At 38.0% G+C, this 288,358-nt stretch overlaps 1 protein-coding gene, 1 long non-coding RNA gene and 1 pseudogene across 5 annotated transcripts; 1 reads left to right on the top strand and 2 right to left on the bottom strand.

Moving 5' to 3' along the window:
• Positions 1–3,693: 3,693 nt before the first annotated feature.
• LOC102532967 (protein FAM222B-like) lies at positions 3,694–5,239 on the bottom strand (annotated as a pseudogene).
• A 6,804-nt stretch (positions 5,240–12,043) lies between these two features.
• BCKDHB (branched chain keto acid dehydrogenase E1 subunit beta) lies at positions 12,044–207,934 on the top strand. 4 transcript variants are annotated; one of them, XM_015247972.3, is made up of 11 exons: positions 12,050–12,337; positions 20,209–20,286; positions 21,760–21,828; positions 50,277–50,410; positions 50,631–50,786; positions 53,167–53,275; positions 76,113–76,210; positions 78,913–79,023; positions 151,210–151,296; positions 205,765–205,913; positions 207,654–207,934. In XM_015247972.3, exons 1-10 carry the CDS (start codon positions 12,142–12,144, stop codon positions 205,903–205,905), a joined length of 1,179 nt encoding a protein of 392 aa, XP_015103458.1. In that variant the 5' UTR covers positions 12,050–12,141; the 3' UTR covers positions 205,906–205,913; positions 207,654–207,934. The 4 variants fall into 4 exon arrangements, with proteins under 4 accessions (XP_072821637.1, XP_072821638.1, XP_015103458.1 ...); XM_072965538.1 differs by lacking the exon at positions 12,050–12,337 and adding an exon at positions 14,835–14,965; XM_072965536.1 differs by lacking the exons at positions 205,765–205,913; positions 207,654–207,934 and adding an exon at positions 169,591–169,729 and having other exon boundaries at positions 12,044–12,337.
• Positions 207,935–221,211: 13,277 nt separating this feature from the next.
• Positions 221,212–225,973, bottom strand: LOC140697832 (uncharacterized). Its single transcript, XR_012075192.1, has 2 exons — positions 225,804–225,973; positions 221,212–221,656 (listed from the first exon to the last, which is right to left on the bottom strand). It is a non-coding gene; the product is annotated as an uncharacterized lncRNA (long non-coding RNA).
• Positions 225,974–288,358: the final 62,385 nt, after the last annotated feature.

Raw genomic sequence — 288,358 nt, forward strand, 5'->3', positions numbered from 1 at the left:
ACATGGAATGAAGTAGGTATTCAAATTTTCATGTCAAAATATCATTTGTTGGAAAACTCATTTTTTCCCTCACTGATTGGCAATACCCCCTGTATCATATCCCACCTCTTCTATTTCTGATCTTTCCTTTCTGAACTTTCCTTTCTGTTGAGTGATCTGTGTGGCTGTATCTTTGTTGGTTCCACCCTGTTGTAGGTAACGTTTGGACTTCACGTGACAATTATCATGGACAGCAGGGGAAAAGGTCAGGCCTTGGGGTCAAGCTACCCTGGGTTTGAATCCACCTGGGCCTCAGTTTATTTATCCAAGAGTGATAAGAATTGCTTCTAAATAACAGAGTTCCTCTAAAGGTCAGGGAATATACTTGCAAGGCACTTGCCACTCTTTGGTACGCAGCAGACCTTCCAGAAGCACTCCCATTACCACTGGTTTTGGAGTGATGGTGGGAAGAGGTGAGATCTGTGAGAGACAGAAGTAGAAACCCAAGGACAGGACTGGGAAGGACACTTACAGTGAGAAGGGTGAAAGGAGGAAGGGGAACCTCTGAAGGAAAGAACAGAGTGGTAGGGCAAACAGAAGTGGCAGGGTAGAGAAGGAAAAATGGTTGGTCAATAGTACCAAATGTTCCACATCAGTCTGGAAAGATGAGTGCTGGGAAGAGGCTAGAGATAAGAATGTCACTTCTTACTTTCTTTAAGATGACAGTTTCAGGGGTGGTTATGTCTGGGCAGGGGCCAGCTAGATATGAGGAGGAGTGTCACCATGGCTAACCCCCATTGTTTGTTCCTGTTGACTTGCTTCTTTTAACTGACCCTATGTGACGTCTTGATCTACTGTGACTGCTTGTGAGAAGCCAACGCCAGCTTAAGGTCAGCACTCATCAGTCTGAGTCTTCTTGCCTTGTTTAACTAGAGTAGCTTAGAATTCTTCAGTTCAGGTAAACTGCTTTATACATATATTTTAAAAATATATATAATTGCAACTCTAACTATTTAATATTTTCCATGGAAAGTGCTTTTTATGCATTTTTATTGCTTTAAATGATTTTAAAACATTAATACTACTGATCTAGCTCAACCACTTCTAAAAGAGCTGGATTTTCTGCCACCTCGCCATTTTTGCCAGAATGAGTTTCTTTGTTTACTTATCTTTAGTGGGTACTTTGTTTTTAACTCTAAGGAGAAAGAGACTTCTCTCTAGAACAGTTGTACCAGCCAACCATCTAAAGTGGGGCTGACACTTTTTTCTTCAAACTCAAAGTTAATCTCTGGTTAAGAAAGTGGGGAGACACAGAGCCCCCCTTTCCTGGCCTCTTCCATGCCACCAGACTTTGCAGATTGTTTGAAAAACACCATACTCAATAATGTCTTTTTTTTTTTTAGTTTTTCCTTTTTACTGGTTTATGATAATCTTAAAAACCCCATCACACCCATAAACCACCACAGGTGAGAAGATGAGGGAGGTGGAGAATGAATGTTACGATATGTAGACAGTGGGGGAAATCCAGGTGTTTTCTAGGGCAGTGCGGGATGGAAGCAGGGAGTGTGGATAGGAGGCCTGGCTTGGACCCTTAGTTGGTTGGGAGTTGGTTGGCAGAGGGAGAGAGGGGCTCAGGGTGAACTAGGGAACATCTCACAGCAAAGGCGAGGGCGTTTGGGGGTGGGGGCAAGGAGCCACAGTACATTTTCCAAGCAGACTAAGAGTGGGAGTGAGTGCTTCAGAGACTTGCACCCCTACACAGGAAGAGACAGGTTTGAGGTTTGATTTTAACCCCCTAAGTTGGTGTCTGGTCCAATTTCCTAAAATGGCAGCTCACTTTTTGGGGAGAGGCATTGGAAAAAATTACAGAAAAAATATCTGGTTTAGAGACAAAGCCAAGGGAGAAGGGGAGACAGTGGAGTTCTTTCAGTTTAATTCAGAGAAGCCAGAACAGGGAAGGGGCCCGGGGTGAGATGGTGGCCAACACACTGGGAGAAGGCATCACACCAGAAGCCGCAGGTGCTCCTGGGGGCTCAGGGACAGGGAGGTACCAGTGTTCACAGATGGCAGGAAAACAGTTGGGAACAATAAATTGGGACTTCATGTTGTTGTCATTTGGCATAACACAATAAGGCTTTTTTTTTTCCTTTTCTTCTCTTTTTTTCTCTTTTTAAATATAAGGCATCTTGCCAACACGTAATTTAAAAACTAGTCTTCAGTCACATTGCTTCAGATCACTAGAGAATTTCTGGACAGTACAGTAAACAAATCCCTGAATCTTAAGAACATCAGCTCACATTCCTCAGAGACAAGAGGAAAGGGTAAGGCACATGTGGTTAGAACAAAAAAGAGTCCAACTTTGCATCTTGAACAGAAGGGTGCAAAACATTACAACAAAACATAATCTAAGTTTAACATTACAGAAAAGTTTTAAATTTCTAGCCAACTAACTGTCCCCGGGGAATGAGACAGATTGAGCACACAGTGGATGAGGGTCAAGAACAGGAGAGGAGCTGGAGGGGCTGTTTCCCATAGAGGCCCATCTCCAGCTGTTAGAACCATGCTCATTGGGTAAGGGGAAAATTCAAAGAGCTTAAGACTTTGTGCTTTCTTTCTTGCTTTCTTGCTTTCTTGCTTTCTTTTTTCATTAAACTGAGGGGCTGTGAAAGGTGACTAGAAGGTGACTGCCTCTGCGGAGCGCCACTCACACACAACACTACTCAAACCCACACTACATTCATACAGAAACAGGACGTTTTCAACACTGTAGAACAATATTCTTAGCCAGTATACGGAGAACCAAGTGCATTTAAGATTTTTTTTCCACTGTTTTAAATTCCAAACTCCAGTGTGATCATCCCTTATCTACGACCTAATTCCTCAAGTAAGATTTTTTGGTTGTTTGGTTTTGCTTTTTTGGAGGGGGGTAGGGGGAGGAGGGCAGCAGGTAAGACAACAGTGGGGAAGATCTCCGGCATGCTGGATGGTCACAGCATTTCTCTAGGGCTGGGAGGGGAGTCAGGAACCAAGACATCAATGCCAAGACAGGCTTTTTTCCCTCTCCTGTCTCAAGGCTATGGCCAGGACAATTGTGCTTCAAGGGTGGCGAGGACAGGTGCAGTGGCTCTGGGATCCATGCAGATGTAAAATAAAGCCTTGAGGAAAGTAGAGGGGCTGGGAGGAGTTGCAGACTAGGAAGGACAGTTTTGACTTGAGGTCTTTGGGTAAATAAGAAATTAGCTTCCAGAGCACTTGGGAAGTCTGGCTTCTTAGTCCCCAAAAGAAAGGGAGACAGACAGACAGACAGACAGGGAGAGGCCTAGTGGGCACTTACAGCTACCTCACCTAGGGCCCTTCCCGTAGCCCACACCTCAGTCCTAAGGGGAACAGCCAGGAAACAAGAGAGGCTGGTGGAAAACGGCCGGGGTCGGGGGACTCGACTGATATGCAGGCATCAGAGACAAAAGTCTGGGGTTGGGATTAGGTTCCAACATAAACCTGCAAGTTGCTGGAGCTGGTAGAGAGGAGGATGAGGGCACAGAGGGTCCCCCTCTGTCCTCAATTAGATCCCACCAAATTCCCTTCCTTCAACATCTAAGAATGATCACATTGAAGCAGTGAAACTTTGAAACAATCTAATTACGCAAAAGTGAGACTAAACCTAGAAGGGTGATGTATGACGTGGAGCTCGGGGAGGGCACCGGGGCTACCTCTCTATACCCCGTGCTGAATGTGAAGACTCCGACTATCTGTGGGGTCAGGGGCTCGGCTGCTGGGGGCTCGGTGGGCCTTGCTCAGCATGGCCAGGCTCTGCTCTCGGAAGCAGGCCTGCTGAGCATCCCCACTTAGGTAATCCTCCGTTCGCATCAAGCTGTTCTGGCTCGCCACTGGGCCGCCCCAGGCCCCTGCCCAGTAGTGGGCCCCAGCAGCCGCCGCACAGTCGAGGGGTGCGCCCGCAGGCTGCCCACCGTGGAACGGCATGGCGAGGTCGTGAGACCCCGAGCTGTTGCTCTTGGGAGTGGCCAGAACGTTGTTCCACAGGGGTTGGAAGCAGTGACCACTAGGGTAGGCCAGTGGGGCTGCCAGGCCGTTGACAGTGGGGATGGGGTTGGCTTCTCCAGGGTGGCTTCAGATGGAAGGATGTGCCAGGCAGAGTTCCTGCGGGTAGTCAGGGGCCTTGCCCACAAAGTCAGGCCATGCCAACTCCCGTCCTGCTGCGTGCTTGCCTGTTAGGCCAGGGGCCGGCGTCCCACTGGCCTCACCGCACATCTGTTGTAGGTGGACCAGCTGTTGCTGGTTCTAGACACCTGGCTTGAGGTTTTTAGGGTAGCCAGTAGGGGCTCGAGAGATGCCCATGGGCAGGTTGACAGGGCCTGCAGTGGGCAACGCGGCTGTGTGGGTGTGCTCCATGGGACTGACCACGCATAAGGCACTGGTGTGGGGACGCTGTGGGTCGACACCTGAGTGTTTGCATTGATAAGCAGACTGTGACTACTGGGGCTGGGGTCGGCCAGCTGGCCCTCACACACGGAGGCAGTGCTGGTCCCTGCCCTCGTCTGGCAAACCTGGTTGATCTGGTGCACGATGCAGCTCAGGTCCAGGGGCTGGCTCTGCTGCAGGGTGGCCACCATTGAAAGGGCGATGGTTGAAGTAGATCTGGTCACATTCAAGGGGGCATCTGAGTCTGGCATCTTCCAGTCTCCATACAGCAAGGGGGTGGGGGGATGCTGGAGACCCTGTGAGACAGGGCCTGAGGGTGGACCAAGCCCTGGGTTTGGGCATGGGCTGAGGGTGGCCCAGGCCCTGAGGCTGCTGGAAGCTCTGAGGGTGGGACGGCGCCTGGGGTGGCGGGATACCCTGAGGGTGCCACAGCCTCTGGGGAGGGGCGTAGGCCAGGGTCTGGGCCTGCTGCAGAGCCTGCTGGTGGGCCGGAGCCTGGGCCTGGGGTTGAGGGAAAATGCTGGGTGCCACAGTAGCACAGGATGCTGGGGGGTTCATGATGGCCTCAGGGAGAGACCGGGCTCGAGTGCCGTCAAACTCCTCGAGCATGCTTTTGGCTGGCACCTTGACAATGGAGAACAGGCCTGCCTTGGTGGCAGCCTGAGTGGGGAGGGGCTGTAGCGCTGGGCTAATGTGTGGAGGCCACTCACAGTACAATAAGCCTATTTCCGCTGGGGAACCGTCACAATTTCTGAAGTCCAGTGTTCATCCGTGAATGAGAAAGAAGCTGAAAGGACAGGTCACCTGGCCCTGGTAGACAGGCGAGCCTGGCCGATTGGCACCAGCACAGCATGAGGCAGTCACTCACGTCTGGTGACTGGGCCCTGCCCTCATGGCTGCTCCGTTGCTGCCCTCTGCCCAATAGTATTTTGTTTTCTCTAATATTTTATGGTTCTTTTGAACAAAAGGAAGCCCTCCTTTGAATTTATTTAAGGGAATTGTGAAAAGACGCCAGTGGACTGGGCCGGTGTAATGTGACCTCATTACACCTGGATCAGGCCATTATTGCTTCTCATCAGGGCTCTTGCTGTAACTCATGACCCAACTCTGAAGGCCACACTCCCTCGCGTGGCATTTACAGTCTTCTGACTTGAACCTACGGACCGTTCCCACTTTATTTCTTATGCAGGACTGTCATGTATCCTTTGCCCCATCTGTCCTTACACTCTGCTTTGTCTCTGCTCAGGCTACTGCTTTCCTAACTGGAATGTTCTTTCCCTACATTCAAGGCCCTGCTCTGCTGACACTCCCTTCATAGAGCTGTCCTTGATTCTCTTGGCCACAAGAAATCTCCGATATTTAATTTTCAAACTTTAAAAAAAAATTTTTTTTTAACCACAGTCACCCAACCAGCCTGTTAAAAATGCAGCGTGGATTTCCATACTCTAACCCAGGAGGTACTATTGTCTCTGTAGGTTGGGAGTAGAGCCTAGGACTCCATATATTGAATTGCATTCTAGCTGATAATGATGCAGTCGTCAGGGACCACACTGAGAAACACTGCCATAGCCTTTCAATTTGTTATTTCTCGCTAGTTTGTGTTACATACTGTAGCTGGGTTGCAGAATGGGCTCTGGAATGGCTTTTCTTTATGTGTCCTAGCTTACACATATTTCCAATGAATGGACATTTCTGCACAAAGGTTTTTAAAATTGGAGAGGAGGTTGATGTTGGTTGGTGAACCACATCCGAAGAAGGACTTAGCAGTAACTGTCCCATATCCCTGTCCTCCCATTCCATGGCCCCAGGACAGGACCTTATTAAGGTCTGGGAATGCTTCTTCCACGGGATGACAGACACTGGTGACCATTCTGGAACCACACAGTTAGGTTACAGCATCATCTGAACAAGAAGAAACGGTATTCAGTAAGTATTTGTTGAAAGAATGAGTAAATAAATGTTACTTTCTTTGGTCTGGGGAGCCAAGCATATGTGTACTCTAAAATCGATTTCAAGATGGGTTTGGAGGGAGTGACTTTGATTAAATGACTTATCCCCAGATGTACTGTGTTCTTTCAGTTATAAATGGAAAATTGTGATGCCTGTCCACTATATAGTATTGTTTTTGTAAACCACGAAGTTATTTTAAGACTCTTGCATAAGAGTATTATATAACTATTTTGCATTATTAATAACTTTCAATGAAAAATTCTTCACAGTATGCCTGTTACATTTAATACTGTACTTCTATATGCAAGCTTATAAAGCATAACAAACTTGGAGGTTGCTTCTTTTATTTTGCTTGAAAAAGAGTTACTTTAGTTACTTCTTTGTTCACACTTCTTTAGAGAAGTGAAGGACCTATGGAAGAGCAAGTAAGATAAATTTGAAAAGCATTTCTGTCAAGCCTTGGTTTGAATCCCATTTCTTTTTCTTTTTAATACCAAACATTTAAAATTATTATTTTCTTTAAATGTGTACAAGTTCAATTAAGGATGCCCCCCCAACACACAGAGACCCACACAAAGTATCATCTTGAGAACACCCACTGGCCACACATACTTGTGCCTTTAACGAAATAATCATTGTCCAGGTTAACTGTCTGCTTGCGGGACAAGAAACGCAGTCTCATGACCACCCCAGAGTTGTTTCGGCGGGGTGGTGTTAATTTCTGTTGGTGAAGATATGAAAGACTTAGAAGTAAATACGAAAGACAGGTAAATTATAATGTGAAGTATATAACTCCCAGGGTTACTGTACAGGTGAGGCATTTTGACTAGTCCATACTTAATTTTTAGGTAAACTACACTTTGAATCCCATTTTTGCCCCAGTTTCAGTTTTCTCCTCTGTAGAGTTAACACCTACCTTCAAGCAGAGTTGAGGATAAAATAAAATAACGCCTGTAATGTTTGGGCTTGGCTTGTTATTACTGGGCAGAGGCAAAGGCAGGTACTCAGAAACGTTGAAGTGAAATTGTTGCCGGAAGATGAACTAATAAAGGCATTTTGAAATTTGTATGTGTTTTTTTAAGAATCATTTATTTTTGTATACATATATTCGTTTTCATATTCTGCTTAATTAAAAGTAATTACAAGTGAAACTTGTATGTTGACTTAGGAAATCTCAATCTCAACCTTTCATGAACAAATGTAGTGTGCAAATCATTGTAAAATTGTATTCTGAAGAGCATTCATTATAAGGTGACAATTTTTATTATCTCATGCCACCTGGTGTCTCGACCAAGGTACTACAAGCCATAAGTGTGAATTGTTAATAAAAATAATCATAGCTAATATTTATTAGATATTTGGGGGGCCAGTGTATCAAACTTTTTATATGTGTTAATTAGGTAATTAATTAATTCAACAAGCAATTGAAACATTTTTATTTTTTAAGTGAAGTATAGTTGATTTACAGTGTGTTAGTTTCAGGTGTACAGCAAAGTGATTCAGAAATATATATATATATATAGAATATTCTTCTATATATATATATTCTATATATATATTCCATTGTGCTATACAGTAGGTCCTTGTGTATCTATTTTATATATAATAGCATGTATCTGTTAATCCCAAACTCCTAATTTAAACCTCTCCAACTTTCCCCCCGTAACCATAATTTTACTTTTTATAGCTGTGCTATAAAAACAGATGATTCTGTTTTGTAAATAAATTAATTTGTATCATTTTTTAGATTCAACATATAAGTGATATCATATATTTGTCTTTCTTTGTCTGACTTAATTTAGTTTGAACATCTCTAGGTCCATCCATGTTTGAGGGAAATGGCATTATTTCACCCTTTTTATGGCTGGGTAATATTCCATTGTGTGAGAGAGAGAGAGAGTGTGTGTGTGTGTGTGTGTGTGTGTGTGTATCACATCTTCTCTATCAGTTCACCTGTCGATTGACACTTAGGTTGCTTTAATGTCTTGGCTATTGTAAATAGTGCTGCCATGAGCACTGGGGTGCATATATCTTTTCAAATTAGAGTTTTCATCTTTCTTGGACGTATGCCTAAGAGTGGAATTGCTGCATCATATGGCAGGTAACTCTGCTTTTAGCTTTTTTAAGGCTCCTTCACAGTGGCTGCACCAATTTACATTACCATAATAAGTACTTATTGAGCAACTGGTACCAGTAACCTTTGTGTATTATGTGATTTTATCATCATGACATCCTTCTGGATTAAGTGTTTGTATTCTCCCCATGCGATTCAGAGTGATTAAGTGATACACCCAAGGTCATACAGCCAAAGGTGGAAGAATTGGCATTTACACCAGTTACTTCACTCATTGCTTTTACAGTGTATGACAGTTAACTCTTATTTATGTAGTCATTTTTCTTTTATGGGATGACGATTCCAGTACAACCACCTTATCAATCAACCTTTATCGCCATCTACTTAGACTCAATATCAAACAACTTCGTGCAAACTGTAAGAACTTTGAGTAGTAGAATCCCGTTCACACCCCCATCTTTGTACTATTGTCATACATTTCACATCTGAGTATGTTGTAAACCCCATGATACAATGTGATAATTTTTACCTGAAACAATCATTTGTCTTTTGATGGAATTAAGAAATAAAAAAGAATGATAGCTCTTATGTTTACCCATCTATTTATAACTTTTTGATTCCCTTCATTCTTTCTGATACGATTTCCTTTCTTTTGTTTCTGATTCCAGTAATTTGATTCTTCTTTTTTCTTTCTTTTTTTCTTTCTGTGGGGGGAGGTAATTAGGTTTATTTATTTTATTTATTTTTAGAGGAGGTACCAGAGATTGAACCCAGGACCTCATGCATGCTAAGCATGTGCTCTGCCACTTGAGCTATACCCTCCCCCCTTGATTCTTCTTTTTTCTTGGTCAGTGTAGATAAAGGTTCATTTTTTGGGGGGGTCTTTCCAAAGAACCAGCTTTTGGTTTCACTGATTTTCATTATTGCTTTTTCTGTTCTCCATTTTATTATTTCCACTCTAATCTTTATTATTTCCTTCTTCTGCTTGCTTTAGGTTTCATTACTTTTTTCAAGTGTCTTAAAGTGAGAGTTTAGATAGCTGATTTGAGATCTTTCTTCTTTTTCAACATAGGCATTTACAGATATAAATTTAGCTACATGTATTGCTTTAGGTATTCCCCATAAGTTTTGACATATTGTATCTTCATTTTCGTTCATCTCAAAAATATTTTATAATTTCCTTTTTATTTTTTGATCCATTGACTATTTGGGGTATGTTGTTTAATTTCAAACACTTGTAACTGTTCCAAATTTGTTACTGATTTCTAATTTCATTCCATTGTGGTCAGAGGACACTCTTAGTATTACTTCTATTATTTGAAGTGTATTGAAGTTTATTTTATGACTTAACACTTGGTGTGTCCTGGAGAACGCTCCACGTGTACTTGACAAGACTGTGTACTCCGTTGTTGGGTGGAGTATCACAGACGTCTCTTAGATCTAGTTGGTATATAGTGTCTTTACAGTTCATTACTATCAATGAAATGGGGCCAGGGTGGGTCCCACTTTAATAACATAGACATTTTCATGGTTACCAGGTAGATGACATGGTGGGGAAAATCCCTCCCCCCCCCAAAAAATGATTTTTCTGGCCAGACCAATCTGTGAGGTACTTTCTTTGCTGTTCCTGACTCCATACAGTTGGAAGTCTCAACTTCTTAGACTAGCACATGAAGACCTCCAAAATCTCCCTCTAATTAACCCTTTTTCCCCTCTACTTCTGTCAATTCCTATATCTTTCCCTATTCCCTGAGTCTGGCAGCACCAACCTATTTTCTCTTCCTGGAATTCACTGTTTTTCTTGCCTGTGAGCTTTTGTACATGTTTTTCTAGTTTGCCTGGTAACTTCTACTCATGTTTTGGGTGTAGCTCAGTGTTATTTCTGGAAGCATTCTTGATGTAAACCAAGCAAAACTCACTGTTCTTTGTGTGTTTCACTTTATGTGCATTGTTCCAGGGTCCCTATCACATCGGATTGTACCTGTCATATAAGCTGTTTCCTTTCTCTATCGATTTAGACATTCTTCAAAGCAAGACTATATCTTGAACATATTTGTCTCAGTGGGGGCTGTATTCATCTGGTATGTAGCTGAGGGTCAATAAATTCTCACAAGTCCTTTTATTATTTTTCTTTTTTCTCCAGACCTAAATCATCTCAGCACCCCAGCTCCTCAGGCTATCAGCAAACTGAGAAAATGCAGCTTGATTTGTTTTTATCCTCGCTCTTTGCCCTCTTTTAAAAAAGTTAAAATTTATTTCATTACTCCTCCTTCATTAAAGTAAAATAAAAATACCCTTAACTCATAAAAATAAAGGACGCAACACAGCACACACACACACGCACACACACACCATTAAACAGAAGAGGTGAACACAACAAAAGACAAGATTAAAAATCCCCAAAACATTGAATTTTGGGGCTTGATGTGGGAGCAGGAATAATGGAGACATAATTCTGGTTCTCCTTTGGGTGGTTTTAAAATTCCTGTCTCTAGGGGGGAGGGTATAGTTCAGTTTTAGAGTGCATGCTAGGCATGCAGGAGGTCCTGGGTTCATTCCCCAGTACCTCTATTAAAAAATAATAAACCTAAGTAACCACCCTCCTCAATAAAAAGTGAATTCCTGTCTCTCAGTCCCGATCAGAGAACAGGCAGCTGGTGCATGTCTTTGCTTTTCTTCTTACTCCATTTCTTCTCTCTTCTCCTTTGCCTCCTTGCAAAACTAAGGATGGGTTGGGAGCCCAGGAATAGCAGAAGGGGGACATCCTTTCCCCTACTCCTTCCCCTTCATTCTTTCTCCCTCTTTCTTCTTCAAATTTTGGGCCTGTCCTTTCCCACCATCTGATGGTAACACTTTTACTCTTGTCTCTACCATATTTTACTATAATGTGCGAATTCACGGACAGAGAAGGTATCCTTTTAGAAATTTGGATTTTTAAAAAGAAAATTTACAAAGTTGATTCTTTTAAGTGCAAACGAATAAATTCTTATATTCTCCAGGTTTCTAAGCTAATCAATTCAAAAATACATTTGAATTCCTATTACGTGGATTTTCAGGACGAAATCTAAGATCACCTGTTTTATTTAAATCCAGAAAAACAAGATCAATAAAAATCTACTCATACTTATTAACATACTTACTAAACTCTTAAGAAGGGTTTCAGTAAACAGCAGAGGCTTATAGCAGTGATTCCCGCACTATTCTGAATCCAAAAACCAGTAACGAATGCCCATTAGTAGCCTTTCCATCCCTTACAGGACAGTAGAGATAAAGAATAGAAGATTAAAAAAAGGGGGGGTTAGACTTCAAAAGAAAATATAAATCTTAAAATGAGAAGCCATCGGAACTCATAACGTAGATGACACTGGAAAAGAACAAATCCAGGCACAACACAGGGAACTCTGAGACGCGAATCCAGGACCCCGGCCCACGCAGCGGACTCTGGGGAGACTCCACCTCCAGGAACAATTTCATTGGAACTCACCCGTCGGTTCACACCCTCTTCCGCATGCGCACAGCGGGCAAACCCTGCGGGGTCTTTCCTGTCGCCTTCCCCGCCCCCGGATTTCCAATTGCGATTGGTGCGCTTCACGCGGCTGCCTCTTGGGCACAACCAATGAGGAAGCAGCCTCGGTGCTCCGCCCTCTCAGCCGGCAGCGGGCGGCGGCGTAGCCTGCAGACCCGGGCGGCAAGTGGGGATGGCGGCGGTGCCGGTGGCTGCGTGCCGGCTGCTGCGGCTCCGTGCGGCAGGGGCTGAGGGACACTGGCGTCGGCTCCGTGGCGCGGGGCTGCCGCGGGCCTTCCTGCAGCCCCCCTCGGCCGACGCGGATGCGACCCAGAGGCGGGAGGTGGCTCACTTCACTTTCCAGCCCGACCCGGAGCCCCTGGAGTACGGTGAGCTGGGGGCTGCCCTGTCCGCTCCCGCTGCAGCCCAGACTCCCAGGCACGCGGGAGGTCACGAGCAGTGCCGCCCTGCCTGTCCTGGGCGGAGTCCGGCAGGCTGACCTCCTTGCATCCCGGCGTAATCCCATCCCTGCTCTCCAGAGCCTCGTTCTCCCTTCGGGTCTGACTGTGATTTTCTCCTCGCTCCATTTTTGTGACTTTTCAGCCTTTGGGAGAGGCAGCCCCTCAGCACCCTGGAGATGGGTGAGGGGGCACATCGGGTCTGCAAGGGCCTGAGGTTGGAGGGTTGCTGCCAGGGAACGTCTCTCTTTCTTTCTTGGTTCTTTATCCTTTGCTTCCCAACGCTCGTCTTAGGTGTTGTCCCCTCTTGCCCAACGCTGGGCCGCTAACTATAGGCAGAAGTTATGCTGAGAGAGAGGGAGGGTGGGAGAGGGAGAGAGAATTTTCCCTCTCTTTTTTGCTTTGGCAGGTAAGAGAATTCGGAGGGACTAAGTAACTGAGTTGATTTTTCCAAGGTCGCGAAACAGGTTCTTCCTAGAGATGCGAAAAATCAGCTTCCTATCTGAGCCCAATACTGCCGAGTTTGTGCTGGGCTAAGCTACCACTTAGCCAAGGAGGGTTAAGCAATGGAGTTGACGGGCCGAGGAAGGCATCTAGTGCTTCCCACATCCGGAAAGACAGGTAGCACGTCTCACCTCACGGGATGGCAGCGGTGTGACTTTTATGGTTTCTTCCCCAAGTTTTATGTAATCTTCAGAAGATCCAGTGTCAGTCATCGGAACATAGGAAACACTAAGAAAACAGTAACCTTTTCCTTGGCTAATAGCTTCTCACGTGCTAGAGCTGACACTTTGGGCAGCGTGCCTTTACTTGCGAGTAATAAGAGTAAGCATTTTTATTGCGTGCTTACCACAGGCAGGCACTGGGCTGAAAAATTTACATTCATCATCTTATTTATTTGATGCTTAGGACAGCCATAAGAGGTAGGTAACATTTTTATTCCCATATTTCAGTTAGATTAACTGAAGTCTTCAGATAATTTGCCCAGGGTTACCCAGATGAGTTAGTGGTAGCTTCAGCTTTGGAATCTAATTATTCAGATTCCAGAGTTTCCATTCTAAACAGTATGCTTAAATGCATGTAGAATTTGTTTACTAAGAGCTGTCTTAGTTTTGTGAAATAGTAGATATTGTAAAGTTGAATAGTATTTTTTTTTCTCACCAACAAGATAAACCTTAAATTCTGTCTTCAAAGCAAAGAAACTTTAGCCCAGTCCTTGAGAAATAGAGCACAGGTCTTCTTACCCTCCTTCCATAATTATGAAATTACTAAAATCCGAGTAAGATGATTATAAAATGTTTATTCCTATTAGAAAAATACTAAAAACATGGATAATTTGAATAATAGAAAACAGCAAAAAAAAGAAAGTAATCTCATCACTCATTACTGAAAATATTGCTAGCATTTTGGTATGTATCCTTTTTATAACATTTGGTGTATTTCCTTTCAGTTTAGTGGAATTAAACTATTCCACTGATAAAATGAGTGGAATAAAAATTTCTTATAATTGTAGTTTTAATGCAACTATAATCTGCATTATTTAATCAGAAGGATTTTCCCATATTGTTACATAGTTTTTATAAACTTCTTTAGAAGAATACCTGTTCTGTGGAGCAGAAGTACTATCTAATTCAGTGGTTAAAATCTTGGTTCTAGAATTGGGTTGTCCTAGGTTCCGTCTTCACCCTGCTGCCTATGACTCTAAACTCTTCACTTATCCTCCATAAAGCCTCCATTTCTTCATAAGTAAGGAGTTAGTAATAATACCTACTTCAGAAGGTTATGAGGACTAAATAAAGGTAATGTGTATTTACACAATCACTGACTCTGACTCCTAGAGGCACTTACTCAGTGAAGGGAAACTTTTAATAACTACCTTTATGCTTTTGTTGCTACAGTTTTGCTCAGTGTTATAAATAGTGCAGCTGGAAACACTTCATGTATCTTAGGTTATTTCTTTCGGGTAAAGCGCCAGGGATGAGGTTTCTGACTTGAAGATGTGAACACTTTAATGGGTTTTTAGTGCATAGTTCAAATTGCCAGTTCATGACTCCCATCTGCAGGTATGAGAGTGTGAGTTTTGGGTGTCATGCTACAATCACGTGTGTACCATGATAATAAGAAAGACGTATTTGGTCTTTGTTCTGTTCCTGGCACACAGAACTCTGAAAACCTTTGACATTTTCCGTGATGAGAGCAATAAAGATGTCTTTTGTTATGGTAATGTTAACTGTTGGTGAACTCTGAAGTCACCTATGGATGGGGGCTGGTCACCAGATGTGATTAGAGCGTTGGACCATTCAGTCCCACCCCCTTGTCCTGGGGAGAGTAGAGGGATTGGATGTCAGTAAATTGCCAGCGACCAATGATTTAATCAGCTATGCCTGCCCAGTGGAGCCTCCTTGAAACCCCAAAGGATGGGGCTCAGAGAGCTTCCAGGAGAGTGATGCTGTCAGAGAGCATGGAAGCTCCTTGTCCCTCCCCATGAACCTTGCCCTGTGCATCTCTTCTATTGGCGGTTCCTGAGTTATGTATTTTTTATAATAAACTGGTGCTCTGGTAAGTAAAATGTTTCTGAGTTCTCTGATCCACTCTAGCAAATTAATTGAACCCAAAAAGGCATCCATCTTAAGTCAGTCAGTCAAAGCACAGGTGACAGCTTGCACTTGGGGCTGGCATCTCAGTTGGGGCGGGGGCAATCTTGTAGGATTGAGCCCTTAATCTGTGGGATCCGACTGTCTCCAGGTAGATAGTGTCAGAACTGAGTTGAATTATAGGACACCCAGCTGGTGCTGCAGGTTTGCTTGGTGACGTGTGAAAAAAAGACACACTTTGGAATTGCTGTCAGAATTGTATGTGTCCTTCTGTGTGTGTGTGTGTGTGTGCGCGCGCATGTGTGCGCACGCGCACAGGTATTTTGTGCTACCTGCGCTTTGTTTTAATACACATTTGTTTCATTTCTGTTGAGGAATATTTTCCCATATATTTGTTTGCTGAATTTATTTTTCTCTTCTGTGACTTGAATTGAATGTTCCTTGTTTTTGTGCATTTTAAAAATTGTACACGTGGTAATTTTTCCCATGGGCACTAATATTGTCTACCACTCTTGAGGGACTGCTCTGTTCCAGGTGCTGTGGTAGACGTCAGTCTATAATCCTTACTGTAACCTGAGAGTATTATGCTCATTTTATAGATGAGAAAATTGAGGCCCAGTCTGGTAAGTAGCAGGACAAGAATGTGAACCTAGATGTGTCTTAACTCCAGAGCCTCCCACACTACTTCCCTACTAACGTTTTGTATATTGGAAATATTTATCATCTCTCTGCCTTTATGTGTACTGTCTCTCTGCCTTTCATACGTGCTGCAAATACTTTTTATTCTTTCACTTTGGTTACTTTGACACATGAAAGGGACCCCTTAAGTAGAGTGGTGGTAACCGTTGACCCTGAGGTGGTGGTTAAGCTGCATTGTGGGGATGATGTGTATCCTTCCTCTTTTATCCCCTTTCTCTGTGTTTCCCGTTCTGACTGACTTTATCACTGCTCATCTAAGCCTTTCCGTGGTACCCACAGAATGAAGAGAACAATGGTAGCAGACCCCCCCTTTTTTTCCTTTAATTGAAGTATAGTTCACTTAAAATGTTGTGTTAATTCCTGGTGTACAGCATAGTGGTATGTGGGTTTATTTCTGGGCTCTCTATTCTGTCTTATTGACTCATATGCCTGTCTTTCTACCAATACCACGCTGTTTTGATCACTGTCGCTCTGTCGTATTGTCTGAAGTCTGGGAGGGTTATTCCTTTGGCTTCATTCTTTTTCTTCAGAATTGACAGCGGACACTTTTGTCAGTGCTCACTGTGAGCCAGACACTATTCTGTGTGCCTTACATGTATCAGTTGATTTAATCCTCCTCTAACAGTGTTGTGATAGATAGCCTACTGTTCTCTCCATTTTACGGATGGAGAAACTGAGACTCAGAGATTGAACTTCTACTTTTTGACACTGAACTTCGCCAGGTAACATCCCTTGTGAGAGACAGAACCAGGCTTCATGTTTAAGTAGTCTGACTCCGTCTGGCTCCCAGAGTCTAGGAGCCTAGAAGCACTTTACTGTGCTGTCTTTTGCATGGTTCATATATGTTTCTGTTTCTTCACACAACACTTTGCCCCCTCTAAACCCTCCCTGAAACCTGGCTTTCCCCAAATATGCTGCTTCATTGCATCTCACTTGAGCAAAGACTGCTGTCCTCTTTCTTTGTAACTTACCCACCTTCAAGTATCTTCTCTATTGACTGGTCATCTGGAGACTTGATTCATAGTTTTCCTCCTCCTTCCCTGTTGGCTGTCATCATGAAGATGGCAGTGTTCCCGAGGCAGTATTTCAGAGAAGCTAAGAGCTGGCGTTCTTGAGTCAGACGTGCCTGAATTTGAGCCCCGACTTTATAGCTTAGCGTTGTGACGTGGGCCAAGTTTATTAATCTTCGCAAGCTTTCTTTTCCTCATCTGAACTCCCCTCAGGTTGCTGGGGGCACTCAATGAGATAATGTGTGCTGTGGGTTAGAGGAACATACATCGTTCATAGCAAAAGATTCCTGAAAAATAGGGTATCTGGGAGAGGTTTTGTTGGGGGAAATAGGTAGCTTCTTAGGCACCCTCCCATTTGGCAGTGTTGCTCGTGCCAGATTATGGCACTGACATCATGCATTCCTTGTGCTTCAGCGGGCATGTACAACTTGTTCCGTCTGTGTCGGGTGCTGCGCTAAACGCTGAGCTTTCTCAGAGGAATGCGATGAGGAGGTGCTGTGATGCACAGGTCTGCACAGGGACCAGGCAGCTCAGAGGAGGGCAGCGCTGGATGGGTTGGTTGAAGCTTCTTTTTTCTGAAGCAGACCCTAAGCCTCCATGTCATAGCTGTGTGTGTGTCTTTGTTTGGGGTCTAACTGCAAACACACTTGTCAATATGCACTGCTTTTGACCTTTTTATTTCTGGAGACTGCTCTTTGGGCACCCGCTGGCCCCATTCATCTCAGGTGCTCTATCCCTGTGAATGGCTTCTCTCTCCCCTCAGCGCTCCCCCGTGCTGCATACGGAATAGTTACTCAGAATAACTGAGTTCTGCTCCATCGGACTGGTACTGCAATGTCACCTCTCCCCTACTCCCCTTTGCCTGCAGTTTGTCTTTGAATTGTGACACTGGTGGATTTTTTTTCCTCCCCCATTCCTTTGTTTTCAAGTGGTTGATGGACAGTTTGCTTTGTGTGTTAATTTTTACGTAACAGCCTCATCGTTTATTTGTTCAGCTCAATATTTATTAAGCACCTGCTACATGTCAGATGCTGTGGCCAGGCTGAGCAGATAGCTTTGATCAAAGGCAGTTAAGAACCCCTGCCCTCTTTTAGCTTATGTTCTATTGTGTCCCTTACATCCCAGCAACATGCCGCTCTATAGCAGCTCAGTTCCAACCATGAAGCCTCATTTTACCAGTGAGTACCCTTTAGCTTTTGTCCTTGGCTTGGGAAATGGCACTGCTGTGTATTTTTATGTTTTTGTTATAATGTATTTCTTGGAAAAGAAGAGTCGTCAGTCTGGTTTTGAAATTTCGTAGCAGTTGTTGATACTGGTAATTGGATGATTTGGCAGCTGTGTATAATAATTTTGTAGTGGTGTTCATAGACCTTATTATTATTTTTTTTCTTTTTTAAGGTCTTACCAGTGATACAGCTTTGGTTAGACATGCTGCAGGTGTGCGTATCTTATCATAAGGGAACATATCATAAGGGGAAAAAAGGCTTATTTTATCAGTAGTCTTTGAAGTAACCTACAGAAAAATGAGTAATCCTAAGGAAAATATTTAAAATGATGTTACCTGTGAATAACTTGTGATTTCTTCCTGACCCATTCATAAATCATACTACAAATTTTAAAAGAATCAAAAGTAGATGTTGTACTACTAAAAATCGTCCTGTGGAGCTTTTAAAGGCATCTAGTAGAATAGCAGTTAATCCCAAACCCCCCAAATTCTGATTCTATTTAAAAAAAGTATTCAGGAGTGAAAGGTTATGGATTCACATGGAAATAAATCCTTTAAATACCTGTACTTGTAAATTATTTTCGTATATGATGAGCAAATTCCTTGTGGTTATCAGGCAATACTTTCACATTCACTTTGTATTATGTTTATTATTAAAGTCTTTGCTTTCTTCCTATTGGTAACTTGCTGAGCAGAAATGTGATCAGATGCCTTAGGGGCATTCAGTATTAATTTAAATGGTCAGCAGACTTGAAATAAATACCAGCTTAGATGTCAAGGCATTTTCATTCTCTCTAGGTTCTTAGTGATGAGAATAGACAAATAAAAATCTCACTTTAGGAAATGCATGAAATAGGAGAACAAGAAGGAATGTCATGGTGGTTGGGAAAAAAGTTTACCCTAAACCGTTATCATCTGATACTGGGCACCAGTCAGCGCTATCAGGAGTTTTATAGAATAGAGAAGGATTAAAGGAGAATATCCATTAAATGGTATAGGGTCAGCCTGAAGAGAAATAAATTATGAAGTAAGTATGGACATGTGGTGGGATTGTGTATCCTTTGACGTAGGTGATAGGACAATATTTCTTGAATAAATTCCTATATTTTCCATCAGAAATAAGAGTAGGACAGGCCTTTATTCTGGACTCAGGGAGCAGCAGATCTGATTGGAATTTGACATCAGCGTGGGTGAAGGTGAGCACTCAGGCATGAATCAGGGACTAACAAGAAGACTCGGCCCGTGCATCAGAGAAGAGTCAGGCAGAAGCCTTTTCTGCTGGGAAGTGTTTTTGGAGAAGAGTTGACCTGAAAGTTCCAGGATGACTGGGTGCTAGGCAGCACTGAGGCTTAAATCAAAGCTCTCAAGTCACGATGTTTCTGAATTCCAACATTCAGAACTTGATCAAATAAAGCTTTATTACACCATTCAGAATAATGCCAAGGTCAAGATGAAGGACACAGGGGGAGGGTATAGCTCAGTGGTAGAGTGCGTACCTAGCGTGCACAGGGTCCTGGGTTCAGTCTCCAGTACCTCCATCAAAATAAACAAAGAAACCTAATTACCCACCCCCCCAAGTAAATAAATAAAATAATAAAGTAAAAGTGATTAAAAAAAAAAGATGACATACCCGGGCAAAGTCCAGAATCTAACAATAAAGAGCTAACATTTATTCAGCGCTCATGTGCTTTCCATGTATTCCATTTAGTCTTCTCAACAGCCCTGTAGGGGGGAGGCTGGCCTGCAGGGATTCTACAGTAAGAAGGACCACCCCGATGTCCCATGGCATGGGATTGTAGCATTCTCCAAACACCAGCAGTTCTGGGAACTGGAGTTTTTTTAAGCCTTCCTCATCATTTTACGGCTTGTGACCGTTTGCTCTTTTTGGCACATTTAATAGGTACCATTGGTCGTGTGTGTTCATGATGGACTCTCCCCAGACCACTCTCTGGCTGGTTCCCCTTTCGGACTTTCCAGAGCTTTTATTTATTGCCTATACATATTCAACTTTTATTCCTTCTTCCTTTTTATACTTGCTTTTAAGTTGTGTAATATGTTTAAATTTTACCTCATCAACAGTGTCTTAAAGTTTGTATTGCTTTTGAGCCCACCTCATTGTAAATAATCCACTAAATTTGCATAATATATTCCATACCATACTTTCTACCTTGACTTTAATCAAGTGTTAAACAGCTATTAGGAAATTGGTTATTTTAAATATATTTTACAATGCATGAAATGTTACTTTTTTTTTTTTTTTTTAAATTTTCACAGGGCAAACTCAGAAAATGAATCTCTTCCAGGCAGTAACAAGTGCCTTGGATAACTCGTTGGCCAAAGATCCTACTGCAGGTAAACTTTGTGCTTGATTATGGTAGCATGTTAATTCAGAATTGAACATTTGCTGGAATTATTTGTCTGGGGCTTATTGGATAACATTTTATCTATTTCAAATTTTTAAAAGCTCTGAACAAATGATTAAAGCTAAATAACCCAATGATGATATTAACACATTTTTTTCTCCTCTAATTATGAATTAGTTCTCATGTATATTTGACGTCATTAAGTTAACTTTCTCCCATAGTACATGTGGTCCTGATATTACATTGATACCTTCTGGATTTTTTTTGTTTTTTTACTGTGTACTCCTGTTTCTGTAGCATACAGAAAAAATGGAAAAATTTGTTCAGATATCTATTTATAAAATGAAGGTTTGATTCTGTGTTTTCCTTTGGGATACACTGTCATTCAACTTGTAAGATCTTTTGGAAATAACTTTAATATTTATAATTATCTTTATAAGTCACTTTATCTTATCAAGTTAATTATTCATATAAAAGCAGTTGTGCTACTGTCTGTTTTCTGAATTTGATTGACTTGACTTCATATGTATATTTAATAAGCCTTGGGTTTCCATTTGAAAATCTCTGTTTTAAGTTCAAGTGAAAAAGAGGTGATTTTTTTTTTAGGAGGAAGTGAGAACTAAACTAGTGGCTGGTTAGACCTGGCTTTGTTTTGAATGCTACCTGAGAATGACTGGTCTAGCTGCATAGATGAGACTGAGTTATTTTCTTGAGGCCTGCAAAGCTGGTGAGGTGCATTAGTGGGACTGGAATTGAGCTTTGCGAATACCCATTGTTTGGTTTTCTTTGCCTTCCTACAAAGCACCCCTCAATTTTCACCTAAGCTCTTCTTCGCCTCCTGTGTCCCACCCGACTTGCCTCCTTTCTCTTTCATATAGTTCCAGTCACTTTCCACTTTTGGGACTGTCGTCTCTGCTTGAAATGCTCTTCCTCCAGCTCTTCAGATTGCTGACTCTCACTGTATACTGTGCATTAAAAAGAAAAAGCTGGCCAGGGACTCAGGAGCCTGCAGTGGGAGTCTCCGTTCTGCCTCTTGCTTCCTGACTTGTTAAGTCACTTTACTCCTTTTCTGGCCTCCTGTCCTTCATGGGTAAAACAAGATGAGATTCCAGGCCAGTGGTTCTTTCTCAAGGGGGCCGATTTTATTCCCTTTTCTCCCCCTTAAATTTAATGATGTCTGGAGACATTCAGGCTGTCACAGCTGTGTGGGGGCCACCTGTCACCCACTGAGTAGAGACCAGGGGTGCTACTCTCCATGGTGCAAAGGACAGGCCGCTATGACACAAGAGACTGATCCAGTCCAAAGTGTCGCTAATGTTGAAATTGGGGAACCTTAGTTTAGCTCTGCGGTCCATTTTTGTTTTCTAATTTAAAATGTGAACATTTAAAGTACTTACTTCTCATTGTTAGTATTGTTTAGGGATTATTAAATAAAGTGTGTTCTTTAAACGTTGTTTTTCAGTAATATTCGGTGAAGATGTTGCCTTTGGCGGAGTCTTTCGATGTACTGTTGGCTTGCGAGACAAGTATGGTAAGCTAGTGTCTTTATATGTGAATAGTATTCCTGTAGAAGCTTTACTTAAAGATCTTGAAAACAGAAAAGAGTTTTTAACAGAAAAATGTTAAAATGTTGGCCATATCCTCATTGTATGGATGGGTTCCTTTTCATTTCCATGGCCTCCCACCGACTTGTTTGACCTAGATTTCTCCAAATGTCTTCTAACTGTAGCATCCTTCTGATCTAGTTCATATGACACGTATTATAGATTCCAAAATAGTCTTCACTAAATGTGTTGTTTATTGTGTCATTCGTAATCTGGGAATCTTTGATCTCGTATTGCTGCTTACCTGAGCCACTTTCAATCCCATTGCTTCTAGGTCAAGGTCCTTCCCTGTTGGTCTCTGTTAATAGATTTCATCTTTTATTACTTTGATTGGTCAGGGTTCTCCAGAGAAATCGAACCATTAGGATATATCTATATGTGTATAGATATATGTGTGTGTGAATATGTATTATATTTATGTATCTTTATCTATTTGTGTGTATATGTATTGATATCTGTATCTGTATCTTTATATTGAGAGAGAGAAAGGGAAAGAGAAAATGAGAAAAATTTATTTTTTAAGGAATTGGCTCACACCATTGTGGGGGCTGGCAAATCTGAAATCTGTGGGGCTGGCAAATCTGAAATCTGTAGGGCAGGCCAGCAGGCTGGAAACCCAGGCAGAGTCTTAACAAATTTCTTCTTGTTTGGGAGACCTTCGTCTTTTCTCCTAAGGCCTTCAACTGATTGGGTAAAGCCCACTCACGTTAAGAAGGGCAGTCTGCTTATTTACAGTCTACCGATTTACACGTTAATCACATGTAAAACTACCTTCACGGCAATATCTAGACTGGTACCTGACAGCTGGGCACCACCGCCAAGCCAAGCGGACACACATCGTTAACCATGACACTATCCTTCCACATGTTTCTTCCCCGCGGCTCTCTGTCTTTTGCCTGGCAGGTGATTGATTTCTGCCTACTGCTTTCACTCATTTCAGTTGACTCAGACTTAAAACCATCAGAGTGCATTTTGGCCCATCCCAGCATTCCCACTGCTGCCTTGCTGTGTAAGGAATGTGTTTCAGCCCCTCACTGTTAGGAGTGCCTTTGAGGTGCTTTGACTTTTCCTTTCTTTTCTCAAGTCTTGTCTATTCTGGAAATCAACAAAGCAGTTCCGTTTGGGGAGTAGTTGACGACTGCCTTTCTTCCTACCTTTGCCACTGCTCTGTAAAGCCCCTGTGTGCAGAGTAAGGGGTGCGGGTCCTTAAGAGTTTGTATTTTTTCCTAATTGTTGTTCCTTCTTCTTCCACTCGTCTCTGAAGTTATATTATACCTGAATCCAGGAAACCATAGCATGTTCCACTTACCAGGAATTCTCCGATGGCTCTTTTTCCCTTTACGCAGGTTGATTTTCCTTGGTCCTGTCCCTCTGCTTTCTCCTAGCTGTCTATTTTAACAGCTGTTCAGAGTTTGAGATAGTTGGACCAGTTTCAGTGATCTCCAGCTATCTCAGCTTCAGCTAATTTTTTTCCCCACATGCAGAAGAGTCTCAGGAAACATTTATTGATTGAATGAAGGCATGAATGGTTAGTCTTTACTAATCCCCGCCCACCTCGCAGGCATTCATTTCCTTTCTTAGATTCTTAGAGCACTGAGTTCACATATCTATCACATGTCACATTGTAATTATCTTTTATGTGTCTGTCACTCCCACATGGACAACATAAAATCCTCCAGCCAGAATCTTATCCGTCTTTTGTCCCCAGGGCCTGACAAGCTTCAGCTAATTCTGATTCCCAGAGATTTTAGATCTTAAAAAAAAATTAAAGCCTTTATATACTTGATTTCAAAATGCATATGTACCATAGAGAATTTGGAAAATGTAGAAAAGCATAAAGAAGAAATTAAAACTGTCCTAACTGCTGGAGATAACCTAGAGAAAAGTCACTCTACATATCTTGGTTTATATACTTCTCAAGCATATTTGAATATATTTGAATATATTTATATATTAACTAATATTTAAAACATAGAACTAACTATACTTTTGTTTTTCTCTTAAGGATTTTCATCTCTGTTTACATTGTCCATCTGTTCTTGCCTGCAGTCTACTTTATCCATTAGAGACCTTAACATATTAATCATGGTTGTTTAAATTCCTGGTCTGATAATTCAGGCATCCCTGCCATGTCTGGTTCTGGTGCTTGCTCTGTCTCTTCAAATTGTGTTTTCTGCCTTTTGGTGTGCCTTGCAATTTTTTTCTTCAGAACCAGACATGAAGCACTGGGTAAAAGGAACCGCTGTGACTAGACCTTTACGGGTGTGGTGATGAGGTGTGGGAGTGGGGAGCGTGCTATAATCCTTTGATTAGGTTTGTATTTTCAGCCTGTTCCACTGGACAGTGAACTTCACAAATACTTCTCATTTTTTTCTCCCCTTCTCAGGTGGGATGGGATGGGATGGCTAGAGTGGGCTGGGGTTGGGTGTTTCTCTTCCCCCATGTCAGTGATGTTCTGATGATACCTAGCAGGTTAGACTCTGGGTAACTAGTTTTACCTGAGGTCAGGGCTTCTTTATACATGCTCTGGCGTACTTCAGAATGGATCCTTGTCCGCTTCCCCTGCTGGAAGCAAGAGACGATTTCTCTCTGATGTTTACTGTGGAAACCTGGTAGAGCTCACAAAATTGTGGGGGGCCCCCTGTGACTGGGCCCCCTGGAGTCTTTAAGCTCTCAGACTTGTCCACACTGAGCCTCCAGCAGTTGGCCAGTTACAGCTCAGATTTCCCACGGCCCTGGTTCCTGCAGTGGTTTCAAGATTCCCCACATTCACCTGTCTGTCTCTTCAGTCTTGGGGGCAGCGCCTTGCTCTATGTCCTCGCCTCTCTAATGGGTCCAAGTAGAGTTGTAGATTTTTACAGTCTGTTCAGTTCTTTACTTGTGAAAACGGAACGGCAACTGCCAAGTTTCTCACACATGGAACTAGACACCAGAAGGCAAATTACACTTTTGTAATTTAGTCTCGTGTGTCTGTGCCGAGCAGCCTCTAGCCTTCACTGCTGCATCTTGCCAGAGCATCTTCTACATATTACAAGTTATGTTGTAATTGTCTTCTCATGAGATCTCTGCACAGATAGCTTAAAGGCAACAGACATTTAAATCATCGGTGCATCCCTAACTGCTAATGTAGCATCAAGTGATACTTATGGAGTGGATGTTGTTGAGTGTATCTCCCCTTCACTTTCACACCAAGACAGTGGCCTGCTGCCTCAGAAAGGGGATTTCCTTTTCTCTGGTCCATCTGTGTTGCTGCAGAGGGCATTATTTCAGTCTTTTTTGTGGCTGAGTAGTAGTCTCTCTCTCTCTATATATATATATACATATATACACACACACACCCCACATCTTTATCTATTCATCTGTCGATGGACATTTGGGTTGCTTCCATGTCTTGTCTGTTGTAAATAGTGCTTCTGTGAACATTGGGGTAAAAATAACACATCTTTTAAAAATGATGTTCTGCCCTTTTGAGTATAGACTGGGAATTTTAAGCTATACAGAAACAGGCTTGGCTTAGTCTTTAAGTTAAAAGAATCTGTATTTATTGAAAAAAATTTTATTGACATATAGTTGACTTACAATACTGTGTTAGTTTTGAATGTGCAGCAAAGTGGTTAATTTATATATATATATATATACACACACACACACCTTTTTTGGGGGGGATTGTTTTCCATTATAGTTTATTACAAGATATTGAATATTGATCCCTGTGCTATATAGCAAATCTTTGTTGTTTAAATAATTAGTACTTAAAAGAATGAAAAATATTATATTGATACAGTTGAATGCATTGCGTTAAATGACAGCAGGAAAATCTCTTGTGATTGATTCACTTTCTGGGGAGAGCTGAGTGTTGAGTGAGAAGGGACCAGCCAGTAGGTGGCAGCCTACACTTTGAAATGAGACTCCCTGTTGGTCTTGGACCAGTACTCTCGCACCACGGATAAGCCTTTTAAATTCCACCAGAAGGGAGAATTTGAAGGATTTTGGGTTAATGTTGTGATATTGTAAAATTGAATACTGTTGAATATTACAGAAGAAGAAATTGAATCACTAGGGACGATGCTGTAAAGAAAGGAAGGGAGGTAGATAGAGCCCTTTGGTCCTCCAGATACCACAGACGAGTGTGAGTTTAGCACCACTAAACTGCGTTCCTTCTTCCTTGTTCTTTGACAGAACAGAATGTAAGGAGTGCTTGGACTCTGGAAACAGAAGGACATAACCTCATCAACCCATTGCTTACCAAATGGCGGTTTTAATATTTTAGGCCAGCAGATCCCTTGATGGGAGCAGCAGCTGGAACTGGGGGAGTTGTAGGGAAGCAGGGGATGGGAGGCGGTCATGAAAAGTAGCTGCTTTTTAGGGTGTGTGTGATTTTATGTTGAATACCACATGTCCTTTCATTTATGCAAGTAACGAGATGGATTCTGCACGCCATATACAAAAATCTGCCCTCATTATTGTCATTCTTTGTAAGAGAGTGTTTGTGTTTTATTCAAATAAGACTTTGGTTTATTAATTTCAGGGTACATTTTTATTTAACACTTTTCCGTACTGAAATGAACGTGGCCAGGCTGTGGTTCTTAAGGCTGTATTTTGGTCCACTTGGAGGAAACTCAGGTGCGGAGAGGAACAGCAGAGGACTTGTTGAATTAGTCTACAGACCTAAGCATCTGCCTTTTCACGGGGTTTGATGTTTTTCCATCACTCTGTTCATTCCTGCCCACCATGACTGTGGCCTGTCGTAGCCGCTTGGGCACACGGATATAACCACTCACTTGTTTTCTTATGTAAACATCATAGAAATTGTATAACCAGATACTCTAATACACGGAATTCAGGAAGGAAAGGTAGGGCAGGCATGTGGAGAAGGCGAGTTTTTCTCTGTGACCTGCACATATTTTGGAGCTGGCTTTGGGCTCCAGGGTCCTCGTCCGTAAAGTGAAAGGGAAGTACTGTCTTTGCAGACACACATTTAGATATTCTTTATGCCTTTATCTCTTTTTAAAAAGAAGAACATATTTGCTTTATGATTTGATTTCCTTTACATTTAGAGGTTTTATGAATATAACAGTTGTCATGTCATATTAGAACCGTGGACTGCCTTAGGCACTTAATTTTCTCTTAAGAAGTCCCTTTTCCAGTATAATAAGTTTTAAATGTAGAGGCTGAAGGCAGAATCTTTTGACAAGTCTTATATTTTTTCCTGAATTATGAAATTAACATCTTCAACAGAAAAAAGTGGCCTTGCATCATATGTTCTTGCTACAAAGAAAGGGTTGCTTGGGTGATGGTTCCACTCTTGGGTTTCGTGTCAGGGCTCCACTGAAGAATGGTAATCTGTGAGATGGGGTTTGGCCTCTGGGCAGTTGAAACCAATTTTACTTCAAAAAAAAAAAACTTGGTAAACTGATGACAATTTTTTAGGAATATGGATTACATGGTTTTTTTCCCCCTATTGAAGTATATACGTTTATGACTCCAGAGCAGATTGAATACCAGATACAGATTGTAAGATATCTAACTGTTCTGTGAATTTGGAGTAAAACCAGGAATCCATATGATGTTGTAAATTTTTGTTTTCTAATATGCTTAAAAAATATTTTAAGAGGATTGATCGTAGCAGTATTTTTCTGCCTTCCTTAAAGTCAAGCCCTTTAAGTTGCTTCTGTCCACTAAAGTTCCTTTGTCTACTAAAAGTACATATGTGGAGAACTACTTAAAGACTGTGTTCATATGCCTTTCTTTTTATCTTTTCTTTTTATCCAGTTGAAGGAGTTGCCCTCAAAAATGGGATGAAAATATTATTGGCGTCTGCTTCATTTAGATGAGTTTCCCTTATATATTGCTTTAATGTCCTTTTGTGAATTTTCTTTGCAAAAAAAAAACATTTTAGAATCTACAAAAATTAGAATTGGTATAAACAGTCACTGTATTTCATTTTCTCTGAAAATCAGAGTGAGGATCCTCCCAGTTGACATGTTGACTTAACAAATAATATTTAAGAAAATAAGCTATTTAATCTATTTTGTAGGGTGTCAGAGCTGGAGAGAATGAGTTACATATCTAGTCCAGTGACTCTCAAGTAGGGGTGGTTTTGCCCCCCTGGGGGGGTCTTGCCATGTCTAGGGACATTTTTTGGGTGTCACAACAGGGGGTTGCCACTGGCATGCAATGGGTAGATGTCAGGAATGCCAGTAATCATCCTATGATGCAGAGGGCAGCCCTCCAAACAAAGAATGATCTAACCCCAAGTGTCAATAGCTCTGAAGTTAAGAAACTGAAATGCCGTAGAAACTGAAGTTCTGAGAGGTTAAGATGTTACCAGGTTGTCCAGGGGCAAGTAGGTGAACCAGATCTGGAACCCAGTTCTGCTGTACTACATTGTTTTTCCTTTTTATTTAGAAATGAGCAGCTCATTATTATAAAAAATGAGAAATATAAGGAATATATAAGGAATTTTAATAAACGAAGCTCAGGGGTTTTGATTATTCATGGAGTAAAAAGAAGCTTAATCCATGAATAATCCGTATGAAAAAGTTGAAAACAATGCTTTCTGTGACTCCTGTGAACAAGCTTTTTGATGGGTACATTAGGTTGTTCTGAGTTGGCAGCTGCTGCTTCAACTATTTTTTTTCTTAGTTGATTAAACAATAAATGCTGGAGCTGCCAACAGGTGTTCCCTTTGACATTTTAAGCATCAGTCACAGTGAAATGCCCTTAAGCCAGTTTTTCTCAACCTTATTTGACGATGGCATGCTTTTAAAATTATCAAATGGGAGCACCAACAGGGACTTAGGACATGGGTTTGGACTAAAGTAGGATCCCAGGAAAAATGGGTGTCAGAAAGTCTACAATTGATTCCTGTATCTTTTCCCTTTACAATGTTTCTATGTTATTTTTAATTTTATTTTTTCAGAACAATGCCATTTATTTTTTGTCTTTAAATCATCATAATTAAGAATTAGAAAAATGAAGCTCTATCAAGAACAATAATTAAGTGAGAGTAAAAGGTCTCGTTTTATTTTTTCACTGTCAAGTATGACATCTATCATTGGTCCATTTAATATGAGGGACGATGTTGCTAAGTTAGCTTCCTAAGTCTGGTGCTGGGTCTCATCAAAATTCCCTTCTAGACTGATACTTTTAACAAGGAAAAACACAAACTTGTTTCTTTAGCATTTAGTATTTCTTGGATTTGGATGCACTGGACATTTTAAATTGTTTTAGTTTGGACAGCTCACTTATTAATTTTTTATACGTTGAAGCCAGTGGTTTTTTTTTTTAAATTATTTTACTTTTCATGTGTTCAGAATTGCTGTGCATTTGACACGAATCTTTTTGAATGATAAGGCTTTTCTTTTTAGATCTTGGAAATGACCAGGGGTGAAAGGAGATCAGGATAACAATTTCTATATGGGCTGTTCAGATTGTACAATATTTAGGCATCCCTGGGTTCTCCCATCTTGTTTCGTTCAATTTAAGGAAACGGATCACAAACCCTTTAAATTTACAACTGAGAATGCTCTTCTAGAAGGAGCGTGCTTGCTGGCCATGGCAGCTGTATGGAAATGTAACGTTGACATGCTCCCATGCTGAGTTGTTGTTGTCACTTAACCTGTCTCAGGAGGTTTGAATAGAAATGCATAGTTTATGACATAGCCAGACAGTCTGTGCTCAATTCTAACTTGGAATTCCACTGTTTAGCACCTTCCATGCCGTTATAGAGTCACCTAAATTAAATTCACCAGGAAAAAGGATTTTCTAGTCCAGTTGCAAGTAGCCAGTAAAAATTGCCCTGCGTTGGGGACAGCACTAACATCATCTGCCAGATCCTTGTTGAGCTAGGCCTTCTATGTAAAGTCGCAGAGGCTTGGAGCCCAGTGCTTTGTTTTCTGTTCCTGTTCAGTGTAGGGTTCTCGATTGCTTTGATTGGCAGAGGGGATGAGGGCTCAGTTAAGTAGAGGTTGGCAAGTATCACGTACTAAGGAATCACTTGGGAAGTCTGTTCGACAGAAGGTTTTCGGTTTCCGAGTGAGCAGCTGCACCCAAAGGCAGCATCAGCCACCGAGTGCCTGACCTTCTCCAGGGGCATCCTGCCAGCCCTCTCCCCCCGAGGGCCTCTGGCCACCAGCCAGAAGTGGTGGCATCTGGCCAACCTTAAATTAGCCAAGAGATTCTTTTTCTGTAGTTTTGGCTTTTGGACGCTCGAGCATTGTTGGTAATAAGGGATTTCTCCTTCTTTCAGTTACTGGGCAGGCTGCTTCTTCAACCCTCGTCTTTTTCTCTTCTGGTCGCTGCCAGCTTGGAGTCCAGCAGAAACAAAGAGACTTGTTTCTGAGCCGAAAGGGAACACACACAAACACAGTATTATGTTCTTAATTAATCACCATTCTGTAGATGCTGAACTTTTGCGTTCTGTCCTTTAAAAACTGAAGGTTCCTCAAAACTCAAGAGGAAGCTTTTCTATCATTTTAGGAAATGTGAATTAAAAAAAATTTTTTTGGCATAATTAGGTTTATTTATTCATTTATTATTTTTTAATGGAGGTACTGGGGATTGAACCCAGGACCTCATGCATGCTAAGCACGCGCTCTACCAGTGAGCTGTACCCTCCCCTCAGGATATGTGAATTTTTGACTCAGAGGAAGAGGGGAACATGTTAAATGGCACAAGCCCATTATATTATTCAAATCTAAACATTGATAGAATAGACATGAAAGAGAAGAGTTCTGCCGCATTCTGAACAAATTCCTTTGTCCGAGAGGGCCTCTGAGACATTTGCTGGAAGAAGGCACCTGTTCTTTTGTTAAAGGTTCCATGGAGTTTCTTCTCAAGGGCCATTTAGCTTTTAATTACTCTATACAGGTATATCAAAGCAGGTTACAACTCTGCTCACAGTGTTGAACTCTTTCTCTAAAAAGAGAAAAGTTAGATATCAGTGGCATACGATTGTTGAACTAATGTGTTCTCTTAAACAGCTTCATTCATCCCGCAATCTGCTGACAGCGAACCGGGAATCTCCAGCCTACCCTGCCTCTCTTGATTTCTCTCAGATACTCAGAAGCAGAATTTGAGCCAAATAGTCTCAATGAAGCATTGCCCTCTTTCACTTCTTGCCAAATTACCTTTATTCGCCGCCATATAGTTCACATTTGCCAGTTTATTCGCCTCCATGTCTAGTTTGCTCTGTTTTCTTTCTGCAGGCGGGCGGTAGCTCACCACTCAGCTCTGCCTTCCAAGACACTTAAAGCTTTCAGTAAAGTAAAATTTCAGTGAACATTTCTTCCCAGTTTTTCCAGGCCGAGGGATCCTTAGGTGATTCATTTTACTAATGGAGCAATAGCCAAGTGATTGTAAAAGCTTTCCCTGTTCAGATTTCCTTGTGGCTGCGTAGGGCTATTGCTGTCACTTAGCTCCCCTCCACTTCCCGTTTCTCTCAGAACCATCTCCGTATTCCAAGGAATTTCAGGATCAGAGAACAGACATGGTTCTTTGGAAGAGTAGTAGGCAGGAACATGGGTTTCAGTGGGTGAAGAGTCTAACAGACCAGGATTTCCTTGCTCAGTGTTCTTTTGCAGGTCCCCTTCTGGGATCATTTGTATCTGCTTGTGGTCTCTTGTGGGGTCTTTGTTCAACAACATGGCCCTTTCCTCCCTAATTTCTGCTGAACTGCAAGGGGATCGGGCCCAGTTGTTAGCCTTTGATGCATTTTTCTCCCTTCCAGACCACGTGGACTCTGTTTTTCTCTTGTGGTTACCTCTTGCGGAGGCTTTCGCAGGTGGTCACTGTCTAGCCTTGCTTGTCCTCTTCTTGCCACCCCTGTGTGAGCAGGCATAAGCGAATTGATGTCCATCCTCTGGAGAACAGCCAGAAAAGGCCTGAAGAGGCCTCTGTCTATGGTGCAGTGAAGTGGGTCACGGTCCCCAACTTTGCTAACATTGTGGGATCTGGTGCTCGAAGTGATGTCAGCCCTCATCAATTCCCCCAAACTACCACATGCAAACATAACATCCAAGTGAAAACAGCGGGCTCTCCATGAAAGTGTTAGATTAAGACGAGCCATCTGGCTTCAGTCTCTCACTAGGATGCTTCCTCTGAGCTCCTCCTATGGAGATAGTCTGGAGCCTCCGCTACCTGGCAACACCATCCATTTCTTTTTTTTTTTTTTTTAATTTTTGCTTTATTTTGTGGGAGGAGGTAATTAGGTTTATTTATTTATTACTTAATGAGTAATTACTTAATTATTACTGGGGATTGAACCCAGGACCTTGTGCATGCTAAGCATGCACTCTACCACTGAGCTATACCCTACCTCTCATCCGTTTCTTTGTTTGGGTCAGTTTTAGAGTTTCTGCAGAACTGGAAGGTTACCACTCAAAATAGCCCCAGGTCAGTTCAACTGCATGGTGCGTTTGCTCGGCCAACTGCTCGAGAGTGTTAAAGGGACAATGAAGGCAGTAACTAGTGAATTACACTCGGTAGAGAAAGGCTGGCATTGGCTGTTACCATTGCCATGTTGACCAATGGGCACAAGAAGTCAGTGGTTAATATTAAAGGGTCATCTGACAAGTAGAAAAAACACCCTGGGACTTTGTCTCAGACTAAAGCGCTTCTTTAACATATCCTTGGATTACTCAGGTTATTTTCCTGGTTGCAGAGACCAGAGCATGAGGCCTGAGAGCTTGCTGGAGATGCCACCCAAGGAGGGTAGGAGCCTGTCAGTTGTGTGTGTATGCACGTGGGACCAGTGTCTGACGTAGGTCTCCAGACAGCAGCCCCATTCCCTCCACAGCACTGCTGCTCAGCCGGGCCCGAAGGTTGCACTTCTCACCCTAGAGATTCTGAGTTCCTGGTCTGGGGTGTGGCCAGGGTGTTGGAGTTTTAGAAGGTTCTCGGGTGATTCAAATGTGCAGTCAAGTTTGGGAACTACTGTTCTAGAAGGTACTAAAATTTTTAACATGTTGTCTCTGCCTTTAAGGAAATCTAGTACACTTGATAAGCCAAAGCATAATTCCCTGGGGAGTAAAGTAACAGTGGTCTCTCGGGACATCTTTGTTCAGTAGCAAGACTCTTTACTCCCTGATTTCTGCTGGACTGCTAAGGGATCAGGCCCAGAGTGAAGTGACTATATAAAATGATGTAAGATGTGCCCAGCAACTTTCTTTTACTTAGTCCTGAATTTAAAGCTTTTTTTGTGTGGAGGATGGAGTAATTAGGTCGGTTGGTCTGTCTCTCTGTCTGTCTGTCTATCTATCTATCTGTCTATCTTTATTATTATTATTTTTTAATGGAGGCACTGGGGATTGAACCCAGGACCTCTTGCTTGCTAAGGCCGCGCTCTACCACTGGGTGGTACCCTCCCTAGTCCAGAATTTGAATGACAGAAGGTGAGTAAAATTGTGTGCTGAGAATTTTGGTAGAAAATGATGGCTAAGATTTCTGGAAAAAGAGACAATCAGATGTAGTCATAACATCTGTTCCCTCCCGAAGCCCCCACTAAAATGTCAAGCGATCTTCTTTCGTATTTGCCTGAATCTACAAAGATGGGGAGAATGGGACTGGAGGTAACACGAACAAAATGTTGGAAGCTGGAAGGTAAAGGGCACAACAGGATTGGAAAAACAGAATCTGGAGTGTGGGGTGGGGCAGACAGGAACCAGCCTCGCTTACATCACAGAATTACGTAGAGACTCAGGAACTGGCAACACCCATACCTCTGGGGACAAGAGTGAAGGGAGGTGGGGCACCAGAGTGCAGAGAATTGGTTGAAAGTTTTTACAAAGCCCTCAGGACTCCAGCCTCCCCCTACCACCTGGCAGAATCCTGGAGGTTAACGTTCCATGGGGAGGGTAGATATAAACCAGTTAGACGTAAGGGAGGCTGAAAAATCCAGTATTTAATGTGTGTGGACATGTGCACAGCTAGAACTCTGGGGTTATGTTACTGTAGAAGAAAGAGAATGAATATTGGGGGATTGTTTGCGGTCAGTACTATGCCTAGATGTAGAGGTATTTGCTACAGAAATGTTATAATATTGTAATGATAACAATGGTGGTGATAATGGTAGCTGCCAACTCTTCACAGTGCTTTCTACGTGCCCAGCCTTGTTCCAGGAGCTTTCCATGTATTAAGTCACCTCATCGTCACAGTTCTGTGAAATTAGTTCTGGTATTACCCCATTTTGCAGATGCAGAAACTGAAGCACGGAGAGGTTAAGTAACTTCAAATTTCCACAACCAGAACTAGTCACTAGGCCTCACCTTTCCATGATTAAACCTGACATCGTGAGGAAGTTTCAGAATTTTAAGTTTCAAATTAATGTTGTTTACTGTACTGGTTTTGTATTCTCTTTGGGAAAAAAAAGCTATTCTATTACCTGTGCTTGATAAATACAAGGCATTATTGCTAGTTTTATAAAACTTTGATGTCTGTACAAATTTAAGTAACATTCGAACACAAATTTAAGTTAACATTTGAAATTTATTTTTTGTTTAAAGTAGGTTCATGCATTTTGAATATTGTTGTAGTGGGGGGTGAATGACACATCATTAAATAGGTAATTGAGAACCTAAGTCTGGCCACCACTTTGGGGAGCTGTGAGACTAAAGGCAGGGAGACCAGAAGTGGGATGCTTGCCGATTATGCAGGATTTTAAATTTTGCTGTGCATCAGGATCACTTGGAAGGCTTGCCCAATCTCAGATTACTGGACCCTGCCCTTAAAGGTTCTGATTCCGTAGGTCTGAGGCGGAGCCCAAGCCCGATTTTTAGTTATGGTAGTTTTCCAGATGTTGCTGCTGCTGCCCCTGGTCCGAGGACCGCAGCTGCAGAACCACTGAGTCTGTCTGAGAGGTACTGAGACTCTGAAGCATGGCAGGGGAGGGAAGAGGGATCAGGAAGGAGTCCACGAGGAATCAGTCAGGGAGCACTGATAGGACTTGTGATTCTTTGCAAGTGGAGGCAAATGGAGAGTAAAGGACGTAGAGCAATTCAGGGATTAAATATCGAATGAAAGATTGAAAAGTTTCCCCTGGGTCTGCAATTAGGAGGCCATTGTGACTTGAGACCTAAAAAATAAAAGCCATTTTCATGGAAAAGTAGGGTGAGAAATAGATTAGAGGACTAAGGCTTTGAAGAGATGTGATTATCCCACAAGAGCACAGAGAATATAGATTTCTTTAATTCCAAAACATTGGATTGTACTCTGTACCATTTCTTATGTTAGCTGGCCATCTGGTTCGGACCAGGCTTCCATTGTGTTATGCCTTGTGATACTTTCTGGCCTTCCCCGACCCTTTGTTTAAAAATGGATCTGGTGTATAAAAAGTCTTTATCCAGTTTATTTCAAGTGAAACTCATCCTTCTGCATACACACATATTGGTTTTAGATCAGTGTAAGAGCTGTCACCTTTCACTTCGTTGTGTTTGGGGACTTTCAAGCTCTGCCTGCCTCTGGGATCCTGGTTCTGGATGCTCAGAGCCAGTCAGATTGAGAACTTCAGAGTTGTTGTGTGAAATTAACTCTGTTATTATCCCATTTGGCAGATGTAGAAACTGAAACACAGAGACGTTAAGTAACTTCAAGTTTCCACAGCTAGAACCAGTCCCAAGACCTGATCTTTCAGTGATTAAACCTGGCATTGTGATTAAGTTTCAGAAAAATTCGATTTCAAATTAATATTCTTTAGTATACTGGTTTTGTGTTCTCTTTGAAAAAATTATTCTAATATTCAATTCTTGATAAATATAAGTGATTATTGCTAGTTTTATTAAACTCTATCTTGGGGTTTCTCTCACTACTGTCCCTACTATGACTATCAGAGTTTATGCCCTTGTTACTTTTGGTCTGAATGATTCTAGTATTTGTCAAGAGTCTTTCTTCTCCCTCTCCTTCCTACTCCAGTTCGTGTTATATACGTCTGTGGGAGGAATTTTTTCAGAATAAGCTCTGATCACAATGCTTCATTGCTGAAAGCCTTCCCCAGGTTTAAGGGTAAAGTCCAGTTTTCTTAGCTTGTGTTTAAGACTGTAAGTGGTCTGGCTTTGACTTTTCTTCCCAACTTTAGTTTTTTTCCCCTGTATTTTTGGCTGCGTCCACACTGCCCACCAGTTGCCCCCGGGCCCCTCTGCCTTTATGATGCTGTTTCTGCCCCTCAGAAAATCCTCCGCCTCTTTCAAATCTGACCTGTCCTCCTGGACCCAGCCGCAACTTCCTCCGCCTTTACCAGCTGGAAGTCATCTCTCAGTTGTTCTTGTCCGTTTCCACCTGGCCCTGCATCCGTAACTCATACGCTTATTTTGTCCCATATTTTACTTATATTTTCAATGTATCTTCATATTGCCCACGATGCCCAGAACAGTGCCAAACACGGAAATTGGTTGAACAAATGGAAGAGTGGGAAGCTAGTTGTCATGACTTAGTGCAAATAAAGTGATGATTCATTTAACTGACACAGTAAGAATGTTATATATCATGAAGGACTTCTTTTTTTTTAATTGAAGGATAGTCAGCTTACAATGTTATGTCAGTTTCTGGTGTACAGCATGTTTCAGTCATACAGATACATACATTCCTTTTCATATTCTTTTTCATGATACGTTACTGCAAGACACTGAATATAGTTCCCTGTGCTTTGCAGTATAAACTTGTTTATTTTGTGTATAGTAGTTAGTATCTGCTAATCTCAAACTCTCCATTTATCCCTTCCCATCCCCTTTTCCCCCTGGTAACTGTAAGTTTGTTTTCTACGTCTGCGAGTCTATTTCTATAAGTAAGTTCATTTGTGTCTTTTTTTTTTTTAGATTCTACATATGAGTGATGTCGTGGTATTTTTTTTTTCTCTGTTTCTGGCTTACTTCACTAAGAATGACAATCTCCAGGTCCATCCATATTGCTGCAGATAGCTTTATTTTCTTTTTTTTTATGGCTGAGTTGTATTCCTTGTGTGTATATATGTATGTCTTTATCCAGTCAACTGTTGATGGACATTTGGCTTGTTTCTATGTCTTGGCTATTGAAAATAGTGCTGCTGTGAACAGTGGGGTGCATGTATCTTTTTGAAATAAAGTTCCTTCTGGATATATGCCCAAAAGTGGGATTGTTGGATCATATGTTAAGTTTATTTTTAGTTTTTTAAGGAATCTCCATACTGTTTTTCCATAATGGCTACGCCAAACTACATTCCCACCATCAGGATAGGAGGGTTCCCTGTTTATCATGGATGACTTCTAATAGGATTTTTTAAAGCTGCCATAAGTGAGGGCTTAAGGGACCTCTTTACATATAGTCTACCAACTTTGTCATATCTTTTTTTGATCAGAAATCTTTTTTATTTAACTTAATTCTTAGTTTTTGATTGTGTTCTAGATAATTTCAGTGAGCTGAATACTAGTCTTACTATATGTGGGATATCACTATGTTATATTTTGCTACTTATGGCAAGCTTATTAAGTATCACCTGGATGACACATGTATGTGTATATGTACAACGCATATGCATGTATGTATATTAATATGGTGACCAACTGTATTTTCTCACACAGTGATTATTTGTTTGATGGATTAGTGGGCTCACTAGGCTGCTGAATGGTCTACACCAGTTATTTTCTACTTTTTGATAAATTCCATTGATCTTTTCTGATTCCTGCTTTTATTGACTCACTGGAGTGTGAACTAGAAGCATGCTGTACATAGGTACTTAGACTGCAGAAGTGATATGTAGGATTTGTTGGTTATAATTGATTTTAGAGGATAAAACATCTAGAGTTAGCAAAAGAAGTGGTAATGTTATAGGTTATAAAAATTATAAAATGTTTCAGATGCAGAACGGAATGATATGGTTGAATCTTGAAAATTAACTTCTTTTTTGGCTGAGCATCAATCATTGGGGGCATTTAAACTGTATCACTTTTGGGGCCATATTAAGGATTATAATTATGGTATCTGTGTTTAGCTCTGCCTGTATGTGGACCTTGAATTATTTCCTGCAGCCCTGAGACTCACAGATGCTTTAAAGAGAGCTGATACAGTTAGTGAGTGTTGTTTATTTTCTGGTTAAAACTGGTTCTTCATTCTCTCGAGTTTTATTTTATTAATAGCTCTTCAGTTTGGACTTAGAATTGGTTTAACGTCAACTTTCTCCTGTTTGCATAGGGGAGAGCTCATTTATTTTTCATGCTTCTTTGTCATGTTGTTCCCTTTGCTTCTGAGAAAAGGGCACCAACCTATTTAGATAGGGACGTTTAGGCTATTTATAAAGCGAGGCAGGTTAATTGAAATTGACAGCTTGGTAATGTCCTCCTCGGTGAATGACGCACATGGGTTTTAGATGATGTTGGCGTGCTGTGTTCACTTACAGTCAGGCATCAGCCGGAGGAATTTGTGTACTTTGAGCTCTGGTGTTGACGTAGGTACTGGGTATGGATATGTTTTAGGAAACAACTTATTTCCATATAAATGAAGGAAGATTAAAAAAAAAAATTAGATGGCTTGCCTTTAAATTCCAGCTGGTATCGCAAGGATGATGAAAGTATTTCTTTTGACTTTCTGGAAAAACAGCTTTGGTTGTATTCAAGCACAGTGAAGTCATTACAGGTTTTTCAGAAATACTTTATGTATTCGTTTATTGGAATCTTTTTTTACAGCATCAACTACGTGTATGTTTATTTGACAAATACATTTTTAGCATGCATTTCTTTAAATAATACTCTAGACTTTTAGTAAGTTTTAGATAGCTTAAGAAATTTGGATAGTTACATCAATAAATGTGTTGATTTAATTATAAAAACGGTAGACCCAAATAGTTCATCTTCTTTCTTATATGATGAAACTGTGGTTCCTTTTTTTGGGACATAGTAAATATCAGTTTGACTGAAATTAATTTTTGTGTTTTTCTTTCCAGGCAGCATGTAAAGGAGAGCCTTACTTAAGCTTAGATAGTTGTATGGTACATATTCCCTAAAACCCAAGTGTTCAGATTACATTTGTTTAAATTCAGTTTCATACAAGACAATGTGATTTTGTAAGTGGGAATTCTTTCTCCTTAAGTCACATTGATCATGCTCAGAAACAGAATTTCAGCTTATGCACAAGTGTCAAAATAACCAGTGGTTGATTTATTACTGGTTATACTTTGTCTCCTGTGGGCCTGTAGCTTCCATCAAAGCCAGTGTTAGGCAATTCCTGGAGCTGCCCGGGGCCCTAGGGATGCAGAGTTGGTTCTGTGCTGCCAGGATCATGCAGTCATCTGTGTAGGTCATCACGTCAGAAGGGTCTTACTCAAACGCATGGAACAGCACATAGTTCAGGAGCAGACACTGGTTTACTTACATACCCATCTGGGTGGGTAGGGGCAGGTGGTGTAGAGTCCGGGCTTCCAAGTGGACGTCTGCTTGAACAGAACTGCAGTCTATTAGGATTAGCTGGCCCTCATTTCCAAGCAGTGAGGTGAAGGCTTTGGGTCCCTGGGGCTCAGTCCTTGGCCCGCATGGTTTCCGGCCCCTGCACGTGCACAGTTGTAGCAAGAGAGCATTTGTTCCCCAACACTTCACCCTCACTCCTTGGGTATCTTTTAGTTATTTCTTTTGCTATTTTTTCAGTTGCAGTGTAGTTGATGCACACTGTTATGTTGTTTCACTGTGTACTGCAGAGCGATTTGACATTTGCATGCATCATGAACTGAGCACCACGACATGTCCAGCGACCGTCTGTGCTCCTGGGATAGCTCTTGTGGACGGTGAGCAGTGGCTGGGCCTCCTGTGTGCAGCCCTGCGCTGCCCAGTGGTGAACTTCGGACGGAGGTGTACGCTAGCCTCCTGCGCCGCCTCTTCGTGGTCTTGCTAATGGAACAAGACTTTGGTTGATGGTTTAGAACTGCTGGCCCCAACCCTGTCACCGTGATGACCTTCTTTGCCTGCCCCACCCTTCACCCCGGATGGAGAAAGTACTCGCCGTGCAGTGACTCACACTGCTGTTGACATCTAGCTGGGGTGGATTGGGGGTGAGCAGGGTGCGGTGCTGCGTGGGCTCCGCCAGCTGAATGTCCAGGGGTCTGGAAGCCTACTTACGGTCCCCAGTATCTCTTAGTGCCAGCCCTCAGGGTTTCGCTGCTCCCACATGCCTCTCAACTAACGACACTGAAGTCCCCTGACTATGTTCATGTGTTTCTCAAACCTCTGCCTCTGTAGTGTTTCTCAAACCCTTTCTCCATTTTATTTTCATTACCACCATCCTGATGATACTTTACAGTCTTATCATGCTTTATGGTTTATAAAGCACTTATACAATCCTTATCTTATATGGCCCTGGTTGGTAGGTTCATTGTTTTTATCCTAATTTTATGAATGAAGAAACTGAAGCACAATCCAGGATCTCACAGCCGGAAAGTGGTAGAAACACATCTAAAACCATGTGTTCTGACCTGGAACCCGCACTTTTAACCACCACACTAATGAGTGTGTATACCCTGAGCTTCCTACCTCGATCCCCTACTACTGTCTCTAACTCCTTGTCTCCCTTTGTTCACATCCTAGCTCTGAATTTGCACTTTATTTCCTGCCTCTGTGCATTTGGTCGCACTGTTCTTTCTTCTCCCTCTGCCTATCGAAATTCTGCCCATTCTTCAGTGCCAAGTTCATAAGACTTTATTTACATGATTCCTCCAAGCCTGAAAGAGTCTCTCCTTCCCCTCTCCTCTAGTTGCATTTTATTTTTACATCACTTTCTTGTATCTTAGTTCTTTATGTTTGTTGCATCTCCTTATTGCATTGTATGTTGTTTGAATGTTTACATGTTTAACATTGTTTAAATGGTATCTTCCTTACCACTGTCATTTGTAGCATCCAACTATGGTGCCTTGTACATGGTCAAGGACATACTGGGTAAATATTTATTCCATTGGATAAAAACTCATTATAGCAAATAATATTTTTCGCTGAGTCAGAGTTAAAGCCTCTGATGGTGTCAGGAGGGCTCAGGGCTTGATATTATCCCTCGCCACATTCAATAAGCTTAGAGGGTATTCTTTTTGTTTGTTTATTTGTTTTTGGGGGAGTAGGTAATTAGATTTGCTTGCTTGCTTGTCTGTTTATTTGTTTGTTTATTTATTTATTTAATGGACGTACTGGGGATTGAACCGAGGACCTTGTGCATGTTAAGCACTCATTCTACCACTGAGCTATACCCTCCCCCTTAGAAAGATATTCTTGAGATATATCTTCAGTTTCCCCCATCTCTTAGGATATAATTCATTTGTCAAAAATGCAACAGATTGAGCATTTTGTTCATCTTAAAATTTCGTTCCAGTGTTTCATATTTTTAGTAGTTTCCAATCTGATAATTGCTAATAGTAACTGAATTTCTTAGCAAACAAAAGAAGATCCAACTTGAAAGTCTTGAAGTCATTTTTATTTTACCCTTTAAGATTTCTTTATAATTCGTTCAAAAGTAAAAAACAGAAACAAAAACAAAAGCAAGACTCTTTAAAGTTTATGCCCAACTTCAAGAGCATAGCAAGCAGGAAATGTTGAATTAAAAAATTTTTTTGACTAACTCTATCATATAAAGATCATTTGAACTGTGAAATTGATATGGTCAGTAGGAGATCCTCAGTTGAATCTGGAACTGACTTTTCCTGAAATTTCCCTTATATCAAATTGCTTACCTTTCTCTCCACCCTCTTTCCCATAAGATGGATAGTGGAAAAACCACTTCATGCTTTACTGTTGGTAACATCTTAGTTTTATGCACAAGTTTGGAGATTTAATACTGCATTTTCAGGATAGAAACATGTAAACATTTATGCAGAGTAACAGTGCTGTATTGCAATGCAGTTAATTATTGAATCAGAGTCTGAAGCAGCCCTTTTAAAAGTTTTTTTTTTTTAAGAAATGGTATGTAATGGTGTAGGTTTAGCCTGAAGAGAAATAAATTATGAAGTAAGTATGGACATGTGGTCTGGTTTTGTATTCTTTGATGTAGGTGATAGGACAATATTTCTTGAATAAATTACTATTTTTCCCATTAGAAATAACAGTAGGACAAGCCTTTATTCTGGACCCAGAGGGCAGCAGGGCAGATCTGATTGGATATTACTGAGACCCAGAGTCTGGGCACTCAGCAGCGTTGAAGGGGCCAGAGAGATGTGTGAGGCCAGAGCTGACAAAGAATTGGAAGGGCGGGTGTCAGGGGCAAATGGAAGATTGGGGTGTTATAGGTCAGAGCCTGCTCTGGAGCTAGGCTGCTCCAGGGATGGGTCTCCAGGAAGAGGATGGTTGACCAGTGTCTCATGGCCACAGGGATGAAGGTGTGACCCTCCCTGGGAATTGGACCTTGGCTTTTGGGACACACAGGCTACTTAGGTTCACAGGGAAAACTAATTTAAAACTAGTACGGGTTCCGAAAAATGTCTAGGCACTGAAGATACTGAAATACTCAATTTTCTTGACCTACTAGGAAGTCATCGGTTGTCTCCTTAAACCATGGTGGCTTCTTTTTCCTAATAGTTGTTTCTTTGCACTCTGTTCACTGTGTCTGGTCTGCAGTTGTGGCCTCAGTGTTGTCACAGGGAACAGGGTTCGCTGATGGACTCAGCTGGCTCACCTGTGATTCTTTGGCCAGAGAAGTCAACTGCTGGTTTTTTGATGTTTGGCATTATTTAGTGGACAATATCCTTAAAAGATCATACACTGCCAGTGATATAACACTTCTTACCCATGTTCCCTTTACAGAAGAAAAATTGTTAGAAAGTGGTGATATGACTTTATGTGTGATCCTCAACAGATGAGAAATTGGAGCCAGTTATTTAAAGGATCAGCCATCATATTGTACATGTTTTCATTGGCCCAGGGATCATGGAATTAAACAAAGATAATAGCCTAAGACTTAAGCAAAGGTAGCCAAATATAAGGAAATGGCATGCTGTATGAATGCCTGTTCTTTTCGTATTTTTTCCATTAAAGATTATTACAAGATATTGAACATAGTTCCCTGTGTTACACAGAAAAAACTTTTTTAAAATCTATTTTTGTATATAGTGGCTAACATTTGTATAATTTATCCTTTTAAAATAAACATTTATTGAACACATTCAATAACTAATTCAGTCATTTATTGAGTACTAAGCACCAGTACTCTCCTTCCATTGTCATCTGTTGACCCCAGGCCAGCCCTCTTTGTTCCTAGCCTAGCTCACTGCCAGTCTCTCCAGCACTCCTGTTAGTATCCACGTGGATGCTCTTCTTAATTTTTTATCCCTTTCTCTAGTGATCTTGTCCTCCATCCTACCTCAGCTTCTCACTCTTGCAGTCCTACCCCAGGTTTTGTCACTGTCAGTAACTGTGGTCCTTCCACAATCTCAGTATGAAGCACTCCCAGCTGTGACCTGTACCTTAAATCTCCCCAGCTCACTGCCTCAAGTACCTCCACTCCAACCATCCTTTGATTTTATTGATTCTTAAAATCCATGGATCCCACTACTCTGTCACTGAATCTTACTCCTCTGATGAGCTTTCTTCCCATTAGACCCAGTTTAATTCCCCACCATGATTTGCTTGGCAAATCCAAGTCTAGTTAAATCCATCTCTATCTAGATGACTGTATATTTATACAATGGAATACTATCCAGCAATAAAAAGGAATCAAATATGCCATTTACAGCAACATGGATAGACCTGGAGATTGTCAGTCTAAGTGAAGTAAGTCAGACAGAAAGAAAAATACCATATGATAGAACTTATTTGTGGAATTTGAAAAAAAAAAAAAAGGAAAAAAGAGGACAGTAATGAACTCATCTACAGAACAGAAACAGACTTGCAGACATAGTAAACAATCTTATGATTACAGGGGAAAAGGGGTGGGAAGGGATAAATTTGGGAGTTTGAGATCTGCAGATGATAACCTTTCTATATAAAAACAGATAAAAACAAATTTCTTCTGTATAGCACAGGGAACTATATTCAATATCTTGCAATACCTTTAAAGAAAAAGAATATGAAAATGAATATATGCATATACATGCATGACTGGGACATTATGCTGTACAACAGAAACTGACATAACTGACTGCACATCAATTAAAAAAAAATCCATCTCTGTCTAAATCCTAAATCCTGGGCTGAATAATACTGGAGCAAAACACATCATCTGGCCAACTGCTCCCACTTTAAGTTCAAGACTAGTGATCTGCAGGGCCCACAGGTGCTGCCTGCCATCCTGCTGCATGTTCCTGGTCCATCCACTCTTGCGTTTTCCTGGGTGACTGTTTCATACTCTCTCTTCTCTCAACACTGCCTCCCCATCCTTACTCTTAGCTGATGATCTAGTTTTGTATTTTACTAAGAAGGCAGATGCAACTGAGAGAGAACTTTGACAAGCTCTCACCACTGCATGCATCCCTGTCCCAGCATCTGTGTTGATACACTCCTGCACTGTGAATGAATGTAGGGTTTCTGTCCACATCTCCACACCAGACCCCTTCGTCCTCTGTCACCTACTCAAATGCATGGTTCCAGTTGTTCTTCGTTCTTTCCATTTCACTAATTTTCTCAATCATCAATTCCCCTTCTCTATTGATTGTTCCTACCAGCCTGCAAATATCCTGTTATTTTTTTTCCATCTTAAAAAAAAAAACCTTCTGTTGATTCCATATTCCTCTCCAGCTCATTGTTGTTCCTTTTCTCTTCTTTCCTTCACAGCAAAATTTCTCCAAATAATTGTCATTACTCATTGCCCCCAATTTCTCTCCTCCCATCCCTCTTGAATTAGGCGTTTGTTTTCTCCCTCCTGCTTCGCAGACCCTGTTATGTCAGGGTCACTAGTTAGGAAATCCTCAATCCTCATCTCACTTTCAGTTGGCATTTAATGTACTTGGGAATTTCTTCCAGTCCTATGGCTTTTTTGTTTGCTTGTTTTTTAATTGAAGTATATTGATTTACAATGTTTTGTTAATTTCTGGTGTACAGCATAGTGATTCTGTTCTACATATACATATATTCTTTTTCATTACAGGTTATTACAAGCCATTGAATACGGCTCCCTGTGCCATACAGTAGGACCATGTTTATCTATTCTGTACATAGTTTGTATCTGCCAATCCCAAACTCCCAATTTATCACTCTCCTATGTTCCTCTTTGGTAATCATAAGTTTGTTTTCTATGTCTGTAGTTTGTTTTCTGGTTTGTAAATAAGTTCATTTGTGTCACTTTTTTGGATTCCACATATAAGTGATATTATATGGTATTTTTCATTCTCTTTCTGACTTACTTCACTTAGTGTGACAATCTCCAAGTCCATTCATGTTGCTGCAAATGGCATTATTTTATTCTTTTTTATGGCTGAGTAGTATTCCATTGTAGAAATATATCACATCTTCTTTATCCAGTCATTTGTCAATGGACATTTAAGCTGTTTCCATGTCTTGGCTGTTGTAAATAGTGCTGCTATGAACATTGTGGTGCATGTATCCTTTCAAATTTGAGTTCCCTCTGGATATATGCCCAGGAGTGGGATTGTTGGATCATGTGGTAAGTCCATTTTTAGTTTTTTGAGGAATCTCCTTACTGTTTTCCATAATGGCTGCACCAAACTACATTCCCACCAACAGTGTAGGATGGTTCCCTTTTCTCCACACCCAGTCCCATATTTTTTAATGCCACCTTCGCACTGAAGACTTCAGCTTATATATGCAGCAGTCTAATGACTAGCTTTATCTTAACATCTAAAGGCATCTCAAACGTGACATCTTTACAGCCCAGGGCTCCTGGTCTCTCATCCCAACATGCTTCTTCTTGGTTTTCCCATCGTTAGTCAGTGGTAACTCTCCTTAGGCTGCTCAGACCAGAAGCCTCTGAGTCATCCTTAGTGTTTCTCTGACTCATTCTCCACATCCATTTCCTCAGTAAATCCTTCTGACGCTATCTTTAGACTATAGCTAGAGTCTCACACTTTTACTGTTCTGTATCATCATCTCTTACTGGGATTATTGCAGTATCCTGTGATTGGTCTTGCTGTGTCCGCATTTGCCTATTTACAGGCTGTTCACCAAACACCAGCCAGAGAGATCTTGCCAAAATGGAATTTGGAGGATGGCATGACTTTGCTCAGTGGCTTCCTGTCTCACTCACCAGCTTACTGACTCACTCACTCTCATTGTGGAAGTCACAGTACTCACAGTGACCCGCCAGGCCCTGTCTGATCTGAGCCACCCGCCAGCCCATCCTTTTAACTCTTCAGCTTCATTGCTTACCACTGTTTCTCTTACTCTGGACCAGGCTCACTGGACTTGGACTTCTTGCCTTTCCTCTGATGTGCTAATAAACCTGTTCATACCCCAGGACTTTGCACTTGCTGGTCCCTCTGTTCAGAACATTTATACCCTGAATGTATGCACGATACGTCTTCTCACTTCCTTTAAATGTCACCTCTCAGTGGTGCCTTCCTGATCTCCCTGTTTAAAACCACAGTAGTCCCACTTCCTCTCTCCTAATCACTTAGTCCCTGCTTTACTGTTCAGCACTTCTCATCATCTCACTCATTTTCTTGTTTTATTGTCTATTTTCCCTGACCAGAATGTAAGTTCCATGAGAATAGGAATTTTTTTTTACATTTTTTTGTTGAGTTATAGTCATTTTACAATGTTGTGTCAAATTTCAGTGTAGAGCACAATTTTTCAGTTATACATGAACATACATATATTCATTGTCACATTTTTTTTTTGCTGTGAGCTACCACAAGATCTTGTATATATTTCCCTGTGCTATACAGTGTAATCTTGTTTATCTATTCTACGTTTTGAAATCCCAGTCTGTCCTTTCTCACCCCCCCATCCCCTTGGCAATCACAAGTTTGTATTCTGTGTCTATGAGTCTGTTTCTGTTTTGTATTTTTTTTTTTTAAGATTTCACATATGAGCAATCTCATATGGTATTTTTCTTTCTCTTTCTGGCTTACTTCACTTAGAATGACATTCTCCAGGAACATCCATGTTGCTGCAAATGGCATTATGTTGTCGCTTTTTATGGCTGAATAGTATTCCATTGTATAAATATACCACATCTTCTTTATCCAGTCATCTGTTGATGGACAGGAATTTTTTTTTTTTAGTTTTGTTTGCTACTGTATCCTCTGCATCTAGAATACTGTCTATACAATATTAGGTACGTTATAAATGTAAGAGTAAGTGTGTTAGTTATTTTAGTCTTTCCAGTACCATGATTAGTCTGTTACAATATGAAACTGAACCTTGAGGGGATTTAGTAATTTGTGGCAATAGCACTTAAACCCAGATCTGTCTTGACTCATGGTGCAGTCACTGCATGTATTAATTCACCCATTGGGAGACAAAGTGTATGAACTTTACGTTAGGTTAATTGCACTAGAAAGTAGAAGAAGTCATCAATATTGTGCATTTTATTTTTCCTCTTACCCTCAGTCATTACCTGTTTGGGAAAAAATAGAAACAGATTTTTAACATTTAGTTTGCATTGAAGCAGTTTCTGTTAGATCGTAGAAACTTGGAGAGAGTTGTTTAAACAGTTTTGTCAAACAAACCAAGCATGTTTTTAGAGTAAGAGTTCTGAGAAACTCAACTTTCTACTTTCTAGCAGCAAAAAAGATTTTATCTACTGATGAAAAATAGCTGAATTGGGGAACTTGAAGCAGCAAGGTCTAAATAGGAGCACTGCTCATCCGGTTAAGGTGCTTTGGCTGTTCCAGGGATGCAGATCTCACAGGTGGCAGCTGGAATCTGTGTTCCTTTTCTACCAGTGAATTGTTCTTGGTCTAGTGGAATCATAGATTGTCAGCAATTGTCAAGCTACTTGCAATCAAATAGCGAACTGGTGATGGATGGAGGTCACAATTTCAGAAGGTAGGCGCAGATCATGATGAGTATGACTCATGCTGTAAGTTTCTGCAGCTGCTTTTTGAGTGCAAACGACAGGATGTGTCTAGTCGGCATCTCCCAGCACCTACCCTGTTTGCGGTTCACAGTCAGAGGAATGATTGAGGAGAAAGTGAGTTCTGTGCACCGAGAAGAACCGGTATCCCTGGGCTATGGAAATGAAACAGGAGTCCCAGATCTGTCGGCCGAACTTTTGGTCGGCTGGCCGGACTGTGACCATTGCTTGTATCCATCCAGCTCCCTGAAGTGAGAATTTTTCACATAATACTGATACCAGCCTGGAGGTGGTGAAATTTCAAGTGAGAATTGAGTATATGCTAATAAAGTATCCTGCGGTTTTAGTGGAAAGCGTAAGATGTTTGTCGAGCTCCTTTAATTTGAAGAGTCTCAGATTCCATGTCCTGGCTCCTCTTTAGTGAGCACTGCTGACGTCCCTGCACAACCCTGTGAGTTCCAGCCATTGTCACCTGCTGCAGGCACATGGGTCCGCTGAGAGTCTGAGCAGAGTGGATGCAAAGATTTTGGGGGGTCCCCATGTAGTGCCCCGTTTTGAGGGACTTAGTCTCTCAGTTTCCAGCCACCAGGAGCCCCAGACTCCATTCCCTGATGCCTCAAGTCAACAGGACTGAGTATGTGCATGTGAGTTCTAGCTGTCCCATGTCACATGGCCTGGGGAGTCTCCCCAGGGCACAAACCTGATAAAGGTCGTGCCATCCTGAACTTCCTTTCTTTCAAGGGTCAAGTCCCCTGCAGTGTTCTCCAGTGCCTTTTAACAGTCGTTTGTTATATTCTGTCCAGATTTATAATCATTAGATGTAGGACATTTAGCGTGGAAACAAAGCTGCTCTGCCATTACCGAACCTGGAACTTCAGTAAGTTGTGATACATAGTTTTTCATTATCATTCAGTTCAAAATACTTCCCAATTTCCATTATAATTTCTTCTCTGAGGCATGGGTTATTTAGACATTTATTTAAAGTTTTTTTTTCCCTAATATAAGGCTTTAAAATTTTTTTTTGAGGCATAAATGACATATTAGTTCCAGTTGTACAACATACTTTGATATTTGTATCCTTTGTGAAGTGATTGCCACGATAAAGTCTAGTTAACATCTGTCACCTTACACAGTTAAATATTTTTTCTTGTGATAAGGACTTTTAAGATCTGCTCTCTTAGCAACTTTCAGATATGCAACACAGTCATGCTGAGTATTACATCTCTATGATTTATTTATTTTATAACTGGAAGTTTGTAATTTTTGACCACCTTCACCCATTCCCCCCACCTCTACTCCTGGCAATGAGCAATCTGTTCTCTGTACCTAGGAACCTATATTTTTGTTTTTGTTTGTTTGTTTGATATTACACATATAAGTGCAGTTACATGGTATTTGTCTTTGTCTGACTTACTTCGCTTAGCATAATACCCATGCTCCATCCGTGTTGTTGCAAATGGCAAGATTTCATTCTTTGTTATGGCTGAGTAATATTCCACTCCATGTGTTTGTGTGTCTGTATATATATAGATTTTTATCTATCTATATCTGTCACATCTTTATCCATTCATCCAATAATGGACACTTAAGTTGTTTCCATATCTTGGGTATTTACTGTAAATACTGCTGCAGTGAACATGGCGGGCATATATATTTTTAAAACTTTGTTATTGCTTTCTAGCTTAATTCTACCATGGCCTGAGAATATACTCTGTATAATTTTAATCCTTTGTAACTTGTTGATTGGCTTTACAGCCCAGTCTGTGGTCGATTACTGTCAGTGTTCTCGTTTACTTGAAAAGAATTTATATTCTTAGCTCTTGGGTACAGTGTCAGTTGGATTATGTTTATTAATCATGTTCAAATCTTCAGTAGTTTTTACATTTTAAAATAAAAAGTGTTTTTTCTTTCAGTGAGACCGATATATGAAAATCTCCCTCTAGATTGGAAATTTTATTTATCCTTTTAATTCTGTGAATTTTTTCTATTTATTTGGAGCTTGTGTTATTAGATGAGTATAAATTTAGAATTATGTCCTCCTTATGATTTGAATCCTTTAACATATGAATTTCCCCTCTTGTCTCTGGTAATGCCTTTTCCCTTAAAGTCTACTTTGTCTGCTATTAATGCAGTGACATCAACTTCTTTGGGTTAGGCTTCCCATTGTTTGTTTTTTCCTTTCTTTTACTTCCATTTATCTTTATTGTTTGAGTGTTTTCTTTTAAGTAATTGGGTTTTGTTTTCTTTTATCCCAGTGTGCCAATTTTTCTTTTAATTAGAATGTTTCGATTACTTATATTTAATATAATTACTATGTTTGCATTTAAGCTGTCATACTATTTCTTATCTGTTTCATCCACGTGTTCTATGCTTTTTTCCTCCACCTCACCATTATTAACTTAGTGAATTTTCAATTGTGTGGTGCATGACATTACTCTCATTTGTCATATTAAGATGACTTTCTTTTCTTTCGTAGGTAAAGATAGAGTATTTAATACCCCATTGTGCGAACAAGGAATTGTTGGATTTGGAATTGGAATTGCAGTCACTGGTGCTACTGCCATTGCGGAAATTCAGTTTGCAGATTATATTTTCCCTGCTTTCGATCAGGTAAGAAGATTGTATTTGACTGTAATTGAGCATTTCTAAGGGAAGTCCATGAAGTATTGAAGTATTACCTCCACTCTCTCACCTCCTAGCTGGGGAATTTTTTGTTACCTTTGGGCTATTATGTTATGGGCATGTATTAAAAGGTCTAATAAAATGGCTTAAGAAAATGGATGGGAAAAAGGACTCATGGTGACATGTCCCCTCTCTCTTTCCCCCTCAGATTGTTAATGAAGCTGCCAAGTACCGCTATCGCTCTGGGGACCTTTTTAATTGTGGAAGCCTCACCATCCGGTCCCCTTGGGGCTGTGTCGGCCACGGGGCTCTCTATCACTCTCAGAGTCCTGAAGCGTTTTTTGCCCACTGCCCAGGCATCAAGGTATTCTCTGTGATGTGCTTTATTTGCTCTCGATTTGATGTTTCCGTTTTGGTTCCTTCTGTTAATATTAACTGATCTGCTTATCGAGAGAAAAGCAATCAGGATTTTTGGAATTTATGTGAACTTAATTGTTTTTAGGAAAGAGAGCTTATATTTCTTTTAGATCAAGTATCCAGTGCCCAGGTTTATAGAACAGTCTTCTTGAAGTGGCCTTGGCTTTACCTTGACATTAATTTCATAGACTTCAAAGAATAAGAGCTAGAACACAGTCGGTTTATCTTCCTCCTCTTTCGAAGCTCTGTTTCTTTCTAATAGGGCTTTCTCACTCAACTGATTTTGGGGTAATTGTAAGAAATCTTCTGTTAGCAGATTTAGTCCATATTTACCTGAAAGTCAGAGGGATAAGACTTTTGCTTTTAGTCTATTTCTTCTTAAATAGACTAACAGAAGACTTTGTTGCCTAGATGTGTTTTCCAGTCTAGGATAAGGTCATAGTTGTTCAAACAGTTAATTTTGAAGCCTCTTTTGTAGCATTCTGCAATAATCTTAGGTCTTCCACAATAGCTCTTGGGTCTTTTGATTTTATATATATTTTTGTATGTATGTATGCATGTATTTATTTATTTGCTTATTTTATGTCTTAATTTTTTACATTACCTTCTTTCCTATCTTCTGAAACGCCTTCCAGGGAATCATTATAGAAACTCATCAATGTGTCCACCTAGGGCAGTGTGTCTGTTTTTTGATAACGTGAATCATTTGTGACTGTGTGTTTAAGTTTTATTTTATTTATTTATTTTTTTTACGAGATCCAAGTTGTAAAATTTCTTAGTTGAATAGAGTTTGCATAATTTTTCAGTGTAAGCTGAAAATGGTAGGTTGGGACAGAAACCACATTTGAGGCAATAGTTATTTTTTTGCTTGAGCTGAAGATCAATTCACATTTACTGTTTATGATGTTACCCAGTATTTTTAAAAGAAGTTCTTTTCTCTCAGTCCCCTACCCTGTCCTCCCTGACCCTTTCTCTTTTATCTTAACCCAAATGAGAATATATATATATAGTACAAAAGATTGAAAATAAACACATGAAGAAGACAGATGAAGAAAAACTAAAATAGGAGCATAAGATGGAGACATTGTGTGTTATGAGGGGCCATGTGTTTAGCTGTCTGCTTTCAGAAAATAGTGAGATTTTTGCTATTTTATTTTTTAAATAAAAATCCTTCAGTAAGATGATATAAAAATGATTTTGAAAGCCAAGTATAGCTTGCTTCAAGGAATCTTACTTGAGTGTTTATGATAAATTCAGATTAGTTTTATTTTATTATTTAAAAAAATATTTCATTGTCTATATTTTTCCCCCCTTCTTAACAGAGGCACTGGGGATTGAACCCAGGACCTTGTGCATGCTGAGCATGCCCTCTACCACTGAGCTGTGTCCCTACTCCCTCAGGTTTATCTTAATGATAACTCTTCCCATGGGACACTTATCTTTAGGCAGTTACTTAACAATCTTTAAACTAGATACAAGTTTGTGATTGGAGGCAAAATGGTATAGAAGTTAAGAGCTTGGTCAGTTAGAACAGGTGGGAATCCCTGCTCTAGCAATCGGTGTAACCTTGGGCAAGTTACATGATCCCTCTTTAAGCCTCAGTCCCTATTTCTAAATTGGGGAAAATAATAATCACCACCTCGTGGGGTCGCTATGAGCAGCGGAGGAACTAACCCACACAGTGGGCTTGGCCCCATTAACATGTGTTCTCCCTGCTGTTACTACCATCATCTTCCTCAGTATCAACCTCATTCTCAGGAAGGTCCTAGAGCCCTTTCCCCACCTGGAAGTGTTTTAAATATCCACGCTTTTCTTTTAGCTTTTCAGTAACTGGGAATTATAGTGCCTGGATCATAAAGTTCAGTGGATTATTCAGATTTTGCATGGGAAAGGAGGAGATTTTAGCATGTTAAAATTGGAGAAGAGAATTGCATGCCTTTGGAGTATTCTACTGGAATATTAGTAGAAAAGATTTCTTTATAGGTAAATGCAGGAAGATATTGGCAACTTTACTCTGTTGTATTGATGAGTGCTTTTTGTGGATTCCTTTTATTGTCTATGCATATGCAAACCTAGCTCCTTGAGAGAAGAGCAGTATCTTAGTTACCAGAATATGGTGGGCATCTGATAAGTATTTGTGGAACAAATGGGATTTTTTGGGGACAATATGTAAATTTTATAATAAATGATGATTGGTCTAAAAATACAAGCTTTCTATATTTAATTAGTAACAATCGGTTATTTAAATATCAAACCTTTTTATAAGTAAGATAACTGGGATACATTTTCACTGAAATTGTCTTTAAAACAAAAATCTGTTTTTGCAGGTGGTTGTACCCAGAAGCCCTTTCCAGGCCAAAGGACTTCTTTTGTCATGCATAGAGGATAAAAATCCTTGTATATTTTTTGAACCTAAAATACTTTACAGGGCAGCAGGTAAATATTTCCTTTATTTCATATTTATGAAGATCTTTATACGTTTTGTTTTACGCAGTTCAAAATTATGTGACTTTTTTTTTTCCCAGAAGCTTGTTTTATATTTTCCTTGTAGGAAAAAAAGAAATCTGATTTCTTCTATATTTAGTTTGTCCTCAGCTGTATATTTTAAGTTAATCATAGGGAACATCTATCCTAGCTATTTTGTATTTTGATTGTGGAAACAGAAGCAATGTGAGCTGGTAGCAAGAAAATAGGGATTGTATTTGACTCCATAACAGATGCTAGTAGATGTGAATTGAATGAAAAAGTGAATGAGCTCTTTGTCCTAAATAACATCAAATGCCTTTTTAGCTAAAGTGACCTTACAAGTCTTCATCTGAATTAGGACTCTTGGTAGTGAAGGGAACACTGTTAATGCTGTGACATCAGGTCCACACTGGGGGCAGTGTCTAAGATAAACTGGGGTGTTTGGTCACCCTTCCTCTATTCTCAGAATCATAATTCTGTAAACCCTCATCTGTGACTGCTTCTTTATCAACTATAGTGGACATTTAAACATCAAACTGTTTATTCTGTCTAACGTGTATTTTGTTTTAAATTCAAGAAACATTGCTTTGGCAAATCATTCCTTTCCTTGAAGAGCTAAGCTTAAAAACATTTTGTTTTATTCTGATGTGAATTACTTGCATTTACATACAAATGCACAGATATTAAGTATGCACTTTGATAGATCTGACAGTCCCATACATCCATGTAAACACTGCAAAATAAGACGTAGAAAACTTTCATCACTCCAGGAAGCTCTTTCCTGCCTCTTCTCTGCCAATCCATTCTCCCTACCCCAGACTTAGCCACGTTTCTAATTGCTCTCACCGTATATTAGTTGCACATGCTTTGGGCTACATAGAAACAAATCACAGTACTATATATATTCTTCTGTGTTTGTCTTCTTTTGCTCAACCCATTGGCTTTGAAATTCATTCAAGTTGTTACTTGTATCAGGAATTTATTCCTTTTTCATTGCTGAGTAGTATTTCCATTGTATGAATATACCACAGTTTATCCAGTCCTGTTGATGAGCAAATGTCCATTATTGTTTTCAGATTTTGTCTATTTTGTACAAGGCTGCTAGGGACAATCTTGCACAAGTATTTTTGTGAACATATTTTTTGAAGTGGGGGGAAATAAACATCTAGGAGTAGAACTGGTGTGTCACAGAGTAGATCTAGATTGTTACAAGAATCTACTGAAGAGTTTTTCAAAGTGGTTGTGTCATCTTACATTTATGTTGGCAAATTTATCAGAGTTCTATTTATTCTTAAGTTAAGCATACTTTAAATTGAATTTCTACCTCTTTAAGAAACTACTGTTATCTATGTCCCTTATGGAATAAAAAAAATAACAAAAGAATTTATAATCTTGAGGTGAATAGGAAAATATCAGTTTTTTTAAACTCTTTTTATTGAAGTGTAGTTGATTTACAGTGTTAGTTTTAGGTGTACAGCAAAGTGATTTAGTTATACGTATATATATTCAGATTCTTTTCCATTATAGCTTATTACAAAAAATTGAATATAGTTCCCTGTGCTATACAGTTGGACCTTGTTGTTTATCTATTTTATATATAGTATTGTGTATTTGTTACTCCCAAACTGCTTATCTATCCCTCTCCCACGTCCCCTGTGGTAACCACAGTTTGTTTTCTATGTCCTTGAGTCTATTTCTGGCTTGTAAATAAACTTTGTATCTTTTTTTAAATTTTAAATTCCACTTATAAACAACATCATATATTTGTCTTACTTACTTCACTTAATATGACAATCTCTAGGTCCATTCATGTCCTGCAAATGGCATTATTGCATTCTTTTTTATGACTGAGTAGTATTCCATTGTATAAATACACCACAGGTTCTTTATCCAATCATCTATTGATGGACATTTAGGTTGTTTCCATGTCTTGGCTACTGTAAATAGTGCTGCTATGAACTTTGGAGTGCATATGTCTTTTTGAATTAGAGTTTTCTGTGGATATATGCCCAAGAATGGAAAATACCAATGTTAAAACTGAGTAGCTATTTGATTTCTAATTACTTTGGATACCTTGTGAGTATCATATTTGTAAGACCAACCAATTAAAGCTAATCAATTAATAAAGGTGTTTTTTTCCGGGGTTTAATAAGAGACTGAGTAGGAAACATTTCAAAAAGTAATATTTATTTCGCTGCATATTCTGAAATCAAGACTGGTAAGGGAAATGTTTAATGTTACAGGATTCCAGCTAAGAGACTGAACTGGAGATATTAGTTGTAGGTTTGGCCCTGGGATAGATTATGAAAGGCCCCGACGAGGAGGATCGAGGCTTAAAAGTTTTGCAGAAGTTTCCCTGTGATTGATTATGTGCCGTTTCAGGGACTCTTAACTCTGAATCTTTTCTTGACCCCCAATGGCTCGATAAAGACAAATAAAGCATCGTTCTTTCACAGCTAGAGGACTTGTCTGTAGAAGAAAGTAGGCTAGGAAGAGAGCTAGCCAGCAGAGTCTTCATATGAGTGTTCTCTGGGTGGTTATCAAGGTTGATCCCTGGACCAGCAGCAGAAGCCTTGTGGGAGCTTGTTAGGAATGCAGATTGTCCAGCCTCAGTTCAAGACCTACTGAATCAGCACCCCTGGGGACAGCCCAGCTCGCTCTGTCGTCACAGCCCTCCAGGTGCTTCTGACTCAGAGTAACTTTTGAGAACCAGTGCTTAATATCAATATTAAAGCAATAACTATCTCCATTTGTCTTTTTTTAAAAAATTCTTGGTCCTTATATAGAATTCAGGATGCTTTTAAGGGGGTAGGGTAGGGGCTTTTAAGGGGCTCAGTGGTAGAGTGTACACCTAGCATGAACAAGGCCCTGGGTTCAATTTTCTGTACCTCCATTAAAGATAGATAGCTAGATAGATAAATAGATAGATAGATAGGTAGGTAGGTAGGTAGATAGATAGATAAATGAAGGAAGGAAGGAAGGAAGGAAGGAAGGAAGAAAGGAAGGAAGGAAGGAAGGAAGGAAAGAAACCCTCCCATGCCAAAAAAGAAATTCAGGATGCTTTTAACCTTTAGTTTTCTTAGACTTGGCCTCTGGTTCAAATCCGTATCTTATAGCTGACCATATTTTGGTTTCTGCGTTTTTGAGGGGGATGAGGTCGGGGACTCTGAATATTCTGACACTGATTCTTTTATTGCTGCCTGTGTGCAGCCACTCTTATCTGGCTCCATCTGTTAATCTCTCAGATCTACTTTGCACGGGTGGAGTAAACTCCACAATTAAGTTTGTTTGGAATGATATAAAAAGGAATGGAGTATTTTGATTTAATAATCTGGAGTGCCTTGTGGAAGACATTTCTGTATTGACAGAGTCAAAAAGATAAAAGATGCTTTAGATTCAGCTTTAGATTCATTTAAAAGATCAAAGAGCATGAAAATTTCTAAGTGGTAGTAATAGGAAGACTTGTATCTGTAACTAACTTAATAGATTGACTTCCCCCCACTACATTCATTCTTGAATTTCCAGTATACATTTGGGAATAGTTAAAACAGGTGACTAAAGATAGGAACCTTTACATTTGAATTTTTTTTAAGAGTTGATGTTGGAAAAGTTCATAGAGTAATAAATATAGGTGTGTATTATTATATTACAGATACTTTGCTGACAGTTACTTGTAAAAATGGGAGTTGATTGGGAGTTGTATTAATTACATAATAGTTCATTTATGCTAATTATCCAGTAATCCTAGCTAAATGGGACATGGTCAAGTATAAGTAAGGACACAAAAGCTAACTTTTGAGGAGTCTAAGGCAATGTTTCTAAAGTCCATGAATTTAAGTCCTCATTTTATTTGTGGAATGGTATCTTAAATACATGGATATATTCATGAATTATACAATTTCAAAAAGTTAGACGAACAGTAGAACCCATAATAAGACCTTAAGGAAGACAGAAGTTTATCTTTCTCTCACATAAGTGTCCTGGTTGGCAGTGTGGCATCTCCTCAGTCATCAAGATACCCGGGCCCTCCTGTTTGATTTCTCTGCTGTCTTCAATGTGGTCCCACAAGGGTGCTCTACTCCCAACATCACATACACATTTTAGCCACCAGGAAGGGGAAAAGAAGGAGGAAAGGGAAAGGGAAGAAGAAGGGGAAAGAGATTCTTTAAAGAATGACTTAAAAGGGGGAGAGGGTAGAGCTCAGTGGTAGAGCATATGCTTCGCATGCACGAGGTCCTGGGTTCAATCCCCAGTGCCTCTGTTTAAAAAATATATACATTTATATATAAATAAAAAACCTACTTACCGCCCCCCCAAAAGAATGACTTGACTGTTTCATTTAATCCTCACAGCAACCTTACCCGAAATTCTGTCACTATCACTATTTTATCCATGAGGAACCTAAGGGTTAGAGAAGTTAAGCAACTTGCCCAAATCTGCACAAACAGGATTCAGACCCAGACAGTTTATCTCTAGACTCAGGCATTGGACGTATATGGTAAATGGATCGTTCCATTTAATCTTCGTAAAAGCTCTGTGAGATGGTATTATCCTGAAACTGCAATGTAGAGAATTTAAGAAACTTACTCACAGAGGAACTAGTGACAGAGTTAGGTTTTAAACCAAGGTGTTCTGACCCCAAAGGCTGTCCTTCTCACATTACTTACCCTACTTTATATACCATTTAAACATTGTTGGGTGGAGGGCATAAATGAAACAAGTTGCTCCCTTGTCCTGGTTTCATGCCAAGAAATATGCTGTTTAAAAACATTTTCCCACAGAATTAAAATGACCTACATTTTAACTGAATGGAAAAATACGCCATCAATAGCCATTCATTGAGGCTGTGTATCATTTATGGGCTGTATAGTCCAAGGTTTGAAGGTGTACCGACTGTGCTAACTTCTCCATTGGCATTGGGTTAATTTTCTTCTTTAAAGGTTATAAAAACTACACGTGACACAGTCCAGTGTGGTCACAGGTCTGATTTGGGAGCCTCTGTGCTATAATTAAGGGACTTGGTCACATGTCCCCGGCTAGAGACAAAGGCAGCCGAGAAATATAGTCTCACATTTCAGGGAGGGGTGTAAAACCATTTGTCCCTGTCACAGCTCTTCTTGACCTCCCTGACCCCCTCATTTTTGGACCTGGTCCCCATACACTATTCTCTGTTGCAACATATGTGCTGTGATGTCTCTCCCTTATGTCTGGTCTACAACATTTAGAAAGGATTTCTTCCCACTTAGCCATTCACTTTATAAACTACAAAGATGAAGGTAAAAATAGGTCATTAATCCATTCTTTATGCAGCAGTTTTCTTAATTTTGTCTCCACTTGTTTTGAATATACAATAAAGCTTGTACCTTTTAAATTTGGAAAGAAAAAGTCACTAAATATTTCTGGATCATTTATTCTAATTATGACATTTACATGCAATTAAATTTTTTAAAAATAGCAGAGGGATATTTAGAAGAGGCAGATAAGGAAGAGCAATCTAGACAATGTCAAAAATATACAAAATAGTTATGATTCAAAAAGAGAATGAGTCAGGGACATTATCAGATAAAGGCATCTGGTGGAGAAGCTGTTCTTGTGTGTCTTTTGAACTTTTTGGTTTTATTTAACTGAATGATTCAGGGCATCAGTGATAACTGAAGTAAATACGGCTTTTATCTATGGTTGTTTAGTGAGAAGAAGTAAGGCTAAAAGCTTGTGTTGCCTTATTTCCAGAATTCACACTACCCTTTCAGGCAAATATAGGTCATAATGATATTGAGGATTTTTTTTTAAGCAAATATAGGAATTAGATACATACTCATACATTCTGAAGGGAAGAAAATTGTTTTAAGTGGTTTCTGAATGGTAGAAGACTTTAAAAATATTTTTGCTAAATCTCAGTGTACACAAAAAAGGAATTCATGTTTTGTATTTTAAATTTGTTTTGGTTGGCATCATTAAAGCAGGTTATTTTTATGCAGGCTAGGACATTTAATACTAGGGATAGTCACTGAAAAGAATTAAGTTTGATGCAGTAATGAGAGAAAATTCATTTGTTAGATTTGTTAGTTTTTAAATTAAAATGATACACAGAATTTAAAAACTCAAATAATATCTTGTAACCAAAAATATTAGTTCCTTACTTCAACCTTTGTCAAATCCATGCTTCTCTCCCTACAGGCAATCATTTATAGTAGTTTTGTGTAGTATATCATCAGATTTGTAAATAATGTGCTTACACTTGCTTTTAAAATTTTAAGCATCATTATTTTAACTTCCTACTAGAATTTGGCTATTTTATGCCCTCTTCTTTTCCCCAGCATGTGTCTCAAAATATCCAGGCTTTAAAAAATATCTCTATAGGGTGGTAGTGTAATTTTTGGTCAGATCATTATTTAGTATTTACATTGCTATGATCACATTGGTATGATTCACAACAGCCAAAAAAAAAAAAAAAACCAAAATACCCAGCATTCTTTTATTTCCTCTTTGATTTTAACTGTTTTCTCTGAAATACTTTTTTTCCTTTTCTTTCTCCTTTCATTTGCTTAATTTCTCATGTTTCTATTACTAATATAGTCCCTAATCTCCTCAGTGTAATCTTTCTTTGTTACGTTCAGACACATTAAGTGGTCAGTCTGATTTCTCTTTTTCCCTTGGGCAACTTGTCTTTCTTGTGGCAGTTGAATAAAGTGGTTACGATTGTAGATTTTGGAACCAGATTGCCTGAGTTTGAAGTCCTGACTCCACTACTTCCTGCTCAGGTGACTTTGGACAAGCTTCTTACCCTCTCTGTTTTAGTTCTCTCAGTACCAGGACAGTGATAATACCTTGTCTCATCAAGTTGATTTAAAGATGAAATGAACAGATTTAAAGGGACTGGCACAGTGAAAGTTCTCCGTCATTGCTGGTGGTGGGTGATGTGACTTCCAAGGGTAACTTAGTTGTATCATTAGTCCTTAATATGACAAAAATATCTATTTTTATATCAGGTATTTTATTCATATATATGAGGGCAGCGTTGAAGTTTGCTAAATGGCAGCTTGGAACTCGAAAGTAGTTCAGTTACCCTGTTGCACTACTTTAATTTTCTTTTTTTTTCATTAAAAAGACATACACCTACTAGAAATAAGATACTGTAATATTTCAGTGTAAACAACATTCTAGTTAAGTGGTTAGCAGTGCCTCACATTGTTTTCTTGAAAAGACTTATTTTTCACCTTATAAAGGTATTGTATGCTCTACCAGCAAACAGTTGATGCTTACTGAGCCACTTACTGTCTTGAAACAACTTTCTGTACAGCTCACGTGCAGGCCCGTGAGTAAGGCTGAGCTCAGCTGGGCAGTTCTGGTGTCCGCTGGGCTCCATCATAGGTCTGCCATCAGTTGCAAGTCAGGTGTGGCTTGGATTTGCTGACCTCAGTTGGGCTCTCTCAGGTATCTGGGGCCGTGGTTGGTGTGCTCTGGTCTGCTGTCCCTCATCCTCCAGCAGGCTAGCGTGGGCTTCTTCACATGGTGGAAGCAGAGGTCTCAAGGGAGCATGCAGAAGCACCCAAGGCCCTTGAAGCCAAGGCTGGCATGCCTCTCTGCTGGAGTATGCTAGAGCAAGCCACAAGCTCAGCCTAAGATCATCAGGAGGGCAAACAGCATCCATTTCTTCATGGGAACAACTGCAAAGTCACATTGCAAAGGGTGTGGATACCGGTTAAAGGATTGTGGCTATTATTGAATCTTTCCTGTGTGTTTATTGAAACTCCTGAAAAGTACAAAAGCGATGATCAAAGGAGCTCATAAATCCATCCCCTAACTGCTCTTGACTTTTTGTTGTATATCCTGCTAGACTTTTGTCTGCATGTATGGCCTTTTTATTACTGTCCATTTATTTTAGTTTTCATTTATTTGATTACAAATGATCTTTTTTACATTTTGTGTTTTTTACTTTCATGCTTGTTTATTCTTCATGAATTGCTCACGTAGACTTCAGCTTTAACCTTGTGGAGTAGCGTTTCCCTACCCAACTCCTCTCCTCGGACCTTTCTGTGCATTTATATTTATACATATATGAATATATAGAACACATTTACATATAAACAGAGTTACATAAGGTCATACTGCAAACATGGTTCTGTGGCTTTTCAAATCTTTTCCCATGCATTTACATTTATACAAATATGTGAATCTATAGAACATATATACACAAGTAATAAAAATAAACATGTTATGTGTAACTATTCTATAACTTGCTTTGCTTACCAATTTATTTTGGATACATTTGAGTGTAAGTTCACAAAGATTTAGCTGATTTCTAACTTATACAATTTCTTGGAGTATACCATAAATTATTTTTCCTTCTATTGTGAAACTTGGAGTTCTTTCTAAATTTTGCCTATTCTAAACAATGTTGATGTAAACATCCCTATTTATATATATATTTGGGCATGTGGAAGGAGAAAATTAGAAGCCTGTATTTTTTGTAGTCTAAACTTTAAAGCCTACGTTTCTTAATTCCATTTTTGTTTTCTGGAAGCCTTTTGTATTCTTTGATTAAGCCCTGAGTAATAAATAATAGATGAAGGCAGACACTGCAAGTGTCTAAAAGGCAGTTACTGAAAGGATCAGGTGTTACCAACACAGGTCCTGTGGGAAGACAAGACTCGATATGTAACCATTTATAGCCTAAAAGCTAAAAGTGAAAGCTGGAAATGTTTGCAAGACAGTTAACTTGGGGATGCTAAAAATAAAAGCCTTGCATTTTTATTCTTGTGCGTATCAGAGTTTTTCTTGCTCTTGTATTTTTAAAACTTTTTTTTTGTGTGTGTTGTTATAAAACATGTCTTTTTCATCTGTTTATTAGAAGTTCACCTTGAAGCAACTGGATCTCAACAGTATAATGTTACCTTCTGGGAAATGTCGCCATTATGTCTATACCTGTGAACTGATTGTCACTGAGAGCAGTGTTTGTCCTATTATTTGGAAATATATGTGTATATCTATACATAGTTTGTAAAGGTTTTTTTAAAGTAGGCAGAAAAGATTGGAACGTTTTTTTCCCTGTTCTTTGTATCTGCACTATAACGATTCTTCTTTTCCAAAAACATGGTTGTCTTCATTTATTCAAACTTTTTATGTTAATGCATAAATTGTGTAGGTATTTCCATTAGGTTTGGCATATTTTGTTGTTAGAGTTACTACTAGATGTTTTATATATATATATATAAATTATGGGTAGGATATTTTTTCTGTTACGTATTTCTAATTGGTTATTACTGGTATATGGATAAGCTATTGATTTTGTGTGTTAATATTGCATTTGGAGACCTTACTCAATTCTCTGATAAAATTTCAATTAATTACCATAAATGTTCTAGGTAGAAAATCTTATCCTCTATAGCTAATGATTATTATAGCTCTTTTTTTCCCCAATAATTGATCAGACATTTCTCTTTTCTTTATTAGAACTCTCATCTTTAAAAAAAATTTTTATTAAAGTATAGTTGATGTACAATATTATATATTATAGGTGTACAATACAGTGATTCATAATCTTTAAAGGTTATACTTCATTTAAAGTTATTATGAAATATTGGCAATATTCCCTGTACTGTACAATATATCCTTGTAGTTTATTTCATACATAATAGTTTGTACCCCTTAAATGTCTCATTCTTCCTTAACCTAGGACACAGTTGATGCTCTTTATCAAGTTAAGGAAATTTCTCTTATTTTTAACTTAGTCACTCCTTCCTGCCACTTCTCCCAAGGTGTTGAATTTTTTTCAGATTCTTTTTGGGTATCTGATGAGATGCTTGTATGGTTTTTCTCCTTTGAGCTCTTGATGAGATGAACTTCATTAACATATTTCCTAATGTTGAGTAATTCGTTTATTTCGGGATAAATTCTACTTGGTCATGATGCATTATTCCATCAGCACATTCCTGTATCAGTTAGATTTTTAAAAAGACTTTTTTGTTCATAAATAGACTATAGTTTTCTTTCTTTACATGTATATGAACATGGATATATATTTATGTGTAAAATTGGTTTATAGCTTATCCTTCCTTCACCCTCCTTGTCTGGTTTCCGAATCAGAGTTAAGCTAGTCTTGTAAAATGAACTGGGCTGCTTTCTTTCTCTGTGCTCCAGACTGGATTGAATATCTAGGTTATTATCTGTTCTATCAGGTTTAATACAATTTGCTTGTAAAACCATTGTTTCTGGTGCCTTTGGGGACAGATTTTTGACTTTGCTTTTGATATCTCTTATAGTTCTTGGTCTACTACTGGTTCTTGAGTAAATATCGGTTATCTGTATCTTTTTATAATATCATATTTTCTCTGAATTTTCAAATTTAGTAGTATAAAATTTTCTTCGTAGTATCATTTGATTAAATCTGTTAATACATATAAAATACTTAGAATAATGCCTGACGTATAAGAAATGCTTCATAAATGTTAGTGGTGTATTAAAAGATGTTTCTATTATTTTAAAAAGCTCCAATAATTTATTTGAATATTAACACCATAAATGTAAGCCTTTATTCAGAATGTTGTACCATGAGCACACTAGAGTGTTCTAATTCAGGAGAGAGAGGGTAAAGGATTTTATAGAGCTTTAGCAAGAGAGGGCAGCCAGTGAGCAGCCAGTTTCAGGAATAGTTGGTCCAAAATGGTTACCAGAAGAGAGAGGAATTGTTCTTCCAATGTTGTTTCTGTTGATTGGACAATTCAGATTTTATAAGAAGTTTAGAAGGAATAGTTGCTAGGTCCATGGTAATACAAGGGCTACTGTGGAATGTTTTTAGCCTGTCAGGGATTCTTATGAAGATTATTTAGGATTTACAACACATCCTAGCATATTTGGATGTACTTTGTATCATGTTAAATCAAGCCAGAGTCCTCTGCTTCTTGATTACAGACAGTTCCTAATGTGTTTCTCAAAATGTGAACAAAGTCAGATGTCTGAGAGTCTAAGATGACTTCTGTTTAAAAGAGTTCTTTATCAAGAGGGGAATTACAAAAATTCCAGTTTGAATCTCACGTTTTAGATATAGTTGTCAATGACATAGTTACCAAGCTTATGTATACATATGTATGTATCTTCAATATTTTTCTTTCCAGATTGAATGATTCAAATGACTTAAATGCACCAAGCATCCAAGTGAAAATTTGTATGCAGTATACCAAATGATTTCTTAACTGACTTCAGTTTTATAGTATTTTCTTTGGTGGCATTAGTGCTTTGGTTTTTCTCCAGCAAAATATTGAGGGCAAATATAATAGCTGTAATAGTATAGAAACATTGCTATTTAAGTATTGTCATGATATTATTAATGTTATTAACATTGTCAAAACTGAACTGTTAACTAACATTAGGGATGTTTTGAGCTGACATTTAGTTGATCTACAGGGTTTCAAATTTGGAATAAAAAGCACACACAAAACCCATTAGGAATTTTCATTTTCAATATATACAAGTGTGTGTTGAGCAAAAGCTGAAGCTATATATTTTGAGGTCTGGCATGCTAATAGGTTGGATAGGTAGGAAGCCCTAAACTCTGGAGGCCATTAGGTTATTTAGGAATTTTCATGTATATTTATCTTTTACAGATAGAAATAAAGTTGTCAGGTGTGTGAAAATTACAGTTGGGAAATTTTTCTCAATTTGAAACATTTCATTAATGTTGTCTTTACTCTTTCAGCATCTTTCAGTGTTGTACTTAAATTTATGGATTCTACCTAATTTATCTTTATCTCAAGTGCTGAATATGTCTTGGGGGGTAGGAAATGATTATTGAATAAATGATGTTTGTTTTTCTTAAGTCATTGGACTACAAATCAGAGTTTCTGGCTATATTAGTGTGTCTAGTATTCCTGGTAATTTGGTAGTTTTAATCTATGATTTGATATAAAGGAATTTATATAAATGGAGAATACAGATTTCTAACAAAGGAGTGATAATACAGCCATATGCAGAGGCAGATACTGGGTGATAGGTGTGTGTGGAGATTGCAAAGAATACTTGATCTATGGAATAAAAAGCCCATTTAGTATATGAATTTGAGGAAATGGGAGCGAATTGCTGCAGCTAAGTGAGAGTTCAAGGTTTAATACTTGATTGGTCTTAGGAAAAACAGCAATTATTTATTCTTAAGATTATGTTGTCAGTCTTTTAAAAATGTGGCAAACCTAACATCCCCTTCGTTAAAATATACAGTTGCTGCTATTGACTTTTAAGGTTTACAATGAGGATTAAGCTTGATATATGTTCATATTTCATATTTCTACTGAAACCCACTTTGGGCAGATGTCTGAGCAATATGACATAGTGGTTATGAGCTTGGACCCCAGAGTTACCCCTTTGCTATCTTATAACTTTACCAAGTTAGTTAATACCTCTCTGCCTCAGTTTCCTTATCTGTAGAATTGGGGTAAATCTAAGATCAATCACATTGAGTTGTGAGGATGAAATGAGGCGATAATGCTGGGAAAGGGATTGGAAATTAGTAAACTGTATTTTTCTTTTTCTTTTTTTTTAAATTGAAATATAGTCAGTTTACAATGTGTCAATTTCTGGTGTGCAGCATAATGCTTCAGTCATATATGTAAGTGCATACATTCCTTTTCATATTCTGTTTCATTATAGGTTACTACAAGGTATTGAATATAGTTCCCTGTGCTCTACAGTAGAACCTTGTTGTTTATCTATTTTATACATAGTAATGTGTCTCTGCAAATCTTGAACTCCCAATTTATCCCTTCCCACCCCCTACCCCTCCTGGTTACCGTAAGTTTATTTTCTATGTCTGAGTCTGTTTCTGTGTATTTTTCTGACGCCCTGGCTGTCCAAGTTCCAGGAGATTCTGTCAATGGACGGTATTTGCATTGGATTAGAAGGAGAGATGGAGGTGGAAGGGAAGGAGGCCATTGTGGTTTTGGAGGCATCGCTGGTCATGGCATTGACGAGACTCTAGCAGCTGTCATTGTTCTGCAGCATCAATGTCAGCAGCTTGATGGGCCTTCAGCTGGGCTCTCCTGCTCAACAGCATCACGTGGTAGCTCCTGCACTGTTAGTGGGTCTTCTGGGCTCCTAGGTCCAGCCCAGAAGTCATATCTGCTTCCTGATCTCTGAGTTGCATTATTTCACCATGTGCTACTCCAGCCCTTGCCACATCTTTCTAGCAGATTCCCTGAATCCACTTCTTCTCGAGAAGTTCGTTTTCCTGATTGGATCCTGATTCATAAAGTCATTAACCACTGTTCAGTGTTACATATGCAATGATGAATTTTGCAGTCTAGCAGACGTATCGCATGGTTCCCACATGTCTTTCTTCTTCTTAGAACTGTTGTCTTTGGCTGATATGCTCCAGTGATTTTTTTCTGTCCGTTCTTTGCATTTAAGAAATCAGAGGACAAAAGCTCCTGGAAAATATAGCTCCTCATGGGTATTTATGGAAACTGAGGGTCTTAAGATACCAAAAACGTGATATAGAAAATATCATAATACTTTAATGTTGGAAAGTCATCTACTCAATATAAGGTATTATATTTTATTGATTCTAAGATGTCCATTACCCTTCACATTGTAACATATCTGAAATTGGAATGTGGCTTAAAATCAGTGGCATCTTGCAGTCATCTTAACCAGTGGCCACTGCTACCTGCTCGTGCACAAATATCAAAATGGTTAATCAGGACCAGTAGCTACAGATTGAGTATCAACAGCTTAGAATAAAATTTCAGAGACGCCAGAGAACTACTCTTTTAACAGTGAGGTTCTAAGTGGTGTGATGGGTAGAAGGCTGGGAAAAGTGGAGGATCACAATTCAGCGATCTTTGGAAGCAGGAATCAGAAATAGGCTGTTCCTAATGCTGAGCTAGCGGGAAATCCTGGTACCTATCTTTTAATTTTTTTAATGGATTTATTTAAAAGGTGCTGCATCAGTGATGTGCCTAGTAACACAGAAAATGATATTCTGTAAAGAACATGTACACTGATGTTCGTAAGTCAAAAGGTGAGTGAGAATTAGATTCTGAAGGTGAAAGAGTTCTAGGAATAGTGTAACTAACTTATTTTCCTTACACTTTGTTATGATGTGTATATAAAGGTGATAGATAATACCCACGTTTGATTAGGTGTAACTTTTTTCTTTCAATAAGAATAAAATAAAAATTCTAGGTTTTTTTTCCGTGGTTTTTTTCGGGGGGAGAGGTAATTAGGTTTGTTTGTTTCTTTCTTTGTGGTTCATAAACTAATGGTGATTTTACAGTTGACTGTGAAAACTAATATATTCTTTTTCTATATCAACATAATTCTTTTGTTAGGTAATTTTTTTTCTTGAAACTTGCTATATGCTGATGGAGAATGGCTTTAAAATGTGCCCTTTAATTCAGCATTCCATTATTATCTTTGCCAAATACCAGTTTATCTTGTTAGAATCTGTGTAAGTGAAGTTCATTCATATGTAGCTCCTTGCTCTAGAAAATATTTACTTAAGGAATTCTAGAGTCTTAAACATGAAAAATGGACAAATGCTAGTAAAATGGCTGATGGGAGAACTTTTGTTAAATTATTAAATACTGCACAATAGAAAGTACATGAGGAAAAAAAAAACCCTGAGAGTAATTGCAAAGATTGAACAAGGTATGTTATAAGTATGGTTAAATTTTAGCATATGCACTAAGTTTGTTGACACATATTGCAGAAAAATATCAGTTGTTGTAAAAGCTTTTCTGTTACATTAACTGAGACAGGAGAACGAAAAGAAGCTAATTTTGAAATTGTGTAAGGAATACGGTGGTTGCTTTACCAAATCTTTGTTTTTGTGATGACTTTGAGAAAAAGAATCTAATTTGTCTTATATACAAAAGAACTGGGAATGTGGGATTTTCAAAATAACTAATTATCAAAGAACAAGAATTAACGTGCATTTGAGTTGAACTGGGTCCAGGACTTTTTGTTTCAAGGTAGTATAGCTATTCAGTAAAAAATAATAGGTAGATTTTTTTATTTTTCAGTAATAATGACAACATGACCTTCTGAAACAGTAATGCTTATAAAAACATTTGATATCTTAAAATCATATCTTATATGTAAAAGTTAGTGTGAGAAGTTAAAACTTTAACATGCTTATAGTGTGAAGGCCTAGGTTATTATGTGGTTGTGACCCTCAACCACTGTGGCTCCCAGGACATCCCCCTGGTTGACTCCTTTGTGGAACTGAGGCTTTTGTCAGTTTATGCTGTGCACACATGCTCCTTATAATCACCATGGGTTAAATAATATCAAAGGCTTGCACTTCATTATTTTATTTATGGAAAGTTGATTTTATCTTCTAATTAGACTCTAATATTAATATTATGACAAATATATTGATAAATATAGACAAATATTATAACAATATATTGACTTTTTAAAGTAGACTGTTAATCTTTAGACCTTCAGTAATTTGAGGTGCAGAGATGATGCAAAGATTGGGCACAACGGTTTTGGAGAATAATTTTATAGTGGTTACTAGAAGAAATTGCATTTAGTTTTTTTGTTCATATGGGCTTATCTCTCACATCAGTGTTAAAGGTAATTGTTAGTGTAGAGGTGAAAAATTACCAAAAAAGTATGACCATAATTAATACCTTCAAATTTGAAAGGAGAGTGTTTAGGAAAAGAACGATTATAATATAGAGAGATTAATTTATGGTTAAATAGAAGTTTTATACAGCAAATGGTAATAGGAATAAGAATAACGTTCCTGGGATGAAAACTTTATAGTCTCAGTGACTGTACCAATGCAGTATTTTAAATTATAAAGCTGTTTTCTTCCTCAGAACTGACAGAACATCTATAGCAATTAACTTAATGTGTCCTCATTCTGTTCCTGTGATGTGGCAGGTAGACGCAGGCTGCTTCCCATAGTTATAGGTGGGAGACTGGGGCACAGAAGTAATATGATGCTTTGTCAGGGCAGCAGATTACATGCAGAGACAGGGCTGGGACTGGGCTCTTGTGGGGACGGGTGTACGCACTGTCCCCATTAGGTTGTAAATTCTGGCAAATGAGCGAGGCTCTCTCAGGTGTGGAGACTTGGGATCTGCTGTTACTGATCAGGCAGCATGAAGTAACGTACTTTAGAAATACACTTCCTTTTTAAAAGGAACATTTGTGCTTTATCACAGCATCATGTTTAATGCAACACAATAAAGCCCTACCAAGCTTAACATCTGTGAGGAAACGAGCATTACTGTAGGTTAGTGCCAGCGCAGAGAAATGACCCTATTATCTCTGTCCCAGTAATACTGTGCCTCACAGTGGGACTTACAGCATTAAGAGTGAATTGTTGCTCTCTAGCCAATTCTTTCTACATGAGTTCTTAATGTATTACATCGGAAAGAATTGGAAAGTTCTTTCTAGGGACTTGGAAATATAATTTAAAGCTTTCAGTGTTCACCTTTACCTGAAGCATCATGTAAGTCTGTGTTGACACATGTTTGTAGGTGTGTGTACACACACACGCACACACACACACCTCACACCTTCATTTCTTTGTACGCACTTTTTCTTTCTATATGAAATGTCTCCTTTATTTCCTCTTGTGCCAAGTACTTCTTTATCTCTGAGACCCTGATCAGTTGTCCCCTTGTTGGTGGTGAAGCTGCCTCTACCTTATAATCAGATGTTTCTCTCTGTAGTTCCAGAGCAGTTTGTCCTCACTGCTACATCTTTTTCTGGGGGCAGGGAGAGGTAATTAGGTTTGTTTGTTTGTTTGTTTATTTATTTATTTATTTATTTATTTATTTATTTATTTATTTATTTATTTATAATGGAGGTCCTGGGAATTGAACCCAGGACCTTGTGCATGCTAAGCATGTGCTCTACCCCTGAACTATAACCTCCCCCCTCTTAAAAAATTAGTTTTTTTTGTTTTTTGTTTTGCATCATGTTTTTATTTGTTTGTTGATTATCTCTTTTCATCCTTTTAACTCCCAGTTGAGCATGTGCCTCTCAAGGACAGGAACTGCCTTTTTTAATTTCATAGTCTAGCATCTTGCAGGATGTCTGCATATATCAGGTATGCGATGACTATTAAATGAATTAGTGTATATTATACATAGTCTGTAGGTTATTTATATACTCTACCTTATTTAAAGAATGTGTTGGGGAGAGGGTATATCTCAAGTGGTAGAGCACAATCTTAGCACATGTGAGGTCCTGGGTTCAATCCCCAGTACCTCCTCTAAAAAAAAAAAATAAGTAAATAAACATAATTACCCCCCACCCCCCAAGAAAGAAAATGTTAAGGTGACTTATAAGCAGTGCAACAAATTTGAAGAAAATGGAAGGAGAAAAGAAAGAGAATGGGAAATAAAAGGGATTAAGCATGAGTTAATTCATGCTGAGTCTATAAATGTACGTATAATATGAATATAAGGGCATTTGCAACTGCAAAGAAGCAGAGATGTTGGAACTTACCATATCCATTAAAAAAATTGATCCTGTCTGATGTTTGAGCAAAAAATTGCATCTTTTTTATTTCATCCTTAGAAAGCTCTGTCTCTTTTTTCCCTAAGCCACACGTTTTTGTCAACACAGCTGATGCTGATGGGTTTCCCTTTGGAATGCTCATGAGTGCTAAGATTAGAATGTAATCAGCACATGGGGGAGTGGGGAGGCTGTTAGTCCCACTGCTGGGAAAACAGGAATCTGGCTGCAGAGGGGGCTTCAGTTCCCGGGGTTTCGTGCTCTAACTCCTCTTACCTGCTCTCTTTCATAAAGCACTTAGCCGTGGTGTAAGAATGACTATGTGAAATAAAAACTCTCTCTTGGAATAAAAATCTTTAAGTTAATAAATAATTCAAGTTAATAAAACTAAAAAGTACCTGTGAATTATAGCTTGCTCTCTAGGTGACCTGTTGGCCACGTTTAAATAAATGAACATCTTAAAATTGTGTTCTTTTTATATTTAAAATTTAAATACATTTTACATATATTTAAAATTATATTGTTAAATTTATATATGTGTGTGTCTCTCTCTCTCTATATAAATATAATTATAAAATCTCCCTTTTTCATTCGTCTGTTGATGGACATTTAGATTGCTTCCATATCTTAACAATTATAAATAATGCTGCTAATGAACCTTGGGTGCATGTGTCTTTTCAAATTAGTGTTTTCATTTTCTTTGGATATATACCCAGGAATGGAATTGCTGGATCATGTGGTAGTTCTACTTTTAGTTTTCCAAGGACCCTCCATACCGTTTTCTATAGTGATTACACCAACTTAACCTTCCCACCAACAGTGTACAAGAGTTCCCTTTTCTGTACATCCTTGCCAGCATTTGTAATTTATAGAATTTTTAAATTTAGTTTTTGTTGAATGAAAGTTTCTTTAATTTCTATAGTACCTTACAGTTTCCAAAAATGTCACACACATGATTTTATATAATCCCATAATAACCGTTTTTTTCTTTCCCCACCCCTGTTTTGCTCCTCTTCTCTTTCCCCACAGTAATTTGTTCTCTGTATCTGTCTGCTTCTTTTTTGTTTTATTCACTAGTTTGTTGTATTTTTTAGATTCCACATATAAGTGATACCATACAGTGTTTATCTTTCTCTCTCTGACTTATTTCACTTGGCATAATGCCCTCCAAGTCCATCCACATTGCTGCCAGTGGCAAAATTTCATTCTTTTTTATGGCTGAGTATTCCATTATATATGTGTACATATACATATACTATCTTTATCCATTCATCTGTTAATGGACACTTAGTTTGATTTCATACCTGGACAGTTATAAATAATGCTGCTGTGAACTTGAGGTGCATGTATCTTTTTGAATTAGTATTTTTCTTGTTTTCAGATATATACCCAGAAGTGGAATTGCTAGGTCATATGGTAGTTCTGTTTTGAATTTTTTTGGAAACCTCTGTATTTTTTTCCACAGTGGCTGTACCAATTGACAGTCCCACTAACAGTGTACAAGGGTTCCCTCTTCTCCACATCCTCGCCAACATTTATTTGTGTTCTTTTTGATGATAGCCATTCTGACAGGCGTGAGGTGATATCTCACTGTGGTTTTGATTTGCATTTTTCTGATGATCAACAGTGATGAGCATCTTTACATGCACCTGTTAGCCATTGGTATGTTTTCTTTGGAAAAATGTCTGTTCAGGTCTTCTGCTCATTTTTAAAAATCAGTTGTTTGTTTTGTTATTGAGTTATATGAGCTCTTTATATATTTTGGATATAAATGCCTTATTGTGGGGTTATGGTCACATCATTTGAAAATATTTTCCTCCCATTCAGTACATTGTCTTTTCATTTTGTTGACGGTTTCCTGTGCTGTGCAAAAGCTTTTTCATTTAATTAGGTCCCATTTGTTTATTTTTGCTTTTGTCTCTTTTGCCTGAGGAGATAGATCCAAAAAAAATATTGCTGGGATTTTTGTCAAAGAGTGTTTTGGGTATGTTCTCTTCTAGAAGTTTTATGGTTTCTAGTCTTACATTTAGGTCTTTAATCCATAAAATTATATTCTTATTCTCTTTCTCTCAGAATTAAACTTATGCAAATCTAAAAAGAGATTTTTTTTGGGTAATTTTTTATCTGAGATCTTCCTGAATCAAATTCTTGTCATGATTTCTCCTTTCTTCCTTCCTTTCTTCCTTCCTTTCTTTCTTCCTTCCTTCCTTTCTTTCGCTCTTTCTTTCTTTTCTTTCTTTCTTTCTTTCTTTTGATGGACTTTAAAATTGGTTTGTCATGTTGTCCATTAAGTAATTGTTAAAGTAATGAGGTCTTATTCTGGGTAATTTATTGAATACAATGAAGCAGTTAGTCACTCACTGGCAATTTTTCAAAGGAGGTGGGCCAAGATACCAACCCATTTCTTTTGGTGCACCAGCCTTTAGAGTTGGGTGTTCCAAGGATTTGCTAATCACCAGCTGGCAACCGATTTACAAGGCGGGTAAGATGGGACTCCTGAGTGGTGGCCACCAACTCACAAGCAAGACAGAGTGTGTACTGGCTTCAAGACTTGTCTTTTGTATGTGCATCTTGATGGCAGAGAGACTGCGTGCTACCCGTGGCATGTTTGCCAGATGTTATCATTTCTTGACCATCACTTTGGCTTAGCAGCTGAGAACTGCTAAGTAAAATATGTTATTCCAGTTGAATATGTCTGTCTTCCTATTTGTTCCTTTGTCCATCCATCCATATGTCCATTGATCCTTCCATCCATCCAATACTGGGCTTAAGCCATCAGTGAATGGGCTAGAATTAACCTCTGAAAGCACTGTTTAGAATTGAGGTTGGGAAACATTTTCTATAAAGGGACAGATGGTAAATATTTTAGACTTATAGGCAATGCTGTCTCTTGCAACTACTCAGTTCTGCTGTTGAAGGACAAAAAACAACCACAGATAATACGCAAATGAATGGACGTGGTTGTGTGCCAATAAAACATTGTTTACAGAAGTTACTTCCCTGCCCCTTGTTTAGACAGTTGGAAGTATCTGACTCAACATAGTTTGTGTGCTACACAAAAAACTTAAAAAAAATGCTTTTGATGCTTATCTGTTTCCTAACAGCTGTGTCTCAGGTTTGTTAGCTTAATTGTCATCTGTGTTGAGGTTTACCCACAAAAGAAATTTTATAGGTTTTACCATTTTATTTATTTATTTTATTTAAACATATTGATGGTTTAAAACTTACTCATTTTTCTCCAGCACTGGTTATAGAAAAGTCATTGGATTGGAAATATACAAAAATACAAGGACTAAAATTTTCCACCACATCATTGATAACAGCAACATTAAATTGGATAATTTTTACTTACAAATATGATTTTAAAAACTATATTTTTGATATGAAAACATATCCAAGATATATTGCTAAGTGGAAATGGAGATTGTAGAAGGGTTTTAATTAGTGTGTACAATGTGATTCTGTTTGTGGAAAGAAAACAAGATTTACATATATCTATGAACAGTCAACAGGTTTGAACTGTGCGGGCCCACTTGTACTGGGTTTTTCTCAGTAGTAAATACTACTGAATAGTACCACGATCCATGGTTAGTTGAATGTGTGGATGTGGATGTGGAACCAAGGATGCAGAGGGCTGACTGTAAGTTATATGCATAATTTGACCCGTGGAGGGTCTATGCCCCTATCCTCTGTGTTGTTCAAGGATCATATTACAAATATATCTGAAAAGATACTGAATCAGCCAGGGTCCTTAGTTTTCAAGTAGATGAGATCAACTCTATCCAATAAAAGCAGAAAGATAATTGAAGGATAATATGAAGGATAAGCTCAGAGAGCTCTAGAGTACCTAAAAACTAGGTTTAGAGGTCATATATCTAGGTACAAAATTTGACTGCATAGTGGTTTTGCAAAGATGCCGCTGCAACTTTAGTGGACACGGAACTGTAGTCTGAACCACTGGTACCATTGAACCTGGATGCCAGATCTGCCTCCACCGTTAGTATCTCTTGGATTCTGGATATTTGCTGGTCTCTGGTATCATCAGCTTCCAATTCAGAGGCTGGTACGGGTGGTGCATTTAATTGGCAGAGCCCATGTTTTGCGCCCTAGCTGCAAGGGAAGCTGGAAAAGTGAATGTGTGGACCTCACCTTTGAAGTGGACAGGGAGCCTTGCTTCATGAGGATTGTAGGAAGATAATTAAGGGATCTGGACAACGGAAAGAATGAGAATTATTCATTGCAGGCACTATGAAATTGTTGGTATTGATTACTTCTGGGCAGTGGAGTTGGAAAGGCTTACTTGGGAGCAGAGAGAACCTTTTCTTTTACTCTTCTGTGCTTTTTGAATTTAAAAAAAAAGAAAAAGGAAATTCATGTAACAATGGTAATAAAAAGACCATGGGGAAAATGAACAAAAGGGAACAACACTTTTTCCCACCACTTCCATTCTTACTCTACTTCACAGAGGCATTCAAGAAGGTTTCCCAGCATAATGGGGCAATTCCATCAATGTCCTATTCAATTTCCATAAAAATTCATCTTACTCTTTCCTCTTGAATTCAGTCAACTCTATGTTACTTGCACTTGGCTGGACAGAGAAATCATGAAATGGTTTTCTCTGGAGTACCAGTGGTTTATTCTTCCTTTTGTCCTGGTGGAGCTGATTTGGTACCTCTCTTTGAGATTACAGGATTCAGCTTTGAAAATTAAGGTGTTGTCACCTGCTGTGGTTGATGAACTGTTCATAGATGCAAGGTGCAAAAATAAAGTATACTTGAAACCTTGGCCCTACTATGTGTGTGTGGTTTTTTTTTTCTATTTTTCAAACACCCATAACTCCTTGATAGAAAACTTGTCTGAGAACTTAATTCCATCCAATAAAGTTTTAGCAGACATATTAACATTTTGTAAACTTTATTTTGTAGAATAGGTTTAGACTGATAGAAAAAGTACAAAGACACTACAGAGTTCCCAGACACCCCAAGCCCAGTTTCCCCTATTATTAACATCTTATGTTAGTAGGGTACATTTGTTATAATTAATGAACCAATGTTGATAAATTATTATTAACTAAAGTCCAAACTTTATTAAGATTTTCTAAGTTTTTCCCTAAAGTTCTTTTTCTGTTCCAGGATAGCTGATTTATATTGTACTTTTTGATCTGTGTAGTAATGTCATATTGTAAATGCTGTTTCTGTTATAAATAACTTATGGAATTTTGGGGAAGAATAAATAAAAGTAAGCTTGCCACAGTGAGGTTCATATATTCTTTTATGCACAAATGCCACATGCAAAAAAATAATTAACCTTTCATTTTTTTCCCTTGTTATCTATTCAGTGGAGCAGGTTCCCATAGAACCATACAACATCCCCTTGTCCCAAGCCGAGGTCATCCAGGAAGGGAGTGATGTTACGCTCGTTGCCTGGGGCACTCAGGTCAGTAACAGTTGTGGCAACAGGTAATGTCCATCTTGTGTTTGGAAGCTCTCATTCTCAATTCTCATCCGATGAAGATCAGAATTATGTCTTGTTTTGTGCTACATCTGTATCTGGTACTGATTTTTTTTTTTTACATTTTTTATTGATTCATAATCATTTTACAGTGTTGTGTCAAATTCCAGTGTTCAGCACAATTTTTCAGTCATTCATGGACATATACACACTCGTCACATTTTTTTCTCTGTTATTTATCATAACATTTTGTGTATATTTCCCTGTGCTATACAGTGTAATCTTGTTTATCTATTCTACAATTTTGAAATCCCAGTCTATCCCTTCCCACCCTCTACCCCCCCGCCCCCGGTAACCACAAGTCTGTATTCTCTGTCCATGAGTCTATTTCTGTCCTGTATTTATGCTTTGTTTTTGTTTTTTAGATTCCACATGTGAGCGATCTCATATGGTATTTTTCTTTCTCTTTCTGGTTTACTTCACTTAGAATGACATTCTCTAGGAGCATCCATGTTGCTGCAAATGGCATTATGTTGTCAGTTTTTATGGCTGAGTAGTATTCCATTGTATAAATATACCACATCTTCTTTATCCAGTCACCTGTTGACGGACATTTAGGTTGTTTCCATGTTTTGGCTATTGTAAATAGTGCTGCTATGAACATTGGGGTGCAGGTGTCATCCTGAAGTAGATTTCCTTCTGGGTACAAGCCCAGGAGTGGGATTCCTAGGTCATATGGTAAGTCTATTCCTAGTCTTTTGAGGAATCTCCACACTGTTTTCCATAGTGGTACTGATTTTTGATTGAAGGTGAGATGCCTTTTCAGTCATGTTAAAATATATAGGCGTATGGCGAAGCCATTCAAACTATGTTGAGAGTTTACAAAAATGTATTCACTAAACATACATTCTCTCGAAGCACACGTTCCATATCCTCACTACTTGTTGCAGCAAGTGACTTACGATTGTCTTTTTCATCCCATCTGCTGTCCTCTTTCCTGATTACTTGGCTGGCTCCTTGGACCCAGCCAGGGGTCTCATTATTCCATTCCTTCTCTTTTCGAATGAACTGACCTGCCTCAGCTTTCCCCAGCACTTATTCCCACATGGGTCTCCTGTCCAGCTTTTAAGCCATAGACTTCTATCTTGTACATTACTTCTCCTCCTTCTTTTCTTTTCTTTTTTAATCTCGTACACTTCTGTCTCTCCTTCTTTTAAAGAAATGATCAGTTTTGTTTTTTGCGGGGTGAAGGAAATACTTGCTTGTTTTAGAAAATTTCTTACCACACACTGTAAAGAAGATACTGAGACTCATTTGCGATACCACAGCCTCCTGCTCTCTTCTCCTCTTGATTTTTGGCTTGGAGAGCTGTAGTCCTCATGGCTTCTGACCAGCAGGGGGGATAACCATGCTGCTGGGTGAGTCACATCCCGTGATGGTGTCCACAGTGATTTTTGCAAACCTCTTCTGCTCTCCTTGAGCCCCCTTTAAAAAATATCCACCCTCAGCATGTGTCCTTGTCTCTCTTTTAATAGGGAAGTTATATGTCTCAGGCAGTAACTCCCTCAACGTGCTTTCCCCTCACACCTATTAATTCTGCTGCCAGTCCTTTCCTTTTTCCCTTTTGTCCTGGTCCAAGAAGAGGTATCTGGCTTTCATAGCTTCCTCTCTAAATCTGTTTCAGGATGTATTCCATCCATTTCCCCTTCTCCAGGACTGGGATTAGTCAGCTGGTCCCTCTCTCTCCTGCATCTTCAGTTTCTCCTTCCATGTCCCTTTTATTTAAAAAGCATGTATCTCTTCTCTTTGTAAAATAATACCTTTTCTCTATCCTACTTTTTCCTTAAATATCAGTGGATCTCCCTCCTTTTTTTTTATCACCAAACTTGAACAACTATTTTCTATTATCTGTATTTAATTCTTTAACTACCTTGTCTTCTTCTTCTTCTTTTTTTTTTTTTAGCTCATTTCCCTTATGAGTTCTGTTCCCACTAATTAGAACTATTTCTGCTAACATTGCTAATCATCTAGTTGTTAAATCCATCCCTTATCCTGTATTGCTATAGTATGTGACACTGCTACTGTCACTGTGTATCTTTTTTAGCTTCTGGAATACATTGTCTCCTGATTTTCTTTCTTTTTCTTTAATTATATTTCTTCTTCATCTTTTTTAAAATTTAATTTAATTTAATTTAATTTAATTTTTTTTATTAAATTTAATTTATAATTTTTAATTTAATTTAATTTAATTTTTTTTATTAAAAAAATTAAATTAAATTAAATTAAATTAAATATTATTGCAATCTCCTCTTCCTCCACTTAACTCTTAAATGTTGGTCATCTACAGGATCCCATGACTTATGCCTTTTACTTCTCTCTCTACATGCTTTCTCTGGAAACTCAACCTACTTCTGTGACTATGTTTACCTTCTGTGAGCTGATATCTTTGGAATCAGTATCTCTGGCAATGACTGCTCTCCCTTTCTCTAAGAACCTCTTTCCTGCTATTTTCTAGGCATCTGTATGTGATTATTTGGGTGGAATATGGGGTACAACATGTCTAAAACTAATTCAATTTACTTTACAGACCAATTCCTCTGACTTTAAGCACTATCGCGATTAGGGCTGTCAGAACTCAACAATTTTTGTCAGTCGTCCTTCTCTGCATATTTTTCTCCTTATTTCAGGTTCATGTGATCCGAGAGGTGGCTTCCATGGCTCAAGAGAAGCTAGGAGTGTCTTGTGAAGTCATTGATCTGAGGACTATACTACCTTGGGATGTGGATACAGTTTGCAAGGTATGGATATACTGTGGAGAGTATCATTTCCTCAAAATGAGGGACCAGATTTCTTGGCTGTTTGCAAAGAATCAGTTTGAAATTTTGAGCTTTGTGAATATTTTCAGGTGATTGAAAACTTTAACATTTACACCCTGAAAGAAGTGGGTGCTGAATAATCTGCTTAATGCTCAAGGAAACAAGTACATTCAGGTTTTTTTTTTTTCCCTCCCATAGTTATCTGTTTCAAATATTACAACTCTCTGTTCATCATGCAGCCAGCTTGGGTTGAGTCGTGTGAGTTATGGACAACTACAAATGAGAGCATGTCAGGGATGTTGAAATCACTTGTGTTTTTTGACTTATTAGTTATGGTTCAGTAAGTTGGGTTTAATATAGCCAGCTAAATGGTTTGGCTGAATTCTCATTTGTCCCCTCTCCCAAAGAGATGGAGATGGATTATGAAAACAAACAAAGAAAACAACTTTCTTTAGATAGCTTTGATACTGTGCCTCACAGCTTGATGTTCTATTGTGGGATTCTGGCTGCTCTGGTTTACAGGTTTGGATCTAAGTAGTCTCTTGAACTTCGGCGTGTTTAGATTGCTCTGGTTCTTACTATTAATAGGATTCACAGAGTCCCCTCTCAAGAATATCGTTTAGTTCTCATTTACTTGTCTGTGACTGATGCCTTTCATATTAATATCTAGATAAATTGAGGTACATCTGTTACCATATTGGTATATAAGGAAGGTTAAGCTACTAAACTTTAGGTACCATTGCACGTACCTTTTCTTGATCTACGGTTATAGCAGGTGAGTTGTAAGACCTAGAGTATGTTACATTTATTATTTTCAAAAGCTTTGGCATTCTTACAGCTTTTGTAGGCTGTTTCTTAGGTTAGTTATGTGAAAATAATATGCAGCTAGTACTGCTGTAAAAGCATAGCAGAGGATGTCTTTAGGTGAAGATCTGTCTCATAATTTAGTGGAAGATTTACAATAAATGTTCTGTGACTCACTGGACACCGTCTAAACACTTGAGATGGTTACAAATTGTTTCAATAATAGTCTAAGTCCTCATATTTGTAGTTTCCATAATTAAGAGCACCATTTTAGGTTGAGTTATTTATAACTGCACGAAAACAATGCTTTTTTGCAGACGTTATTCAAATCAGGTCAGACATTGAATTTTCCTCCAAATAGCCAAATGTCGCAAAAGATGGTTAAACCGGGGCCGATAGCCTTTGGCCCAGAGCAGGCTTCTTGTGTGCAACATGTCTCCCCCACTTGGGGTTTGTATTTATAATGTGACTATAATGTGTTTTTTCGTATGGGGATACAATGCTTTGTCGTGGTGCAGTGGAGGGTACTGATATATGGTCAGGGTAAGTACTTTTAAGCCTATTTTACATATTTATATACATTATACATTTAAAAAGAATTTGTAGCAGTTTACAGTAAAACACATATAATAACTCTCCACGTTGGTAAGCATGAAAGTACAGTGAGGAGAAGTAGAGGAAGAAAGAAGTGGGAAATTGTATCTGTGTCAGTTTGCTTCCGTGGACACCACCACCCGCCTGCGCCCTTTGGTGAATCTGCTGGTCGCGTCTCTGTGTGATCCCCGAATGTAGCTCCTGTTCCCTAAGGCTCTGCACTCCTGGGGAAGGTGAAAGAGGAGACCCAAGGCCTCCGCTGAACGGGACAGCGATGCGGCAAACCTCTGCCTTGCTCGCAGCTCTCTTTCCGGCTCTTGCTGGGGTGCTTTCATCATGTTATCTTTCTAGTTGAAGGCCCTCCAGTTGCGCCAGTGAAAGCCAGCTTGTCATTTCTTGATTACTTCAGGTGTATTTATGCCTCTCTTCATTGCTGCCCATACTACATCTCCTGTTTTCACGTACCAAAAGAGTATCAAAAAAAGTATGTTTTTTTTGATACTTGGCATCTTCTAGCAATTGGAGATGATTTTAAGGAAGAGGGCCCTATACCCAACACTGATATTAAAAATTAGATTTTTAAAAATTTAACTACAATTTGGCTTTTCTTTGTTATCTTTATGAATTCTGTAGTAATCAAGATTTATGTTTATCACCTCTTTCAGTTAGTGCTGTGTTTCATTGGTTGTTTTTGTCTTATGACACAGTTAGATCCCTCAGCGTTTTATTCATTATATGTTAAACTCAGCACCAAGGTGCATCTTTTAGAATACCACATCAAGAAAAGTCTATTAAAGGTAAAAAATAATTTATCGAACATATGCATTAGCATACTGTGCATAGTAAAAGGACTCTGGAATATTGGTTAATGTAATCTGGATTTAAGTATGCTTTGAAAACATACTCATACTTTTTACTTAAGCCTTGAAACATTGTTTGGACATTCTAAGCCTGAACAGCTGCTTAGGGACAGAGAAAGCAGCAGTGATTTAAAAAAAAAAAGAATTAATTTTTAAATTGAGGTGTAGTTGATTTACAGTGTTATATAAGTTTTAGGTGTATAATATAGTGATTCAAAAGTTTTATAGATTTTTATACTCCATTTAAAGTTATTATAAAATATTGGCCGTATTCCCTGTGCTGTACAGTGTATCCTTGCAGCTTATTTATCCTATACGTAGTAGTTTGTAGCTCTTAATCCCTGACGTCTATCGCAACCCCCTGGCCTTTCTCTCTCCCCCACTGGTAACCACTAGATTGTTCTCTGTATCTGGGAGTCTGTTTCTGTTTTGTTTTACTCACTAATTTGTTTTATTTTTTAGGTCCCACATACCAGTGATAACATATGATATTTGTTTTTCTTGTTTCACTAAGCCTAATACCTTCCAGGTCCATCCCCGTGGCAGAATTTTTGATTGTTGCTCAGGAGAGCTACAAAATTGGAGACCGGAGTGGGCCTAAAACCCAGAGTCTGTCAGTTCTGAACCTGGCATTAAGAGCTCAGCTGGGAGCTACAGGAAAACAGAGTAGAAATGTTGGAGTTTTGAGGTGCTAAAGAGGCAGGGACCTACCCTGGCACCATGGGGTGTGGGTGGGCGTGGAGTGGCTTAAGAACACCAGTGATGAGCAGTGAAAGCCCTGAAATGAGGCGTAAATTGACACTGACCACTGCTCTTTACTTGGGGATACCAGTTGGTCTCCACTAGAAGCTGAGAATCCAGGTTATAGAACCCGTGTCTCATGGGGCTATAAGAACAGAATTGGAAACTCACAGGGTCTTAAAGACACAGTTAGTCTCCCTCTCAAGATGCTTGCCACATTCTAAAGCTGTGTATGACAGGGCCCAAGAACATAACTGAAAAGCTAAGCCGCTACTCACTTGAGGCTGAAGTGACTAAGACCAATAATGCTCTGAATGGAAAGCTGTGGTGTCAGGTCCTTGATTTAGAGGCAGGCCAAAAGTAGATCATCCTCAAAAAACTAAAAATAGGCTTACCGTATGATCCAGCAATCCCATTCTTGGGCATATATCCAGAGGGAACTCAGATTTGAAAAGATACATGCACCCCAGTGTTCATAGCAGCACTATTTACAATAGTCAAGATATGGAAACAACCTAAATGTCCGTTGACAATGACTCTATAAAGAAGCTACTCTGGAATACTACTAAGCCATAAAAAGAATAAAATAATGCCATTTGCAGCAACATGGATAGATCTGGCGATTGTCATTCTAAGTGAAGTAAGCTAGAAAGAGAAAGAAAAGTATTGTATGATATCACTCATGTGGAATCTTAAAAAAAAGAAAGAAAAGAAAAGAAAAAAGAAGATACTAATGAACTTATCTACAAAACAAAAACAGACTTGTAGACATAGTAAACAGTCTTATGGTTACTGTGGAGAAAGGAGATGGGAAGGGATAAATTGGGAGTTTGAGACTGGCAATTACTAACAACTATATATAAAATAGATAAAGAAAAATGTCTTCTGTATAGCACAGGAAACTATATTCAGTATCTTGTAGTAACCTATAATGAAAAAGAATATGAAGACAAATATATTTATGTTTGTATATGACTGAAGCATGCTGCATACCAGAAATTGACACATTGTAACTGACTATACTTCAGTTATAAATAAATACATACATACATACATAAATACATAAAAAAGAAAAAGAAAGTAGATCAGATCCTCCCAAACCCACATGCAACCTCTATCCCTCTCAGTTCCTTATTGAATTAGTGTAATTTACTTTTCTGCCCAGCAGAACAGGGAGGCAGTCCTCCCATCATCTGGAACCTCTAGGAATCAGAGTTCAATGGAAAATTACTAAGTATATGAAGAGACAGGATCATTTGACCAAAAACCAAGAGAAATTAAAGTAATAGAAAGCAGAAACACAAGTGATTCAGATGTTGGAGTTAGCAGACAAAAGCTTGATGATTATTATGTTTAGGAACACAGAGAGAAAAAGGAGTGAAAGAGGTGAGAAGGTAGAGAATTATTCTAGAGAATTGGGGGGAGTGTTTGTGTATGTGTGTGTGTGCACGAGCCTGTGTGTCACACATTGTAGAACCAAAAAAATTTTGACAGTAAGAACACAAGAGGTGTGTTTAAAAACATATTAGACTTAGCAGGTGACATGATCAATGACCTAGAAGGCAAGTTAATAGAAAATGTCCAAACTGAAGCACAGAGAGGAAAAAATAGACTAAAACAGAAAACAGCATAAAACACATTTGGGATCTGGTCAAAAGCACTATCCTACATACAATTTGAATAAAGAGGAAGGAGAAGAGAGAGTGAATTGGTCAGAAACAGTATTTAAAAATATTTCTCCTGTGAGCCTCTAATGATATGTTCAAAGAAAACCAGACACTTTTACGCAATGGAATGACATCTTTTTTTTTCTTTTTTTGCTTTTATTTTTATTATCATTTACCCACTTTTTTTCTAAGAAGCATGATTCCTTATTTAAATGTTTAAATTTATTCTCATGCTGTTGAATGTATTTACTTTGGGTTTTTTTTTTAACTTTTTTTTAGAGTTATAGTAATTTTACAATGTCGTGTCAAATTCCAGTGTAGAGCACATTTTTTCAGTTATACATGAACGTACATACATTCATTGTCACATTCTCTTTCACTGTGAGCCACCACAAGATCTTGTATATATTTCCCTGTGCTACACAATACAATCTTGTTGAATGACATCTTAAATTGCTGGAGATGCCAACCTAAAATGCTATACCCAGGGAAAACATCCTTTTAAAATTAAGGTGAAATAAATAGTTTAGACAATTAGGAATTGAGAGAATTTATCACCAGTGCATATTCACTGAAAGAAGTACTACCAGGGAATTCTTTAGGCAGAAGGAAAATTATCCTAGAAGAAAGTCAGAATAGGCTTACATCAACTAAAATATTCTTTGTTCTGGGATTCTTAGTGTAAAGTTTTTATTAGATTATGATAAATCAAGGATGCATGTTGTAATCTCTAGAGTAACAACTGAAGTAATAGTGAAGTGTGTATCCAGCAAGGGCAAAAGGGAACTATAGGTTAATAAAAATATTTGGTTAGAACAAAAGAAAGAAGGGAAAATATGGACCAAAAAACAGGTATATCAATAGAAAACAGATAGTAAGAAGACAGATATAAACCCAAATATATATGTAATTAAATTAAATACAGGTGAATGAAATAGTCCTAATAAAAGCCTAAGATTGTCAGACTTCGTTAAAAAATGACACCAACAAACTTGCAGCTTAAAGGAGATATAGTTTAAATATAAGGGCACAGAAAAGTTAGAAAGGGATGGAAAAAGAAAGCTATTATAGTTATACTAATTTCAAATAAAGCTTTCAGGCAAGAAGCATTACTAGAAATAAAGAGGAACATTTCATAATTCCAAAGGGATTAGTCTGTCATGAAGGTGTCACAATCTAAAATCTATTATGTCCTTAAGAGCATAGCTTCAAAATACGTAAAACAAAACAAACAAAACACAAAGCTGAAAGGAGCTGTAGACCCATCGACAATTAGAATGGGAGACTCTGACACCCCTCTTAAAGGCTGATCAAACAAGGAGACGGTATCAGTGAGTACAGAAGATCTGAACACTTAGTAAACTTGTGCTAACTGTACACCTGGCTATCCAAGAAATCGTTCTTTTCAGTTGACGATAGAACATTTGTCAACACTGACCAAATGCTCAGACAAATAGAACCTTAACAGATTTCAAAGTTTGACGTCATTAGGAGTATGTTCTCAGACAATAGTAAAATTCAGTTAGAAATTGAGGGAAAATAAAAGACAACTGAAAAATCCCCTATTAATTAATCCCCAAATTAAATAATTTATATTTAAGTAACCATGGGTTGTAAAAGAAATTGCAGCAGAAATTAGAAAAGACACTGAACTAAATGGTTATGAACATAACATATCAAAAGCTTAAGGATTCAGCTGAAGTCATGCTCAGAGGGAAGTTTATAGCTGTAAACACATATATTTAGAAAACAAAAATAAGAACTAAAAAATGAACAATCTGGGTTTCCATCTCCAGAAAGAAAATCAGGCCTAGAGAAAAACAGAAGAAATGAAGTGACAAAGAGCAAAAATCAATGAAATAGAAAATGTACAATAGAGAAATTTAATAAAGTAAATTTGAGATCTTTGAAGAGATTAGTATACTTGATAAACTTTTAACAAGACTATTTGAGTAACATACTTGAGTAGTCTTTACCAAGACTACTGAAAAAAATAGATCAAACACAAATGACAAACATCAGGTATAAAGAAGGGGAAATCACAGCAGAGTCTGGACATTAGAAAGGTAGTAAGAGACTATTATGAATAATTTTACAAATCAATTTTGGGTGAAATGGACAAATTCCTGGGAAAATACAAATGTTGCAAAATTAATAAAAGGAGAATTAGGAAACCAGAACAGTCAGATATCTGTTAAAGACATTTAATCCATCTTTATCAAGCTTATACAAGGAAAACTCTAAGCCCATATGGCTTTACTGATGAATTCTTTAAAATACAATTCTTAGCAAACTTTCAGATAGTAGAAGCAGAGGGAAAACTGCCAAATCCTTTTTATATGGGCAGCATAATCCTTACATCAAACCTGTTTAGGACTATATAAAGCAAAATTATAGACACGTTTTTCTTATGAACAAAGATGTGAAATTTGGAAGCAAAATATTGGAAAGTCAAATCCAGTGATATATAAAAAGCTTAACAGATATGCAAGGGGTGTATGAAATCACAAACATTCACAAAGAGGTTGATGCAGTTCCCCACGTGAACAAAAAATGGCAAGAACCATCTTATTATCTTAATAATACAGAAAAATAGTTGTTAAAAGTCTATATCCATTCATGATTAAAGTTTCTTAGCAACCTAGAAATGGAAGGAAATTCTATTAATTTGATAAAGAGTGGCTTTATCTTGTTTTATAAACAAGATTTAATCTGATAAAAAGTAGGTTTGTCTGGTAGCTCTGAGTAGCTTTTAAAAAGCCTGCAGCAAAAATATTTCCCAGTGAAATTTTGACAGTTTTTCTCCTGAGATCAAGATTGCAACAAGGATGCCCAGTCATAAAGGCAAGAGGCATGACAATTGTATGGATGGGAAAGGAAGAAATAAAACTTATTCATAGATAGCATGATTTGTATGTAAGAAAGACCCAGTAGAATCTACAGGCAGGTTATTGGAATTAAGTGGGTTTACCAAGGCCCCTGGAAGCATGGTTAATATACAACAATCAGCTGTATTTTTTTATATTAGAAATTGATAATAATTGAAATTGACAATAATTGAAATAATTTTTGAAATTAATTTGAAATGTTATCAATTAAGAAATTGATAACATTTTTTAAAGCATCAAAAAATCAAATACCTAGGGAGAAATCAAGTGATGTGTGTAAGAATTTTAATGCAGAAAATCACAAAATATTATTTAGAGAAATTAAAGAAGATTCAAACAAACCAAAGTGCACACTATATTAATTGGTTGCCTTGGCTATTCTTGGCCTTACAATCTTGAAGAAGAATAAAGCTGGAGGACTTCGTTATCGTATGTGTTATAGTCAAGAGGTGTTACAAGACTGTGAGAATTACAACATCATCTCAGTGTAAAGATGGAAGTATAGACAAGTAGAATAGAATAAAAAGTGCCCGAAACAGACCTGTTGGTCATCTTTGAATCCAGGACAAAGGTGACATTGCAATTCAGAGAGGGCTGGGTGGACTTTTCAGTAAATGATGTTGTTTTAGTTGGGTACCACAGAAAATAATTATGTTAACCTGTAGAACACAAATGTCAGTCCCAGGAGGACTGTGGATCTAATTGTGAGAGGGAAAATGATAAAGCTCTTGGAAGAATAGGTGAATATCTTTATGATCTTGGGCAGTCAGGGATTTCTTAAGTAGAACAAAACAAAAACTCAACTATTAACATTAAAAAAAGGCTGACAAAAACTAGACTTCATTAAAATTAAGAATTCGTTCATCAAAAGGCCTCAGTAAGAGAGTAAATTGACACATTTGGAGAAACTTATGGAAATTTATATTCAGAAATATAAAGTACTGTTACAGTCAAAAGGAAAATATAGACATCACAATAGATATATTGGCAAAAGTCTTGAAAAGGTTCTTAGTGGAAGAATATATCTATCGAAATGGCCCATAAACACATGACAGATTACTCAATTTCTTTAGCCATCAGGGCATGCAAACTAAAGACACAATGCACTAACACTAAAGACACACCATTCTAGGCAAAATGAAAAGTGCCCCTCAATACCAAGTGTTACTTAGGACCTGGAACAACCCATCTCTCATGTACTGTTGTTGGGGGAATATAAAGTGGCACAACGAGTTAAAAAAATTGTTGAGCATTATCTGTCTGAGTCGTATGACCCATAAACCACTCCTGTTTGTATACCCAACAGAAATGTACGAAAGGTAAGTTCAAGAATGTTTGTAGGAGCAGTATTTCACATAGCCTCACCCTGTAAACTACTTAAATGCCCATCAGCCAGAGGATGGAAACATTATAAGTAAATAGGATATTGATCAGCAATGAAAGTGAATGAACTACAAATGTAATGGAACAATGTTTTTCACCTCACAAACGATTTGACTTAAAAAAGCTAGCCTCAAATGAGTACACACTGTGTGATTCCATTTATGTAACATGCACAGGTAGACAAAACCAATCTATGGTGTTAGAAGGCAGGTGAGTGAGTAGCGTGTGGTGGTAATAATTGGAAGGGGGCCGTCTGCGTAGGGGATGTTGGTTACAGTTTCTTGTTCTGAGTGTTGGTTAGGTAGGTTCAATTTTTGAAAATTGAGCAGAACCCTCATTTTGTGTACTTTTTTTGTGTTTATGTTATCCTTCAACGGAAAGTCAAAAAAGAAAAAAATGCAACAAACAAAAAAAGCACTGTGCTCCTGTTGATCAGTTTCCCTGCATTTGTATTGTACTGGACCTTCTGTAACTCAGGGAGAGCCTTGGTGTGCTCTGGCCAGGAGGAGCCATTTGGCTTGGTCCTCGATGGCTCCCAACTCAGCTCAGCTGTCTCACTGATGAGAAACAGGCGCCCCTAAGTAGGGCTCCTCTTCCCAAGCCTTCCTAGAAGTCAGAACAGTGGTTAAGTGTCGTGGGCTTGAATGATCTTTCCTGCTGAGATACCGACCACATTCAAAATGTATTTAGAAGTGAGCTACAGGCTAATGACACAGTGGTCAGGCACAGAGCTAGGCTTTGAGGTGCTGTCCAGCTTGAAATGAAGAATTTTTTAATGTAGGAAATTCAGAGAAGCTACCCACAAAAAAAAAAAACACTTGATTTTGGCAGGAGAATGATAAGCTTTGAAAGAAACTCGGAATTTCAAGTATCATACTGTCATTCTACTTAGAACACTGCATTCAACAATGCAAATTTAAGAAATGACCATTTACAAGTCATGGGTGATTTCCACCTGTTTATAGAGAAGAGAAAATTGATGCATAGTTTTGACATGCTTATACTTTAATTGAAGATGAAATTATGCTAATTATTGAGATAAATAAAGGTTTGCCTTTGCATCTTGGAGTTTTTGATTTTTCTCTCTCTCTTATGTTCTGCTTTCCTACGTCCATTTCCTGAGCAGATCTTCTTGGCTTTGCCTACACAATATGTCCAAAATTTGACCACCACTGCTACTACTGTTACCCTTGATCCTGGTCCAAACCACTGGCATTTCTCACCTGGGTTTTGGCCATAGCCTCTTAACCACTGTCTCAGCTTCTGTCCTACCCTTGCCATAGGCAGGGTTGATCCTAGTCCCAGAATGCCTCAATGGTTTCTCATTAAACTCAGTGATAAAGTCAAGTTCCTTACCAAGGCTTACAGGGATTTGCCTGATCTCACCATATTCCACACCCCTCTGCCCACCCACCCTTCAGGAAATAAATGAGGTTGACTCTCAGCCAAGTCACCACTGTTAAGTCATCACTCGAATATCATCTTCTCATAAAGGCCTTCTCTGACCAGCTTATGTAATATTGAATCCCATCCTTCCTGCCAAGACCCCTTCACCTCTTCTTTCTTTTTCTCTAGAAAGATTAACACGATCTAACATACTTTGTAATCTTTGAACTGTTGCTCTTTCTTTCCTCGCTAGAAGGTAGGTTCTGTGCAGGCAGGGATTTTGTCTGTTGGCTCACTGCTGAATTCTTAGTACCTGAAACAATGCCTGGCCCAGGCCTGGTGCTCAGTAAAAATTTGCGAAATTATTATGAATATCAGCAAGAGCAGGTTGAACAGTATGCTATGAAAACTGTTGTAGTATTGAAATGTTTTGACTTTGGTGCTTTTTCTTACTTGGGGTGCTTTATACGAAAGTTCAAAAAGTAACCCAAGAATATTGCTTTATGAGTAAATCCACACATTATTCTAAGTGGAAACATATAAGCTTTAGTTTGACCTTGTGTTTTTTTAAATAAATTTTAATGGTGTATAGAAATGACTCATTTGAATTCTATTAAAATGGGACCAATATATCTTTTCTAAAAAGCAAAGTGAAATTGACTATAGTAAACATCAGCTGTCGGTAATTTCTGAGAAATGAGTTCTTAAGATAATTCACTTTTCTACAAAGATGAGAGTTACTATTCTGTGTCATAACTTTTGAAACTTCTTAACCTTTTGGATGTCAACATTTCTAAAACCTTTTCACTTAACATTTTCTCAAGGAAAATAGGTGTATTATTTCATCTTTTAAAAATAACTGAGTCGAAAAGAACTTGGATTGTCACACTGTATTAAGACCTTTACACTTATTGAGGTCCTTGGCTGTTTACCTCATTGATAGGCTTCTGTGCTTAATTTTTATGGTTTTAAGCCTTTTGAAATTTAAACTTTCTTTTCTATTTTTTGCTATCACAGTATCACCAGCCACGCATGGGATCCAGATGACTGGACTTTATAACTGAGACGTGCATGTTGGCCGGGGAAGACCTGTAATGTTTTTTTATGAATTAAGAACACATGCTTCACTCTTCAAACCTTATGATATCAATTTGGGCTTTCTGAACCTTTCTCTTCTCATTTCCTTGTCTGCGTTGCAGGTGGATCACTGTCATGGAATTTAGAGCCCTAAGAGGTCAGTCTGGACTGGTTCCCTCTGGCCTTCCTGCTGGTCACAGGGATGACCTATGGGTTCAGCATCTATCAATCCCAGTAGGCACTGGTTCTGATCAGGGGTTTTCTTTGTCCAAATGCCCTGTGGTACAGGATACTGTCTCAGAGCCTTCCCCTTGCTCCCAAAGTATAATCTAGTTTTTTGAAGTACTTGGAAAGTGGGTTTTTTTTTTAACAAAGGATGTGATTTAAAAATAATCTTCTCTACCCCTTCCAATCTTCTCTCCACCACTCTCCTTCTTCTTTTAAACCTAAATTATGTAGCAAAAGATGATGATGGTGGTTCTTTGGCTAAATACTGAGGCTCTGTATGCAGTCTCAGAGTATTTTGGGGTGAGGCCATCATAGGGTGAGGGCAGGGCCTCAGTGTTAACTACGGTAACTGGAGGACAGTAACGGGGACAGAAGCTGGAGGTAATTCAGCCAGCTCATAACGGTGTGACCATGGTTGGGAGGGAGGGCTCAGTGTCCCTAGATTTACCAACCTTTGCTTCTCCTCTTTCCCATTTGTTTCCATTCTTGCATCAAAAGATTTCATTGGGACCCTAGGCCAGCCTAAGGCAGGTTCTAGGGCTGGCAGGGAGGGATTGGGGCAGGGAGGTTCTGGGAGCAGAAGGTCCTTCCATAGAAAAGGAAAAGGGTCTTGTAGGAGTGGATCTCAGAAGGAGATAGACATTGGTCATCTGGATGTGAGTAATTTGATAGATAAAGAACCAAGTTTGCTTAGTCTTTGTATTTGCACCTGGTGTTAATTAGTGTAACTTTTAGTGACTAGTGTAAAACGCATTTAGAAGACCCGTAGCACCACCGAAGATAAACATAAAAACGTATGCTTTTATTTTGTGACTTTAATTCTTACTTTGTAGCCTTTAAGTTTGTTTGTTTTTTTCATCGTAGGATTGGTTTAGACTACTGTAGTTCTCATTTTTATTAAGATTTCTAATATCAGCAAGGGAATGTCAAGGTCTACACTGAATGTCTCTAAATTGGTTTTATGGGGAAGCTGGAGAATTTGCTCTTAGAGAATCCATATTGGTTCGTTACTACCAGTTATTTTGATTTCTTGGACTTAATTGAGTAATTCGGTGATTGAATATTAGCTGTTTTGCTTGAGGCTTTACATTTGTGATGGAAAGGGGGGAAAGTATGAGAATTGAATGAGAAGAAGGAATGAGTACCGGAGGGTGGGGGTTGGGGGTGAGAAGGGGAGCTTATACCTTCTATCACCACTAGAGGCCTCTCTTAAACCAAGTTTCATGGTTAATAGCACAAGGTTTTCATAGTGGGGCCTGTCTCTGTCATTGTAAATTCAGCCTGTTTTGTGTTGTAGCTCCGAATAAACAGTATGGCAGTACTTTCATTCTAGAGCATATATTATAGTGCAACCCCAATGTTTTCTTTAATGTATAAATCAGAGCAGCTGATGGTCTATTAGACTGAAAACGTATTAGGGATCTTTCTCATCTCCTCACTTTCATTCTCTAAATAAGCTTTTAGTAGAAACATGTAGTCAAGGAATATTGCGAGATGGAAATTATATGTCTTTCCAACAGTGCAAGGATATTTAGTTTAAAATTATTACTGATTTAATGTGTTTAAACAGCGAGAGCAATTTATCTTTTTCTAGCAGGTAGACTCTAAAGTTATTTTAAGTTGTATGCTAAAAGTTACATGTATCTTTTTGTGATTATAATAAGCTTCTAATCTCAAAGACATATTTAAGAAGTGACTCAAGAATCTTTTTAGACTTAATATTATCTGGGGTAAAATTTAACTACTTTCCTTTGGGAGTAATAAAAATAAATCTCACTTTTAGTGTGGAATTATTTTGGATGTAGGTTGACCTTGCTGAGAAAGCAAGTAGACAGGGTAGATTTGTCCTGTCTGATGAGAACAGTTCTGTTCGAAAGTAGGAAAGCTGACAATTTGGAACTTGGTTCCACTTTTCCAAGTCATTGTTCCTACTGGGTTTTCTTGGTCGTGATCACAACTGCCGCAACTAGTTAGTTGTTGTACTAACTGGAGCAAGTTCTAGGTTCTGGGATGCTGTATGTGAGATGTGACTAGTACACATATTGCCCTGTGTGGTGGCCATTGGCCAGTTCCTCTGAGTTCCACAAGGGGAGGGAAGTTCGTATGTTTTGCTTATTGTTGTATCTCTAAGAGTCTTGAAGAGTGTCTAGTATGTGGAAGATCCTCAGTAAATTTTTCTTTTTTTTAAAAAATATTTTAACAAGATAAATGTTTATTAAAATTAATTTAAACTTCCCTTATGTAAGAGTTGTTGATCAAAAATGTAAGAAATTTTTAAGGCAATACAATATCAAAAGAAAAGCTTTCAAAAAAAACTATGAAACATTCCAGATGATTTCGGTTACTCCAGATGAGGCTTCCAGAATCTAACCTTTTTTTTTTTTTCAGATTCTTGAGGATGATGTTGCTCAGTAAATTTTTCTTGAATGATCTTACTGGATTGCAAAAATGACATGTAATAGGTAATAACACTTTGGTTTTTCTGTGAAAGAAATTAAAGGAGAAACTGGTAATTCCTGTAGGAAAAAAAATACACAGTATCACTCCTGCTACCTGGTGAATGTTTGGTATGAATTGTGTTTTAGGCATGTTTTGAGGAAGATTCAAATAAAAACTGGGTTCTGTTCTAGTTTTGTGTAATACATTTTACCCAACAAGGCTTAACATAGTATCTGGTAATTGGTAAATCAAAGAAATTAAAAGGACAGGTTTTGTACCTATCTCCTTTAGTTTTCATGACAGTTCTAATTAGACATCAATGTTGTTATTTTATTTTATTTTATTTTATTTTGTGATATTATTTATTTATTTTGTATTGTATATTGTATTTTGTATTGTATTTGTATTGTATTTATTTATTTTTGTATTGAAGTAGAGTTGATTTACAGTATCGAGTTAGTTTCTGGTGTACAGCAAAGTGATTCAGTCATATATATATATATAACAGACATATTCTTTTCCATTATAGTTTATTATGGGATATTGAGTATAGTTCCCTATGCTGTATGCTGGGACCTTGTTGTTTATCTCTTTTATGTATAGTATTTTGAATGTCAGTAGTTTATAGGTAAGGAAACTGAGGCTCAGAGAAGGTAGAATAATGAGCTGTAGCCCACACAGCTGATGACAGGTGGGCAGAGCTGGGCTCCACCCAGGTCGCTGAACTCAGGGGGCCTGTCCCTTTTGTTTTTCTCATTCTTTTTCTTTTCTTCTTCTTCTTTTTTTTTTTTTTTAAATAGGATGCAGCCTCTCAAGTACAGTTTGAGCAGAATTTGTAAATATTTTTCACATGTGATAAAATAACTGTGGCTTGTGACGTAATTTGAGAGTAACTTGAAAATAGAAAAATACACTCACTAGAAGCATATTTCTGGAGAACGGTAGTGCTTCTTAGTTTGTGTTGATCTCATGGGCTTTCGGTCAGAATTGTATATATTCTGATTTAATCCTTTTGGTTATTCTATATGCTCAGAATTATTACTTCCACTTTAGAGAGGAGGAAACTGAGTCGCAGAAAGATGAGAAGCGTCCCTAAATCACCCGGCTCATAAGCCGCAGAACTGCAGTTCAATCCCAGCTCTTAAATTCTTGAACCCTTGGAGTTTTGTACTATGACGGTGCCTCCTGTTAGTTATTTTACAGTTAACTAACTTCATGGTTTAAAAATTATTGTTTTGAGTCTTGCTGATGAAATGCTTCTAAAATTTTTTGTTTTGTTTTTTAGCAGGAGAGGTAATTAGATTTATTTACTTATTTGTTTTTAACAGAGGTACTGGGGATTGAACCCAGGCCCTTAGTGCGTGCAAAGCATGCACTCTACCACTGAGCTATGCTCTACTCCCCCTTGAAGTGCTTCTAAATGTGAGCTTGCAACGTCTCGGTAATTTTCTTTCATGTTTGCCCACTCATATAGCACTTTTAAGAATATATAACAGTCTTAAATACCGTTTTTACCTTATAAATCATACTACCATATTTTATTTCCTTTGGCATTGTTGTTTTTCTTCTATGTGGAGCCAGAGAGAGCAAGATTAAACTACATAATTATATTTTTCTATTTCTAATCCTTTTTAATGTGTCCCCTTACACAGGCATACCTCATTTTATTGTGCTTCACAGTATATTGCGTTTTTATAGATTGAAGTTTTATGGCAACCCCGCGTGGAGCAAGTCTCTCAGTGCCATTTTTCCAACAGCATTTGCTTACTTTGTGTTTCTGTGTCACATTTCGGTAGTATTCTTGCAGTATTTGAAACATTTTCATTCTTATTATATTTGTTATGATGATCTGTGATCAGTGATCTTCAGTGTTACTATTGTGATTGCTTTGGGACACCAGGAACTGTGCCCATGTAAGACAGTGAACTTAATTGATGAATGTTATGTGTGTTCTGACTGCTCCACTGACCAGCTGTTTCCTTGTCTCCCTCTCCTCGGGCCTTCTTATCCCCTGAGACACACAGTATTGAAATTAGAGCAAGTAATAACCCTACAGTGGCCTCTAAAGTCTTCAAGTGAAAGGAAGGGTTTCGTGTCTCTTACTTTCAATCAAAAGCTAGAAATGATGTAACTTAGTGAGGAAGGCACATCTAAAGCCAAGAGAGGCTGAAAGCTAGGCTTCTGTGCCAGTTAGCCAAGTTGTGAATGCAAAGGAGAAGTTCTTGAAGGAAATTAAAAGGGCTGCTCCAGAGTACACATGAGTGACAAGAAAGTGAAACAGCTTTATTGCAGATACGGGGAAAGTTTTCCTGGTCTGGAGAGAAGTTCAAACCAGCCACAGCATTCCCTTAAGCCAAGGCCTAATCCAGAGCAAGGCCCTTCAATTCTGTGAAGGCTGAGAGAGGTGAGGAAGCTGCAGGAAAAAAGTTTGAAGCGAGCAGAGGTTGGTTCATGAAGTTTATGGAAAAAAGCTGTCTCCGTGACATCGAAGTGCAAGTGCTGATGGGGAAGCTGCAGTGAGTTATCCAGGAGATCTAGCTGAGATCACTAATGAAGGTGGCTGCACCAAACAATAGATTTTCAATGTAGATGAAACATCCTTCTACTGGAGGAAGATACCACCTGAGGCTTTTGTACCTAGAGAGGAGAAGCCAACGCCTGGCTTCAAAGCTTTGAAGCTTCAAAGCACAGGCTGACTCTCTCTTTAGGGACTGATGCAGCTGGTGACTTGAAGTTGAAGCCAGTGCTTATTTGTCATTCTGAAAGTCCTAGGGCCCTTAACAATTATGCTAATAAAGGGAATAACAAAGCCTGGATGACAGCACATCTGTTGACAACATGATTTACTGAGTATTTTTAGCCCACTGTTCAGAAATACTGCTTAAAAAAAAATCCTTTCAAAGTATTACTGCTCACTGACAGTGCACCTGGTCACCCAAGAGCTCTGATGAAGATGTATGACAAGACTGATGTGTTCTTGCCTCCTAACACAGCATCCATTCTGCAGCCCACAGGTCAGGGAATCATTTTGATTTTTAAGTCTTTAAGAAACACATTTTAGAAGGCTGCAGCTGCCGTAGATAGTGATTCCTCTGATGGATCTGGGCAAAGTCAGTTGAAAACCTTCTGGAAAGGAGTCACCATTCTAGATGTCACTAAGAGCATTTGTGATTCATGGGAAGAGGTCAAAACATGAACATTAATTAACAGGAGTTTGGAAGAAGTTGATTTCAACTCTCAAAGATGACTTTGAGGAGTTCAAGACTTCTGTGGAAGAAGTAACTGCAGATGTGGTAGAAATAGCAAGAGAACTGGAATTCATAATGGAGCATGAAGATGGGACCCGAACTGCTGCACTTTAATGATGAAACTTGAATGGTTGAGGAATTGCTTTTATGGATGAGCAAAGAAAGTAGTTTCTTGAGATGGCATCTACTTGGTGGAGGTGCTGTGAAGATTGTCGAAATGACAGCAGAAGATTGAGAATACTACATAAACCTACTTGATAAAGCAACAGCAGGGTTTGAGAAGATTAATCCCAATTTTGAAAGAAGTTTTGTGGGTAAAATGCCATCAAACAGCAGACCACTTAAAACCTATAACTCTGTAACTGGAGCAAGAAAGCGCTTGTAACTAGAGTCAGGAAGGGTTGAAGCTGCTGAGTTATGGAGTTGAGGGCAAAATGCATGGAAGTCAGGGAGAACAATGTAATAAACACTTCTAAAACGGAGCAGATGGGCCAGCCTGAGCCAAGAGGCATCGCGTGTGGAACTGTATTTCTCTGAGGCTCTCAGCTCTGTGATTATGCTTTGCCTTTTACTGAGTTTCTTAACAGCATGAAACTTTAATGTGCTCGGGCAGCTGCATGTATGTCAACGTGCCTTGGTTGGTTGCTGCTGCCTCTGGCCCCAAAACACATTCCACACTTTGTGACAGAAAAATGGACTCCCTTTGCTCAGTTCCTTCCCTCATGTGGCTCACTGATGAATCAGGCTTAATTGATAGAGCCCAGGTCACATATTTATCTTAGGTATGATGGAGACTGGAAAATAGTTTCCACATTCTACCTTGAGAAAGTGGGATTAAAAATTGGGGAAACTGTCAAAAGTGGAGAGTATGTTCAAAAGTCTTGGGTTATCAGAAATAAGAGCGGTCCAACACATACGTAAGTGCCCATGTATATAAACATATGTATATCAATGAACATATATAATCTTCATTTATCGATTTTGAACATTATTTATTCCTCACTCTTGACACATGAAGATTCAGTGTGCTTACATTACCTCCTAGCTTCACCTCATCATTTCCCCAGTTTTGAGTTATAGTATTTTATTTCTTTTACTAATTGGCTTTTTGTGTCCTCTCTCTTCTTGGTGAGCCTGGCCAGAGGCTTGTCGATTTTGTTTATTCTTTCAAAAACCAGCTCTTGGATTGTTTGATTTTTTAAATATATTTTTAAATGTCTATTTTATTTATTTCCCACCTAATCTTTATTATTTCTTTCTTTCTATTGACTTGAGGTTTTGTTCTTTTTTTAAAAATTAATTAACTAATTAATTTGGGGGGTCATTAGGTTTTTATTTATTTGTTTACTTGTATTTAATGGTCCTGGAACCCAGGACCTCGTGCATACTAAGCACGTACTCTACCACTGAGCTATACCCTCCTCCCCTAATTCTTTTAGTTGATAGGTTAGGTTGTTTATTTGACATTGTTGTTTTTTGAGGAAGCTCTTCGCTGTCAGCTTCCCTCTAGGACTGCTTTTGCTATATCCCGTGGATTTTGTGTGGTTGTTTTTTCATTGTCATGTCTTAAGGTACTTTTTAATTTCTTCTTTGATTTCATCATCAACCCATTGGTTATTGTTTAGTCTCCATGTAGTCATTTTTTCTCATTTTTCTTTCTGTGATTGATTTCTGGTGTCATGCCATTGTGGTCTGTAAAGATGCTTGAAATAATTTCTATCCTCTTAAATTTGTTGAGGCTTCTTTTGTGTCCAAATTTATGGTCTATCCTAGAGACTGTTCCATGCTACTTGAAAAGAATGTATATTGTTTTTTTGAGATGTAATTTCCTGAAATTATCAACTAAGTCCAACTGTTCTGTTGTGTCATTTAGTTTCTCTGTTGCCTTATTAATTTTCTGTCTGGAAGATCTGTCCAATTATGTTAGTGGCGTGTTAAAGTCTCCTACTATTATTGTGTTCCCATCAATTTCTTCCTTTATGTCTATTAGTATTTGTTTTATATATTTAGGTGCTCCTATACTGGGTGCATATATGTTAATGAATGTAATATCCTCTTCTTGTATTACTAATTGCCTTTTGATTTTCAGTTATTTCTTCAAATCTCTCTTATCTTGTTTTATTGACTTTTCTCATTATCTCTCTATCTTTCACTGTGTAAGAAGGTGTCATTAATGTCCTTTTCACCTGTCCCACCTCTTCACCTCTTTCTTCACTTCCGATTCCCATTTTCTGTCAGCTATTTTATTTCACCACTGACCAAGGGTGTAGCATTTTATATTTTTGCTTCCAAGAGTTCTCTGCCCCTGGGCCCCTAAAAGGAGATGTTCTTGACATCCAGATCAAATGGTTTGCCTTTTCTTAGAGTGCATAAATTATACAAAACCTTGCCACATTTTAGATGCTTTGTATTTGGGCCATTGGCATTTTTTAGATCATTTTGGATTTTTTAGAGTTTCAAATTACCTTTCCGTTCTCCTTGAAAAAGCATACAAGCCTTTACTATATCTTGAAGAGTGAGAATCCACGTTCCTTCCACCTCCTATTTTAGGCTTGACTACCATTCTCTAAGTTTGTGCACAAAGGTCTTCAGGGATGTAACTCTATTTAACTCTTGTAGACATCATTTTATGGGTCTTTCCTCTTTCATGGTTTTCTCCCTCACTTTGCTGAAGGATGTATGTAATTAACTTCTTCAAGCAAAAGGTATATGGGCAAGGGAGACTGGTATTTATTTTGTACTCACACTTAATTGATACTCGGCTGCACATAGAATTCTGGATTCACAGTAACTTTCACTTAGAACTTTGAAGAGGATGCTTCATTATATACCTGTGTCATATTGAAGTAATATACCAGCTTGGGTTTGATACCAGTCTGTTTCTCATTCTTTTGTAAGTGATCTCTCTGTGTGTTTGTTTTTCTGGAAGCTTTTTTTTTTTTTTTTGTCCTTTTATACTGAAATGTCACAGTGCTGCATCTAAATCCACGTCTGTTTCACTCATCCTCTTTTGCCTCTCATGACCTTCCTCTGAGAACTTATTACTTACTTAAAAATAATTATATCCTTCCTGTTTTGTATATTTTCTTTTCTTACCAGTTGGACAATAGACCTTCTAGATTGATTCTCTGTGTCTCTCATCTTTTCTGTCCTAGTTTTTCTTTCATTGTGTTCTTGCACTATTTGGGACATTTCTCCTATTTTTTCCTTTAATTTCTTACTTTGCATATTTTAATTTCAGCAATCAGAATTTTTTTTCTTATGCTCAGTTCTTCTTGTAGTATGTGCTTGTTTTGTTTTATGCCATATATTCTTCTCTTGTCCTGGGTATACTAATACAATATAGGTTATATTTATATATATTATAAAATAGTAGTAGTAGTTTTTTTATTTTTTGAGTTCTCTTCTATATATTATCTCTGTTTCTTCAGTAGTTTGTTTTTTCTGGTATAATATATTTCTTCTTCCTGTTGATTTTTCTGGAGAGCTGGCTGGTCCAGTTTTCCCATAGGCCTGTTTTTTCAGAAGGTGTACCCCTTGTGGGGAAAGGGTAGATCTTTATACATGGGTGTAACTTGGCTTTAGGGTGACTGCATGGGCAGGAGGGTTGCCTCTAGCTGTGTAATGGAGTTTGGATTTGACTCTTGGACATCACCCCCTCACAGTATAAGCCTGTCTTTGCAGGCAAGTTGAATGGTTTTGTCAGGATAGTTTGTTTGCTTAGATTGTCCCTGGGGTCAGAGTTGGAAAAATGAGTTTTACTGGGGAAGTGGGGCCATTGGTACAGCTGCTTTAATTCTCCTATTTTCATTCCCCATTCTTACACCCACCTTCCACACCTGCTCATGAGCCCATCTGGGGTCTCTGGGGACAATCACTTCCTCTTCCCCTGTTCACCTCCTTCTACACCCTCTTGGGTCCTGGCTTTAACTTCCTCTGTTTTTAGTCTACACTACATCTCCCACCCATAAGAGACTTACTCCAATCTCTTTTGTCTAATAATCACTGCCCTTCCCCATCTTTGTTGTCTTGGTTGTTACAAGTTTTTTCCCTTTCGTGTCATTTCCTGTCTAAGGCAAGAAAGAAGACAAAAGCAAACATTCAGTTAATCATCTGGAGTTGGAAAGCTTCTCTCTTGTGTTGTTTTCACTTTTTAACGGGAAGTCTGATGATTTGTGTGTGTTAGTCTATATATTGTCATTTCACCAAAAATCTTACTCATTTCAATAATTTCTTGGTTGATTTTGTCTGATTTCCTTGTTTGGTAATCTTATTCTGCAAGTGAGACCAGTTTTGTCAATTCTTTTTTAATCTGTGTACCTATTTTTTTTTCTCATTTGGCCAGAACCGCTGAACAATGTTCAATGACAGTAGTGATAGCACACAATGAACATGATGTTTCTAAAGCCCTATTCTGAATGGATTGAATTGTTCAGTGGAACATGGAAAGTATTAACTTCATTAGGTAGATTTCTGGCTTATTGAGAAAGGCATCAGAATGGATTTGGCACTTACAGCCCTGAGTACCTCTTAGATTTCTTTTGCCAATAACCACAATTCAGAATTGGTGATGGGTAGGAAGGGAAAGTTAGATTTCTAAAATAACCTTTCTGATAGAGTTCACCAAGTTTTAGACGACAAAGGTGGTAAACTGTCATTGGGCAGCAAAATCATTATTTTTTTGACAGGAATATTCAAGAAAAATATGTCACTTAAACAGCTCTGATGAATCTTCTACCCTAAAGACCTAGTGAAACAATCAGAACTGGAGAGCTACCTGCATGGGATAAATATGGTCCCCCTGATTGACAGTTAAACAACAAGTCATTGCGAGGGCCAGAAGATTTGGTTATTAGTTATCGTGTAGAAGAAATTAACCACTTGACTTATTTATAGATTTTAGTTTTTTTAGGGGGGGAGGTAAATAGATTTATTTGTTTATTTATTACTTTTGGTGGAGGAAGCGGGGATTGAACTCAGGACATTGTGTATGCTAGGCATGAACTCTACCACTGAGTTATACCCTCCCTGCTATTTTTTTTTTTTTGAATTATAGTCAGTTTACAATGTTGTGTCAGTTTCTGATGTACAGCACTCCTCGCTATTTTTAATTTTTAAGGGTGCTTTATGAATTGCCTTGTAGATATTAAAACATTTCATAATGTGAAAATCTGGAGTATAATCTTTGGAAATGTTTGGCACAAGCTGCAGGGAAGCAATTTTACGTCAAAGTAAAGAGACTGTATATCAGTTTTATCTACAAAGGGACAATAAATCAGTTGGAACTATCAAGAAATAAAATGAGTTGCGTCTTGTGGTTGTGAGACCATCATTAATGGTAGAAACATGATGATTATCTGGCAGAGATGTTAAGAGAAGGATTGGGAAGGATGGCCTTCTACGTCAGAGGTTATGTGAAATGAAGGAAAACCATCCTTCAGCATTTGGGAATATATTATTATATCTCAATATTAAGTAATGTAATGCAATCACACAGATATTATAAGAAGATACCCACTGACCTTTTATGTTTTTACACAAGATTTCTCTCATATTTGTAGTAAAATAATTTGTGTCCTTAGACTTTTCTTTTTCTAGCTTTGTCTTCTTTTTACCACAGTCAAATGGTAAATTATTTCTCCAGTTCTGTAAGTAGATAGACATCCACTGGCCAAGTTTTATAGTGATTTTTATTATAAACCTCTGGCATTTGCCTTTTTAACTCTCCACAGCTGCTCCTCCCCTCACCCACTCCAGGTTTAACACACGCTGGCCTTGACCTGACCATCTGCACTACCTCTTGAACCATGTGTTCCTTCCCTTCTCAGCACCTTACTCAAGCCATTATGATTTCTCTTTGGAACACAATGTCCTCTTGCTCCTTCAAAGCCCACCCTTCTTGCCAGGGTCATTTTTCTGAACTGGAGTACTGCACGGATCATGACTCCTATATTTCAGTTCTATTGGTGGTTTTGGGTTGCCCTTAAGACAGAATGTAAAATCCTTTTATGACATATGGGCCCTCCATTCTCTGATGCTGGTGCATTAGCTTCTGTCATTTTCTGCCATTTCTCCAGCCACACATGATAACCTAGCTCTATCAAAATGGTTGTAGTTCCCCCGAAAACATCCTGTTCTTTGTTGATGCAACGCCTTGGCATGTGCTATTTCTTCTCCATCTCCTTCTCCTGATGGATCTGCGATCCGAGTCGTCTTTCAACACTCAGTTCACACACTTTCTCCTCCAGGTAGCTTTTCCAGACCTGTTTTGCCCGGTGTCTTGTAAGTCTGCGTTGAAGTCATTGTTAGTGTTCACAGGGCACTTTCCTTCCATCTCTGAAAGCGGGTTTCCCTTTGTGTTGTAGTCGGTAATGTCCTCATCTCAGTCCCATTAGACATTGCCTTTTATCTCTTTTGATTCACAACTACTAGTATGTGTGGCATCATATAGTGGGCGTGAAATCGAAATCCATCTCTTGTCCTACGAAATGTGGACTTTCCACCTCTCCAGCGATTAAGTTTCTTAGTATCCGTCTTCTCTGATGGGGCTAAGAATCTTGAAGTACGTAGAAAAAGACTTCTAAGTAGCTGGTAGTCGGTTGCTGTAAAACCCATGGATAACAGCACCCCCACACTGACTCTGTAGGGCCCTTAGTCCTCTCCCTTCAACTTTTACTATACATGGAATTCTAACAAACCTGTCTACCTAGTGTCACAGCCCACATTAGATTAGAAGCAACACCTTAGAAGATGTAGAAGCAACACATTAGAAGACGGGGGAAAGTTGCTTTGACAAAGGTAAGGATGTTAACAGGACTAAAGCTGACATACTGATAGCCTGAAAACAGAGCACTCCGTGGGAAAAGGAAAAAAAACAATAAAAACTACATGGAATTTTTTAAAGAAGTTGCGGTAGTTTGTAGTCATTTAATGTAGAAACAAGGTAAACATCTACCTTGATTGCATGGTGTTATAATGGATATTCCCAATTCTACCCATCACCACGAAGAGGTTAATTTCTGTTCTCTGTACTGTGTTTGAAATATGAGGTATGAGTCGGGTGAACGCTCAGATACGTTGAATAACTGAACTCCCTACAGTGCAGGATAAATGAGTTCTTGCTGAGTTTCTTTCTAAAAGTTGCAGGGTCCTTTTTCTTCTAATCATTAATTTCCCTTTGGTTATAGTCACATTACTAATAATGTTATGTAGCAATCTTCTGTTAGGGCATTTTTCTGTTAATTTCTGATCTCTCATGTCACACTTGGAAAATAATAAAAGGACCCCTGTCTTTTGGCTCTTACTGTTTTTTCTTTAGTTATTTTAATCATGGAACTGCTTATGAATGTTTGATGGCAGAAACCTCAGTATGTTATTAATTCTGATAGAATTTTGTATTAACTTCCTCCAGCATTTTTCCAAACTTCCCTTTCAATGGATTGGTGGGGATAAAAAAGGAGGAAGGGAGAGATTAAATGTCCGTGTTTGTGGACTGAGATACCGAGATGTGACAGGTACCATGTGTAGTAACAGAACCACGAGTCCTTGTGCTGGGGCTTGGGACTATTAATCTTCTTGGTGTGAAGCCCTGAGACCTGCTTCTTCTGTCTCTGGTGTGGTTAAACTCGTCCAGGGGAGGCTGGGCTGGCGGTGCCAAAGGGTGGAGGAAGGTTGACTAATCTGTAGAGTTGCCTTTTATCTGAGAGTCTAGTTTCTCATTAGTATTTCTGACCAAAAGGGTAGATGGTTGGAAATACGGATTTTTGTTTTTAATTAGTCCCTCTAGGGATGAGAGGCTTATTTTTGAAGAATGGAATTTTAAGGAAGCCTGACAACCTCAGTTTCCATGTGACTGAAAAATCTTGGCAGCTGAAAACGCTTTCACAACTAGGAGTTAGAGCCAGACTTTCCATCAGCTAAGCCGGGAGTGAGAGACTCAGGCATAACCCGTAGCTCTGCGCCCAGGTTTCTGCCGTTCCCGTGGGTCTGTCGTGCTCCTTCCTCCCTGGTGGCCCCAGAGGCTCTTCCGGGGTTCGCCCTGCCGTCATGTGCCTTGCAAAGCCCTGCACTCCTGCATCCTGTATTCACGCACGTCCGTGAGGTCAGCGGCTCCCTCCCGCAGGCGGAGGGCTGCACACCGCGGCGTTATCTTTACAAGAAAGGTGTTTTCCTCCTCTCGTATGCCGCTATAAAAGTACAAGGCTACTGTATTACTAGCGTTTTACAGCTTGAGAGGCAGAGATCGGTTGTTTTCCCCAAGATGCCGTAGGAAAATGGAGGAGTAGCCAAAAGCGAGCAGACTTTGGACGCCACCCAGTCCAGCTCCCTGTGCTCTGCGCCGTAACACCCTGACAGACAGGCAGCAAGCTCCTACTAGACGCTTCCCGTAAAATGAGGCAGCCAGTTGTTTTTTTTTTTTTTTCTTTGGTCAGGCAGTTCTGTTTGTTAGAAAGACTTCCTCTGACTGAAACTAGCTTTTCTCTAACTACCACCACGTATTGATTCTTACTTGTCTCTCTCATAAGACCGTTTGTGTATCTACTTCTATACGACTTGCCTTCAAATATTTGGGCAACTTCGAACCCCCCTTGTAGTCTTCTCATCTCTAGACTAAATATTCTGTCCATCCCTTAACATCTTTTGGTTTTCAGATTCCTCACAGGACTGTCGGTTATCCTTGGGACATGCTTTCTTTGTCCAATGATCCTTTTAACTTCAAATGGCTCAAAAATGATTCTTGAGATATTGTCTGTCTAGCTGAATGCCTAGAAAGACATTTTCTCCTCAGGCCTGACCTCTGTCTTGACCTAGAATGAGTTTATGGTTTTATGCTTCTGTTTTACAATGCCTGGACAAAGGTGAGTTCCATGTCATTGGATGTGTTAAGCAGATGCATATAATGTTGGGGATGTTATAGATAAAAACAAACAAAGTATGTTGGGAGTGTAGTGTCCTTACAAAAATAAATTAAAATGGCTATTAAAAAAAACTTTATGTAGGGGAGGGTATAGCTCCATGGTAGGGTGCATGTTTAGCATGTATGAGGTCCTGGGTTCAATCCCCAGTACCTCCATTAAAAATAAGTACATAAACCTAATTATTTCCCCTCAAAAATAGAAAAAAAATTAAAAATAATAAAAAAGTTAAAAAACACCTTAATGAAATACCAACTATAAAATACTGAGCCTATTAGAGTACATAATGTTGGGAATGATACTTGGAAATATTCTCCTCTTCGGAGTGATAATATTATATTACTTAGATGCTTTTGTTCTTTGACCAATTACTAAATAAACTTGTAAGGATATTTTGCATCTGTGAAAGACTGCATCTTTTGTCAAAAACTTTTAGTTCACAAAAGTGTCATTGATATTTTCCCTTCATGTCAACATTTAGTACTTCAGTTTTCTCTACATATGCCCACATTGTTTACTTATTTTTTTATAGTGTCAACATTTAGGGCAGTACAGATAGGTTGTTACAAATTTTTAAAAAATTATTAATCAGCATTGTTATTAGCATTGTTTTGTCCATTACCAACTACTCGCCCATTTCTTTTACTAGGATCATGTTAACCCATGCAATGTTAGATGATCTGAACCATTTATCAATGACATTTTTGTACATGGAATATTGTTTACTCTTAATCATAAAATCAAGTTATTGAAAAATATATTGACATTACTATAAATTTGAGGCTGTGTAGCTAATAGATTTCGCCAAATTATGGCAATGAGAGTTTTTGTGGTGTCCATTTTAGGGTAAGTAATTCTTTAGTGACTATGTTAACGACATACACTGTAGTGTATAGAGTTTATTTTTTTCCATGAGGTTTTTTTTCAACTGTGGCTTTTGTGAGATATTTAGTCCAATAATATGTTGCATCTAAGGACATTCAATGAGAGGGTTCTTGGGTTACAAGGAAAGGATGCTGAAAAACCAAAATCTCTCAAGTAAATTGTGAGTGTAACAGTTCCATCCTCAGGGAAGGGAGGCTCCTTGAAACTTCCATGACTATTAATCTTGAGAAAGAGCAGGCAAGGTCTCGTTGGACTGAATCCTCTAGCCATCTTACTGAGCCAGGGCTATGAAGGTGGGAACAATTTGCATTCCTTTTTGGCCCATTAATCAGAGTGAAGATGCTAGGAGAATGCGGATGGCTTGGTGGGTCCTTTGGCAGGTAAGTGTAGGCTGTGTGTCATGACCATTTCCCATTTCTTAATTTTACCGTCTCCCCAAAGTCGCTCACCAGAAATGTACAGTAAGAAGTTGAATCTGCTGGGTTCACTGAACTTGTTTTGGAGAATGGGTGAGAGGGGCTTCCAGCTGGAGCTGTCAGTTTTTTTCTGCAGCATGCGTCTGCCTTTAGCTCTTTGTGAGGATGATCTGATACACTCTTCCTTTCTTGTGCTGCCATGAAGCACACTACCCTGGTTTCTGGAGGCCCCCAGGCCATAAGGTCTGGGTTGTACGTAGAGCTCTGGGCTTGGAGGAGGAACCTGGGCCCTGGTTTTCACCTGGTTGCTGATGACCTTTGGTCAAGAGAGTCAACCTCTGCCCTGTTTTCTTTCCTATTTTATAAAATTGAGACTTTCTTTTTCTCCTACTCTTAAAAAAAAAAATGAAATAAAAGGGAAGTTTCTTGAGTGAGTTAACATCTCTGGATACTTTAGCTATATATAGATAGGGTGACTTCGCCGATTACTAGGAATAAATTAAATAAAATGCCCCAAATGGGTTCAATATGTATTCCAGACTGTGTTAAACAAAAGATGTCAGTCTGGTCTAATTTGTATAAATCACTTCAAGTCTCTTTCGAGGAAAAGCAATGTAGTTATTTATGTTGTCCCTGTAAATTGTATTGCAGCGTTAGAGAACTTCAGGGGACACTGAAGAATTGTGCAGTCACTTAAGCCCTTAAAGTCCTTTCAGGGCGTCTAGTTGATTCGTGTGGACCCTCCAAAATCATCTAGTTAACCAGAGTTTAAAATTGCAGCAGGATTATTTCATCTCTTTAGGGCTCTCACTTTTAATTTAATTTTGCTTAACAAAAAAACAAACAACACAGGAAATGACTTAGCCTGGAAACATGTAAACTTAATTGCAGTGTTTGTATCCGGATGTCTATTATGCCTTTATAATCCTACTAGCTCATTAACGCTCCAGTTCTCATGTTGGGGTGCCCTGTGAACCTACAGACTTGAGTACCCTGAGCTGCAATCTGTGGTTTAATAGTGCAATCCGATCTGAGGTTTATGACCATAAATCTCCTTCACTGGACTCCTCTGTTTATGGGTCTAAAAGTGTTGTATGTGAGGTAGCAGTGAGTCTGATGTGAGAAGGTTTTGAAAATGATAAAGCACTCTTCAAACAGTAGAAGCATTACCTGGTAAGAGTAAGTCCGTGACTCATAGTAATTCCCTGACTTTTTATTCCCCGTCACTCATAGAAAGAACCCACTGTAGGGGGTTGGAAATATTCTTAATGACTGTGGGATGACAGACTGGTTGCTTTTTCAAACCACCATATGTGGTGATTAGGCTGTTCGGAATGACATTGGGGTACTCTCTGAACAAACAGCTTTCCAAAGAACTTATAATAAATAAAGTATGTAAGACATTTCCCCCAGCCAGATGTAGCGTTCAATAGTTGAGAAATAAATTTAAAGTGACCTCTACCAGGGAAATCTGGGAAAGGAAGCAGGAATGCCGTTCGAAATAAGCAAAATCCTTCCCCATTTTCAGGTGAGAATATATCATTTAAACGTACATTTAAATTTTGTTTTCATGATTTCCGGGATTACTTGGAAAATGCATTGATGGATAACACCTAAAAGCTTCAGTGAACTAACAATCTATTTGAACTATTACAGAGTCTTTGTTTCCAATATTTAAAAACATTTAAGTAGATAGCACTTTGGTGAGGGTCATTTTCCTGAACGTTTAGTAACTGATTGAATTTTATTAATTAAATTGTGTTTTACACAGTAGAGTGAAATTCAGTTCCAGGGGAAATTCTGGAAAGGTGACATTTAAACCTGTGCCTCTGAGCTTCCTCTCCACCACCTAGAAAAGCTGCTTTAGAATTTCTAGGAGAGTGCTTTCACCTGGGTTTTGTGTTTACAGTTGACCTTTGAATAACTTAGATTTGAACTGCAGGGCCCACTTATACGTGGATGTTTTTTTCCAGTAGTAAATACTACAGTGCTTTGATCCCTTTGAGGAAAGGCTGAAGAAAAGAGCTATGCAAAATACCTGGGAAGGAAGAGTAGGCAATGTTCATAGCACTTGCAGAGGGCCTGAGGCAGGGATATGCTTGCCTGTTGAAGTAACAGCTGGGAAGCTGATGTGTTTGTAGGAGATGAGATGTGGTTATAGAAGTAACCAATAGCCAGTTCAGGAACAAAACAGGAATGTCTGCTGTCACCATTATTAATCAACACTATTTTGGAGGACCACCTAAATAATGACATAAGACTTAAATTGTTATATTATAGAAAAAATTATTTGTATTTAGAGGACCTGTTTGTATACTTGTGAAGCCTGAGAGACTTTAAATAATTGAGAAATAATAAAAGAATTGAGAAAGGAAGCTTGGTGTACACTGAAAGTGAAAAAAATCAATAGTTTGTTTCTGTCCTAGGGATAAATAGCTAGAAATGGAAATTGGCCAAAAGACCCTATTTATAATCAAAACAAACTATAAAATATGAATACATTTTACAAAAAAGATAGTCCATTTATGCAGAAAATAATAATAAAATCTTAGGCCTTAAAACAAGACTTGAACATGTTGTGTTCTTGGATAGCAAAGTATGTAAACACCATTTAACACAACTCCAATTCTAGTCCTGATAGAGTCTTTTAGTTTTTTTTTTTAAACTGCCTAAAGATATATGAAACTTCATATAGAAGAATAAATGCCCTAAAATAGCCAAGGAAGAACAGGAGAGGGGGTTTTCTATTAGTTGAAATTAATACTAACTGCAAAGCCACATTAACAATCTATGGCTAGAAATTAACGTGTAGGTCAGGGGCTAGCAAACTTTTTCTGTCAAGGATGACATAGCAAATAGTTTAAACTTTGTAGGCCATGTGGTCACTGTCTTGACTGCTCAGCTCTCCCTTTTTAGCGTGAAAGCAGCTACCTGGCTGTGAATGAATTTATTTATTTTTGCCAATTCATGATAGAGATCTTACAGTAAAATAGTGCTTACTAGGAAATGACAAAATATGTGACAAAGGTGTTATTTCAAGTCATTTGGAAAAGACTGTTTAGTAAGTGGTGCTGACAATTTATATTAATCTGAGATAACTAACATTAAGTTCCTACTTAGTAACATGTAAAAGTAAATTCTTGGTATAGAAAGATTGAAATATAAAAATGAAACAATAAAATAATACAAGAAAATGTAAGAATATTGTATAATCTGGGACTGGAGGTTGTATTTTTAAACAAGACAAAATAGAGAAGCTATAAAGAAAGGAGAGAGTATTTAACTGCATATAAATGAATATTTGTTTATGGCAAGGGTACAAAATTTGGTGACTTGTAAACAGAAGTTGATAACGTATCATCTGTAAACAAAGAAATAAAATGATGGCCTATGAAAAAATATTTGCAACATACATGAAGAAAAAGGGCTGCTGTTCATAACATGCAAAGTACTTCTGCAATTGACTCAATTTAAAAAAAGGCAAAGAGGACAGCTCTTGAAAAGAAAACAAGTGGCCAGTGGCTATTGGAAATGATCCTCAGTGTCACTAGAAGCGGTTTTGTCCTTCTGTAAAACAGTGCATAAAGTTATAGTACCCACCTTATCGTATTGTTGGAAGGATTAAATCAGATAATACAAGTAAGTTATTAAAGTGCTTGGCCTGAAGGATGTTCTCCACAAATGTTAGTTTCTTACCCTGGAGAAATAAAAGCACAAGTGGGCAAGGATTGCTGATAAAGGATAGTTAATGCCGTTTTATTTGTAGTTGGGAATAGCTGGAAACAAACTGAATGGCTCATCAGTAGGGATATAATTGAATAAATTGTGTATCATTACTATGGAATTTTATGCAGTTTTTTTAAGACAACGAGTTTAAATTATATCCATAGGTTTAGAAAGTGTTGTAGGATGTATTGTGTAGGAGAAAAGTACATTTTAGAGAAATATAGAAAGTATGACTTCAGTTTTATAGAATTATATGGCAAAGATCTTTTATTTTTTCTCTTATTAAAATTTTTTTTGTATATATATTTTTATATTGAAGTATAGTCAGTTTACAATATTGTGTCAATTTCTGGTGTATAGCATAATGCTTCAGTCATACATGAATATACATATATTAATTTTCATATTCTTTTTCACCATTAGTTACTACATAATATTGCATATATTTTCCTGTACTGTACAGTATGAACTTGTTGTTTGTCTGTTTTACATATATTAGTGTCTGCAAATCTTGAACTCCCAATTTATCCCTTCCCACGCCCTTCTCTGCACCCCCGTAACCGTAAGTTTGTTTTGTATGTCTGAGTCTGTTTCTGTTTTGTAAATAAGTTCGTTTATCCTTTTTAAAAAAATTTTTTTAACAAAGATCCTTTGGTATGTTTTATATGATGCTGACATTAAATTTCTACATTTAAAAATCACTGTTTTGCAGACTCACAAACAGAGAGCAAACATGGTTACTAGGGGGTAAAGGGAGTGGGAACGGATAAATTGGGAATTTGAAAATTGCACCCCTTGGAGAGTGATGGAAATGTTAGCTATCTTGATTGTGGTGGTGGTTTAATGGGTGTATACATCGATCAAAATTCACCAAAGTGTACATCTGAAATACGTGTAGTTTACTGTACAGGAACCATACCATAATAAGGGTGTTAAAAATCTATTCAAAAAGTCTAAAAGAAATTTTAAAAATCACTATTTTGATGCAGAATATTCTAAAAACAGACTCTACAATTCACTGCCTTCTCTAAATACACCTTTCAATATTTGATTTCTTGTTAGACCTCCCCCTCTTTCATGATATTCTAAATGTAATCAGGTTTTATTCAAAGTCCTCTAAAAGAAATTACACCTTTTATTTCCTGGAATTCTAAACTCCAATAAGTCAGACAGAACATGAAGAACAACAGTTGTATAGAGCACCTGGGGTCAGTCACCACCATCTCATGCCTTTCTATTATTCCTTCAAGAAACCAAGAAAATAGTTTTAAGAGAACATTGTGTCTGTTAGTTGGATATTGGTACTTAGGGACTTAACTTTTTTGCTGGCTATGATCAGAGATGGTATAGTGTATGTCAGCTGGAGGGGTAAGTGTTTGTATATAAATTAAGAGCTGGGGTAGAGGTTTTGAGTAGGTTAGTAGCTTGATAGTAAATGATATCTTAAAATTGTATTGTTCTTTAGTTTTTACAACAGATTATAGCAACAGCAATAACAGTAGCTAGTACTTCCAGTGTTGGGCATTGACTGAGCACTTTGCATTTGCTCCTCTTTTAATCCTTGAAACCTTAAGGGATAGACACTGTTATCATTTTCCTTTTAGTTTTGAGGAACAGATGCTTCAGTGAGTTGAGTAACTAACCTTCTGTCAATTGTTGAAACTATAAAAGCCAATTCCTACTTCTACAAAGTAGAAGAGATTATTTTTGAATTGGTGTCTGAGCTGGGATTTGAACCTAGGTTACTCTCTTACCAAAGCCTATATGTTCTTGATTGTCAAGGTACATTTCTTCTCATTTGATTGCCACATTAATTCTGTCCAAAGACCAATGGCAGTTATAGAGTCTGTGGAAATAATTTTGTGGAATAAAAATTTTGAGTCTTGGCAATTCTCCTTGTAGTTCTTGCAGAGTAGGGAATAGGATAACTTAGAGTCACATCTTGATTCTTGAAAAATCTTATTGTGTTATCTTTGAGTTTTATACAGCATCAGATGGCAGGAGAACAACAGTCAGGCTCATTCCTCAAAGGAGCAGTGAAACTGTGTTGGGAGTTGATGCTGCTGTGAGCCCTGGCATTGGGAACCACTGCTCAGTCATGCCATGCTGGTGGGAATGATGGTTTAGTGGAGCCTCAGTGGCCAACTGCCAATAAGATTAGGTTGCTCTGGTCAACCAGGCAGTTAACCCGTGCTGCATGTAGAAGGGTTCGTTTTGTACCCCTTCACGTTTGAATGTAAAATATAAAGCCAATTGATTAGTCCTAGTTTATTCAAAATATGATTCAAAACAGTTGTCCTTCTCCAGCCATTTAGATGTTCTGCTATTTCTTAGATAAACTGTTAGGCTATGAAGTATTGCCTCATATCTTTATTGTTATGTTGCCATCTTCCCCAAGCCTTTATCCGTACAACTAATGCATTACCCAAATATTGGTTATTTGTTTACATGCCCATACATAGTCCCAGCTTAGCCAAGGACTGTTTGAAGGAAGGGCTGCCTTATATAATTTTGTGCTCTTACAGTGACATACTTTTACGTGATCAGTTAGTGTTGAACTGATTTGAACTGTAAAGTCAAAGTCAATGTTTTGTCTTTGTTGTTCAGAATGTACACTTGCATTCACTTAAATTTAAACCAAGCTGTAGGTCTCAGTTTAGGTGAAAAAAATGAAAATTTAATCTATGAATATAAATGTAACTTTAGGTCTCATGGTCTTGTATAATTCTATATAGAGCCCAAGGCTTTCTATTATGGAAAAGAAGAGAAAGCCCTCACTAAATGGCTGTCTGAAGCATTTACATAGATTTAACTCATTTATTCCTTACCACCTCAGCATGAGGTAGCTGCAGTGAAAACACTGAGATCTAGAGAGGTCAGATGAGTGACCCCAAGCCACATACCAACAAGGGCTGAGCCAGAATTTAAATCTGTGCAGTCCAGCTCCAGAGTCTGTCTCTTAACCAATACACTATGCTGGCTCATTGCTCTGTACATGGTGCATGTATGTATGTGAGTCTATACCTGGAAAGAAAAAGAGATTGAAAGAGATGTTCTTTGTCTGAAATTTTGTAATAGACATCATTATTACTTCTTGAAAAATATATAATATTTTAAAGAAAAATGTTTTTCTTTTTTAATTTAGTTTAAAAATTTATGTTTTATTTTATTTTATTTTAGGTTTTCTCTCCTTTAAAAAAATTTTTTTTTGGTGTGGGGGGAGTGGAATTAGGTTTATTTATTTAATGGAGGTACTGGGGATTGAACCCAGGACCTCATGCATGCTAAGCACACCCTCTACCCTTGAGCTATATACCTTCGTCTCAGAAAAATCTGTTTTCCCTAAGGTCAACTTTTAACATAAAGGAAAATAATATATCTTTTTTTCATATAGATTTGTTTTAAGAGGAGTTTAGATGAATTGGAATGAGTTTGGAAGGGAACCAACAGAAGAATAAGGAAATTTAAGCCATTTAAGTTATTATAAGAAACATTGTAGATATTTCATTTTAAGAATATTTATAAAGGAATTGGAAGTGTTTTTCAAATATTTGAAGGTAGAAGTTGGTGGCGAGTTTGGCTTACTTCTTTGTAGGTTGGGCAGGTAAATTGAGGACCATTTGGTAGTTGCTGTAGAACAACAGATTTTTGCTCAGTAGAAGGCAGACCTTCCTGCGGTTGGGCTGACTTAGAAAACAATGAGCTTTTTCTTATCAGAATGCTCACAGGGACATGAATGAGGATAATCAAGTGTTTGCTGATTGAATAATTGAACTTGTTGATCAGATATAAAGTTCCTTCTAAGGCTGCAATTCAGTGATTCTAACAACCTGGACAGAAGAGATTTTGCTTTAATACTTTACTCTTATTACACACTTCACCACTTAGAAAAGTTCTATGTAAGTGACTTCCAGTGAAACTTGTATTCATTAATTCCAGTGGTTGTAGAAAATAATGCCTACTGCAGAGCGATTTATAATATCAAGCTCATGGAAAGCCATTCATGATACTCGGTGTTAATTGTTGCTACCGATTCCTTAGTGTTTATTATGTGTCAGGCATTTTGTTAAGCACCGTATATTTCTTACCTTATTTACTCTTCACAGTGACCCTGTAGGGTAAATACCATATAATCTGTCCCCATTTTATAGGTGAGAGATTGAATAACTTGCCCATGTTCACATTAGCCAGTAATCTGGCATGGCCAGGACTTGAACTTAGGAATTTCAGACTCCAAAACTCATACTCTTACCTACTGCACAAGACTTCAACTTCCCAACCCAGATCAGAAATTGAAAGTCAAGATAACTAGCAAGCCAAGTTTCTCAGAATATGTTACCTTTGGTTGTTTACATCAGGAGAAAAGGTTTGGGTCATCACCAACAACTGGAGACTAAGAGAAAAAAAGGGATAAAATAGAAGAATGGAGGAGAGGAACAGGGACAAGGGCATTGTAGTAGAGAAACCATTTCATATCTAGTTGGAATATGTTATAAAACTTAAATGTATTTCTTTATTGAAGTATAGTCTGCAGTGTGTCAGTTTCTGGTGTACAGCATAATGTTTCCATCATACATATACATACATTTACTCCTTTTCATATTCTTTCTCATTATAGATTACTATTAGATATTGAATATAGTTCCATGTGCTCTACAGTATAAACATATTTATCTATTTTATATATAAAATGTATTTTTTAAATAAGTTTTGTTGGGGTGGCATGATTTTTATAAAACTAAACTTCTTTGTTTTCTTTTTTCTTTTTTTGGTCTGTCTTGTCCTGTTCTCTCTCTGCCTCTCTGTCTCTCTTCACCTCTCCCCACTCCCACTCTTCCCCTCTTAATAAGAAAGGAGATTATCTTTCGTTGTTGAGGAGATTATCTTTAAATTATTCAGTAAATAGTTCATTACTGATAACCTTTGAGAGGGGATATTTGTTCCTCTGTGAGGAGTATCCACCCTGGATGTTGATGACAGTAAGTAGAGTCAGTGTGCATCTCAGAGTGTCACTGTCTGGAAACTGTGTGAATGAAAAAGCCATTGTCTTTTCCTTTCAGCCTAGGCTTTAGGTGAAGAGTCTAGACCAGTAGTGTCCAGTAGAACTTTCTGTGATGATGGACATTATCTCTGTACTGTTCAGTATTGTAGCCTCTAGACACATGTGACTACCAAGCAGTTGACATGTGACTAGTGTGATGAGGAAACTGAATTTTAATTTTAATTAATTTAAATCTAAAATTAAGTAGTCCATGTGGCTGGTGACATTTACTGGACAGTATAGGTCTGGATACTTAGGTGGCTGGAGTGACTGAACGCTTAACAATGGGAAGGTTATATTTTCAAGTCAACTCTGTTTCCTTTAGTATTTCTTCCCTTTTCTCTCCCTTTTTATTCTAAAATAATTTTTCCAGCTGTATTGATATATAATTGACATATAACATTGTATTAGTTGTACAACATGATAATTTGAGATGTGCAATGATTACTGCAGTTGGGTTAGTTAGCATTTCCATTGATTCACATAATTGTCATCTTTTATTTGTGATGAGAATATTTAAGATATACTATCTTAGCCACTTTCAAGTATATAATACAGTATTATGAACTATAGTCACCATGCCATATATTACATCCCTAGGACTTATAATGGGAAGTTTGTAACCTTTGGCCAACATCTCCCCATTTCCCCTACCTTCCAGCCCCCGGCAACCTCTATTCTACTCTGTTTCTGTGAGTTTGGCTTTTTAGATTCTACATGTAGGTTAGATAATAGAGAATTTGTTTTTTCTATGTTTGACCTATTTCATTTAGCAAATGCCCTCAAGGTCCATTCAAGTTATTAAAAATGGCAGGATTTCCTTCTTTCTCATGGCTGAATAATATTCGATTGCACACATATATCTTTATCCATTCATTCATTGATAGATACTTAGGTTGTTTTAATGTCTTGGCTCTTATGAATAATGCTGCTGTGAACATCAAGGGTGTAGATCTCTCTCTGAGATAGTGATTTCATTTCCTTTGAAAATATACCCATATTTGGTATATGGTAGTTCTGTTTTTAATTTGCTGGATCATATGGTAGTTCTGTTTTTGATTTTTTGAGGAGCCTCCATATTGTTTTCCATTGTGACTGTACCAACTTACACTCTCACTAACAGTGGACTAGGGTTCTGTTTTCTCCACACCCTTACCATCGTTTGTTACTTGTAGACTTCTTGATAGTAGCCATTCAAACCATATATGTTTTGGAGGTACTGGGGACTGAACCCAGGACCTCATACATGCTAAGCATGTGTTCTACCACAGAGCTATTATCCTCCCCCCTCCATTATATTTTTCAGTTCTTAACTCAACAAATATTTATGAAGTACCTGCTTTGTGCTGGACATTGTTCTATGTCCTTAAGGTACAGCAGGTAAACAAAAGAAAGATCCTTTCTCTCTTGGCATTAATATTCTGCTTAAGGATGTGGACAATATATAATAGACATTTGAAACAGTAAATTATATGTACATTAGAAGGAGACACTATAGGGTAAGAGAAAGTAGATTCAGATAAGGGAGCTAGAAATACTAGCGAGGTAGGGAATTACAATTTTAAATAAGTTGGTAAAGGTAGGCCTCATTGAGCAGGCAGTTGAGTGGATTTTGAGGCAGGTGAGGGAATTAGCCATATACTTTTCTGGGAAAAGAATGTGCCAGGCAGAGGGGGTAAGAAGGCAGAAGTGTGCCTGGTGTTCTTAGGAAATACAGAGGAAGTTCGTGTGGCTGGAGCATTGATAGTGACTGCAAGTGTGGTGAGAGGTGAGGTGAGAGAAGTTAAGAGTGGAGCGCTAGTACTTTGGCCTCTGCTCCGAGTTGAAATTCAAGCTATTGTGGAGTGAAATGATGCAGTATACTGCAGAAGGCTTGATCCAGTTGCTGTGTTGGAATACACTGAATAGAGTCAGGGAGACCAATGAGGAGACTACTGTAGTAATTTGGAAGAGAGATGTAGTGGCTTGGACCAAGATGGGTAACAGTAGAGGGGGTGAGAGGAATGGTCAGGTTCTGGGTTGCTTTTTTAAAGGCAGAAACAGTGAGATTTACTGACAGATTGGGTCTAGGAAGTGGGAAAGAAGAATCAAGGCTGACTCAGATTTCTTGACCAAAGCTATTGGAAGGGTGGAGTTGCTGCAGACTGAAATGAGACGACAGCAAGGATACACTTTAGGGAGGGAAAATCGGGAACTGAGATTGGACTGTGTTGTGTTTCTTTTGTCTTCCATGAGTCTGGAGTTTAGGAAACAGGTCTAAGTTGGGAATGTGCATCTGAGAGTCATCAGCATATAGATGGCATAATCTATATTGGGTAAGATGGGTAAGATCACCAAGGGAATGAGAGTAGGCAGAATAGATACCAAGAAGCAGCCTTGGGACACTCCAGCTTTTAGAGATCAGGGAGAAGGGAAGGCGCCATCCAAGGAGACTGAGGAGGGGCGTTGAGTGAATTAGAATACACAGATAGTGTGAAATCCCAGAAACCAGATGGAGCAAGGGTCAGGGACGAGGGTGTGGTCAGCCGTGCCAAATGGTGCTGATAGGATCTCAGAGATGAGTACTGAGAACTGAGCAACTGGTTTATCACCATGGAGGTCACTGATGAATTTAATGAGAAAAATTCTAGTGAACTGTGAGGGTTAAAAGCCTGAAGTGTGTTTAAGGGAAATAAAAGGAGAGGAATTGAAAACACTAATGTAGAAAATTGTCAAGGAGTCATTTGCAGAGGGGAAGCAAAGAGGGTGGTATAGGATGGTGGAAGTAGGCACAAGAGAATGTTGTTTTCTTTATGTTAAAGAGGTGGAATAAATAAGAGCTTGATGGTCCAGTAAGAGCACAATTTTGAGTTATTTGCTTATAGATACATATACATTTTTTCTAATTTATTCTAACTGTTGGTGTTCTGTTGTATGAATATCTCCACATTGATCTATCTGTTTTCTCCTTAATGGAAATTTAAGTTGTTCTCTGGTTTTCTCTCTTATGGATTATGCTTTAGGCAATATTTTTGTTCATGTTTGCTTGTGTGCATATGCAAAATTTCTCTTTTGTAAATACCTGGAAATGAAACTTCTGGATCATACTTTACCCATATGTTCAACTTAGTAGATGTTATGTTTGTACCATTTACATGCTCACCAGCAGTATGCGAGATGTCTTGTTGTGATAAGTCCAAGTGTGTGCAGTGGTATCCTGCTAGGCTCCATTCTGCATTTCCACAGTCACTAATGTGGTTGAATGTCTTTTCCTAAGTGTACTGACCATTCTTGTTTCTCTATATATTCTCTCCCATTTTTCTACTGGGGAAAAATTAAAATTTCTTAATGATTTTTGGAGCTCTTTACATTTTCTACGTATGAAACCTTGATAATATCTCTTTATCTATCTACCTACATCTCATGTATTCTTTCTCATTCTATGACTTGCATGTTCACGCTTTTAATGGTGTCTTTGATGTACAGAAGTTTTCTATTTTGTTGTGATCAAATTTATTCATCTTTCCATTTAGAGTTTGTGCTTCTTCTGTCTGACTTAAATCCTTCCTCATCCCAAGATTAAAAAGATATTTTTATATTTTTTGAATAGTTTTAAAGTTTTACCTCTCAAACTTAGGTCTTCAGTCACCTTTAATCACATTTGATGTTTTTAGTGTGGTTTAAGGTAGGAATCCTGCTTTGATTTTGACGCTACCATTTATTGGATAGGTTCAGGGTGGATAGAGAGAACATTCTAAACTCATGTCTGGATAAAACCAAATCAAATTAAGCATTGGTTGACAACAGCTAGGAATTAGTGGGAGAAGCCCCTTAAGTTATCTATTTTAAAAAATGTATCTTGAGATGGGTCACAACGTAAATACAGGGCCCTAGAATTATGAAAGCTTTGTATATATTTGCCTATTTTAAAACATTTAGGTAAAGATGAATGAACCACTCACTTTTTCTCTCAGTCAACTCTGGCAATGAGAAGTCACATGCTCTAAAGATAAGCAAAGTGTGTATGAAGAAAAATACACTGTTCCCTGATGCCTCGTCCTATAAACATGAGTCTCTAAAATGATAGAAGCTACTGGGTTTTTATGCTGGGAAACTGTAATTGGTAATGCATGTTAAGTAGTGATATTTGGGGGAGGCCGAGGTGTTTACTTACGGAGGGAAGCAGAGAGAGGAGGGCACAGTCTTGGGTTTATTCTCTGTGGGTGTAGGTGTGTGTCTGGAATTGTGAAAGAGTGTAACTAGAGGTATGTATTTAGGTAGAATTAACGGCCAGGCAAGGGATGGCTTAAAAAACCTGTTAGAAAATTGTTTCCTCTTGAGGTTACTTCGCATAGAGATGCTGAAAGACATTGCCCGTAAATCAAATCTTGAAGGGCTCCAACATAATTATAAAAAAAAAAGTGAGCTCTGTTAAAATTACCATTAAGAGAACTAGGCATACATTCTTTTTGTTTTGTTGTTATTATCTAAATAGAGAACAGAAATGTCTTTGTTTTGAAAAAATGGGGAACAGGCATTTTGTGTGGTTTGTGCTTTTGTATGTGTGTGTCCACTATAATAGTAACAGATAATGTCTTTTTTACAGCTCATGGAAAGAATTAGTTTCTTCTCTACCAAAAAGCTAGCCTTGTGGAAGCTGACAAAAGTCATTATATTATTATGATTTTTGGCACAAGAAAATAATGATATCTTGGAAAAAGTGAAGGCTTGTGGCAATGGAAGAAAGACATCTGTAATACAACAGACAAATTCTTTAAACAAAAGATACAGTGTTTCTTTAATTGGATTCTCATGGACTATTGGTTTAAAATGTGCTGACCAAAGGCAGTATTGGGAAGAAAGGAACTTTGGATTTCTGAATCACTGTTTTTCCAGTTTAAGTTCATATAATTCAGCAAACTTTTATTGAGTATCTTCTCTGGAGCCAGACAGCCCAAGTGTGATTCTCAAGTTTTATTTTTCCACCTCTCTGTCCATCCGTTTCCTCATCTGTAAGTTGGAGAGGATAATAGTAGTCCTTACCCTCTGTAACTATTTTGAGGAGGAACTGAATTTTTTAAAAAATAATCTACATCTCTATCTTTCCTTCTTTCCTTCTTTCCTTCTTTCCTTCTTTCCTTCTTTCTTTCTTTCTTTCTTTCTTTCTTTCTTTCTTTCTTTCTTTCTTTCTTTCTTTCTTTCTTTCTTGCTTGCTTTCTTTCTTTCTTTCTTTCTCTCTTTCTCTCTTTCTCTCTCTCTTTCTCTCTTTCTCTCTCTCTTTCTCTCTCTCTCTCTCTCTCTCTCTCTCTCTTTCTTCTCTCTCTCCTTCTCTCTCTCTTTCTCTTTCTCTTTTAAATGGAGGTATTGGGGATTGGACCTAGGACCTCATGTATGCTAAGCATGCACTTTAGCACTGAGCTATATCCCTCCTCCACTGAATTTTAATATATGTAAAGTGTTTAGACCCGTGCTTGCCACTCTGACACAGAAAGTCAACTGAATTAGAGACTGGGACTTTATTTATTTATTAGTTCTTATTTTTTATTGATGTGTAAATGACTTACAATGTTAGTTTCATGTGTACAGTAAAGCGATTCAGTTATACATACACGTACATATCTATGTATTTTTTCAGATTCTTTGACTTTTTGTTAGCAGGATTCTTCCTTGTTCTTTTATTTTTTATTTTTTTAAACTTTTTTTATTGAGTTATAGTCATTTTACAATGTTATGTCAAATTCCAGTGTAGAGCACAATTTTTCAGCTAAACATGAACATACATATATTCATTGTTACTTTTTTTTTTTTTTTGCTGTGAGCTACCACATGATCTTATATATATTTCCCTGTGCTATATGGTATAATCTTGTTTATCTATTCTACATTTTGAAATTGGGACTGGGACTTTAAAGATGCTCACACTATCTTCGTGAGGGAGACAGGGAAGCCAGGGAAGCCAGGTACTCAACCCAACAATTCCAGTATTTTCTGATGGTGACAAGAAAATGTTTGTCAAAAGTTGCTGTGGGTACTCAGAGTTGGAACAAATAACAATCTTAGGGGGAGAGTTTTCTGGAGTAAAACTCAAGACAGGTTTTCTGTAGGAAAGGAAAAAAAATGCCTCCCAAAAGTCCCGGAAACAAAAAGGAGATGAAGCCAGAGGCTGGACACATGCATTGGCAGCTTCCTGAGCGTCCTTCCTTGATGGGCTTATCACTGCATCTGGCCACTGTTTCGATCCTTCTTAAAAACGTGATGGAGATGGTTTTAAGTCGTCTCAGAGTCTATTTGAGTCCGATGGAATTGTGATAACTAGAATAGCAAAGGACTGTTCCTCAGTGCAGTGCCCTGTCCTGTCGGATAAATGATTGACTGTGGATTGGGTTAGAAGAATGCTGTGGAGAACGAGCACTGCTTTTATGCCCCAGCTCTTCTCGTCTGTACTCTGTGAAGTAGAATGAATGCAGAAGAAGAGACATGAGCATTATCTTCTTAAAAACAAAAGCGAGAAAGGAAGACATTTTTTAAGACCAACGCTTGGGAATCATGCTTTAGGATAAATCTGGATGTGGGCATAATTTGTGATTCTCTAACCTGTGAAAACTGTAAAGTGTTAAGCAATTGAACATTTATGCATTTGTGGATGTGCAGAAATGTGACGTCCTTTATTTCTCTGTAGCTGACCTCAGTTTAGCTCTGGAAACATTTTTTCCGCAAGTAGGAAGAAAATGTGTAATATTGCTACTTCAAGTTAGTATTTCTTTAACACTTGGGGGGGGGTCCCTGTTCAGTCAAATTTAAGGTGTGATGCAATCTGCAAAATTCATTCTTAGGGCTGCTGTTACCCTTCTTTGGTTCTTCCTCCATGCTCACCCTCATCCCCACCCCAACATACTCCAGATAGAGTCTCAGTGTTGAGGAGGGAAGGTAGGTGTTCATCCAGTCCACGGTCCCCTGGGCCTCCCTGGCCTTTCTTGTGTGCCTCATCCTGCTTGGACTTTGGCCTCTGTCTTCATGATATTCTCTGTTGCTATGTCAAAAACTGGGGCATCTTCTGGTTGACTTTTTGTAGGTAGGACAAAGCCATGATGACTGCTTACTGATTGATCCATTGGCTGGCTCCATAGTTCTCCACACTCGGTACCCTCACCCCCTAACCCCAGTGCTGCAACAGGAGCTGCATGAGACCTCCCTTGAAGGGGCTGTGAGAATGATCTGGGGTCTCCCTGGCAGCCCACTGGAGCCGGGAAGACATGGAAGCTCAGAGCTCTCAAGCGCATTCTGCCCCGCCATCCTTCACTACCACTGCTGCTCTGTGATTTCTACCAACACTGACTTGGAGGACCCATCAAAATAGTTCCCCTAGAAGGATTCAGATGGACAGCTGGCCACAAGCCCCTGGTGTTTGTGGATTCCCTGAGTCCCTCTGAATTTTCTGCCACCTTACTACCCCTCTCCTGTTCATCCATCTCTAGACACACTCTTGTATACATGTACCTTTGAGGACCTAGATGGTGTTTAAACTTTAGCTAGAGACTTTCGTCCTTTCCTCTTTCTACCAACCATTCAAACTTTTGTCTCTTTTCCTGGAGCCAGGAAAACTGCTCTAACATCATGTTGTGCTATTGCCATGTTCTTTCAGTATCTTTCCTGTGAGCTCTCAATGCTACACGTTCCAAGCCAAATGCTTTGGGAACATCAACATACCGTTTTGCAGGGGGAAGGCATAGCTCAGTGGTAGAGTGCTTACCTAGCATGCATGAGGTCCTGGGTTCAATCCCGAGTCCCTCCGTTAAGTAAATAAACCCAATTACCACCCCTTCCCCCCAAAAAATCCCAAAACAAAAAAAATTCTTTTAAAACCACCACCACCGCCACCACCAAAAATACCATTTTTCCTTCAGGCCCTCACAATAGAGAATGTGGGTTCAAGACAATTGCTTCTGCTGATCTCATTTGAACTATTTTATTTGGAAAGTTAGAATTGAACAACAATGTCTTTGTTTGTGGCTCTGTCTTCCTGTCCCTCTAAGCCGAAGCTGTCTCAGCTTTACTGGGTAGAAGAACAAAATCGCTGAGAGTGAAAAACAAATCAGATGATATCAAAGAAAACAACAACCACAAAAACCCCTCACCTGTTAAATCTTATTGCCTCCATCTGAGTCCTTTTACCGTATATTGTTTATAACCCTAACTTTGCAATTATGAGTCAGACTAAAATCCATGTATATTTATAAACCAAAGTGTTAGTTTGTCAAAAATGTGTTGCAAGTGAGCTAATGTTAGATACAGAGGGGAAATTGTTGGTCAAAATTCTGACTCCTCTCTGATTCACTTGGATGTCTTTACATTTATTTAAACCTTCCGGAACCTTATCTCCAAAACAGACATAATGACTCACTTATGATGATAAAGCATATTGTTTGTACCTTTGGAGACCCGGGTGTCACCAGCCGACCAAATTCTATTATCAGAGACGTAAAATGAATTGAAATGACCCCTGTTTAGTTCCTGAAATAGCACCTTGGATAATCACTGCTGTGAATTGCTGCGGATGGCTGTGTTAGTGGAAATCTCTGGGGTGATGAGGACCACTTGAACACTGGCTGTGTCAGGATCGTTTGATGCTTTTTACTACTTAACATTCAGAATGATCCATGGTTCTTTCTAAATTGCCATTAAAAACCTCAGTGTCTTATCAGTGGGAGTTCTGAGTATCATTGCCCAGTAATTATAAGACCTGCTTGCCTCAGAGTTTTTCAGAGAATGAAACGAGATAATATATGTGAACATTACAAACTTCATGCGATGCAAATGTTTGGTGGTTGTTATTATTTTTACTAACTCTGCTACTTTATTCTATTTTCCCTTCATACATTTCCCTTTCTTTTCATTGCTTTGGGATAGTCATGCCTATTAAGCTTGAATTTTAAAGAGAGTAATCTTTTCTCAGAGTCAGCACCCTACCTGGTGGGTGTCTTCTGTTATCTAAGTGTCTTTTTCACTGTTTAAGCCACGCCCTGGGGCTCCTTTGGTTCTTTCTGGTTTTTGAAAGTGGAATACATTTCCAAATGTGCTACTTTTTGATACTGAATGCCATTCTTCACTGCCTGCTTTTGTTTATTTTTTTCTGTAGTCTTCTTTGGGCTTATCACTTACCAACTGGTTTGAAAGTATTAATTCCTATTCCACATTTGGATCAAATGCCGATTACATGTAAAGTGTAGTGATCATTCTGGGGAGGGGATGAGCTCAGGGTGCCCACACTCCCCCCTTGAGGACTGGTAGATGGCAGTGCCGTCAACCAAGGCTGGGAATATGAGAGGTGAAGCGCAGTGGGAGGGGAGGAGGGGGACCAAGTTGGGGGAGTAAAGAGAGATCGCTGTTAGTTCTGGACACGGGGAAAGCTGGAGGTGTCCAGTGTTTGAAATCTGAGAGAGGATCTGACTCCAAGTGACAGATCTGGGAGTTATTAGCAAAAAGACTGTGATTGAAGCCAAGGGAATGAATGAAAGGAAATGAAGATGAATTCCTTGTTGAATAACTACCAGGCGTGCCATGGTTACTCTTCTGTAAGCAGATATCCTGGTGGGGGAGAACCCCTCAAAACAGCGAGAGTGATGTTGAGGTCTTTACGTGCTGAATGTCATTGATCGGCTTTTTGGAAACTGCAGTTTTAAAAATCAGTGACAGCCTTAGAACAGAGCTTCTCAACCTTGGCGCTGTTTGCATTGTGTTTCAGATAATTCCTTGGTATCGGGGGCCATCGTGTGTACGTTGCAGGCTGCTTAGCAGTGTCCTTGGTCTCCAAACCCTGGGTGGTGGAGGCATTCCCTTTCCTGCCCCTCACACCCCCAGCTCTGACAACCAGAACTGTCTGCAGACATTGCAAACTGTCCCGTGGGTAGATAATGCCACCTGAGCAGGTGCTTCTCTGAGTTTACGTCAAGCATTTTGGAAGGAGCTTACAATAGCTCTTCTGTTCCAAAATAGTTGAAAAGTGCATTCGCATCTGCCATTATCCCGACCCTGTTAGGACGCAGCTTACTCATCTTGGAGTTTCGATTAAATAATTTTACAGTTTTTCTTTTCCCAAAAAATCATCTACTGCACATAGAAGCACAGATAGCGCTAGTTTCAAATCAAATCTTGTTTTTCTGTGTGTGTGCGTGATTATATAAATGAAGGGGATACTGTACTGCAGACAGTGAAACAGCTTGTGGTTATGATGCAACCATTTCCCAGGAATTGCTGTCAGTTCCTTGTGTGTCAAACATTCTACGGCAGATCATCTAAAGGGGGTGCTGAGAGTACTCTTGAGGATGGAGGCAAGAGGGTAGGGTTCAAGTGAAGCCAAATGAACCTTGTTCTAGTCATTGGAGTGTAAGAAATTTTAAACACAGGAACTGGTACTTACTAGTCTTAAACTTACGTTCTTTTATAGTGCATCAAAAAAAAAAGAACGGAAGAAAGTCACTTAATAAATTACCTGTCATGGTAGCTGAATTAACCGATAGTTTGAAACGCTCCTTTTAAAATTACTCAGATTTGCAGAAAGATTGGTAAGGTACGTTAATTGCAAGGACTTGTATACACATGTTGCTCTGAAATGAAGCTGCTTGGAAGCCTCTGAGAGATGTTAGCCTCTTGTTTGGCTCCTTCCTCACAGCCCGGTATTCCTGACACTCCATTTGGGGAAGGAGCCAAGGCTGGGAGTTTAGCCTCCTAAGGAGATCTTTCAGCGTTTCTTCCTAAGCTCTCGTAAAGTTGTGGCTACTGCACATTTTATACGCCTCGTAGAATTGTGGCTCTAGACTTCTAGCCCCAATCTTTAAAAGCCTTTTTTTTTTATTGAATTACAGTTGATTTACAGTATTGTAATTTCTAGTATACAGAAAAGTGATTTAGATATAGATATACACAATCTTTTTCATATTCTTTTTCATTGTGGTTTATTAGAAGATTTTGAATGTAGTTTCCTGTGCTCTACAGTAGGACCTTGTTTATCTTAATCTTCTTCTACCCAATGGAGGAAGAAAGAATAAGTTGGAGTCTAGCCTTTGCATCATGTATTCAGCCCACACTCAGAGGCCCATAGCTACCGCCTCAAAATCAGATCACATCCCCTGATTAACAGACTTGGGAGGAGAGTGGGGGGTGGAGAACACCAGAGTTTGGAGATCTGTTTACTGCTTTTCATCATGAAGATGAGAAGAGTGGTGTCTGGACATCTGAGAAAGAGGAGGGCCTTTTCTGTGCGTTACTTCTGCTGTCGCTTGATTGGAGTGACTAAGGCCACTTTGGAACCAGCAACTGTATTTTACTGTTTAAGGCAGAATTGAATTTGGGCTCATCTTGTCTTTGTACAGGGAAGACGGGGTGAAGATAGTGTGGTAGCTAAGGGTCTCATGTCATGAGAGGCTGTGTGTTGTGGTGGAGAGGACATACTCATCCTAGCTTAATTACTGCCTCCCTGTGTGTACTTGGTCAAGTTACTTAACATCTCTGGTCCTGACGACTCATCTGTAAAGGCCACTCAGGGTTGTGAGGATTCAGTGTCATCACTGTACGAAGAGCTTAGTAGTTTATATGGTGAATATATGGATTATTTGCTCGAGAGTTGTGGAATAACTATTTAAGAATTGTTCTCTGATTGTTCAAGATGAGGATTCCTGTTTTGGCTTCCCCATTAACTAGGTAGCATCCTTGTTTATGTCATTTAATGTTGTGGACCCTGCCTCTCTTGCAGCATTCAAAACTGTTAAAATTGATGATCTTACATTTTCTAAGCTCTGAAAGTCAATTTTATTTTGCTATTTAAAAACCTAGGTCTCTTTTTGTTAAAAAATACATCTATTAACTAATTGGAGTTGGACTCATCTGCTAGGTTAAGGGGCCGTGGCAGTTGTGACACCTTTCACAAATCATCCTGTCATTTTCTAGGTAAGTACGCACAAATAGAACAAATTGTTTAACTGGTATTTTACAACTTAATTATGTAATAAAGAGTGCTGCTCAAGGTTGAGGATGGTATAAACGGAAATGTTTCCAAAACACTCAGCCTGTCACAGGGATGTGTGGCAAAGGCAGAATTGTATTAAGTGGTATTTGTTACCAAATGCTCTTAATTTCCAAGCAGTCTGGTTGCTGTAGGGGTGTGAATCATGTGTCCTTACTGTGTTTAGATTTTTCTCCCTCTGCCATATGTTCATTGTATAAACCAAGGAGATTAGGTACAATTAAGAGACAGCAACTTTCACTCCAGCCTTAATTTCCAAGTGTCACTTATACCCTTTGTTCTCATAGAAAACTATTCTGAGGGTCTTAAAGCCTATCTTTTTCTTTCATGTATTTCTGTTTGTTTATAGTGTGTACAGCACAACAGATGGTTGACCCCCTCATAAATTTTTTGAGGTAATGATAGGGAGTTAAATTATTAAGCCGCACATCAAAGCACAAACATACTTTCAGCATTAGCTGTGAGTTATTAGCTTATTGGACTCTACTGCTGCTAAATAAAAATGGGAACTTCATCATATAAATATTTAAAAAGTAACAGAAACAAAGAGAATGTGAATTGACACAGAACAGAACCTCAATTCTATACCATAACAATAGCTAACATTATAGGATGCTTGCTGTGGTTCTAGGCATGGCATTAAGAGCTTTAAACATCCCAACAGTCCTCCTACGTAGGTGTTATCATTCCATCCATTTTATAGATGAAGAAACTGAGGCCAAGGTTCAGAAAAACACAGCTTGTGAGCAACAGAGCTAGGGGATTGATCCAAGCTGGCCAAGTCCAAAGACCATGATGAAGCTGTTTTTGAAATAAAATTTCCCAACTTTCCTTCACACAACACTGAGACTTATTTTTGTTTTTATCAAATGAAGTGGCAAAATGAGTGGTTTCTGGAGAAATTCAGGTCCAAACAAGATTATTGCTGAGATCATTCAGATCGTTTTTGTGATTAGCATTTGATGAATAAGACTGTGTCATGAACCAAACATGGTTACAGAGGATAGAAAAGTACCTTAGTTCTCTACTCACTGGCATCTCAGTTGTAAAGCCACATTTTGACAAGGTTATTGGTCACAAGTTATTTTAACAAACTTTCTGTACTTAAATTTTCTGATGTTAATAGAAACAGAAACATTTTAAATTATTTTTTATTTTAAAATTTTTATTGAATTATAGTCAATTTACAATGTGTTCGTTTCTGATGCACAGCATAGTGATTCAGTTGTGTGTGTATGTATATGTGTGTGTGTATATATATATATATATATATTCCTTTTCATATTCTTTTCATTACAAGGTATTGAATATAGTTCCCTGTGCTATACAGTAGTACCTTGCTATTTATCTATTTTATATATAGTAGTTAGTATCTGCAAATCCTAAACTTCCAGTTTATTCCTTCCCACCGCCTTTTCCACCCTGGTAACAATAAGTTTGTCTTCTGTGTTTGTGAGTCTGTTTCTACTGTGTAAATAAGTGCATTTGTGTAATTTTTTTTAAAGGATTCCACATGTAAGTGACATCAAATGATATTTATTTTTCTTTGTCTGACTTATTTCACTTAGTATGATGATCTCCAGGTCCATCCATATTGTTGCAAATGGCATTATTGTATTCTTTTTTAAGGCTGAGTAGTATTCCATTGTGTGTGTGTATGTGTGTGTGTGTGTATACCACATCTTCTTCATCCGATTATCTCTCAATGGACATTTAGATCACTTCTGTCTTGGCTATTGTAGGTGGTGCTGCTATGAACAGTGGAGTGCACATATCTTTTCAAATTAGAGTTTCCTCTGATACATGCCCAGGAGTGGGATTGCTGGATCATAGGATAAGTCTATTTTTAGTTTTTTAAGGAATCTCCATAATGGCTACACTAGACTACTTTCCCACCAACAGTGTAGGAGGGTTCTCTTTTCTTCACTCTCTCTCTAGCTAAATTGTTTTTTAAAACCATCAAATGAACTGAAACCAATAAAGCTATGTACTTTGTATAAAACTGGAGCAATATATGGCCACCATCTTAGATGGTTACTTATCTGTGAAAATATAATGTCTAATATTTAAAACAATCTGAATCTAAGTTCTTAACATTGAAAGTTCTACAAAGAGTGATTATATATAAATCTAAGAGATACTAAAAGAGTAACAGATATCAAAAGTAACATGTAAATATTAGGCATTAAAAATGTAATTGAACAACTAACACCTATTGTCACACAATTTAAAGTAAAGCCATTTAAACACACTTGTTTGTAGTCCCTTAAGCCGTAGACTTTCCTCTTCTTCCGTCTCTTTCCCCACCCTTTCCTCTTACCCACATCATGATCGTCATCATTGCCATCTCCAAGTACTTTAATTGCAAGCAACAAAAACCTACACAGGCTTATTAAGCCAAGGAGTAGTCTATTTGGAAAGATATCTTGTAGTTGTAGTTGGAATGATATCTTGTGGTTTGTAGTTTGAGTCCACTCTGTAAAAGCAAGCCTCTGGGAGCTGTGCCAAGGCACACTGATGTGCTTAGGATGGAATATAGGTGGAAATAGATACTGACCCTTCAGTCTAAGTTCAGCTGAGTGGGTCCTGGGCCCATTACTTCTAGCCTGAGAGCAGTGTATCCCTCTAACTCGGGGCACTATTAAGATGTTAAATGTTTACGTGAACTGAGACTTAAAAACTGCTGGTGGGAGGTATCTTAACCGAAGATCGAGCAGATCTAAAGATGAAGGAAGACTGCGGGAAGTAGTGGATGATCTTTTCAGTTGTCACCATTGGGGTCAGTGAATTTTTGATCCTTGTGCAAACATGCCATTTATTCATATGCCAGCATTCAGGAGACTGTTTTATTAACCTTACTTTGGGGCTGTGTGTCCATTCCTTGGTCAAGAGAATGTTGGGTGCTTTGGTTGACAGCACCTCCAATATGTCACTTTGTGGAGGGGTATAAACTTCCAAAATAAACATCACCTAGAAGGAAAGGGGCCAGAGATGGTAGACAGGGAAAATGGTAACATGTCATGTTGTGCCATGTCACTTTATCATGCATGGAAGTCATATTTCTCTTCGATGTATTATTAATCACAGGAAATCTTTGGCCACTAATTTATGGCTATATGTATACTGTTTTCTTAATATTATGTAGTTTTCATACTAAATTGTGGTGAAAGAAGATTTTCAACCATAACTTGTTTTTAAGTCTAAAAGGGAAGATACAGGGTAATTTCAGCTTTTATAAATTGATAATGCTTGTCAAGGTTTCTAAAATTTGTAATATTATTATTATTATTAATATAAAAGACATAGGTTTTAAAAAAATCTTGAGAACGTGAATTACATTGTCTCTAGGCGGCATTACCTAAGTAATCATTTCTTTGCTGGAATAATCATGGTCATGACTTTATTACAAAATAACTGTCTAGGATGTTGTGTCAATGATAGTGTTTGTGTTTGATTCAAGCATGTTCACTGGGTATACAGTGTCTTCAGGTTGGGCCGTGGAACTGCCTTTTCCCTTTCTTAAATAAAATCTAAGAAGGTAAATATTTCTCCTCTGATTTCTCAGTATCCTAATGTATTATTAATCCTTTATGTCTCTTACTGTTTCACCCTAACCCTAGCCCCATCTCTTTTAGTGCACCTCTTGGTTTTTCCTCATATGTCATGTTTTTTGAATTAGATTCTTTTTGAGAATTTGCTTTTCTCTCCAAATTCTGCATTTTATGAAGTATGATTGTAAAGTCACATTAGTGATCTTTTTAATGGTTCATGAACTAATCTTAAAGATCATTTGGAAAGTTTCAAAAAATGTGTTCAGCAAACACTTTATGGTTAGAATAACAGTATTCTTTGGGTATTTTGTTTAAAAATCTGTGTTTAAGAATGAGTCTGATTATATTAACACTACATATAAAAATACTATGTATTTTTATATACTTTAAAAATTAGAAAATGAATATATGTATGACTGAACTATTATGATGTACACCAGAAATTGATGCATTGTAAACTAACTATACTTCAGTTAAAAAAAATATTCAACAAACTCTAGATTCTCAGCTCCTAGAAGGCAGAGCCCATCTGTTACTTGTATTCATTTTGTACCATATTGATTTTTGCTGATTGGACATTGCCCTTCCATAAACTACAGTATGGAAAAGAGATAAAGCACCATAATTCTTTGTGAGAAATATAACATAGTCATCATCACATTTTTTCACGATCTATTAAAAATAGCCATCCCTCTCTAGTTTTCCAAAGATGCATCTTCCATGTAAGGGTTTTTTGTATCTCCTTCCTTTCTCTCCCTTCATAGTGGCCTCTCTATTCTTCTGTATTTAAAAACTTTTTTGGTATGAATTTCTCAGATTTTGATTTACAAAAAATCGAAGGATGGAAATTCAGATCATTGCAGACAGTTTGTCATTAAGGAACCTGATGTTACTATACAATATGCAGTGAGGAGAAACTCAATATGGAGAAAACTATCAGGTTTCCATGTTATAGGATCATACAGCCAGGATTTTACCATTGTCTTACAACATAAAGTGATGTGTGGCATAGGTTTGGCTCCACATGATTATAGAGAACAAGGAAAATTTAGTTTTCCAAATTGAATTGTGTTGTATAATTTCTTATGGAATATGTCTTAGCCTCCCAAGCAGAAAGGATATACCTCATGTACTGGTTATAATGTATCCTATTCTTATTAGAGAAAATGTAAAAGGATATAAAAAATGAATATATTATCCTAGTCACTAAAATTATTTATGGATGGTAAGACAATAAGCCAAATGCAGAACTTTAACTTCCGGGTTTTGGCAGCATGACTCTGCGGTCAGGGAAGTGAGTGGCACCATGATGCTATGTGCCTTTGTTCATTTCCCCCATGTTGGAGAAGCCTTGGTCTTGCCTTCCCTTGTGTGCCTCCTTTACTTTCTCACTACTACCACACCCATAACACTTCTGACACTTTCAGTCATCAGATGCGTGGGGTTATTTCCTTCTACCAAGCAATTCTTTGACACCAGCTGGGTGTCCTAAAATTTAACTCAATTCTGACATCATCTACCTGGAGATAGTGTCAGTTCCCATAGGTTCAGGGCTCAGTCCAACAAGACTGGTCTCAGCCCACTTCAGATGCCAGTTGCAAGAAGTACATCTCCAGGTAGCCCACAGCTTTTGTCTGACTTGGCTATAGATAGGAGGTTCCCCTGACTCCTTCCTTGGGTTTGCTAAATTTGCTAGAGCAGCTCACATAACTCAGAAGCACTTATGCTTACCAGGTTATTAAAGGATGTGATGAAGGATACTGATGAACAGCCAGATGAAGGCATATATAGGGTGAGGTCTCGGGTATCCTGAGTTTAGGAGCTTCTGTTCCCATGGAGTTGGAGTGTGCCACCATCCTGGTATGTGGATGTGTTCACCCCTCTGGAAGTGCTCTGTACCCCATACTGTTGGGTTTTTAACGAAGGCTTCACCAAGTAGGCATGATTGATCATGAACTCCCCTTTCATTCCTCCCTTCTCAAGAGAGTGGGCAGCCAGGGCTGAAAACTCCAGGCTTTTAATCATGTCTTGGTCTTTCAGGTGACCAGTCCCCCTTCCAATAGTGAAATAGGAACACACCCAGATTTGCCTCATTAGAACAAGAGACGCTCCTATCTCCCAAGAAATTACAAGGGTTTCAGGAGTTCTGTGCCAGGAACTGGAAGCAGAGACCAATATATATTTTCTGTTTTCTATAGAAATGCTAAAAACTCACACCCCCAAAGGCTGAAAATTTTATAATATGCTTATCTTTGAATTCAGTTTCCCTGTGGGTCATCAGGTTGGCAACAAATAATAAACTTAAGTCAATAAAATTCAGAGTTGGCAAAAATGACTCATATTATTTAACTTCTTTTAATGTCACATTTATATATATTCATATAATCTGTGTATGTGCATACATGCATGTATATATATGTATATATACTTGTATGTATGCATGTAAGGTATATATATAAAGTTGTTTGATTATCTAAGGAAACTTTGATTTATATTCACAAAATCACCAATTTTTGTAAAGCTTCTTACAGTTTCATTTTCATTTGGAAAGAGAATAGTTTCATGGTAGTTCTCCCTGGGTTCAGCTGAAGAGCACTTTCCTCCATGCTGGTGAAATCAGCTAGCTCCTTATTTTAGGCTTCAGCCATACTTTATAAATTAAATACACTGTCGTTGACATCTTCTGATGGCTTAGCTTTTCAGGCAAGGGATATAACTGCTAATAATATTTAGCCATGATAAATGTAGTTGTCTCATAGTACATTTTTTGTGATAACAATATGGTTCAAAACAGAGACTTCTAGTTAGACAACTATTGGGGAATAGGAGGGGATGTTTTAAAATTTGTGGACTGGTGGTGGATGGTTTTACTCTAAAATCTAGTGGTTTCCTGATGCAGTTTTGTAGTTTCTATAGTTGCTTACCAATGTGAATATCTACATTGTTAAGAATAAATTTCATAGAGAGAAAGACAAATACTGTATGATCTCACTTGTATGTGGAATCAAACAAACAAAACAAAACAAAGTTCAGAAACAGAACAGATTGATGGTTGCCAGGGCAGAGGGACGGACATAGGGGTTGGGGGAAATAGGTGAAAGTGGTCAAAGGATGCAAACTTCTAGTTGAAAGATGAATAAATTCTGGGGATGTAATTAATATACAGCATGGTGACTATAGTTAACAATACTGTATTGTATAACTGAAAATTGCTAAGAGAGTAGATCTTCAAAGTTCTCAGTGCTCACATACACACACACACAGTTGTAGCTATGTGAGGTGATGGATGTGTCAGCTAAATGAATTAATTCTTTTTTATGGCTAAGTAATATTCCATTGTGTGTATGTATACCTATAAATTAAATTAAAACATATAAATCAGGTATATACACACACAAACACCCCCCCACATCTTCTTAAAACATCTGTTGATAGATACTTGGGTTGCTTTTATGTCTTGGCTTTTGTAAATAGTGCTACTGTGAACTTTGGGGTCCATGTATCTTTTCAAATTAGAGTTTTTTATCTTTTTTAGATATATGCCCAGGAGTGGAATTACTGGATCATATGGTAGCTCTATTTTTAGTTTTTTAAGGAATCTCCAAATTGTTTTCCAGAGTGGCTGCACCAATTTACATTCCTACCAACAGTGTAGGAGGGGTAGAGTTATAGTTTCTTTAATATTATTTTTGAGACTACTTTTAAAAAGAAAAAACTCGTAATCTTTAGCCCATCAACAAATGAGTTTATTGAGCAGCTACTGTGTACTGAGGCACCAGGGCAAAGCAATAAGAAGACAAAGTCCATCCTGTCACGGGGCTGATGTTCTTACATTGGGCTGACTGACTCCTTTTGACTTAAAATCCTGGTTTCTCTTGTCTTTAATGTCACTCTCTCTGTCCACCCACACCTGCATACCTGCCCCCCAAATATATACATATACATACACACTCATTATTCATATGATGCTATCTATGTATGTATATGTATATATGTATATAGTATGTAATTTAACAGCATAAATACCCTGTGTGGGGAAACCCATATGATTATTTCTCTATTTGTGAGCTAAAACCTATAAATCAGGGAATTAATTATGTATAACAGTAATACATATTTTAAGAGTTTGAATTCTCCCTTTAAATATTCCCTATTATGTATCCCAGATTTTCCACTTAATGTTTTGGCTCTGTGAATGATCTGTCTTCTACATTAATTTGTTCACAGGCCTTGTCCTTTTCCTCGTTTGACTGAAACAAAACAAAGCACAGTGACTGATGAGGTTGTACTGCTTCTGCCTTAAAGTTCAGAAGTGTTCAAAGAGCAGTGATGGGTTCTGTTTTCAGCAGCTTCTGGTCAGCTGATTTCGTAGCCTAGGTGCATAAGGAGAAGAGGTCACCAAACTGAGCTAAGGATCGTGCTTTCAGGGGCTTCTGTGTTTTGAAGGGACTTTCGCACCAGTGTAATCTAACTCGGAGAAAACCGGTAGAACTCTGCTTACAGAGAACATGGCAAGGGTTAAGACGTCTCTTTCTTTGTTTAGAAGGATACCAGAAAAATCCTCAACAAACTTTATCTTTACTTAAAAAGTTCAACCTTGTAAACATCTTTCATCTTTTCATCATTAGCCTATAGCTTTGTGAAATCAGAAATTCTTAAATTAATATTATTGATATAAATTTTATTGCTTTTGCTATTTGTACTTTTGTTTTTGAAATTTCTTTGATTGATGGTTGTATGAGAGCTATAGGCATAAGCAATTTATATTTTCATTTTGTGCACATGTAAGTTTCATCAGAATAATTTAAATTTGTAAATTAGTCTTGAGAAATCTTTCAGAGGGGTGTTTTAGCAGAACATTATTCAAGTTGAGAAGCACTGGACCAGGGCCTCTGTGAGGGCAGGTGGCAAAGTGGTGGCTTGGAGGATGGGCCCTAGGAGGCAAACTCTCCCCTCTCTGATGATTCCTGCCCTCCAGGGCTCCATCAGGTCCACCACTGCTGTTCTTTGCTGAAACTGGATAGTGCCTGCAGTTATACCTTCTGTACTCAGTGAGGGGCTTGGAATCCATTAAAGCCCAAAGCTCACCTTAGAAATCTCTTAAAATTCAAATGAGGTTCAAAGTTGGTGAGGCATAATGATTTTTTTCTTTTATTGATGTTTACTCAGTTACAATGTGTCCATTTCTGGTGTACAGCGTAATATTTCAGCCATACATACATATATTTGTTTTCATACTGTTTTTCATTATAGGTTACTAGATGATATTGAATATAGTCCCCTGTATTTATTAATATGACTGATCTCACTGCTTAATTTTATTTGAAGGATTAGCCTTTGACTTTTTTTTTTTTCAGATTGGATACTGGCTCTTAATAACTGCAGCTTATTGAGAATTTGCAGATTTATGTCTCGAATGTCTTTCCCCTCCACCCCTCCCACCCCACGGCCTTGCTCAGTGAGCAGAATAACCCATTGCTCCAGGCCAGCTACAATATTATGATTTCAGTGTCAGTCATGCAGAGCCAGCTATGTTCTGATTTCAGAATTATGTTTGGCTGTCTTGGTGTAAGGTGATACTCTCCGCCATCAGGAAGCTGTGGGACCAGGGAGCAGAAGGTTACATTAACATTCCACCTTCCTAGAGGTTTCCTGGTTTCATTAAAGGCTGAGGTTTAAAATACATGCACTTCAAATCGTGTAAATAAAAAAGTGTGAAAAAGGTATGCATATATAAACATAGGCACACATATTTTGTAGGTCATACATTTTTTTCTGGCATAGACGTGAGAAATGATTTTTTTTCTTTAGGACAGAAATTTGTAAGTGATTTCTTGTAAGTTCTTCAGGACTGTGGATAGTCACGAGAATAACAAAACCATAGTATGTTTCCCTTAACTTTTTGGAAATAATCGTAACATTCATCACCATCAGAACTAGAGGAGTTGTGTATAACAGACTCAAAAACATTAATTTATGTACCTAAGAAGTGAATTTATGATTAGTAAAGGCCGAAATGCAATCTGAGCGATGGTTTTGTGGCTAGTTAAGATGTGCCAGGTAGAGGGTTCGTAATCTCCAGGAGGATGGCTGCGGGGACGGTGAGGTGATAAAAAATAGTGGTCCTAAGACCAGATCACGGCTCTGTGAAGAGAACTGAGTCTTATCCTCATCATTTTGATCTTTGGATTTTCCAGTCCCGTTTCTGTGTGGGTCCCAACATAAATCTGATTATTTTAATGGTGGTGCCTTCGTTTTCTCCCTCCACTTTAACACATTGGCCCTGGCATCTTCCTTGTGGCTAAGACAGACACACCAGCTCTGGGCATCCCTCTCGCTGCTGTTGGCCTGGCCCAGCCCCCAAAACTGATGGCCAAGGTTAGCAATTTACATCTTCAAAAACTGGGAATGGGTGGGTGGGGGTGTTAAAAAAGAATTCCTTTTATGTAAGAAAATTTTCTAGAACATTGTATTATTGGTAGAATTATTAATACTTCTCTTAATTGACAAAAATGCATTTCATCTGTGGCAGATATTCCTGGTGCAGCATTTCTCCTCTGAAGGACTAAAATTAGTTGGCACACTGATTTTCCTCTCTCACTAGCGCATAAACACATGGGAGGTGTCCTGGTAAGGCCTGGAAGGGTGCTATAAATGCTTCAGGAAGAGTGCGGGGCTCCCTAGTACGTTGTGGGTAAGAGCTCCAAAGCGTCTGGGTACTTTTTTCCTGCGCGTTTAACATTTCAAATGCCTTAGTTGTCCACTTATGATGTCATTTTGGGACGTACAGCAGGACTACTGAAAGCTTAAGCTTGCACATCCTCTTGGATAGCTGACTGTTTTTCTGGGTTTTCTAATCACGTGATGAAGAAATGGCTCAAGTGTCTTTCGTTTGAAATGCTGGATCTGCCCTGCTAAGTGTCACGTTCCACAAAATGGGTATTTCACAGGTCAGTGTTCACAAAATGTTTGGGAAGGCCAGAATGGAAGGCTGCCTCATTCAGTGTATAATTTTGTGGGTACAGATAACATAGCATCTTGACATTTGAAAAGAAGTGTCGTTCCCCAGAAGGATGTTTCCATGAAAGAGAGGTTGCAAACCCTTGGGTAAAATCTGGTTTGGAGACATATTTTGCTTGGCTTTCACAGTATTTTTGTTTTTTTTAAAAAAAAAAAAGGAGTTTGACCACCTAAGTCAGAGACAGTGTTTTCTGGTTGTCCACATGACCCACCATTTGTTTTTGACTCCGTTATTTGCATCACTTCCCCGGATGCTAAGACATTTGTTTTGCATCCTTTGCCAAAGGAAAGCTGCTTATAGGCAGTCTCTCATTTTTGTGCTTTATCCTCTAAGTTGCTGTCAGCCTGGGAAGAGGATCCTCCCTTCTGTCCTCCCGCTCCTTGCTTACTCTTGGCTCCAACCTGAGTTTGGGCAGTAGCAGGCCCTGGGGGTGGGGGATTGGGAAGAGGGCAGTGGAGAGAGGAGAGGAGGAAGGGCTGTGTTGGCTTCTTTGGCCATGGTCCTCAGGTACCCGAGGGGATAGAAGGAACCCGGGGAAGTCCCTGCCGCCGTGCTGTGGCCAGTAAGGGAGAAATAGACACCCCTTCTTACTCACCTTGACATCCTGTCTGCTTGGCTCTTGACTCTGTATTTTTCTGATACTTGCCTTGGGGACCAGCATATCCATATTCATTCATTCCGTGTACAGTTTTGAAGTCCGCTGAATGGAGAGCATTGTACCAGGTTAGCAGAGGGCAGCAGGGGAAGCTACCCTAGGTACCCAGATCTACCACCACTGTAGGTCTTAGTTTTACTAGTGTGATTTCAGTTCCCACGTGAGACGTTTGGGTTTCATCTGTATCCTTTTTCACCCAGCCTTTTGTTCTGCACAGGATTTTTATTCTGGTCTCTCTGAGGTTAGAGCCTGTATACTCTTGAAAGCACTTTATTCTGGATCTCCAGTAACTCATTTTCAGAGGCATGCTTTTCCTTTGGATGATTAGGGTAATTTTCAGCAATTTTTTTTTCTGTAGGGTCTATGATTTCCTCTATGTTTTACTTCCTTTACTCATCTTTCAATAGAATGATATTATCTTGTCGAGACTCCTTTGCCAGGGAGCAGAGTGTGGGTGTTCACTTTGATTTTGCTGTCTGTTCGTGGGGAGACGTCCTTTCTCCAATTTTCAGGCCTGATGGTTGGAGACAGGAGCTCAGCTTACAGGGAGGAGCGCCCCCTATGCTGCCAGCCCTCCACCTGCTCCTCTGCTGCTTTGATCTAGGGGCCCCCCAACTAAGGGCCGGAAGAAGTTTGGCAGATGACACAAAATTACTGAAGCTCTTGGTTTTAGGCGGCGCGCAAGGGTAGCTGTAGAAAGCTTTTAAATAAAATATTTCTAAAGTGCTTTTCTCTTTTAAAAGGAATTAACTATGAAGCCAAATGTGCTATTTGAGTCTTTAGTGTGAAGCCCTGGTTCTAAAACAGTGTTTCTTAAATTTTTTTTGAACTTTTTTGACCCAATACATACATATGATACATAAGATTTTATTATTTATATTATTTTAAAATTTCATTTCATTTCATATTTTGGCTTTCTTTTTTTCTCACAGCTGTACTGAAGGATGATCGGCATACGATAAACAGCATGTGTTAGATTGTGCAGTCTGATAAATTTTAACACATAGGCAGCCGCGAAACCATCACCGCAGTTGGGACAGTGAACATGGCCCTCATCCCACCCTTTCACTCCCTGATCTCCAGGCAACCTGTTTCTGTCACTATAGCTTAGTTTGCATTTCTAGAATTTTGTGTAAATGGAATCATGCAGCATGCACTCTTTTTTGGGGGAGGGAGTATGGTTTCTTAAACTCAGTATAATTATTTAGATATTCATCCAATTTATTGCATGTATCAACACTTCATTCCTTGTTCCTGCTGAATAGTATTCCATTATACAGATAGACCATGATTTGCTTATTTATTCACCTGTTGATGGACATTTGAGTTGTTTCCAATTTTTTAAAGATTTATTTTAAATTTTGTTCATCTATTTATTTTTATTGAAGTACAATTGACCTACAACACTATATTAGTTCCAGGTGCATAACATAGTGATTTGATATTTCTTTACATTGTAAAATGACCACCATGATAAATCTAGTTACCATCTGTCACCATACAAAGTTATTGCAACATTATTGACTGTATTCCCCATGCTGTGCATTTCATCCTCATGACTCACTTATTTTGTAACTGGAAGTTTGTACCTCTCAGTCTCCCTCACCTATTTCTCCACTTCTGTCCCTTTCTCACTCTTCTCTGGCAGCCACCTGTTTTTTCTCTATATATGAGTATTTCTGTTGTTATGTTTGTTCATTTGGTTTGTTTTTTAGATTCCACATATGAGTGAAATTATATGGTCTTTGTATTTCACTTAGCGTAAAACCTCTAGGTCCATCCGTGTTGTCACAAGTGGCAAGATCTCATTCTTTTTTTATGGCTGGGTAATATTTCATTGTGTGTGTGTATACATGTATACATACACACATATGCATACACACATACATACTATATATATTTATATATGTATATATATCACATCTTCTTTATCCATTTATCTGTTGATGAACACTTGAGTTGCTTCTATATCTTGGCTATTGTAATTAATGCTGCTACAGACATAGGGTTGCATATTTCTTTTTGAATTAATATTTTTGTTTTCTTTAGAAAAATATCCAGAAGTGAAATTACTGGATCATATGGTATTTCCATTTTGAATTTTTTGAGGAACCTCCATACTGTTTTCCGTAGTGGCTCACCAATTTACATTCCCACCAACAGTGCAAGAGAGGTTCCCTTTCCTCCACATCCTTGCTAACACTTGTTATTTCTTGTCTTTTTGATAACAGTCATTCTGACAGGTGTGAGGTGATAGCTCACTGTGGTTTTGATTTGCATTTCCCTGATGATTAGTGATGTTGGCGGATATAGCAAAATGACCAGCTTAAAATAAAGTAAGTCAACAAGCACCAAATCTTCTTGGATTACTCTTCAAAAAATTGCATTTATCATTTACAGCCTAAGTTACTATAGATATGTCTCATTTTTTTTGTAGTATAATGGCCATGCACAGCTTACTTTATTTTCTTAGTTCTTATCAATAAAAAAACTTGCAGAATAGAGAATAGTAAATCAAACTGGAGTGAATTATTAATAGTTTTACAGTTTACAAGGAAAGAAAATTTCAGAGTTTTTTTCCCTAAAAAAAACTAGGGCTTAAGTCTAGCTATAAATTAATTTTTAAATATTGAATTGTATCTCTGAACAACTATTATTACTGCATCTTAACTTCTCATTAATATTCCACTAACAATGAAGTTTGACACTGTAATTCTCGACCTTGAGATTTCTGTGCCTCTCCACCCCTCACCTACTCTGTCAAAAAACCAGTGAATGTTTTGTAGACAAATACGACTATTTCTACTAAAGGAATTCTTTTCCTGAATCCACCTGTCAAATAAAACAATTTCTTCCTGTCATCGTGGTTTTAATGAAAGTATGACATTTATGTACTTTATTTCCCTCTGCACCATCTTAGTTATATATGCTCAAAAATATATGTGTAACTTTTGCTGATGCATCCTATGAATTTTACCATACCACTTATTTTGAGTCACTAAAAAAAAACCCAAAAGATTTTAAGCTTTGCCCATGTATTATGAACTACACATGAATTTTGTTTCGTAATGAACTAAAAATCCATTTACTCCAACAGAATTGAGCCAGGTTCTAGAAAATAAAAGCATTTATCCATGGTGATGCAGAAGTGTAGCAGTGTTTATACTTTTGATCATTCCTTAGAGAAGTATTACCTTGGTCGACAACCAGCTGGCTTCAGGGAAAATTGTACCCTCGACACACGCTTAAAACAGCAGTGTAAAATGTACTGGCTGACAGTCTTGGTTTTGGTCAGGGTCACTATTTTGTTCACGGTATGCTGGGAGCATAGGCGATGATGTCAGTTTCTACCCGTAAGACTCTTATGATGGCCAGACGTAGTATTTCCCTCTGTTGTCAACACTTGAGAAAAATTTGCCAAATGGAGACTCAGGAATGAAAAAGAAAAGAATATTAGTAATTGTTTGTTTAAGGAGAAAAATTCATTTTTTTCCCATGTTATTTTTAAAAAGACCTTAGGGGTTGAAATTTAAAATTTGAAAAAAAAAATTCCTTTTTACCGAATATAACTTGATTTTTAATTTCGATATTCTACCTTAACAGTCTTTAAATTAATTTTTCTTTCTTGAGTATGCTTTGCCCTAGTTCATTGTGGCAAGCCTGATTATAGCCCTTCAGGGACCTGGGTTAACTCATCTGTGTTTCCCCAGTATTGGCATATGTGAGTGGCTCAATAAATTTTTCTGACATGAACCAATGACCCTTGGAATTTATACAGCATTGAAAGTTAATTGGGAAATTGCATGTAATACTCAAATGAGATGATGACAGTGATCTTCTGGTTTATACCAATGTTTCAAACTGTCTTAGTTGGTATTCTATATTTGAATTACTGGCAGAGTATGAGCAAAGAGATGAGGCTCAGAGTTTCTGTAGTATGTAACTAGACTCCATTGTTCTTCAGATTACGGGTACCATTAACTGTTTACAGGTTATCTTTGTGATTCTTAGTGGCTGACTTACCACTGAAGATTTTTAAAAAGAGGAATGCTGTCTTAGATAACCAGTTGGGCAAAGGATCTGTGTGACATTAGTAATCTTAGGGAAGAAAATATCCTTGTGTTTGTTTCAAAATGGAGGATAGTGGGGGAACCAAATGTAAAACTTTTTCAGAAAAGAAGACATGGTGAACAATTGAGTTTGATTATGTATTTTTTTCATATGGTATATCATACTCTGAAAAAATTTTATTTCCAGCCCCCCAGAGGGATCAGTTTAAGAAATCTGATGCCTGCCTTGAGCACTTTAAAAACACTATCTATATCAACAATAAAAATCAAAAAGCCTGATTAAAAAATCAAAAAGAAAAAGAATTAAAAAGTGATTAGTGGTTAAACATCACTAATCATTAGGGTAATGAAGATCAAACCAGGGTGGCTACTATCAAAAGGCCCCAGAGAATAACAAGTGTTGGTGAGGATGTAGAAGAACTTGAGCCCCTGTGTATTGGTGGCAGGAATATAAAATGGTACAACTGCTATGGAAACCAGGATGGCCATTCCTCAAGAGATTAAGCATGGTATTGCCAAATGATCAGCAATCCCACGTCTGGGTGTATATACCTAAAAGAAATTGAGAGACTCGAATAGATATTTGTGCACCCATGTTCATAGCAGCGTTGTTCACAACAGCCAAAAGACAAAGGAATCCAAGACTCAGAGAGCTGAATGGATACACAAAATGTGGTTTATAAATACAATGAGGGTAGTGTTCAGCCTAAAGGATGGAAATTTTAATACATGTTATAACATGGATGACCTTTGACGGTATTATGTGTTTGGAATTTTCATTCAGCCCATCATTATAACCTAGATGTTAATCTGTGTATGTGAGTCATCGGTGAGTTATCAACCCCTACCCCCAACACGCAATATGTATATACTGTCATGGTGACAAAATAATATTACTTGAGTGAAGGTAAAGTGCCTAAATTAATGAATAATAAGTGTAGTGAAGCGGCCCAGCCAATGGTCTTTACTGCTGGGCCAGGTTCTAGATCTGCCGAGTAGTGTGCACACTACTAGTACTACCATGTTTTCATTTATTGCAAGAATATAAGCATTCTTAGCAGTGAAGTTTTAGTTATGTGATACTTCGGAATGTTGCCTGCTGTTGCAAACTTCAAAGAAGAATCCTGGAAGAGGTCAGGATGGCTCTAAAAATAGAAGACATTAAGAGCTACAACACCTTGATTGTGTTTCAAAAGTACAGCTTGGCGTTTTGATCCTTGTTAACAGTTTTCTAAAATTCTACAATATCGAAGTCAACAATATTAATATCTGAAAGATGTGTTATAATTTCTCCTTTTCATAAAAAGAAATGGATAAGCATTGAAGATTGGGTTTAAGTTTATGGAAATACTTTAAATCCTGCTGAAAAATGATAGGGTGGTGACAAAAATGAAGATTAGAAAAAAACTTCATAAATGGCCACCTCAGTCTTTGTCAATTTGCTTTGGCACACACAGAAATTATGTTGACACCTGTAGGTGCTTATGCTTTGCATGATGTTTAAGCTAATGGGGAAAATGAGAAAAAGAACTTTTAAGACCTTTATTTACATACTTACTCATGTTTTACTATATATCTAATTAATGTCTACCAGTCCAGTACCTTTATCATCATGATGACGAGAGCTCTTGTCACTAGCAAAGGAAATTTATGTTCAGTACCAAGGAAAGGAAATGTTCTGTGTGTTTGTTCCAGTCATGCATTTACAAAAGATGTACATGACAGAAACACGTTTAGTACTGCTCACCCTTATACCAAAACCAGTCTAGAGTGGGGAAAATAGATAGGAAGACTTGGCCCAGGGTGGCCTCTGTCAGAACGAGAATGATGATTACAGCTTAGTTTTTAGAACTTTCCTTTCAACGCCTTTTTTAGCATTAGTCTCTCCTAACAGCATCCAAGCATCAGAATATCAGAAACTTGTTAGTGCTTTGTTTAAATCACTATGTCTATATGCTTTTTAATAAAATCAATATTAAGTACATTTATTGAGCATCCACAAATTTACAACTATATCTTAGGTATTGTGGTTAGGTATAGAATACTTCATACTTTCTGAATTTTGTGCTCTTGAATGATTTGGAGTCGGCTGGAGGAGACGGTACAGAGATACACACACACGTCCTCCATAGAAAAGAATGCTCCCCAAAACAAACAAAAAGATGCTCAGGTACTTTTTCGAACTGTTTTTATTTGAATAATATATGCATCTGTCCCCAAGTAATAAAATGAGCAGAATGTACTCAATTTAATGCTTATTTGTCATGTGCTATGTTCTGTGGTAGACACAGCTCCAAACAGCAGAGTCCCCCACTTTGGGCTTGTGATTTGGAGTGTGATTGGAAAGGGTGATAAGACAGAGGGACACAGGGCTCTCCTTCCTACAAGGTAAACTGCTAGTTCCTGAGAGGTAGCTACACGTCCGCAGTGAGTGCTGCCTTGACCTAGTGCGTGATGCTTGCCCCTGAACCCGGGTTTTAGGTCTCAGAATATCCTTGCATTGTCAGGACCTCAGTGGAAATGATTGCCAGGGTGTATGTCTCTGATAAGAAAAGGAAGGAAGAGAGTAACGTCAGGTTTAAAAGAAGGGGAAGTCTCGCTAGTTGGGGGGACCAAGGAGGGAGGGGTTGTGTGAGATCGGTCTTGAGAGAGGCTGAGACATCTTGCCTCCAGAATTCAGGGAAGGAAGATGGAGGCAAGAAAGAGTGGATCACGGTCGCTGAGAAGCGAGGAGCCAGACATAACTGGAGCCCGGAGGGGCTACGAGGAAGCGAGCTGGAAAGGAAAGGTTGATTAACACGGTTATCTGACACACTTTGAAGTAGCTTTCAGAAGGATGTCCACATTTAATCTTTGTAAAAGTGGGTTTTCCTAGTCTCTTCAGCATGTCGGCTCTGATTATCCAAATAATTCAGGCAAGAGTGAACCAGTGAGGATGTCTGAGATTTTCCCTAACGCCCCCTGCCTTTGTCAGCCTGATGTGCTCATTCTTCTTCTGTTGACTTTATTCAGTTCTCTTTATGCTCTGCTTGCTCCCTTACCTACTTTTTCCACGTGGGTGATGAAGCGCTGCGGATTTAGTTTTTCTCAGTTTATACCAATTTCCTACGATACCAAACTTTGTAACACCATCACTGACGTCCTTGCCAAAATGGACTTTTCCGAACTTTCTCTGGAATTCGCGACTCTTCTTTGTTTTCTGGCCTTGGTGTTTCTCCAGTGGAACATGAGCCAGTGGTCTGATTGTGTGCGCAAATTGTGCTGATTAATAATAGTTACCAGGCAGATATTAATGCATTTGTTAGCCTGTGATTAATTGTGAGGTTTTCCTGGCTAACATGTCGAATGTGTTTGGCTACTAAACAAGAAAACATTTCAAAAATTTTAAATTACTTCCAGTGATATTTGAAGCTAATTAAAAGCATATCCTTAATGCTTCTAGATTGTATAATTATTATTAATGTGCTTTTGATGGATAAAGCAAAGGTGTGCGACTTTACTGTTCCTTCTGCTCCTAGGTATTTATAAGCACATCTGACTTCAAAAGGAAGTGGTGAAGGCCAGCTTTGATGTTTCTTTTGCTTTTCATTGGCTTCATATTCAGGTAGAAAATGTGAAAAATTCTCTAAGTTGCCTATTCAGAGTGTTACTTTCTTACTTTGCATTTTGAGCCGTCAGAATAGGCTGCTGAACTTGTTGTTGGTCAGACTGCATCGCTCCGGAGGAAGAAAGTCTTGCTGTAGGTTTTGAGTGAGAAATAAAAAAATACACTTTTGCTTTCAGAATGTCAGTGTTGAACTTCCAGGCATATGCAAGCTTAATGGTCTGCCTTTCTGTATCATTTTCTCCTGGAATGACGGCTTAACAGTTTTCCTGGTTGGATTGTGTTAAAATCTTTAAAGGCTACATTCACTAAAACATATGTCTAATGTTTGGGCAGCCAAAATCTGTGCAATCATTTTAGCGAAGTTTAACTTAGCAACTCCGCTGTTACCACAGATATCTTATTGTTAAAGCTGCATTATAGCAGCCTCCATTTGGAATCTGTTATTTCCTGTTTATGTTGTTCTGGGATGTGCTGAAGTATCCTTTTGCGCTGTTTTAAAAATGGATTTTGCTAAGAAAGCAATAGCGTCAAGAAATTAAAGAAGGACATGCTTAATATGGGTAAATTCCTTTAAGAAATTTTTCTCTAGTTAACTTTTCTTGAGTGTCTACCATCTTCTGAATGCTGGGCTAGGTATCCCACATAGATAACTTGAAGTTGTGGCAGTGGGTACTGACATCTGGGCAGAAGATGAACAATGAGGAAAAGTCATGGAGTGGCCAAACCCAGAACAAGAAATCTTAAAGTTTCCATCGGAACAGGAGTGTCATGATCTGTGGGTCATTGGCAAGGTCATTGTGTGTTCAGTGTTAAGATTTTGATGGCTTCTCTGGGATAGGGTGCTGCTGATGCCCTGGAGGGAGGGGACAACAGAAATAGTGAAAACCACTAGGAGAAATCCAGGGCAGACAAGGGCTCATTGACTTAGCAGCCATAGGCTATTTCACTCCTACCCTTTCAGAATTGGTTTTTAAGTTTCCTTGACAAATTTCTCGAGCCCTTGTAGGGAACAAAGCCTTTCTGTTCAGTGGTAGGGAACACAGAGACGTTACTCACCTTCCTGGTCTTAAATTGGCTGAGCCTTGCCTGGTGCCATTAGCTGCTCCAAGTCAGTGGTGCTCCCTCTGGTGCTCTGACTGGTGCCAGCATCCTGGAGCAGGTCTTAGTGGCAAGAAGTTGAAGAAGCAGATACTGGAAAATCCAGCCTTACGTGATCTTTCCTGGCTGGGATGGGTTTAGCTTTCATATTGAAAAGTTGTTTAAACCCTTTAAAATTTTTTTCAAGTGCTGAAATACATTTTTATCTCCGAAGAAAACTTGAATCTTGGAACATCACTTTTTTTTCCTGAAGAAAATGAATTTTAAAGTATTATTAGTATTTCTGTCTGTAGTTATTTATTTTGAAAAGGTTAATGACTATCTCTGTTGAAAGGTACTATATTAATTTTTACTATCTAAGTAGATCAAAATACTAAATTTGGCTAGAAAATGTCTCTGCAGTTGGATATCATTGTCATTGAATGTATGAAAATTAAATGCCTGTTAAAGTTGACAAATACGTAGTTTAATCAGACTGTCTGATTGAATCACAGAGAAAGGAAAAAATAGCACTTTCTTCAACTTTGTGTATTTGTGACGATCTCATAATCATAATATTAACAGAGTGCTGATAATTTCCAAAACAGAAAAGAAGCCATTGTCAGAGATTTTAGTAAATTAAAACTGTGAATGATAAAAAGCACACAGTGAGTTGAATTTATAGTCTACCTTATAAAATCATGGGACTCTATAGACTCAATCTTAAATGATATGTGCTAATTCTTTGAAAATATCAGTGTTAGGTCTGTATTTTGGCATGTTTCAGACTTTTGATGTGGTTTTATTTGATACATTTTAATACTTTTCAGGTATTAGATGATCTTAAGAAGGAAAAATGAAACTCAGGTGCTTTCAGAATTGAATGAAATAACCAATGGCAAATGCTCAGCTCAGAGCCTAAAACACAGCAACTCCTGTGACAATCAGTCATTTGTGATTATTCTGTCTCTTCTCTTGTCACTGCATCCTCTTTCTCACAGGTTTGTTTGCTATGACAATTTCCAGACTCACGGTGGTATTTTCATTTTGTGTCTGTCCTCCAGCTCTTGGTGTTTTAGAAATTTCTGGAATTACTTCCAGAGCTGTCAGCATAACTCCCGATCCAAGAACTCGCATGTTTATGCAGCGCACTTGCAGAGGTGTTGAAAAACTTCATCTTCTCTGATACCAATAGCTTACTTCCCATTTTGTCTGGGATTCAACAACTTGAAGGTCAGGACTTGAGCTGAACGTGGTCCTGACAGGCAGCAGATCACATAGAGATGCCATGGGAAGGCTGATTGCTTGTGTTTCACTGTGCCTATTTGCTGCTGGGGTTTGGGACCTCAGGGTTCCCTTGTACCTGAAGTGAGTCCAAAGATGCCATTAAAAAAATTATGTTTTTTGAGATCATGACTGTGACATACATATATCTGTTACCTTCCACATTAATTCAAGGGCTTTCCCTTTATTTTTATCTATTTCAGACTTATTGAGGATATTTTCAATAATGTAAAAATAGTTTGCACATAAAGTAAAAAAAAAAGTTCTTTTCTCACAATTCCTTCACTGTCATTTTCCAGGAGAAGCACGTTTTGATAGCTTGGAAGGAATTCTTCCAGGCTATTTGCATATATTAGCTCAATACTAATGGCTTTGTTTATTGTTGTCCCCACTACTGTGGTGGTTGGTTGTTTTTCACAAAAATGAGATGATACTATTTTTCAATTTGCTTATTTTACCAGCTAATTTGACATGGGCATTGTTCTGTGTCTTCGGTCTTTTTCATGGCTGCATAATACTCTGCTGTATCGATGTATCCTGGTGTGTTTAGTTTGTCTCCTGCATCATCCATGCTTATACATCATGTTACATGAACTGTAAGGGTTGGAAGCTTTTGTCCTGGGTACATCTGTGCTTAGTTTCCCCACTAGTCTCTGCAGGCTAAAGGAAGCCCAGGACCGTTGCTCTGGTTGCTTATTATCCTTCTGGGGCCATCCTAAAAGTTGTCATTTGATCTTGGATAGCCTCAACTCAGGTAAAAAAAAAATACCAGTTCTGTTGTGTGGGGTTTTAAGGTAACAACAGCATTTTTATAGATGTTTCTCATTTCAGCCCTGTAGCTGGGATGCACTGTCTAGCTGGGATGGATTTTGGTTACGTCATTCTTAGACACCCTAATGTTGGCAGAGTTCTGGGTTTCAGAGCTATAAGAAAGGTTTGCTTGTCAAATCTTTTTTTTTTTTTTTTAAATCATTCATCCTTAAAGTCAGGACATCATTTTAGGGAATACTTTGAGAATACATTTTTTTTTTTATGATTGTGAAATATTTTTGTTTCTTTACATTTCTAACCCGGTAAACTGAAATTTAATTTGTGACTTTCACAAGTGACGTAATTAATCATAGTCATAAAATTCAAATACCAACATATTCCAAGGTTAATGTTTCATTGGGGGTGGGGATGGTATTCATTAAGATGCTCATAAAATTTTATGTTCCTCAGGCCCTATTTACTTAGTAGATACAGTAACTTATTTTTGTCATGGCTACTGGCCATATCTTGGAGTTTAACATCTGCTGGCTGAAACTGCTGCATACTTTTGAAATTCTAAACTCTAATTGCCTCGAATGAAGGAAATCTTTTAATTTATATACAGGCATACCTTGAAGATACCATGGGTTTGGTTACAGACCACCGAAATAAAGTGAATATTGCAAAAAACACGAGTTTTTTGGCTTCCTGGTGCATAATAAAAGTTATGCTTATACTGTACTGTAGTCTATTGAGCGTGTAATAACGTTATGTCTAAAAAATGCAATGCCTTAATTAAAAAATACTTCATTGCTAAAAAAAATGCTAACCATTTGACAACGCACGGTTCAGTTTGTAAAAACTGCGATATACGCACAAAACACAGTAAAGTGAAGGGCGATAAAGTGAGATCTGCCTGTAAATTTTCTTGTTTGGAAGATTTTTATTTCATGTTCATAAAATAGTAATGTAGAATTTAAAGAAGGTGATGCCAATTATTAGAAATGTGGAGGAGAAATGACCGTTTCTTCTTCGTAATAGGGTAATTGATCAACATATTTTAAGCACTAACTTGCTGTGGATTTTAGTTTTTTTTTTTTTTTTAACCTTCTACTTCCCTGGCATCCTGCTATGATATTATAGCTAAGACTTTCAGATTTATTATTGTATAGAATACGGCGTGCACAGTGGAGTTAGCCACACGGAGCCAGTACTGAGAAGACATTCTTTTTGTCTGTGACATTTTGTACTTTAAAACAGAGTTGTGGTCGTTACCCCGATCTCAGGGCACGTGAACGAAGGGAGTTGTAACCCTTTGACTTTCCCGGTGATTTCTTCCTGCTCGGTTTCCATGAATATCTTGTGTGGCTTCAGCTTTTCCTTTGCTACAGCTTTTATATGCTGTTCTTGTGTTTTTCTTGTCCACAAGACAGTATTTCTTATGACTGTTTATTTGTATGCAAATATACCCCCAAATGAACAAAAAGACACTTTCATTCTTAAAGTAACACAAGGAAGAAAATGACATTGATACAAAAATGTGAGATAACAATAATTCAGTTTATAACACAAAAATTTGTTATAATGGAATGCATTTTTAATGACATGTAGAATTACAAATCTCATTTTTCCTTTGCCCTAGGATTATAAATGACTGAAAACTTTTTCAATTGTGCAAAAATGAAATGACTCTCCAGTTGAAAGGGAGATGTAACTTGGTTGGCATAAAATTGAACTGCTAATTTTTCATTATTTACTAGATTTAAGTAATTTCTTTTTATGACTTAATCAAAACTATCTTCATGTATTTGAAAATGTGTACTCTCCTCAACATCAAGTTTTCCTTTTCTTTTTCAGTCTGTGGTCAAAACAGGGCGACTGCTAGTCAGTCATGAAGCTCCCTTGACTGGCGGCTTTGCTTCAGAGATCAGCTCCACGGTTCAGGTAGAGTAACGTTTTGGTACTGATGTGAATGTTTGTGCAATTGCATCTGTCTATTCCAAGAAAGAAATTACTTATCACAGTACATAAAAATATACACCATTTAGAAATGAACAATTTGCCATTTGACTACAATTTCACTGTCCTTTAGATGATGGTCTAATTACATCTTCTAGAAAAGAAATCTTGAAATAATAAAAGTTGAAAATTTCTTTATAGGGAGAAGAAAGTTTAAAATAATCTTAATAAACTCATGTCAGTTATGTTTGCTGGGATAACAGGAAAAGAAAAACTTAAAATTTAAATGTGATCGTTCTTTTTTGATAAAACTTTTGGTAAAGCTCGTTGTGATATATGTTGATTTATAAAATTGATGTTAGATTTTACCAGCCCACACCTTACAAAAAAAAATGGATCTGTCAAAAGTCAGTAATTTAAATTCAGTAAATAATTTCACAATCAATAAGTTAATTTATTAATTGGATCAGTCACATATTATGCTATTGGCAATACTTTAGAAATGGTTTAAAAACCATTTCTTTTAAAAATATTTTGTTATGATGCGGCATATCAGGAAAAAAATTTGCAAACCTCTTTATGAAAGATTTGACTTAAAATTTTCAGTCACATGTATTTCACAGATGTGAATAAGATAATTTAAATGACTTTTAATTTTCCTAATTGTGTAAATTAAAAATTAAATAACTATTTTAAATGAAAAATTATATGCATTTTAAATTCAGAGTATGTCTGTGGTTCACAAACATTTTGCTTCTTTTTGCTGGTGGTAAAATGATTCTATTTTTAAGATACATATATGTTGAAAATTCCTGTAAAAGTATATGGTTTAAAAACTTGATATAAAATTATGATATATGAGTACTGATGTTTACATCGATGATTTCTAACAATGAAATATCTTTAAGTATGAATTGGCAACATTATAAATATTTTAAAATTAGGTGAATCAAATTTAAACATAAATATTTTAAAAGCTAGATCAAAATAATTCACAATTATAATCAAAAACAAAATTATTTTGTTACTTTTACATATCTATTGTTACCAACAAAATTAAGAAAAGCAAATATTTGAGTTTTGTAGATTTGTTTTCCTATTATATAGGCTAAAATTTGAAACATATTGCTTATCATTATATATCATGATTACCTGTCATGAGTATTTACTGTGCATTTTATTTATTACGTAGCATAATGTACTAATTTGTACTAACTTTATAAAGAAAAAAAAATGTGGCTTGCAAGAATGAATCACTCTAACATCCAGACGCTATTTCAAGTCAGAGGCAAACTGGAAAAACAAACTAGGATTTTCTGATTCCTAGTTACTATGTAGTCCACTAAACCTTTTGAAATGAGGGGAAGTGGCTGTTGCTAATAGAACCTTTATCTGACAGCCTTGTTTCATTTTGCCCATTGAATGTCATCTTATTGTTATCTCAAACATTTCATTTGCATTTAAATGTAAAAGGAAAATAAGCAGAATATAGAATCAGAAATTATGACTCCTCTGTAAAGTCCTCTTTCTCTAAGTGTGCTTTCTAAATTTGAATTCCATAAATTATTATAAGCGGCAATAGAATATAACATTTTTCAGACTGGAAAGGAATTAGAAAGATTATCTAATCTAGTGCCTGTTGGTCTTGAATAATATGTGGACTTGTGTTCAAGGAAAATTGTCTCTCGGGCTCCAAGAATACATTTGCAAATTCCAGTTGAGGAACATTTTATGGGTTAAATATAGTCACTATATAAAGCTAACACCAACAAGATCATAAACACTTTATTAAAATCAAATCCTGAAATTCTATGACAATAATTGGTGGTCGAAGTTGTAAAAGAGATTATCCAGAATAGAATCATATCTTTATCATATACTATGAAGATACCAAAACAAATAAGATGCGTTATAATGCTCAGACTCTCAAGAATACAGCCACTGATCCCCGGGTATCTAGAGTCTGAGAAATCCTGACCTAAACCAACTGTATTCCTTTTATAAGTGAGTGTTAGTCTCCACAGTGCTGGTAATTGACCCAGTTTTAAAAGAAAGTGAATGATTTGGGACTGGGACAGGAGTTTTAAGTAAAGGTTGAGTGTGTGCACACACATTCTTTATTCAAAGTATCCACCCCAATACTCCCAAAAGGAAGAGAGAAGCTTTGGATTCATTAGAAAAGGTTCTCTGTTTTCCACGTTACAATCATTCAATCAACTAACCACAAAATGAATTCAGGCGATAATGTAAAATATGCAGAGAGATCTTCATTTGATATTTTGGGGAATTAGAATTTGCATTTATTATTATGAGGATGAATTTGAAAATGTTCACAGTTGGTTTTTGATTCATTCAGATTTTACTTGCACAAATGAAAAGTGTGGAAAATGAATTGTAATAAAATAGAATCAACATAGTATCTCCAAAGGTTTGTCTGTTGCAGCTTTTGTGCATTGATAAGGGAGGGGAAAAAAGCTAGACACCTTGAGGGACTTTTTTCTTTTTTGATAATGATGTTTGCATATAATGTAAAGTAATCTGAGGAATACAGCCTCCTTTTCAGCAACTGTTTCATGCACTTATTCAGCTGAATGCAGTGTACTGACTATCTTGAGCATCTTCCTTGTGGAAGGTCTCCTTCCCTGTTCTAAGTGAAGCCTGTATCAAATTACAAGTGTCTTGGGCTGTTTCAACTGAAATCACTTAAGTGTGAGGTGCTGCTGCCTTCACCACTTGAAATGATTCATATTTCTATATTTCTTTTTGTTGTGTATACTTTGTAAGGTTAGAATAGGCAATACGGGGTTAAGATATTGAAAGCCAGCTTTCTATGACGGCAGGGAAAAGGTACACGGAGAACTCTTCATTGTCGTCTTAGAAAAGAAGTTTGAAATTACGAATGAGAACAATCTATACATTAGAGCACTACTGATTAAAATACTGAGTTATTCTCATTCTATCAACGAGTGTAACTTTCATGTGAAAGTGAACACACACACACACAAAATCTGCCCCACAGGCATTGTTTTGTGGAAGATATTCGGTAGCTCTTTAAAAGCTCATGGTTAATCTTACAGCATTGCTCTCGAAACTATTTTAAGAGAATGATTATTAACCACAAAACTACTGTTTTGAAATACATTCAAAACTGAGAGCACTGTTTTCTGCTCTCCTCCCATTTTAAATGATTACCCACATTAAAAATTGAAATGAAGAGACTATAGCATTTCTTTTAAGTTTATAATTGATATTTTTAGATAGAAAAATTATATCATGCTGTATAAAATTAAATATCAAGTAAAGGAATTTTTTTGCTAGTTATAGGAAATGTTGCTGGCTTTACTATTGATTATTTTTAGTTAGATAAAATATGAAAGGAATAAATGTAAAATATGCTCATAGTTTATTTACATAACTTTTCAGTTCATAGCAAATGGCTCTGCTATCATAGAAAGAGTTCAGTGCACACAAGTTTTTTCATGTCGGTTGCCTCTTTTTCATAAAGCCATTTATTTTATTGTTTTAAAAAATATTCACTGTCAACAGTCTTAGCTTGACGTAATGTTAAAGTCAGAAAAGTGATTAGGAGACGACTTGAACTAATTAAACATAACATTTAAAACTTGTATTTGTCAGTAGTTTCTTCATAAAATTTATATAAATGCTCACAAAATTCAAAACCAATCCATTGACTCTAAGAACTGCTCTGTATCCCTACTGGGTTTAAGTCGAAAGTTAACTGGGAGGTGAACTAGCTGAGCGAGGTCGGGTCTATCTGGCTCCCCTATGGGGAAGATTTCTTGGTCGGTCATCCAAAGCTTCACTGTCTCTTCCCATCTAATTTTACATTCCCATCTGTTCTCACTTTGGGATGAGGGAACTTTTTCCTTCTCTCCTTTGACACATACCGAAACTTGGAGAAGAGCTTCTTTTAGGGAGTTACGCATTCCTCTGTGCACCCTGATTTGTGGATAAGTGGGGAGACAACAGAGTTTAGATCATTCATTGACTTCATTGTGTAGTTTGGGCAAAGATTTTGTTGTTTCGGAAAATTATGTGACTTCATTTGATGTGATGTTTGTGTTCCTCAGCTTTATGTAACCACATCTTTAAAAAAAAAAAAACCCAAAAACTTTACTGTGCAAAAAAAAAAAAATGCTAACCTCATCTGTTTTAATATTCCCCCAAATTAATTTATACTTTATATTCTAGAATGCAGTATTCAAAATTCAAAAGGCATTAGTTATCAATATTAAGACCCAAATAATTTCTGATATTTTAGCAGCTTTAAATAGCATATTTCCTTGAAGCCTTGTAGAAACCAATCTTTATTATTAATTTCTAATACATTCCCATAATGATGAACTAAATATTCATACTGATAAGCTTGGGATAATAATACAATTTTTTTTTTTCTTTCTGGACTCAACGCTTAATAAGAGTGCCAAAAATTTTAGGGATTGGGGTTGACTTACAGGTTTGGATTTTTTTTTTTTAACACATGGAAGCAATAAGTCTGCAATAAGAGTCCAATTGGAGAGGATGGTAAATTTCCATACCATTGTTCCATCCTTTCTGTGCAGTCTATTCCTAGGATAAGAACTCAGAAATTGTACATACAGACATATATTTTTAAGGTAATCGTATAATAGTTTGAATTTTTAGAGGGTTTACATTACTCAAAAGGTAACTTTCATAGTTTTCAAGTCAAGGAATTTTGCTTTTCTCACCGTTTCATGTTAGAAAGGATTATGCAGAAGGATTTCTTTTTCTTATAAACTTACTATAACCACCAAATTTACCTGCCCTCCGTTTAAAAACATCAATCTGAAGAAGAGGGAAGAAGTCCGAAATAAATGGTCTTGAGTGTTTACCATTGTGGAAAATACATTTAAATCAAATTACCATGTTGATAAAGTAAGAGTCAGCAGAGAAAACTATCAGAGTAGTAATTCAATGAATAGTTTATCGCAGTTTCATAATCTTATTATTTGTCATTGTTTTACTAGTGATTCAAAGCATTTGTCAACAATAAATACAGCCGTCAGGAAAAGCATACTTCTAACATCTATCTAGATGGAGCCAGAGCATCAGAAAAGCAGTTTAACATAGAGCATTCAGATCTTCGATGGACTTTTTAAAATGGAATTTTGCCCTGAAACCTGTTGAATGTTCAGTCAGCAGCTTCTATGGCCATCAATATGAACCAAAGACTAAATACTTTCCGGGGATGCATCGTGGATGGGGCTGCTCTGTCGCTGTTCATAGTTAAGCCCACGTTAGACTCTGCTGGTCCTGCCCCTGCCCTGACCACACCTTGTCTCCTTCCATATCTCTTTCTCCTTTGCCTATTAGTGTACATGTGGCCAGGCTTTTCCCATCAGCCCTCTCCCTCCTCCCCCCATCCTTTCCTGGGCAATCTCAGCTGTTTGCATGGCTATCCTTGAAACCTTGAACTATGAAACCTTCAAGATTTGCCCTGCCTGTTGAGCCTTCGTTTCAGAATTCCAGCCTCATGCTAATTTGGGTAATGATAAGAAACCTGTATGATATGATGGTTCATGTGGAAGGATTTTAACATGAAACAGTGAGAAAAGGTAGACTTCAGCACATATCTGCCAGTTTCTGGAAATCAGCTTATCTCGGAATGAACTCTGTTTCTCTTCAGCTCTTTCTGGACCTCGTAAATTGTCTTTTGATCTCTGCCCCTGAGCCTATCACTTCAGATCATGTCATGATTCATTATTTTCATAAAACACACCTCAAAACACACTCTCTGTTTGAAAACCTCCAATAGATCTTCTCTCCCTGTAGATCTATTAGATCTATAGATCAGTATTTAAGATCTTTCTTTGATTCAAGATCTTTAGATCAGTGTTCAAGATCCTCATCTGCCCAGACCAATGTTTCCAATGTTATTTCTCACGTCCTTTTATGTTTCTCAAAACACGTAGATCACACGGGCCCACTAGACATTTCCCGAATGATAATTAAGTTTTGCAACCAGTCTTTATGGAATTCTCTGGGCACAGCCTTAATTGGGGCCTTTTGTTCAAGGAATGGAGTCCTTGTTTTATAGACATTTAAAAAGTTCAGTAGAAGAAACAGATGTGAAATAGATCATTATACTGCGGTACATATACTAGGATAAAAGAATATTCAGAGGACTGTGGGACCATAAAATACTTGATCACCCCACTCAGAAAGGACAGTGAGTTAACTCTTGGAGGATGGGTAAGACCCTGGGAGTGGAGGTGGATGGGGATTCAGGCAGAAGGAACAATGAACAAAATGAATAAGAAGGCAGGAAAAATATTTGATGTTCTAAGGATTAAAATAATTCTGGTATGGTTGAAGAGTAGCATGTGAGGTTTGTAGCATGTGGTAAGAATCAATAGGTAGGCAGGAGTTAGAGTCTAAAGAATCTTATATAAGTAATTTGTTTTTATTTGGAGGGAATAGACATGCCAGTAAAGCCAGCTCACATAGGTATAAATTCTAGTTCTTCCATATAATGTATTTAAAATACCCCTTATAAACTGTCTAGCAAATAGGCAGTAGTATGAACTCAAAAAACAGTGGCCACGGTTGTTATCATTATTTAAGGCAGAGGGTTGTAATAAAGGGTTTTAAGTAGGAGATTAACATAGAAAGATTTATAATTTAGAAAAGGCTCTGGCACTTTTGATAGGGTTGCATTGGGAGGGGTGAGGCAGGAAATCACAGAGGTTAATTAAAAAACTATTCAAGTAATTTAGGTAAGAGATTTAAGGGTCTTCTAAACTAAGGACATGAGAGTAGGGTTAGAGATAAAGGTGAATTTTAGAGAGAGTAGGGGGGAGAATATGAAAGAAAGACTTGCTGACTGATTAAGCAGTAGGGCAGGAAAGGCTTAGTCCGGTTTCTAGGTTGTGTGATGTTTGAATGGAAGTGCGCTTTCACTGAGTCGGGGAGTATCATTGGAAAACGAGTTTAAGCACATCGTCTTGTGGAAGATTCATTTTAAACTTGTTGAATTTGAGTTGTGGATGGAAAGTGTGTCTCTGCAGCTCAGGAGAGATTCTAAGGTGTCGTGTAAAGATTAAGGAATTATCGTCTTAGGGTGATGGCTGAGGTCATGGACGTGAATGTGATCACACAGGAAAAAGATAGTCTTAAGGGAAGTTTCTAAGGAGCCCTTAGGTACACCAATGTGTATGAGAAAGAGAGAAAGAAGAGTTTTAAAGGAGGTTGAGATGGAGTGGCCGGAGAGCGGGAAGGGAGTAGGAGAGAGCTATTACAGAAGACCCACAGGGAGAGTTTTACCATGAAATACATGGCCAACTATATTAAATGATTCCACATTTGTCGAATCGGCTGAGGGTGATCCCTTGAATATAGCAACCATCACATTGGTGACTTTGATGAAAGCAAGTGTGGCTCCTATCGTATTTGGGCTGGTGAATGAGTGAAGAATTGAAACAAGGAATAGTAGACGAGTATCTATTTGAAGAAATGAGACTTTTAACAAAAATGGGAAATAAAGTGGTTAGAAATGTGCTCCATCTCTCAGTGCTATTTGCTCAGCATGGATGGAATGTCATTTTCTCCATTTGAACCCCTCCCTGGCAATCTTCGTAACTTCTCCCTTTCCTCACCATCTCCATCTTCTCCCTACCACCTACAGCCCTTCTAGCAGTCAGGTTGTAAATCTCTCTCAAATCTGCCCTTTGCTTTCTATTCCCCTAATAAACTCCAAGTGAACCAAAAACAATGAAAAAAATCCCTAAATAAATAAATAAACAATAACAAAAAACCAAATCACAAAATCTAAAAGAAAATTGTAGAAAATAACTCATATGGGATGAGTAAGAGATTTTTGAGCAAAAAAATTTTAAAAAGCAACACAATCATGTTATCACAGATTAGTGTATTTGCATAAAATGAAAAATATCTGTGTGACGAAAGCAAGCACAATTAAAGGAGAGTGACAACTGGGAAAGTGTTGGAACATATGGCAAAGGACTGCTGTGTGTCCTGTAGTAAACATTGTTACATAGCAATAAGGAAATTCATTGCCACTGTATTTAAAGGTCAGAGCAGATTATTTTTAGAACTATTAGTGGCCAGTAAACATGACACTGTATACCTATGGCTTCCTATGGCTAAAAATTAAATCTCAAAATGGGCTATCAGTATTCCTTGTTACCCATAAGAGTGGTACTGCTTCGAATGAATTACATTCAATGTTGAGATGGTGCAGCGTGAACATAGAAATTGATTCATCTTTTCAGGAAATCAGTTTGATATGTGTATCAAGGCTCTTCCTCTGACTCAGAAATCCTAGGCACCCCCACACAAAAATGGATAAGAGCGTTCTTCTCTGTACCACTCATTTGATAGTAAAATACTAGAAGCAGTATCTGTTACAGCAGGAATATAGTTGAATACATTATAATGAATGTTGTAGACTTATTAAAATCATTAGAAGAATAGTTATCTTTGTAACATTTGTATGAGGAGATATATATATATATATATAATATATATAAAATAACTAAATGAAAAACTCACTAGGCAAGCCACAGGTGTTTTACTTGCTCAATTTTTCTAAAAGAAAAAAATACATTCATATATCTAGGCATTGGAAAAAAATCTTCAAAATAAGACTTCTATTGATTTATGTTTTCTTCCTAATAATTTCTTTATTTTCTATGTGCATGTATCCTAGTTTATAATAATTAGGAGCTTTCTTGTAATTAGATGGCCTCTCCCACGTAGCACAGTAAATCTTCTAATTCTTCCTAAGTTGTCTTAAATAAGAAAACCCATTTTGCTCAGCGTTGATTGTTTTAAATTTCATATTTCATTTTGACATGGCTTCTTAATCATGTACGTTTGAGTTTTGGGAATTGTCATTCATAGTAATAATACCCAGATTTGTGATGTGGGATAGTTTTAAAACCAGTGAAACCCTATTGCCTAAAAGTTGGTTATTCTGCAGGTTAATTCTGTCCCCACATGCCTGGTATATTTGATTCATTGCTCTGATTAGAAAAGTGATAGCAGCGTAATATTGGGATATTCAGATTATTTAATTTTATTTAATTTCCCTGCATTCAACAGTCAGTGATACTGAGACTAACATTACTAAAATGTACTGTTATTAACATGGGGGCCCCTGCGTATTTTTCTTCCCTTCCTCTGGTATTAGTTTTAGGGCGGATTGCCATCATTCTTTTTGAAATCCTTCTGGAGGTAAGCCAGTTGGAAAAAAGATCATCCACATTTCATCTCTCTGGATAATGATAAAGCACCTAGTTTCTTTCATACAAGCCTTCTTATTTGTCCAGTCAGAAGTATTCCCCTTTGAATTCAAAGGTGCATCATACCAAACCTCCTGCTTTTTTCTCCCTTTCTTTGTAACCTCCAGTTAGCCTTTCGTCGTGTCCTTTTGGTAATGTCCCAGGACCGCTCCTGTCCATCCCTCTTAAGACTGATTGTTCTGTGGGTTGGATGGGAAAAATTAATTTTGCTGGAATGTTTGACAGTAAACGTGCTCAACTGAAAGGTTATGTTGTAAAAGTATAGTCCTGAATCACGAGGTAGAAATTATTTAGAGGAGTAGGTGACTTCTCCGGTAACTTCAGTTTTGAAATAGCACCTCTGCAGGGAGGCCCTCCCTGATGCCCCATCTACAGTAGCCCCACAATTCAGAGTCTTCTTCCATCACATGACTCTGTCTTACTGTCCTCATAGCCCTTAATGTATCTGCAGGTGTCTTGTTTATTTGCTGAGTGTCCTTCCCCCCTCGATAGAAGGCAAGCTTCATGTTCGCTCCTGTAAGCCTGGTGCCTGAGAATCCTGCCTGGCACTAAGCAGACCCTCAATAAATAATTTAAATGAATTGTCTGCCCCCAGGCATTGCTGTTGTTAGCAATTTCTTTGAAGAATGAGATTCTTGCTGGTTTATGTCGTATGTAGAAATTCCTAGCTGCAAAAACTGCTAGATTGAACGGTTTCCCTTTTTGTCCATCACCACTGCAGTTGTTGACCCGACCCTTGCCCACCCCCCCCCGCCAAATGATTTGTTTTGTGTTTGTCGCGTTAACCTCTGAAATGAGCACTGGTATTAGGTGCTGTTGTCTTTCACATTTCTACTTTGTGTCCTTTCAGCAAAGTATTAATTTCTTTTGAACAATCTGATGGTGCTTTTTTTCCTCCTCGAAATTGTCTAGCGAGGTGGAAGACATTGACATTTACATAGTTACCAATGAAGTTTCATAGAACGAATTGACTAGTTAATGAGTCAAATACATTCTCTGAAGGAAAGCGTTACTTTCTTTTAAAAGTTAGTGATTTCTATGATTTGGGACCTTTAAATTATATTTCAGCCCCTAAAGAGTTTCCTTTCAAAACAGTAATTCTTGAACATCTGGTTGTATCCCCAAAGAAAATTATAATAGATTTAAAATATTTCATGTCCTTATATGGTATGAATGTGTTTCTAGTATTAAAATTGTTTCAATACACAACCTTATCTTAATATTTTTCGAACTACAGTAAGTTAATTATTTAAAATTTTGTAAATGAGGGGCCACGAGAGCATGGCTAATCCTCTCGGGCACCTTGTACAGTGTCCTAGGCAAATACGGAGAAGCGGATAAAGTTAGTCAAGAAATTTTAGGCAGTTTTTTTTCAGCATTATGTTCACTGTCGTTAAGGAGCTGATTGGCCTCCTGGAGATAAAACTAAATTTCTCAGCTCCTTTGTCATGACTCTTGGTGGACAGTACAGTTGCTATTGTTGAAAGCTCATTTTATTTTGGTAATTCATGTAATTAAATATACAACTCAAATTAGTTTACGTGTTGTGACCAAGGTCCATCATCTCTTTCCATGAATGAGTTCACAGCTCGGCAGAAAAGAGATGGGAAAATAGAGATTAACTACTGCTAATGAATTTTCTGCTCAGTTTGAATCTAAACACTTGTGAAAATTAAGACAAGTTGTAATCAGCACTTACTGCCAAAACAAGCAGTTGAAAATGAAAGCTGTAAGCAGAAATGATCCAGTTTATAATTGTTCTGATTTTTTAAAAGTCTACCAATATTAATCAAAGTGTTCAAGAGGTTATTTTGATTTGCAGAAATGTCTGAAAAATTGCATTTGATTGGGGGAAGTGTTGAATATTTGATTATTTTCTTTAGACTTATGTTGAAGAAGAAACTTTATTTTTAATTGTTGATCCATTTGAAGAGACACAGTTTTCTGTTTTTAATCTTTTAAAGGGTCGTATATGATATTTACTACTTAAGATAGTTTTAGATTACAGATGGCACCGAGAATCTATTTGTCTTCATCAAAATTATTAGGGGAAAAGAATAATTCATGACTGTACTTTTAAGAAGTTCTAAATGTTTATTTTTAAAAAGTGCCTTGAGATGACTAACATTTCAAAATTCACGTTTAGATCATCCACAATTATAGTTGCGCCATTGTTTAAAACAAGTTCTTTTGATAAGATTAGTTCATCCTCATAATAACTACATTTTCTTACATTTCTTTCCTGGACCAATTTTAAATTCCCAGCTTAGAATACAGATAGTATAAAATACTCACCATGCCTGTATTGCTGAGTGCTTTCCAGACCAGACGATCTCGGTTTTCCCTGAGATGGCTTATACTTTTAAATGTTCTAGCACTCCTTTTCTCTTTTATTCTCCTGGTCTTTTAAAAATAGTACCAATGGTTAATTCTATATTTAACAGTTAAGAAAATTGAAACTTTGTTTTACCTTTACAACTCATTACGGAAGACTCTCCAGCCTCTGCACTCTGACAATAAATTTATGCTTTATTTTTTTAGCTATGAACTTTTCCGGGCATAGGTTTCTACGTAAGTGTTCATAGTAGACCAAATTGAATGTATTTTGTGAATAATGTTCCAACATCACACAATCCTATAGTTTATTAAAACCAGCTTTCCTGTAGCAGTTCCAAAAACAAAGTTCAGGTACCTTAAAGTAATGAAGTACTACACAAATGTTGATAAAATAGTCCTTTAATGGAATGTTTTATTATGTGTACAGCTGTCGCTTTACCTAATAAATTAAATACAGTATTCATGTTAATAAAGCCCACAATCTTTATAAAACCAGGACGTTGACTAACCTGCATGCACATTGAGTCATGTAACAGCACAGGTGAAGCTAGATTTTCCTATTGGTGAGGATGCCACCTGGATGCCTTCTTAACTCTTTAGAGAACCTCTTTTTTTTCTCCTTCCTTCCTTCCTTCCTTCCTTCCTTCCTTCCTTCCTTCCTTCCTTCCTTCCTTCCTTCCTTCCTTCCTTCCTTCCTCTTTGCTTTTCTTGACAGCATTTTTCATGCTGCTCTCAGCAAAACACATAGATCTTTGCAGCAGAACTATCATTTTCTCTCACCATGGACAGACCAAGTAAGCATCATTCTAGGTTGGATGTAGGCATATATTTTCTTTTTCTGGTGGTTGAACAAAAGTCATATTAAAATAATTATGGAGTTGCTTAATACCATTGAAAATCATTTTTAAAGAGGCTTAGCTATCAGTACGAAGTGTGTGTGTGCTTCCCTCTAAAGAATATGTAAATTAACTTTTTTTTTACTAACGGTTTTTTAAAGTGGTATAATGGAATAGGATGTTATATGTGAAACTTCTACCTACATTGTTAATTTCCTCCAAGGGTATCATAGCTGACAGCAGTTTTAATGATGCAGATACAAGATAATTCGCTAAAGTTGAAAGAAGGGGGAATATTATGACACACAATTAAGAAAGATATCCTTTTCCAAATATCAAGTGATGAAAAAACAAGTGGCACCCATAAAACATTTTTAAATGATTTCGCCTATGAATAAGCCCGATTTTCATTTTTTTCTTCCAGAACAAAAGTCCTCAAAAAAAAAAAAAAACCCATTTTGCAATGTCTATTATGTCATTTGAAGAAATTTGCTAAGTACTTGAAAAGTGCATTTTGGATGACTTTTCTTTACTTGCCTTGTTACTCAACGTTGTGACAAAATATTGCTTGTTCACTGACACATCACTGTGTTACCACGATTAAAAAGGTTCTTGTGGAACGAAGGCTTGGCTCACTTGGCTACAGCTAATGAATTTGTTTTCCTCGGGGACAAAGCCTTAGAACTGTTTTCTGAGAGGCTAGCATTCCATGTTATACAAATAGAGATGCTTCCCTTGAGATACTGGGAAGGATGGGTGGGTTATTGGTGAATACTAGTTTGCTGCAAAGTCCTTTGCCTTACAGCTGTGAAGCCAAGTCTCTGTTGTCTGTAATATTTTTTAATTGATAACTGTTTCAGAGATAAAATCTAAAGTCCTTTGTTCTTATTATGAAGGTTTTTATTAGTGAAAGTTTTGTTTGTTTTTTGGTGTCCCAGAAGTGGAGTATGATCACCTGTAATAATGTTGATCTTTTTGTGCTATAAGCAAGTTAAGCATTTTAAGTGTGATTTCATATTTGCCTTGGTTTTCATGAAGCCTTTGGTCATCTGTACATCACATTGAACTGACATCTATATTAGAGTCATTAGGGTACATTTATCTAAAGAAGAAATGTTCAGACATGTCCAATAAGTGACCATAGAATTTCAGCTCCCATGTCAGGCAAGGGAAAGCCAAACTGGTAGGGAGTTGGGAAGTTAGACTCACTTCTGTTGGTCCAACTGGTAAAACAGTTCTTGTTTCCACCAATTCTCATCTCCTGGTGTGATAGGAAGCTTGTCATAGAGACAGAGAAGACATGAGCCGGTAGTGGAATAAAGGTGACCATACACTTTATCTTCCAAACTTGGACAGCAGGCATAAACTGGGGTTGTTCCATGCAGACCAAGATGGATAATTACCTCCTTATGCTACTTCATGGGAATATGTCACCTACTACGTTATGCAATTAAATCTTAAGTAAAGCATTAGTGACCATGGAATTAGAACTATCTAGGGAGGATTCTGAGTTGGGTTAAATCAAATTTAGTGCTCTTAAATGTCCAAGAGATTAAAAAAACAAAATGAAACTCAAGAACATAAATGCCATTTCACTAGTCAGTGATCATTTCTTTTAAAGGTAGTGATAAAGAAGAATTTAACATAGGTTACCTTTCCTAATGGCTGCTGCTGCTTTTCCCACATGTAATCTATTGTTAGTCATTTGCAAACTACCTGGGAATCACTAAATGACTTGCTATTTGTTGTGTTGGAAATTAAGCCATCCTTAATAGTTTGAAAATGTCAACAAGTGCTAAATATGTTTAAAATAATTTAAAATGCCCCCTCCCAAATGGGTGGTTAGTAGTTTGTATTATGTACAAAATGAAGATGAAAACAGAATTGTAAGACTTAATATGTCTTTCAGAAACTTTTTTGCTGACCTACCAATCAGTGAATGAGAAAATGACCCTTTCTGTTAATAATAACTTTTGATTTTTACACATTTGGCTTTTTGAAATAATTGCTAAAGGGGAAAAATTGTATTGTTCCCTAATGTTAAATGAAGGATCTAGGGAGATTCATTAACTATTTCAGTATGTTTAGTCTTTCAGTAAACTTTATTTTCATTACGTTGAATCATATTATTAAAGGCCTGAAATGATTCTGTAAAAATGTATTTAATGGCATACTGGCTTTGGGCATATGTTCCTGAAAAATGCCTTGATGAGAGAAACCCTGCTGGCAAGATCAAGATCTCAGAGAAAACAGAGATTTAAGAGCAAATAAAGGTGACATTAAAAATACTTTAAATATGTATTTAAAATAAGGTCGGTGAGGACACTGCTTCCAAAAGAAACCAGAATAATGGGTGTTGATCTACCACATACGTACCCAGCTCCTGAGTGACCTTCAGTTTATAAAGCAGCACGGACCTGAATGGACCATCAAGGACCTCCTTCCAAACGTTGTGTGTTACTCAGACTAGACTTCATTTTAAGGGTTTTAAACTAACTTCTATTGCATTACACTTTTTTTTTTGGTTTATATATATGTGTGTATATATATAAATTAAAAAAAAATTTCCTTGAATCCTGGCAAAATTCTTATGAAACCGCCCTGCCTTTTTATGAATTATCCTGGGGCTTAAGGCTGTGGTTTTATTGCCTGGGCTTTGTTCATACATGGAGTGGCTGAAGTAACACATAATGTTGGGAAGCCCAGAAGCGGGGTAGAGGTTTAGGGAACATAAGTAGTCAAGTGACCTTTTGTTTAAGGGGCCAGAACCTAACTGTGCAGATATAAGTAGACCTCATATTTTAAATTTCAGGTGAGCAAATATAAAATTATTCGCTTAAAACAGGGGTTGGTAAATCCTCATGGCTCAGGGACTATTGAATGGCCAATCTGTATATTTCTAGAACTTTCAAATCCCTTCTTTTGTGAAGGAGGGGAGTTTCTTGGCATGATTCTTTTTATGATTCTAGTAAAGCATTTTAGATCATATGTTTGCATATAAAACTTAATGGCATAGTCTAAAATTTAAGCTAAAAAACAACCACCTTTTCATTGATTTCCATGAGCCCTTTAAGGGTTATATACAGTACAAGGTTGAATTTGTTCCTTCTTTAAAAAGGAAAGACTGCCAGTTATATCGGAAGGTGAAGTAATGATCAAATTGCACTGATTAACTGCAGAAAGATCAAGGAATGAACCAAATGTGGTAATAATAGTAAATTTTATAAAATATTGATCGTTTGTAATCTTTTTTTTTGGTGGGGGGAGAGGTAATTAGGTTTATTTACTTATTTATTTTAATGGTGGGAGATTGAACCCAGGACCTCGTGCATGCTAAGCATGTATTGTACCACTGAGTTATACACTTCTTACCTCCATTTGTAATCTTAAGTGATAAATAGCTAATAATTTTTCTCTTGGTATAGTTGATCAGTTCATACAGTATCATTTTGCTATAGTAGAAAATATAGTTGAATATTTTTAGAGATGACGGATACTATCCCACATGTTAGTAATTCTATCGATGAACAATTCTTTTTGGATTTGACAGAGAAACCACTGGATTCTAAATAACTATGTTCGAAAGGGATTTCTGCTGTACTCTGTGGTTATATTTGCTTTTTGAGGCATTTATATATAGTCATTCTTTGGTAAATTCATTTAGAGAAGGCTTTTCAAATTCAGTTAGTAAGGTTAAAAAGAAATATTCTAAAATATAAGCAGATGTTTGTTATTTCTAGGTCTAGGGGTTATATTATGAGTGCTTTTAATTTTCTCCTTTATCCTTTTCTCAATTTTCCAAAATTTCTAACTGCTTACTTCATATACTTCATATCTCAATTTGGCTGTCTAGTAAGTGTCTCAAAAAAAAAAAAATGCCCAAACCCGCTATTATTTTCTCAGTGATCCTTACTTCAGGCCAAAACCCGGGAAACCTCATTAATGCCTGCCTTTCTCTTACACTCTGCATTCAGTTCACCAAGAGGTGCACGACTCTAAAGCATGTCTCTAAATCAGCCAGTTAACTTAGCATCTCTACTACCTCAGTCAATACCACAACTTTCTTCTCTGAACTATCACTTTCTTCTCATTAGTGCTTCCTTACAGAGTAACTGGAATGGCCTTTTTGAAGTGCAGATTAGATCTTGGCAATTCCTTGTCCCAGGGGTGTCCCATCATCCTCATAATGAAATCCTAACTCCTTATTTTCTAACCTTCTTTGCTCCTTTCACCCTTCCCTATCCTCAGGGACCTTCTTGTTCCTTGGATGAATGTAATTGTGGTTTAAAAAAACATGAGGCTAAAAACATACTTCTGACCATAGCTTTAGAATATCTTACAGAATAGACAAAAATAGAAAAATTGATCCAGATAAGACAAAAATGTCCTGAATGAGTGACTTAAGTTTCTTATGATCTGGTGTTATTTTTTTTAACCTTGTACTTTAAATCACTAACTCGGCATTCATTTAACAGAAATTCAGTATACAATTTTCTTTTTCTTGTTAATTACTCCATATTGGCTTTTATTTCTTCCAAATGATGATGAGAGTAGTCCTCAATTACACTCTGTTAATACTGTGGCAAAGGTCATGTTGTAAGTGAAGTTTTAGAAGGAGAGGAGAAAGACAGGAAATACAAAGACATACAATCTATAGATAAAGACAGGATAGCCAGAGAAAAAACTGAAACATTACATACAGAGTATTATACTACAAATATTTGCTAATTTTTAATCAGAAACAATGGGAAGGAAAAAAAAATAACCTGGAAATTTATATTCAGTCAAACTGTCCTTCACAATAGAGGAAAAATAAAAAATTTTCAGATTAAAAAATGAGAGAATTCACTGCCATCAGACCTGTACTCTGAGAAATACTGAAGGAAATTCTTCATATTGAAAGGAAATACCACCAGATGGTAACTCAAATCTATAACTAAACACTGCAGACCATCCTTTTTTTTTTTTTGTGCACACAGAATGTTTGCCAAGATAGACTATATGCTATGCTATAGACAAGTTTTAATAACGGTTTAAACATTTCAGATTGTTCACAATATGTTGTCTGACCACAATGAAATTAAATTAGATATTAATAGCAATGAAACACCTAGAAAATAACAAATATTTGTGAATTAAAAATATAACTCTAAATAATGACAGCTCAAAGAAGAAATAACAAGGAATATGATAAAATCTTAAATATAATGAACACACAAAATAAAATTTGTGCAGAACAGCTAAAACAGTGCTTAGAGGAATATATGCATAACTATAAATGCTCATATTAGAAAGAAAAAAAACTTAGTGTTCAACATTTCCACCTTCAGGTAAAGAAAGAAAAGTAAAATATACCTATAGTAAGCAGAAGGTAGAAAATAATAAAGATAAGAAAAGAAATCAATAAAATAGAAAAAGGAGACACAGGAATTTTAAAATGAAAGAAAAAGAAAATTGGTACTTAGGAAAGATTTATAAACGTGATCACCCCTAGCAAGACTGATCAACAGAAGGAGAGAGAAAACATAAGTCACCAATATCAGGAATGAAAGTGGGAATATCATTACAGACCTAACAAACATCAAAATAAGATAAGGGAATACTATGAATGACTTCATGTACTGGACATTCCTTTGCCTGGGTGCTCGAATGGTGGTAGAAGCAGTTGGGATGGGTGGGGAAGGAGAGATAACTCTCCAGAACCAACTGTGTGCTCATTGCTCTGCTGGGAACTTACATACTTTCTTTTATTTAATACTTTGACTCTCTTGATGAAGTATCCATTATGCTTATTTTTACAGATTAGAAAATTGAGGCTCAAGAAGGGTAATTAATTTGCCTAAGGCTAGAGAGCAGGCAAGCAAAGGAACCAGAAACCACACCACATCTGTCTCCAGGGCCCAGACGCTTCCTTGACTCTTTTAATGTATTGTGAACATAGCAATAACTAATTTTCAGCAAACAAAGTACAAAGCTAACCGAGTTCATCTTATAACACTCTGAAAAAATAGATTTTATTTTGTTCTCTTCCAGGAATGGTCATTTTAAAGAGTTGCTTTTTGCAACTCTTTTTTTCTGATATGTTAGGAATAGGAGGTTCTATTTTAATGAATATAGCCCCACTGAATCTGGCAAGTAGAATGCAAAATCTTTTCAGGCATATTTAAAGATAATGAAAGGTCAAATAGAGTACATTTTTGTAGTATTCTTTTACAGTCTGATTAAGCTTATCATATTTAAGTATTTATTAGGAGATGAATTAATAGTGGTTAGTCATATGTCTCAAATGCATGTGAGGCTCATGTTGAAAACTAGGAGAAAAGTATCTTTGCATGTATTGAAATACATTTCAAGTTAATTATATAATTAAAACTATTATACTAAATTATTTTTGAGGATTTCTTACAAGTCTTGTAAATGATCTCTTGTGAAGGCCCAAAGCTTCATACCTTTTTATTTTGCAAAATATATTGTTCTGTGATCTGTATATAATCAGCATGAAACATGTTGGAGGACTGGATGTTTGAAATACTAACTTTTTTTGCAAAGTCGTATGTTGTCAAGTTGGTGATAGAAACATTTTCTGATAAGGTGAGCTCAGTGCATGTTTGTCACACGTCAGTGTAATCCAAAGGAATTAGAATTTTCTAGCTAGTCAGACTGAAAACCACCAGTTGCTTTTATTTTTGTTTAGTTCTAAACTATATTTTGGATTTGGTGTTTTCTTCAGTTACATTTTAAAGGGGAAAGGAAAAATATTACATGAAGTTGTGCTGAAACAAAATTCTGGAATAAAATGAAATATAAGCTCCACTGTGAAACAGACATTGCAGTGTAAACATATGAGATGAAGCAGCATTTGCCGGAGAACTCAGATCTCTGGTGTGACAGCACTGCTTATGTTTGAGAGTCACAAATAACAGTGCTAGCTGAAATGGGATGATGATGCTTTGAAAAAAAACAGAAGGCAGAATGTGGAGGAAAACAGGCCTTCATGCACTGTTGATGGCTATAGAAATTAGTGCAGCCATTATAAAAAATAGTATAGAGATTCCTCAAAAAATTAAAAATAGAGCTATCATATGAGCCAGCAGTTCCACTCCTGGATATTTAGCCAAAGAAAACAAAAACACTGATTAGCAAAGATATACACACCCCTGTGTTCACTGCAGCAATATTTAAAATAGCCAAAATATGGAAGCAATCAAAGTGCCCATCAATAGATGAATGAATTAAGAAGATATGGTATGTATGTATGTATGTATAATATACAATGGATTATTATCCATCCATAAAAAAAGAATGAAGTCTTGCCATTTGTGACAACATGGGTGGACCTAAAAGGTATTACACTAAGTGAAGTAAGTCAGAGAAAGACAAATACTGTATGATTTTACTTATCTGTGGAACCTAAAAAACAAACAAACATAAGATAGAAACAGAGTTATAGATACAGAGAACATGTGGTTGCCAGAGGGGAGCGGGGATGGAGGAAAGAAATAGGTGAGGGAGATGAAGAGGTATGAACTTCCAGTTGCAAAATAAATGTCACAGGTATGAAATATAGAGTGTGGGGAATATAGTCAATACCTATGTGATACTTTGTGAGGTGACAAATTGTTATCTAGACCTATCATGGTGATTATTTTGAAATGTATAGAAATAAAAATCACTATGTTGTGTAACAGGAACTAACATAATGTTGTAAGTCAATTATACTTCAAAAAAAAACTCATAGAAAAAAAGATCAGACTGGTGGTTGCTAGAGGTGAGAGTGGGGAGAGAGGAATTGGATGAAGGCATTCAAAATGTACACACGTCCAGTTATAAGATAAATAAGTACAAGGGGTATAATGTACAACATGGTAAATATAATTAACACTGCTGTATGTTATATATGAAAGTTGTCAAGAGAGTAAATCCTAAGAGTTCTCATCAAAGGAAATACAATTTTTTTTCTATTTCTTTAATTTTGTATCTGTATGATATGATGACTGTCACTAAAGTTATGGTGATAATTATTTCATGGTATGTGTAAGTCAGATCATTATACATATCACAATAAAATTAGAAGAAAAAAAAATAAGGCAGAATTTCCAGTGTTGATAAGACTTTATTTTACTAAATCAAGTGGGATTTGTCCCAGGGATGCAAGGATTTTTCAGTATCCACAAATCAATCAGTGTAATATACCACATTAACAAATTGCAGAATAAAAACCATATGATCATTTCAATAGATACAGAAAAAGCTTTTGATAAAATTCAATATCCGTTTATGATAAAAACCCTCTCCAGATAGTTGCCACTGAGGAAACATACCTCAATATAATAAAAGCCACATGTGACAGACCCACAGCTAACATCACACTTAATGGTGAAAAGCTGGAAGTGTTTCCTCTAAGATCAGGAACAAGACAGGGATGCTCACTCTTGCCACTTTTATTCAACATAGTTTTGAACTCCTGGCACAGCAATCAGAGAAGAAAAATATAAAGGAATCCAAAATGGAAAGGAAGAAGTAAAACTGGCACTATTTGCACATGGCATGATAACACACACAAAAAATCCTAAAGACGTCACCAGAAAACTACTAGAGCTCATCAATGAATTTGGTGAAGTTGTAGGATACATAATTAATATGTAGAAGTTTGTTGCATTTCTATACACTAACAATGAAGTATTAGAAAGAGAAATTAAGGAAACAATCCTATTTACCATTGCATCAAAAAGAATTAAATACCTAGGAATAAACCTACCTAAGGAGGCAAAAGATCTGTACGTGGAAAACTATAAGACACTGATGGAAGAAATTGAATACGACAGAAACAGATGGAAAGATATACCATATTCTTGGATTAGAAGAGTCAGTATTGTTAAAATGTCCATACTGTCCAAGGCAATCTACAGATTCAGTGCAATCTCTATCTAAGTACCAATGGCATTTTTCACAGAAGTAAAACAAATAATTTTAAAATTTGTATAGAAACACAAAAGACCCTAAGTAATCAAAACAATCTTAAGAAAGAAGAACAGAGCTAGAGAAAACACACTCCCTGACTTCAGACTATCCTACAAAGCTACAGTAATCAAAACAGTATGGCACTGGCACAAAAACAGACACATTAATCAAGGAAACAAGATAGAGAGCCCACAGATAAACCGACACACTTATAGTCAATTAATCTACTACAAAGGAGGCAAATAATAAAGGAGACAAAGAATATACAATGGAGAAAAGACAGCCTCTTCAATAAATGGTGCTAGGAAAACTGGACAGCTGCATATAAAAGAATGAAATTAGAACATTTTCTAACACCATATACAAAAATAAACTCAAAATGGAATAAAGACGTAAATGGAAGATCGATATTATAAAACTCCTAGGGCAAAACATAGGCAGAACACTCTTTGACATAAATTGCAGCACTATTTTTTGGATCCATCTCATAAACTAAAGGAAATAAAAGCAAGAATATACAAATGAGAGCTAATCAAACTTAAAAGCTTTCCCACAGCAAAGGAAACCATCAACAAAGCAAAAAGACAACCTACTAGATGGGAGAAAACATTTGCAAATTATGTGACTAGTAAGGGATTATTACCCAACATATATAAACAGTTCATACAACTCAACAAAACAACCACAACCCAATTGAAAAATGGGCAGAAGAACTGAACAGACATTTTTCCAAGGAAGAAATGAAGATAGCTAACAGACACATGAAAAGATGCTCAACATCACTAATCATCAAGGAAATGTGAACCAAAATCACAATGAGAAATCATCTCACACCAGTCAGAATGACTATCCTCAAAAAAGAACACAAATAACAAATGTTGGCAAGAATGTAGAGAAAAGAGGACCTTGTACTGTGTTGGTAGGGATGTAAATTGGTGCAGCCACTGTGGATAACAGTGTGGAGGTTTCTAAAAAAAACTAAAAATAGAACTATCATATGACTCAGTGATTCCACTCTTCAGTATATATTAAAAAAAAAACTAATTTGAAAAGATACATGGGCCCCAGTGTTCGTAGCAACATTATTTATAATTGCCAAGATACAGAACCAATCTAAGTGTCCATCAACAGATGACAGATAAAGAGGCTGTAATATTTATATAGAGAGATATACAGTGGAATGCTACTCAGCCATAAAAAGGAACAAAATTTTGCCATTTGCAGCAACTTGGATGGTCTTGGAGGGCATTATGCTAAGTGAAATAAGCCAGAGAAAGGCAAATACTGTATAATATCACATATGTGGAATCTAAAAAATACAACAAACTAGTGAATATAACAAAAAATAAGCTGATTCACAGAGAGAACAAACTAGTGGTTACCAGTTGGTGGGGGGGGGAGGTACAAATTATTGGGTGTAAAATAGGCTCGAGGATGTATTGTATACCATAGTGAATATAGGTAATATTTTGTAACAACTATAAATGAAAAGTAACCTTTAAAAATTGTATAAAATTAAAAAAAACCTAGGAAGTATAATAAAATCATACAGGGAAGATTCTTTACCATGATATTACCTGAAACTCAAAGGATAATCCTCTTGGATCTTATGGCTTCAGTTCGTGGGATTTACATAATCCTAATTCAGGATCCTTTAGTGTTGAGATAATGCTACTGTAATAAATCTAGCAGACTAATTAGAGAAAAGAAAGTATTTTTCAAAACTAGCTACGTCCACTTATGAGTTGTAATTGAGTATGTCTTACAAAAATAGATGGCAGACAAAAGAAATGAAAAATTGGGGCAGAACATATGAAGTTAAAAAAAAAAAGAATCTTAGAGAATGTCCAGCTCAGCTTCTCACTTCTGCTCTGATCTCTCTTGATCCCCTTGTCATTTGTTTGCATGCCTGTGAGTCTGCCTGCATAAAACTACATGTGGGACAGATACAGGCATCTGCATAAAAATCAGCAGGGTCTGTAGGTCTAGAGGACGTTAAGAGGCTCTACGAGAGTCAACTCTGCCTGTGCCAAGGTCTCTTTTTCAAAAAAACTAGTCCATGGTAAAATGAGAACAATAGGAGGGCTGTCTCCTGTCTCTGTCTCCCCTCCCCCTCCTCCTCCTCTCTCTTATTTCATGGAAACAGAAACTCTTCAGATAATCACATCCTTCCTTTGGAAGGCCAGTCCTTCATTCTGTGATTTTGTTCATCTTCTTTTATTCGTGTTACATACATTTTTCTCTTATCAATTGATGATGTTAATTGGCTTTTGTTTTAACATCTTGGTCAGCAATTCAGCATTAAGTCCAGTGCGCATTTCTTTCTTTGTTTTTGTTTAGGAAACTGTATCAGTTCATAAAATGGTGCTGTAGACCAGTTTTTTTCATTATCATGCAGACATTTTAGCTCTTTATAGCTCTGTCTCTATTTTGTCTTTGTGTTTTATTACACAACTAAAAGATCCATTTTGGTAGGTCTTCAAGAAAGTAATAGGAACAGCCTGTCCTAAAAATGAATGTTCTAGGAATCTTCAAGATTTTTAGTAATTTTTTAAAAATCTTATACATTTCATGGTTTTAAAACTGTTGGAGTTAGGTAATAGGAATTAAATTACAGGTAATATTGGGCCATTGAAGTCCAAACTAGGTAATTAATTTGAAAGAGATACATTTTTTTCTAAAGGGTTTTTTTCCCTTTAGTTCATTTTTTAACCATTTGTTGATTTACTGGTTGCCTGTTTAAGGAAAATGGGGACCATGAAAAGTGAAAATACAGTAAAGGATGTTTGGCCAACATTTATTATGCCAGACAGCATTCTAAACTCTTGGACTATTTTCATTTACAATATTATTAACACAGAACTGTAAGGAAATATGATACCATAATATACTATAAAGTAGGAACTACTTTAGTCTCCATTTTTACAAATAAAGGGACTGAGGCACAGAGAGGTTTAGCAGCTTGCTCAAGATCACACAGCAAGTAGGTAGCATTGAACCTTGGCCACCTGCTTCCAGATTGCTAAACTTCCTGAAAATCTGTCTCCAGCGGAAAAACAGATGCCATGTCTTTGGTAAAAGTTGAAAAACATTTACAGTAAATATTTGTGAGCAAGTTTGTGAAGAATTGGGACACCTGGGGGAGGGTATAACTCAGTGGTAGAGTGCATGCTTAGCATGCACAAGGTCTTGTGTTCAATTCCCAGTACCTCCACACACACTCAAACACAAATTTAAAAATACACAAATAAACCTAATTACTGCCCATCTCCCCCCCCAAAACCCCAGAATTGAGACCCTTAGAGTTAGTTTTATGATGGCTTTTGTCTGTTTTAATATGTGACTGATACAAGTTTTACTGATTAAAAACACTATAAATAATCCCTAGCTGAATAACCCCTTTTTTTAAGCAGCAAGATAATTTTGTAAGCATTATAAAATTATCAAATTATGCAACAGTTGATATTGTTATAAATTTTGGCCAGTTTTTTTAATATAAGTAGGCATTATTTATAACATTATGTTTGTGATAGTATTTTTTTTTCCTTCAAGAACTAGAAGATTTCACTCTATATCTTTTTAAAAGGTGGTAGATAGTCTAAGTTTTCAAATACCAGTAAACTTCCATATTACTGATGGGAGAAATTTGGCTGGCAGACTTATTGGCCTCATTTACAGTTCTTCAAAGACAATATAGGTAACTAATTGTTAGATGGTATGTCCGTATGCTGTGAGTTCTGAGTGTGAAGGTTTTGATCATTCATTTCATGTTCACTTTGTAATGTTATTTCCCAGCATTGGTAAATAACTTTCTTTTGTAAGATAACCAGATCCTCACCTAAAAGACAGAAATATAACTCAAGGAATCTTTTCTATATTTTAATATCCTTTACATTTTTTATTTTGCTATGCTCTGAAAGAATGGAAAAGTGATACGTTAAAAACAACATTAAATATGACAAGTGAAATATATAGCAAGTTAATTATATACGATCTCTTTTTTAAAATTGCTCTTACAGTCTCAAGAAACATGAGCAAAAAGCTCCTAGACAGATAAGATTCATTGTGATGATATATTTTGGAAAGAAATGTAGGTTTTTTTAAAAAACAATTTGTTGTGTAGTTGACTCAGTTAAAAGGACTCAGTTAAAAATAACAGCATGAAGAAAGCACAGCTGACTGTTCTGTGCCAAGTACTTTGTAGTCACTAACTGGTTTCTCTGGACTTACTATGTGCCTGGTTTTTAGTTTTACTAGTGATTATTTTATTTGATTTAATTGTGGATGGATTTGAAGTAGTCATAAAACCTTTAGGGAAATTGTATCTTATTTTACTTGGAGCACTTCGAGACTGCGCATTGTTTGCTAGTTAGGCAGAGCTTACAACGTGAGCCCTCAGAGAGGATGCTGTTACACCCTTAAGCTGCGAGTTTCCTTCTGGGCACAGGGGAAGGCGGCGAGTTCCTGACTGCAGGTCTGTTTTTGCTCTCATCTTTGTTTTCAACTTCCTGTTGCCTAGCCTTCTTGTTACTGTGCCATCTTTATATTTTCTATAAATGTGTCTGTTTCAGTGGGGAGAAGAAAACGTAGTGGTTCTTAGATTAGTTTGTTTGCAGGGGCTGATATTTTAGGGAAATGGGCCAACTCTGTTTCAGTTGACACCATGATGATGGAGGCTTTGGGAACCTCTAAAATGTCAGAGTGAAAATTGGACATGACCTTTTAACAGCTCAAGAAAAATTAGATGTGGTTGAACGCCAGCTGTGAACGCTTTTGTGATGGTCGCATATTCTTGCTTTACTGTTCTTCTTTGTTCTTCTCAATTAATGAACTGTCTCCCAACCCCCTTTTTTCTCTCACTCTATCTCTAAACAGTACTTTCATCACTTAAGGCCTTCTCGACATTTACTGTTTCTTCCATACGCCTGAAAAAATATTTTATAGGCCATCTGTCATTTAGGGGGCTTCTTAGTTGACTTTGAAATTCCCTTCGGTTGTGAAGTTGATTATTGAGTAATCAGTTCTCAGTCATCTTGAGTATCGGTAGAAGTTTGGGAGCCTGGTGTGACCACTGATTGAATTTATCTTGGTCATAAAGATGAATAAGTGTCACTTCTTTGAAGACAGCTGTTGTTTTCTGAAAATGTTAACTTGAGTACTTTTTAGAAGGCTTTTAGAAATTGTGAAGTTTATATTCCAAACCCCTTATGGCATTTTAGAAAACATAGCAAGCAGTAGTTTTTTTCTTCCACGATTCTAAAGGACTCTTGAAGGTAACAACAGTTCTCTAGTGTGAAGTTTTGAATGGAGAGGGAGTTAATTGGAGGTGTTATGAAGTGATGCTGTGTAAGTTTTTAACTTGTAAGTTCCTTAGATCTCTTTGCTTTACCTCACCTCTCTTTTCAGAAATTTGTAGGAAGAAAAGATACATGGCCAAAGCAGATCAGTCACATACATATATAGATTTGTAATCTTTTTTTTCCTTTCTGATTGACGTACATGAAAACCCAATATTCAGTTTTAGTTAAGAGTGAAGCATGATTTGACTTAGTGTCATAGTTCTATGCAATGTGATTAACATCTTCCTTAAATTGGGATACTGATTTAATGGGAAAAAGGTGAAAAATGGAACCAAAGATTTCTTCATATGAACACAAAGGAATGTGGGGAAAAAATACAGTTTAGAAAATAATCTAGAGTTTGCTGAAGATCAGGTAGGCTATGGTAATAGTAAGTGGTTCATTCAAAAGTAATTACTGTCCTAAGACTGAGTACTCTAAACTGCATTTGTGAAAACATCAAGAGAGTACAAAAAAGGGGACGTGTTCTCAGTGTTACGGTAGTTTCATTGGTTCTTTACTCGCAAGGAGATTTTTGGCAGACCTGGTTGTCACTGATATCTTTGCTGGGGTGGATCATCTTTTACCAGTGCCACATTTTTGATTTTGGATTTCTGGATCTGATTTTCTGGATTTGCTCTACATTTTTTTTTTAATTTTGATAATTTTAAAAAGTTTATTGTCATACAGTCAGTTTACAATGTTGTGTCAGTTTCTAGTGTACAGCATGATTTGCTCTACATTTTTATTTGTTCTCTCTGTCCCCCCAAACCTCTGAATTTGATTTCTGTGAATGTCAATTAATTGTGCACTTCTGACTTTCCTAGAAGAATAAAATGATCAAAATTGACCAAAGAAGAAAAAGAAAACTCAAATATTCTTGTAGTTTGAAAGAAATTGAGCCAATAGCTTATCTTTGCTTAAGGACAACATGAGGCCCAATTGATTTTATAGTTAAGTTCTACTGGAGTTCAGTGTTTTATAGACAAACTCTTCCAGAAAATAGAAGAAGGAGCCTGCCCTCTCTCATTTTATGAAGTTAGTATAACTTTAAAGCCAGACAGGGACGATTCAACAAGAGAAAACTGTAGGCCATCCTCACTCATAAACTTAGATGTGAAGTTCTTATAGCACACTGAGTCCAGACCCAATTAACTATATTCCAGGAATGACAGATTAGTTTAACATTGGACAGTCTATTAATATAATTCATTACATTAGCTGACTGGAAGAAGAAAAGCTACATAATCATCTCAGTGAAGGCAGAAGGAACTTTCAAAAATTTTCATACGTGTTAGATACGCACGTTTTCTACCTAGGTATTAAATATCCCTTGAAAAGCAAAAACAAAAACATCTCAGCACCTGATAATAATTAAAAGAAAAAAATAAAATTCTTAGTAAATTAGTAACTTTCCTTTACCTGATAAGGGTTATTTGCCAAAAATCAACAACAAATATTATATTTAACAGTAAGCGTTGGAAGCATCACTTTTAAAATCAGAAACCAGGAAACCCACTGTGACTAATTATGTTTATTGTTGTATCAGATGTCCTAGCCTGTACAGAAACATGAAAATAAGAATTACAAGGTTATAAGAACAGGAGAAAAGAAAGAAAAATGTCATTTATTGATAAACGGTATGATTTCCTACATATAAAACCCAATTTAATCTATATGTTGCTTATTAGAATTAATTGGTGAGTTTAACAGTGTTATAAATATCAAACATAACTGAAAATACAATTTTTTTTAAAATCAGTGTCTAAATTAGCAATTATAGATATGTGGAAATAATTTTTTTTTCTCTTTTTCATTGATGTATAGTCAGTTTACAATGTGTCAGTTTCTGGTGTACAGCATAATGTTTCAGGAATTTGCAGATACTAAATACTATGTATAAAATAGATAAACAACAAGTTTCTTCTGTATAGTATAGGGAACTATATTCAGTGTCTTGTAGTAACCTATGAAAAAGAATGGGAAAAGTGATATATGGAAATCTTTAAACAATCATTTGAGACCTTTATGGAAAAATTATAAAACTGAAAATTATTAGAAAAACAATTTAAATGATTTTTTTAAAAGATTATGTTCATAGGGAGATTGATTACAATAGTAAATTATTGTCTAATTGGTCTATAGATTCAGTCCAACTTCAAACAAAATCCAAGCAGGGTTTTTTCTTGAAACTTGACAAGTTGGTTCTAAAATGTTATGGAAGAAATAGAGTCCCAAATACTCAACACAGGCAAAACTAGGCGAGGGGTACCTATTTCTGCTACCTGCTGATGTGAAGGAGCAGCCCACATGTGGATAATGTTGGCATCATTCATCTCTGTATTCCTCACAAGGCACTCAGACACACAGCCCTGATCGCATCCACCCTGCTGCTCACCTGCAGAGCCGAGACCAGACAAAGGAGGTTCAGCTTGACTTCCCCTCCTTGCCTGTTCCTCCTATTTTCCAGACTGCTTCCTGGGATTAAATGGAGAGGAACATATAAATCACTAACAGGAAGGACTTTGACTGATGGTGGTTCTAGAGCCAGACTGCCTGGATTCAAATCCCACCTCCACCTTGTCTGCTGTGTGATCTGATGGTTATTTAATCTTCCTCTGCAAATGGGGGAAAATAACAGTCCTTTTGCATAATGTCATGAAGGTTAAATGAATTAATACATGTAAAACTAGCAGAGCGCCATCTGGTACACGGTACTCGGGAAGTGTTAGCTATTACTGTTTTTATTTCTTTACACTGTTATTCTTTTTTCTTCCCCCTCAAAATGCTTTCATCACTGTCATCCTTTGACAATATTTTGCGTAAGTCTTAATTCATTGTTAAATTGCCAGTATTCAAACCATATGTTCCTTAAGGGATGAAAACAATGACTAGTGGGTTCATTTAACAAATGAATACTGAGCCTTCTTTAAAGGCTGAGGTTAAAGAACTGTCAGGTGAAAGATACCAGTTTAGTGGGGAGAGACATGAACAACATGATTACTGAGACACCAGTACAATGGGGATATGTGCACACTACAACCTAAATATAGAGAAAAGGTGCCTGAATGAACCTAAGAAAATCAGTCCAGAAGACTCATAAGGAGTGTAGGATTACCTGTAAGGTCTGAAGAGTGAGGAAAAGTGTCCTGGGCATGTAAGCAGATCGACCAGGGCTGATATGACTGGAATTGCATTCACGGGAAGCAGGTATTTAATGACCTTTGGAAGGTTGTGGCAACAGGATGTGTGTTGACGGAAAGACACCATCAGACACAGATAAAGAATTTAGTTTCATTAATGGAGAAGGATACAGATACTGATGGAAGCGATTAAGTCAGGCGATGACACAGCAAGCCGTCACGTGAAGGTCATGCCGCTGAGGATTGATACTAGGTATGGCTCACCGTTTGCCTTCCTCCTGACCCCAGCCTCCTCCTGGGAGCTGGCTCCATGCCTACTGGATATTCTTCTGGAGACTGGCTCCAAGTCTACCTGCTACCCAAAAGCTAGTGGCTTTCTGACTGGTGCTTCCTGTGAGACTGAGGCAAATGTCACTTTCTAGAAGCTTTCCTCATCAGGCCAAGCTCAGCCCATCTGAGATCATGAAATTCTCTCCCCTTCAAGGAGAACTTTGGTCCTTAAGCCTCTCCTGTCATTTAAATTACATAACTAGCAGCTTATTTCTAAACTTGGTCCTCAGGCCTTCAACTGGTCTTTACCACCAGTGTTTCTTTCCTGAGAGGCATAATGACATTAGAGAAAAAGGCTTTATTCAGTTTGACTAGGGTTCGAATCTACTGCACAGTAGCTGTGTTTTCTTGGGAAAGTTACTTTCCTTTATAAATCTCAATTTTCATGTCTGAAAAATGGGGATGATCAATCTAACATACAGGGATGACATGACATCACGTCTGCGAGTGCAATGCCCTAGTGCGTTGTGGGATGCGTCATAGGGACACAGTAAGCTGTTTGTATTTCCTCATTTCTCCATATTCTAAAATTGGACCATGTCCACTTTTAAATGTCTCCCCCAGCTGTCGTTAGTTTTCTGTGCTTCAGAGAGCTCATTATTTGCTACTACATTTTTTTCCATGTACATCTCCAATGAAAAAGCATGTCTCTCTTTTAAAATTTCAATGGATTGAAATTTAAAAGTCTCCAGATGGGTTTTTTAATGACGGCAAAAAATACCTTCTGGTGAAAAATATCAATATCATACTGAAGGGTAACAAACTACAAAATATATAGACATTTTAGAAAATCTGTAAATTATGTGTATTCACTTTAGGCGTATTTAATTTTAATAGGAAACATGACCTGAATATCCCAGTTGACATTTGTTAAGTCTTGTCTCATTCTTTTTTAGCAGAATGTGAAGTGTGCACATTACAATGAGATAGAATTTCTTTTCTTTTTTTCTTTCCCAATTAGAATATAAACCCATTTAAAGAGAAAAAAATTGCTGAAATTGCAGATAATCCATTCAGATAGGATTGTGTTCAGATGTGTTTTTGGACTACTATTGCTATAAATGTGTCTTCAAATAATAACAAATTTTAAATAATATAGAAAGTATTCTCAAAGTAAAATCATAGACTACCTTACACTTCATTCAGTTTAACCCAGCAGACTTTGTGAATGCCAAATACTGCAAAGGTCTCTGCAATTGCAACCAAGAGATGGTCCCTGTTCCCCAGAAGCTTACAGGCTAATGAGAAATAAAACAAACAGACAAATTAATTATAATATAAAATAGGATAAAATGAGCAAAATTGGAAAAACAGAAAAGGTTCCACTAAACTGTAAGCTCCATGAAACAGTGACTGTTCCTTATCATACGTATCTCTGAGTACCTAAGTGTATATGTATTTCATTTTATTTTTACACTTTTGGGATGTTCCTGTGTGTGTTTCTGTTTCCTGTTTTTTTCCCTCCATTTGGCATTATATCATGATGTCCTATATCCTTAATTATGTTAAAAATATTGTTTAATGGCTATAAGGTATTCCGTTATATAAGAAAAGTTTAAACCTTCTTCTGTTGTTGACCATTTAGTTTGTCCACTCACCACTTCAAGCCTCAGCAGAAATGAAAGAGCAAAATTTCACTAATGCTGATTTTTAACATAAAATGTATTCAAATATATTTTCTACTGTATACATCAGACAAAGTTAGTACCAGATCATTACATTATATTTAAATAATAAGGCTAAACACCTTATACATATAGTTGTTAATAGCAGTATTTAGATTAAATGAGAAAAATAGGTAGATTTTCATATTTACTAATTTAGCTTGCCATTCACATGTATGCACACTCACGTAACTTTCATAATTTTCCCAAATTAAATAATGTAATCTATTGTTTACGTTATTTATTTTACTATTATTTTATTATTAAAATATTTCCTTATAATAAATCTATTAGTTATTTTTAGTCTACTATTAAAAATTTGGATTATTGACAGTGCATTTGAAAAGCAAAAATGCATCTTACCTACTCTTTTTTGTCTTGTATAGCCCCGTCATTCACTTTATGAGACAGTTTCTCTTTGAAATATTTACTTGTGTAGCACTGACTTTCAGTTATTTTAGTCAGAGAGGAAGTAGTATTATCCTGTATCTGAGCCTCTTGTTTTTTTATGTATAAAACGTAGCTCATAGTGTTTCTGTGGGATGACGTGAAGAGTAAATTCTTTAAAAATATGGAAAGCACCTCCCACAGTATCTGACGTGTCGTGGGCACAGAAGGAATACACACTTTATTCTCTGTCTTTCCTGTTGGTAGCATGAGTTAGACCATAAACTGGTCTGTAGCAGATTCTGTAAGGAAAAATACTCTATCAGTTGGAGCCTTTTAAAAAGGGAAAATACCCATCAAGGATGTGTCTCCCATCAGGCAAGTTGTTGGGTTTGAGTGACTTCTAGGGTTTCACACGTATTCTGTCATTTTAAGATTCTGAAACAGAGAAAGGAACCAGTAGGCTTCTTCAGGTAGAACAGTTGCAAGTTGAGGATAATTTAGTTTGACAGTTAAATCATTAAAACAGATGTTAAAACATTTACAGACCTCACTGAGCTGTTTTTTAATTGAGAGTCCAGTCATCTTAAGAACTTAAGCTCAATTGTCTTAGATTTTCCTTGAATCATAATGATTTGATTTGTTTATAAAAGTAATCCACTTCCCTATGATTATGAGACAAAATAGTCAATGAAACTCAAGCACAAACTGGTTATTTTTTTCTCATTTTACATCAGGTTTTTTTTTTCTATATTACATAGTCATTATTCTAACTTTTTACAAGGATAAAAATACACTTCTTTCCTTTAGAACTTAAATTTCCCAGCAACCACTCAGTTCATCTCATACGGTTTTAGGATGGGTAACAACCTATACAAGTGTGTGTATGATGTCCATCCTTCACGCAGCTTAACTTCACTCTTAATTCATGGAGAAAATTGCCAAAATCAAGATACTTCCCACAAAGAGTTCTTAAAGTGTTTCATACCACTAACTTTTGTCTTCTGATTCCTGCTTTCTTTGCCTAGAAGTACTGGCAGAAATGGGAGAGTGATCTTACTGGTTTTTTTTTTAATCCTTCGGTGTGTAGCTGTGGTTTCCCTGCTGCCTGAGCACAGGTTGGGTTACAGAGAGCTTTGCAGACTCTTCTGCCCTTGGATTGGGATGGACAGCAGAAGCCATTTAGGAGCACCTAACAGTGTGGCCTTTATTCTGTTTGTTTTTAGATGTTCTCAGCTGGCTCAAAGCAGGCTTCCTAGACGAGAAGCTTGGGGTGGGGTTTAGAATTAGAGCAGTGTTTCTCCAAAGATGAAGAAGATGTACCCTCTCAAACTTTCACATTAGGTGCGCTCTCTGGTGTTCTCATCTTTAAAAAGTCTTCCGTCCAGTTCCTTTCAGCCTCCGTTGAGCTGTCAGGGTCAGATGTGGGCTTCCTCTCTGCCTGCCCTCAAGGGGCAGACGTGACCTAGAACTCGAACACCCCTGGATACTTTTCTACTGCAGCCAAAAAAAGTGACCCTGAATGTAGTGGCTTGAAAACAACACAGATGTATTATTTTACAGTATGTAGGTCTGGAATCCAACACACGTCTCACTGGGCTAATATCAAGGCATCAGCAGGGCTGCATTCCTTTCTAGAAGATTCTCTAGGGGTTATCCTTGTTTCCTCTGGCTTCTAGACGCTGCTGACATTCCTTGGCTTGTGGTGCCTCCTCCGTCTTCAAAGCCAGCGATGCTGTGTCTCTGTCTCCCTCAGGAGTCACAGCTCCCTCTCACTGACCACATCTGGAGAAGGTTCTCCAAGTGTAAGGATTTATGTAATTAGACTGGGTCTACCTGGTTTAAGCCTTCCCATCTCAAGGTCTTTAATCACTTCAGCTGAGTCCCTTTTGCCACATAAGGTAACGTATTCACAGTTTCTGGGGTTTTGGACATGGGCATTTTTCAGAATAATTATTCTTCTTACCACCGTCTCCCCTCTTTTTGAAAGTGGGCCACATGAGCCTGGGGACTTGAAGGAGACCACCCATCCCGCTTTTCCATCTCCACGGTGGGTCAGGATGTAGTCATATGAGAAGTGCAAAACCCAGCGCATCTGGCTTCAGACCAGGGCTTCTCAGCCCGCCTGTTTCCTTTCTGTTTCATGGACTGGATTTTTGGCTCGCTCTCCTTCTACTCTCCTCCAGCAGCTCTAAGTCTTGTTTGGAGATGCTTTCTCCATGGGTCCTCAGTGTGCCCGTGTTCTTCCTGCAGCTTTCCTCAACTCCCCACGTCAGGACGTTACCACTGGGCTCCACAGACCACGGCGGTCGAATCCCAGTGATTTTGGGTGTGCAGCCATCCACAACCCCATCGCCCCCTACCTCTTCACAGTGCAGCTTTACTTTTTAAAGAGCAGTTTGGGATTCCAAAGACTAGATGAGAAATTTAATCAGTTAATCATTCAAATGTTCAAGGTGTAAGAAAAATCAGATAAAAGATGTGGTCCCTGAGCGTCAGTAGTCTAATAGCAAGACATGCAGTATGATCATCGCTGTGTACAGGATGGATGTGTGTATATGTGTGCATGTATATGTATACAGGTGTGTGTATGTGTGTGTGTTATTACGGGAGCTCAGGAAAAGAAGCCCCCAAGTCTCCCTGGGGGATGCAGGGAACGTTGTTCCGAGGAGGCTGGGATGGGGCAGCTGATAGCATGATTATCCTAACCAGAGAAGTCTTAATGCTTTCCATCAGTCTTTATGGAAAGAGCAGTGCTTGTGGGATTTCTGATGTGGAAAAGAATTACAACTCACAACCTGCATTTTCTCCTCTTTCTCTCTTCGTATTTTTAAAGAATTGGTAGGAATCAGAATCCTGGCTGACACCTGGCTAGGACTGTGGTCTTGCACAAATTTCTTCTCTCTCTTCAGTTTTCTACTGAAGTCGGTATCCAACTCACCGAATTGTTATGTTTGAATGAGTTAATAATGTTAAGCTTTTGGAATGGAATACAGCATGCAGAAAACATTCAGTAATGTTACTGTATCACTTCACCATTTATCATCATGATCTCTTGAATTACTCATCACTTTTTTGCCATAATCATATGAAAGAAATGTCTTGATACAGGCCAGCTTTTCTCTTATTTATGGTCCAGGAGTTGCCTGTAGATTGGTAAGGAATCTTGTAGTCCTCTGGTTACATGACATAAGCGGATGTGTCATAAAGCCATGTGGATACAACTTCCAGGTGAGGGGATGTGTTTATTTAGGTAGAGGAATTGTCAGTTTTCTACAAGGCAATTCAGATAAATTTGCTTAATTTATATTAATAAGTTGCTCTCACATTTTTCTTTTCTTTAAATGATGTAATTATTATTTTTGAATCTAGTGAGATGATGGGGAGAATGATCATTTAAAAGAAACTGAGTTTTCACTCTAAGCCATATAATTATAATCTTTAATAAAAGTCATCTTTGAAGTAGCTTCTTTCAAAATATTAATAGATGAAGTTGTAGAATCAGTTTTTTGGGGTCATCTTTGCTTATAAGGGATCTTTAACAAAATAGGAAACATTGTGTAAATGTTGCTGAGTGGATATGCTGTCAAATTTAAGATGTACTCAATATGAGCACTGTTGTAGTCTTAAATGAGCAAAATGAAATCTGAATCATACTAAGTGAACACTTTTTGCAGGGAGGGTATAGCTCAGTACCTCCACGAACAAAAAATAGAGGTGCTCAAGTTTGGATCATCACTATGTAGAACAAGTGTATGTACCTTCTCTAGCGGCTAAGAGGTGAGTGTGTATGCAGGATACTGCCACCCTTTCTCCTTTATTTACTTCATAGCTACCATGTTCAAGTCCATGGAAGCCAGCCTTTGGGGGCTGTGTTCTAAACAAAAATGGATTCATTAGGAATTGGGATCTGCTTGGCCACATTTAGCTAGAGAATACTTTGGCTTAAAGACTGATGGTTGTGTGGGAATGAAAAGCAGAGTTATTGGGAAATATATTCACACAGGGAGGACTTTAAAGTTGCAAAAATAGCACGAATCAAGAATAATATAAAATCATAATTTCTCCATCATTACCAATAAACGTTTATGGAGTCTCCCCAGAGTGACTGGTTCTGGATTTTACAACTTAGGTAAAACTTGCCTTTGCCTTCGGTTCTTGCTGTCCTGTAATTGCCCCAAATGTTCTCTGTTAATTTGCCAATGACTTTAAAAATAATACACACAGCCTACTGTGTCTGTGGGTTTAAAAAAATTCTTTTAACGAATTTTGGTGAATCTACAACAATTCATGAAAGAGACTAACAATGAAGAACTCAGGCCCTGGAATTGGACAGAGCTGATTTTAGATACCATTTCTGTCCCCATGTAAGGCCTGCCTCTCTAAACCTCAGTTTCCTCATCTCTAAAATGGGGATAATGAAGCGTCCTCCCCCTCATAAGGTGCCTGAGAATTAATGAGGTAATGCAAGTCACAGGCTCAACACTGGCATCTGGTGTGTGAGCATCATATTTGTCATAATAGTATCAGTGTTTTTTTAGCTGCAGAAAGACATCTTAATCTGTTTCCTGCTAGTAATGCCTTTTGAGGTATTATGTTCCTTGTGAACACATAATGCAAACTGACCTTTTTTTTTTTTAAGAATGATCAATTTTGTCTCCGAAACTGCACCAAAAAGTGATGAATTCTAACACAGTAGCATATAACAATCTGTATCATGTCATACTGATTCTTTTTGTGAAAACTCTTCATTGCTTCACATCGTTGCTGTTGTGGCAGAATCTAGCTTTCTATCATTGTGTTTCTGGAGATTATGAAGCAAATACATTGCTGTAATTTTTCTTGTTACGACTTTATAGAAAAATGTGACTCCTTGGTTTTAAGGGTCTGCAAACTCTGCTTACAAAGTGGAGCAAATGCTAATAAGAGCTTTGAAGGACTGTCAAAGTCTCCTGCAATCTCAAAGGAGCAGCTGAAATGAAAGAATGCTGTTACCAAGAGGTCCAGAGACTGTTACATAAAGCTCGTGAGTATCAGTCTTAGGACTGTTTTTGTGTATGGTTGTAATTGACACATTAGAGTTGATTTATATAACGGTGACTTAAGAAATACAGTTCTTAAGAAATAGTTTGGGATCCCAAAGAGTTTCTTATCAGGGGAGTGACTAGAAGACCACTTGCCGGTTTCTGGAATTATATATTGTTAGGCTTCAGTCCCTTTCTGCAATTTGGGATTAAATGTGGGAATTAAAAATACTTGAGAAAAAAACTTGACTTCGTTGTAACTTCACTCCAATCATGAGAGAATCATCAGACAAATCCCAGTTGAAGGACATTCTACCTAATACCCAACCAGCACTCCTTAAAACCATCAAGGTCATCAAAAACAAGGAAAGTCTGAGAAACTGTCTTAGCCAAGGAGATCGTAAGGAAATAAGAGGACTAAGTAGAATGTAGGATCCTGGATGAAACCCTGGAACATAAAAAAGGACATTAGGGGAGAACTGAGGGACTGAAGTGTCTGCTGTTCCTGTGTTTTGCCCACTTTCTAATTGGATCATTTCTGTTTTGACTGATGAATTTTGAGAGTTGTTTCCATAGCCTGTGAGGGAAGACCTCTCTCAGATATTGTCATTTGCAAATAATTTTGCTTCCAGTCTGCCTTGTGCCTTCTTTTACAAAATCTGTAACATTTTACCCTTTTCTGGAGGTTCTGGTCTTCTCTTGAGGTGATGACTTCTCCCTTTGAACCCAGGAAACTATCTTTTGCCCTTCACCATTAAAGAAATTTTGTCAAACTTTCTGGGTTTCTATTACAAAAGGAATACCATCTTCCTCGCCTTCTCTGCACTCCCTATTCAAGAAGTCTTTCCACTTCCCTTTGGGGATGTCTTTGCTCACCCATTTCATTTATGGTGATAAAATTATTTTCACCAATATGACCAGCTCTCATGTACCTTTTGATCTTGTTACTATGAGGTTAGCCCCCTTCCGTATTTATTCAAAGTAATACCTTAAACAAAAGCATTTTGTGACTTCTTAAGGTCCTCGGGGCTTCTTTGTCATCTTTATTTGGTTTGTTTTGGATCCATGCCATCTATATTTTATGGTCTTTTTTTAACATTCGAGGTCAAAAATAGTCATTGGTGACAACCTTCTGAGTCTAAGCTTTGTCAAGAATTCAGGGCTGAATTCTTATTTAAAATCTGTAGCTTCTGTTATCAGTATTGGAGGGCCAACAGCTCTAAATGAAGCCCTTGCCTTTCTCCAGCCAGAGAGATGCGAAGGTAAGTGAAACCTAGAATTTTAGGTGAACCTCTAATTAGTGAGTGCCTGCTGTGTGCCAGACATTGCGTGCAAGGATGACTTCTATTAAAAAGATTCAGGGAGAGCATTTACTCTTCCAGTGGCTGGAGTTTGATTTCCTTATTATCTTCCCGATTAATATGTACTCACTGTGCGAATGATTGAGAACCTAGACCCACACCGTCTTGCCGTTGACTTAGTTGACACTAGATTCAGGACAAGGACCCACGTCTTCTATACTAGGACAATATTCGTGTGAAACTCATAGCAGTCCAGATGTTTGTCATCAGGGAATATTTTTTCACAACACCAAAAAATAGCTGATTGGAATTTACCTAAGCTTTCTAAGAAAGTCCAAATAATAGAATTTTCAACCAATCAGAATTTTCATACATCAGAATTAAAATAAATGCTAGGCAAAAACAAATATATCTTTCTACGATATACAAAATGGATAAAAAAAAAGACCTAATGTATAGCACAGGGAACTATATATTCAGTTTCTTCTAATATATAATAGAAAAGAATCTGAAAAAAATTGTGTGTGTATATATATATATATATATATATATATAGAATCACTTTACTGTACACCTGAAACAAACATTGTAAATCAACTACAGTTCAATAAAAAATGAAAAACAAAACAAAACAAATATACCTTTCTAAACATTGTCTAATTGGGTACACAGAAAACTTTCTGGTTATATTTTGCCTTCATTTTTCGATTACCTCACCATCACCCCCAAGTTGCTAGGTAGCAAAAACAGGACAAGCTTAGAATTTGCTATATTCTAACCAGCTTTGGTGACACAAAATCCAGACACAGCATGAATGAAGGGTAAAGATTTCTCTCTATTGCCCCTAGATAAAGCACATGAAGATCTGTTTCTATCTGCGGTGGATTCTTACTTCTAGCCAAAGGAACAGTAGATATATGATCTCTGTACATGTTGCTAAGTCACTCAACTTTCTTTACAATGCATAATCATAAAAAGCCACTGAGAGAGATGCAGAGATAAGAGATAGTGTGAGTAAATGGGAAATTGATAGCCTCCTTAAGACACTGGATATGGTAATAAAATGTGTTATGAGAAAAAGTATCTTAATACTAGCCAAGAAGGGATTCCATTTAGTCACAAACTATAGTAAAATCCTTTCAACTCTAAAATCCCCTATTTTTATTGTCCCCACTTCCTCAGAAGTGGGCGTTTCTCTGTAGAGTCTTTAAAAGTTTTCTTACCAAATGTAATGTGAGTTTCCTCCAAAATACACTCAAAAATAATGTATTAATACCATGTACATTGACTTACTGCCCTCCTCCCTGTCTGCTTTTGTGTCTCAGGTTATCTGCAACTCCAGCATCCATCTCTAATGCTATTTCCGATTTCCTGTCACTGAACCCCAAGTCTACCTGGAGAATCTTATAAATCTCCATTGCTACTCTTGTATGTACTCTGAGAAATACAGAGATGTGAAATATCAGAACCATCTGTCATGTCTTCCTGCCAGGACTGGTCTGTTGGCCACCTGGCCATCTGGTTGTCTCCCCTTCCCTCCTCCTTGCTCTGCTGCCCCTCCTTGGGTGTGTAACCCCCCAGCCCCACCGCTCCCCGTGCTGTGGTCCCACGGGCCTTCTCTGCATCCCTGGGTCACACCAGAGATGCTTGTTGTGTGACCTGCCAGGATGCCCCTTCTGAGTTCTTGGCCAAGCTGGTTCCTCATGCTTTTCACATGCTCCTTCCTCAGGAAGCCCTTCCCTGAGCACATACAACTTTCTGTCCGTCACAGACCTCTGCCTGCTTCCTTTCTAGCGCTTCCTCTTACCTGTTTCTCCAACTAGAGCATGAAACTCTATGGAGGTGGGGATGTAATGGGCTTGGAAATATTTGATTGATGAGTGATTAAGTGAATTTTTAAAAATCACCGTCAAGGTCCTGAAAGCTTCTTAGAAAATGGGCACTTGAGCTGAACCTGAAAAATGATGTCTGTGAAGATAGCAGGGGATCGAAAAATTGGGGCGTTGTCGAAGAGAGGTTTGTGTCAAGGCGGTGTGGTAAAAGGGTAGGTTTTGGAATGGAAGTGGGCCGGTGCATGTCTGTTCTGGGCTGTGAGGGAAATAGGAATAAGTAATTAGCTCTGGGGAGCCAGGAAAAACTTCTAACCCGGGGAGGAACGCAATCACAATGGCAGCGGGGCAGCATCTGTTTGATGAGTAAGAGTGCTCAGTAGTCACTAAGGAGTAAAAATCTCCACATCCCACTTCCTGTCTCCTTGATTGTTTGCCTCATTAGTGACTCAGCTCCTTAACGCCCCAGAGTGAAACAGAATATAAGGGAGAACTGGAGTTGTCTGGTTAGCAGATATTTACAAATGCCTACCCTGTGTCAGGCACTGGACCTCTCAGACTGTGGGCTGCGACAACCAGTGTGCAGGACACTGGGCAGTGCTGGTTTTGCCAACCTAAAGCAAGACACATCTTACAATTTAGCTATTGATACTTGAGCCAGTGAAGACGAATATTTAACCTCCTTAAATTGGAGAGAGATGTATTTGACTTAATAAATATAATCAGTTTATTTATTACCCTGCCCAGTAATCATGTGTCTGGAAACAACCACAGATAAGAAATAGAACTATGGAAATGTGTGTTGCTTTTATGAACCTCCAAGAGCTGCATGGAGCATATGTTGTTTTCTTCCTGTCTGTCTTGCTGCTGATATGTCATTTGCTCTCTGGAGACCTGATTTTTCTTCTCCTTGGACCTATACACATAACTCACTTCCGCTGTAAATCCCTAGATGACTGATGTCACAGGTTTTACCTTGTTTTAAACTGGAACTGGAGTACAGGGGCTGATTTCACTCTTTTTGTCTTTATTTGACAAAGCTGAATTCTAGTGAAAGAATCCGGTCAGCAAAGATATTATATGTTTTGCACAAAAAGTGGTAATTTCGGTCTTGAAACTAGTTCATGTTGTTGTTGCCACAGAAAAGGAAACTGGTTTTTGTTTTCTTTCAGAATGTTAGTGTTCAGAGCTGTTGCGTACTGATAGGGAAGGGGTAGTTTCCATAGCAATACAACAGCCTCGGGAGGGAATTCGGTCCCGGCCTTAAAGTATCCGGCAACCCACCCAGTTTGGAGAGCCCCTCGGAAAAGAATTTCCTTACATGGGAATTGAGTGACTGAAACAAAAACAGTTTAATTTCTGTAGCTCAGATGTGTCCATAGGTTCGTTTTGCACGCTTACTGTAATTAAACGAAAAGCATTTATAATAAACACAGTAGAAGTGATTTTCATCGGGAATGGGGTTAAATACATTGCATGTTAATTCTTCCATAAATATGCCCTCAGACACCCAAAGCAAGCTTTACTCTTTTTCATGTGAGCTATAGAGCTTGAAAGCCATTTCAACAAGATGCTGATTGCATGCGTTTATCAATATTTGGGGTTTCCAGCGTTTCAGTGAGCGTTCCTAGGGGGAGGAAACTCATGGCATGTAGAAATCTGCCCAAGCTGTGCTGGGCGAAATAAGTGACTTAATACTTATATAAAATACTCACATAACAGGGACATAAACCTGCAATCGGTAGTTCTGCCTCCGAAATTGCTTGCAGGGCAGATGGATGTGTGAACACTGTATTTACAGGACCGAAACCCCACCACATTTGCTCTGCAGCTGTGTTTAACGGTTATCAGTTGGGCGCGCGGCGTGATTGTTTTGGAGAGAGAAGAGACACTTCTGATCCCTTTTGGCAATTCTGGAGTCCCTCCCACACCTACTGCTGAAGTCAGTCACACGAGCCTAATTAGATTTGCAACATAATGAGCATTGGAGGAAACCTAAGGAAAATCCCTGTGGGTTGGTGATTTGTTATGTCAAAAAGGAGCATGCTCCTCTTGGGGACCGGGAATTGAAAAAATGAAATTCTGATGCATCGTAACCCAGATAGAGTTTATCCATCTATAATTTTGTTTAAATCGAGCTGTCAGAGTGATACTTTGCCAGGGACGACTGAAACACTTATCTTAGACAACGGGGACCGACCTCTGCTTCCACGCACGCAGATGGACGTCTCTGCACACGGCCGGGTCCACTTGATGGCACTTACGTGTGCTCAGAGAGCTTAACACCTGGAATCAGAGCTCACGGCTATTTAATAAACACCCGGGCCAGCTGTGCAGGCTGTGCCAATAACCACTAATTGAAGTCGGCGTGGACTGAGACAGACCCCATCCGCACTTAAATTTACATTTGAACTTTAAGATGAACTTAATTGCAATGTCTTGCCTGTTGTTTTAATTGGAAAAAAAAAAAGAACTTAATTTTATTCTCAAAAGAGACATTTCTTTAAATACGCCAGAAATTTTCTTCCATATTTTTTGAGTTTAAAAGTGAGTTTAATCATGGAGAAGAGCCAAAGAATATTTACTGTGAGAAGAGGATTAAATATCATACTCCCAATTTCAGTTAAGGGCTAGGATAAAATCTGTAACCTGTGTTTATTTAAATGATTTTTCCAACCTATCACAAAGCTGTCACATTCTTAGTGAATTACTTAGCTACCTGAGTTTCGTATAGGTTCCATCGGTGATAAGGAAAGAAATGAAAGGAAGCAAATTTAATTTCCTGGTGAAACACTTTAGTGATTTTTTTCCCAAGAGGAAACTTTAAACGTACAGCCTACCATAGGTTGAACATCCAATTTTTTCTGAGAATTCAAAATCAGCTTCAGGACCCAAGTAACAGCTTGAGTTCCACGCTCAACAAGCTGCTGGTAATTGACTAGAAACAAGTTCCAGTCTTGTCCGTTTTCCCTTCGACTTCTCGCCTGCTCTAAAAGACACAAAGCATCTGCATCCAAGCTTCACCTACTATAACTCTAATTAAAAAGACCCACCTATTCCCCAGTGACCACCCCCCCAAAAAAAGGGGGGCACTACCTGCTAAGCTTTTTATTAAAATTGAAAAAAAAAGAATTTTGATTGGACTTGACATAAACAAGCAGACAATTCCGCCAGTTTCTCTTTCCCAGGTAGAATGGTAGCGCTAGATACAAACTTTACCTTCCAAGCAAGACTCTTTTGCCCATTTTTACATTAAAATCTTTTGCAGCGTACCCAGGGGTAACCAGGCCAATGGGTTCAGACACCGCCAGAGCTGTGTGCACTTGTGTGACCTCGGTCACCTCACGTAACCTTGGCAGCCTCAGCACCTCACTTGCTGCCGCCACCCAGACTTGTTGCAAGGATTAAGTGAAACGATATAAATAATGATATAAATGAAAAATAAATAATTTCACTCGTTTATTGTTAAATAAGAACATCTCTTGTTTACTCTTTAGTGAATGTCTGGCTTTTCTGTTCTCTGTCCACATGTACACACTCCTTTTCTTGAACCGATAAGCGTAGGGACAAACACATTTCTTTTCCTGTAGCTTCCATGTTGCTTCTTAGGATATTCATCAGGATGTGTTGCTTAAATGTGGAATTGTTTGTTTGTGCCCATGTGTGCTTTTGTATGTCTCTGTCTGTGGTATGTGACAATAGGGAATCTCCTGTGATGTCTTCGAGGGCATCAGTGCTATGTGACTCAGCCTGATTCCTGCCTGAGGGGCCTGATTGAATTTATATGTAGTTCAGCACCGGTTAAGTAGATAAAAATGAGTAAGTAAATGCTCTGGTCCATCTAAATAAAATATGTGGACATCACCTGATTATAGGAACTATATAAATGTCGTTCATCAAAATGTATTAGTAAACAGTATCTCTGGGCATTTCTAATATTAAATTACTGCACTTAACTATAAAAGTAATGAGAACCAGGTCCCAGTTGCTAACTACTCCTTCACTAGTGTATCTGTGGTTTAATCAGGCTTATTAGAAATTTGTCCACACTGAACATCCAATACAGACTTTGCGAGAGGACAGAATTGGGTTCATCTAATCAGCACACAGTTTATACAAATTAGAAGTAGAAGAAGAGCATGTGTGTTATCCTCCTAATTCTCAAATGTCTCTGGATTCTTCAGATTTAACATAAAAATGTGTGTATGCAAATACATAGACATTCAACCTGAAAAGCTTCTTTGTAAAAAATATTAACCAACTTTAACATACATATGTAAATACAGTAAAGAGGAAATAATATTTTGGGTTCTGTATTATATTTTTCTTGGCTATAGACAGTAATTACAGCTGCTAGGTTTGTTTTAATGAATAGGTTAAACTCATCCTGTTAGCAAAAGTTATCTGTATATAAATAAGAAGAGCTCTTAGAAGCATTTTCTTACTCAAGTCAGAGATTCCTGCCAGAAACTTGTTTGCTTTGTTAATTTGTTCAATTATTAAATTTTGGAAATGCTACTGTTACTGGGATCCAATTAACAAGTCTGGCAACAAATCTCCCTAACAATTGATGATAGCCTAGAACATTTACTTCTGCTGTGCTTTTCTTATTAAAGTTGCAGTGATCTGGTGACCAGAATTAAACTGCTGAAAAATAACTTGGTCTGATTTATGCATTCAGCAAAAACCAAGCTTAAAGGCTATGTTGCTATGACACCCAAGATTAACTTTAAAAAAAATCTGTTTAATTTCAGTAAAAGCATTGACCTGTCTCTTTAGGCATTATGTAGATAAAATAAAGTTGATTTTTCCCTTCCTCTCTGCCCTTCTTACATTTAGCAAGTTGTTTTAGCATTCTTTGAAACATAAACTAAAACGTGAACTAGAAATTTAACATATTTAAAGAGAAAGACGAAACCGCAAAGAAAACCCCATTATCCTGCAAAAAAACCAGTATCATTTGTAAAACAGTAACTATTTCAGCCCTCATTTTTTTTATCCAGCTTCTCAGACTTTTTAGAAAGATGGTGCTAGATAAGGAGAAATCACTCTGTTCTAGTAGTTTCGTTTTGTAATTAGTTTTGAAACTTAAAAATAAAAAAAGAAAGAAAGAAATTGCAAACCTGGGAGAGTGAGAGACCCTACCAGAAGTTCTCTTAGTGCAGGTTCAATTCCCCCAGATTCTAAAAGGATATATTTTCTATGTCATGAGACAAAGGAATCACCAGGTCGCCTTAGCCAGGATTGATTTCTGCCTTCAGAGCACCGTTTGGTGGTGTTAGAACGCTATACAGAGAATGTTGTTGGAAAACAAGCAGAAAAACTGAATACTTTGTAGGCTCATCCAAAGTTGCTTAACAGGAGCGTTTTAAATTTCCTAGTGCCAAGCAAAGCAAAAATCCTACCTTACAGAGAGAGAGAGCAACTTGTCCATGAGACGACCCAGTGCCGCTAGTCGCTTATGTTTATCATTATGCGTCCACATTCTAAGGAAATTCCACTTGCAAACTTTGCTGCCGTTGATGCTTTCTTCTATAGGAAGAATTTTGAACTATAAAATTTGAGAAGCCTCAGCGTCTGTGGAAATTTGAGAGCGTTGCGTTTTTCCCCCCCTCTCTACTGAATGTAAAGTGCTTTAACAAAAGCATTGTAGCCACAGCACGTATTAAATGTCAAAATGGGCCCACAGTATATCTCAGAAGAATTTAAACTTTAGACTTCAGACTTTTTAAACCTCAGCACATCTTTAGAGATGAATTGCAGCAGATTAACAGAATGTATTGCAGGAAGATTTAATGAAGAAATGGTTTTGTTTTGTTTTTGTTTTTGTTTTTTTGTCTTTGTGTCTCTCAGTGCTCCTCAGGTGAAAACGTGGGGCTGCTTCAGGGGGAAAGTTTGAAAGCAAAACCGAGGCACAGTGGTTTGGCTGAGGCGCTAGTTTTACCTTTGTGATTGCTAGTTTAATGTTTACGAAAAATTTAAATGAGTTAATATTCATAAAATATTTAGTAAGTCTCTGGGCCATAATGAGTACTATTGTACTTTTAAAAAAAGTGATTTCAGAACGAAGATTCTAAATTCTCGGAAGAAGTTGTCACTTGTTTCTGACTTTAAGATAATGAAATTTACAAAATTATCATTTGGAGAGGAAAAAAAGCAATTTTTACTATGTAATAAATTACTGATTTTAATGTTAATTTTTGATTTTAAAATTTATTCCACTTCAGTTTCTACAATAATCCAGAATTAATGTATCGAGATTCATAGATAATTTTATATTAACATGGTTATATTCTGACACAACTGTTGAATTTGAACCATGAATCATTTCTATGTATATTTTAGTACCATTCTCCAACTTTGATTTAGGAAGCTACACTGTATCCAGGGAAACCTGTTTAGATCAGAAGTAATATTTCTGTCTAGCTTCAGAAAAGAACTTTCCGTTTTAAAAATGGAATTTGTATTTAAATGAAAATCCTAATTTAGAATTCAGTTCCATTCGTTAACTAACTGAAAGAAATCTTAGAAAACAAAAATTGTACCAAATTGGTAATCATTTGCATTAGAGAGGAAGAGATGGATTTTTTTTTTTAAGTCAGGAGATATTGAAGACGGTCTAGTGAGGTTAAGTAATAGAGATCTTAGCTTTTAATTTAGTCAAGATTATGATTTTAAATGAAAGCTTTGCTGAAATAGTTGGGATTGACTCTAGTGTTTTAGGTGCTATACAAAGCTGGATGAAGTAATGTTATTCATATGCTGTCTTATTTAGTTATATTGGTTCAACTGTGTTTTAAAAATGAGAGACCTCTTATCAACAAGTGTGTGTTGAATGCATCTTATGTGCATGGTATTGGAAAAGTGAAATAAACATAGCTGTAATGATTAGCGGAGCATCCTGCTACTTTGGAGGTAGATTAGGGACCTTGCTGTCTGAAGAATAAATTTCATAGGTCTGTGCCGTATAGAAAATCGGTACAGCTGTAAAATGTATATTTTTAAGCTCTTTTAAAAACGTGATACATACTGTTTAAACCATTAGCTTAAATGAAAAATTCTATTTTACATTGGTAAAGTTGTATTTATTTAATTCAGTGATGAAATTAATTTGGAGTTGCTGGCATTGTGCCTTCATAGGTTTCTGTGACTCATTTGTGATTCAAGATGCCAGTCATTTTTTTTCTCATCTGCTGAAACTCATGTTTTGGCTGTGGGCGAGTTTTCATGGTAGATTTAAAATAAATATTCTCTGATAATATTTGGAAGCTGGGTGATGTCTAACCTTACAAAAAATAACTAAAACTAATCAACTTAAAATCAAAATGTAAGTCTCTAAGTTCATGAACTTCAACGCTATCAAATATACATCATTTTAGTATATTAATTTAGTTTTTTTTTAAGTTTAACTCTTGCACTGCTCATCATGACCCCTAAACAGCTAATTGCATTTAGAAGCAAAATCTGTTGCTTTATTTTTAATAATAACTAACAGGGGCTAAATGGTGTTGGAATTTAGGTTTAAAACTAAGCATGCTTGCAAATCACTGAAAGCTCTTTCTTAATGTGCCCTCCTAGAGAAGAAATGATGACCCTATGATCTATATGTCTTGTTCAGTGCTTATTACACTTATAGCTTAATTTACCCTGACCTCAACCCCCTCTTAGAAACAATATGTATTCTCCTGGTTTAAATGTGTTATGGTTGCATAATGATTATGTGATTATAACTTGGACCTTTTTGTTTGCAAAGTAATTTAAAAATCAATTTTCTGAGTTAATTCTTTGAAGTTAACTTGTGGACTGATGTTCCTTATTTTTTTCTTGGAGAAACATAAAATCCAGATTTATCAGAGAATCCTGTAGACAATGTATTTTAACTTTGATGGGTTTCTCATTGAAGCACCGTGCATTTTTGACTTTCCGTTAAATGTTTAGGAAAATTAGGTGAATAGTTCTTCTGGAAAGTGAAAGGAATTTCATCATCCTGTGTCAGCTCTAAAAAAACAGGAACATATATAAAAGACCTCAAACTTTCTTATCTCACTTTAAACTTCACAGTTTTCCGACTCAAGATTGTATGTAGTCTAGCATTGTGGGCTGTATCCAACTTTCTGTCATTAGAAGGACTGAATAAAAATTATCCTAAAATTGTTCTTCGAAAGAATTCTGAGTCTGAAATTGCCTTGAATTAAAAAACAAAAACCAAATGGTTGCTTTAAAAATGAATCAAATGATCTTATATGGTCTGTTCTTGAGTATTTTTGAAGTGTGTACGCCTTGATTACATTGTTATCTGTTGGACTCTTTTACTTGGAACCTTCCGGTAGCTGACTGACAGGTGATTCTTCTATCGTAGCAGTGCTTGGAAATTATGTTCTTTTTGGAAGGGATATTTTAACCATTTCTAGATTTCCCTATCTGGCCACACTCAATCTGTCATTCTAGGCCCAGGAACTGGGCAGTAAGTGTCTAGGCTCCCTGCTCACCACCAGGGGGCAGCACCAGATCCTGCCTTTCACTGAGTGCAGCCTGGCTCCTTCCATAATCTCAGTGGTCTCCACCCTTTTTCCTCACACAGCACTTACTTATTTTTGGTATTTTCTTACACTTAAGGCTTAGTAAGTGTCCAATAAATGGTAGTTGCCAGGCACTGTGCTATAACGGATATTAGTTCTCTGTGTTGACTGTCCTGTGTACCAGAATCCCATCTTCAGTGATGGTTTGGTCTGTCATTTCAAATACCTTGCGTTTATTATAACTTGGAAATCTTAAGAGGAAAACAAAACCCTCACCATTCTTAGGTCAATTATACTTCAAAAACAAACAAAAACTCTTAGAAAAAGAGATCATACTGGTGGTGACCAGAGGCGGGGGTAGGGAAAGGCGGAGTTAGAGGAAGGTGGTCCAAATGTCTAAACGTCCAGTTATGAGATAAGTAAGTACTAGGGATTCAATGTACAACGTGATAAATATAATTAACAGTGCTGTTTGTTACATATGAAAGCTGATAGTCCTAAGAGCTCTCATCCCAAGGAAAAAAACTTTTTTCCTGTTTCTTTAATTTTGTGTCCAGATGAGATGATGTTCACTAAACTTACTGCGATAATCATTTCATTCTGTACGGAAGTCAGATCATTATGCAGTACACCTTACGCTTTCACAGTGCTGTATGTCAATTACAGCTCAGTAAGACTGGAAGAAAAAAAAACCCTAGCAATTATCGCACACTGTAGTGCATTAGGTATGTTTCATATGCCACTGCATAATCTGGAGAGGCAGCCAAGCAAGGTCACAGGAGAATCCCCAAACAAATAAGATAACACAGTGACAGATTTTTTTTTTTTTAACACTTCTCTCTTGCCATTGAGTAAACAGAGCCTTGGAGAAGTTAAATCCTAGTAGAACAAAGATTCCCTTCAGATAGAATTCCAACTTCCATGCTATATTAATTATATCATACAGCCTTGCCATAAAAACAACAAAAGGATTTGTTAAGAGTGACCAGAGCTGCAGTGTGGAATGCCTGAGACTGATTTCAGTGATGTAACTTCTGTGACACAGTGATGGGAGAATTTATAGCTGATGTCCTTAAAACTTTACTAAGGAAATGTTGTGAAGTGTTGAGACACCTTGAGCGATCTCATGAAAGCCCTAATATGTACACATTTACAGACACATACACATAGCATATAACCTGTATCATACTCACCAAAGCAGAAATAAAGGCAATGCAGTTTTTTCCTTGTGATGAGATTAAGATCTATTCTCGTAGCAACTTTCAAATACGCAATACAGCATTATTAACTGCAGTTAATATGAAGTACACTTAATTTGAAAAAACCCATCCATATTTTATTTATCTTAAAACAAGCATAGATTCTATTTTATTTCTTTTTATTTACCCTCTCTTCTCTGCTACCAAGTTTATAGGATCTCTGTCCTCTGCAGTTTCAGCAAGATACTTAAATTTTTTTGTTTTGTTTTGTTACCGAAAATAGGCAAATAAAGAATTTCTTTTGCCTGTGTCTGTGACTTTTATGATTCAGAATTGTTAGTTCACAGTGTTTGCTTCCTTTCCGGTTATAACATGCAAAGTAACCCAAATGGCTAATTTGTAAACAATTTGATTTATGCTTCTTTAAATCATTTAGGATAACCTAGAACTCCCTAATTCCCGGGACCATCTGTTTATTGCTCTGTGTGTTACCTTCATCGTTAAGTGTCTGCTCTCAGCTTCTTCATGTCTTAACCTCTACTTTCCTCATTCATATGGGAAAGTCTTCTTAGACCGAATTTAACCCTCTCAAGGCTCAGTTGTAAAACCTTAATCCCAGCCTGCCTTCCACTTCACCATTCTTTTGTATTCATTTTTTCCCTCATTATTGCTATTCTTAATAGTTGTGCCTCAAAATTTGCAGAATGACTGAGAACATGGGCTTTGTAGTCAGGTTGGAGTCTTAACTTGGCTGCGTATATACCTATTTGACCTTGGACAGGCTCCTTCACCTTGATTTCCTCACCTGTGAAATGGAATACCTACCTCATAGATGCGTTAAAAGGGTTAAATGAGATAAAATATAACTCATTTAGCACCATGCCTGCTACATCGTAAGTACTGGTTACTATTTTTATTATTAACCTATTTTGGAAGGAAAATTCTCTTACTTACAAAAAGACATATTCCGAAGTAAATTCAAATACGATACACTAGAATTTCATGCAAAGGTCTTTTGGAAGGAATATCTATTTTTCTCAAAGCACTTGATTATTTATGGGAAAACACATCCCACAAGCGCAGTATCTGGAGGTGTTACTACCTGATTGGTTTAGGGTTTACTTTCAGTCCTGTTCACTGAGTCCAGGATGAAACTTTGGAGCATGAATAGCTGGAGGAAAGTTTCTCTTGGCACCTGCCTGGGCTCTCTTCTGCTGCCCCTGGTGACATGTTACACTGTGATCGGCTTTGGAACCTCACAGTTCCGTCTGTCACTGTCTCACGTGGATTGAGCTAATTCACATATGAGCGCTCCAGAAGAGAGACCAGAAACTGGTCCTTCCCATCTCAGCCCCTGTGGTGGATGCTACCTGTAATCCTGACAAATTAGATCATTATTTCTCCCTAATTTTATGTGGATTACTCTTTCTAAACCAAAAATCATCACAGTTTTAAAAAGATAAGTGTACTTATGTTGCCAGTGGAAAAGAAGCACATGACTAGTCTGGATTGTCTTGCAAATTCAGGGCAGGTGGTTGCTATAGTTACGGAGTCACATGTGGTATATAATGAAGAAAGAGAGACTTTGTGGGGAATTATTCTGTTACATTGATCTGCACATCTGTCAATGAGATTCATATATTTCTTTTCCTGTGTATGTGTGCATATGGCATCTACATAAAAAATACTGAGTTTGAACAAGGATGCCTGTTTCGATGTTTGCTCAAAGAAACATGTTGTCACACATAAATCATTTGTATGTGAACCAGTTCAGTGGGAAGTAACTCTGTACTTGACCCAAACATCTTATTTCCAATTGCTTTAGAAGAAGTTTTAACACAAATCCATGAAGGGAGTAACTTGTCTCTTTAATATACTTCAGTTAGCAAAGCATTAAAATTTCATACTGTTTCCATTGGTTAGGCTGTATCCTTATAAAACTGAATCATGTATTCTTGAGTTGTCGTCCATGATTTTTATAATACATTTTACATATTTGCATATAGTACTTTATAGTCATTTAATTCCACATATTTTACAGTAATTGTTTCCAAATTAGGAAAATGCTACTTATAAAGTCACACATTGGTATCAAATAGAATAGGAACTTTTATTCACCTAAGAAGGTGATTCTTCTTTTTTACCCTTTGTCTTTACATCAGTGCCATATAATTATCAGAGTAATGCTGTGTCACAAAAGCTCCAACAATACTTATATAAGTGTCACCTCCTTGTCACCTCCTTGTCACTCCCAGCCTCTGTTTACAGTTCAAGTGTGACCTCACAGACTTACTTTCTTTGCTGCTGCAAACATGTAGAGGTACTCTTGTAGAGTGATTTTCACATTCTGGGGGAATTAGAAGCATTGCTATTTGAAAAAAAATTTTATTTTGGCGATGTTGGTCGTTACACTGACAGAAGGGATTTTCACAGACACCGAAAGATCATTTTGTTATAGGCCAGCTTTCCAGGCTACTATTTTGAAAGAATAAAATTTTATAACAGGTGTAAAATCAAAGGAATTAAAGTGAAATATTTTGCCGTTGTTTTTCTGTATTTTGTGGTGCCCTTGGATAGTTTGCTTATGAAGAACTCGGTCTTCAAGGGAGGTAGAAAAACAGCTCTGGTTAGCTAAAGTAATAAACTGAGTTAATCCCAAATTGCCCATTTAAATCCATTTAAAATTGCTTGTTTTGATCAAGAAACAGTCCATCCAATCAGTCATCTCTTTGGAGCGTATTAGTAGTGGAATTTTTTAGTTGACTTTTTAAACCTTAGGTATGTAAGGTTCTCAAGTTGTTGATGAAGATTTCCTGTTGCTGGAAAAGCCAGCACACATTTGATGTTTGACACAGTGGTTTTGGGGGGCAAGGAGAGTATGCAAATGGCCAGGTGGTTCTCTTTGGAGCTTAGTGCCCTGTTCCCAGGCTCTTTCTGCCCTGACACACTTGTCACTGGAAGAAGTATGTACAGAAGGTAGGGACTGAGCATCAGTGTTCCTTTTTGTCAAAATTTCTGCTCAAATGAAAATTTTAAAATACAGTTAGTACAGTATGTAAGAAAATGTGAACATTCTCCAATCCTTTGTGACGCAAGGCAATGTAGAAAGTGGATGGATGAAAACCAAATGGTTTTCAGTAAAAGCTGTGAATGGTAAGATCATTTTCCTAAGAATAGTTTAATCACATATCTCTTTTTAGATTGTTTTTTAAACTCTCTAAAAATTTTATTTTCATATTTGAATTTGTCACTCTAACATTTTCCCCCCTCCCCGAAGATAATTTCCTACAAGGTCTTCCTGTGGTTAGGATCTTACATGTTTTGGAACCAGATCTCTAGCCTCATATAGTTCATAGTCTCTCAGGGGAGACAGATAATTGGGCAACAACAATGAATCGTGCTAATAAGTTCAGTGCTATGGGAGTTTAGGGCAGAAGCCCCTTCCTCATCAGTGGTCCAGGGTTGGAGAGGTGCTGTCAAGGAAGGCTTCCTGGTGGAGGTGGCCTTTAAGGTGATAGCTGAGAGATGTGTGCACATCAGTCAGGCAAAGAGCAGTGGACTTGCAGTGTAAGTGGCCAGGGGACTGACAGCATCTACAAAAGCCTGGCTGTGGGAGAGACCAGAACTAGGCTGCATAAAGTAATTAAAACTATTTATTATTGAAAGTAATACTTGTTCATTGTATATTAAATTTGAAAAATGCAAGAAACAAGAGAAAAACATACGCCATCACTAATTTCAAGCTGCAGGGTTTACTTTGAACATTTTGTTATGATTTTGTTATACTTTACATTTATATTTGTAGAACAGCCTGTTGAGTGTAATCTCAGTTTGTCTTGAAAAACAGATGTATATAGGCATAACATACATATACACATAAAAAAACATATTTTAAGTAAACTGGGATCATGCCAAACGCTATTTGTTACCTGCTTTTTTCACTTTATAATATATGTAATTATTTTAATACCCTTGATGCCATTGTATCTTAAGTTGAAATGTTTTATTTTGGTGAATAAAAAGAAGTGTTCTCAGGGAACTACATTCAATATCTTGTAACAACTTATAATGAAAAAGTATATGAAAAAGAATATATATATGTGTATACTTGAATCACTATGCTGTGCACCAGAAATTAACACATTGTAAACAGAATATACTTCAATAAAAATATACAAACAAAAAAACCCACCAAAAAACAAACAACCCCCCCCCAAAAAAAAAAAAACAAAAAGAAAGTAACATTCTTGAAGTTATCCACCTGGATTCTTCTCTGCAGGAAGAATGTTTCCTGAACCTGGAGGCTCCTATCTCAAGAGTGTGTGGGTATGACACCCCGTTCCCTCACATTTTTGAGCCGTTCTACATCCCAGATAAATGGAAGTGCTATGACGCCCTCCGAAAAATGATCAACTATTGACTATAGAGGTGAGTCCGCCCTGTGTTCTGAAAAGCCAGCCAGCGTGTGTCCTTGATATTAATGTCCTGTTACCCAAAGAACAGCAGCCAACCGTGTGTGGTATTTTCATAAATGACAAATTCCAGAACAAAGTGTGGATTTCAGAACAAATGATTTAAATGTATAGCCGTATATTTACATCAAATAGAAGCATATCAAGCGTATGCATTCCCTGGTTTCTGTAAACCAGAGACACGCGTGTGTTAACAGTGAATAATCGCTGGAGGATGCTGTCTGCGTGATTGCAGATTCGCCTCAGCACACGACTCCAGCTTTTACCCTCATTTCTGTATATTTGAATCAGCAGTCTAAAGCAATCTAAACTGTTCATGGATTGGGGGTAACTCTGATACTTAAAGATGTATGACTGAAACATTAAGCTTACACCAGAAATTGACACATGGTCAATGACTATACTTCAATTTTTAAAAAATGGCCCTTCAAGCACCATTAGCTTGGACTTGAGTGATTTAAACTCTATGGTGATCCATTGTGTTCTGAAATTTGCCTTTATAAGATCTTGAAAAATAGGTGTATTGAATAGGAAACCTATTTATTATGCATAAGGGAAATTGTTACTTAAAAAAAAAAAATCCAGCACCACTACCATTTCCCAAACCTTTTTTGGCAAGTGAACACTTAAAAATTGTGGATAATAAGTGATATTTATTCATTGTGATTTTCTAGGTCATACTTATCTGTCCCTTCAGCAGTGTTATTCTATCCAAAATGAACACCATTTAAAAACTAAGTTAGTTTTCAGGGTTTTAATGTAGAAGTTGCTATCACTGATACACTGATTTATTTTATCTTTGGCATTTTCGAAATGGTTCAAAATGAGTAGATCAGGATTAAATGCTTTCCATTTTAATATCTAGGTTGTCCAAATAATAATAATGCATTTTGAAGAACCATGATCTTTGAAAGGAAAAAGGGAAATAGGCTTTATATAATAACACAGAGATCATACTTTTTAAAGATTAGAAACACCGTGATTCTTGAATTCTGTGTCTGGGTGTAAAGCCAGCTCATGTCAAATGAAAGAGAGACACCTTCACATTTGTACATATAGAGAAAATAATGTTCCCCATCTGCCACTCCAATCCCCACATTAGCTGTAGTTCTATTCTGAGGATATTGTCAAAGGCATACGTTGGGGCCATCAGCTCACATACCCCTGGTAGTCTCTCAGACGTGCGGCGGTAATGCTGTATTTCTGACGTCCTCTTAATGTCTGTGAGAGCAGTTGGCTTCTAGAGTCACACTTAGGACTGATTAGAGGACTTCCTCACTTTCATGTCCATCTTGTTCCTTCCATGGACCATCCACAGTGGAAAGTCAAGGTCATAGTGTGGCCATGTGCCTTGTTGCTATGTTTAAATTTAAAAAAAATTTTTTAATAGAGGGACTGGGGATTGAACTCAGGACCTCACACATGCTAAACATGTGCTGTACCAGTGAGCTCTACTCCCACCCCTTGTTGCTATTTTTAAAGGTGCTAGTCTTAAATTTGGATATGTATTTCTTTTTAAACATAAAAAATATTTAAACATATCATGAACATATGTTAAAAGGAAGAATAGCTCTTCTATGCAAAAAGGTAAATGGGACAATAAAGAAAGTAGAAAGTAGTCATGCAATTGAGAAAAATCTATATTTAAGTCATGGTGATCAGAAATGTCTATAATTGTTATTGATTTCTTTTACAGAGAAATTGGAAGATTATGACTAGATATGGAAATATTTTTCTGGATTTTTTACATTTCTTCTTCTTGAAGATAGAGTTTTTATGAAATGAACCGTCTTGGATATTGGCTGAAAAATTATGGATTAAGTGTCATATTAAAGCATATGAATTGATAATTTCCATTCAGAGTATTTCAGATTAATTTTTTTAAATGTTCCACACAATAGGCTTATAAATTTTGTTTAATCATGTATGTAAATATTGGATGTGGGAGAGTATTCAATAAAGCAAAATCAGATTGTCTTCAGCTTGTGTATCCTTTTCTTTTTTTCATTAGTAAAAAGAATTTTTGCTGCAGAGAAATTAAATTGGAATGGAAGTGAAACGTGTAAAAATGTTGATTTTTCAACTGCATTGTGTTTGGTTTCGTTCTTTATGGCTCAGATGGTTGCATGCTGACAAAACTTCTGGAATGTTTGCCCTTGCTCTTCCCTCCTGTCTCAGCGAGGTGGTGTACTGATGGGCGTACTCACTTTTCCTCCAGAGCCTAGCAGGGCAGGACCATCCTTGCTGCCGCTCTCCTTTTTAGGGGAGGTGGACAGCCTGAGCCTGTCTTTTGTTACAAAATAGCCAAGCTTTTGCTACAGGTTTTTTTTTTTTTTTTGCCACAGTGTTGCAGAGCAAACATTTTTTCCATGTCCTTTATATTATTATGCAGCTAAAAAGAAAAACAACACAAATAACGATAAAGGGCTCCTTTCGACAGGAGGAAGCTTCCTTGTTGGGTGTTTGCTGGGGCCACTTGTTTCTGACAGCGCCTTCCTTGCCCTTCACCGTGGTTTGGACAGACCTGAGGACAGCCCTGGGAACCCCTTTGCAGAGCCCCTGTCCCCGGCCCGGCCCTCGGAGGAGGTGCTCTTAGACCTGCCTCCCATACACTCCAGAGAAACTTCTCACAGTTCCAGCAGAAAGAGCACCCCTCTCAAAAAAAAAAGTGCAGAGAACTAGGGCCATTTTGTGTCTTCCTTTCTCTCTAAACACTGAAAAAAATGGACATTTTTAAATGATTACGAATGTATATATGACTTTAAACCCCTGTTTATTTGTATCAGATATTTGAAGGACGGTATAGAAAGCAACACTGGTAGATTGCCAGAAACTTGGAGGTAAAGTAAAGGCACTTTACGACAGATTCTGGGTAGCAGTAGCTGAAATAAAGAACTGAGGCATTTGTTAACCCTGTCCTTGCTTTAAAAATAGAAACACCGGAACAATATAGGAGGGGAAAAGACGTACTTGTCAGCAATTTAACTTTGGAAAAGATTTAGGGAATCCATTTGGCGAACGATTCAGGACATGCGGAGTTTAAGATGTCAGAACTCAGTATGGACCTTGGCTTTGGACTTCACTCTCCGCTCTGGCTCTAGGTGTCCCTGTAGGGAACTCCACACCCACGTGATCAGTCCAGCAAAGCAGGAAATGCCTGCCAGTCATCCATGTCTTGGCCTGTAATGGGGTTCTACTGGAGCATATTTGTTTTAGTTGAACTTACTATTTTAGTTGGTATTGTTTATGATTTTAGTTGAAGTTACTTATTTTAAATGATAGTGCCATTGGTATCTTTTTAATACTATTTTTATTTTTTATTTTTATTTTTTAATTATAGTTGGTCTACAATGTTGTGTTAATTTCCAGTGCACAGCATAGTGATTCAGTTATACATACATAGTCTTTCTCATATTCTTTTCCATGACAGGCTATTACAAGGTATTGAATATAGTTCCCTGTGCTCTACAGTAGGACCTTGTTGTTTATCTCTTTTACATACAGTAGTCAGTGTCTGCAGATTCCGAACTTGCAACTTATCCCTCCTCACCCCCTTTTAATACTGTTTTTTAAATTCATTTGTTATTGTAAGAATTTTCCTTAGCTATTTTAATTTTGTTTTCTTTAACTGTTTCCATCCTCCAGTTAGCCCTGCGGTGCCCACTGGTAAATGCCCCTTTCCCTTCCAGAATAAACGGCTTGCAGTTAATGCTGACAGTAGTCTGTGGCAGGAGAGGTACAAATACATTTAGATAATTGTCTTAAATACCATTTTTACATGAAACAAATTGTTCCATCTTATGAAAATAAGAAAATAGCGATAAGACACTTACGAGGTATTCAGTGAACGCCAAATTCCAAATCCCCCGTGACTCCCAGCCTCAGGATAAAAAGTCTGCTCCCTGTGACAACATGGATGTATAAGTGAATATAATCTTCTATAGTTCCAAACACTTAATTCCTTTAGGGAAAAGAATATAACATCCATGTTCTAGACAACTGAGAGATGATCCAAGCTAAGCAAGCAATATACATTAGAAAAAGAAATGAGGCACAGGAGCAAGAAAATTACCTCGTTTCAGTCCCTTAAATTTTAAGTCACATAAGCTGGAAAGTCATGGTGGGATCCCGAGGACACTTCCCACAGAGGGTCCACACTCAGTTTAGTAAAATCTCTTTCCCATCAGCTTGCCTGTGGTGGACTCGTGTGGCTTCTGGCTGCTTGGCCTCCCTGCCCTGACCTTTCAGTAACAGCACTGCCGTTTGTTTCGAGAACTCCCTCTCCCCAGTGCCAGTGCCGGCCAGCATCAGCCACAGAGATGGCCTCAACCCAGGCCCCTCCGGTGCCGTAAAAAGTCAGGTTACTTGTGCAGAAGCACCATTTGTGAGCCTCAGCCTTGTCAGTGACACTAAATTCTAAAGGACTGGTTTTCAAACTTTTACCTGTTCCAAGTACACCAGGGCTACAACGGATGGTTGTGCACCAGGTAGGCACACAGCACTGCCTTAGCAATGCTCGGCAGCGGGGTGAGGAGCATGACCTCGAAGCATCATGTTGGATCTTCCAGGGAGATGTCAGGTTTGGAGACTCGGATGTGTTTTCCTAGGCCATCGAGTTGGGAAAGAAACAGGAAACATTTATACACAGGCAGACTTGAAAACCCTGATCCCTGAAACTCCTTGAATATGGTAATTAATGATATTTGCCAGAAAAATGAGGAACAAAATTAGAACAAGAGTGAGGAAATCATAGCTGGAAAGGACTGGATGTAAGAATGGAAACAAATAAAAAATATACATATAATAATTGTCTTAGATACATTTTTTATGTGAAACAAATGTTCCACGTTTGACAAAAGGAATATATCACAGTGATGATATGACAGTTCAAGTCTTTATGTTGTAAATGTGTCCTATTAAAATGGTAGCAAAAACTTATAAATGCAAAAGATAAGAGCAAAACAGTTGTAGAAGAAAGCTTCGTCACCCCAATTTCAATTTGATAGATGAAGCAGACAAGAATAGGTAATAAGGTTATGTCAATAAAAATGTATTTTAAACTTTATGTCTTCATAAACAGAATATATCATCTTTTAACATATGCACAAGCTGTTTAAAAAATCGACCACATACTAAGGCACAAAGAGACATAATAGTAAATTCCCCAAAGAAAGAGTATCCAAAGGTTTGAGAAATAAAAACACCAGTTGAAGTAACTGTGGAACCAAGGGGGAAATGTAAAACAATTAGGATATAAAATCATTGATGTGGTTCAGCCAAAGTTTTACTCAGAGGTAAATTCATCGACTTCACATCTTTTAAAGAGAAAAATTGAAAATACAAGGATGCAAGAATAAAGGAGTAAGAAGCACAAAAAGAGTGAGAAGAACAATGAAGCTGAAAGCAGAACATTCCAAATGAGAAAAATAAAAAAGTAACATTGAAGATTTTTTTTTTCTTTGCAAAAATGGAAGCTTTTCTTCCATTTTATAATGTCTGTATCCTGTGAGGGTGGAGGTTTTTTATAGTCATATCAGCAAAGAAAGGCTACATAATGGCTGTGCCTGTATCAGCTGATACTGCCGAGATCCTGTTTAGGAGGTGGAAATTATTTCGCAAAACCTAATTGTTCACCTTAAGTACTGACAAGCAAAGTTCTTTGTTATTAGTATATTTTATTCCATTGTTTTAAAGAAATAATTATTAAGGCCTTGTTTTGCTTAAAGTCCTTCAGTTTCTTGCTGAGACCTGCTTGGCTACCATAAATATTTTATTTACTGTGAATTTTCATAAGATATAGTGACTATAAAGAATTGGAATAATTCTTTTAAAAAATGTTTTCTTGATCATTTGGAACATCTACCTACTTATTATCCTGAGGTTTTTTTGTTTTTTTGTTTTTTTGTTTAGTTTGTTTGTTTGTTTGTTTGTTTTGTCCTCCATCCCTAATGTTTTACTGGTTCCACAAAAGCTGGGGTCTTGCTCTGTCTGTTTAATAAAGTTCTGCAGAGCCTAGGATAGTGCCTGGCCTGCAGTGGCTCTCCATATATTGCTGAACAAAGCAATGGAAGGAAATGTAGGCATGCACTTGAATCAGACCTTGTACCTGAAAAGCACTTAGGCAGAGCTCTCTTGGAGAAGTGTAGGCATTTACAGTGACATATAGGTAAAATCTGACATTTTATACCAGTTGGTATTCTAGACCACTAGAGGCCTGGGGTTTTGTATTTCATTTCTTAAGGAATTTCAGGAAACAGACCTTCCTGCAGGGCTAGAACTCAAAAGTCCCCAAGAGATGAGCATTATTTATTTATTTTTAGGTCTATTCTTCAGATAGATTTCAAAACCATGTAGTTTTTGAAGTGGCTCTATGGCAATATTGGACCTTTAAATGTATATGCAAATGGACAAACCAGAATAGAATGCTCATTCAAAACTGTTCATTTGAGGGGGTTGAGATTGTCAGTAATTTTCCTTTAATTTTCTTAATCTCTGATCTTGTAGTCACAAACGGGGAGTCAGCCTGGCTCAGAGTTATTCTCCCACTGGTCCCATCTTGGTCCCTGTCTGTGCTGTCCCCCCTCCTTCTGGTTGGTGTGCAGACATGAGACTGGGCTAGAGGCAGGGCACCAACTCCTTGGCCACAGTGACTGGTGGAGGGATGGAAGGTGACCAAAAATGGGCAATTGGAGCTCCTTTTGAGGAGATCTGGGACGATGTTTTTCTGGAAGGACCTACCACTCTCTTCCATCTTTATCTGGAAAAAAGAGGAACCAATGTACAAAGGAAAGCTGTAGTAAGGATGGGATCAGTCACCCCCAAGGCTGGCTCCACGTGCAGCCTCAACTTTCTTTCATTCTCTGAAGAGTTACCACAGGGTCCTTCCACATTCTCTGTTCTAAACTGGATTTCGGTTGCTTGCGAGCAGAAACGTTCTAATTCAGTCATTCTGATGCTTTGGAATATATTCTGTTTGAAAGAAGTCCACATGGTTTTAATAAAATACACTTGGGGAAAACCCTCAACCCTTGGGACTAGTCTATGTATTGTGCTTGATTTTTTTCTTATCTACAACATGCAAATTAGATGCAGATATTGCTGTGTTAATATCAAGTTTCTTAGCCATGAAATAAATGAGTTCAGACTTTCAGCCTTAGAGCTGAATGCTGGCAACCTTCCCTTAGGCTAGGAAAATGAGCAGTTTCACAGCATCTGTCTTTTGGAAGCCTTCCTCTTTGGAAGCTTATTCATATAAAGTTCTTTACTGAAGTCATGAGACCTTAGAACTGTTTTGAAACTTACCCATATAGCCCAAAACAGCCCTTGGGAGCTTTCTTTTTCAAAGAAATTTAATATGCCTATTGTCAGTCTAATAGCAAATTTTTCTTTGAGAATGCATTGTGTCAATTCCCCATATTTTCCTCCTTTTGAAGCATACATTTACTTTGACCCACTTTCATATTTTATGTGAAATATTTCAAAGCGTTTAGAGAATACACGTATAGTGACTGTCTGTGTACTTTTCACTGAAAATATAAATTGTAAAGTACAGTTCATCTTCCCTACTCTACCCTCACCCAAAGGAAAAATTAAATTAACATTAATAGTAACAGGTAGTGGTATTTTGTGTGTGTGCGTGCGTGTATGTGTGTGTGTGTGTTTTAAATTCTGTCCCAACTGCCAGGCAGCCTTATAAGGGTTTCCCTAATTTGGGGGAATTGCTGGAGGGTTGCTTTGGAAGAGTGACTTAACCACATGGAGTCCACAGTTCTCTGTGTCTGTTGCCAGCAGCTACGGGAGACACCGCCTGCAGCTGGCCGTCACTGCCCCCTGGCCCTCCGAGCCCCGGCAAGGACTAGGGCTGGATGCTGCTGAAGCTGTTCCTCACTGGGCACCTGCAGCGGGGATGGTGCTCTGGGTTCTTCCTGGAAGCAGGAAAAATCTCTCATCTTCCATTGAGATACATGGGTCCCAAAGGAGTGTGGCTGTGTGTCCCCAACATCTCATGGATATTTGGTGAAGTAAGCCATGCGGCTGTTCATTGGTGACAGACCAACTGTTGTACTTAGAACCTCTGTCCCTCTCTGGGGCTCAAGCCTTGCTATTGATCTCGGCCTGGGTCCCCGGCTCCCTCCTCTGCGAGCCCAGGCCCCTTTGCGGGCTCCTCTCTCTCTGTACATATAGGCCATTGGCTGACCTGCCCACCAATCCTGCAGACCAGTCTGTCTTAGAGTGACATATTTAGTCCTAACTTACTCTTTTTTTTTTTTATGTGGAGGAAGTACTAGATTTATTTATTTTTAGAGGAGGTACCAGGGATTGAACACAGGATCTTGTGCATGCTAGGCATGCGCTCTACCACTGAGCTATACCCTCCCCCCTAACTCAGTTTACTCTTCCAAGGAAGGACCTCAGGTCTATCAGATTTATTTCATGTTATTATGTGCATAGTAACAATTTTCATATAGATTATGAGAAAATGGCTTAGGAGAAAAGATAACCACAGTGGTTTGTGATTTATGGTACATCCACATAATTAGGTACAACATAGAATTTGCAAGTAATGATTACGAAAATCCTGTGGCAACATGGAAACATGCTCATTAGGGACTTTTAAGTGGAAAAATCAGGATGCAAAATGATATGTATGTGATGATTACAACTATTATTACTCATGATTTTTCTTGCAGAGGAGTAGGTAGAGAATATAACAGCAATGTTAGAGTGAGGACCATGAGTTATTTCATAATAAAGGGGTATTCTTCAACATGTTTATTATGCAAGTAATAAAAGTACTGAATATATACTTTACTAGACTGTTAGCAAGTATTAAACATTGTATAACCGTCCTGTTCTTTAAAATATGGTCCCCAAGCACCAGTACTGAAGAATCTTTTTCAGTCCGTCCGATGACTGCAGGAAACTGAAATACATAAAATACAGTTTTTCTGTCTGTCTCAAACTCTCTCCCCCTCCCTTCCTCTCTCTCTCTCACACACACACACACATATACACACATTCTGTGATTCAAGTGAGAATGATTCATTAGATGAACTCAGAGGAGAAGACTGAAAAAGAAATAATTCATCTTTTGTGGTGCTCCATTAATGCCTTTGTAACATTTTGACCCTTTCTATTACGATTTATAAGTTTATTTGTTAGGGTCCCAGCAGAAAAAAAAAGAGATGTCACATTCAAAGATGTTAACTGAATAGAGTTTTAATAGAGGGACTATTTAGAAAGGTATGGGCAGATGTAGGGGACCGGGAAGGAAGATGGAACCCCCAGGGATGGGCAGCTCTCTCTGGAAAGCCATCCCACCCGAGCCTGAAGGAGCAGCGGGAGGAACGGTGCTGGAACCTGGTGGGAGTGCTGGCCGTGGGAGAAGGGCTGTGGGGAGCTGTGGCCACAGAGAAACCGAGCAGCTTCTGAAACAGCATCAAAGGAGAGGGGAGTATGGATCCTAGTCTCTGCTTCTACCTCCCCCCCTTCCCCGTCAGTGGGCACCAGGGGCTGAAGGAAGGCAGAATGGGGAGAAAGTGCTTAATGAGTGAGGGGTTTACACTGGAGGGATGGAAATGTCATGGACTAAATGGAGGAAGTGGCCACACAACATGGTGACTGTACTAAATGCCACCGAATAGTTCACCTTAAAAAGGTTCATTTTATTACGTGAGTATCACCTCCATAAATTATTTTTAAAAGCTGACTGGGTGAGCTGTGGATGTGCGTGGGGCGTGAGGGGGAGTGGCCTTCATTTCCAGGGGATTAGGCGGAGAGCACCCCACTTTGAGAGCACCCCAGCACTGTTGGTGTAGGAAAGGATACACTCCTTGGGGCTTCTTCCCAAGAAAAATGTTCTGATCTCCTGCCTACAGGGTGGCAGCCTAGTGCATTGAGTGCTGCTTGGATCTGGGTCTGGAGGTGACACTAAATTCCATGTTTTCTACCTCGGGCATCTTTCCATTCTTGCCGTGGACCAGAAGATAAGTCCCGGTCTCCACCTGGTAGGCAGACACCCAGTCCTCCTCATGGGGGCCAGGCAAGGGACTGCTCCCAGGCTCTTCCCTCGCTCCACCCCTGCTGTGGGCCCCAGGAGACCCTCCGAGGACCCTGGGCCGCCAGGCAGCCTCTTTCCACTGGACGGTCCTGCCCTCCCCTGACTGCCCCGCCCTGGGCTGGGGCTTCCTGCTCGGACAGAGCATCTCTCTCTTATTTTATTCTTCTGACAATGTCCTCATTGTCCCCTCTCCTGTTTTCTTTCTCCTTGGGGTTTATACTTTTTAAAGACATATTCTTTGTTATTATTTTAATGCCATCTCAGGAAGGAGAGGAGATAAAGCTCTTTGTTGTTCAACAGGCTGGTTTATCTAAGAGCTGGTCCATTTTGGGGGCAGGACTTCTCAGGGGATATTTTCCCCAAGAATGAAAAGAATTGTCAGCTCTAAAGCAAGCTGTGTTCTCAGGCAAATTAATAAATTGCCTAATCTCTTCTTGCACCTGATTTTTCACTGTTAACATGGTGATGGGAGGTGGTAAGGTGTGACAGGACATGGAGCGACCTACATTTATTAAATGCCAGTTTTGTGCCAAGAGAACAACACTGTACCTCCTCAGGCTTTTGGTGAAAACGACTGAGATTAACCTGCTGTTTACCTGTCTTGTGTGATTGTTTCTGCAGGGTATCAGTTCTCAGAACTCCCTCTGAAATAAGTGAAAATTAAATGAGGTAGCACCCCCCGAGCCCTAGAGCACCAGCCCATGCCTCCAGGACAGACGGCTCACGTGCCATTGTCATCATTTGTCTACACGTTTGATACCCCCCACCCCCAGCCTCCAGCAGGAATTCTGCCTTATTTATCACCAGGCACAAGGTAGCTCAATGAGTAATTGTACCCGTCTACGTGGTGCTCCTGCTGTAAGCACAACTTAAATGGGCGAAAATAAGTCGGTAAATGTAAAGTAGTCTTAGAATTCAATATCAGCTGTGAGTAAAGCTAAGAGCCGTATCTTCGCAGGTCACTACCTAGTGGTCCTATTTCTGACTCTTAAGCAATCTACTGGCACATGTACATTTCATTCCAAGGACCAGAGATCTACTCACATTAGTTTAGGCAAGGTGGAGTTTGTATTAACGAATCTAATTGTAGGAAGAACTCTAAGACTTACAAGAATTAGAAAGTTATCATATAGTTTTTTTTTTTTATCTCCTTCCTCTCTCCATCTCTCACTGGGGCCTCTTGGTACCTCCCCTCTGCTGCGTGGCAGTTGCATTCTTTTCTGTATCCATCGCCCTATGTTTGGCTGCCTTAAAATGGCAGCCTCTACTTGGCTTTCTATCTTGGCTTCGCATGTTTAACAAACTCAATATTTATTCATTCTAATTCCAGGTTCCTGGGAGTGGGAATAGTCTGGGTCAGCGGTCCTCTCCTGGTCCACCCTTGGGACAGGTGTGCAGGTGCACTGCGTATGGAGGGCTGGGGAGAGATGGCGTCTCTGCTAGAGTGTGTCTGACAGGTCCCTCTCTCTGACAGTTATGATTACTACTGTCATCGCTGTCATTGTTTTTTTATAAGCAAGGTATTTTATCCAGAACTTGGTGGATGGAAGTTAAGAGAAGTGTGAATGGATAAGTTCTCCTTTAGAGGAGCACCTGGGAGCAAGGGTCCTTCAGGTCCTGTCTGGTGCTGCTCTTTCTGTGATCAAATCGGAGCGCAAGAAACAGTGCTTGTTCTCTGCTTCAGCCAGATTTTTTAAATAGTCATTCGAATGCTGGCCGCTCATAAAGGAATTGGCAAATAGACTCCGGGGAAATGGAGCCTCTGTTGCAGCAAGCCCTGGGAGTCCCACGTGGAGAGAGAGATTAGCAAGTTTCCGTCTCCGTGATTCTCTAAATGCCAACTTTGCACACGAAGGTCACATATTGTAGATTGAAAAGGGACTAGAAAAGGAGGTAGATGAGAGAGTCAGAAAGCTGTCGTGGCAGAGAGCTGGAGAGCTGGCCTAGGCGTACGGGTCACGTTTTGTATAGAAACAGTGGTCCTGAGAATTGCATAATTAAAGTGACGGACAGCATGAGAACTATGGTCAACTACTACATGATATCTTTGTACAGTGACGTATCCAAAAAAGCAGCTATTCATTTATTGTATCATTACTCAGATGTATTAACTGTGTGCTAGGCTGTCTCTGAGAAACGATGATTAATTATAAGGATAGGCATGGCCTGACCCTAGGAAACCGACTTTCCGTTTTCTTCTTCATGACGGTCAGCTTAATCTTGCTTTCATGCTCTCTTTGGTTATTTCCTTTCTTACCTTCAAGCCCCCAGATCAGGGGAATCTGATCTCATTTTGACTCAGAGTGAACTCTTGACGTCCCCTCCCCCCAAGTCCTATTTCAATTTCCTATAGCCAGGACAGAAGTGGTTTTATAGACAGTACATCAATGCTTTCCTCCAAAGGGCCGCAGAGTTCAGGGTAAATGACGGGCTTGATGATGCTTAATGACTCCCCACTGTAATCAGAGGTTGACATCATTAATTTTTCAGTCCGTCAGCCAGCCAGCAAGCCACGCAGAGTACCCGTCCTGGTGCTAAAATAGCACTGGGTCGCTATTGTCGCTTCTCTGGGGATACAGACACCCGAGGGCTGTCACAGGACCTGTCAAGCCTCGCACAGACAGACATCATCCCTTAGAACGCTCCCTGGAAGAGAGAGCTTGGAGTAAACTCTGGAACCTACAATGGATATGCACACTGCAGGAGAGAACAGAAAAGCCTTTCCAGGGAGGAGCACGTGCGAGAACGGATGTGAAAAATGGAGATCACATTGGCCTCACAGCTCCACACAGCACTTTTCTCAGAAAAATGACCCTGAAACTTTCAAAAATTGCACTCTGCTTTCATTTTAAATTTAATAAGTGTTGTTCTGTCCACTCCCTGACTTGAAGCAAAAGTTGCATTAGCCAGAGACGTGCCTTTCAATGGAAGTTTAAATAAAGCACCCCTAAAGAGGACGACCATTCTATGTAATTTTACGTAATTAACTGTAGCTATTTTGTCATGCTACAATTTTCCGTTTTGCTCCTTATGTCCACAATTTTGATGGTTGTCATGGATTTGGATGGTTTATTTCAGTGCAAGCTTACCCACATTTGTAGGGTGCAGATGGTAATTACTTTCTACCCAAAACCAGACAAGATGCCCCAGGTTCTCAGTTTGATGACACTTGGAAAATTTTTAGCAAAGAAAATAGTGAATGCTCTTCAAATTCGGGCACAAACAGGGAAAGCAAAAGTCGTTTAAAAAGGTCACTTTTATTTCTGCTCTGTCTTACCTTTTCCACTTCTCTGGCTTTTCATTGGTGAGAATTTGAGCATTTTTGACATGAGCATTTCTAAAAAGGCTGAGACTAGTATACAGTGGCAAAGGCTGATATGTTTTTGATTCCCAGAAACTATTTTTTCAAGAGCCTATCTTTAGGAAACATTTATTTTCTAGTCTCTTCAAATAAAAGATCATTCAGAATGTGAAAGTCTAAAGTCCTTGGAGTCTCGGATACATTTTTTTTCCTTGTTCCCTTTCCATCACACATGAAAATTAATATTTTGAATTTTCTATGCTTTTGGTGTAGAATATTATTCATGGACTAAACTTGAAGTTAGAAAAGCTGACCTCATTCTACGAGCGTTGTTGTACAAACTATTACTGTAAGCCTAGAACAGAGCTTTGGAGATTACAAGAGAAATGTAAGACCAAGTCCGTGCCTCCCAGCTCAGCAGAAGGAGTACAATGGTCTCTTAAATTTTTCTTTCTTTTTTTTTTTAGGGTTTTTTTTGGGGGGGAAGTTGTTAATTAGGTTTTTATTTCTTTATTGAGGCGGTACTGGGAATTGAACCCAGGACCTCATGCATGCTAAGTATGCACTCTACCACTTGAGCTATACCCTCCCCACCTTTTAAAGTTTCTTTAAAAATAAACTTGACTCTCTAAACATCTCAGAAGGTCTACATACAAATATTAAGGGATTAAGAGTATAAAGAGTATGTTAATATGGCAAAAATTTTGTAGGTGGCTTGTAGGTGACTAACATTTGGGCAACTCTCTGCTTGATATAGTCCTCTAGCATCACAGCGAGCATTCGGCTACTTCTGAGGACAACAGATTGGTCATTATTCCTGCCCTTGACACACATTAGGGCAGTGAGGTAGAAGTTACAAAGATTCACGAATACTTCCAACCTTCCCTGTGAAGTTTGGAATGAGTGAGGCTAGTCCTAGGGTGACGTTCTGCGGCATCTTTTTCTCTTTTTCAACTTAAGTGTGTGTGTGAGTTATGTGCACTAGGATGTAGCGAGTGTTTCTCACTTAAGGATTTCTGTTTTAGCTGTGACCTGAAACACACAGTTACCCCAAACCTGAAACTAACAGGACTGATGGAGGAAAGAACAGCTAGCTGGTAGCATCCTCAAGACATGCCACAAATAACCATGGCTTGGAAATGGACTAGATGATTGAATCAGGCATTGCTGTTGAGTCTGAAATGGGTATTTGATGGATGGGGGAGGAAGGAGATCTAGGTCATTTCTGTCTTTTTAAAAAATACTTTATTATTGTATTACTTAATTATTTTATTTTGGTTATTTTATTTTGGTAGTGGGTGGGTGACTAGGTCTGTTTATTTTTAGAGGAGGTACTGGGAATTGAGCCCAGGACCTCATGCATGCTAAGCATGCACTCTACCACTTACGTTTCTGTCCTGATGTAGGATGGGGAGGTCCTGAGCCATGATATGGTGGTGAGAGGACAACCCTGCTCTCTGATCGTTCAAAATAATTTTCAGACAAGTATGATTCTACAAGTAAAATATGCCTATATGTAGAATCTCTTTTCCTTCATTTTTTCTTCAAGCCTCTTTGTTACAGCCGTTTGCACCAAAGCGAGTGAGCCCAGTCATTGGTCAGGAGCCTGAAACTCTGTGGCTCTCGGCTGAGATTAAAACCCCAACTTGTTCACACTGTAAAAACAGACTTATGATAACAGGAACGCATGTTGGCAATTCGGAGAAAGACAGATAGATCCGCTGCTACTCTGGCTTTCCCTGGATGATCAGTGAACCTGTTGAAAGCAAAGCTGGGGCCAAGAATTCGTTCCGAACAGGAGACCATAATATGATACCCTTGGAAAGGTTTGAAAAGCAAGTGATCTCACCCCAACCAGCGTTCGCCTTTCAGGTGTAATCACTCAGAGACACCTTATGGTATATGCAGTTTGTGTTTTTATTAGTACAGAGTGAGTTTCAGTTTTCTCCAGGCCAGTTTCAGTCTCTAGGCTCATGCCATAAACTTGAACCTGGAATAGTCAAAGCAGGAATGTCTCTGTTGTTTGGCGTTGAGTTCTACTCATTAGCTGTTAATGAGGCAGGCGTTGTGAAGCCAAGTCCCGTGCGGGCCGTTTGGCTTTATACTGAGAAGAGTGTCTTTCAGAGGCACAGATTGAATTCCTATCTCCCGGCAAACATCAGGCAGATGCCTATCATGGGACACAAATTGATTCTGAGGAATAGTATGATCTTGATTGTGCTGTAACCCACGCCTGTAACTGGATGGAAAAGTGCTAAATATGGCCTGCTGTTTGGAACAGCCTTAGCATCTTCTTATGAGCATAGTCAGTGACGTTCCCCTTTGGTGAGAAGAAAATCTGAAAAACAAAAAGGAGAAGATAAAGTTACCTACAAATGAAAGTCCAATTTTCACTTATACACCAGTATCCTGTTGACCTAGAAGTGATGTTTTTGTTCTGCATGGAATGTTTTGCACAGTATTTTCAGTGTCGTTCTTGGTTTTCAAGTATCTTGCTATAAAAATCTCCCATTTTCCAATTTCATATAATAATGCCTAATCTATAAAGAGTAGACAGGAAGGTACATAAGTCAATTTATGCATCCATCCATCCACCCACCCATCCACCCACCCATCCACCCATCCATCCACCCATCCATCCACCCATCCATCTATCTATCCATCTATCCATCCAGACTTCTAATACACTTTCTGAGGATGTAATTTATCCTTGCTGTGTTAATGTTCTCTTTTGTTGATGCCTTAGTTTTTTGAATCTGGCTTCCAATCCAGCTACTCTCCCCATATTGCTTTCTCAAAGATTACCAGGTTAACCTGCACGTCCAATGCTTATTCTCAATCCCCAGCCTGGAGACAGAAAGGAAGAAGGGCAGACTTCAGACGTGAGCCACCTCCCTGGAGCTCTGGTCCTCTGCCAGCAGAAGGGCAGGCATGAGAAGTTTTGTCCCCTACCTACCACTCCCAGCAAGAGAGCTGTTTCAGGGCTGTATTTGAGCAAATGACCAAAAGCTCTCTCTCCCAAATACTTGTCCTTTTCCTCCCATGACTGATTATCCTGGTTCCCCATCAACCTAATGACTCTCTGAGTCCACTCCAAAATTTGTGAGGCTCAGGGCAAAAAGGAATTATGCGTTTCCTTGTTTAAAAAGCAGGGAAAAGTACCATGAAAGATACTCAAGCATAGAGCTTTTCCTTTCTCTTGAAATTTCTTCACTTGTGATGGTGTCTTTTAATTTGCAGTTTAATGGCATTCGAAACAAATTTTTAATTTATTTGGGTGAATTTAACCACTTGTCTTTAGAGTCTACAACATCAATTTTAAATGCAAATTTAGGAGCATTTGGTTTATACGTAGAATCACTGAAATTACACAATTAGGATTTTTTTAGTTAACACAAGTATATATGTATTTCATTCTTACCAGAAGGGTGGAATCACCACACAAAACAAACTGCTGTTTTTAAGATTCACTTCTTCATATGCACGCATCACACCAACACTCTCTACCATTGGCTCCCTGACAAGGAAAGAAGGACCGAAAAGAAGAGGAACTGTGGATTGATTTATAGCTCCTTCTGTGTCATCAATTTCGGTGTAAGTGGTTGGCTAATACAGGGAAGTAACGCGGTAAGAAAGGATGTAAAGAAGGTTTCATGGTTATTCATGTTTCTTAGAGTGGCACTGATTTCTTGCAAACCAGCAAATTCTGTTCTGAATGAAAATCATGGCCTCTTGGGGCTTTCCACCTTCCTCCCGCCCCTCTTCCTCAGTTGAAGATCACATGGTACTCACGCTGAGTCTTGCTGAATGCCCTTCCACCCATCGTGGGCACTAGACTTCTGTGTCAGGGGACAGGGAGCACTGCATGTGATGGGGAAGCAGGGAAGTGTGGATGTGTGCAGGGTCTCCTTACTGACAAGCTCCATGGTCCCATCCAACTTTCATTACAGACAGAAAATTCAGAGATAAAATTATCAAGAATTTCAAGACTATGGTAGTAGAGCATTTCACGAGGCTTGGAGTCCTTGTTAGCATGGAGCCTATGAGACTGCACAGGCCACACCCATGAAGCTGGCCCTAGACTCTCTCTGATTTCTATCTTCCATCCAGTCCACCTGTCTGTGTCAGGTGTCATTGTCATCATCATCTTCTCTTTCTAGATTCTATTCACCCTTAGAGATTCAGTTCACACCCCTCTGTCTCAGAATCCCAGCTTTCCCCTGAGTCTGAATCTCCAAGTGCCTGCTGTACACATCTCAACGCACAACATGTCTAAAATAAAAGCCATCATTTTCCTCTTAAAGCTGTACTCCCTGCTTCAGTTACTGAAATCAAAATTCTCAGTTGCTTGGTCCTCAGTCTGCACGATGCTGATAACATGGTAGTTGCTGAATACACACCAGTTTATTGCTCATATTGAAAATCTGCTTCCGGTTACAAATTTGCAGAATTCAGCCTCAATCATTCAGAATTTGATTGTTCTGGTGGGAGATGACCCGTGTCTTTATTTCCCTTCTCTCCCACTTTAAAAATTATTCTCTTATCTTCAAGACATTGTACAGAAGCAAGGGATTAATATAAAGTTTAATCATCCACTTCTTAACACTAACTGAAAACTTTTAATGGAAAAGGCATTGATATTAATAGTTAAAATGAATACTGGGGCTTGGAGTAGATTTCACTTACAAATGCTCATAACTTCACCTTTCAATTACTCTCAAATAAGCAGTTTCATTTCTTCTTTTCTTTTCTATTTCCAGATTTGTATATATATGTACTTTTAAAAAAACTCTGCCAGTGGGCCTCAGACATAATCCCTTCTAAAGCCACATTGGCTACTGTCTTGTTATTTGTATTCTTTGTTGCAAGAATTGTAACTGGATGGACTTTAATTATGGTGTTGTGATATTTCCAGTGCTTCCCACTTCTGGTTAGGACATAAATACAATGGCAGTATTTTGTGTTGTTTTTCTGGCACTCCCAGTGCAGACTAGAACCCAGGAAAGGTTCAAGGGTATTAAAAACAAGAACAACAAAAAGACAAACAGAACTAATAAAGACGGGGGTTTGGATGATTTCAAACCTCATGATGGTATTTGGATTATATTTAAGTGAGGTTCAAGTCAGTTTCTGTTTTTATGGGACCCTCCAAGCCCGTTTCTAGCCATCTTTGCTCTAGGTTTGGCAAGTGGAAAGACTACACCACCTTCTTGCTTGACTGGGGCTTATCCAGTTATTAACTGCCTGCTACACGGAGGTAGAATTTTTACTTCTTTCAGATGGCCCAGGCACTGGAAATAATGTGCTACTTGTATAATAAATCCAAAGAAATGCCAAAATAACATGTGGCTTCCAAAAATGGCCCAGAGAGCTGTAAGGCACAAGAAAGAGGAAGCCGACTTCGCATCCAGTATCAACCTCTCCGTCCAAATCTGCATTCTGGCAGAAATAAAAGTGTTAGTTATTTGTGAAATTTGAAAGGAAGATTTTACAGAAGACTTACTTCTAGACTGTTCTAAGACCTATTTCATTTACGGTAATCCTCTAATTTGAAGGTACCCAGAACTATTTTAAAGGATTCCTTTAAACGGTTGTAACAGGTCTGTGACATTTCGTGACATAACATCAAAGCCAGTAAGGCAAGATACCAATCAGTCAAAAAAACCTGATTAAGTTTTTGCTGTGTCTAGCACTGTTATAAAACAGCTGTAAAATGAGTAACTCCTACCTTAAAAAAAAATGAATCTTTTTGAGGTTAAAATAATATAGGCATATGAATAATGAGAGAAGAATATAATATAGTATATAGATAGCTCTATATTGTATAAAATATAGAACATATTCTATAATAAATATAAAATATAGTATATAGTAAGAGATCAGAAGAGGAAGAAACTAGATCCCTGTGGGGAGGAGAAAGTGAAGCTTAAAAAATCTTTCTCCTTGGATCTGAGTTGGGTGAACGTGGCCTGGCAGTCTGGGAGGCCTGAGTGGAGGGGAGGGAACAGCATGGCTTTAATACGAGGGCCCACTCCTGGGAAAGGGACCATCAGGACTTGGTGCTCGGCGCCCTGGCTGGTTTGTAAAAGCCCCTTGTGATGTGCTGATTCTCATGACCTCTTCCCGGAACTTGAGCACTTTTACCATCTCCTCCATCTCCTCTTGTGTAGACGGCAGGGATCTTTCTTTTTCTTCAGTTCTTGGACAAGAAAATTGATTTACTTCCTCGAGCTCAGGTTGACTGTCATCAACTTTCCAGAAGTGTCAGCGAGGCTGGGTGTATTTGCTGGCTCCTTCTCTAGCCTGGCCTTCTTTACAGTTGTCTCCACCTTGGCACACTCCTTTTTAGCCACACAAAGCTGGTCAATGAGGTGGCCTTTCTCCTCAATCTGTGCAGCCAGTGTTTTTGCCAGTTGCTTTTCATGTCTTCCATTAAGTTGACTTCTAACAGACTGAGTAAGTCTGAGAGTAAATAAGACACCCACCATTAAGCTGAGGCCAGGCAGACTCAACACTGCCTCCCAGTGGAGGCTCTGGGACATGAACTGAGAACACAGGCCATGGGGAGGGCAGCAGCAAAGCCAGGACTGCACTCAGCTTCCTAAGAATCAGCCCAAAGCCAAGCTCCAGAGAGGACAATGGCCCCTCCATGGCTCTTGACCCACCCAGGGCTCTGCCCAGTTACCGTGGCTCCAGCAGCCACAACAAGCCCCAGGGGACACTCCAGCATTCCACCTGGAACCCAGCCAGCAACCGACATCCTGGGTTAATCAGCTATCGGTTCAGTGTCGGTGGGGAGGAGGGGGGTTGTCAGAGGAGAGGGTTGTAACTAAAATGCAATTCTCTCTCTTATTGTCTAATGGTATTTTTTTTTACCTCTTTCTTTTTGTGTTTATATCTATACACACGAAAAAATATAGCGAAATGTGTCAAAAAAACACACAAAAAACAGTCTTTCTCCTTGGAAAGTCGGTAAGGACCAAAGAGGGCATCTTCAGAGGACTTGTGAAAAACAAAACACCTAACGGGTTTTAGACATCGGTAGAAGCTGCATGATATTTGACATTTCTTTAGCTATAAAAGGATGTGATATATCCAAAGACCGAGCAGTGTGGACTAGGGAAGAGTTGGGATGTGATCCAGGTTCTAGAGGAATTTAAGAATTCGAAAGCTTGTCTTGATACAGTACAAAAATTATTTTTAATGGGAGTAGGGTGGCAGAGGGTCATAAGAAAGAACTATTCAGATTCTTTGTTTTTAATTGGGTTGTCTTTTTTAATATTAAGCTGGCAGGGTCCTTAATATATTCTAAATACAAGTCCTTTATCAGATATATGATTTACAGATCAGTTTCTCCCATTCTGTGGATTATCGTTTCACTTTTGTTTTTCATGATGTACTCTGAAGCATGAAAGTTTTTAATTTTGAAAAAGGCCAATTTTTTTTTCTTATATCACTCATGCTTTTGGTATCCTACCTAATAATCATTTCTCAAACTTAAGGCCATGAAGATTTACTTCTATGTTTTTTTCTAAGAGTTTTACGGTTTTAGTTCTTACATTTACCTCTTTAATCCATTTTGAATTTATTTTTGTGTATGGTGTGAGGTAAGAGTCCCACTTCATTCTTTGCAATACATGTGAATTTTAGAATCAGTTTGTCCATTTCTACAAGGGAGTCAGCTGGGATTCTAAGGGATTGGGGATCAATTTTGGGGGTATTGCCATCTTAATGACATTAAGTCTTTAGATCCATGAACATGGGATGTTTTTCCACTTATTTTTATTTTTAATTTTTGACAGTGTTTCGTAGTTTTCAGAGTATATGTTTTGCACTTCTTTTGATAACTTTATTCCTTAAGTTTTTTTTTCTCTTTTTGATGCTATTATAAATGAATTTCTTCCTTAATTTTGTTTTTGGATTGTTTGTTGTATAGAAGTACAAGTGACTTTTGTGTATTGATTTTATATCCTACAACTTTGCTGAGCTCATTTATTAGTGCTAATAGTTTTTTAGTGGATTGCTTAGGACTTTCTACACACAGGATTATGTCATCTGCTAATAGAGAGGGTTTTCCTTTTCCTTTTTCAATTTGTATCCAGGAAATAATATTCATATTTTAGGTCTGGAAGGTAGATATATAATCCAGGCATACAGAGTGATTAGGTATTTTTTTCCATCTCTCTCAGGTGCTTTAGAAAGCAGAAATTAGAATTTCATTTCACATTATTTGTATGGCCTGTTAGAGAGATACCTGCATTTGTGATATTCACTGTTATTCTAACAACCCTTTTAGTACAACTTCTTGTACTGGATAAGGCCCAGATATCTCATTAAGGTCAGTGATGTCTCTGAGACTAGAACTACCAAATGCTAATGTAGATCTGAAAACCTGGACCCAGAATATGAGTGATTCCAGGTGTTCAATACATTAGGTCCCTTCTTCCTTATGTTGAAATTAAATATAGTTTGCCTTTCACTCCCAATCTATACAGCCACTAGCAGAGGACAGTTTTATGTGTGATGTGTTTTTCTCACCATCTGTTATTTTTAACAGTTACACCGTGTTTGATGTTAATTTCCCCTCCATTGCCCTGAGTCCATCACATTTAAATGATAAATCCACTTAGCGAGGTCAACAGGTTTTCCAACAAAACGTTTTCCTATATCTTTATTGAGATTTGTTTCTTTCTCATTCTTTCAGTAGCCTATTACCAATTTTTATGTCTAAAGCATTGCACTAAATTATGCTTCTGTGGTTATTTTTGATAACTGAAATTTTAAAATAAATTCTGCATCACTTCTCTGTTGAGAACATTTCTAACCATCAGCAATGAGGTTTATTCTTCATTTTACAGAAATGCAAAACAGTGAGGTCTGTACTTCCCATCGCAACTATTTTATTAACAATGGCTGTGTTCTTAGAAAAAGGTGTTTCATATTTTGCATATTCAGTGTAATCCTCTGAGACTTGAGGAAATTCCTAACAGCTGATTAAATAAGATAAACATGTCATATAATTCCTACATGTTATTTGCTATGTTTTTATTAAATTCAATCTAACTTGTGGTAAATTGCAACCCATGCGGTAAAGAGCCTATTTTATGGTCAATAGATTTATTATAATAATGATGACATAATCCAGGAAGAGGAAGCAAATGTTGGAAATATTTACCATCATCTTTGGTACACTTTTGACAATCTTGGACTCCAGACTAAAAGGACTTCTGTTTTATTCCTTTCAACTATCAAATCTATTTAATAAGATTTCGAAGATACAGCATTAATTTGTACTACTCAGGGTTCTGGAAATATAAAGACATAAATTGTGGTTTATCAGTTTTGGTTCTGATAAAATTGTGTAAGAAAGAAAGTTGTAAAAAAGTTATTGAAATAGCATTGAGATAAATGATATTTGAAATCCCTATATGATTCTAATAGTACAGAGCCATTTGAAATGTATTCCAATTCTTTCATTAGACTTGAAATATATTTCCTTTGTATTACTAACATCTAGTCTATGCATGCATTTCACTGAAAATCTTGAGATAAAATACTTTCAAGTGACATCAGTGAGATTTTCATGCCTTGGGTTTGCATAGAATCTCTGTAGATGTTTCAGTTTAGCCCCCAAACTACTGCCCTGACCTGTACCTCCTACCTATCCAAAAGGTGATCCCACTCTCCAGGGGATTATATTTTCCTCAGTTCTCTCTTCCCTCCACCACTGCCCCGGAAATCTTCTCTGTCTTGAAAACAATAAAAAACCAAAACTAAAACAAAACCCACTTCAATTTGAAATGGCTCTTCACTTAAAAAAAAAATTCAAAGAATCAATGCAACAATTAGTGAAATGCAAAATCAAAGGCTTCTTACTGATAAAATTGAATTATTATCAGATTTTTTTGTTCATAAATTTGGTGAATTTTTTTTTTAATCTTTTATTGAGTCTTCTAAAAGAATGTTAGGTATTTCTCTCACTGATTTATAAGAGTTCCTGACGTATAATATTTGCACTATGTTCCATCATTTTATAAACATTTTCCTAGTTAGTTTACTCTTCAGTCTGCAAACAATTTGGTTTGAAATACAAGAAAATACTCTTTTATGTAACCAATTATATAAACTATATAGAACTACATTCTTCAAATGGCTGTATAGTTCAAATGCCCTTGAGCATAATAAAATTAGATTCATTAATAATTTTCAAGTGTCATGCTTTCATATTTTGCATTTAAATATTCAATAAGTTTAAAATTTGTGTTTATGATATGAAGTGAGACTTCAAGTTCTTCTTCCAAAATATTTATCTCTTTTTAGAAATTTTAATGCTTTCTGGATAGGAGTACATTCATATGATTCAGAATTCGAAAGTTGTAAAATAATATGGGTTTAACATACAGACAATTGTTATTTTTTGTTTATAGACATTCTATCCTGAGAATTATTTTTATGTATTTTGTTGAAGAAGAAGATAGATTTTGAACATATTTAGAAAATCATCCTTTATCTGTCAATACTTTTACACCACAATTTTCTCATTCATGAGCTCTTGATTTTACTCTCTTAATCAGTTGGAAGACACTTAAAAGTAAATTTTTTTTCCAAGAAGCTACAATAGGTAGTGTAGTGGGCTGAATGGTGACCCCAAATATATATCCACATCCTAATCCCAAGAACCTGTGATTCTTACATTATATGGCAGAAGAGCAAAAGATACTATCTTGCACAGTAAAGGTTGTGTCTTGAGAGGAGAAAGGTTTCCTGGATTATCCAGGAATCAATGCAATCAAGTGTATCCTTACTAGAGAGAGACTGAGGGGGTTTTGACAAACTTGAAGAGGAGAGGACAACATGGAGAGAGAGGCAGAGATTGGAGTGATGGACCTGTAAGCCATGGGATAGCACGGATGGCTGGCAGCCATCAAAAGCTAGGAGAGGCAAGGAATGGATCCTTCTTCTGAGTCTCCAGAGGGAGCTTAGCCTAGCTGACACCTTGATATTGAAACTTTGACCTCCAGAATGGTGAGAAAATAAATTTCTGTGGTTTTAAGCCACCAAGGTTATAGCAATTTCTTACAGAAGTCCTAGGAAACTGATAAGGTGATGTTTTATGGGCACTGGTATAATAAATGAGAATGTCTTCATCTGCCTTAACATAAGAACTACAAATTGGCAAGGTGTAAAATTGGAGAGTGACATCCTAATTCTGTGAATATTCTCTGGACGTTGCTTTATTGTCTATTATCCTTGAACATCATTTTTTTTTAAGGGAACATACATTTTCTTCCTTATTATTTGTAGGGTCTTATTTTCTTCATCCTTTTGTTGGTAAAACTTTTTCAAGTGTGCTTTTTTTTAATTGATAAATTTCCAGAATGGAGTGAGCCTTTTAATATACATACAGAAGTCGTTTCCTGTGGCTCAGAATGTTTTGTTCTATTAGGGCTCTGTATTAGTCTGTCCAGGCTGCTATAACAAAATATCATAGACTGAGTGGCTTATAAACAGCAGAAATTTATTTCTCACAGTATTGCTGACAATTAGGTTCTTGTCTCATCACAGAAAGAATTCAGAGACAAGACACGGAGGTTAAGAAAGTAAAGTGGGGATTTATTAAGCGGTCAATAGTACGCTCTCAAGGGGAGAGCAAGCAAGCTGCCCTGAGTTTCTTTGGTAAGTTAGTTACATGGAATGTAAAAATGAATGGGCAGAATATTCACTGGGGAGAGAAGGGTTTGGGGTCATATTCCCTGATTTCCATCCCACTTCCACCTTTCTGAGGGTAGGAGGGATTTTTGTCCTTATTTAGTCTGGATAAGAAGTGTCATGATGTCTGTGCATGATGGCTACATCTAGTCTGCAAGGCTCATTTTATTCAAATGAGGGCATAATGAGTGAAAGGTTACATTTGGACACTGGAGATTCCTGCCTTTTCCCACCTTTCTTTGTCAGCCTCCAGGCCATTTGTCACCCCAAAATGTGTGATCTCTGGTGGTTTTTGTTTTGTCCGTCTGCCCAAGGACTCCTATTGTTCACATGATGTATGGATTCCTGCCTTTTGGCCCGTGTGCCTCCTTTTTGCCCAATTCCTGCCATTTGGTCCATGTCCCAGTTTCTCTGCTCATATCTAGCTCTCTGCCTGCTCTAACAACAGTTCTGAGGCTGGGAAATCCAAGATCAAGGTACTGAAAGATTTGGCTTCTGGTAAAGATAAATGTCTTTCTAGTTCATAGCTGTTGCTTCTCTATAATCTCACACAGCAGAAGGGTCAAGAGATTGCTTCTGGTGGGGAGGGTACAGCTCAGTGGTAGAGTGCATGCCTAGCATGCGTGAGGTCCTGGTTTTAATTCCCAGTACTTACACCGAGAAAGATAAATAAATGAATCTATTTATCCCCCTCCCCCAAATAATTAATTAATTTAAAAAAAAAAAGAGAGAGTTCTCCTGGGCTCTTTTATAAGGGCACTAATCGTGCTAATCCTAACCACTTCCCAAAGACCCACACCTTGGGGGTTTGGTTTCAGCATACGAACTTTAGGGGGAAATAAACATTCAGGCTCTGATTATTATGATTTTTTTATTCGCAGCTTTTCTTTATGAACACTGTGTCTTGTATGGGTCCTCAGTCTCCATGATCCTTTCATCATTTCCATCCCATTGTCCCTTTCCTCCGTCTTCTTGGATGGTTGGTTAAGTTTGTCTTCCATAATATTGTTTCCATTTCCTGCAATAGTTCTCAGGTTCCTTACAGGGTCCAGTGTTGATTTTCATTCTGCTATCATGTTGTTAGCTCTGTTTCAGTCCGTTTCCAATTTCAAGTTGTCTTTTCTAACTTGTTTTTTCCTTGTGATTTTTGGATTCTTGTTTACAGAGGTTTCATCTTGTTCTTAATTGAGAAGGCTGAGCATTTTTCTGAAAAGTTCTTTTGGATCCTGTAGTAGATCATTTTCAGAGATAGACTCTTCCCCTGTGTCACTCAGATATTTTCTCATACAATGACATCCTTTTTCTTATTAAATTATATTTAATATTCCAGTTAAAATGATAGATAACCTATAATAAGTTTACAGCAAAGAAAAGCAGTTCTCTGCCTCATCTTGGCTTAACTCTAACCATTTAATTCCCGCCATCCAAGGACAACCCTTCTGAACTTGTTCATTTAGTTTCTTCTGATAATTACCTTCTTGGTTTATATAATAACATGCTTATATTGCTCTCTCTTGAATTTATTGTTTTGTATTTACTAGCATGCTATGGAATATAAAGATTATCTCTTTAGTATGATCTCTCTAATACACCCCTCCCCCAATATCCCAAAAGAGTATTTTCATAGTTTTTCTATCAACCAGTATTTAATCTTTATATTATTATAACTAGGTATATTTCCCTCGTTTGCTGTGTAAGGTAGCACAAATACAACTGTTTTGCTCTCCCTATCACCTATGTATTATTTGATTGATTTTTGATATCTCTATCAATAATTCATACCTAAACTTGCCCATGGGAGATTAACCTCCTCTCCATTTATCCATCTCATCTTCCTCCTGGAGATGTCCTTTCTGGAGCCCTTCCTATTTTGATTGGGACCGTGGTGCTCTCTAGACCAGCAGGACAGCTCTCACCGTGAGATTTTACTTCCTGACTGTGTTGAATTCCCCTTCACAGTCATCACCATCGTCATCCCCTTCCTCAGAATTCACTTCTTTCCCATGTTGAACCCCTTCTTTCCAGCACTCCTGTGTTCCTCTTTCTTGGTTTCCTCCCTTGCTTCAGTAAAGCTTATTTTCTCAGGATCGTCTGAGAAAGGGTATAAGTGAAGTTAAATTTTAAGAACTTGCAGGTTTAAGAAATTTTTTTTTTAATTCTACCCTCACACTTTTTTGCTCCTTTGGCAGGATATAGAATTGTAATTTCTAAATATTTTTCTTTTGTATCTTGACGTCCTCACTCTATTTACTTGTGGTGTCTAGTGTCACTTTTGAGAAATCCTGTGCATTCATTTGCTTTGCACACTGATTTCATTCCCCCAACTTGAGAGGCTGTTAGGATCTGTATCTTGAGGTTCTTGAATGTCACTGCCAATAATTTGGGAAGTGTCTGTTCATTACGTTGTGGGAAGGAGATCTTCAATCTGGCAGATCATGCTGTCTGGTTCTAGAAACTTACATTTCAATTTGATATTTTTCTCTTTTGCATTTTCTCTAATCTTTCTTGTCCTTCCATTACTTGGATATTGACCATCCTAGTTTGTATCTCTAATATTCTTGTTTTCCCTACTATTTTCCATCTTTTGTCCTTTTGTTCTACTTTCTGGCAGATTTTCTCAACTTTCTTTTTTGACATTTTAATTGAATTGGGAACTTGCCAAATCCTTAATAGCCAAAAGCTTCTTTGTGTTCCCCTAACATGTCTTTTTAAAATAGAATTCTGTTTTCTTTTTCTTTTTGGATTCAGTATTTCTCTCACCTTTTTTGAGGAAATTAACTTTTCTTTTTTCAAAAAAATTTCCTTCTGCTCCCTGTGTTGCCTCTGCCTCCTGTGAGTTCCTCTGTCTCTGTTAGTGTGTTTTAGTCTCAGTGTTTGGGATTCTCTTCAACGGCCAATGATCTTAGGCCACTTAAAGCTGACTATTGCTGTGTTTGGTGTGAGAGAGGCTTTTCAAGTAACAGCTTTGCTAAAGTTTGAGTGGACAGAGATTCAGATATTTTTCCGGGAGGATTCTCAACTATCAGTTCCTGTACGCCTTGTCTCTTGGGCAGGTGAGGCTGCCGCGTTTTAGAGCCAAGTGGGAGGAAGGGGGCCTGAGGGTCACAGTTGTGTGTTGGACCTCTTGGTTTGATCTTCCACCTCTTGCATTACAGAACTCCACCTCCACTCTTAGCTGTGCCCAGAATTCCCAATTCTAGAATTTCCGGTTCAGTCTGTCCAAAAAGTTTACCTTGGCCAGAGATAGGTGACTATTTGCCAGGCTTCACAGGGTTCAGGGTTGATCTGCTTCCTTCATATATTTTTAAGCAACACTTCTGCTCTTAATTCTACCCTATAAAAGCCCGAAGGCTTTTCTGGTTCCTGTGGTACCAGCTGGGCTTGTATAATTTACCTGCTCCCAACCGTCAGCACACTAGCAGCGTCAGCTCTTTCTTTTCTCTCTGCTTTCTAGTTTTCAAACTTTTGGTCCTATCTCTTGTCTACACTTATCTTCTCTTTTTCCCTTTGTCTTCTTGATTTAAGTTAATGTTGTGTGCGTGTGTGTGTGTGTGTGTGAGTGTGTGTGTGAGTGTATGTGAGTGTGTGTGTGTGTGCGTGTGTGTGTTTCAAATTCCTTTAAATAATTTGACTAGATGTCAAGAGAAAGCAGAGGTAATTATGTTTTCAATCTACCTTGAAATCCCAGCCATGTCTGTATTCTTTTTCTTCAGCAATACTTTTAAAAAAACATTTTAAATTGAAGTATAGTTGATTTACAATGTTGTGTTAGTTTCTGATGTAAAGCATAGTGATTCAGTTATACATATATATATATATATTCTTTTTCGTATTCCTTTACATTGTAAGTTATTACAAGCTATTGAATATAGTTCCCTGTGCTATACAGTATCTTTATCTATTCTGTACATAGTAGTCTGTATCTGCCAACCCCAAACCCCCAATTTATCCTTCCCTCTCCTTTTCCCCACCAGTAACCATAAATTTGTTTTCTGTGTCTATGAGCCTCTTTCTGTTTTGTAAGTAAGTTCATTTGTGTCACGTTTAAAGATTCCACATGTAAGTGATATCATGTGATATTTGTCTTTCTGTGTCTGACTTACTTCACTTAGTATGATCATTTCTAGCTGCATCCATGTCACTGCAAATGGCATTATTTTATTTCTTTTTATGGCTGAGTCGTATTCCATTGTATGTATATAAAATGTAGTTTGTATATGTACAATGCAGTACTTTTTAATAGGCTTTTTGTTGTTACATTCTTCTTAGTTTCCCTCCTTCCATATTTTATGACTTGGTGGAACCAGCTGGGTTATGGAGTCATCTCACTCTTCCCATCATTGTTCAAGCCTAGCTTTATAGCAGGTTAATCTCCATGACTCCTGAATTTGTCCCAGTTTCTATATTGCTTGTTTTTCTGGAGTATATCGCTGCTTTGTTCTAGGTGGGTTTTCTGTTTTGTTTTCTTTCTTCCTTCTGTCCCCACTAATTTCTTGTTCATTTGAACTGATAACGATTGTCTGAAAAATTATATTATAGGCATGCACTGCAGCTCTGTTCTTTCCTACCCGAGTACTTTGTCTATCAGGACTACTTGGCTCAGAAAACACATTGCACGCAGAAATTGTCTTTTATTTTGTGCCTGATTGTCTTCCAGGAGTTTGCAGTATCTGGAGTTAGGCAGAGGATAATCTGCTTTAGAGAGATCTCCCAATGGATAGAAAGAGAGATCTGCACTGTCCTGCTTGTTCTAGGTCCTGGGACTCTGAGTACATGGATGGATGGTGGCAGAGGCAGGAGACTCATTCTTAGGAATTTTGAAGCAAAGTTAGAGTGTGTCAGAATCTACAGCTCTACCAACTGTCTCTTAGCTAGTGCTAATTCCTCCCAGATTCTAAAGGTCCTCCAGTCTTTGCTTTCATTGTTATTGACAATTTTCATCTATTTTTGTTTTCAGTAGCTATTTAGTGAGAAGTTAAAAGAGGATGATTGGGGATCACCACCCAGATTCTCTTTTAGTCAGAATTCTTACCCAGTTTGAAACCATACTTGTCATTAACTTTAAACTTTAAAAGCATCTTTTAACCTATAGTTCTGGAACATCCTTTTTAGCATCAAGACAGAAAGATGTACTTTGAAGACTGTATATTTTTGCTCTTTCCCTGACCCATCTCTCATCTCAATAATCACTTCCTAGTTTCTGGTAATGTAAGCCAGATTAGTATAACTACATTGTTTTATATTATATATTTCCTTTTAATTATTATTTTGGACATTTGCATTCCATTCTATAAACACATATTTTAAAAACTCTCAGCTATGTTTCATGTGTTTGAATGTTTTAGTTAGTAGGTTTAACTTCCAATACTATTTTTTTTTTTACCATAAAACCTCCCATTCTTGACACATTTAATTTGATTTGCTTCCATTTAGACTATGCTATTTAGGAAAAAAATTTTTCATTATGTCTTTTTTTAAAAGATTACTTGAGTCAAATATTTCTGAATTCTAGCTTTTCTGAGACTTTTATTCTGTTGTTTTGATATTAAGTGATACATTGACTCTTCATATAAATTTTTTTTCATCAAAACTCCTTCCCCCAGAATCAAAAGATGTTGCAGCATTGTATACTGGCATCTCAAGTAACAGAGAAAAATAATTACCCGTCTGATTTTGTTGTTTTGTTTATAATCTATTGTTGACTTGTTTGCTTGCACGTATTCTTGTTGGAGTTCTTTTTTCTTATCCTTCTAATTCCAAAATTCTTCCACAATGTGTTTTGCTTGGTTATCTTTTCAGTACACTTAACTGAACCATGGTTGGATATACATGTTTGCATATTTGGATCTCTTGTTTTAAATTTTTTTCTTCAGCTATGTCTTCGTTACTTCTCTTCTTTGTCTATTCTTTGTTCCAGTTTCTTCTGTTAGAGCTTCTCCATGACTGAAATTAAAAATCTCTGTTCTCACTTCTCTGCTCTCCATATCCATCATATTCTTTTATTATTTTCATCTTTTTCTTCTGTGCTCTGGGAGGGCTTCATAAATGTGTTCCCTATCCTGCCATTTCAGTTATGCTCTTTGCTTCCTGCATAGGATTTTATTTCTGTTATTGCTCTTTTATTTTCACCTAATCTCATCCAGCCCGCTCTTCTTCTCAGGTTAATGTATGTACATCTCATTCTGCAGGCCTTTTATAGTCAGGGTGCTGGAGACTGACCAGCTGTTCCCCAACCCTGCTTCTCCTTTCTCTTGCACACCCACTACAGCATTTCTCAGCCCCTCTTGAAGTTAGGTGTGTTCATGTGATCACATTTTGCCAACGGAATAGATGAAGAACTGATACAAATTACTTCCACAGCTGGCCCATAAAAATCCCCCCATGCAATCTCCCAGCTATTTCACAATCCATGGCACCTTTTAAAAGCCATATGTCAAAGATGATGGAGCTATATGGTAGAAAGAGCCTCGTTCCCTGAATTGCCAATTGGAGGAGAGCCATCTGTGAATCAGGAACATCTGTTTTTTTTTTTTATTGTTGTTTTTTTGTTTGTTTGTTTTTTGAGACTCTTAGGTTTCATTTTTATTAGATTGTCTCAAAATGTTATTTTTTTCATTTTTTGTGCTCTTAAAATTTCTAAAAGTCTGACTAATGTTTCAGGATCATTAGATCTGCTTTCACAAAATAGATTAGTAGTTTTCTTCCTGCCTATCTTTTATTTTGCACTTAAGATAGTATTTTTCAAATATATTTTCTTACGAACAACTAATTTTTTTTAAATTTGAAGTATAGTCAATTATAATGTGTCAATTTCGGGTGTACAGCATAATGTCCCAGTCATGCATATATATATACATATATTCCTTTTCATATTCTTTTTCATTAAAGGTTATTACAGGAACATCTGTTTTGGATTTCACATACTAGAACAATAAACTTTTATTTGTCATCCTACTGAAATGTAGGAGTTTGTTTGTCACATCAGTAAGCATTATCTTAACATTTATAGCCTGTTTGTTCATTATGCATTTTTTTTCCTTCTCTTATAAAAGTCTTATCTTTGACATCCTTTTGAGAATGGCCATCTTTCTCTAATTTTCTCTATCATCTGAGCCTTGGGATGCTGTTCTCTTTCTCTTGTGTTGTCATGTTTCTAAGTTCCATGTTAATTTTTGTCTCTTTACTCATTCTTTAAAATATAATGGTTTTTGCAAAATGGAGATTATCAATAGATAGTATGTGTGACTTTTATTTGGCTATGCTAACTCTACACTTATTTTTATCAAAGAATTTCTTTCTAGGATCCTTACCTACTGGAAGGTTTTTGGTATCTGATCAGCATCCATACAGAGCTGGTTTGATGTACTGAAGTGTAATTCTATATTACTCTCATGATTTGATCCTTAAATCAGGGAACCAAAAAAGTGGACTGAAGGCCACAGTCTCCCAGGATGCACTGCTGTCAGGGTTTTCCTGTTTCTGCCCCAGTTCCAATGCTTTCACCTCAGGGCAGAGGAACTACTGACTCACATACTCCCTCCACACATGTCCATTTCTTCTTGACTTGTTTTGTCTTTAAGTTGTAACTACAACTAGCCAGGAGTATGTTGGATGTGGTATTTAGACTGGTACACAGATCACCCCCCGATTTTTTCTTAGGAAAGGACAGATGCACAATTACTTTTTGGTAAGAAACGAGGCCTTTGGTTTTCTTAAAATACATATTCCTAGGCCCCAAGATGGAAACTCTGATTTAGCAAATCTACGGTTAAGCCCAGTAATCTGTATTTTTCAAAACTCCTAGGTGATTTTGACATGTAGCTAAGAGCCTGATCTGGAAGGAAATGAACACAATAGCAGATAATTTAAAAAATAAATTTCCTCACAACCCACATTTCCATCAACAGATAACTGGTATTTATATAAAATAAAATACTATTCAGCTTTAAAGAGGAAGGGATTTCTGATCCATGCTGCAGCATGAATGACCCTTGAGGATATTATGCTTATAAAATAAACCAGTCACAAAAAAGACAAATACTGTATTATTTTGCATATATGAAATACCTGGAGTAGTCAAAATCATGGGGATAGAAAGTAGAATCGTGGTGGCAAGGGGCTGGGAGCAGGGGGAAATGGAGAATTATTGTTTAATGAGCACAGAATTTTAGTTTGGGAAGATGAAAAAACTTCTGGAGATGGCTGATGGTGATGGTTCATGATGTAGATGTACTTAAAACCACTGAAATGTTCACTTAAAATGATTCAAGTGGTGGGGGGAAGGGATAGCTCAGTGATAGTGTTCATACTTAGCATGTACCAGGTCCTGGATTCAATCCTCAGGACCACTGTTAAATGAAAAATTATAATAATAATAATAAGTAAGAAATAAATAAACCTAATTACCTCCCCTCCAAACCAAAACAAAAAACCAGATTCAAGTGGTAAAATTTTATGTATTTTTTCACCACAATTTTTGAAATAAAATAAATTATAAAAATTAAATCATCTCCTTGAATTGTATTATTCTACCCCTTGAATTTTTATATCATTAGAATCATAGACCTTGAGATCTGAAAAGATCTTAGAGATGTAAGCCCCTGAGGGACGGAGAGATTTACATGAGACCAGCAAGTCAGTGAGAAAAAGAGACAGAACTATGAGCTCTAAGTCTTGGTCGTATGTACCTGAATATCATATTCTAAGTATTGAGCATCTCTTTTTCCTGACTGCTGGTATGAAAGGTTTGCTCTGGAAACCTACTGTGCTGTGGAAGCTCTATTGTGATGTGTCCCCCATCAGTCTCCTTCCTGAGACAGGGAAGTATCTTCAGTTGACATTATTTCTACTAAGTCCAATAAAGATCCTGGGCTATTGGAAGCAATTAGGATTTTTAGGAACAGGTGTATTTAGGGGCATTTCTTAGGTTGACAGGAGGATTCAGGAGTTGATGTTATTGTTAGGTTCCTAGCATGGAGAGCCACGGGCTCTGGAGTGGGGGGAGGGATGGAAAGGAATTAAAAAAAAAAAACTTGTCCTTGTCTTCCTGGTTTTGAAGCTTCCAAGTGAGCCCGGACGGACTCCCTGTGGTGTTTTATGACTAATTAAATCATACTTGTGCAAAGAAGAGGAATGGCCAAAATTACAGATGACTGTCTGGAAAAGACTTTTCCCAGACTGAAAGAGTGGGACAACTCACTGATAGAGAATTTAATGAATTACAGCTTGGAAGAAGCCAAACAGAGATGAGTTTACATTAATTTGCCACACACAAAACATTCTCCAAGTATACAGGGGATAATGACTAAGCCTTGTGTAAGAGAATTAACTGAAGTATATGCACACCACAACTTTGGAAAAAGAGATTGTAACATTCTTGAGGCCACACTGGAATTCAAGACCAAAATACATTACTTGTCCAATGGTTCAGTTTAAATTGTGCAACCACTGAGCTGCCAGAGTTTCCTCTGGTTATGACTTGTTACAGATGCAACTGCCACATGTCACTGAGAAATCGTAACAGCTTGATCATGTCAACTGAGGAAATATGGATGCAAAGAATTTGCTCTTTACAGCATTTTTCAGAACAAACCACTTTGTGGTCGGTGAAGGGATTACATCTGGAGTGTCTGAAAATAAAAGTCGTTTCAAAAGAGTATGAAATGGAAGGAATTAAAAATAGCCTATATGGAGATAGTTTATGTTATTCCTAAGAAGGCAAGACAGCTCTGGACACCTAGTTACCACAGCAGGTGATGACAAGGAAACCTAAAAAATCTGATCACTTCAACATGATCTTCTGCAAAGGTTTTACAACTGCCATCTCAGTAGTTCATTTTCCCAGTACATTCCAGTGCGTTTTTCTTTTCTTAATGTCCACAGTATTATTGAACCCAAGTTCATGTGCCCAGCTCACAGTGAGACCAAACAAACTGAAACACTGGAGAAAGGTTTTTTGTGGGGCCAAGCAAGCAAAACAGGCAGCTTGTGCTCAAAAGACTCAAACTCCCCCGTGGTTTCCAGGGAAGAGTTTTTATAGGCAAATTTTTGGGTGAGCATTGCAAGGTCTGTGACTTTCTTCTGATTGGTTGGTGGGGAGGTAACAAGGCTGTGTTCCAGGAATCTCAGTCATCAGCCTTTTGGCTCCAACCAGTCTGGGGTCCAAGTGCTTGTGTTACCATCCTCCATCTGGGTTCGGGCCTTAGTTCTAGTAGAACTCAGAGATATGCATCAGATTGTTATCTGTACTCCCTGAGGATAAGCTAGGGCTCTGTTTTATTGTTGCACGATTGTTTCTTGACTGTCTTTCCTTTGTTTCTTCACCCTCTCACTTGCCTAATTAGTACCTATTTGAATTTGCCCTTTGGAACTCAGGGAAGGTCTAAGAGGCTGAAGCCTTTTCCCTACAAACAAGAAGGAGGGAACATGAGGTGGGGGACACAGAAAGTCTTTTGTACCCAGGAAAGCCCCACAGGGTCCTGCTTGGTTTCAACAGTACTGTGTGTTGTAAGTGGAAAAGAGATAGTGTTATAAGTGGGAACCTCCTTCTATTGGTTTGAAAAATCAAATGAGACAAGTATAGCATTGTTGTTTTCAAAGCAAGAGGATTTTGCAGGCTTCCATTCTCTTTCTTGAAACCTTGAGCCTGCCAAATGAATAGGTCTGAGCTGGCATGCCAAAGAATGCTGAAGTGGACGTAAGCGTTGGTTATCCCAGTTGTGCTAGTCAAGTCATCGTAAGCAGTCAGCCCCTGCCTACCCACTAGCCTGCAATGTATCAGGCACTGTGTTCCATTCTAGCCTCATTTTATCAGTTGAAGTGAGCCTGGCTAAGACCTATTGCGCAATGCTGTGTGGTCTCTAGACACTGATTGTGTGGTATCTGTGAATACTTTGGTTAGTTGATGTTTTTCATTGACTGAATGGAAGGTGAGTAAACTACTGACTTGTACACTGCTATTTTTGAGTCAGTAAGGTTTACATTTCTTCTCAGAAGTCATTTCCTCAGGGAAATTTTGCTGACATCCCTGACTACATTATATTTTCCAACTATACTCTCTTACCACATACTGTATTTGTTCTTTTTATCGTTAGTCAACTGCAACTTAATACTTACTTCTGTAACTAACATTCAACTCCTCTATTCCATAATAAACTCTCCTAAAACATCTATGCCCGGCATTTAAGGCAGTGACTGACACTTAGTAAATATTTGGTAAACATTACTTGCTGTGTGAGTAAGAGGTAAAGTAGGCTAAGGGCTGAGAAGTGCCACTTGGGTTTAATAGCAAAGAACTCATTAACAAACATGTTGACAGCAATTTCAGTAGATTGATGGGAAAAGACATAAGACAACAGGTAAGTGACTATTGCAAAAGCATTGAGAAAAACAAAATAAACCCAAGTCCAAGTTACTACTTTTATTTCAAAATGACAAATTCCTTTTCTGCGTGATTAGTTTTTCTTTTAAGTGAAAAAAAAATTAAATCTAGAGAGTCAGGTAAAACAATTCACAAAAATCATTTTTATTAATTTGATCATTAACTTGTCTCTGCGAATCAGCTCACGGAGGCTCTTAGTAAGTGGCAAGTGCTCTTGTGATATTAACCTCTTTCAGTTTTATTTGTGTGCTTGTTTTGAGCTCTCCAGAATTTGACAGTCAAGAGGACACAGCATAATAGAATAAGGCAATATGTTCAGTTGGGTTACGAGGTCCTAATTGAAGAGATTCCAAAGAAACTGTCATTTGGGAAATTTGAATAAAGTTCCCATTTAAAATCAAGTGAAGATTTATCTTTCAGGACGTGATATGTACATTTCCTTTACTTCTCTCATGGCAGGAAGGACACATCTTAGTGTGTTTACTCTGTGCCTTTGAAAGTGGTTTCATTATTTCAAGTGTCAGTTTTAATCATCAAGTGAAGTGAAAGACCAGAATGGAGTGACCTTTATTTTCAGTGCCATAAATATTGCCAGAGAAATAGACCTTTTGAATTCAGGAAAAGGTGTGTCAGATGAACAGGTGTCAGCAGAGGTTCACGTGTTGTCTTTCATCACTAGCCCTCTGGACTGGAATTTGGCCTGGGTCACACATGTGCAGGAGATCGGCCATCTCAATCCCGACTCTCGTGGAAACATCTCCCTATTAAAAAACCATCAAACACAGAAACAGACTCACAGACATAGTAAACAATCTTACTAGGGGAAAGCAGGTGGGAAGGGATAAATTTGAGAGTTTCAGATTTGCAAGTGTCAGCCTCTATATATAAAAATAGATTAAAAAACCAAATTTCTTCTGTGTAGCACAGGGAGCTATATTCAATATCTTTTATTATCTTTAAATAAACATGAAAATGAATATGAAAACAAATATCTGTATTTATATGCATGATTGGGACATTGTACTGTACACCAGAAATTGACACATTGTAACTCACTCTACATTTTGATGAAAAAAAAAGAAAGCCATCAAACAAATTAACCACTCTGAACCCTAATATCAGCCTCCCGGAGAAACATGGCTGCTGGGATGGCGAGAAAATTGAAGCCAGGCTCATGAGCAGACAGCTGGCCCGGGCACAGTTTGCCTTCTATATCGTGCTTCTCATTAAGCAGCTAATGAGTCCTTGTCACGGGTGAGTGACATTCAATTGCAAAGAGAATGATTGCTAAAGAAGGGAAGTCCCAGAGACACATTTCTGGAAAGGAAAACGTACCAGGCTAAACACAGGAGTGAAATATATCTTTAGGTAACAAATGTGGGCATGTGGGATGTTAATGAACGTGAAGGAGAGGAATCAGTGTCATCTCAAAGGGGCAGAGGATGGAGGGGTGAGCATCTCCAGAAAAAGGAGCCAAGTTTCTTGAAAACACTATAAGTCTTGTAAAATGGACATGCTGGGAAGTAGTTGTCCATTCATTCTCTTCCTTTGATTCTTTTCACGTAACATTGACTTATTATTTACGACGGTGCTTAAAGAAGCCATCTGGTAAAGTTAATGGTAAACTACCTACTCCTCTGTTTTATGTTGAGAACTTAGTCATTGTATCACCTTTTATACAGTCCTTGGCTTGTGCATACATTCCACAGAATACCTTGTTTATGAGGTCAGGATGAAGCGGGCTGCAGGCTGAAGTCCTGAAGTTACCTTTATTGGTACTTAATTGTGACTCCTTCCTCCTCTAATAGCAAGCTGCCAGGCTCGGGAGAGAGTGACAGTACATCAGAAGCTCTGCTAACATCTCCAAGCAGTAAATCTTGATCACATTTATGCATCTTATATTGCTGTCATTACTATATTTCCAAAGTGCCCTTTTCACATGGCCATTTTATTGCTCCCTTTGAGTTGCCAAAGTTCCCTGACTCCATCTCTCACTGCCAAAAAAGGCATTAAACTATTCAGCTGGTCTTATCATCTTCCAGAAAACAATAAAGGGCCTTTTGTACGTCTTCAGTGAAATGTGTTCAACGTGCCAGCGAGACAGGAGTGAGGCATGTCTCCCAGTGCAGGCTTAAGTCCAACCAGAGCGGATTACAGCTTCCTCTCTCGCAGGCCCAGTTCTGGAATTGACTTCCTGCTGTAGAACACACATTTGGGGACTTTTGTGCTAGACACCAAATTCTTTTTAGGCTTACTAGTGTATGCTTTCAAAATGTTGAATGATTAGAAATTTGTTTTTGTTTAGCCTTTTGAACAGTCGTGAAATGAAACTGCCACAAATTGAAGAAAAAAGTGTGACAAGTGGGGTGTCTTGGGACTTCATTCTAAGTCATTGCAATATTTATGGGACATTTTTGCAGAGAAGGAGAAATGACTAGTTACTTTAGATGGTGTAAGACGGGCCAAATAGTAGTAAATATTTAAACAAACAAACAAAACTCATTGGGAGAACATGTCTGTAATTTAAGCTACATGTGTGTAAAAACATTGCCTTTTGAATGTAACAATTCTATCTTCTCCTGGATTTGACTTTAGGAAATGCCATCTCCTTTATTTATTTTAATTACTCAGATCACTTCTATGATATCTGAGGGTTTAATAAATGTGGTGAGACTGATCATCCCACCAAATCTGTTCTCCACTTCTGTCAGGTAAATAGGGTTGTGGTCGAGTCCAAGGCTCTTCACTAGACCACATTTCCCAGCATCCCTTGCAGTTAGATGGCCAAGTTCTTGTTAACAGAATGTGAGTAGAAGTGATGTGCCTGGGTCTGGAAATTAAAACATTGGGCAAAATTCTTCCAGACTCTTTCTGGATATGGAAGGTGTCTAACTTCTTTTGTGGTCCAGAGAATGGAAGAGCAATAATGTGGCAGGAACCGGGGTCTCTGAATGACTGCATGTAGCTGTCCTATCCATCTGAACTGCTCATTTCAGTGCTGTTCCATGAGAAAGAAGAAATTTCTATATTCCATGGGCCACTGAATTTTGAATCCCCTTTGTTAGAGGACCTTTCATATAACTAACCCAGTTATGACTTCATTTAATAGGGAAATTGTTGCTGGTGTTAAAGTTTACGTGCGGTTTTAACATTTAAGAAACAAATAGGCTTTGAAAATCTTTCTTCTCTGATTAGAGATAGAAACACCAGTGTACATTTTCATAATTTATTTTTTCATACATATATAATATATAGCTTTCTCCTTTATTATCCAGTGTTGATGAGAGGGTGAGGACTCTTGGACTTTTACAGAGTGTGGAGTGTAATGATGCCAGTCTTTTTGAAGCTACTTGGGAGTTATTATCAAAAACAAAAACTCGCATCACCTTTGAGTTTTACTTCTTGAAACCTGCCTTCCAGAAATGTGTGCACATGTGAAGAGATAAGAATTTCAGAGATTTTTTTTTTATAATAGGAAGAACTGTAAACAGCCCAAGTATTGGTCAATACAGAAAAGATTACATCAATTATGGGAAAATCCATGCTATGAGATCCTCAGGAAGAAAGATGAGGGATGGTCACATGATCTGACATGGAAAGATTAGTAGGAAGTAGTCAGATAAACGTGAAACAGAACACTGTGCGTATTACGACACCACTTAAGTAAGAATGCCTGTGTGTGCGTGTGTGTTTCTGAGCGCGTATATGATCAGAGGAAGAAACTGGGACTGAGATAAGAGTGCAGTCTGCTTTTGTGATCTTTCATTTTCTGCCGTATCTAACGTGTAATAGAAGCCAGATGTTGACCCCGATATAATGAGCTTCATCCTTCCTATCATCCAAAGTGTGAAAAATCTGCATCCACATGAAATACACATTTGTGACTTGCACAGGAAAAGCATAGGAAGACAATGTATCACGGTTACTTCCGTCCAGGCGAAGGGGATTTGCGGCACATACTGGAACACAAAGGGGGACTATCACTTTTCCATTATATATATTTCTCTATCCTTTGACTTTTTAAATGTGTCCCACGGCTCCTCGACTCAAATCTAGTGTAACATTAAGAGCCATAAAATATTTAAAGTGTTTGGTGAAAATGTATGCACCGTAGGAGCTTTTTAAGACTGTCAGATACTACTGCTGTGGTGGGATTTAATATCTCAAAACCACGGGCTTCAAAGAAATTAGTCTTGATCTAAGGCTCTGGATCAGAAAGAAATTAAAATAAAAATGGAAAATATGACTTATCCTGGAACTCTCCAAGCAACTTCTGGCTTTTTCTGTGAGAACGCTGCAACTTCCCCGATGGTGAGCTTGGGAATCATGGAGAAAGTCTCATGGGCTGTGAGCTTCTAGGCTAACTGCTTAACTACAGCTGGGAGATTGTTCCAAGGAGAATTGAAGACAACACCAGGTTAACAAGCAGGCAGACCATCTAAGTGTGCTTTTGCAAGCAGGCCCTTTGCAAAAAAATGAGGTAGACTAGGTTTTCAAACAAGAGATAAATGAATATTCTTTAGGATTAATAATAATGCTTTGAAGCTTCCTTTCTAGAAACAAAAATTAAAGTGTAACAACACCTTGCACTACTGTTTTAACTGTTTAGAGATTTGTGTGTGTGAGTGTGTATGTGTATATATATATATGTGTGTGTGTGTGTATATATATAATATGCATATATAAAATTTTGATAATATGTAATAATTTAGATATACACATATATAATTTTTTAAACTGAACTTTGTGGTGGTTTAAGCATTTTATTCAGGGCCGGCTATAATGTGAATGGATAGGTCTCAACTTCTGAGACAGTAGGATTTTTAGAAGTTTAGAAATTCAAACTCAGTTAAATCAAATCAAATATTATTTCAAATGCTCTTAACCACTAAGGAAAATAAAACAATCTCCGAATCTTCCTTTTCTCATCCGACAATATTATGGGTGGGTATGTTAAAATAATTTAAATAAGTTAAAATGAAGCTTGCATCCAAAGGTTATTCCACAGACTACTCTGGAAAATACCAGTGCTTGGCACGAGTGGTTCTGGACTGTTCTGCCAAAGCATTTAGTAGAATAGTGATGATCTACCTGCTGTCTGGATTGTCCCAGTACTTCAAAGTAAAATAGGTGGCAAGCGCGCTATCAGACATTCACTCAACACAGGTTCATGAATCCCTACATGGATTTAGGGAAAGAAATTTTAAATAAGTTGTAGATTTCCCTCAAAGGGAGAGAGTATTAATCAAATACTCATAATGTGAAAGCACTATAAATAACACTATTTATAAAAAAAAAAACCTTTGAAATTTTAAGCAAGAGTAGAAAAATCCCTCTAAGTTGTTAATGGTTTCACGGAGGAGGTGACATTTAGGAGAGTCTTTCAGGATGCCCAGGATTATCTCCAGATATAGAACGATACCAGTGAAGCAAAGGCAACAGCATGTGTACATAGCATGTCTTAAATACACACTGGAGGTAAGAATGTGAAATCATAACAGGGTAGCGTTTTGAAAAATTAGATTGTTACAGAAAAAGGTCAAAAAAAAGTTAATATTCAACTTTAGACATGCAAAAGAGGATTTTGCCAACAGGGGATAGATTGAGTGACTATGGACTTTTAAAATTATTTTAATTCTCATTTAACATCTAGGACTGAGCCTGATGGCTACCGTAATTGTTTCTCTGATTATATAAACGAGATGACTGTGACCTTTATTTAAGGTTAGCCAGGAGAATGGAGTTTGGAAGATGAAAGGTATGGCCTGGAGGAAAGTAAAAGCTATCTTAATTTTTTTGGATTACCAGGAGGCAATTTGAGAGTCAGAAGACTGAGAACAAAGCCAAAGGTTGGAAGATACTAGGGTCCTTCCCCTCCTCCCCAGTACGCACTCAAGGCTGAGCTGGTGGGGAGAGAATGTCTTTGAAATACTGGAGAAGGTATGGAACTCCAAGCTCCAGAGAGCTTTTGCTCTGTTCTAGAAGGAGATAACTTGAAGGCTGTCTCCAGGTCAATTGAGGGACATTTCCATATTACAAATAAACATGGTAGCAGAGTGTGATTAGGTAGAAGGGGCTGTGTTATCCTTCTTTACAGAACATTCTTGATTCCTGTGTAATGTGGATGGAGGAAGCTGTTGTAGCAGGAACGAGGAACGTTCCAGCAAATGCACTGGATTGTGCCATCCGGGAAGGGACTGAATGGATAATGCGGTCAGACCTCAGTGTCTGGTTGGGGTCCAGCGAGTGCTCAGAGCTCAGAGGAGCCTGAGTCCTCCAGGAAAGTTTATAAAGGCAGCAGAGATCAGGCAGATAACGAGCTTTGGTGAGGCGACCTCATGGATCTAACGGTCACTTTTCCCAACTCCTAAAGAGCGCTGAGAAAGACGCCAACATCCAACGCCAACCCTCTTTTCCTTTGTCATTAGTGAGGCTGAAAAAGTGAGCTATTCCTCCCTTTCAGACTGGGGTGAATATTTAACCCAATATTCATGAGATATAAAGTGGAATTCGGGGGTGGGGTGCTTTTGTATAATGATTTCCTACCTTGATAAAATAAGGATATGGCTGGGAGCACCTCCTCTTTCTTTGAATGTGAGCATATGTCCAAAGCCTCCTTTCTTTGTCCATGAACCTAGAAATCTGAGGACAAAGCCAATATGCTCAGGGTGTGGAGTAAAACCATTCTCATTTGCATTATGAGCAGATAAAGTAACAATAGCACTTACTTAACTTTGGATTTTTTTTGTCATGTAAAAATAAACAAACTCCTATTTATTTAGGCCACAGTTAAGTCATCTGATCTATAATTTTCAACCATTTTCTTAATCAGAAGTTCATCAGAACTTTTACTGTCTAGTCATGTAAGTTTATTGCAAGTCTGTCTAACGGATAATGCGGAAGCTCCGACTCTAATCTCACATACTTAGATGTCTGGAAGATGGATGTCTCTACTGGAGTCATCAAAGCCAAAGCTCCATTATCTAAGAATGATTGAATCAAGCTGAAGATTTAAAACATATTCTTTCCTCTATGTAGTGTTAAAAGCCAAAGTAAAGAAATTATATTTTCCACTGCTCTACAGATTGTAATATGAGTAAATTGATAACCTCAACATAAAATGTTTAGGAATTATGAGTTTTTTTGAGCTGGAAAAATAGATTTTTTTTTGTTGCGAGGGGTTGGAATGAAGGGCAATGAAACAGGGAAGTTAAGTGGCAGGCAGATTGTGAAGAAACCTGCATACTGAAGTTTTACAGTGGACTTGGAGATCATTGGGAACCATGGAAGAGTTTAAAATAGGAGATTAATACCAAATTAGTATTTTGGGAAGATCGTTTTGGTAACTATGCAGAAGGAAGAATGGAGGGGAAATAGAACTATAAAGGAGCTAATGTACTTACATGTTACTCCATCCATGGAATTACTGAAACTATTGAAAGAATTTAACCGTTAGTTCTGGATTTGCCTAAAATTGTCAACATATTAATAAATGTGAAATATCAGATGTATGCTCCCCAACCTCACCTACAACATTAACAACAGGATTACTTCAGAATTAAAACTTCAGTGGGGAGGGTACAGCTCAGTGGTAGAGTGCATGACTAGCATGCATGAGGTCCAGGGTTCAATCCCCAGTACCTCCATTAAAAATAAATTTTTGAAAAACCTAATTACCTTCCCCCCAAAACAAAACCAAACCAAAACCAAACAAACAAAAACCACTAAATAAAAAAAAAAAAGAATTAAAACTTCAGTGAATTCCTGCTTTTTGGCAGCATTTAAACGAAATCCTACTGCTTCCCTGGTAGTTTTGAGCTAAAAAAATCTGGACTAATGTGAAAAAATATGTATCAGGTATAGACGACAAAATCAAAGATTTAAGTCTTTGTTTAAAATTATTTTAATGTAATCAAAGTGTTGGCTAATAATGCTTTCTTTTTCATGACTAAATAAAACCACACAGCTGTTAGATTTTAAAATGGTAAGTTATGTGGACTTGTATGTCTTCTCTTCATCCCGGCAGGTACACAGGAACTGCTTAACGACTGACAGGCTGAACTGAATTCAACAACTTTTTACTACATAAGTTGCATTTGCAAACAGTTTTTCTTACATATTGCCTATGAATTTGGTCACCATAAACCCCAGCTTTTCTAAGGCAGATATTAGCCTCCCGTGTTGTGTTCCTGTTGTCCTCGCATACATACTTATCCTTGTCAAATCAGGTGTTTCAATTTTTGTTTCAGAAGTGCTAGTTGGCATTCTTAAATTTTAATAAACCTGAGAAATATGACGAGTTATCACATTGCTTACATGTTCCTTGACTTTTTGCTTTAGGATTTCTTGATACAAGATGACCCTCCAACTTTCAATGTTGTAGTTACATGTAGAAGTGAAGAGCCTAAAATAATCCTTTGAATCCTTTTAAATGATAAGGTTTCATTTCCAAGCCATAACCACCTTCAAGTACCCCCTTGCCTATTGTTTTGATCTCTAATTGCCAAGATTAAACTTTATCTACCTGTAGTTCATAAAAAATGTATCAAACCATTGCCTCAAATAGATCTGTGCTTGTTGTTGCTGGTTTGCTTTCCTAGAGGGGAAGACCCATGAAGATTCATTCACAAAGGTGGTAAGACTGTGAGAGAGGGCTGGGTCCCACAGCGGAGGGGGGCTCACGTGAAGGAAGTGGGGAGAAGGGCTTATACGGCAGGGCAGAGAGGAAGCAAGCACGGCTATGAACGTATCTGCAGCTACAGTTATTTTAAAGTGTAAAAAAAAACCCCAATAAAGAGAAAGCTCAATTAAACAGAGTTGGGAGACCGAAAGGGGAAGCTCTCACACCCTGAAATGATGGCAAGGCCCAACAGGAAGAAGAAGGACTCAGCCATTGGGGACCCACAGACTCATGTTTCCGAGGGCCAACCCCCTCCACACCCCTGCTACACACACACACACACACACACACACTTCCTTTCCCCTCTCTAAAAGCGTTCTCCTTTCCTTGCTGGGTCGGGACTTGCATGTGGCCTGTCCCAGATTGTAATTCCCTGCCTGCAGATCCCAAATAAACCTATCTTTGCTGGAGAAATATCTGCCAGTCTATGTGTTTCAAGTCAACATACGATATTTTAACACTCCATGGAATGCATGACCCGGTGTGGCTGATTTTAAAGAGACCACATCTGAAGGATCAAAAGACCTTGAGGGCTGGTGGCAGACACGTCCTGATAGTAGAGACCAAAGCTTCAGCCTCATGGATCCCGTTTTCTGAAACTTGGAGATGAGACCCACAAAAGGAAACATCCCAACATTTCCCTTCCCTTTGACAAAATATGCTCTTTAAAATTCTGCTCACATTTATTTTATTGCCTTCTTCGGCAAATCAGCCTCATCAAAACTTTAGGTCTGAGGTGGGGTTTATAAGTGAATAAATACATACCATGGACCATCTCTGTGCTGTATTATCCAAGAGAGCAAGGGTTTGGAAAAGGGAACGACCCAAAGAATGTTTAGGAAACAGTGAGCGGAGCAGCCTGGCTGGAATGTAAGGTGCAGAGAGAACAGAAAAGTAAGATTTGTTTGGGAAAGATGGATTATGTAGAATTTCAGTGACTGCAAGGCTGATTGGCTATGGTTGCACCAAAGAGTCAGGGAGACACTAGGAGTGAAAATCATCTCTGGAATTTGCGGCATAAAAAGTGACTGCGACAATATAGTAAACAATTTAATGTTTTCTGGGGGAAAGGAGGTGGGAAGGGATAAATTTGGGAGTTTGAGGTTTGCAAAGGTTTGCCACTATATATAAAAATAGATTAAAAACAAATTTGTTCTGGATGGCACAGGGAACTATATTCAATATCTTGTAACAACCTTTAATGAAAAAGAATATGAAAATGAATATATGTATATATGCATGACTGGGACATTATGCTGTACATGAGAAATTGACACATTATAAATAGCTATACTTCAATTAAAAAAAAAGTGACTGCGTCAAAGCAAGCAAACATTAACTCATTCCCCCTGAATCCAATGTAAGTGAAGGGACCTCTGTCTGTATAGATTAAGGCATCTTAGATGGATCATTAGCTGCACAACTGCGTGAGACGTTGACTTAGTCGCTCAGCATTGAAACTGTGTGTGAGGGCGCCAGCTCCACAGCCCGGTTCCTGGGCATTGTCTGATGTGGTGGGATAACTGGGCTGCGCCACCACTGCCCTTCCTGAAAAGGTCCAGAGCACACTGGACATGGTTTCCTATGTTTGCAAAGCAGCATATTGGCACCAGGACAACAGACCTGCTCTGCTTAGGATAGGCGGCTCTCAGGTGGGCCCCAGGAACGTGGGACACCAACTTCATACAGAGGAGCAGCCTGCTGGGTGTCAGCAGGCCCAGCACCTCCCACCCCAGGAATGAGCAGGTCCAGAGTGGGGTGGAGGAGGGGGTGATGAAGCTTGCAAACTTGGCTGAGGATCATGGCAGGTGTTCTTGAATAAAAGCCAGGTTTTTCTGGGCATGGTTGGCTGTGCGGTCCGGATGAAAGTCAAGGTGAGAATCCTCTTTCTGACCTATCTTTCTGTGCTTCATTTTTCTCATCTGCCAAATGGGGACAATAATTCCCACCCAGTGACGTACTGTTATTGTGAGGATCAGATGTATGAAGTATGTGAAAGAAATAGGTGGCATTTATTGAACATCTATAGCGCCCCATGAACCTGGCCAGGCACTCTGTTTAGTACCTCATTTAACCCTTGCAAGAACCCACTAAGGCAAGGATTGTCATCTCCACTTCACAGATGTGGGAACAAGTTTGAGAAGATTAAAATTATTTGTTCATTCATTTGTGAGTTTAACAGATTTGTATTGAACACCTGATATGCGACAAACATAGTAGCAGACGCTGGGAATGGAGTGGTGGATTGGCTAGATGAGGTCCCTGTGCTGTTGGAGTTTATATTCCACCAGGGCAGATGGAGAGCAAAAGTAAACAAAGAAATAAAACTTCATAATATTAATTAATACAGAAAAATAATACCAGGCTCTAGCAAATGGATTCCACTTGTTCTCTATTCCCCGTATTACTTATACGTTTAAAGTTAGATCTGAAGAGTTGATTAGATACAGGTTCATCTTTTGTAACAAAAATCCTTCATAGATGTTCTATGAACTTCAACATACATCACATGTCTGGGTGTCCCACTTTTAGAGACGGTGATACGGATCGTCTGACCCCTTCCATGTAAGAGTGTATTCCCTCTCTAAAACTAGGCTCCAACCCAGAGAGTAAGAATTTGTCACGCTGCAAATACCCAGGTCCCCACCAATCTCTTACCAAATGGTTTTAGAATTTCTTGATAACTATTTCCTGAAACCATTATTTTATTAGAAGTTGTAAAATTATGATTGCATAATATTAATAAATAATCATGTATTAAATATTCAGTACCTAGAATTCTTCTGTAAAGAACTTTCCTTCGTCAACTATTTGTTTTACTGAAAAACAGTTTCATACAGTTCATATTGAAATACTTAAGCATTTAATTTTTCCCATTAGTTTCCAATAAAGAGTTGGTTCCCAAGCAATCTCAGTGGTGACTAATAAGTTTATTTTTGGCTTTCCTTTCTTTGAATATTATAATGAACTCATGGATTTTAATATAATAACGTATTTTGAACTATTGCGGTCAAGTAGTCTTCTTGAGTTCAAGTTGGTTAACAGGAGTCTGAGTAGAGTGTAAGGGAAAAATTGTCTCTGAGAGAAAGAACTGCAGGAAAAACAAATGTTCTTGAGGGGGTGTTTCAAACCTGCCAGGGTGAAGCAGTCCATGAAGCAGCAGGTCTACTTGATACCAAAGCCCGTGGTGCTCCCGTTACTCCCAGCTCTTTCTAAAGTGAAATGTGAAAGTACTTTAAAAGTTAGGCACATTACTCTCCAGTGACATCCTGCTTAGCATGGATATTAATCAGCTTTTGCTGTGATAGCAAACAATCCCCAAATCTCAGTGGACTGAGACAACAAACATTTATTCCTTCTCATTGTACGGTCTTTGGCTATGAGTTAGTTATGGTGACTGGACATGGGCTCAGCTCCATGTGTCTTCTCCTTCTGGGACCCAGTCTGCAGGAGGGGGCCACTATCTGGTACAGTCTGAGGGTGGATCTGGAAAAAGGAGAGCTGGAGGAAAATGATGAAGTCTCTTAAATCTTTCAGGGGTGGTTTATACTACATCTGCTCATGTTCCATCCTGAGAGCCTGTGTGTCTGGGTCTCCTGGAAACACAGAACAATTTAGCCGAACAGCCTGCCTGGAACTGGGAAAGATGTGAAGTCCCAAGGAACTGGGGTGCTGGGTTGGTGAGGTTTGATGGGACAGGGCAGAAAAAAGGTTGTGGCCTGAGTGATACAAAGTGGAAGCGCAAAGACATCCTCAGCTTGAGGAGGGAGACAGTCCCCAAAGCCCCAAAGGTTTTGGTGTATTGCAACCTTTTCTAAATCTCTTCCTGTTCTTCCTGCTTCACCTAGAGAGCTCAATACTCGATGAGTGCCCCATGGTCCCCATTCCATCCCCATCTTGCCCCCCATTTCCATCCTTTTCCTTCAATACTGTCTGGGTCAGAGGCTCCTTGCCCTCTCTCCTGCGCCCCACTGCCTTGTTTTATCATAAGCACCAGTCTGTGAAAGGATCCTCTTAGCATTTCATCTTTGGTCTCTGTTGAGCTCCTGGATGTGAGGAGCATCCCATTGGATAAAGGTGAATTTATTTGGCCCAGATGCCTTAAGGAATTTGCTTCCTACACTCCACCATTTCCCTTTAACTTGGAGAAGAGGGGCTTTGAAATCAGAAGTGGGCTCAGGAGTATCCAAGAGGCCAAGACTGTGGACACAGGAAAGGGGAGAATTCGAGAAGCAGAGCCCGTGGTAAGAAGCCCAGGGCTCCCCAATGGCATAGCCCGGAGAGGGGACAGGAAATGTGCTCTGTCTCCTGAGAACACAGCCTCACGATCAGCACTCATCCTCCTGCAAAGGGTGTTTCTGGATCATTGTTCTTTCCAACGGCAATTAGTCACACTTTTTCCCTTGATGGCCTGATGGGAGGATTGGCCACACACCACTGTGGTATGTGACCTTGCAGAGTTGGAAGGCACTGCTGCTCACATGCAGACCCGCTCCACTCTTGGGCGCTACACTTGCTGCTTAATGAGGCAACGAGGCTGTGGGAAGCTCAGGCGTGGAACACTTGTGGGAGAGTGGACTGTGTGTTGGTAAATCTCTTAAATAATACCAGTCAGGATGCCGACCTCATGGCCCCTCATCTCCCCTAGAGACCTGCACGGAGCTGAGTATTGTTTGCAAGACACTGGCTGCATAATTATCTTTCCAGATGTGTCCTCAGGAGACTCATGCCCAGAAGACCCTTAAAGTGCGTGCGTGGATTTGTCTGTGAGACCACACACGGTGTCAGCAGCCTCACTCTGGACATCTCCAGCCCTGTCCGGCCAGGTCCTCCAAGGTTGCCACAGACCTTTCCATGCTTTTCTGAGGCATCCGAAGTCTATTTTGCCGTCTGGCCCTGGCTTATCCTTCCTTTGTGTCCCAAACTGTCCTCTGTAAGGACCCTCCATTGTGGTTTAAGTTTTCCCACATTGCTCGTACATCATCCCCTCAATTTCAACGGACCATCCTGATTCGAACGGTTCTTGAACTCAGACCTTACTTCACCCATGAATCCGCCTTAATCACTCCTGCTGGAAGGCATCTTGCCTCATTTCCTATTTTACCCATAGATCAGAAGTCTCATTCTCCCCACTTCCAATTTATCTCTCGCACATGGAACCGTCTTGCCTTGAACATTATGAATGCATCTCATATTCCCAAGAGTAATATCCTTAAAGACTGGAGTTGTATGTGTGGGAAGTGAGGGAGAAACGGAGAGAGGCAAAGACATCTTACATTCTTTTATGTACCTTGGTTGTCAGCTGAGGTTACTCTGCGGACTGAAACATCAGTGAAATTGTCTTACATCCTCTGGGACGTTCAGGGCCTCCTCTAAGATTTCTACAAACTCTGAGGGCTTTATGGCCTCATTCCCATAATTAGTTACCCTCATCCCCATTTCCAATTCATCAGAATCTCACACATATCCTCAAGGGTTCACCTGATCTCAGCTCTGCTCCAGCTACACTTAGAAACTGCTCCGTTTTGTTGATTTCCCTTGTACCATCGCTCATATGGAGCATTTGCAGGAGGAGACTACGTTGGTTTAGCACTTAGGCGCCTTTTGGCTGCATGTAGTACAGGTAGGATATTTGATACAGCTTTCCTTCAGGGTCATTTCAGCACTTTCAACTGAGGAATTTTCACGAGCTAACATTTCTCCACAAGACATGCCTTATGCCGTGGGACGGGCCCTACACCTCTACATCACTTTCCTCTCCATGTGTCCCCACTGGCACGTAAATCCCCATTCCCCAGATTCTCCTTAATTTCTTTTCAAACAAATGCAGCTGTCTCTTACCTCACCAGCACATTTCCAACCACACGCTGGGTACCTCACCTGTCACACCCAAAGCGAAGTAGCCGGTCGAGGTGACAAGCTAAAGAGAAGGCTGTCTGCCCAAGTTGTTATTTTAAAATGGCACACTTTCTATTCATTCTGAAATATTTATATCCATTTTTTTGTTTTGATTTTTTTTAAGTGCACCAAACACAGTGCTTTTCACAAAGCAGATAATCAACATCTATATGCTGAACGAAGGAAGAGCTGAAACCACAAGAAAACCTAGGATACTTCCCTGCTCAGGAAAGGGCTGTTTCTGACAGTTTCCAGTTCCTTTCACCTGCCTCATTATCCCCACTTCCTTTCCCAGCCTCCAGATTCCTGTCTGCAGACTGTTCGCTGGTTGTCATTTTAATCTTTCTATTTAAAAGATTAAAAGAGTTAATCTCTAAAAATGTATGAAATATAATATTTTATATTTACAATACAAAAATCTGTTTTGAAGCTCGCCTACCACTCCCTTCCACTTCTCCATTGCTCACAAAAAAGCAGAAAAGTCTTCAAGATCTGAAGCAAAGCAGCTAAGCACTTAGGTATGAAGATAATAGTTGGGCAGGTCCTGGCAAGTGTCCCTGAAATGCCACTTCCTTACTGTCCCAATAGACCGTAAGACACCATTTTTTCCAAGTGAGTTCTTAGGCCTGTATCAAAGCCACTTTAGGTACTTGTTAAAATTAGAGACTCTTATTGAATCAGAATCTAGGAAGGTTCTTGTTGCTTTCTTAATAAGTTCCCTGGGGGATTCTTATGCTTAAAAATGTGTGTTGTGTAAATGCCTTCTTCTTCTTTTTTTAATCTACGTGTTGAACAGAAGAGAATTCTCCCCTTCTTGGGACAAGTGTATCTTCTTATCATGACCCACCTGCCTTCTCACATTATACAGTGTTGACAGCCACACACTTTCCTATTTTTGTTTCCGTGTTGGCCACAATAAACTGTTTTATTTTTCTTTGAGAATAATTCAGTTAGACTTAGCCATCTTAAACAGATTACTGGACACAACTTCTTGTATTACAAACTTACCCTCTCTTCTTTCAAATAAGTAGCTTGAGAGCCCATGTGAAGCATATGGATGAATTTGGTGGTATTTTAAACCACAGAAGGAAATGAGCCAGTGGGAAGTAACCTCCGCTGGAATGTGGCTTGCAACCAGAAATACTGACTATGCATATGATACCTGATGTGAACTTGGGACATGCAGGTGGGGCCTCCAATGGCTGGCCATCTCTGCTGGACTTCAGCTTTATGCCATCTTTGGAAATAAGCCCCTGGACCCTCAGGGAAATTAGTGTTGGCACCAGTGGGAAATATCCCACCCATTCACCTACAACTACTGCCTGATTCTCAAGAACTCACCTCCGATGCAAATCCTGACCCCGCTGAGTGTGTGAGCTCTGGCTCCAGGTCCAGGCTCGATTGGCACGCACTCCCTCCTGTCTGTTCGAGTGACTCACTGAGTGTTCAGAGCACATTTTCCCTTCCCTGGCTGCCAGCTGTAGCTATTGGCTCACTTATTCCCTCTTTGGAACGACTCAGTGCTCCAGTGCTTAATGCAGCTGCCTGAACTGATGTGCAATTGTACCGAGTCCTGCAGAAAAGCAGAAAACTGTCTTTACCATGAGGATGAAGGCTGGTAGCCATCACACCTATCGGAACGTCAGACCTGGCTTATGGCTGTCGACCTCTTGCTGCTTATGAATCCTATGTGTGGCGCTCTTATGGTTTCCCAGTGTACAGAAACCTCACAAACTGTAAAGACACGAGAGTATCAGTGGTCAGGAAATCAAAGGCAAATGTGTCCCTTTTCGTCTGTGTCTTATGATGAAGAATGACAGGCTTGTGTGTCTTGAAATATGGACAATTTTCCTCCTTTCTCTGCTGGTCCATTTGGAGTGCATTAACCGGAACTTGTGTACAGACATAGATCTCTTGTAAGTTAATTATCTTCCCACATAAGCTACTGTCTTCTCTGAGAGCAGGGCTCCAGTGTCCAATCTCTTTTGTGCCTGCCCCAGAGCCCCTTTATGGTTGAGTTCAATGCAGCCTCAGAAATGAGACTTGCTGAAAGAATGAATGGGGCAAACTCCCATGGAAAAGCCAAGAGTGTTGAAGGAAGGGCTGGCTTGCCAGTCATATTAATTTTTTCCACACACTTTTCTACACCATCAAAGGAAAACGTCTCTTATTCTTGGCTTGGAAAACATGCATAATAAATCAGTCTGCAATAACCTAATTTCACCTCGTGGGTCAAGCAGATAGCCAGAATGAAGTTTTGAAGAAAAAGAGTTTGTAGGCGTGTGGGCACACAACAGAGGCTGGGTGCTTTTTGTGAATTTGTCCACATGCACGAATGCCTAGGCTTCCTAATTGATGTCTTGTAGATGGAAGAGGCGGCAGGGCCTCCATAAATACAGGCAGCGAGCACAGTGGTTAAGATCTTGAGCTCTTGAGTCAGGGCTGAATCCTGGCGAGGCCACGTACTAGCTGAGTAACTGTGTGGGGCATCACAAAGAGTCTTTAAACCTCGAGTATTTCATTTATCAAATGGGCGTAATAGAAATCCCCTCATAAAGCTGTGGTTGGCATTAAATGGGATTTTTAACACCAAGTGCCCAGCCAGGTAGCTGATACAATAAACACCCTGTAAACAACGGCTGTCACTATTACTGGTGTCTGACTACAGGCAGGACTTGAGAGGGGGGACGGTGTAGGCTGATATCCAGGTTTTGGTTTGTTCCTAATGTTAACCTGAATTTCTGAGCAGTGAGCTCTGAGTGAAAAGGGAAAAATGACCAAACCCACATGAAAAACCAAAGAAAACTAAACAGAAGTGTTTGGTGCACTCTCATTGGCCTATTGTTAACGCTTCACCTTTTGGAAAGCTGGCTACATGAGGACTTTGTGGAAGACGGAATTGTTCCACCACTTTTATCCCCAAATATGTAACTAGTTCTCTTACCAGATCTTTCAAAGGTTAAATTTCAAGCTTATGTAACTGCATGGGATTACTGGGTGATTTGAGAGATTCCAATTCGTCGTGACAACTTGGATCCATTAGCCATTTCCTTAGCCATCCCAAATAGATAAAGATCGTCTACTGTCAATAGAACTGAGCTTTAAGTTTTAAAAAATTGGCAGAAGACATATTTTTCATGTCCTCCCTCAGTGGGGGCTGTTCATTCTGAGCTATCTGAGTATTGATTTTACCCCAATGGCTTCCATATGAAAGTAGAGGCAAGAAATACGCTCACTGCTTATACATTTTAAGTCTTCAGAATTTGCTAAATGATGGGGAGATATTTATAGCAAGAAGCTTTGAACTTTCTGGGAAAAAAAATCACATTTTTCCAATTGAGCTATTACAAATAATACTGAATACGTCTTACACAACTCTAAATCAAAGGGCACATAATTTAACGAATAGTAAAATTGCTCACAATATCCCTTAAAAGCAAACTTGGAGAGAAGTTTCTTCATTAGAAATGGATATTTCTGGGACAAAATAAATGTTCGTGTAGAAGCACTTGCTTAATTTATATTTCCCATGAACTCTGTTTGAACTTCACTTCCAGGACACACAGCAGGAAAGCTGTCTGGAATAACCCCACCCCAAACAGAGGAGGAAAGTACTGCATCCCGGAGTAAAGACTGCACAAGTATTGGCTCACTCCTTGATCGAGGAGGAAAAAGAAAAATACTCCAAGCCCCTTTTGTTTAGGAAAAGTTCAGTTTTCAGGCTTATCCTCAATACTGGAGCTGAAGGGACTTGCAGGTCTGTGGCTTAGTGGCATATTTCAGCTGTGAATAATAAGAAATATGAAAAATGGGTAGCTGTTGTAAAAAAGCTGGCGAGTTCTAGTCCACGGTGAGTCCAAACTCTGCTGCGATGCTACTTTTGGACTAAGACTTCTCCTCTTGGCTTAAAATTACAGAGTCAGATGAACACTTCTGGGGCTTTATCTCACATGACCGGTCTATAACATTTGACATCGTTGATTCGAACACTCCTCTGTGAAACACTTCCTTGACTTCCGTGATTCTCCACTCTCAGGGAGATTCTCCTCTCTGCCTGGTGATGGCTCCTCTTCCTTGGCGGATCCCTTAATGGTTGGTCTTCCTGTGATGTTTTTTATGATCTTGTTGCATCCACACCACACGCACAGTCCCAGCTGACGTCATTCCTTTACGACATCACCTATGACACATAGCAGTGAAGAATCAAAATCTCTATTTCCACTTCTTACTAGAATTTTTTTCCCTTGAATGTTCTTCCGGGACCCCAAACTTAACATGTCCAAACTGAACTCAGTTTTTTTCTGCCCTGATTCTCCTAGTCTTTCTTCCTCAGTGAACACTATCACCTAATTGCCTGATTCAAAAATCTAGGTGTCATCTTTGACTGCTCTACCTACCTCCATTGCTCCCCACAAATAATTGATCTTCAAGACGTGCTGTATCCACATTCTACTCCTCACTCATGTTTATCCACTTCTGTCTATAGTCACAGCCAGTGTCTCAGTCCAGGTTCCTTGATCACTGCCTCAGACTCTTGCCTGATTTTCCCTGACTCCTTCCTCCATGCTGCAGATTTTTATAGGGTGTTACAAATTAGACATTCGATCATTTCTCTTGCCTGATAAAATCTACCATCATTACCGTATCCAAACTCGTTCTGCTCGCCACACAACAGGCCAGTACATCAGGAAACAAGTTGTTGGTGCAAGGAATAATGACTTTATTCAGAAAGACAGCAGACCAGGAAGAGGGCTGACTAATGTTCTAGAGAACCATCTTCCCCAAGTCAGAATTTAAGCTCCTTTTATACTAAAATGGGGCTGGTGTGGTCGATTGTTGCAAACTTCTTGATGTCAGAATCCTTTGTTTTTGCAGCTGTCCAAGTAGGTCAGGTCAGAATGTTCCTGCAAAACTCCAGCAAAATAAATGTTTTTCTCTGTTCTGCAACTTTTTATCTCTATATGAATGGAAAAGTGGTATACCCTTAAGGTCAGAGCCTTGAGAATGGGCTCTCCTGTATATTTCAGGCTCTAGGCAACATTCCTTTACAAAAGGTGCAGAAGCAGCGTGACTAAGCGCAGGAGACAGAGGACAGGGTTAGAGCCAAAGGAACAGATCTGATATGGAGTCAGATTTGTTCTTCCCTCTTACGCCATCATCCTTTTGATAACGTTCAAATGTGTAAGCTTTAGCATAAAATATCATGTATGCTCTATCTCCTTTTTTAAAAACCTGCTTAATTTCAGCTCTTGACATTTCTCCTCTTGAACTGTACACTCCAGCCATATTGAAGTACTTGAAGTTACTGAATGGGCCATTTTCTGTCTTTCCTCTGGGCATTTACTATGTTTTCCTCTCTGCCTGGAACAATCTCTCCTTGTTTGTCTGGCGTCAACCCACCCATCCTTTCAGCTGAGAGGCCATTTCATCTGGGAAGCCTTCTCTGAGCCTCTTTCCAATTCCAGATCTGGGTTAGATGCTCCTCGTTATCTCTTACAATACCTGACACATTTACATTTCATGGTACTTACCAAAAATATCGTCAATGCCCATCTACTTATGTGTCTCCTTCAAGAGCCATTTGAGATCAGGAGCTGTATCTTTTCGACACTGTATTCTGAATGCTTTTCTCAGTATTTGGTACATAGTAGGTACTCAATACATATGTTTGAGAATTAACTACTTGATTATTGAATTACAACTCAAGGAAAAGAATGTGATTCAAAGATCTTGCCTTATTTTGGAATCAGCAAGCATCAGAAAAGTCTCTCTGGGCAGCTTTCCAGAGCTGGTGTACCCTCCACTCACATTCTAGACACGAGAGTGGTAGCGAGATAGCTGACAACTAAACTGAGGCTATAGTAGCTTCAAAGTGATTTCTGAAAGTCCACAACCAGAATTCCAGGAGTCTTCTCTATGTCCTTCGAATGGAACAAATGAGAGACGTTTCACTGTTCTTGAAGCCATTATGTGCCCTATGGTTTCTGAAACCAGGGAAATATTTAACTCCACACTCATGGCTTTTGGGAACTCATGTGGAATCCAGAATGTTGGACCTGATGTTCCATGAGTTTGTGGGAATCAAATAAAGGTTGTCAGTAGTTACAGACTGCCAAGAGGGCTTGATATTTCCATAGAGTTTTCTCTTTCCAAATGAACCTTGGGATTTGTCTATTGTTCTGCCAGAGGCCTCTCCAGACTGTGATTCGTCGGGCACAAGCACCACGAACGTATTCTCAGGTCTCCATCTTGCTGCTGTTGCATGAGAAATGGAACCGATCAAACATGTAGCAGAGCTGAACTCTGAATTCTACAAGACTGTCCAGAGAACTTGGAATGACACACACCCACAGCTAAAACAGAAAAGAGGGATGAGTAAGTGAGGAACTGAGAATCACATATTTTTCTAAATTAGATTTATCTGTAAGACTTGAATATGTGCAAACATATTTTGGATGATCTGGTATGAATTACGGTTTTGTTATTAAACAGCCATTTTGCTTTGTGCTTATGTGTGAAGTAAAAAGAGACTTGCTTTGCTGGCTGTTTCCCTTTGGTAAGTATTGACTTTTGAGGGGATATGAGTCTTTTTAGCCAAATTGAAAAATTGCTCAGAATTTAAAGAATATTCTGTCTGAATTCAAGCTGTGTTTGGGTTTGGCAACATGTTTTTTTTTCTTTGGCAAGGAAAAGAATGTATAATTCTTATGACTTGGTAGACCTCAAACAGGCTCCCACAGGAGCCATAGTCCTCATGATGTAGATGGATGTGGACGAAACCTATGGATGAGGGCAAAATTTGCCTCAGAATGAAGCAAACCAATGAAGATTTTAAAAGACAGGAATTGTCTTCCATCAAAAGCTTTGAGATTTTGAGTTTCTTATATTTTGATGTCCATTTTTTTTTCAGTTCTGAAGTTTACTGGATTTTCTCCACCCTTGCTGCTTATTTCAGGTTCTTCTCCATAAGTAATTGAAAGAAAGTGGTTTGGCCATTCTCCAGGCTTGAAAGAAAAACAACTGCTACCCAGAAGCACCTATTATTTGCCATAAATTAAACACATCGTGTCTTATTTAAAATTCACATCTTCCCTGCACAACAGTGCTATTTCCCCCACTTTATAGTGGGGAACAGTGAGGCTCAAACATGTGAAGTGACGTGCCCCCCACCCCCCTCCCAGTAGGTCTCAGGTGCTTTCTGGCCGTTATTCTCTGTACCTGGAAGTCTCTGCTCAGTACACCTTTGGGTTCACCCCCTCCTAGGAATGTTCTACCTTCCCTACTTTATCTGGATAACTCCAATGTCTTTCAAAGCTCAGCTTGTTAAGGAACCTTCTCTGGTTTGCTACCCACCACCTCAGCCTTAGATAGGTGCCCTCCTGGGTTCTGCCAGCGTGAACCTGCCTTCATCAAGCATTTATTACAAGTATATTGAGACTCTCTTCGGTCAGTCTCAATCATCTGGACTGTCAACTCCAGTTCACAGGTGGAATTATGTCATCTGTATATCTTAGGTGATGAACTTAATCCTCATAAACAATCTGTATTTGTGGAATTGAAACATAAGTAAATAAATTAGTAACTCCATTAGGATTTCTAAAAATAAACACTCCACTGCCTTACCTTAAAAAAAGACCCTAATAGCTAATAAAAATCCTCTCTCAGCCCTGCTCAATGAAGGCCATTCATTGAAAGAGTAAAAGGAGATCGTTTGCTCCTTACTTCCAAACTGCTTTCCTATAACTCTTCAAAATAATCACTAAATTGCTTTCACACTATTCCAAAAATGATCACAAAATTACACTTCAGAAGAAAGGCGATGCTGTTTGTCAAGCTGCCCCTTCACGTTTGCATTATGTCTGGGTTTCATATTGCAGGACAGAGGAAAGAGAACGTCAGATAAGGATTTAGTGTTAGTAGTTGATTTGGGAGTTAAATCCCAGGACAGCAAGATTAAGAGGAAAGGGAAGTAATGCAGGGATGACTGGGGAGGCAGGAAAGGTGAAGCATGACCCCTCTAGTTACTTCTTCACAGGGACCTACAAAGAAACACTTCCTGTTGTTCAGCAGGTGCTCATACTTGGTCACACAGGACATCTTCACGCAGGCTGACTGAAGGGAGAAAGGGAGAGGAGATTGATCTGTCCATTGTCTCCTGTCTCTGTTTAGCCAAGATGGCGCTATGAGGAGTTAAATCCCTTGCATACCAAGTTGGGTCATTGAGCTCCTTTGGCAGACTCTTGGCAAGCTGGGTTTAATCCACGTGGTGATGTTTCCCCAAATCGAGAAGAGATGGAAGGAGTGGAGATGGCAGGCATGGAGTGGTTACTTTTAAAAGACTGACTTCATGGGCCTGCATGGATACATACGCTGCATTGGTGATGGAAGTTGAGTAACCAGCTGAAGATCTCAGAACTGGTAAGGGTGAGAGACTCAGAAGAGGCACATAGTGGTATACAGTGCATCTTCATCTTGTGCATCCAATTCAGTTCTCTCTTTGCACTATTTTCTATCATGAATTTTACCACCTTCCCAAAGGATGGTACAGCTGGTCCACATGTCTTCTACCTGGACAACATGCTGGCAACTCAAGTTCAGCACAATCCGTCTAAAACCAAATTCATGTAATACTTTTCTATCAAAGCATTTTCTTTTCCTGATTTTTCCCATTTTTTCATGGAAACACTAATACTTAGAGTCATTCAGGTTGAAACTTCAGCATTGTCTCTGATTCCATCCCTCCTTCCTCATATAGGCGAAGTCCATTGTGTATACATACCAGCAATTCTCCAGCAGTGACAAGGACACTGTAAGGCACAGGTTACACATTCAGCAAGTGTATGAATAAAATAAATGGTTATCTTTGCTTTTCAGTTGGCTGCTGTACTTGCACAGGAAATGCTGTTTACTAATGGGGAAAGAGGAGGGGAAATAGAGAAATCAGTAAACCAGGTACAGTTTTGCAACAAACCAGCCACATTCGACACAGTTAGAAGCTTTTGGTGGGAGACTGGGAAGTTTAGGTGCTTCAGGTCTCCATCACTTCTGGATGCCATCAGGCCACCAACAGTCACTGTGGTTGGAACTATAGCCATATATGGAAATGAACCATCAGGACATCAAAAAACGGTTTTGTGGGGTTTTTTTCTCATTCTTTTTTTTTTTTTAATTTTTATTGAAGTGTAGTTGATTTACAATGTTAGTTTCAGGTGTACAGCAAAGTGATTCAGTTATACATATACATACATATACCTATGTATTTTTTCAGGTTCTTTTTCATTATATGTTATTATAAGAAACTGAATATATTTTCCTGTGCTATAAAGTAGGTCCCTGTTGTTTACCTATTTATATACAGTAATGTGTGGAAAATAAAAAGGATAATAGATATATTACTTGTCATAATTACCGGCTTTTCTTAAAGGAACTCAACTTGATGATCTCAGACCTTCAGTCCAGGGCCAAGGTCTTGCAAAATTTTTCAAGTTCTTGCTGGGTAATTTCTACCTTTTCCAGTAAGGCAGGAGATAAATTCTAGGAGGAAGTCAAGTATGTTTCCAACAAGGCTCATCTGATTCTCCCCTTTATGTATATTACTAGTGAATGAATTATAGAAGATTGTAGGAGCAAGGTAGATAGGCATCTGGAATTTAATGAGAAGGAGCTTGTCAGATTTGGGAGTTTGGAAGTTTTGGACACGTTAACAAAAATGGTGAGTGAAAACTGTCTCCTTGAACATAAGGTAAAGGGCTCTTTATTCCAACAGTCAAGAACTACTTATCAAAGATCCAGTCTGAGGGAGTCAACATTCTTTTGCATTGTTGTTGAGTCTCCCCTCTGTAGAAAACTTCCTTTAGTAAAAAAGAAAATTAGAATCCAGAAGTGATAGTTTGCCAGCAACATCCCTAATGGCCTTTTCATCTCCCTGATGAACCCACTGAGCTATGGAAATTCTAGTTTCCTGTCTTGGGTCAGCTTCAGAAATGTGCTTATGTGCTTCAAATGGACTTATCAACTAATGAACCAAGAAATGATTTTTTAAAAAAAATTTTGGATATGTTTAGATATGTCTTGCTCAAACTTTAAAGATTAGAGCAATTTAGGGTCAAATTTGCTCCACAAGTTTTCTATGCAGTGTATTCACTTCCCATTAAAATCTAATTTTTTTCTATCAAGAAGGTATTAGGCTTCTGATCTCTCATGGAAATTGTACTTTGCATGAGCATTACTTCATCCAAATGTATGTTCCCAATGAACCTGTCATCAAGTGGACTTGATGCCTTAATTTTTTTCCTTTTGTAGCAAGATGCCTGACTGGTTACCTATGCAGGCAGGTCTTGTTAGTGAAATTAGGAGGGAATAAGGGGAATAAAAAATATATGACAATTACAGGCATTAGAACTGAGCACAACCATCCTGCAGCATCTAATGCTGAGATTTTAGAGTACGCCCAGTTGTTTCTTCAGAATCAAAATGAGAGTAGTTGGACTCAATTCATTTTTTCAACACTTGGGTCATTTACAAAGATCACTGTGCCATGGAGTTTGCTCTTAAGGATACTGAGACATGCCCATGGTTTATTTGTTCATTCAACAAACACATTCTGAGCATGTTTTGTCTACCGATATCATCTCTGGAGATACAAAGACATATGGTACAAATCCTTGCATGATAGAAATCCTATGGCTCCTCAGAATCATGGCAGACTAGGTCAGGGGTATATGTTCTTCACCCAGCAGTCAAAAGAACCTCAGAGAAGATCAACCCCCAGGACTCTAAGACACCTTAAGTTACCATAAGGTACCATAAGTTACCATGTCATGTTAGGCCATATTTTTCAACAAAATTTCCACCCACTTACTGGCTAAATACTCATAGACTTTTATTCTACGTTCAGAGACTTGAACTCTGGAAGACTTTCACAGTGAACTGGATGAAATAAAATCTACTTTTTACTGCACACATTTTTCAGGAAGAAGGTTAGTCTCCATTATCAGAAAGTTCTGAGACAGAATCTGAAATGGGACGCCTAACTCAGTAGCCAACAATGATATTTTTGTTTACATTTTCCAATTGCCTTCAATTCAGTTTATTTCAGTTGTCCTAATTTACTATCTAGGTACTTTAATCAACTAGGATACAAAATGACCTGTGATTCCCTGATTTAAACACATTACTTTATGCAGAGTTAAATTTGCATCAGTATCGCCTCCTCAGATAGACTGTCACCTCTTTGAGGCCAATAGGATATTATCTAATTTTTAAAATAGAATCATACAGTCTTATGTAGGTAGGGAGAACACAACTGTTGGCTGAGGTTGAGCAGAGGTAGCACAGATCCAAAGCTTTTTCTCTAAAGCCTCAAATTTCAGAGAATAGGTTCAGAGAGTAAATGTTCCCCCAGGGCTCTGACAAAATAGGCGGTTTATGTATTTTTCCTCTCTTATTTCCAGTTAGGCCTGTGGGAATCTGCCAAGGGGAATTGACAAATCCTGCTTAGTCTTGCCCAGCATCTCTTTTGAGGATCAGGATAACTTTGTTTACTTGAGAATACTTAGAAATCAAGGATACTTTAATCCTGCAATGAGCAGATACCTTTCTCCTTCTTATCCTTGGCCTCCATACAAAGCTACCACCATTCTGCTGAATTTTGGAAGTTTATTGTTTTATTGCTTCATACTATAAAGGAATCTAAATGGCATAACATTGTAATACAATTGTAATTTTAAAATTCTCCTGAAACATATCTTGAGCATTTTTCTCTTTCTTTTTTTGTTTCAATTGAAGTATAGTTGACATACAATACTCTTTTCAGGTATACAACATAGTTTGATACTTATGTATATTAGTAAATGATTTTTACAGTAAGTCTAGTAACCATCGTTCACCATACAAAGTGAGTTTAACATTGCTGACGATATTCCCTATGCTGTATATTCCATCCATGCTTTATTTATTGTGTGACTTGAGTTTGTACCCCTTAATTACCTTCGCCTATTTAATCCAATCTCCCACCCCTCTACCCTCTGGCAACCACCAATTTGTTCTCTGGATCTGTGAGTCTGTTCTGTTTCATTGTGTTTGTTCATTTGTTTTGTTTTTTAGATGCCACATATGAGTGAGATCATATAATATTTGTCTTTCTCTAACTTATTTCATGAAACATATTTCCCTCTAGACCTATCCATGTTTTTGTAAATGGCAATATGTTATTCTTTTTTATAGCTGAGTACTGTTCCATTGCATTTATATATATATACTATGTCTTCTTTTTCCACTCATCTATTGATGGATACTTAGACTGCTTCCATACCTTGGCTATTGTAAATAATCTTGTGATGAACATAGGGGTACATATATCTTTTTGAATTAATGTTTTTTTTTTCTTTGGGAAAATAGAAGTAGAATTGCTGGATTGTATGGTAGTTTTATTTTTAAGAACCCTCCATACCATTTTCCATAGTGGCCATACCAATTTACATTCTCACCAACAGTGTACGAGGGTTCCCTTTCCTCCACAGCCTCACCAACACTTGTTATTTGTTGTCTTTTTTTTAAATTTTATTTTTTATTGAAGTGTAGCTGATTTACACTGTTAGTTTCAGGTGTACAGCAAAACAATTCAGTTGTACATATACATATATGTATATGTGTATATATATATACACACACATACATTTTCAAATTTTTTTCCATTATAGGTTATTACAAGAAATTGAAAATAGTTCCCTGTGCTATACAGTAGGTCCTTGTTGTCTATCTGTCTCATGTATAGTGTATATCTGTTATTGCTGTCTTTTCGATAACAGCCATTCTGACAGATATGAGGTGATATCTCCTTGTGGTTTTAATTTGCATTGGGCTGAAAATTAGTGATATTGAGCATTTTTTCATGTGTCTATTGGCCATTTATATGTGTTCTTTGGAAAAATGTTTATTCAGATTCTTTGCCTATTTTTTAATTGTGGTTTGTTTTTTTTTTGATCTTGAGTTGTATGTATCTTTTGTGTTTCTGTTTTTAATATTTTGGATATAAACTCCTTATTGGATATATCGTTTGCAAATATCTTCTCCCATTCAGTAGGCTGCCTTTTTTGTTGTTGATAGTTTCCTTCACTGTGCAAAGGCTTTTTAGTTTGATGTAGTTCAATTTGTTTATTTTTGCTTCTGTTTCCCTTGCCTGATGAGACAGATCCAAAAAGATATCACTAGGACTGATGTCAAAGACGTTACTGCCTGTATTTACTTCTAGGAATTATATGGTTTCAGGTCTTACATTGAAGTCTTTAATCCATTTTGAGTTTATTTTTACACGTAGTGTAAGAAGGTAGTATAGTTTGATTCTTTTACATGTAGCTGTCCAGTTTTCTCGATACCACTTATTGAAGAGATTGTCTTTTCCCCACTTGGTATTCTTGCCTCCTTTGTCATAGATTAATTGACTATATATGTAAGGGTTCATTTCTAAGCTTTCTATTCTCCTCCATTGATCAATGAGTCTGCTTTTGTCCCAGTACCATACTGTTTTGATAACTATAACTTTGTTGTATAGTTTAAAATCAGGAAGTGTGATACTCAGCTTCTTTCTCACGTTTACTTGGTAATTTGGAGTATTTTGTGTTTCCATGCAAATTTTAGAATCTTTTGTTCTAGTTCTATGAAAAATACCATTGGTATTTTGATAGGGACTGCATTAAATTTGTAGATTGCTTTGGTTCATATAGACATTTTAACAATATTAATTCTTTCAATACATGAGCACAATATAGCTTTCCATTTATTTATGTTGTCTTCATCAATATAAGAGTACAGATTTTCACCTCCTTGGTTAAATTTTTTCTTAAGTATATAATTTTTTTGGTACAGTTGCAGACAGGATTGTTTTCTTAATTTCTCTTTCTGACATTTTGTTATTAGTGTATAGAAGCAGAATAATTTCAGTATGTTATTTTTGTATCCTGCAACTTCACTGAATTAATATTTCCAGTAGTTTTTTGATGGAGTCTTTAGGGTTTTATATATAGAGAATCATGTTATCTGCAAATATTGACAGTTTTACTTCTTCCTTTCCAATTTGGATGACATTTATCTCTTTTTTCTGATCTAATTTCTGTGGCTAGGACTTCCAATACTAAGTTGATAAAAGCAGTAAAAGTGAGCACCCTTGTCTTGTTCCTGGTCTTAGAGCAAAAGCTTTCAGCTTTTCTCCATTGAGTATGATGTTACCTGTGGGTTTGTCATATATGGCCTTTATTATGTTGAAATAAGTCCCTTTATATCCACTTTGCTGAGGATTTTGATCATAAATGGATGTTGAATTTTATCAAATTTTTTTAATCTATTGAGATGATCATATGATTTTTTATTTCTTATTTTGTTAATACAGTATATCACATTGACTGATTTGTGGATACTGAACCACCCTTGCATCTGTGGGGTAAATCCCACCTGATCATGGTGTATGACCCATTTAATATATTGTTTTATTTGGTATGCTAGTATTTTGTTGATGATTTTGCATCTATATTCACCATGGATGTTGACCTTTGATTTTCTTTCTTCTTAGTGTTTTTGCCTGATTTTTGTATCAAGGTAATGCTAGCATTATAGAACAAAGTTAGAAGTTTTCCTTTCTCCTCAATTTTTAAAAAATAGTTCAGGGAGTATAAGTTTTAATCCTTCTTTAAATTTTTGGTAGAATTTACCTGTTTGTTGGTAGCTTTTGATTACTGATTCAATTTCATTACTAGTAATCAGTCTGTGCAGATTTCTTGATTCAGTCTTAGAAGACTGTATGTTCCCAGGAATTTATCCATTTCTTCTAGTTTGTTCGATTTGTTGGCATATTCTTGTCCATTGTAACCTCTTATGATTCTTTGTGTTTTTGTAATGTCTGTTGTATCTTCTACTTTCTCATTTCTGATTTTGTTGATTTAGGCTCTCTCTTTGAAAATTTTGGCTAAAGATTGATCAATTTTGTTTATCTTCTTAAATAATTGATTAATATATTCCAAGCAATATAATTTTTTTACAACATTGTAGTTGTAAAAAAAAAGTTGCTTGGAATATATAAATCAACTATGATGTAGGTGCCATTCTTTTCCTTTGGTAGATGTTCTGTTCCATTTGGAAGTCAAAGTTGTTGCCATGTGAGTGGATTCCTGCCACCAGGAATGTGAGGAACTTCTCCTCTTGCAAGTATGGGACATCAAGTACTTCAGACATTGTGAAACTTTTCTCTTAAGTTATGACAAGAACCCAGGACAATGTGGTATGGACTCCTCTGTGTGGCATGGAAGGGCCATACTTTTTGGTGTCTTTGCATTTCTTTTTCAATCTTGCCAGGAACTTATTGGTTTTATTAGTCTTTTTGAAGAACCAACTTTTAATTTTGTTGAATCTTTATGCTGTGTTTGTTAATCCATTAATTTCTACACATATGTTTGTTTCTTTTCTTTATTACGTCCCTCCTCCCCTCCCCTGAGGGAAGCAGTTCTGTCTTTTTTTTTTTTTCTAACATCTTAAGGTGCATCCTGATTAAGTATGAAGAAAATGGACAGAAGTCATATAAAGCACTTCTGTCTTGGTCCTTACAATGTCATGAAAGTCCTTCCTTCTCTCATCTCTTTTTGGTCATTAAATGTAGAGGATCCAGTAGGCTCAATAGAATTCCAATGAGCTTTAGAAGATGACAATGCCACAAAATGGACAGAGTCAATATCCCCAAATTCTTGGTGCCTGTGATATAAAAAGAAATAAACTTTTTTTATGTTAAGTCACTGAGTCTTCAAGGTTTACCTGTTTTGGCACTGTAACCTAGCATAGCCCAATTAATACAGTGCTATTCAAGTGCTCTAGGTCATCAATGCAATTTTATCTGTTTAATCCAGAAACTACTGAAAAAATACAGTAAAATATTTCACTCTAATCGTGGATTTTGTGAATTTGTTTGTATTGCTATGTTTTCCAGTAATGCTATTTGCCTTAGAGTCTATTTTGTTTCATTTAAATATAATTATTCTACTTTGTTTGGTTAGTATTTGGCTATTATCTTTTTTTTTATTAACTTTTATTCACTTTGTATCCATATCTTTTAGGTGTGTCTCTTAAGCATATAGATGCATTTAAATACATCTACTTAACTATTTTAATCTAAATGGTACATTTAATTTATTTATGTTTACTATCATTTTAGAAAAATTCGTGTTTCTTTATAATACCATATTTTTTCCTTTTACGAATTTCTCTTTTTCTTAGTTTAAAAAATTCTTTATTTTTCTTAAAGATAGATTAAATGTTTCTTCTCATTTAATTTCTTTTAATTTCTGTGAGTTTGGAAAGAATATGACTTTTCTTCTGCCTGTAATGGATCTTTTAGAATTTTCTTTGAAGAAGGTCTCTTAGAAGTAAGCACTCTCAAGCTTCGCTTGTTTATTATTTTTGTTTGTTTATTTTTGTTAGTTCTCTTAATCTTATCATTGTTTTAAAAGTATATTTTCATTGAGCATACAATTCTAGATTAAAGCTTTTGCTTCTGTTTTTGTTTCTATAAATTATGGATTAGGTTGTAATAGACTAATCTCTCTGAGAATAACTAAAGAAGCTGGATAAATGTGAAATACCTGTCTGAAGACCTTAGCAAGGTCCTGAGGCAGCTATAATGTATGTGGTCAAGATCCTGAAGAGAAGGTAATTGAAAAAAGGTCAGCCTAACATGACTCATTGCTTTTCATCCCAAAGCTTTTGCTGATTCTTTGTGCTGCCAGGCTAAGATTTTGATCAGAGTTTTGTTAATCTCTGGGGATACAAAAATTGTATACTTTCAGGTGTTCACTAAAAGAACAGTAAGTAAATATGTCAGTAAGAAGCTACTGGAGGAAGGAGAGGGAACAATATTTTGTTAATCCAAGGAAGGCAAGAAAGAAGTAAAAGAGGAACACAAAACAGGTGGAACAAATGGAAGTAAATAGTAACATGATAGATTTAAAATAAAATATATCATTGTTTACATTAAATATTCCATTAATAGATAAATAATATTACACTTGATAGAGGAACAAAACTCAACTTTTTGCTCTTTTAAAAAGATACTATGTCTTAAATATGAAAACAGAAAGGTTGAAGATGAAAGAATGGAAAAAGATACAACGTGTAAACACTAAGGATTCTAAGTTGACATTTATTTTCTGTCAGCATAATGTAGTCATTATTTTATTCTCTTCCAACTTTCACTATTGCTTTGAGAAACCAGCTGTCAATGTAATTGTGATTCATTTGAAGGCGATCTGTATTTCTTTCCTGGCTGATTTTGAGAATTTGTCTTTATATGGTTTTGCCATGGTGTGCCTCGGTATGGCTTTCATTTTATTTATCCTACTTGAGATTCATTAACCTTTTTGTAGCTATTAACTAATTATTAATTGTGTGAACTTATCCATTATCTTTTCAAATATTTCTTCTGTTTAAGTTTCTTTCTCCTTTCCTGTTTATATGTAAATGGATGTTGGATCTTCCTAGTTTATTGTCCACAACTCTTAGCCACTTTATCATATTTCCCATTTGTCTACTTATTTATGTTACGTTCTAGACACTTTCAGATAAACATTCTAGTAAATTAATTTCATTTTTGGCTATCTCTGTATTGTACAAATAAACTGATGGAGCAGAAAAGGTGATAACAATCGGCGTTTTAGGGGATGTTACATTCTCTTCAGCTTGATAAGAACTTTCTGTTGTTTTGGAGGAATTTAGGAGGGCCTGCCCATTTTCTTGAGGTTCAGTCCATGACGTTTTTTCAAGACCTCTATGGTAAAAAGGGTAAGTTATTCTAATAAAAGCGCTCACAGGGAGGGGAACGTGTTAGTCATAAGATCAGTTTAGCTAAAAGTACAGGCCTGAACAACTCAATAGCCAGCTTGTTAGTTTTTTACCCTTTCAATTCTCCACTGTTATCTCATTTCTTCCATTTCTATGGAAATAGGGAAATGGGCATTGTTCTCTTCTAGCTACTGCCTGCTGAATTGGGGCGTCTTTCCCAGGATACCTGAAAACCAGTTGGAGACTTGGTATTCACTTCTGATGCACAGGCTTCTGCGTCTCCTTCATCCTGAATTTGAGATCTCATATCATTTAAAACCAAGGTTACATTTCTAGATTCATCAGGTATAAAAGTACAATAGGCAGTGTGAATCATAGCACACGTTTCCCCTTGTGAGGCAAGTAAAATCTCTAAGGCCATGATACTGCTTTCCTCTTTAAAGAGACCTTAGAATTCAGCAGAGACAGGCTCTGTTGGCTGTCATTTAAAGCCTTTTACATTAAAGAGACTTTGGTGCTGTGATTGCCCAGTTACCCCACTATAGGAATGGTGGTCTTGCTTGAAGAAGTTAATTTACAATTTAGAACACAGTAGGTGGCCCCACTGTCCACTAAGAAATCCACTAACTGAGACTCCACTGTTAGTTGTACCCAGGCTCCTGAGAAGATATAGTTATTGGGGTCTCTAAGGCTGCTAGAAATCCTGGACCCCCTTTATTTACTGTCATCATCCATTTTATCTCTCTGGGTCATCATGTTTTGATCATGTCATCACTTTGTCAATGCCTTAAACATCACTAGAAGACTACTCTGTCTGCTTTGTCTGTTTCGTCCTTACATCATCACTTTTCAAATCTGTATCTCTGTCATTCAAAAGTGAGGATATATACACTTGCTTAGCTTCAGAAGTCTAGTTTATTTTATTAGTCTCTGGTTATGGCTTTTCTTTGAAGTGTTATCATTGATAAATCAACTAAATGGTGAGGTTCTTCCCTCTCTAAAATGTAGTGCATATCGCTGATTGAATTGGGTGAAGCAAAGTTTAGAAAAACATAATTGAGTCAGTATCATGGTGACCAATCACATGATTGAAAGCCTCTCAGGGAGTTTACATTCCAGAAAGGACTGAGAACAAAAGAGGGATGTCTCTTAGAACATTAGTGAAAGCAGAAAGCTCATTTAACAGGTTGGCACACAGTAAATGCTCATAAGTACTGGCTGAATGAGGGGAGAGGGTGTAGATCAGAGATAGAGTGTGTGCTTAGCATTCACAAGTCCTGGGTTTAATTCCCAGTACTTCCAGTTAAACAAACAATTAAATAAATGTAATTTACCCCCATTAAAAATCAAACAAACAAAAAGTACTAGTTGTATGAAATAAATAACACATTATACACATTTTAAAAATCCACTCTCTGATTAAGTGTCAAGGCAAACGTTAAAAAATTCTATACATTGCTTGTGACTCTGTTGAATACATTTTGGTAGAAGGGTGTGGTTTTACTTTATTCAGTTTTGTGTTCATAGCATTTGTGGTGGTGGCCACAGGAATGTGTTTCCTCCAAAATAAACTCCTGAGATGTGAAACAAATGAGGTAGATTCATTTTACTCAAGTTCTGGCAAACGAAGATGGAGAGGTGGAGACACTTCAGGTTTAAAGTCTATCAACCAATCTCTTTGTTCAGATTCTGCAACTAAAATAAGTTTAAAACAAGAAGAATAAGAGCATTGTAGAATCACTGTGTCGTGATGTGTACTCTTGAGCAGAAATAGAAGAAATCTTTAAAAGGAGACTCCTCTGAGATGTAAAGGCACCAAAAGCTAATGATAATAATGACAAAACAATAGGATCTAGTATTTGCTAATTGCTTACGATGTACCAGACACTAGATTAAGCACTTTCCGTAGGTTATTTCATTTAATCTTCACAGCAGATTTGTTAGCGAGGTATCATTATTATCCCCTTTTCAATGAATTTAAGAAATTAAAAAAAAACAACGTTTCCTATGTTTATACAGTGAGGAAGTTGTGGAGTTTGGATTAGAATACATATAGTGTGATTACGGAACCAGTATGCATACCTGCTACATTGTAATGCACTTTGTCATGTAAGGAAGAATCCCAGAAAACTGGAAAAAAAAAACAAGAATGGAATTAATTATGTGGATTAACAGTTGCAATGGAGGCAATAAAGGCAGAACTGATAATGTTAAAAATCTGAACTCGTGATGTGGAGACTCCTTGAAACCATTACCACAAAACAAAAAGATTAAATATTAAGGGACATGAAGATAGATGCAGAAGACAAAGAATGGAGATCCAGCCTGAGAATTACATGTACTTCTGGGGAAGTAGTCATGACTGAGAGAGAGAGAGCAGCATGAAAGATTTACTTAAAGCAGAATTTTTCTTTCTTTCTTTTTTTTTTTTTTTAAGTGTAAAAGCCCTAGAGATGTAAATCAAAAGTGCCTGCTGAATTCCAGGTGGGGCGGGGCGGGGCCGGCAAGCAGGAGAACAATGAAAGTAGACCTTATTCCAGCCTTGTAACGTTTGGAGTTGACAAAGATTTAAAAGCAACAACGACTCCTACAAGCATCTTGATGTGAAACTCAGACTGACATCAAAATTCACTACTCCAACAGTAACTATTGGAGAATCATGTAACAATCTACAGAGTCATTCATGTGTAAAGGCAGCAAAGAAACACCGTCAGATACTTAATAGGCTCCAAAAATATACTACCTACACTTTCTTGAAAAGTTACTTGAAGACATGCATTTTTCCTTCCCTTTTAGAAATCTACTCAAAGGAAATAAATCACAAAGCAGAAAATAATATATGTCAAAATATATTCTCCACAACATTATATGTTACAGTCAAAAATTGGAAATAACCAAAGATTCCCTATTAGAAGTCCATGAGATGTCATCCAGTCATTAAAATGATCAATAAAAAGGAATTAAGTGATATAGAAAAATCATTTCACAGTTTTCATTTTGTGTGATCTCAATCATGTAGAACAAATGCATTGAGCCTTTTTTTGGAGAGGGAAATGGATCATTTTAGTTATGTCTGGGGAGAGAGGATTATGGATATCCGTCTGCTTTGTCATATATTTTCCATTCTTTATAAATATTTCACAATAAACATACAAGAATTCTGTAAAGATGAAGAAAATGGAGACTGGTAGGAACTGAAGCCTTCAAACTTAATTTGGGGTTCATTTTAGGCCACCAGACATCTGTAGAATGTCCAAGATGGTTATAGCATTGAAATGTCTTCGATCGCCCTGTAAAAGAGTTAAGTAGTATAGGTGTGCCACAGGCCACAGCCCGTGGGTCACATGCCTGAGCGATCTTGGGAGCCAAGTTAGCTTTGGCCACTAAGCTTGGAAGAATATGCTCTTCTTTTGAAATATTTGCTATTTTCCCCTTCCATGCTTCATTTTTTTTTCTCTTCTAACTGAATTGGAACTTTCACTGTAGTTTCCTTCAACTTTGCAATTTCTTCCAACCCTTTGGATGCTAACATCTCAAATAACAGTGAGATTCTCAATAGTTAACTTCCTAATAACTTTCTCAAAGGTAATTTCTCCAAAGTCATCAGAATTGCTCTACGTGCAGCAGAAATCTTTCCTTCCAGTGATATTTACATAACATAAAAATGTGCTGCTTTATGCAGAAATATTTTTTCAAATGGACCAGTTTGTATTCCTTTTCCTAAAATACTTATAGAAAGAATTTATCATTTTAACAAAGTAAGCCAGTGTATCTGCTTTTCCCAGAAATGCTGAAAAGGATTTCTCAAAACATTGTACTGTCACTCCAGTTCTATTTCATATCCCAAAGGTTTGTAAAACATAATGACTGTGGGTGGAGGTCTGCAGCATTGCTTAGTCCTCTGTGAGGATCATAGTGCCTTGAAGCTGTATATGATTAAACAGTAAATTCTGGAATAAAAAGCAAACCATATTTTCTGAACCTTTTTTCTATAAGAGATCAGTTTCTATTATTTCTGTGAATTCTTTCTCTGTATTTCTTCCCTCATACTATCTTTGCCATGAATAGCTTTTTCTCCTTTTTATGTGCCTTCAAGGAAGTGTCTGGTTTTGTACTTTACTGGTAAATGTTAAATCTCTCCTCTGTTGTATTTCTCTTGACCTCACATCATCTTTCTTTCCCCCCGCCCCCAACCTAGTAATTCTGAGAACAAGCAGCTAACCGAAACGCTAAGTTACTTGATGCTTTTAATAAAGTCCACATTCAAACAATCGTGAGACAATTTATTTATTTTGCTGTGCAGTTTGTTTACACATGTGACATGTGAAGACAGAAACAAAAAAGCAAAACTGAAGCAACATATGAAGATCTTTTTGAGGGACTAGAAGCATTTTTTTTTAAGTGCTTGCTTTATTGTCCATGAAAGTAATAAATTGATACCAGTTGTTTTTGGAGTTTTACAGGCCCAAATCCTACGTATTATTACCAGTTGTAGAAGTCCTGTGATTGGTATAACCCTGAGACTTGAAATTTATATTGAGGTTACTTGTTTTTAAAAGGCAGAAGTATGGGAGCTAAGCTGATGGACTCAGGACCCAAATTGCCTGGGCTTGAATCAGTCTCTCTTCTGCCACTTTCTAGCTGTGTGAACTTGAACCAGTTATTTATTATTCTGTATTTGTTTTCTCAGTTAATAAAATGAAGGTAATAATAGTACCCACTTCATGATTAATTAAAGCATTTAGAAGAGTTCCTTCTAAGTTAAATGCTGTCAATATTATTAATTTTTAACTAAGTTAAATGCTGTCAATATTATTAATCTTTAACTTTACTTACAATATTATTAATTTTACTTACTATTTTTAAAATTAGGGTTTTCCTAGAATGCCCCTCATCCCATCTACAGATGCAGAGGATGGTTTACCTAGAGGATTACTTTTTTTCTTTCATAAGAATGATATTAAAAATTAAATTGTCTACCCCAAACAAATATCTGTTTAATAATTTCTATACTGTTTACATTTCTTTTTCCTATTCTCATTACACAGCACCTTATCTGGGAGTATCTGGAAACTCTTAACAAATAAGTGTTCTGTTACTAAAGTCTTTTTTAAATTTAAGAGAGTTATTTAATCCACTTAAGGAAAGAGACTATTTTCACCCACAAGAACTAGCAAAGTGAAAAAAGTAAGAGAGAAAGAGAGAAAGTCGGAAAGGGAAGGTGGTGGGTCTTGAAGAAAATATAGCTGAAAATCTAACTGTAGTTCCTTCTTTGTTCATTTGACCAGTGTTTTTTAAAATGCTGTTTAGGAAATGAGTTGCAAACACTACTTTCTGTCCTCAAGGTGTCTGTTGCTGAAATAACAACTCGTGATAAATGTTGCCGTGGCATCGAGCACATTCTATCAGAAATAAGTCTTGCTAAAGACAGGATTAAAAATAGGAGTTCTTCAGAGTAAGGACCTTATGAAATCTACAACAGAAGTTGTTGAGAGTGATAAACCTCAAATTCTACACTGAGAATGATACAAACTTTAATATTGCCACCATAATAGCTAATACTTTATTGTGTGCTGAATACTTACAATTGATGTGTGTTGGTAACAATTCTATAAGTTTATTTCATTTTACAGGTATCACATGGAAGCTTAGAAAGGAGAAGGAGCTTGTCAGCGGTCAGGTGGCCAGTCAGTGGGCTCAGAGGGGTCTACCTGACACTGTATCTAAAGCACACCCTAATCAGGCATCTCTCTATAACACTTTGTCCTGTTCTGTATACTTCATTGGAGGTTCTCATTTATTTATTCATTTGTTTAGTTACTTTTGTCTCCCTGATACGATCCTGTATCTCACAAAGGAGCAGTACGGTGCCTGGCACCCAATAGGCTACATTTTATTAAATGAATAAATGTTTACTACTACTTCATATAATCCTATATCATAATCATTATTTTAGTATTTTCTTCTTTTACAAACATGGAGACAGGAACAGGTAGGTGAACACAGAAGACCCAAGGACATAATATAAACTTTGGATTCAAGCAAGATTTATTTTTACCCAAAGTGCATTTCCTTTCCTATATCCATACTAATGGTCTCTCCCCAGAAACACCCTTGAAACTAAGCTGATAATATACAATACTTGCAAATAAGGAGGATAAAACTGAAAGTTTTTAGAATCAGTTCAAACTTGGAGAAAGCAGAAAGGCACTTTTTAAAAGTGTCATTTCTCTTTGGGTATCAGATCAGTCTTGTTCCTTTGGACCTGTCCAAGGAAGACATACAAATGATCAAAAGGCACATGAAAAAATACTCAATATCACTAATTATCAGAGAAATGCAAATCAAAACTACAATGAGGTATCACCTCACACCAGTCAGAATGGCCGTCATTCAAAAATCCACAAATGACAAATGCTGGAGAGGCTGTGGAGAAAGGGGAACCCTCCTACACTGCTGGTGGGAATGCAGTTTGGTGCAGCCACTATGGAAAACAGTGTGGAGATTCCTCAAAAGACTAGGAATAGACTTACCATATGACCCAGGAATCCCACTCCTGGGCTTGTTTCCAGAAGGAACCCTACTCCAGGATGACACCTGCACCCCAATGTTCATAGCAGCACTATTTACAATAGCCAAAACATGGAAACAGCCTAAATGTCCATCAACAGGTGACTGGATAAAGAAGAAGTGGTATATTTATACAATGGAATACTACTCTGCCATAAAAACCGACAACATAATGCCATTTGCAGCAACATGGATGCTCCTGGAGAATGTCATTCTAAGTGAAGTAAGCCAGAAAGAGAAAGAAAAATACCATGTGAGATCGCTCATATGTGGAATCTAAAAAACAAAAACAAAAACAAACAAACAAACCAACAAACAAAAACAAAGCGTAAATACAGGACAGAAATAGACTCATAGACAGAGAATACAGACTTGTGGTTGCCAGGGGGGTGGAGGGTGGGAAGGGATAGACTGGGATTTCAAAATTGTAGAGTAGATAAACAAGATTATACTGTATAGCACAGGGAAATATACACAAAATGGTATGATAACTCACAGAGAAAAAAATGTGACAATGAGTGTGTATATGCCCATGAATGACTGAAAAATTGTGCTGAACACTGGAATTTGACACAACATTGTAAAATGATTATAAATCAATAAAAAATGTTAAAAAAATGTTAAAAAAAAACAGTGATCGGCACTATCTTGTAGCTTAGGTTCCTTGTTTCAGAAATGAGTGTATTCATAGAACAATTGAGGTATAGTAAACAGATCAGGAGATGATGCCTATTGAAAAGATAGTTGTTTACTCACAGTTCCCAAGAGGAGGGGGCATGCCATTCCAGTGGGAGCCACACGGGGAAGTGCTGGGGTTGGTGACAAGGCAGAGGGAGAGGGAGGAACTGTGGACAAGAACCTTTATTGTGGCTTCTGTGGGAAGCGTGAGCAAGGCAGGATACGCAGGCTTAGGATAAGCAGGCTCTGGTGGATAGAGGCCTTCCCTAAGTGTCTGCTAATTACAGAAGATGGATACTGGCCCAGAGTGTGAAAATCCAATAAAAGAGATGATTTAAGTGTGAGCTCTGGATTGGTTTGTATTTCAAAAGTACGCTCATGGGCGAGTTGTTTACTATCTCTTGGAATTGGCTAACCTTGATGGGGCAGTCCTTCCACGGTCAGCAAGGCTCCATATGTCAAAGCATCAGACTACAGAAAATTGAAAGATATGGTTAATACATTCCTCAGCTGTGCTTCTGAGATATTGATTATAGACAAAGCACTGAAACCACATTTTTCATCCACTTGAGTTACAATTAGTCCTAGGAAACAAATGACAGATTTATATTCGACTGCTTGTTCCTTATGCATTTCATATAACTTGCATTATATAGAATAAAGACAAAAATGAGTGGCATGTTTTCTGTGTTAGCTTTTGATAAACTTTCTTTAACGTCTTGACCTTTATTTTCCAGGGGAAGAAATAATCATTTGATATAATAGAGTGGTTCTCAACTAGGGACAATTCTGTTCCCTGTGGGGGCATTCGGCAATGTCTAGAGACATTTCTGGTTTTCACAACAGAGGGGGATGCTAGTAGCATCTGGTGGGTAGAGAACAAGGGAGCTGCTAAACAACGTACAGTACATAGAATAACTCCTGCAAGAAATAATCATCTGCCTCAAAATGACAACAGTGCTGAGGTTGAGAAGCCCTGGTGCAACAGAGTGATTCTGAAATTACCTTTTATTTTCTCACCTTCTTCGTCACTTGCATCTATAGGGATTTGGTAGCTCTTTCTGCTATGACGTTAGAGAATAAGCATAAACTGGAAAATGAATCCGGATTCTGATTTTTCCCTTTGCTATTCACGTTCTTTCTGCTCCTTGCCTGATTTGGGGATGGAATTCAACTCTATGTAACTTCAATACCTGCATTTGAAACTCAGATTATTTTTCAAGTCTGTGTTATAATTGCTAAATTACATTGAAAAGAACCTTAAATTTGCTTATATGCTTGTTGAAAAGGAATGAGGAAAAGTAGATGGGAAAGGTCATTATATGGAAACACGTACGTATCCAACATTCAGTGAATACATCTTTGCTGAGCGAGAACTTAGTTTGATAAGCCTATGGCACTGAGTAGTGTAGATGTTATGTGTTTAAACTGAAGCTTTCTTTCTAGTAATATTCAGCCTGGATTAAAAGATGACACCTTTACTTTGGTTCTCTAGTCTCTCTCTATATGACATGCAAATAGAGGTTAAGAAGTAAAACGCAGAGCTCACTGAGAACAGGAAAAAAATTAGATTGATTGACAGAAAGTGGGAGGGTTGAAGGAGGAGCGAATCTAGAATTTGGAAACTCCAGCAGAACAAAATGTCAACTAGATAGATCCACGTCTTCCAGACGGCACCTGTGAGCTTAGGGGCATGGTGCCCAGCAGACTTTGACACTGGCCACAGGTTTTTCAATCCAGTACACTGAAGAATGTTTTACTTCTTTTGGGTCTCCATCTTTAAATTTACAAAGCAACTCGAGAAAATTACGTATGTGTGTGTGTTTTTACACGTGTGTGTAATCTTACGGTATGATCTGTTCTAAAAAATTGTATAAACTTGGGTAACTCACTTGACCATTTTAGTTCTCATATTTATAAAACGATGTAAATCTTCACATATTTGAATAGTTTTGTAACTAAATTATATGGTTACATATGTGAACACGCTCCACATATGAATTCACTATGATGGAAATAACAGGATCGTATTTATTAAAAAAAAATAAAAAAAGCAGTGGTTTTTACACCTGGAGGACTTTCTCAAGCACAGATTGCTGGACCCCATCCCCTAGAGTTTCTGATTCAGTAGGTCTGGGGTGGGGCCTGAGAGTCTGCATTTCTAATAAGATGTTGCCCAAGCTGCTGGGACAGAACCCCACTTTGAGAACCACTGATCTGAGTGATTCCCCATCCATAATGTTACCTAATCTTCACCACAACTTGACCAATAGATATTATTAGTCTCCTCTTATACTAGTAGACATTGAAGCTCAGAGGATGAAAGCGGTCACACAAGCTCACCCACATGATATGACAAGAAAGAACAAAAGGGAAATCTGTTCTGGTACCAGTTTTCTGGGATTCCCTTCTGCGATGCCTGGTATTCTCCTAACGCTGCATTTTCTGGTGCTTTACTTCTGAAGGTGGAGTTCTGATCTGCAGAGTGTTTCTTCCATTATTTACAGCAGGTGCTATATTTATGTCTGACCCAGGCATTTTCGCTCTTTCTTCATTCATGAATGAAATGCTGTCTTGGAGTTGAAAAAGTCTATGACATATAATAACAGACAGAATCCTAGTTTCAGAGAGGGTGTGGATGACATTTTTATTACTTATTTTAGACACAGTGGTATTTGGCTGAGTATCACCTGTTCAGTTATTACCACACTCTCTTTATTACCAGCTATGGACTTGAACTTCAGAGGTTGAAGCAAAAGAAATTTAAAGGGTGGAAGTGAGTTAACTTTTATTTATGTTAATTAAATAACCCAAGCTGGACACTTTATTAAGCCTATTATTTCACTTGCTTTCAGTGAGGACAGAGGGAAATCGGGAGACCATATTAGGGGATGGCTTCGTAAGCAAAATGATTCTTTATAAAGAATGAACTCTTTAATGAACTAAGCAGAATTTTAGGATTCTTAATCTGCTAATGTATTATAATTCAAATTCAGTAGCAATGGACCCATACTATCTGCAATATCACCTGGAGAGGCAAAATTATGCCTGTTTTCAGAGTCTAGGAGCTCTGTATTTTTCAAGTCTATAGTTTTAAAGTTTTTGCAAATATTATATATATTCATATTTATTTCCAGGCACTCTGCCTACTTTTGTTCTGGTCTTTCCACTTTTTTTTCTTTCCCCCTTCTTCACTACTAGAGTCCAACACAAACGGTTCCCTTTCAACACACAGTTGTCCTCATTATTTAAGATGGAAATAAGGCTAGGAAGGCATTTTCTCATGCTATTCTAAGACACCTCAAATTCAGCTTGGCCTTTAGGCCAATCCCTATGGAAAACCCAACCAAAAGCTTCTGGAAAACCTAACCAGTGTCTTTAGCAAAAGAAGTTTTCAGTTCTGTGGCCCATTTACCATCTTCTCCAGTGAATAAAAAATTGGTTGGACTGTCTTGCCATTATAAGACTATCATAGCAGTAAATTTTATGGAATAACTTAACCATAATTACAAAGAAAAACCCACATAGCAATAAAGCAATTTTAAACAGTATTTCTCATTTAGACCAAATTTTCTATTCTCGGAAAATGGTCATCTTAAACCCAAGAAGGGTCAGCACGCAAGAGGCAAACAACAGACTGCTGATGTGTTGCTTCAGAAGCACCTCTCTTCCCTTGAGGGCTTGGCTTGTAGACTGTAAAAATGCATCCTCAAGTTTTATGGGAACAGAAGTCTCTCCAAAGTAGTGAGGATGAAGACTATGTTCTCACGGAGGGAACTTCCTGGAGTATAAATGTGATTGCTCTTTATTCGCAAAAATCTCTGTCTTGCAAAGGTATGTAATTTGGATAAAGACATTGAAAGCACAGGGCTCACCATTAAAGCTGGAACTTTAGTCTCCAAATGGATTAATTTGGTCTGGTTGGGCAGCGAATGTGTTGGCTTCCTTTTCTTTCATCCTTGACTTCTTCAAAGTTCATGACTAATTGCTTAAAAAAAAACACCAGTCGCCTTTTAAATGCCCTTGATTATTTTCCTCTTTAGTATTCTGATAACCCTTTATTAAACACCTCCTTCGTGTAGAGTTCACATTATTACATTTTTTTCATGATCGTACCACTGAAGCTTAAAATTGAAATTTCCTTAACTCCATTAACTTTAAAATAAATTAAGATTTTCTCCTTGATGCGATAGCCATTTGTTGTTTTAACCTGACACTTCATCATATATTTAAAGTTTTTATATCCACTTAAAACAAGTCTGCATTTTAATAAGTTTTACCACAGAACTATGGTAGAGATGTAGAGTATATCTATTCCAGCAGCATGAAAAATAAAACTAGACAGGAGGCTTCCTTATACAGTCTTCTGGTGCTTTGTAATTGTTACCTGGACTTGTGCAAGACTGAGGCAGATGTCCAGCTCTGAGTGCTCTAGTGTTGGGACCTGTGCTCTTTGTCTCAATCTCCAATCTTCCCCTGGTTCTGAGACAAGCAGGGTAGAGGTGGGGAAAGAGCAGTGTGGCTTGGTGGTTAAGGGCATGGGCTGTAGTGCTGGACAGAGCATTGGTTCAAATCCATGTTCTTTCACTCCTTAGCTATGTGACCCTTGGATTGTTATTTACCCTCGGTTGCCTTCTTTTAAAAAATGGGATAATATAATCTCCTACTCAAAGTATTCTTTTCAATATTAAATAAGAAATTATGGGTAACACACCAGGCATAATGACTGGCATAGAGCAAGCCTTCAATTTCAAATAGTTCTTTGCCATGTACAAGTCACCTGGCTCAGTGGCCGTATTGTTCTTATTTATATGATTGACATCTGTTGTGGTCAGAATCACTCTAGCACTGCCCTACTTGTCCCTTTCTATATTTATTTCTCCAGGCTTCTGATGTATTTCTTCCAAGACGCAATATGACGAGTAACTAATTTGATGATGGCTGGCGAGGAAAGCTGTTTCTAAGTCCTTCCAGAATGCATGCGTCTTCTGCAGAATTGGTCCCCACTTTGTTTTCAAGGGATATTAAAGGGAAAGCTGGATTTTGACAAGCAAGTAGGAAAATGTTAGAAGCTGGATTAGCAGTAGTGCGTGCATACCAGTAGATAAATGGCACTGCTTGGATGCCATCTATATAGAAATCGGTGGACAGTCCTCTTAATTTGTCGACCCAGCTATTCTTGAAGCAGAGGACTATGCTTTGTCCAATTTAGAGGGACACTCAGTTTGCAGGTCATGAGAAAATTTCAAGGCAAAAAGATATTAAAGAAACTTTGCCATTATCCTGAGCCAATGTCCCATAAATTTCTGGACAGTGCGCCACAGTAGTAAATGGGCAGACTGGTGGCTGGAAAAGTGGAGAGAAGGTGTTTCCTGGTTCTCTTCAAATCTCTCTGGCTCTTAGGGCTCCATCTCCGTTACAGGGCTGTTCTGGTCCTTGTACCTCAAACACTGGGGTTTCTGGGGGGACTTCCTCACACTAGTGCCCTTTTTACTGCACACTCTGGAGTGACCTCATCTATGCTTGGGATCTTTTTCTTTATTTTAAAATTTATTTTTATCTATATTTTTATTTATTTTTATATGATTTTTAAAGGTTACTTTCCATTTTTAGGTATTACAAAATATTCACTATATCCCCCATGTTGTACAATACATCCTTCAGCCTATCTTATACACAATAGTTTGTACTTCCCACTCCACATCCCTATATTGCTCCTCCCTTGCACTGGTAACCACTAGTTTGTTCTCTATATCTGTGAATCTGCTTTTTTTTTGTTATATTCAATAGTTGGTTGTATTTTTTAGATTCCACATTTGAGTGATATCATATAGTATTTGTCTTTCTCTGTCTTACTTATTTCATTTAGCATAATGCCCTCCAAGTCCATCCATGTTGCTGCAAATGGCAAAATTTTGTTCTTTTACATGGCTGAGTAGTATTGCTCCCCCCATATACATAAAAATTCCACATCTTCTTTATTCATTCATCTGTTGATGGACACTTAGGTTGCTGCCATATCTTGGCAATTGTAAGTAGTGCTGCTATGAACAATGGAGTGCATGTATCTTTTTTATTAGTGTTTTTGTTTTTTTTTGGATATATACCCAGGAGTAGAATTGCTGAGTCATATGGTTACTCTTGGATCTTGAGTAACACTTAGACCCTCCTCTCAGACATTTCTCCTGACACTCAACTAATCTTAGTTTCAACTGTCTGTTGGATATTTTCCTCTGTGAATATTGTGGGCTGCTCAATCTCAGTGCACGTCAGAGTAAAACCTTTGTGGAACCAACTCAACCTGCTCC

The sequence above is a fragment of the Vicugna pacos genome, chromosome 8, assembly GCF_048564905.1.
Source record: "Vicugna pacos chromosome 8, VicPac4, whole genome shotgun sequence".
Lineage (NCBI taxonomy): Eukaryota > Metazoa > Chordata > Mammalia > Artiodactyla > Camelidae > Vicugna > Vicugna pacos.

Coding starts and splice junctions, on each gene's coding strand:
- BCKDHB (XM_015247972.3), top strand. CDS start 12,142: ATGGCGGCGGTGCCGGTGGCTGCGTGCCGGCTGCTGCGGCTCCGTGCG. Junction 50,411..50,630: donor TTTTCCCTGCTTTCGATCAG/GTAAGAAGATTG, acceptor TTTCCCCCTCAG/ATTGTTAATGAAGCTGCCAA. Junction 53,276..76,112: donor AATACTTTACAGGGCAGCAG/GTAAATATTTCC, acceptor TTATCTATTCAG/TGGAGCAGGTTCCCATAGAA.